This window comes from Mesoplodon densirostris, chromosome 9, assembly GCF_025265405.1.
Source record: "Mesoplodon densirostris isolate mMesDen1 chromosome 9, mMesDen1 primary haplotype, whole genome shotgun sequence".
NCBI classification, from domain to species: domain Eukaryota; kingdom Metazoa; phylum Chordata; class Mammalia; order Artiodactyla; family Ziphiidae; genus Mesoplodon; species Mesoplodon densirostris.
The window spans coordinates 70,953,303-71,169,589 of NC_082669.1; the positions used below are offsets into that span (position 1 = coordinate 70,953,303).

The window sequence follows — 216,287 nt, forward strand, 5'->3', positions numbered from 1 at the left end:
TCCTTTTAGTGCCACCAGACTTAGACCTGCATCATTCATGGTATAAATTTTACTCTTGCAAGATAACTCCCATCTTTCTCTTAAAGCAAGACCAGGTTAGCAAATGATATAAAAGCTTTGTTGTTTTTTTTTTCAAGACAAAGGCAAGCTTCCCTAAGCTTGAATTTATAGTTATTAAAAGATAAAACAAAAACAAACAAAATAGGACACAAGAAAAAAAATATCCTGGGCAATAAAAAATTATTTTAAACCAAAATAAATAAATAAATAAATAAAAAGGACCTAGAAGGACTAAAGATGAAACAAGCAACGATGAACAACACAATATATGAAATTAACAATACTCTGGATGGGATCAATAGCAGAATAACTGAGGCAGAAGAAGGGATAAGTGACGTGGAAGATAAAATAGTGGAAATAACTACTGCAGAGCAGAATAAAGAAAAAAGAATGAAAAGAACTGAGGACAGTCTCAGAGATCTCTGAGACAACATTAAATGCACCAACATTCGAATTATAGGGGTTCCAGAAGAAGAAGAGAAAAAGAAAGGGACTGAGAAAATATTTGAAGAGATTATAGTTGAAAACTTCCCTAATATGGGAAAGGAAATAGTTAATCAAGTCCAGGAGGCACAGAGAGTCCCATATAGAATAAATCCAAGGAGAAATACGCCAAGACACATATTAATCAAACTATCAAAAATTAAATACAAAGAAAACATATTAAAAGCAGCAAGGGAAAAACAACAAATAACACACAAGGGAATCCCCATAAGGTTAATAGCTGATCTTTCAGCAGAAACTCTGTAAGCCAGAAGGGACTGGCAGGTCATATTTAAAGTGATGAAGGAGAAAAACCTGCAACCAACATTACTCTACCCAGCAAGGATTTCATTCAGATTTGATGGAGAAATTAAAATATTTACAGACAAGCAAAAGCTGAGAGAGTTCAGCACCACCAAACCAGCTTTACAACAAATGCTAAAGGAACTTCTCTAGGCAAGAAACACAACAGAAGGAAAAGACCTACAATAACGAACCCAAAGCAATTAAGGAAATGGGAATAGGAACATACATATTGATAATTACCTTAAATGTAAATGGACTAAATGCTCCCACCAAAAGCCACAGATTGGCTGAATGGATACAAAAACAAGACCGATATATATACTGTCTACAAGAGACCCACTTCAGACCTAGAGACACATACAGACTGAAAGTAAGGGGATGGAAAAAGATATTCCATGCAAATATAAACCAAAAGAAAGCTGGAGTAGCAATTCTCATATCAGACAAAATAGACTTTAAAATAAAGACTATTAGAAGAGATAAAGAAGGACACTACATAATGATCAAGGGATTCATCCAAGAAGAAGATATAATAATTGTAAATATTTATGCACCCAACATAGGAGCACCTCAGTACATAAGGCAAATACTAACAACCATAAAAGGGGAAATCGACAGTAACACACTCATAGTAGGGGATTTTAACACCCCACATTCACCAATGGACAGGTCATCCAAAATGAAAATAAATAAGGAAACACAAGCTTTAAATGATACATTAAACAAGATGGACTTAATTGATATTTATAGGACATTCCATCCAAAATCAACAGAATACACATTTTTCTCAAGTGCTCATGGAACATTCTCCAGGATAGATCATATCTTGGGTCACAAATCAAACCTTGGTAAATTTAAGAAAATTGAAATTGTATCAAGTATCTTTTCCGACAACAACGCTATGAGACTATATATCAATTACAGGAAAAGATCTGTAAAAAATACAAACACATGGAGGCTAAACAATACACTACTTAATAATGAAGTGATCACTGAAGAAATCAAAGAGGAAATCAAAAAATACCTAGAAACAAATGACAATGGAGACACGATGACCCAAAACCTATGGGATGCAGCAAAAGCAGTTCTAAGGGGGAAGTTTATAGCAATACAATCCCACCTTAAGAAACAGGAAACATCTCGAATGAACAACCTGACCTTGCACCTAAAGCAATTAGAGAAAGAAAAACAAAAAAACCCCAAAGTTACCAGAAGGAAAGAAATCATAAAGATCAGATCAGAAATAAATGAAAAATAAATGAAGGAAACGATAGCAAAGATCAATAAAACTAAAAGCTGGTTCTTTGAGAAGATAAACAAAATTGATAAACCATTAGCCAGACTCATCAAGAAAAAAGAGAGAAGACTCAAATCAATAGAATTAGAAATGAAAAAGGAGAAGTAACAACTGACACTGCAGAAATACAAAAGATCATGAGACATTACTACAAGCAACTCTATGCCAATAAAATGGACAACCTGGAAGAAATGGACCAATTCTTAGAAATGCACAACCTCCCAAGACTGAATCAGGAAGAAATAGAAAATATGAACAGACCAATCACAAGCACTGAAAGTGAAACTGTGATTAAAAATCTTCCAACAAACAAAAGCCCACACCAGATGGCTTCACAGGCAAATTCTATCAAGCATTTAGAGAAGAGCTAACACCTATCCTTCTGAAACTCTTCCAAAATATAGCAGAGGGAGGAACACTCCCAAACTCATTCTACGAGGCCACCATCACCTTGATACCAAAGCCAGACAAGGATATCACAAAGAAAGAAAACTACAGGCCAATATCACTGATGAACATAGATGCAAAAATCCTCAACAAAATACTAAAACAGAATCCAGCAGCACGTTAAAAGGATCATACACCATGATCAAGTGGGGTTTATTCCAGGAATGCAAGGATTCTTCAAAATACACAAATCAATCAACACCATATTAACAAATTGAAGGAGAAAAACCATATGATCATCTCAATAGATGCAGAGAAAGCTTTTGACAAAATTCAACACCCATTTATGATAAAAACCCTGCAGAAAGTAGGCATAGAGGGAACTTTCCTCAATGTAATAAAGGCCATATATGACAAACCCACAGCCAACATCATCCTCAATGGTGAAAAACTGAAAGCATTTCCACTAAGATCAGAAACAAGACAAGGTTGCCCACTCTCACCACTCTTATTCAACATAGTTTTTGAAGTTTTAGCCACAGCAATCAGAGAAGAAAAAGAAATAAAAGGAATCCAAATTGGAAAAGAAGAAGTAAGCTGTCACTGTTTGCAGATGACATGATACTATACATAGAGAATCCTAAAGATGCTACCAGAAAACTACTAGAGCTAATCAATGAATTTGGTAAAGTAGCAGGATACAAAATTAATGCACAGAAATCTCTGGCATTCCTGTACACTAATGATGAAAAATCTGAAAATGAAATCAAGAAAACACTCCCATTTACCATTGCAACAAAAAGAATAAAATATCTAGGAATAAACCTACCTAAGGAGACAAAAGACCTGTATGCAGAAAATTATAAGACACTGATGAAAGAAATTAAAGATGATACAGATAGATGGAGAGATATACCATGTTCTTGCACTGGAAGAGTCAACATTGTGAAAATGACTATACTACCCAAAGCAATCTACAGATTCAATGCAATCCCTATCAAACTACCACTGGCATTTTTCACAGAACTAGAAAAAAAATTTCACAATTTGTATGGAAACACAAAAGACCCTGAATAGGCAAAGCAATCTTGAGAACGAAAAATGGAGCTGGAGGAATCAAGCTCCCTGACTTCGGACTATACTACAAAGCTACAGTGATCAAGACAGTATGGTACTGGCACAGAAACAGGAAGATAGATCAAGGGAACAGGATAGAAAGCCCAGAGATAAACCCTCTTTGATAAAGGAGGCAGGAATGTACAGTGGAGAAAGTATAGCCTCTTCAATAAGTGGTGCTGGGAAAACTGGACAGGTACATGTAAAAGTATGAGATTAGATCACTCCCTAACACCATACACAAAAATAAGCTCAAAATCGACTAAAAACCTAAATGTAAAGCCAGACACTATCAAGCTCTTAGAGGAAAACATAGGCAGAACACTCTATGACATAAATCACAGCAAGATCCTTTTTGACCCACCTCCTAGAGAAATGGAAATAAAAACAAAAATAAACAAATGGGACCTAATGGAACTTCAAAGCTTTTGCACAGCAAAGGAAACCATAAACAAGACCAAAAGACAACCCTCAGAATGGGAGAAAATATTTGCAAGTGAAGCAACTGACAAAGGATTAATCTCCAAAATTTATAAGCAGCTCATGCAGCTCAATAACAGAAAAACAAACAACCCAATCCAAAAAATGGGCAGAAGACCTAAATAGACATTTCTCCAAAGAAGATATACAGATTGCCAACAAACACATGAAAGAATGCTCAACATCATTAATCATTAGAGAAATGCAAATCAAAACTACAATGAGATATCATCTCACACCAGTCAGGATGGCCATCATCAAAAATTCTAGAAACAATAAATGCTGGAGAGGGTGTGGAGAAAAGGGAACACCCTTGCACTGCTGGTGGGAATGTGAATTGGTACAGCCACTATGGAGAACAGTATGGAAGTTCCTTAAAAAACTACAAATAGAACTACCATATGACCCAGCAATCCCTCTCCTGGGCATATACCCTGAGAAAACCATAATTCAAAAAGAGTCATGTACCAAAATGTTCATAGCAGCCCTATTTACAATAGCCCGGAGATGGAAACAACCTAAGTGTCCATCAACGGATGAATGGATAAAGAAGATGTGGCACATATATACAATGGAATATTACTCAGCCATAAAAAGAAACGAAACTGAGTTGTTTGTAGTGAGGTGGATGGACCTAGAGTCTGTCATACAGAGTGAAGTAAGTCAGAAAGAGAAAGACAAATACTGTATGCTGACACATATATATGGAATTTAAGAAAAAATAATGTCATGAAGAACATAGGGGTAAGACAGGAATAAAGACACAGATCTACTAGAGAATGGACTTGAGGATATGGGGAGGGGGAAGGGTAAGCTGTGACAAAGCGAGAGAGAGGCATGGACATATATACACTACCAAACGTAAGGTAGATAGCTAGTGGGAAGCAGCCGCATAGCACAGGGAGATCAGCTTGGTGCTTTGTGACCGCCTGGAGGGGTGGGATAGGGAGGGTGGAAGGGAGGGAGACGCAAGAGGGAAGGGATATGGGAACAGATGTATATGTATAACTGATTCACTTTGTTATAAAGCAGAAACTAATACACCATTGTGAAGCAATTATACTCCAATAAAGTTGTAAAAAAAACATATGAAAGTATATTCAACTTTTTTCACATACATAAGAGAAATGAACACTTACATACCACTTCTCACCAACCAGTGTGACAAACATTAAAAACATTTACAACAGGACCTCCCTGGTGGCGCAGTGGTTAAGAGTCCGCCTGCCGATGCAGGGGATACGGGTTCGTGCCCCGGTCTGGGAGGATCCCATATGCCGCGGAGCGGCTGGGCCCGTGAGCCATGGCCGCTGGGCCTGCGCATCCGGAGCCTGTGCTCCGCAACGGGAGAGGCCACAACAGTGAGAGGCCCACATACCGCAAAAAAAAAAAAACAACAACAACAACAAAAAAAAACATTTACAACAAATTCTATTGGCCAGGCTATGGGGAAACAAGCACTCTCCTATGCTGATGATGTAAATGTAAACTGTTACAGCCCTCAAGGAAGGGAATTTGGCAGTTTCTAGCAAAATTACACATGCATTTATATTGTGACTCAGGCTTCTCACTTCTAAGAGTTTTCCATGAAGTTACACCTCAAGCAGTAGGAAAATACATATGCACAAAGTTATTCTTTGCAGCTTTGTTTGTGATTGCAAAAATATTGTAAATAATCTAAATCCCTATAAACGAGAAAGTGTCTGAATAATCTATGGTACATCCACACAATGGAGAACTATGCACCTATTAAAAATAATGAGAATGATTTTTAAAAACTGGTACTTTGTGCAAAGTGGCCACCACTTTGGAGGGCAAATTATGCAGTCGTCTCAGAGGGTACAGAAGGACAAACTTACCAGGATGGTGGACTCCTTGCCTCTCTTCGTTTATAGATCTCAACTCTCTAGTAATCCTAGGCAGGACAGTTCAGTACACAATGTAGAGAGCCTAGCACTTCATCTGTGAGAGGCTCACATGCTTGGCACTGGATCCAAGTCATTCCTGAGCTTTCTTGCTCTCAGAGTGATGCTACCAAGCCAGGATTCCACTGCAGGTAGGTGAGCACCATCCTCAGAGGTAGAAACGGCACCTGGGCTGTCCTCCTGCTGGAAACCAGGGGATGACTGTGCTTTCCGTGGTGGGATTTCCATCAGCCACTTCTACTCTTTTCCCAAAGTTTATAGCCTTTGGGAGCCTTACTTGGAGGACTGAGGACATTGTCAAAAATTAGTGACAGAGAAAGGGGCAGGATTTTGTGACCTGGGAAGTTGAGTACACATAATAACCGGCTTCCACTTTCCTGAAACCACTTAACCAGGAAATAACACTTGGGCAGACTCTTTCCTAGGAAATTTCTAGAGAAAGGTAAAAGGAGGCCTCCAGCATTCCCTGCAGTAGAGGGAGAAGGAGAGGAAAAAGCCCCTTCAGTAGAGAAGCTCTTCCCTGGAACATAAGCCTTAGGGAGACTCAAGAAATCTGGAATGGACAGGATAGATCTAACCTGGAGAACAGAGCAGGCAAACATGAGCCACAGAACTGGCAGGTGTTCTTCCTGCTTCCTCATGTTTATCCTTCATGTCTCAACTTCTGGTTACAGTGGTGTAAGAAGACTATGATTTACTGAAGAGAGGGATGCAGAGTGGTTCTCAGCAAATTGCCATCACTTCCTATGAAATGGTTCTTAAGCAGGTGAAAGCCTAAGATCCCTTGAAGAATGTGCGGCAGACCATCCTATCACTTTCCTTCAGGCACTGGAATAGTCTAGGAAGTCAGCTGTTCATCCTCAATGAAAAATAAATATTTCAGTGCCTAAGCTTATGGAAAATTTTAGTTTGGTAAACTAATTCTATTCACATACCTCCTTATGAGAGGAAAGAATCACATTTTCAAGGAAACTTTTAGAAATCATTCTCTTGTCTCATTATGAAACAAAATGCAAAAATCCATCAAGAATTTATGTTTCTATTATATGTAAGCTTACTGTAAAAAATACCATAATAAGAAAGCTCTAAATGAAAGAGAGCTAGAGATTATCCTAATAAATATTCATTTAGCAAAAATCCCAATTGCCAGATCCCTATCTCTTTTATTCTCTTGCAATAAAAATTGAAACTGCAGCTGAATGAAAGTATACATCAAAATAAATTGTTTTGAAAGATTGCATGAACACTATCTATCATAAGGGTCATAACTCATAAAAAGGACATGCTCAAAATAAGTTTTCTGTACTCAGCCTGACAATTTGTCTTATGTCCTTATCTTTGAAAGTAGAGTTTTAAAGAAAACAGGTCTTTAATGGTTTGCTCTGTGCTCTTTTTTGTTCTGGTCAATATTTTTATTAAGGCCTGGGACATGGATAGCAAAGGTATCCTGATCTAATAACCCTGGCCAAACAGTGGGGAGATGAGCCTGACTACGCCAGTGTGAGAAGCAGAGATCACTGATATGTCAGAGGTGGAATGAGGGTCCAATATGGATCATCATATTGACTGGGAGCCATTCTCTATCAGCCAGGCATGTGTTTATTTGGTTGCAAGTTCAGTAGAAAGCAACAATTATATGTGGCTTCCAATATAGTTGATGTTAAGTCTTAAGTTTGCATGGTATCTGGAAAAAGGAAGGTCATAGCCCCAATGTGTGCTGAGCCCATCATAGAGTTTAGCTGCGGCATGGGGTTTAGTTCTAGATTCTACTTATGAACAGTTACTCAGACAAACTGGAGCCAGTTCAGAGGACAGCTGAGATGGTGAAGACATGGAAGTATTGTCACAAGAGGAGCAGTTGAAGAAACGGAGAGAAGAGAAGATTTATGGAAGACATTATATGTGTTCTCAGATACTTGAAGGGCTGTCATACAGTGAGAGGACAAGACTGACTGCTACTGCAGAGAGGCTGGCTGCACATCTGTGGGAACCAGAGCAAGAAAAAATACATAGGCTGCCTGAGTAGGAAGTGAAGGCCCCAACACGGAGGAGTCCAAACAGACCAGCGTTTGTTAGGGCTGTTTGGGGGCATTCTTTGGTTAGAAATAGTGGTGGCTGGAGGACTGGAAGACTGGCCTAGGAAGCCTCTGCAAAATTCTACAAGGTCGTAGGTGTGAATTGGATTTCTTCTGATGTCTCCCTCCCCCCGTCACTGTTGCCTGGAAGTCCCCTCTTCTGGGTGCTGCCTTCTTCAGTGACAAAAAGCACTTTTTCCTCTTGTTTTTTTAAGACCCCCTAACAGTACTTGCCGCACTCTGTTCTGTACCACACTGCTCATTTACCTGTCCTGTCTTTCTTCCCCATCCGACCGTGAGTTCTGATGTGTTAGGAGAAGGCTCTCACTCCCAGTCAAGGGCATGCCCTTTGCCTGAAGGCTTCTTGTCGGAGGTGAATATATGCACATTTGTAAATACTTATATAAACAACTCTGAGAAAATAGAAGAATCTGCTTTGAGAAAGGTGGGTGGGGGTGAGGTGTTGGCGAGACCTCAAATAGTTGTTATGAGGAATGCAAAATTTAAGAGAACAGGCCAAGCACAAATGTTCCATTATGTAACCAGATAATATTGTACTTATGTAAAACATAATTTCTTCTGAACTGGAAAATATCCTTTATATGTTGAAGAAACGTGTTTTCTGAGGTCAACCATACTTCTGCTCGGGGATGAAAAGAACAGAAATCAGGAATTCAGAAACACAGAGTAGGGGCTCATTAGAGCATTGTTGGAAGCCCAGCATTCTGGTTACACTGAGTCTCACGTGCTGGACCACCAAGCCCAAGACAATATTTGTCAGTTTTACAGAATCATTAAATAGATAATTTTATCCAGCCATCTTCTGGATGTTCACCCTCTTCATGGGGTTCTACTTAGGTGACCTGAAGTCCAGAGTGGACCTGCAAATGTGTCATCTTCACTCTGTGGGGAAAAGTTATGTGTCGGTTCTTTCAGATTCTTCAAGCCCTGGGCGAGCGGCACTGTGGATGCAGCCTGGGGAGCTGCCAGCCTTGGCCCCAACTATTACAATGGCTGGGAGCAAAGCAAAAGTGCACACGTTAAGTAAGAAAAGATATATTTGAGACCAATATATTTAAGGCTGTCAGAAGCAAAGTTATTAGAAAAGTTTCTTGTAATGACAGAATTAGAATGTGCTTTCATGTCATTGTTTGGAATTCACTTTAATTTTTAAATAATTTGTGTTAATGTCTGCTCATGCATTTACTTCTCATCAACATCACATTACACAGAGTAAGGGTTTAAAGCAAACAGAATAAGGAGGCCCTGGCTTCAGGGCAATTATAGGCCCTCTGGGGTGTAAGTCTAGGATTTAACACAGGTTAACGTCAGGAAATAAGGGACAGAAGAAAAGCCGAAAGAATTGGAACAGTGAGTTCTCCTCTTTTGAAGTACCTGTGCTGGGAGGAGCTGCAGGCAGGCTTCTACAGCAGCTCCTGGGCATCCTGGGCTGTGGGGTGCAGACAAACATCAGAGCACAGATGCCAAACCATAAACCAGGGTGTCACAGCAAGAGAATCCAGGCTCCTGGATCCAGCACAATCCAGCATGGCTAAGTTGTGCCGTGTTTCTGGCTGGTCTGACTCTCTGTGGTAGGAGCCCAGCCAGGGTCAGGGGACACCTGAACAGAAACTCTCCTTGGAAGGAAGTGCCAAGAGCTGGCCACCATCAGGGCAGGACCCAGAGAGACCAATAGGGAGCATCAAAGACGTCACTATGTAGATTGTTCTAAGGCAGCAGTTCTCAACGTTTCTCTACTGAACTATATGCGTTGGATGATTTTCACTTGAACAGCACAAACCCATGAGTGTAACCCAATTTAGACAAACAGCTTTCCCCACACAAATTATTTGTCATGGCATTTTAAAAGCATTTCATAATCACAAAAATGAAGAAATCAGGGACTTATCTCAAAAAAGTTGTCAGTTGAAAGAATAATAAATGTAACTAAGCTCACCTTTAAAAATTTTGGATTAAAAAAATGGGTAGTGTTCGCTGCCAGTGGGGCTCAGTTGAGTTAGAATAAATGGAGGAATGCAGCAGTTTCAACTGAATTAGCTGTCAGAACTCGTCTTTCTCTCTCCATTAGAGTTCAGGTACTAACAACAGACTGCTCTTTCATCTATATTATAGTCTCTAATTGCTGATAAAATTAAAGTATTTGTATACTTCAGGGCACCAGCAATCCCCCTCACAATTCATCACAGCCCGCCACTGTGTCTACAGTGGGGGAAATGGGTTCTGGGGCCTGATATACTCTTCTGAGAACTCCCTAAAAGAAAGTTTTCTCTAGTTGTGGAAACACCTTTACATCTAGGGCTCCTTCTCCTCACCAGTTTCCCACTGGCCCTGAAAACCCAAGGGCAAGACCTTAATCCAGGAATGAGTAAGACCCAGTGGGAGAGATACAGGGACCCAGTGGGAGAGATACAGGCACAGAGAAGGAAAGCTGGGGAGCTCTCTTTCTCTCTCTCTTTCTTCCTTATCATTTTGTCATTTCAGGGAGAAGAGAAATGCCTTAATAACTGCATGAGATTATTACAGATAAATCCAATTAATATGTGATAAAAGCACAGTCTTCTTTTCTTTCCCACGAGCTTTTCTGGAAACTGAAGGACCAGGTTATTCTAGCCCAAGCTATAACCCAGAAAATTGGGTAACTGTGAAACCGAGTCCCCCTAAAACTGAGTTCCCTTACTGAGTTTATGACCAGCCTCTCTACCCAAAACTTTAATCCCTTTCTTTTCCCCTCTGACCTCAATCCTGTGCTAAATGAACTCCAATCAACCAGAATCAGATGACTAAAACTGCTGTTGTCGATAACATCTTTAATGTACTAAAATTGCTGTTGTAGATACCATCATTAATGTACAAACTCAGGTTGTTTCTCCCAACAAGATGAGCTAATAGACCCCCAAGCTGTGGACCACCTGGTCTGAGAATTATAAACCAAAGACCTCCTGACTCCTGAAACTATGATTAAGCACAGAAATATCACAAGATGATGATTAATCCCAGCCTCTCTGTTCTTCCTCATTAAAAATACCTCTAACTCCCAGATTTACTTTGCTGTACACCTGAAACTAACACAACATTGTAAATCAACTATACCCCAATAAAATTTTTTTAAATAATAAAAAATAAAAGCAATTGTTATGAACAAAAAAATAAAAATAACTTTAACTCAAAGACCAATTTGAGGAGGGTCTGAGGCTTGTCTCCCACTTCCTTGCTAGGCGCCCTGCAATGAACACTGTACTTTCCTTCACCACAAGGAAGTCAGTAGATTGGCTTTGCTGAGCCTTGGGTGAGTGGACTCGAGTTCTTCTTGGTAACAATTGCACCTACCTGGGTCCCTTGGTTATTTTTTCAAGTAGAGGCAGAATTGTGCAGTGGCACAAAGGCAAAGGCGTTGGCATAGGACTGACATGGTTCATGTCATGGCCATGCTGTTTACTAGCTGTGTAATCTTGGGCCTCAGTTTTCTCATCTGTTAAATAGGAGTAAAAATATTACATCATTGGATTCTTTTTTTTTTTTTTTCGGTACGCGGGCCTCTCACTGTTGTGGCCTCTCCCGTTGCGGAGCACAGACTCCGGACGCGCAGGCCCAGCGGCCATGGCTCAGGGGCCCAGCCGCTCCGCGGCATGTGGGATCCTCCTGGAACGAGGCACAAACCCGCGTCCCCTGCATCGGCAGGCGGACTCTCAACCACTGCGCCACCAGGGAAGCCCCACATCATTGGATTTTTAAAAAGCGATACTGTATGTAAAGTACAGTTCCTGACATGCAATAAGTGATCCCCATAGGCCATTTGATATATAACTATTAACAAAACTGATAATAATGGTGGCAAAACGTATGGATTCTGAAGTCAGACTGTCTGGGTTCAATTCCTGGCTTTAGTTCTTCATGTGACATTGAGCAGGTTACTTGATTTTCTATGCCTCAGTTTCCACATCTGTAAGTGGAGATAAAAATAGTACCTACTTTACAGGGTTGCTATGAATAGTAAATAATATAATTACAAAATACTTATAAATCAGACCTCTCATAATATTAGCTATAAAGTTGTTACTATCCAGTTGAGGAGAGACTCATTCCTACCCTCCCTCCCACAGCTGTATAAGGGATCAACACCGGTATTTCCCACTCAGGCTAACTTATGCTTGGTTTGGAAACCAAAGATAGCAGCTTACTTGGGCTAATTGTAGATGGCTGTTTGGGCTCCTCCTGCCAATGGCTATCTTACTGGGCTCTCCTACTGGCAATGGCAGCCCCCACCCCAAGTCCCAATAACTGTGAATTCCTCACCACTTCTTTAAAAATTCTGGACAATCGTGAACAATTCATGCTTCTGGAGGCCTGCATATAAGATTCCTCTAAGGCATGCCTTTCCTGTCCTCTGCTCATCTGCCTGGCACATTCTCACTCAAGACCCAGCTTTGAAAGTTACCTACTCAATGACTCCCTCAGTTGGAGGTAGACATTCCTTCCTCTGGGTTGCATGGCTCTTGTTCATAATTATTATAGGATTTATTATGTGGCATTTTGACTGTTTAGCATGTGGTGTCTTTCCAGCTGGAATGTGAGCTCCAGGGTAGTGACTGTTCCGTTCATCTCTGTTTCTCCAAAGCTTTCCTGAGGCTGCCACAAAGTATGCATTCAATAAATCATTTAAGCCAAAGAAAGTAATCCATTCAACGTATCAGTCTATCATACTCTCAGATTATTTCAGGCTGCCCCACAGCCTGAAAGGTCCTTTAGGGCAAAGATAGTGGGTTTTTTAAATCTCTGTAGCCCCAGGATAGCCAAGTACATAGCAGGTACTTAATAATTATTTATGGAATAAACAAAAAGATGAATTTGCAAACCAATCTCTTTTGAACATTGAAAAGCCCCAATATCCTCATCCATATATAATTATCATGCCTCTCTTTTTAGGTTGAGTAAAGTTTAAGTGAAAAAATTCCATAAGAAGTATTAAACACAGTACCTAAAATGCTAAATGCATTGAACAAACATTTTTAATTATTTTATTAGCAATATAATTTTTAATATTGGAACATGTGTCACACCACCACCCATGAGCCACCACTGCGACATTTGGCTAAATATCCTAATGCAGGTTCCTGTCCTTTCTATTTAAATAGTTGAAAGTGAACTAACTTGCTAGTCCTAACTCATCAAATAAGAAGGAGGCTAGCTTTTAAGTAGTCCAACCATCCTCTCTTCTATCAATCTCTGCAATGAAGGCCCCAAATTTCTTCAGTTTCTAAGAATTAAATGATGCAAGTCTCATTCGAGCTTAAGGTTCCTTCTAGTGGAAAGGGCAACAGAGAAAATGCTCTAGGACAAAGCTTCTTAAATATTATCTGTTCCCAAAAGAGTGAAAAGATGGCTTGAGAAAATCTTCTCTGTGGGAAATTGTTTTGAAAGATACTTTGGATTTATTCAGTAATTTTCTTTCTCTTATCTCTCTAATGTCCTTAATAACTCTAGCAGGTCTCTGATGTTCATTTCATCGAAAAGGAGCCAAATGAGACATACTACGCAAATCATAACACATGCAAATTCTTTATAAATTCAGAAACCAATTTATTAGCATTATGGAAAACAAAATAAATATGAATAAGGAAAATAAATGCTTAAGGTAGAAAAAAGCATCCTTGAAGAAAACAGCCCAGGAATTCCTATATTCTGCTAAGAGGGTGGACGTGATAGGAAAATAGAAACGAAGTTCTGTTGTTGAGAAAACATGGATAGAAGGTTTACAGTTAGAGAAAAGGTCAATACAATGTCTATTATATACCTCCTCTTCACATTTATTATCAAAGGTAATCTTCCCAATGACAATGAAAGGGAAATGTTGTTATCCCAGTATTACAGGTGGGAAAATGCAGACATGTACAGGTGAGACTTCAAGAGTCCATACAACTGTTAGTGGCAGAATGGAGTGAGATTCAACTCATGGCTTTCTCCATTTCACCGTTTATCTTCTTTCTATTAAACTATTTTGTGTAGTACAGAGGAGAAGCCCACAGCTACCAAAGACCATTGTTAACTAAAACAGAATACTGTAATTCACACGTAAGAAAAGCTCTGGAAACGGGCACAAGTCTCTGAGGGAAGTGTTTGCCACGAGGGAGGCTACCCTGGGCTATATGACATGAACACGTCAGAATGGTTGTTCCACATTTGTGGGACATGAACAAAACAATTGTAGACTTTGGAGCAGAAAGAAATTGGTCAGGGGGTAGGGGACAATTTTTTCTCCCACAGTCCTTCATGTTTTAATTTGGAAAAGTTTTTTGGGGTTTTTGTTTGTTTTGTTCTGTTTTCTATTTTGTCAGATAAGTAGGACTCTACATTTTTTTTACTCTCCCTTTATTTTATATCAACAGAAAAACAAAGCTTTTTTAATCAAAATATTTGATGTTTTCTATCAGTTCTTCAAAATCCTTACCCTGTGTTGATAGGAAATACTTCCCCCTTAAAGCTCAATTCTTCTCTCTTACAAAGGCTAGAGTGAGAAGGAGTGTAATAAAAAGATTACCCTCAGGGAGACCTGTACCCAGATAGCTAGGTTTGAAGCAGTTAACCACAGGCTTAATGCAATGTCCTCGGAGTTATCTCTGGGCTTTGGTTTCCTAAAACCAACTTCTATCTCACAAAGTTCTTTTGGGAAAAAGAAAGAACAATGGACAAATGAACCCCTTTGCAAAATTTTACAAGTTTTAAGAGATGGCACTAAGCTCAGGTCTCTGTTGTCTCATTTAAATCCTTAGAGCAGCTGTTATGATCCCCTTTTATCGGAAAAGGACACTGAGGCCTAGAGGGGTTGGTTAGCTCATCAAGCAGATCCTGAGAGGTCAAGCCAGCTTTCCCTGATCCCTGACCTGTGCACTTGTGCAGTGTGAGGACTTTAGAGCCAAAACACTTGGGTTCAAATTCTGGCTCCACTAGCTGTGTGACCTTGGGCACGTTTCCTAACATCTCTGTGCTGGAATGTCTTCATTTCCAAAATGTGGGGTAGTGATAGAGACAGCAAATCACAGGGCTGTCGTGAGGATTAAATGAGTTAATACATTGAAAGTTCTTAGATCTGCGATTCCTATCTGGTGAGCCAAGGTGCCTCAGGGCACCACGATGAACTCATATAGGGTTGTTGGGACTTTTAAATTTTTCAAGGGAAATGTGGTGATACTTGACATCTGTCAGACATTGAGCAAACTCCTAGCTCGAAGTAGTTCACAGTTGCAACATTAGATTACACTGCTTTCCTTTTGATGATGATAAATCTTCACGAAGCTGGGTTTTCAATGAACGCTGTGAAAAAAAGGCAAGTACCATCCCAAAATCAATGTGGGGTGGGGTTGAGCGTGGCTGTGTACAGTCTGATCCATACATCTGAGAAGTTGCACAGCACCCAACGAGCGCACAATCCATTACAAGTAATTTTGTTATTTTACAATGAAATAAAAACATTGTCTTTTCTTTTAATGTGTGTATGTCATTTTTTTCAAATGGCTACTTAAGTTGTTAGGACATAAATATTATGATGTCATAATATTATAATATATACTATATAATATTACAAATAATAAGTTTTTGAGACCTAACTACTTAGTAAATGGATACTATGGATATTTCTTTTGTCCCAGATGTGCCATGAAAAAAAATTATTGTCACTCTGAATGCCACAAAATGTTTGGAACTGGCTTGGAACAATTCCTAGTGACTAGTCACGCTGAATATGTCAGCTGTTCTCATCAACCCCCACGCTGTACTGAGTCTCACATTAAGTTCTGCCAGTTCCATTTGAGTAACAGAGTTGATGTGTGCGTCTGCAAACTTGCCTAACCAGGGTGGGAGAGAGGGACCAGCTTTTACAGCTAAAGACATGAGGCTAAGACTGGCATGTGACTTGTCCCAAGTCACTCAGCTCACCCACGTGGTGCTGAAACTTCCACAGCGCCCTTGTTTCTCTGAACCAGGCTGCTTCTTCAGAAGAAAAATGACACAAAACAAGAAAAATGTGTTACAACATTCTTCTTTTTGCCTCCCATCACGCCTCCTGGGGATGGGGGGGAGTTGAGTCTCTTCCTTCATTTAATTATCAATTCATTTGAATATATGTTATTTAACAATTCTAATGAGAGTCATTTAGCTGATTAGGAAGATACATGGTGAGAATTAATTTTCCTCTCTGACTAATTGAGAAGGCTCAAAGTAAGCTCCCGAAATGGAATTCTAAGATTCAAATTCCCATCTGCTACTTTTACCTCTGGGAGATTCATACCCTGGGGAGAAGGGAGCCTTCTGCTGCTTTTTAGGAACCATGGCTGGCTTCTTCTAGACCCAGCCTGGGATGCCAGCAAAGGGGCAGTAAGTAGCTTGGCCATTTTAGTCAAAAGACCCTGTTCTGTTTTTCCTAAGAAGCAAGGGAAAATATGAAGAAAAGATTCCACTTGATGCAGACAATTATGCTTCTAGAGACAGAGCCTTTTCACTGATAGTTTCAAGAAGCTGCCCTGAGGTGCTTGTTTTTTCTTGTTTGTTTGTCTATATTACTTTTACATTTCCCCTTAAATATTTAGGAAATTGGTTTACCTGTAATGTTTTCATAGCATCCCTGGGGTCATCCCAAGGGAAGGCTTCAATTCATATCTGCGGCAAGGTGCATATCAGCTGCTTCAAGCAATAAGTAAGGGATTCCACAAAGCCCCCCACACAAATGTATATGCTCTTATCCCTGGACCTGTGACTATGTTACATTACATGGCAAAAGGGATTTTGCTAATTTAGTTAAAGTTATGGACCATAAAATAGGGAGATTACCTTGCATTATCCAGGAGGGCCAATCCAACTATGTGATGCCTAAAATGCAGAGAATTCTCCAGCTGGAGTCAGAAAGATATGGCAGAAGGGAAGTGGGAGAGATCTGAAGCATGCGAGTGCCTTAACATGCCATTACTGGAGGCCACATGGAAAATATGAGAAGGAACTCAGGTAGCTTCTGGGAGCAAAGACCTGTCCCCAGCTAACAGCCAACAAGGAAATGGGGACCTCCGTCCCACAACCACAAGGAGGGCGTTTCATCCAGCAGCCTGAATGAGCTGGGTTGCAGATTTACCCCCAGAGCCTCAGGACAGGAACACAGTTTTTCCAACACCTTGATTCCAGCCTTGAGAGACTCAAAGTTGAGAGCCCAGCTGAGCCACTGTGTGTGTGCAAGCTACCAACCTACTCAACTATAAGACAATACATTGGTGTTGCTTTAAGCCACTTAATTTGTAGTCATTTGTCAGAGCAGCAGTAGAAAACTCAAACAGAACCTATATCCTGGATCAGGTCAGGGTCAGAAAGTGACTTCTAAGGAAATGCAGAATTTGAGTCACCACCAAAGGTTGCCTCTCAGAGGCTGGAGTGGGTGGGGCAGCACACAATAGGAGCAGCTGCCATAGGAAAACATCAGTCACCATGAGACAGAGGGACTCAGACAATTCTGCTACTCTTACACGTGCTGATGGCTACAGCCAGAGCTGTGACACCTCTGATACCAGGGATGAAGCATAGAGAAGTGGGGAGGTGACATGCCAGCTGGTAGGACCCAGTTAAAGGTCAGTATTTTGTGCAGTAGTGGCCAGGGAAGCACATGTTACTGCTAAGAATAATAAGGTGAATTAGCAACGATTGGTATGATGTGCCCACAGTGTCACTAACAAACAAATTAGGTTGGTTTTTGTATTTCTTGCTCCTGCACATATTTGGCGAATACCTTATTTAGCACTTTGCTCCACTCCTTGATACCTACTTTAAGGGATAAAACACAAGTGTCCTGATGATAGAGAAATTAACCTCAAGGAGATCTGGGATTTCAGACACATTGAGACATGGTTTCAATATCAGAGCTCACAAGTCTCCATTAAAGTTTATTGTCTGTCTTCACCCTGATATGTAATTTATGACAAAGCTGTCCCCTGCTCTCTCTGTACTTACCCCTACCCCTGGCCCACAGTCTGAGAGGATCATAAACTTAATATTCTTGTTTTCTTCTATAAGAGACAAAATCACCAGTACCTATTGGAAAGAGAAAAAAAAAAAAAAGACCTCCGTGATCTGGCTCCTGCCAATCATGACTCTGCTCTGGGGGGTGGGGAGCATGCTGAGCCACGGCTTCATCCTTCCTGCGTATTGTTTTCTGTCTGAAGCGTAATTCTGTCTTCCTCAGCTAAATAACTTCTCGTTCTTCAGAAATTAACTCAAGGCATTTCCTCTTGACACCCTTTCCTCACCATACCCCCATTCATTCATTCTACACATATCTTGAAAGTTCTCAGGATTCCCCAGATGCTACGGATTTAGAAGTAAGCAAAAATGAAACAATTTTCATCTTCATGGAGCTTATAGTCTAGTGGATGAATCAAACATTAACCAAATAATTCACATATAATTACAGGTTGCGGTTAGACTGCTGTGGCAGGATGATAATGTATCGATAATTTAATAAAGAAATTACCCTGTGCCTTTTTTTTTGGCTGTAGCTGACTTAAAAGAAATAGAGGTAGTTTCTCCCTTTCCTCCTACAGAGAGATATTCAGGCTTTGACATCTCCTGGAGATGGAGCTTTCAACTGGGGAAGAGGTCCAAACCTCTGTCTTGGAAGGTCTAGAACAACACTGTGTAACAGAAATATATTAAGTTATATATGTAGTTTTAAATTCTCTAATAACCCACCTTAAAACACACAAAAGTGTGAGTGCAATTAATTTTGACAGTGTATTTTATTTAACCCAATATCTAAAATATAATTACAACATGTAATTAATGTAAAGTTATTAATAAGATATTTTAGATTTATTTTTTCACATCAAGTTTTCAATATCCAGTGTGTTTTACACTCATATCACATCTCAGTTGCACTAGCCACATTTCAAGTGCTGATAGATACAGGTAATGAGTGGCTACCATATTAGAACACAGTGGGTATAGACACAGCAAAGGTAGTAGGATGGGTTGTACAAAGTGCAGATGGGATAGGCAAAGTTTGCACACGCAAGATAGAGGAGAATGTCCCAAAATGAAATTTGGAGTTGATTTCATAAAGAGTGGTATTGAGGAGGAGGAGCTTCATGAATTTGCAGGTGACAGAAACTATGATCCTTCTTCAACGTTATTGTAACTGAAGAAGGAAGACTTTCAGTTGAGATGGGTGTGTGGTAACCCTGGGTACACACACTAAGCTCCCAGGCCTTGGTGTCCTGGCAAAGACCCTGGTGACCCAACTTTCGGGGGATAAGGAAGCATATCTGTAGTCCATTCCCAGACCAGTAGTTGATGGTGGACAACACTCAACAGCAGCATCACTTAGCAGAAGGAACCAAGCTGATAACACAAATGAAGGAAACAGGATCTTTCCATCTAAATGAGCTCCTATTCTTGGTGAATGGGACTCTTGAGCTGTGGAATATGTTCTTTAGAAAATAAGAGAGATGTGAGGTTTTTTACACTCTGGGTGTGGGAAAGCAGTTCCTTCCTGGTACACATATAGGAAAAGCTCATGATGCTTTAAGAAAGTCAGAGTGGAACTTAATGCAGATTAGGTGTAAGGGAAGATCTCCCTGAGCAAGTGACATGGTCCTGAGGGATGAGGTAGCCATGAGAAGAGGTGTAAGAGGAAATGTGCTCCAGACAGAGAAAACAGCATATACAAATACCTTGAGGTGGAAAGAGGTTTGCATGCTCCAGAAGCTGTGTGCAAACCTGTGAAAGTAAGTAAGAGGGAAAATGGTTAAAGATGAACTGGAGTGTTTGGAGAGGAACCAGATCATATATGCATCTAAGACATGTTAAGGGTTTGAACTTTATGCAACGTGCATTGGGAAGATGTAAGCATTTGCAGGATCATATTTACGTGGAAGATGTTCACTCTAGCTGCTATGAATGACTGATGAAAGAGTGAAAGCAAGGAGACTGACAGTCTAGGCAAAATCAGTTCAAGGACAACGGAGAAGAAAATGCTATGGATGGAATATTTGTGTCGCTCCCAAATTCATTTGTTGAAATCCTAACCCCAACGTGATGGTGTTAGGAGGTAGTGCCTGCAGGAGTTAATTAGGTCATGAGAGTGGAGCCCGCACAGATGGGATTAGTGACCTTATAAAAAGAGACAGAGGAGAGCTTGTTTTTGTCTCTCTACTTTCTTGCAAGTAAAGATACAATGAGAAGATGGCCATCTGCAAACCAGAAATGGGGCTCTCAGCAGACACCCTACCTGCCAGCACCTTGATCTTGGACTTCCCAGCCTTAAGAACTGTAATAAATGTGTGTTATTTAAGTTACCCAGTCTATGGTAATTTGTTATAGCAGCCTGAACTGACTAAGACAGAAAAATTTTGAGATCCTTTTTTAAAATAAATTTATTTATTTTTGGCTGCATTGGGTCTTTGTTGCTGCACACGGGGTTTCTCTAGTTGCAGCAAGCAGGGGCTACTCTTTGTTGTGGTGATCGGGCTTCTCATTGCGGTGGCTTCTCTTGTTGTGGAGCATGGGCTCTAGGCCTGCGGGCTTCAGTAGTTGTGGCATGCGGGCTCAGCAGTTGTGGCTCACAGGCTTAGTTGCTCTGTGGCATGTGGGATCTTCCTCGACGAGGGCTCAAACCCACATCCCCTGAATTGGCAGGTGGATTCTTAACCACTGCACCACCAGGGAAGCCCCTTGAGATCCATTTTGAAGGTGAAATCAGCAGGACTTGGTGATGTATTGGATGTGTGGGTTGGGAAAGAGAAGGTGGCAAAAACGACTCATAGGGGCTTCCCTGGTGGCGCAGTGGTTGAGAGTCCGCCTGCCGATGCAGGGGACACGGGTTCGTGCCCCAGTCCAGGAAGATCCCACATGCCGTGGAGCGGCTGTGCCCATGAGCCATGGCCGCTGAGCCTGTGCGTCCAGAGCCTGTGCTCCGCAACGGGAGAGGACACAATAGTGAGAGGCCCGCGTACCGCAAAAAAACAAACAAACAAAGAAAACGACTCACAGATTTGTGGCTTAAACTACTTTACTACTTCATGAAAAATGAGAATCCAAGAGGAGGAGCAGGTATAAGGCAGATGAAGAATTTAGTGTCCTGTTTTTGTGCTTCCATGGTACCCTGTGCATGCTCTACTCAATGGTTTATTTCTTTCAAACACACCTATGGGCTTCATGACTTCATATCTTTTTATCTTTGACTTTGTATCTTCAGTAACTACCTAGTATGATATCTTGCATGTAATCAACACACATCTGTTTAAACTAATTATATCCCATTTTCTTCTTGCTTTGTGAGATAAAAATCCAGATCTCATGTGGCATACAACATCCTTCAGGAGCTGGCCTCCAGCAACCTGGCCAGTCTCATTTCTTGCCTCACCTGGTGCTTCAGCCTCGTTGACCTTCTCCCATCCCTCAACATACCAGGTTCCATCACAATGTCCTGACACAAAGTTCTGTTCATCTGTTTGCCCTTTCTCACTTCCTATGTGAACCATCTCAAAGATCCCTCCTCTTCAAAGACTTCCTCAACAAGTCCAAGCTGGATTCTCCACAGAATCCAATAATACTTCATTTATGCTTTGATCAACACATCACTCCTTATGGTTCAATATCAGTTTGCAGTTTACTCTCTGCATTAGACTGTGAGTTCCTTGAAATCAGGGACTCTGACTTGTTCATCTCTCAAATATTGGTAACTTGCACTTTACTCAGCAGATGTTTATTGAATAAATGGATGAAGGATATAGCTGGAAGGGAAAATTATTTCTGGTAAACAATAAAAAACTCAGGAGTCAAGAGGAAAATAATACAGTGTTCTGGTAGCCAAGTGGAGTGTATCAGGAAGTCAATGTTGACTGTGGAAGAGAATTTGGAAACAATTAACAGATCTACACATGCATTCACCTTTTGACACAAGAATCCCACTTCAGGATCTGCCCTGAAAATAAACCTTCAAAAATATTAAAAAGTGCATGTGTTTGGTCATTAATTGTGACATTATCTAAATAACAAAGTCTCTCAATGAAGGACTATAGATCATCCACACAACAGACTATGACACAGCTCTTACAGAGAAATGTGATCTCTATGAACTGATATAGATGTTTTCTACAAAACAGTATTTACAGCATGCTACTTTTTGTGTAAGAAGAAAGGGGAATTAATATATCATTTTTTTAGGAAAAAAGAACTAAGTGTATGCTTATGTTTGCAAAATGAAACACAGAACTAATGAACCAGAAACTTATGAAAATGGTTATATGAAAATGGTTATCTCTGGGAGTATCATGATAATAACTTTTCTTATACCTTTGACCTTCAAACCATGTTACTATCTTACATGTAGTCCAAACATAAAACTAAATCAAAAAGGAAAAAAAGAGCAAATTATAAAACTGAACATGAGTGGAAACAAATGAACTTAAACACATATATACATATGGGATTTTCAAAAGATGAAAATATCATGGGAAAATGAAGTATGGAGACTTAGTTTTAAAGAAAGTAAGAGACTCTATAGTCAAGTTCAATATGTCAACTTTGATTGGGGCTTGGTTAAAAGTAAACAGTAACAAAAGATTTTGGGACAACTAAATAAATTTAAACATACTGAGTATTAGATAATATTAGGGAACTATTAGTTTTCTTAAGTGTGATAATGTAGCTAAATGGAAGAGTGTCCTACTTTGGGAAGTTGCATGAAGAAGTATTTAAGAGTGAGATATCATAACTGTAACTTACTTTCAAATACTTCAGCAAAAACAACATATATGCATATATATATGAGAAATATACATAAATATGAGAAAGAAAGGAGAGCAAATGTGATAAAATACAAATAATTTTTTTTTTTTTTCTTTTTGCGGTATGTGGGCCTCTCACTGTTGTGGCCTCTCCCGTTGCGGAGCACAGGCTCCGGACGCGCAGGCCCAGCGGCCATGGCTCACGGGCCCAGCCGCTCCGCGGCATATGGGATCCTCCCAGACCGGGGCACGAACCCGTATCCCCTGCATTGGCAGGCGGACTCTCAACCACTTACGTCACCAGGGAGGCCCAAATACAAATAATTTTTAACCTAGTTGCAGTTGTACCATCCTTTCAAATTTTTTCTACGGTTGAAATGTTTTACCATAACACATTAGGGGAAAATACAGAGTTTAGTATATAACATTGAAGTCCATGCCATTAAAGTTTGTATAAAGTTCAAGATAACCAAGATCTGAGAAAAGGTTTAGCACAAAGGTGGTGATGGTGACTGGAGACATTTGAAAATGTGTTACCCCTTATATGGTGGGGATAGAAGTCACAATAGAGAGGGTTTAGAAAGGAGTGAGGTGGTCTGAGAAGCTCACTCACTCTGGAGAGTAAGAAGCAGAAAGAAGGAAATGAGTTAAGTAGCTAAATCAAGTACCAGATCATTGACTTTTTAGTAGAAGGGACAATATCACAGTAATATTAAAGGGCCTTTGAAAGAGATAATGATAATAAACCATCCATCATTCTGCACTCATGTTTATTCATATTACCATGCTTGCTATTTTATAGTCAAGTTTAACTATATATTATGTCAAGTACTTTCCATATTTGTAAAAATGTATTCATAGTAGCTTCATGTTTCATTATGCTTTATGTACCATGGTTCATTAAACCATAAATATTTAGGTCTCTCTCTCCCTTTTTTTCTTTTTTCTAAAATGAGTGGTACTACAATGTATGTATTTGTGTATGTTCTCCTTCCAATAGATTATTTCTAATCCCCCGTGTGGCTGTAAATGGAATAAGGAAGCAACTGAAGTTAAATGAAGTCATAAGGTCATAAGGGTAGAGCTGCAACCCCGTAGCATTACTGTTCTTACAAAAGAAACATCAAAGAGCTCTCTCTCCCTCTCTCTCTCTCTCTCTCTCTCTCTCTCTCTCTCTCTCTCTCTCTCTCCCCATGTGTACTGACAAAAGGCCATATGAGGATACAGCAAGAAGACACCCACCTACAAGCCAGGAAGAGAGACTTCAACAAAAATCAAACTTGTCTGCACCTTAATAATGGACATCCAGCCTCCAGACCTATGAGAAAATAAATGTCTGTTGTTTAAGTCACCCAGCCTGTGGAATTTTTTATGGCAAACTACACAAACAAATACATCATGTCATAAAAGTGTCAGTTCTTCTCAAATTAACCTATAAATTAAAATCATTTCAATCAAAATGTCAATGAATTGTTTTTGAAAAGTTAACTTTGGTGCCCCCTACAGCCCCTTAAAATTTAATTGGAGAAACAAATTATTTTCTCAAATAAATGGGAAGAAAAAAAATGCATGCTACACTAGCATGCACCAACAGTAAACCACATGGTTATACTAAAAGGCTGGCATGTAGTAAGTACTCATAAAATGTTAATAATTATTGTCATCATCCCACTCATTATTATTACTCACTTTTGGTAGATACTAAATGTTTTAACCTGCATTGAGGGAAATTGGGCAAAATTGGGTTTAAAAAAAGCCATAAAGATGTAGTTAGACTAAAGGGCCAAGATGTTTACTGTTTATAATGGCATGAAATTGAAGCATCCCAACTGTTCAATAATGAAGCAGTATTAAGCATATCATAGCATATGCATAAAGCAGAAAAGGTTTCAGCAGTAGAGTCACTGTCAGTCACAGTGCAATCAGGGAAGTGGTTACACAGGTGACAGAAAAACTGAGAAGGCAAATGGGATGATGAGGCAATGCAGAATTTAACAACATCAGGAAGCCACTCACATCTCCACACCTGGATTGATGATGGGGAGGAAGTGGTGTCACTGGAACCAGAAGTCGAGACCTTCTTATGGGAGGTATGGTCCCAGAGCAACGTTCCAGGCGAGTCTGGGACCATAAAGGAAAGGGCTGTCCTACTCTTGCTGGAACCAAGGAAGAAACTCATGGCTGTCAAAAGTAACACTCAATGTAAAGAGAAAGGCGGAGAAATACCCTGGTTTATTCCTTTCCAATCTTCCACCAGTTCCTCCCTTTGGTGAATCTCTCTGCAAATTAGTGAGGCGATAGCAACTGGTATATGTAATTCCCTGCAATTCAGAGGAGTGTAGGACAAGATGGGGAATGAATCTGAGAGGAAACAGGCAATAAGCCAGCATAACTATTCTGTGATACTTACTGGTGAGGAAAACATATTCATGATATATTTTAAGGAAAGAAACGGGTTATAAACATTTATATATTTCCAAATAGGCATATAAATACATACATAAATACTTAAGCACATAGAAAAACGTCTAGAGAACACACACCAAGATATTAATGCTAGTATTGTCTGGATGATAGTACTTTTGGCTTATCTGTATTGTCTAGTTATTCTAAAATAAATATTTAACACTAATGACTTAAAATAAAAGGATAATTGTGTTTCTGTGTTTAAGAGCAATTAGATTGTTGGCTCCTTGAATATTGAATATAAAGATGAGCTATCTTTATCACGTTTAGAGCCTTTATGTTAGAGGGGGGAAAAAAGAGCTTAAATTCATCTACCAATATGAAATACACAACTGCCTCTCTTGACATTGACCATCAGACAAAATGTTCAACGTATTTTGACTTCTGCTTGCCCTTCTCTACTCCCCCATATAACTGAAATAATAAAGTATATTACACCTGATTCCTTTTTATCTCTTTCAACAATACATTATGAATCATCTCCATGAAGAATTCCTTTCACATTTGTTTCTTTTATTATCATGTTAACCTCTATAATTCAGGTAGGTCCATTTTATTGTTCTCATAGTTAGTAACATTTATTTTATAACATGCATTCCCTCTCCCTTAGATTTTAATTTTGTTTCTTTTCCCTCTCAAATCCATGTTATCCATATTATTTGAATAGTATTAGAATGTAGTTCTTGTTTGGGAGGATAATTCTGATGCCAACCTGAAATAGTAAAATGAGAACCCCTTAACTTCTCCACCAAAAACCAGTTAACCTTCCTCTAGGTTTTTCTCAGTCAGGATCCAGCCTGAAGGTAACAATCACACCAATTATTTTTACAAAATGTAGTTCTTGTTTGGGAGGATAATTCTGATGCCAACTTGAAATAGTAAAATGAGAACCCCTTAACTTCTCCACCAAAAACCAGTTAATCTTCCTCTAGGTTTTTCTCAGTCAGGATCCAGCCTGAAGGTAACAGTCACACCAATTATTTTTACAAAAAAATGTAATACAAAGTACAGTTAATTAGGTTTTGGAGAACTGAAAATGAAAATAAGGGACTCTGAGGTATTACACAAGTTGTAACGGCAAGAATTAGCAACTATCCCTACGGTTGGGAGGACAAAGGGACGGAACTGGGATTATTAAAATGTCAGTGCTTAGAGGAGGGGTCCCGAGGAACTAGGATGGAGACCTCTGAGGAGAGGGCACCGCCTGGTTGGTACAGCCTTGTAGAAGGCTTCCTGAGGAGCTGGGACTTAAACCTCTTAGCAGGGGTCCCTGGCCGGCCAGCGCTGCAATCCCTGAGGGGACACCATGAGACTGGTTCTACCAACAAACTGTGTAACTGCTGCTACTGCCAGGGTGAACAGCCATTGATACAGTGTTGCTGAGATGAACAGGAAACAGACAGCATGCAACTGTCCCTTCTCGCTCTTCCAGCCGGTCATCCTCCCTCTAGCTCCCCCAGACATAGCAGACATAGCAGGGAGCAGGCTGACAAAGCAAATGGTGTTTGCAGAGACCTGGTTAGAAGCTGAGTACAGAAGAGTGTTTTGAAGCTGAGAGATATTAGCAAAAGTACCTGCCACACAGCTCCTGTCCAGAGTGTCTGCAAATAACAGGACTCTATGCCTATTTCTGAGAGTGAAAAGGAGGACTGGGGACCAAAACAGAGTAAAATAGGCTTGGAATAAAAAAGTGGGGGGAGTTGTTTACCTTAATTAGTAAAATGGCAAAAGACAGAACGGTCATCCCCCCGCTCAGTCAGTGCTCAAGAGGAACAGTCTTTGAGCTTCCTGATGCTGAGAGGCCCTCATACCTTATTATTATATTTATTCGGCTCTCTGCAGCTCCTGGTATTTTTATCTCATTTCCTGCTCTTAGTGCCCATTGAGCCAAAGAACAAGTTTGAATTTCTGAATTTGGACCCTAAGAGCCCTCCCTCAGGTACAAACTATATTCACTCTCAGGCCTTCGAAATGATATGCCCTCCCCCACCTCCAACAATACGGTGGCGCATCGTATCCTGGCCTTTTATCATGCATTCCCACAGACCCGTGTTGGTCTTAGAGAGCCTTATTCATCCATGTATTCATCCACTCACTAACTAATTCAGCAAGTGTTTGCTTATAACTTTCCGTGTTGGACATTGTTCAACACGCTAGAGATACAACAGTGAGCAAAGCAGATCAAGTCTCTGCTGGAACTGCCATTCCAGTGGGCGCTGAGAGGGGAAGGCAGGAGCGAGGCAGATAATGCACAAATACGTGACAGAAGGTCAGGGGATAATAAGTCCTGTAGAGAATAATACAGCAGTATGAAAAGATAGTAGCAGGGATCTAGAGAGTGATCCAGAAGGACTCTGAAAATGTAACGGTTGGACAGAGATCAGAACAATATGCATCTTAGGAACATCTGTGAACAAAGCAATACCAGGTCGAAGGAAGAGCAAGTGTAAAGATGCTGAAGCAAAAGCATGTCTAGCATGTTGACAGAGAAAAGCAAAAAGGCCAGCGATGCTGGAAAGGTGCTGGCTTGGAGTCAGGCAGGAAGATGAGGCCAGAGAGGGAGCAGGTCACACAAGGCTGCATCAGCCATGGTAAGGACTCTGCAATGCACTCCAAGAGAAATGAGAAACTACTTAGAGGGGATGACCAAGAGAGAGAAAATAGTTGATTTAAGTTAAGAAAAAAATTCTCCTGGCTACTGTGTAGATAGTAAGTCATAGACTCTAAGAATCAATGAATTGAAAGAGACAACATTGTTGTATGTACCCCTAAGAAATTATAAAAACAACAACAACAACAACAACAACACTGCTAATTAAACCACACATGCGGGGCCTCCCTGGTGGCGCAAGTGGTTGAGAGTCCGCCTGCCGATGCAGGGGATACGGGTTCGTGCCCCGGTCTGGGAGGATCCCATATGCCGCGGAGCGGCTGGGCCCGTGAGCCATGGCCGCTGAGCCTGCGCGTCCGGAGCCTGCGCGTCTGGAGCCTGTGCTCCGCAACGGGGGAGGCCACAATAGTGAGAGGCCCGCATACCGCAAAAAAAAAAAACAAAACAAAACAAAAAAAAAACCACACATGAAGCTTTCTAATGAATCAGAAAGTTGTTTTAAAAAGCTGTTTTAAGTTTATTCAGATTTTTATCATATATCACTCTTGTACATACAGAAAAGGAAAATATACATGAAATTAATTGGTTAAAAAGTTTGTCTTCACATTCAGAGTTCAACCCTTCTGAGATGCTTTTCAATTCAAAGTCATCAAGGAAGCTCAGCTATTCACTGGGTCTTTCATTCGTTCATTCAACAAATACAACCAAGCACGTGCTCTGTGGTAAGCACTGTTCTTGGTGTTGGGAGGCATTATTTAAATATGTTAGATGCAATCCATGGCCTCACCAAGCTTGCAGTCCAATGGATCACAAAAAGCAAGGAAAGGTAAGGGCAGCAAACAGAGAGGAGAAAGCAACATTTCTGCAAATGCTCTGTTGTCATAAGGCATCATTCACAACAGGAACTTTAATGTCAAACAAAGCTGGGTTTGAAACCTGTCGCTCCATTTACTACTGAAAATGTATCCTTGCATCTTGGAAACAATTGTTTAATCTCCCTGGTCATCGGTTTCCTTCTAATAGCCACCTCATAGAGTTATTATTAAGGTAAAATACAATAGTGTACGTAATTCCCTTGGAGGAGCATTGACTCTAATCATGGAATTCATGGTTACTATATGAGCATATATATTTTTGTATTTAAGTATGTCTTGTATGGTTCTCAAATTAATTCACATGCTCATGATACCCCAGATTCTTCTTGAGTCTGTGCTTATTCCTTCTTTCTGTAAACTTTTAGGTCTTCTAAATATGCTACAAACACAAAATTGTAAAAACATGACTATTTTGTCTTCTCACAATTATACATTGAGTTGACATCTTGTTTCTCCGTCCCCTAGCTCATAAAACCTCAGGGAAAATAAAAAGCACATTTTGCCTCCAATTGTGTAAAGAAAATTGTTATTTGCCACTCCCTTTGTTTGGCAGAGGTAAAAATTAAAGGACTGAAAGGAGAGTGATTGGAACACAGGCTCAAAGACCCTGAAGGAAGGTGCCAGATTATTGCATCTAAACAGGTTGAAGGAAGTTAAAGGAAATATTGGGCTGGCTCCATCCAGGAGCCGCCACTGTTTACTTGGGTCTCGTGTGAGTCACTATAATAAACAGTTCTCTGTCGATTCATTGAGTTCCATGTGAAAGACCCCTTAGCCCTACAGCCAGGAGGCTGATGACAGTCATAATAACACACTTTAGGATGCTGTATTGTAATCATTGTTCTAACAGAACTGAAAGTATCTGTGGCCTGGTCATATTCCTGGCCAAATATTTAAAACTTTGATCAGGCACTGTTTGTTTCCACTTCAAAAAGCTTTATGCAGACAAAGAAAAACACAACTACAACTGTTTCTTTCCTTTAAATCTTAAATTATATAAATTGTTTCTTGGTTGAAGTTTTCTTGGCAGGAGCTTCTTAGAAGCAAAGTAGATAATCTATCTCCAAGATGTAGTTACATTCTCTTTCTCTTTTAAATTCTAGACCTGATTAGAGTCCTCATTCGCCATCTGGCTCAGTTGAGAGAATCCCAAAAAGCTGGAGTTATGAATTGGAAAAAATATATATCTTCCTATATGTATCCTCTATTAATAAGTTAGCATAGTGCGTGTACGATCAGCACTATTTCCATGTGTGTGAAAGAGGTAATGTTCTCCCTGCTAACTCTTTCTGCTCCAGAGCAGAAAAGATCTTAGAGATCAGACAGTACAACCTTAAAGTAAAGAGGACACCATGGTTCCGATACAATTATGAGGGCATAAGGTACCCTTTCAATTCCTAAATGTTTTTAAATAGATGACAAATATATATATGTACTATTTGATTTATTCTCTTCCAAAAGATATTTTCATTGTAATGAGCAACTTGAGGCGATACGGATCTAGAGAATGGTCACAAATGGTTAATGAGTAGAGTCCCATTGCAAGCAAATAACTGAAAAACAACGAGGAGAAGAATGAATTCTTATCCAGGCAACATACGGTCTTTAACTACAACAGACACATGAGTGTGTTCTCTGTTTACAAATTTTTAATTTTTCAAAACATTCCAAGCAGCTCAAATGAATTGTCGGCATGTGTTACTTCCAGTATATGTGCTGCTGAAGCAAGCACGCATGTGTTACTTCTTAAAATACATTCCATCTTTTGATTCACAAAATAAAATTAATTTTTTTCACCTGAAGCTTTAACTCATGTGGATAATCAAGTGTCAACTGTGTAGAGAAATTAATTTCATCCAAATTATGGGTAAATTATTTTCTAAGTCAATGATGTTTATTTCTTTCAAGTCTTCCTTGTCTTACTTTCCACACAATTCCCTTTATGTCCTGATCTACGTTATATATTAATTCCTCCATCTTTTAACTTGCTGAATGGTACTGTGGACCTGAGATGGGACATGCCCTGTACAAGGCTCATACTTGATTTCCTGTTTCTCTTGAAATTTTCTCATTTTACTCCTTATATTTATCCATGATGATGATGATAATGATGATATCTTTATTTCATTCACTCAAACGTCATTCAATTGTCTAGCACTAGAGTGCTCCTATACCACTTTCACATTTATTACTTCATTTAATCCTTATATCAATTCTGGAACAAGCAGGACAATAATATTATATCCATTTTTATAAATAGTTTAAGAGAGATTAAGTAATTTCACTACATTGTGGAGTTATTAAGGACTGGTGCTCAGAACAGTACCCAGACTGCCTAACCCCAGCACACAATGTTTTCTGTGATGTCCTTGCGAAAAATTTGAGTTTTGATATCGCACATACCTCAGTTGGAATTTTATCTCATAGCTAGCTAGGTGAATGTGATTTAGGTAAACTTTAACACTCTTCTTGAGCTTCAGTTTCCCCATCAGCAAAATGGAGATAATAAATAACATATATAAACCACCTGGCACAGTTGCCAGTGCAGCCTAAGTTTTTAATAAGTAGTTATAGAGAGGATGTTACTTGGTGCAACACAGACCTTCCATAAATGCAGGTTTCTCCCTTTGCAGCCAGATCACATCAAGGTTCATTGCAAGTGAGACTGTCACTAAATGGGGATTGACAGAGTAAAACATATTTACAAATTAAGTTGAGCAATTACTACTAATAACATTTATCGAGCACCTACTGTGTTCCACACACTGCCTATTCTAAAATGCATGACACGTAAAATGCATTACTATTACTATCTTCATTTTACTTATTAAGAAACTGAGTCACAGATGGGTTAAGTAACTCCCAAGATCACACAGCAATGAGTGCAGGAGCTGGGATTTGAACCAGTTAATCTTATTCCCGAATCCTCCAAGTATAGGTCAGTTCCAATATCAATACTATATCCAAATTATATACAAAAATATATGCCAAAAACATGCAAAAAAATCCAAGCCTACATAAGAGGATGCCCTGCTTTGTTTTATACTTCTGTAATAATCAGTTTCTGTCTTTCTATCACTCAAGTAGCTAAACTTAAAAAAAAAAACATTACCAATGTCTTGACATAAGGCATAAAGTTGTTCCTGAGAACCAGCAGATTGACATCTATTTTTTTAACCATCAACTATCAATCAAAATGTTGTCTTTAAATATTATGATAAAGGAGAGAAAAGTTTCCCTCAGGTAAATCAGGATGGGATCATACCACTTCCTTGCTCAAAAATCTCCAGTGTCTTCCTTTTTCTTACAGAATCAAGTTCAGATTCTTTAGCCTGTCACTGAGGACACTCCAAAATCTGCCAGCATTTAGTTTGTTTTTTTTTTTTTTCGGTACGCGGGCCTCTCACTGCTGTGGCCTCTCCCGCTGCGGAGCACAGGCTCCGGACGCGCAGGCTCGGCGGCCATGGCTCACGGGCCCAGCCGCTCCGCGGCATGTGGGATCCTCCCAGACCAGGGCACGAACCCGTGTCCCCTGCATCGGCAGGCGGACTCTCAACCACTGCACCACCAGGGAAGCCCCCAGCATTTAGTTTTTGTTTTATCTCCCCCTACTCACAGCCTGAAGTCTCCACTCTTCTTCTAATATTACTTTCAAGTTCTTATCTCCACAACTTTTCTCTAGTTATTCCTATATCCAGACTGTCATCTTGCCTCTCTCTTGTCCCTACCTATTCCCAAGTTGCACACAGTCTACACAATCGGCAGCATTTCTGTGAGTTACCCTCACTTTCTCTATCTTCAAGGGGTCCTTTTCTCTGAACTCTGGGAGCACACTGACTACTCCAGTCATTTGTTGTTAATCCTCACATTGATTGAGCACCTATGTTGTTCCAGGTACTCTATATGTGCATTTGTATTTACTCCTTACAAAGTCTGGTATATACATCACTGCCTTCATTTCCCTTAGGAAGAAATCAAAGCTGAGAGATTTAACTTGCCAAAGGTAGCTAGTTACTGAGAAGTGAACTGGAGAATCAAATCAAAATGGTCTAAAGCCAGAGATAATATTTTTCTCAAAAATTTCCAAAACAGAACCTAGATTTTACCTTTTAAGCCAACTGGATCAACTTCTCATGGTACTACCTTGAGAATAACTGCAAGGATATACTAGGGTGCAGCAGGACTAAGTGTCGTGGTCCATTAGTGGTGTCCTCAGTGGGTGTGGGAAAGGCAGCAGGCATGCAGAGTGGGGAGTGCCTCCAGGGCTGACGTAGAGAAGGAGAACAGGTTGACATAGAGTTAGGTTTCTTCCCCCAGGGCTTCCTTGTAGCCATTTCCCAACTCAGCTACTCTTCAGTCATCTCTAACACTCTTCTTCCTTGCTGTCTCCCACTACTGAGTCTTTAAAAACCAGGCACTCATTTTCCAGACTCGCTTACAGCTGGGGGTTGCTGTGTGCTCTCCTTCTTGCCACCAACATACAAAGTGATAACTGCAAATACCTTCATGAGCACCATGAAAATATTTTCCTCTAGGAAAAGAGAGACAGATAAGAAGAATGCCCTCCTCCACCAACCCCCACCCTTTTTTCCCCATTACCATCCTTGCTTTTTGTTTTGGACACTGACCTGTGAAAATATGATGACTAGGGATGGCAGCCATCTTGTAATCATGAGAGGAGACTTTGGCAGCATGATAAAAATGGTCAAGAGGTCCCCTATGGCCTTGTTGGACCAGCAAACCTTCCCTGATACTGCTCAGCTCCAGCTTTCTGTGGTATAAACAATATGTCTCCATGGTTTAATCTAATGTGAGTTGAGTCTTCTTCTCTTTACAGTCCACAGCATCCTAAAGCAGATGCACCATCAAATGGACAAGAGCAATAACTTCCTACATGCTCTGCCCAATTTGTCAACATAGATAAAGCTCAGAACAAGGAAGTCACTCAGTCTTTAAGTGACACTTTTATAAAGCTGTAGAAGCAAAAGGCCCATAAATCTTGGAAGTCTTAACTTTTCACTGTTAGATCCAGATTCTTCCAAAAATTCCTGGTGAACTCAGAGTCTAAAGTTTATACAGTAAGGTAGGAGGAGGAGAATTCAACCTAACAGTTGTTTTCTCACTGTACACAGGGAGATAAGAGTATTTCCTATAGAGGATTGGAAATGAAGAACAAGAAAATAGATGTTAATGTTGGGGTCTGACTTCTGGATGCCCTTTTCTGCAGGTTTGACCCATTGACAGGGTATTGGATAGAATAGGCTTGGGAATGTGAATACAGAAAGGGCTTGTACCACACTTTTGCCTGGAATTCAGAGAGAAGACAGCCATGCAAAGTGCCCTGCATCAACATAGGTAGACTGCTATAGATTAGTAATAGCATAGCAAGACCAACCCATCTCAGACCTTGGAAGAGATTCAAAAATTTCCCAACCTTTCCCCAGAAGGGGCCCAGAAGACAACTGAGAATTGAGAGCTGGAGTGCAGGGCTTCCCTGGTGGCGCAGTGGTTGAGAGTCCGCCTGCTGATGCAGGGGACACGGGTTCGTGCCCCGGTCTGGGAAGATCCCACATGCCGTGGAGCAGCTAGGCCCGTGAGCCATGGCCGCTGAGCCTGTGCTCCACAACGGGAGAGGCCACAACAGTGAGAGGCCCGCATACCGCAAAAAAAAAAAAAGAGCTGGAGTGCAGTCAGGGATTCATGAGCCCATAGCAGATGCAAAAAGTGATGACATCAGAGACATGGGGAAAAAAGTAGAAAGAGAACAATTCAGAGATTGAGTTTAAAATGAGTTACCTGAAAATTAAAAGACTGTTTTTTTCTACTATAGAACAGAAATGGTATTTCATGAACTAAGTTGATTTCTGTAATAAAGTTTCATTTTTCCCATCTGAGTTGGTATTATAAAATTTAAAGTTTTAGCAGACAATTTGACATCCCTGGAATACAATATGTTAGGACTCATCTATCTGAGATAACAGCAATTTTCCCAAAGATTCACCAGCAGCAGCCCCGTTGCCATGATGTCTGACTCTGATTTGTCTGAGCCAGAGGACCGTTGACTTGTGTTTCCATCTGACCCAGGGGAAAAGACCCAAGTTGAGGATCCCGAGGTGCAGAACTCCTACAAGCTAAGAAGTTTGAAGTTTGAAGTTTTAAGTTTTATTTCACAACTGCAAAGAGGAGGCACAAGCCCACCAGATGAAGATGGCTTGATCAGCCTTTCCACCTCTCACCACAGAGCACTTCCATGCTCAAGAATGGACCTTGTTCACGGGAAGCATCACTCAACTGGATTTGTCTCTGATACCAGCTTCTTGGGGAGACCTGCCTGTTGTGAGTGACATTTCATTGTTGACACATAGGCTTCTTAGTTCACTGTGAATGATGTTTTATGCCATTCAGCATTCTAAAGAATGCAGAAAGAGAATGTTCAACTTACAGACCCAAGTCAGATACCACAAGAGAGTTTAGAGCAACCACCTAGGCCACTGCAGAATATTAGAATGATCATGGATGTGGGATCAGACTACCTGGGCCAAATCTCTGTTCCATAACCTGCTCCGTGTATTACTCTTTCCTCAATTTCCTCGTTTGTCAAGTGTGAAGGCTAAAATCTATCTCAGCATGTTTTATCTGAAGATTAAAAGAAGTGACAGGTACAAAGCGCTCAATTCCACTGACTCATAAAAGAAATGTAACAAATATCAGTTTCTTTTTCTCCCTTCTTTTGTTATTTCATGCTCTAAATACTACCTTATTCTGAGCTTAAGCACAATGTGTTTACGCTAAGGTTTAACAACTGTGGTGACTTCATCCTTTAGTCAATCTAATTAGTTTCAGCATTAGCTGTACCCAGTAGCCACTGTAGATAATAAAAGGACCATTAAACATTAAACTCTCGGGTACCCACCTGTAATCCACTTAAATAGCTAGAGATGGCTCCACTGATACTCATTCAACAGATGTTCACTCTGTATCAAACGTGCGCCAATCTCATCCACAAGGCCAGAGAACAGAAAAGGGGATAGTCCAGGCTCTGTAACACATGGCAGAGATAAAACAGGGTGATACAGGACTAAGATGAAAGATATCAAACTCAAAACCAAGACTTAGAAGCAAGGAGACTGTATCAGACTGTTTCAGTAATTCAGGTGGGAGATGATGGTGGCCTGAAGTAAGATTAGCATGGTAGAGATGGAGAGAAATAGATCGTTTCCAAAAAGCATCATAGAGGAGTACTGGCAGACTTTGATCATTGAACAGCTGTAAATAGCAGGTGGAATAGAGGAGGTAAACATGACAACATGACACAGTCTATGAATTCTAATGCAGGGCCTGGGCGGGGGAGACACCTAGGTGATTTGGGAGATACAAAGAGAAGAAGCCACATTCCTGATTTCTACAAAATTTATAATATATTTAAGGAAATAAGACATAGCCCCCTTTTCCCTTCTCCCCTAATTTATTATTTTATTTTTTAAAGGGCCTTATTCGGTTATCAGGAAAGAAAAAGGTAGTGAAAATGAAAAGGGGTGGGGCATCTGGGAAGAAGTTCTGGGAAGCCTCAAGGAAATCCCACTGAAACCTCCACATAATCATTTTTGTCTTATAGAGAAAGTGGATGAGAAGAACAGCTTGCGTCATTTACTTTTGAGCAAGGTACCCCAAAGCCTAGGGGTCCCTAGTTTATTTCTCTAAAGAGGAAGGGAAGGGGCTTCCCTGGTGGTGCAGTGGTTGAGAGTCCACCTGCTGATGCAGGGGACACGGGTTCGTGCCCCGGTCCAGGAAGATCCCACATGCTGCGGAGCGGCTGGGCCCGTGAGCCATGGCCGCTGAGCCTGCGCTTCTGGAGCCTGTGCTCTGCAACGGGAAGTGGCCACAACAGTGAGAGGCCCGCGTATTGCAAAAAAAAAAAAAAAACAAAAAAACCAAAAAACAGCAGGGAGCTGTCCCGGGAGCCAGCCTCACTGGTGCTGGAGAGACCAAGAGACAATATAGCAAAGCAGAGCTGAACAAGTCATTTCAGCTGACTGCACGGGACCCATCCCTAGGCACCACCTCCTAACACATGCATGCTCACACACAGCCCAGCTGCCCGGCTCCACGACAGAAAATAGAAGCTGGAATTGGAGTTTGGGGCCATTTACTGTTGACTGAATAATCCTCTCTATGAAATCAGCCTGCAGGTCCAGAGATTCTTAGAGAAGCAGGCTTTTTGCACCCAGGAAACACACCACTCCTCTCAGCGATCCTGCCTCTGCAGCCTCTTTGATATTGATAGAACATGACAGCAAAACAGAATGAAGGGAGACGGGCCACTGCAAGAGGGATAATAATCAGCAATAAGGCAGTTGTTCTGAGATTCAGGCAATGATCATTCTCAGCTGAAATCTCATTTGCCATTTTTTGAATACAGCCCCTAAGGGGATGTTCTGAGTATCTGGACAAACAAATCCCTGCGCGCTCTCTTCTAGTGTTTGTACTCTGTGCTAACAACATCATCTCCAGGCACTAAGGTAAATCACATCGTTTTCGTCTCATTTCTATTAATAAGTTTTCTCTCAAGCAATTGGACCATTAGACAAGGAGAGGAGCAGAAAGAGAGTAATTATGTCTGGCCAGGAGCTTAGAATGTTGTTTCATTTTTTGAGAGGTATAATCATTCATTAAAACAGCGATTTTTAGTTACATAGAAGTCAGTAGTGGTGTTGGTGGGAACTAGCTTAAGTGTCTTAGTGTAACTTTTTCCATGGTCCCCTTTGAGCACAAGCAGTTTTGATGCACTGTTGATACAGAAACAGCTCTGATGCAAACTCTTGTTCCTTTTTTTCTGATGAAAACTGTGATCCTTTTATCACACAACCTGCTCAAGAAGAAAGTCAGAAATGTGCTTCTTTAGTGTCTCCCAAACGTGTCCTTTTCATCTCCATTGCCTTTTCCAAAAGCAGTAAAAATGTCATCAAAATTGAAATGGTAACAGCCTTACCAGAACTAATAGCAAGAGCAATAGTCATACCTTTCATTGGCTGTGGGCTTTCTTGGTGACAGGAACTTTTCTAAACGATTTCTAAACAACCAGAAGGTGAAACAGAACCACAATAGTAAAAATCAGGAGGAGAAAAAAAAAAAAAAGGTGGAAAAAGCCTTGGCTGTGGACGCCAGGGCCTAAGCAGGGGTGAGGCTTGGGCGGTGTGCGGGGCCTATGTTTAGGATCCACAGGGATGGAAAAGGCTGGGGGGGTGGGTGGGTGGGGTTAGGCTCAACAGAACAGAAGGGGTGCAGGCATGCCTCCTGCCTCTGGTCTCAGAAGGTGGGGGACCCCACCTGGGAGCCCAGCAGGCTTTCTGGGCTCAAGTGGGTGGGGCAAACTCCTCTGGCCTTTTCCACTCCTCTGGTCCTGGAGGGTCCCTCCCACCTGCCTCTCCTGTTCTCTCCCGGCCTCCCTCCTACCCCCACCCCTGCCAGGACTAACCCCGCCCAGAGGGGACTTCTGAGGGCGTAGGACCTGGCCAAGAGCCAGGCAGACTTCCCGGGCCAACTGGGCAGGGGAAATGCCAGGCCCCTTCCCCACTGATCCAAGCCCCTGAGGGTCCTTCCAAGCATGGGAACCCCTGCCCCCTCTCAATCACGCCTCAGGGGAGCCAGTCCTGTCCGACCTCCACTTCTCCTCCCCCCTCAGTCCCCCCACATCCTACCAGTTCACTTGGGGGTTATTACCATCTCCTTGGGCATCGAGATCCCCCAACTGCATCCAGCAGGTGCCCTAGTTGTGGGGAGACATGAACTCTGAATCTTCCCACACTGCCATCTTGACTCCGCCCCCCCATCCTCTGTTTCTTAAAAATAATCAACCTGCATTAATCCTCATGCCAAAGAGATACATTTGCGGGTGGCAAATTTTGCTCCCCTACAGTGATCAGAACAGTCTGCAACTACAAAAACTCTGAGCTGGGCTTTATTATCCTCAATTTACAGGGAAGAAAAATGAAGCTCAGAGAAGATAAGTCCACATAATAGTTCATAGTCCAAAACTTTGAACCCAGATATGGTTCCCAAGCATGTGCATTTTCTACCATATCCAAATTCTTCAAAGGATGCTCCACAGAAGCCTAATTATGTGAGCTGCTAAGCAGGTAAAAAGGGACTATAGCCAAAAAAGTTTGGGAAATAACACATATTATGTATCATCATATATTTAGAAGATGTATTAGCCTATTTAAGTTTCTGAGAAGCCTTACAGTAAAGAAACCTGTTTAATTCTGCTTAACCTGAATTTCCTAAATTTATTTGACCACATAACATTACAGTGTTACCTCTAACTATACACACCATGAAGATAATGTCCCCGGAACATACTTCAGAAAAGGCTCTGCAACATTGTGTTGAGAAGCCCAGAGAGGTAAAGTGATCTTACCAAGGTCACACAGCGATTAAATGGTAGTCAGGACAAGAACCGTAGCCTCTAGAAAAAAGTCAGAACTCCTGGTCGGCTCGTTGAGAGGATCATGAAAATAAGAGGGTACTTTATAGACTAGAAAGCACTAGTCAAATTTAAGATAGCAATAACTCACAATGCTAAGCATTACTGAAGTATATACAATATTTGAATAAATGAAAAGGTATGTGGTGCTTCAGGATAGGAAGACTAAATTTTGTGAAGATGTCAATTCTCTGCAAATTTCTTAATAATGTTAAAAAATTTAATCAAATCTTCAATGTGACTGTTTTAATTTGACAAAATAACTTAAAAGCTCTTTTGAAAAAGGTAAGAAAAGCTAAGAGATTTGAATACAAATGCTAATGAGGAAGAGGGATTTTTCTCTATCAGTTATTAATAAATATAAACCTGCATTAAGCAAAACATTTTAGAATTAGCACAGTAATTGACAGATTAATAATAACAAATAATTTGCCCTGAAAATAAAATCCTAGTACATATATGAACTTACTACTACAAAGACACTACAAAAATTAGTAAGAAGAAATGAATGTTTTGGCAATAAGAGCAGTGAGTGGATGAGTGATGATTCTTACCTCATAAAGTTGTAAGATCAATTTCTGTTGGATTTTGTAACCAAGTTTTTACAAAATAGACAGCAAAAAGCATAATTAGCAGAGTAATTTTGGGATGAGCAAGAACTTTCTAAGCCTAACAATAAAAATATAAGGGGAAACAAATAAACTAAGAAAAGTATTTTCAATAAAAATAAATATATAATATTTATATGTACATAAATATTACATATTATAATATGAAATAGTTGTACTACAAATATAACATGACTAAAGTCCTTAATATATAAAAGCTCTTAGAAGAAAAACGATATTTCTAACAGAAAAAACAGGCAAAGGAAATAAAAAGAATTTTAGTTTAAATGCCGACTTAATGGATAAAAAACTGTTATTTGCTAGTGGTCTGAACAATTCAAACTTAACCATGAAGCATAATATAATATCAAATTAGCAAGGATTAAAGACAAATGTTACAAAAGCGTGTGACAGTCTTGTAGACTGTTGGTGGGAAATTAAATCAGGACAACTAACCCAACTTTTCTAGAGAGCAATTTGGTAATATACAGCAAGCATAAACAGTACATTTACACTTGGACTTAGTAGGTCTACTTGCAGGATTAAACCTTAAGAATAGTAAAGAAATATTCAAGGAAACTTTAGACATAGTCATTTGTGTTCGATTCTTTCATTGAGTACATATCTGATAGTAGAAAAGTGAAATTGTGACACAGCCACAGGATGGAATATTAAGAAATATTATGCACCTATAATAATCATTGTTCCTTATTCAATGTTAAACTTTTTAAAAGCACAAAAAACTGCATATATAATATATTCCAAGTTTTACAGATATATAAATACCTATTCATATTCAGATATATAGATATGTAGCCAGAAAATATAAAAAGGAATATACCAAAAATGGGAAAGTGAGAAATTCTCTCTGGCAGATGGGGTTTTGTCCTTGAACTTTTAAAATATTTTACTAAGTTTTTGACAGTGAGCACCTATTACTTTTATTATCAGAATCAACAAAATAATCATGTAAAATACACCATGTAATGTCTCAAAAATATTCTGCAAGTTGCAGTTCCATGAGAGCAAATGAAAGGATCTATTTCCTCTGCAGACAAATCACAAGGGAGGCTCTAAGAGGCATCTGAAAGCAGACACCTTTGTGATGGTAAAGCAGGCCAAATGGAAGAAGAGGAGGTTCCAGACAATGCACTGGCCCCCAAGAATCACACATCGAAGGGTCTGAAGACCTGCCAGCGTCTCCCTAGTAATGAACTGTGTGGGTGCGAGAGGGATGCAGTCTTTAAATAATGAAGTTTACACACTTTCAGAGCCAAAGCAGAATTCAGGAATTTAGTGATGAATGCAGTGATTCTCCTAATTCATTTCTTTCTCCCCTCTCTCATATTGCTCCTCTTAGAATTTTTTCCCCACTCTGACCCCCAACTAGTATCTTAATAGTGATTTCTGGATTAAGCATGTAACCTGTGAATTATCTATTCCTTTAAAACTCCATTTTCCAATTATGTCATTTTTCTATTATCATTGGGATGGGCTGAACCATAAAGTGCACTGGGGCTTCCATGTTAAGTTGAGAATAGTAGGTAGGTGGATTAGACAGAGGCAGGCAACAGGCTTAGAGAATCAACCTGGCCCAGGGCACTAGCCTCTGCTAGGAACCAGGGCTCCTGAGCATAGGCCCAAGGTGATGTGGCCAACTCCATCGAAATCCAAGAGGCTCGGGTGGAGTGGGAGTGATGCTTGGATTCAGGCAGGTGCCTGCATGTGTCGACTTTGGATAGGCTCCCAGGGAGCCTATGAAGTGACTAATGAGAGGTGGAAGGATTAGTGTTCAACCCTGGGCTGGGGAGGCTTGCATGTAGGGGATCAGATAGCATGTAGGGGACTAGAAACACAGGCAAGAGAATGGGAGGACAGTGGAAACCAAGGCAGATGACCAGCGGTCATTGGATGTACACTAACTCATTAGCCTTTTAAACTCTGTTGACCAGCCACCCAATTTAGATGCACAGAAAATGAAGGCGCCAAGAGTAGCAATATAGGACTAGAGCCATCTCCCTGGAATCCTACAGAGCCCTTCTCACACCCCTTTCCCCCACCTGTTCTCATCTACCAGGATGTTCGGCTCCATGCCCTGGCCTCACATCTGCTTCTGTTCTTCCATTTGCTCGCTCCCCAAGATTTCTCCTAGCTGTCTGATTTTGAGCCTCCTGGAAGGACTGGAAATGACAGATTGATTGTACCATGGTCTGAGCTGAGATAAGCCCTCAGGGGGAAGTTACCTTGGACACTTTCCTTGTTTAGTAGCACCTCCAAAACAGAAAACAAATTCCCACAGTGTTATTTTTTTAATTATGTGGATCATGAGGAAGAATCATTTCTTGGTATTTTTATTACATAGAATTACTTTGGTTTCTACCACATTGTAGAGATTTGGACCTAATTTATCCAAATGTTAGTGTTCTATATTTCAAGGATCTAGAGCTCAAATAGTTATTTAAATGTTAATCTCAGTTCTTGGTAGACAGCAGACACTTTATTTATTTGTTCAACAAATATTAATTTCTACCTAGACTGGAGCCCAGTGGGTTTTAAGGTGATTTCTAGCATCTGTGGTCTGATATACTATGGGAATTCAGATGGAATCCCAGAATTTAATTGCCTCAAAGCTTCCAATGTACCCTATTTGTGATTAGTCTGGAGGTCATTTTGTGATTCAAGAATGAATCACAAGAGGGACTCACATTAAAATGAATGTGGGACACGGGCATTTCTGTTTCTGGCGAAATTCAAGGATTCACTAGTAACCAGAAAGCTGAATCAGCCTGTCATGCAAAGGCAGTCCCTGATTTGCACCAAAGCCTGATATGAATGAGAACAATTAGGCAGTGGGAAGTTAACACTGCTAATTAAACTCGAAATATGACCCATGGCAAAAATGATCAAATACTCCAGACTAGTAATTAACCCTTTCTGGTCAGAGTAGAAAGAGCTGTATTGAATAATACAGTTACTCAATATGTCCTGGAGGCTAAACTAAGAAATAAGTGTTAGACAGTGAATTGCTTTCTTGTTCAGCCCCAGTTTGAGGGAGCTAAAGTTGTATTCTGTCACCTGTGATGATGGTGTTGAGAAGTAGGGCAAAGGTAGTACGTGCAATGAAGACAATTGGGAAAGATTCCAGATGGGGAGGAATCTTTTCTCTTGGTAGCAAGTTCTTTTAACTAAGGACAAAGACTCAGTGTGGACCTTTCTCCACTTTTGAAATAGTTTTTAGGACACAAGTCCCGTTTCTCATTATAAGCCTTTCTCTGATCTGTGACCACACTTAATGGTTCATGGATGGTCCCTGTCTGTCATCACTAACCTGAAAGTTTTCAGTCTGCCTTCATGCAAACTCTTGCCAAGCAACCTACTTGTTTGTTTGGCTACTTCTACTCATTTCTCAGACTCAACTCACATATTAATTTCTCCAGGATATACCTTTTGACCAACCATGACCAGTCCCTCCTCAAGTTCTACTAAATGTCCCTTACTGGGGATCCTCCAGCATCTCCATTACGTTAGTTCACACTGAAAATTTTTGTTTACATATAAGCCTCTATCACCAGACTAGGAGCTCCCTGTCCTAGCCTTCCTTCTATGGAACTTCTGTGGAACTATGGTAAAGTTCCCAACGTATGTTGAACTTTGCTGCTAGATTCTCAATAAATGTTTTGTTGAGCTTGATTATACCAACTGTAAACCAGTATAATCATTGTCACAGCAACATGACTTCAAGGACAGCTTCCTACTTCGGGCCTGAGTATCATTTCTACACCATCGTATAGGTATATGCTAAGGCTCTCCCCTCACGGTAAATGCCTTCCCCCTCTGGTACACTACATGAGAGATCACAGGATGACACTTAGTGCCCAACTATTGATATTTGGGACCGTCTTTGTCCACAGCCCTGCCGTCCACCTCAACAGACCCAGGCTGAGACAATACCTCCCATTCCATTCATGTTCTCTCTTCTACATGCAGGAGGCCTCCTGCCAGCTGGTCCTACCAGCCCCTAGTCAGAGGGTGCAACCTACATTTCTGTTCAAGACCCCTGTTAAAATGATATTAAGAGCCTTACCAAAATATAAGACTGGAATTAACATCCACACTTACATGTAGCTTTATGTAATTGTCTAATTTTTTTGTAATTTAATTAAACTAATTAAATAAACTATAAATATATAGTTTATTTATAAATAATAAACTAATTACTTAAATTAATTTAAGTAACTAATTAAAAAGTCTCATACATTTTTTCATAATTGAGTATTAGCATTGAAGGCTATCCTGGAAGTAATCCAAGATGGAATTCCCAGAGGTCCAGGTAAAGCAGCTAGAAAATGTGAGTGCAGATAGGTGGTTGTGATGACAATAATCCCATGGTATTTGCAAGGATGTCTCCAAGCTGGGTTACTGGGAGGGTGGTGAAAATGCAGATTTTCCAAAGGGGCATCGGCAGGAGGAGGGGATCGTGGGGAAGTAGCCAAGGCAGGCACTCAGGAGCAAGCCTGGTCCTACCCCCGTGCCTCCCACTTGACCTCCTTAGTGATTGTTGACCACCTGGCAATGCTTCTGAAGCAGCAGGTAGGGCGAGACACAGGGAAAACTTGGGACAAACTCCTGAATGACAGGTTTCCAATGGTTCAGAAATGGTCACTGCCCAAGGGTCTACAGATCCTCAGTGCATCTCATTCCCCAAGTCTAATGAAGCAGCTTTGGGAATCCAAAGCTTTGCAGTCTGCTCCTGCCTATCTCACTTCAGATTGTGTGCTCCCTGTGTTACATAGTGATTCAGCCTCAATGGAATTAGATGCTTTCAGAGCTCTGCTTTTGATATTTCCAACCCACCTAAGCCAATTACTGAGGCTTGGAGCAGACCTCAGAGCCTGATGCTGTGAATGACAGGTGGTACACTGGTCTCAGTGACAGGACAGCAGAGCTTCTTGGACTGCTGGCTGAGAATTGAGGCTGAATCATAACCTTATGAGACTTCATTTCCTCTCTTGGGAAGTATGATGTATTCTCTCCTTCCTGTGCTTGAGATATTCATCTTCAACATCACAGAAATAACAAGAACCATAAAATGAAACATGAAAATGTAAAGCCCTGTGATCCCTGGGGCAGAAGATGCAGCTGCATCTTGTGTGATATCTACGACTTATGTTGTGTGGAAGCCACACATTACTCCAGAGTCCATCCATCCAAACACATACTGAGCACTGACCTTACTCTCAGTCCTGGGGAAAACAGTCATGAAACCGACTCAGCTCCAGAAACTCAGCTTCAGACAAGTTTGGGTCAGAAGGAAAATGAAGATCTGTTTCCCACTTGAAAATTGAAAAGAAATGAGGCAGCTTCACTGTCTCTGGCCTAAAATTCAAGCAGAAAGCCACTACAGTAAGCAGGGCATGGACTTTCAGTCAAGCAAAGCCATGTTCAAACTCCATCTGTATCACTTATAAGCCAGGTATCCTAGATAGCAACTTCTCTGAGCCCTACTTCCTTACCTATAAGTTTGAGGACCGTGTCATCTCATCAGTCAGGCTGTGACGATTGGCAGCCTGACCAATGAGTACCTATTTACTGAGTACCTATTATACATTACAAACGAAGTCAGTCAGGTGCTAGATTAAAATGTGATTCACTCAAATAATGTTAGTTCCTATTCTCTCTGTGATTGTTAAAGATACCTTAGAGTTTTTTTGTTTGTTTTTGTTTTGTTTTGTTTGTTTTCAGTTTCCGGGACTGCAAAGGAAAAGAGGATTATCATTCCTTGGATTTGAATAAATCATGTCTTCTTCTCCAGACAAATCTGACATATCTAGTTTCAACAAGTCATACAGCTAAATGTCCTGTATTTCCTGAGATAATTTTCATTTCAAGTAACCTCTTATGATACTTATAAGTAGTACCTTTGTCCTTGTCATCAAGCATATATTCATCCATCAGATATTTATTAATCACTTTCTATGGGGAAGATAAAATGCCAGCCCAAAATGGTGACTCAGACTTAATGCCTGGCCTCATGGAAATCTTTTTGGCTCTGGAAGCATATCCCATGGAGTCAAATCCCAGGTATCAGCCCCATAGCAGCACCAGCATCGTCAAGAGAACACGGCAATTCATCCCTCTCAAACCAAGGTTGTAATTTTCTGATCTGCAGGAAGTTGGGGTCACTGCGTGACCTCAGTAACTTGAGGTTAAAAACCAATTAGTCATAATCCCACAACTATTTAACTGAGTTTAAAACAGTCTCTAGTCACTGAAAAATTCCAAATTCACCTATTCCCTCTACTCACTATTGAGCATCTGGCTTGAATTTTTGCCTCACATGACCACTAGGGGGCATTTAATCCCCAACTATATTCTTAAATACTGTTTCTGAGAATGGTGTTGGTATACCATCCGTACCTGTGGGGAAGAGGCGCAGGTGGAAGGCCTGTTAGGCTCAAGTGAAATTTCAGCAGACTGGAACTGAAAATAGGACAAAGAGGGTAAATTCAAGCATCATTCTTAAAAAGTAGTGAGTTATTTATAAATCACTGCTCAAACCTAAATGTAGTCCATGAAACTAAGAGATACACCAATTTTTATTTTGTGTGTACTGTGCATCAGTCACTGAGCTAGAAATCTCCATTTTTGTCATCATATCTATCCATCACAGGTATCCTGAGACAGATTTTATCTTTGTCTTCATTTTATAAATGAGAAAACAGGCTCAGAGAGGTTATCACTTACTGATGTGTCACACATCTAGCAAGTAGTAAAGAATCTGATTCCAAATCAGGCTGGTTTGAATGCCTACTCACTTTTCTACTAAATGGCTCACTTGACTGTGATGCTCAAATGCCTCTAAACTTGTTTCCCCAATTCCTATTTTCATAATTCTCCAAATCCTCGTATTACGCTGGGATGCGTGTGTGTTTAGGTGTATGTGCAAGCATGGGTTTAAGTATACTATGAATAAATGATCCTACAACTATGTAATTGTTTTCATACTTAATGACCTTTGTACAACTTGATGAAACAGGATTTAATTTTGGCTGGGTATAATTTATACAATCTACATGTTTTAGTCTCCTTTGTAGTGCCAACACTTTATACTAGAGACAATTCACTGATACTGAATGAATTAACAAATAAATAAACATGGCTCTTGGAAAGCAACAGTAGGGAGCTTCTCTCATCTGGAAATTTCCTGGAGCCAGTGACTTAAGGTTGAGATTGTCTTTCAGTAGAAAACTCCAAAGCAGAAGGAGTGGACCTGATTTCACAGGATTTGTTCAACCTGCTCCATACACATCATCTAATCCCAAGGAGAACAGACCCTGACCTGTTCACAGAGCACCCTGGGACAGCCAGCCCAAAGCACAGTTACTGCAAGCTCCTAAGAAAAGGCTCAGCCGAGCCAGCAGTGACTGCTCCAGCCCTCCTGAGGCTTGACCTCCTACTCACTGATACATCTAACCGGGATAACTTGCTTTGCAGTGTTTGTCACTCTGTGCTCGCAGCAGAGCGGTTCTGATCCCCAAGCCTACTTTGAAGAGATTGGATGCCTGGGTCGGGATCATGCAGTCCAAAGATGAAGAAAGCAGCTGTTCCATGCCCACTGGGAGGCCAGGGGGCTCCTCCATCAGAGAAACTTGATTTCTGGAAATCTGACTCTTGGTGCCAGCAGCATAATCACCAACACACTTTGTGAAAAGCAAATCATTTACCCAGTTCAGTGTTGTGTTTCTGGAACTGTGGCCTAACTGTGCTTACCAAAGGCGCTAGTTATGTCAGGAAAGGGGTGCATGAAGAGAGGTGTATTCTAGAAAAGGCATTGACTTCTAGTTCACAATTACCCTGGCTTCACTTGATGAACTCTCCTACTCTTTCTAATTCTCAGCCAAAAGGGCTTCAGAGTGTAATTTTAGTTGGAAAAAATTCAGTATCAGAAGTAGAAAATGGGGAAGGTTGTTGCCCGCCTGCTGGAAAATTGGAGGTTATCTCTATAAGGTGTAGAGGAGGTAAGACGCCCGAGCACAGGGCAGCAGACTCATTCACTCTCTCTCTCTCTCTCTCTCTCTCTCTCTCTCTCTCTCTCTCTCTCTCTCGTGCAGTAAAAGTCACCCTGGAGAATCGGGGAAGGGGGGGGCGGCCCCCAGGGAATCCCACCACAGGAAGGCTCAGCCCAGAGGCTGAGTCTGGGGCAGATTTCTGTGGGAAGTTCGCTGAATGCCGCATGCCAGCTGCTTTCTCCCAGCTAAAAGGATGCGGGAGCTGGACAGGCCTGGGGATGGTGTTGGTGAAGATAAGCGACTCAGTGAGGAAAACAGTCTGTATTCCCTGCCTTCCCGCCACTCTACCATCCCCTGTAGGGTGCCAGGCCTCCTCCTTTGTCTGCTTCCCGACACTGCTCTCTCCCCATTCAGCATGGAGAGCTGGATTTCTGATCTGACAAAGGGACATCACAAACATTCTAACTTTTCCCTTCCTTCTTCATCTAAGGCTGAAGGAGTTCAACAGAGATCGACGTAGTACTGGACAACTGTGGAAATAAACTACCCTCCACCACTACCCAAGCAGAGAAAATTTGCTGACTGTGATACAGTGTTTTGCAATTCAAAACAAGAAGTTACTTTAAGGCATCAAAACGCTTCTCCAGATGAAAAAGATTTCCTAAGAGAAATAGGAGAAATTCGTGGAAAATCCCTCATTTGCATTCTCAGCAGGGCTGGAAAGGACTTCACAGGCCCCTACCTGTCACATCACCTGCTCCAAGGGCTCCTTGGTCTTTTCTGAACCACGAACACCCCCAGGGTGCCATCATCTGCCCTGGCAGCACACTACATTATGACCATATTGGGGACATAGATGCCGTATGTATCCCCTGTATCATCTATCAGTATCATAGGGTCCGTGAGACCTTCTGCTAAGAGATTTCCAAGCCACCTATTTTCTTGCATTGGTCCCCAAGTTGCTCTACAGTTTTACAAAGTAGGTCCTCCAAGTTCAAACTACTTATTTATGTCCCACCACCTACACACAGATCCTGAATGGAGAACATCAGTCTGGTACATCAAGGCTTCCCCTGCTGGATTTTCTCCTGACAGCACAGTTGTCCATCCATCTCAAAGAATAGAATTCTCCTACAAAAACTCTTTCCCTCTCTCCACTCAGAATAACCCTTTTCAAAATAATTAGTTTCCATTCCTGATGCTTTCTCAGTGCCACCCATATGTAGGCTGCTAGAGAATTGAATCATCCAGAAAAATGTGACCCTTCTGGTTAGAAAAGGACCAGAGAAAAAGCAGGAGGCCTGGCACTGAGCAAAAAGACTCTGCTCTCCAAATGGGAGATGATGTAAGCATGTTGGAGGTGAAGTATCTGCCACCTGTGCCCTTCAGAGCAGCAGAGGTCATCCACCCTGAGGTCCTCCCACTCCAGTTGTGCACCCACCCATCCCCCGGCACCACCACAAGGCCCATCCTCCCTAACTTCTACCGTTCTGTGGCTCCAAGGCCCTGACCTCCACCAGGGCCTCAGGACCCATCTGTAAGTGTGAGATGGAGAACTTTAATATCAGCTTGATATTTATTTGCTATGGATGTGTGTGTGTGTGCATGCTTATGAAGTATTTTTCAAAGGATAGGAAGGATATACAGTGTAATCAAAAGGATATTTACCTTCTGCGAGACGGGAGTTGATCAAGATGGAAAGTGGTGGACAAAGGGGATTTGAGCTTTATCTGAATTATTATAGAAGAATTTATCTGGCTGTTATTGTATAATTTAAAATTAATTTAGTATATAAAAAGGGCTGCCGTGATGCCTCAGATTCTCAGGGAGTGTGCCAGTCAGGGTTCTCCACAGAAAACAGAACCAATAGGAAGATAGATGATAGATAGATAGATAGATAGATGATACATAGATGATAGATAGATAGATGATAGATAGATAGATAATATATTTTATTGAGAGAGAGAGACTTATTTTAAGGAATTTGTTCACGTGATTGTGGGGACTGGTGAGTCTGAAATCCTTAAAGGATATAGAGCAGGCTGGAAACTTAGGCTTGATTTCTATGGTACACAAGGAATTCTTGAGGAAACATTCCTTCTTCTCTGAGAAACCTCGGCTTTTGCTCTCAAGGCTTTCAACTCATTGGTTGAAGTCCACCCCTATTAGGGAGGGTAATCTGCCTTTATTTAAAGTCGAGTGATTGTAGATGTTGATCACATCTATAAAATACCTTCACAACAACCACCTTACACTAGGGTTTGACCAAACAGCTGGGTCCTCTAGCCTGGCCAGGTTGACACATACAATTTTACCATCACAAGGGATTTCTTCAGGCTCTTCTTACCGTCTTCTCCAAACAGGAGAAGCACTTCTCATCCCAGTCTTAGATGTGTGCATTCTTACCAGGACTCTGCCCAGACCTTTTGGGCTGAAGTCTCTTGGCTTCTGATCTCCGACTTCCCTCTGGATCCCCTTGGCTCCCTGTTCCTCACCCACAGCTCAGCCCACCCCGTCCTTATGTCCAACCCATCCTGTTGCCCTGGGTTTCTGCTTATTCTGGGCTATGGACTTTAGGTAGATGGCAAGTTCCATTTGAAGGAAGAGTGGAAAACTTTTTATGAAGAACTTGACATTTTAAATGAGTAGCATTCCTGCTTTTTTCATCTTTACTAATTATACACTATTCAGTGGAAGTTTAATATTACTATATTATATAATTCTGTCAAAGGAGAAATAGTAAGATAACCCATAATCACACTACCCTAAAATAACCACTCTTAACATTTTAGTATACTTCAGTCTTTTCCCTGCATGTATAATTTTGCAGAGTTGTAATCACACCCAACATACAATTTTATTATGTTTTTCCATTTACCATTATATTATAAGCATTTTTAATGTTGCCACATAATCTTCATGTCTGTCGTTGTTAATAGCTACATAATAGTTCACTGAATTGAAGTGCTTTATTTACTTAACTATCCTATTATCTTTCAACAATTTCCAATTTCTTCTTACAGTAAATATGCACATCTTTGTGACTGTAATGTTCTTTTTCAAACTTAGAATTCTTTCACATAGGCTTAAAATTGTTTGGCAAGAATACTGTGTATACATTTTTCTCTTGACATATATTTCCAAATGGATCTTTTTAAAGGTTGCATCAATTTACACTGCTGCCAGTGTAAATAAGGACCACTGTGTCTTTGTTCTCTTGAGAGTAGAGCTTTGACAGGTGGGGGTAGGAGACCAGGAGGAAGACATTTCAACACCAAAGCCTGAGCCTTGCATTCTGTAAAGTACCCTGGTCCTCACTGATACACCAGTTTTGTGTGCTTTGTTTCTCACAGACTGAGCAGTTGATAACTCTGTGGGTCCTCTTTGTTTTCACCATTGTTGGAAATGCCATCGTGCTGTTCTCTACACTGAGAAGGAAGAGGAAGTCGAGAATGACCTTCTTTGTGACTCAGCTGGCCATCACAGGTACATAACTGCAGTGTGTGCAGAATTCCAATGGCTCCTCACTTTCAATTATTTTACCAATAGAATTGGTGTATTATCAGTCCAAAATGCAACTGCAAATTTGGGAGGAATTTCTATAGGGATATAAAACTCAAATCTGAATTTTTCTTCCAGCAAATTTAACATATTTAAATATTTATAAGATTCCATTATAAAAATAACTCCTTATACAACAAACTTGAAAATATCATTATCAGTGCTACCAAAGCGTGCTAAAGGGTTCTACTTTCCCTATACACAGCAGCCTCCATGGTTCACTAAGGTGATATTACCATATCATACCGTCTTATGAGCTTAAAGAATATATCCCAGAAAATAGAGTAAAGGGTAATTAGGATTACCGAGTAAATGCAAAATTCTTGGATGAGGGTATAATAACTTTCTTTCACCATATTTTTTCAATTACAGTGTTGTAACCCGCATTCTACAAAACTATGTGTTCTTCTAGAGTGTAAGAATTTAGAGGTGGTAAGGATATCCGCTTAGAATTTAAAGTACTGTCAAGAATAATAATAAATGAACAACTGAAATTTCACCATCTATTGTCAAAAAGAAGAGTTGCATGTTCTAGTCAAATCCATAGTCTGCTGTGTTAACCTGGGCTTAATTTCTCATGAATGTTCTAGATAGTCTAGATAAATTAATGTGTTAATTCCCTCTGGAAAAACCCAAGGGGTCAGATCAGGAGCATTTCAACTGAAGAATTCTTGGAGAGAGAAAGTTTGCCTAGAGTCTGAGATTAGGCTAACTTCTTATTTAAGGTGTTAAAATTTCCTTCATACACATTTCATCATGATCTCAGATCCTGTAGTAAGGGATTTGAGAATACATATCTGAGTCTTTAGTATGTATAAAAAGGTTACTCTGGTATCAGCTGAAGGATCCTATTCTTTCAGATTTACATAAATTTGATTTGAGTCCCCTATCCTATGCTAATGGCCTCCCCAAGATTTCTTCAAATTTTCTGGACTTTGTATTTTTAGTCATCACTTCTGGTTCTTACTTGCTAACTCTGCTGAACCTTTGCTCTCTTTTACAGGCAGCTCACCTTCCCTAGTCTTTTTTTTTTATATATATTCTTTAAAATCATCCACAGAAACATAACTTTCTATTTTTAAAAGACTTTGTCAAATGTTTCTGGCAACAGAGGGAGATTGCATTATAGCAAAGCAAATATATTAAAATTGAATATTATATATTTTTAAAACTTTCAGCTACAACCAGTTGTGTTTTTGACTCTCCAATGTTGTTTTATAGGATGACCAAATTTTTTCACATAAACATATTCTTGAATCATCAGATTCAACTGACATCATCAGTGACACACATATTTGGAAAATTAAATTCAGAGACATTATTCTTGGCTCTTCTGATAGAGAAAAATAGAGTTAACAGTTATTACTGGGTAAGGCAATATTAATGCCCTTCATAAAATAATATTTTCCATCATGACTCACCTCTTAAGAGCAGCTTCCTACTTACAGGCCGGTATCCTTGAGTGATTCTTTAAGGAACATTTTGATTTCCATTTAGTAGGTGAATCAATTGGAGTTAGATTCATCTGCACATCTATAAAATCCAGATAATGGTGGCTTAAGTTTACAAGTCTTTATTTTCATCTATGTAAAGAATTCTGGAGGTAGACGGTCCAGGGCTCATATTTTATTTTCTTATCCCTGGGGTCTCAGGCTCCTGTATATATATTTTTACTCTATTAAAGGACTTACATACTCAAGGTCACCTCATGGTATGGATGGCTCTTGGTTCAAGGTGGCTGCTAGAACTCCTGCCATCATCCCCAGATTCTAGTCTAACAGAAAGGACGAGAGGAGGACAAGAGGGGCTCATGCCAGCTATGTGTCCTCTTAACTGGCATTCCTAGAACTCCCACCCATTAATTTTTGCTTGCATCTCATTTGTTATCTCTAACTGAAGAAAAGCTGGTAAATGTTTTTGTTTGTTCATTTTTAACCCATTGGCCAGAATAAAATCAAGCTTCTTTTCCTAAGGAAGAATGAGAGAACAGAGATAAGTAGCAGTCTCTGGTATAGCTTGTCTTCCGTATTTCAGTTTCCATTGAGAACTGAGAAGTTTAGACAATGAATCTCTGTTTGACTACCCATTGGACTGATTTGAAGGTGCTTCCTCCAGAGTGCCATGCTTTCTTCTTCAGACCTCATGTCTTGGAAGGCCAGCACTTCGCATGTTGTCCAAACACTGCAGTGACCCATTGGATGACTGCCCCATTAAGTAGATAAACTCCTATTGTTGGCTATTCATATAACCTCCCCCCCACCCAGCTTTTGGCTATTATTAGCAATTCTGCAATTAATATTCTCACAATTAAATCTTGTGAGCATTCTTTATTATTTATTTAAGAAAATTTATAGACATGAACTTAGTGCATCAAAAGAAGACACTTTTGTGAGCTTCAAACTGGCCAATTTCCTGTTAGGTCACCCAAGATTAAAAGATGATGAAGAATGTCATGGGACAAATGCTCTAGAGGCTACCAACACAGATCCACACTGAGTCTTATTTAAAAAGGACCCTGAAAACAAAAGCCCTATTGGCTTGCAATAGTTATAGAATCACGACCAGTTCCTTGAGGACACGGATTCTCTTTGTTCACCTATAAATGTTCTATCTGTACCTACTCAAGTCTAATTTGCTTATTTTAAAAAGGAGCATTTTCTTCCACCCTAGCTAGTGTATCAGAGAAGAAGCCACACCTAATTTGGCCTTTCTTTCCCCCACAGTAACTATAGCAGCACTCGTATTTGTGAAAACAAAGATCACATCATTTACAAGACATTTGAAGAATTGTTTTTATTTTGCATCTGTATATTTTAATTCACTTCCCTCTTCTCCACATTTCTGTTCCCTTCAAAAAATCTTACCTAATTCTTCTCTATATCTTCATTAGGAATTTTGACTGTACGTTTAGTCTTGAGAACAGAAGGAAACCAGAAGTTCTTAAAGCTGCTATTTTGGCATATACTGCCACTTTTAGCACTTCCATTTTAACAATCTATTGGATGAATTTAATGACTGTTTGTATTTTATGAGCTAAAGTGCTAATTAAAATTTATTAGTCATTTATCATCTTCAGGACTGACTTGTCTGTTTTATTCAAATGCCATAAAGAAGGGGACCTAATGAGAGTAACTCCCATTGAGTGTTCAACCAAGGAAAGACTGAAAATATATATTTTTTGGCACATATTCAAATAACGTCCTTCTTCTGATAGGCCCAAATCTTCTCACATTGGTGGAAATTAGCTTTGCCTCAAAGCACTTTCTGGAGAGCAATTTACTAATAAACGAAGGTATGTGCCACCCTCAATGCCTTCCTGTTAATTATCTGACAGCAGAGAAAATTGAGAGGTTCAGGCAGGGAGGTGAGACCAGAAAGACTGAGGTATTTAAGGCCATCCATGGAGTTCACTACCACTTCCAATGCTAATTTCACTCACTTTTTCCCTGGGGTTTTGAATGGCATACTTAGTTCATTTATTTATTTTAATTCTGCTCATTCGTTTTTTAAATATTTTTTCAGCTTTATTGAGATAAAGTTGACATAGACTATGTATAAGCTTAATATGTACAAAGTAATGATATGCTGTATGTACCTATTGCAATGAGTTCAGTTAGCATCCATCACCTCACATAGTTACAATCTGTGTTTGGTGGGGGAGGGGAGTATGTTAAGAACTTTTAAAATCTACTCTCTAAGCAACTTTCAAATATACAATACAGTATTGTTAATGACGGTCACCATGTTGTACATTACATCCCCAGAACTTATTCTTCTCGTAACTAGAAATTTGTTCCCTTCGATCATCTTCACCCACTTCCCCCAATCCCCACCTCTGGCAACCACCAATCTGTCCTCTGTTTCTATGAGTTCTTTTTTTTTTTTTTTCAGATTCCACATATAGCATTTGTCTTTCTCTGACATTTCATAATGCCCTCAAGATTCATTTATGTTGTCACAAATGGGACGATCTCTTTCTTTTTATGGTTGAATAATATTCCATTTTGTATGTGTACCATGTATTCTTTTTTTAAATAAATTTATTTATTTTATTTATTTATTTTTGCTTGCATTGGATCTTTGTTGCTACGTGTGGTCTTTCTCTAGTTGCAGCGAGCGGGGGCTACTCTTTGTTGCAGTGCGCAGGATTCTCACAGAGGTGGCTTCTCTTGTTGTGGAACATGGGCTCTAGGCGCGCAGGCTTCAGTAGCTGTGGCGCTCGGGTTTAGTTGCTCCGTGGCATGTGGGATCTTCCCGGACCAGGGCCCGAACCTGTGTTCCCTGCATTGGCAGACAGATTCTTAACCACTGTGCCACTAGAGAAGCCTTATACCATGTATTCTTTATCCATTCATCCACTGATGAAAACTTAGGTTGTTTCCATGTTTTGGTTATTGTATATAATGCTGCATAAACATGGAGGTGCAGATACTTTGAAGATAGAGATTTTATTTCCTTTGGATATATATACACAGGAGTGAAATTGCTGGATCATATAGGAGTTTTTAATTTCTTAAGGAAACTCCATACTGTTTTCCATAGTGGATACACAAATTTACATTCCCACCAAAAATGTACAAAAGTCCCCTTTTCTCCACATCCTCACCAACACTTACCTCTTGTCTTTCTGATAATAGCCATTCTAACATTTGTGGTGATAACTCTTTGTGGTTTTGATTTGCATTTCCCTGGTGATCAGTGATGTTGAGTATCTTTTCTTGTACCTGTTGGCCATTTGAATATTTTCTTTGGAAAAATGTCTATTTATGTTCTGTGCCCATAATTTAAATGGATTATTTCTATTCTGGCTATTGAGTTGTATGAGTTTCTTATATATTTTGGATATTAACCCCTTATCAGATATATTGTTTGCAAATATTTTTTCCCATTCCATATGTTGCCTTTTCATTTTGTTGATCATTTCTTTTTTTATGCATAAGCATTTTAGTTTGACATATTCCTGTCTGGTTATTTTGCTTTTGTTACCTATGCTTTGGGTGTCATATCCATAAAATCATCACCAGGAACAATATCGAGGAGTTTTTCCCTATGTATTCTTCTAGGAGTTTGATGGCTTCAAGGTCTTACATTTTTCTTTAATCCACTTCAAATTAATCTTTGTGAGCAGTGTAAGATAGGGGGTCCAGTTTCAGTTTTTGCATGTGAATATCCAGTTTTCCCAGCACACTTATTGAAGAAATTATCTTTTATCCATTGAGTATTCTTGGCTCCCTACAGTCAACTATTAGTTGACTGTATATGCATGGGTTTATTTCTGGTCTCTCAATTCTGTTTCAATGGTCTATGTGTCTATATTTATGCCAGTACCATACTGTTTTGATTATTACAGCTTTGTAGTATATTTGAAATCAGCACGTGTAATGCCTCCAGTTTTGTTCTACTTTCTCCGAATTTCTTTGGGTATTTGAGGTCTTTTGTGGTTTGATATGAATTTTAGGAATTGTTTTCTATTTCTGTGGAAAAATGCCATTGAAATCTTGACAGGGATTGCATTGAATCTGTAGATTGTTTTGGGTATTATGGACATTTTAACAATATTAAATTTTCCAATCCATGAACAGGGGGCATCTTTCCATTTATTTGTGTCCTCTTCAATTTCTTTAATCAGTATCTTACAATTTTCTGTGTGCAGATCTTTCACCTCCTTCATTAAATTTATTAATAAGTATTTTATTGTTTTGGATGCTATTGAAAATGGGATTGTTGCCTTTATTTCTTTTTCAGATAATTTTTAGTGCATCGAAATGCAGCTGACTTTTGTATGTTGATTTTATATCCTGCAACCCAAATCAGGCAAAAATACCAACTAAGCTCCCTAGCCAAATGGGGTCACCATCTGTGATCTTTGCTCTGGTGCATGTGTGAAGAGAAATGTCATCTGCCAAGATCTGAGCACTGGTTGCTATAAGCTCCACCCTTCTTCTCTGCTTGTTTCTGATCCACATGGTCAAGCCCTGCAGATTTTCCCAGTGATTCTTGTGAGTTGAGACCAGAGAGGGCATCCTAGGAAGCATCCTGAAACACTGGGGGAAGTGGATGCTCACTTTGGGATATTGTTTCCCCACTGGAGAAATTGTAGGCCCAGTAGGGCCCTCTCAGTGTGGCCTTGTGCCTGCCTGGGGGAAGGACGATGTTGTCAGAGTGTAGTTCTTCAAATACCCTTCTAACGTGGTCCTTCTTGGTCTCTGTGGTCCAGGGGGTTGTTTCACCTCACCCCTGTGTTCTAGAATTTTCACAATCATGTCTTGTCTATGGACACTTGCTAGTTGGTCTTCTTGTGAGGGGGACTGAAGTCAGGAATGATCTATGTTGCCATCTTGATGACATTACTTGTAATTCTTCCCTTTCATAATGAAAATGCTTAAGACTAAGGATTTTTTTCTGAATTCACAAATTTTATGAGATAATTCTTATTGTTTTTATTTTCCAAATATTTTAGTGTTGAATTTTTAATTTCCTCTTTCACTACTAAATAACTATTTAGTAGTTTTTGGTTATTTTTATCTTTAATTTCCAGGTAACTGTATTTTTCTTTAACATTTTGTAATTCACATTTAATTTTATTGCCTTGCAGTCAGAGAATATTTTTAGAAGGATTCCTGCTCTTTGGAATTTACTAAGAGTACCTTTGAGGTATAACACGTAATTATTTATTTTGAAAAATATCTAACGTTTACTAAAAATTAGGACATAATAATTAAAATTGTGGAAATTAAAAAAAAAATCACCTAAATGAAAAAAAGCAATGGTTGTTTACTTAGAGCTTACTATAGCAAGGAAGTCAGTCAGTATCATTTGTGTTGGCAGAACTCAAAGGTAGGCAGAGGAGTGGGAAAGCTTTGCAACACACACAAAAAAAGGAAAGGCTGCAGGTGTGCCCTGATTGGAAACTGTTGGCATGGGAAGCAGTAGGCAGACTAACCAGAAGCACAGCATCCTATGTGATTGGTTAGCATTGCATATTTGTCTTTCTCTGTTTGGTCCTAAGTTGTAAGCAGAGTCGGTTATTAATAAGGGAAGCTGTCAGTTATTAATCAAGTGCTGCCTATTTGGGGCAGATCACTACAGCAGTTATTGTTTGGCTTTCTGGACTGGTTGCTACAGATAGTAGGTTGGCTTCCTGAGCTGGTTACTTCAGGTTGCGGTTCAGAGTTCCATTTTTATATACAGTCTGGTCATTGTCCATATGTATATTCAGTCTCTCAATGTATTCTTTGTGCTTATCTTTCTGAATTTGCCCTTATTAATTACAGTCTTCAGATTTTCTCTATTTCCATATATGTACTTCTTGCCTATTTGATATGTCATGAGTGACTAAAAGTGCTGTTAAAAAGTTTCACACTTTGTCTCATTTTCTCCCAGTATTTTTTAACAATATTTATTTTATAAATTTTAACATTTTGTTATTTGGCTCCTAAAGGCTCCTGACTAATATATCTTTAATATAGGTCTGAGTGCTTAATGTTACACACACACACACACACACACACACAATCCTTCTAGTTTCATTTATTAGCTTGCTTAAATTTTATTTACGTGATATTAATAGTAAATGCATCTATTTACTTTTTATTGCATTTGTTTTCCAAGCACGGGACTAAGCATTTTAATAAAATCTCATTTAAAAAATATATTTATCGCATTTGTCTTCTGCTTTGTGACTATGCTTGCAATAATTATCAGCAAATATTTCTATATTTGAATGTTTCAATGCTCACCAATAGTTGGCTTCCCCATTCTTGGTTCCTTTATTTTGATAGAGCTTCCAATTTTCTGGAGTACTTTGAGTGCTAATATTTTTCCTCATTCAGCCTGGATAGGATTCTCAAGCACCCGGCATCAATGAAAAAGACTTTCTCTTGCCTCCACAACAATGGCAGTATAGATGAGGAAATCTTGAATTCACAGCTCATATCACCATAGATGTTGCTCCACTGCCTTCTGGCACCCCATGTTACAGAGAAGTCTAAAGTCAGCCTGGAATTTCTTCCTTTATAGCTTACCAGATTTTTTCTTTTGTTTCCAGATTTTCTTTTCCTTTTTTTCCTGCGCTGAGCTGGGTATGGGATCTTAGTTCCCTTACCAGGGAACAAACCCGCACCCCCTGCAATGGAAGCTCAGAGTCTTAACCACTGGACCTCCAGGGAAGTCCCCTAATTTTTTTTTTTTTTTGAGGATTCATACTTTTACCTGGTTATATCTATTTATTGATCCACTATATCAGTTCTGCTTTTTGCCAAGTAAGCTCTTTGGATCTGCAGATTAAAGTAATTTCTTAGCTCATTTTATTTATGTCTGAATATTGATTATCTTCCATTTATTCTTATCTTATGTTCAGGAGCACTAACTATTCATACGTCAGTAACTATGGTCCTTCTCGCTCACCATTTAGATATCTTGGTCCTATTCTTCTAACTATTAAAACTTTTTCTAATTATTGATTTGATTTTGATTAGCAGTGTTAACTCTACTTTTTAATGTTTCTAAAGTATCTTAAAAGTTGCTTTTCCTTTGAGCAGTTTCAAAACATTCATTCCTTATGTTATCCAGTACCTTTTTATCTCTGTCAACTTCTCAGTATTTCTCTTTTTACAACTTACCTAATGTCTTATTATCTCATCTTTCACCTTTTATGCCACAATGTCAAAGTTTTTCTAAAGTGTAAAAAGAACACAAAACACACTGCTTAAGATTTAAGTATGTTTCCTGAACTAAAAGTGTTTTTTTAAAGGATTTTTTTTCTGACATTTGTGTATTCTTTACTACTTAATATTACAAAATTTCTCTACCATATGACTCACTCATTCCACTAAAAGTTGCTTGATTGGCTAACATCTGAATAAATGTGCATGCTTTTCATTTAGATTACTCATACAGTGGCTATACAATACCATCATTGTTTCCCACTCTGAGAAGAGATGGTCTATGTTTGTAAAGAAAATCAGTTTCTCTTGAGCAGGAAAAGAAGGTATTGTCCTATCACTATGGAAATAATTTAACTAAAAAGAATGAACTCTTATCCCAGGAAAACTTTTTCTTCTTTAGAGAAATTGGGTTTCTTTTTTGTTCCCTCCGTTTGCTCCACCATTATCACACTGTGTGACCTGGAAAGGGCACTTAACCCCACTAAGTGTTCGTTTTCTCATCTCTAAAATGAAGGAGTTATCTGGATGATCTTAAGAGGCCAGAAGTGATCTGGCTGTAGTAGTCCTGTGCTTCTAATTAGAAATTTCCAGTTGTAGAAATTGAGGGGAATTTTTACATTTTCAGATGTCTGCCAATTAAACAACTTTTGTTATAATGAGTACAGGTCACCCTTATGAATTAGCTCTGTCGCTTAAAAATGGTAATATCTGTCTCCTGGTCCACATAGAACGTGTCCAGTGGAATGTAGTAATAATAGTAATAATAATAAGATTGACCCACTCCTCTGCTGCTTGCTACCTCGCTGGGCTTCCCAGATCAACACACTACAATTCCTTCTGTGGCTTATTCTTTCATTCCTTCCTCTAGTCATTTAACAAATACTATTAAGCACTTACTATGATGAGGCTTGGTTCTAGGTGCTAAGGACACAGTGGTGTACTTGGTTATTAGTTACAGTTGAAACTATAAAGCAAAAAGGGGGACAATTTTGCTTTTGTCATGCAAAGTTCAGGGACAGAATAAGCTTTGGGCTTGATTTGCTTAGCGATTCAGGAATGCCACCAAGGACCCTGTCTCTGACATGGTAGAAGGCATCACCCTCAGCCTTGTCCCTCATCCTGGTTGTAGGATGCTGTATTCATTTGCTAGGGCTGCCATAACAATTACCACAGACTGGGTGGCTTAAACAACAGAGATTTTTTTCTCACAGATCTGGAGGCTAGAGGTCCAGGATGACGATGTTGGCAAGTTTGGTTTCTTCTGAGGCCTCTCTCCTTGAAGTGGTGGCCATCTTCTTCTTTTGTCTTCTGTTGACCTATAACAAATAGACTGCCAATTATTTCTCCAGAAAAAAAAGGGTTTATTCAGGATCAGTAAAGAATTGCCATTCAGGGTGTGCAAGGATGGCAAGCCATGTGCAAGTCCTCTCACAGGAAGGAGAGGAGAACTCCTTTAAAGAGGGGAAAGGGAAGCTGGGAGGGCTATAGGAAACAAAGGGTCTACTGGAGGACTTGAGAGTTCAAACGATAATGGCTTTTCATTGGCTGAGTTGTGCTGACGTTTTCTCATTGGCTGAGCTCTTGCCAGGAGAGAAGAGAAAGTCTTTCTTCTTCCTGTTGGGCTCTGCTGTCTTCATAGGACAGGAGAGCTCCCCCGTCTGGCTTCCTGACTCTATTTTAATTGAGGTTTCTGTTTATCAATTTTTACACTTCACATGGTCTTTCTTCGAGTGTGTGAATGTCTGTGTCCTAGTCTCCTCTTCTTATAAGGACATTAGTCAGGTGGATTAAGTCCAACCCATATGACCTCATTTTACCTTAATTACCTTTGTAAAGGCCCTATCTCCAAATACTTTCACATTCTGAAGTACTGGGAATTAGGACTTCAACAAATACATTTTGTCGGGGGGTAGGGGGACACAAGTGAACCCACAACGGATGCTTACTAATGACTCCTGGGGAACTCTGGTCCACATGCACAGAGAAAGACTGTGACTTTTAGAAATTTTCTTAGAAATGTAGGAAGCCACCCTTCCCGGCAGTGCTTAGCAAACACGTACATGCCCCTCACCAATCTAACTTGAGCTATATGCTCATATGTGAACTAATCAGTGTGAACAAGATATGCAATTACTGATGAGCTCAGATTGAAGTCAAATGTCCCACTCCTAGGGATTCAGCTTTCCCCAGAGCACACTGGCTGGGATGAGATATTTGAACTAAAAATTGGGCTCTTACTAAAAGAAGTAGATGTTGGAGGGATAACCTCATTACAAATGGTAGGGGGGAAAAGACAGAGTGCTTAATCCTCAGGAGCTTCTATTCAGGGGAGGGGTCGGGGGTAGATTTTTCTCAGGGCTTCAGGACTGGGGCAGCTTGGCAGTTAATGCCTGGAATCCAGAGCAGGGCAGAATATATCTCTACCCAAGAGCTGGGAGCCTTCCAAATATCTCTGAAGATTAAAAACATTAAAACTCTGCCTGAGAAAAGTAAAATTTATGAAGTTATAAAGTTAGCTTATTCGATTCAACTCGGGAACTTACACAGATCAAATGAACTGCAATTGTGTTTGTCTCCCTGATATTCAGATAGAAGGGTGATTGGTGAGCACAAACCTTCAGGATGTTTACAAATATCATCACTTTCAACTTTATACCAGCCTTGTGAGATAAATATTCCCATTTTCCAGATGAGAATAACAAGGCTCAGAGAGAGTAAGTGGCCTGGCAAAAGTTTTCGAGTGCCTTTTGCCCTGCCCCATAGCCCCTCTGCAGCGTGAGGACGCAAGAATGAGCAACCTGGAGTTGCAGGTGGTCCTTTTCCCCTAAGGGGGTTTGAGAGCCACCAGCGCCTGTTCAAGGGGTCCTTGTGGTCACACCTTGAGGATCCTCAGAGTAGAGCAACTTAGTATACAGACAGGCACCACAATTCTGTCCTGTGCAACTCTGTCCTTGGCTCAGCAATTATTGGCTCAATTCTAGATGAACTCTGCCAAACATTTTAACATTAAGAATTGTTGCCTGTTTCTAATTTTTTTTTTTTTTTTTTCTTTTTGCTGTATGCGGGCCTCTCACTGTTGTGGCCTCTCCCGTTGCGGAGCACAGGCTCCGGATGCGCAGGCCCAGCGGCCATGGCTCACGGGCCCAGCCGCTCTGCGGCATATGGGATCCTCCCAGACCGGGGCACGAACCCGTATCCCCTGCATCGGCAGGCGGACTCTTAACCACTGCGCCACCAGGGAGGCCCTCTAATTTTAATAATTAATGGAAGTTTTACAACTCTCCGTTACTTTTTTTTTTTTTTGCGGTACGCGGACCTCTCACTGTTGTGGCCTCTCCCGCTGCGGAGCACAGGCTCCGGACGCGCAGGCTCAGCGGCCATGGCTCACGGGCCCAGCTGCTCCGTGGCATGTGGGATCTTCCTGGACTGGGGCATGAACCTGTGTCCCCTGCATTGGCAGGCGGACTCTCAACCACTGCGCCACCAGGGAAGCCCCCCTCAGTTACTTTTAACTCAGCTTTCTGTGGCTTACTGTTTCTTGGGCAGTAACAGTGTGATCACTGTTAAACAAACAAAGGCTGGACATGATCTATGACCAGCTTCTTCCTCCATGGTAATATCATTGCATGCTTCTGAATTCCCCAGCTTTTTGTACAATTGGGTCATTGTCTCAAAATTCGAGCAATCAACACTTGAGTTTAAAACGTGTCCTTGTAGCATACTTTTTAGGCTAATCCAATTCACGATGTTCTGACTTGTGTTGCCAACTGCTTACTTGACACGTCTAAAAATGCCCTTTTTCATGCACAGCTTTCCACACCTCAATTGCTGCCAGCACATCTTTATCGTTGCTTAGAACAAACAAGAAGTCATCCTAGACTCCTCTCTTTCTCTCACACCACACATGCAATTCATCAGGAAATCATCTGCCTTAAAAAATATTCAACCACTTCTTGCCATCTCTATGGCTTCCACTCAGTTCTGAGCTTTCAACATCTCTTGCATGGATTACTTCAATAGCCTCCTGATAGGTCTTCCTGTTTCTATAGTTGCCTCTATAGTCTATGCCAAGGGTGGCAAACTACAGTCCATAAGTCAAACTCTGTCAACTGCCTGTTTTTGTAAATAAAGTTTTATTAAAACACAAATAGGCCCATTTGTCTGCATATTGTCCATGGCTATTTACGTGCTAAAATGGCACAGAAATGAACAGATTTGACAGAGATCATATGGCCCACAAAGCCTAAAATATTTACTATCTGACCCTTTAAAGAGAAGGTTTTCTTCTCTTTAGGTCTCTGGAATACTCTCGACTTGGCAATCTGAAAGGTCCTTTTGAAATAAAAATCAGATCAGGTGATGCCACTGCTCACATCCCTCCTATGACTCCCCAGTTTACCATGAGTAAAATCCAAAAAGCTTTACAAAGACCTTTTAAGGTTACATGATCTGGCTTTTCCATTACCTCTCTGATATCTTCTACTGCTATCTCCCTCATTCACTCTGCTCCAGCCCAAAGGACCCCTTGCTGTTCTTCCAACATGCCAGGCACAATCTTACCTCAGAACCTTTGCACATGCTGTATCTTCAGCTTAGAGAGCTCTTTCCCCAGATGTCCGCATGGCTCACTCTCTCGTGTTCCTCAAATCTTTGCTCAAATATCAGTTGCTTGTGGGTTTCTAATTAATACAACACACCAGCCCTAGATCCCAGAATTCCTGAGACTTCCTTCACACTGTTCTATTTTTCCTTTTTTTTTGCATAGCAATTGTTACATTCTACTATGCTATAATTTACTTATGCATTGAGCTTATTGTTTATTGTTTGCCTACACTCCCTAAAATATAGGGTAGGGATTTTTGTTCTATAACAACTTAGAAAAGGACCTGGACACATAGTAGTCATTCAATAAATATTTGTTGAGAGAATGAATGAACAAATGAGTAAATGAAAAATGAATATAAAATATTTATAGGTCCTAACATTCTGCTAAGCACTATGGGGGAATACACACACACACACACACACACACACACACACACACACACTCCCCAATATGTGACATGTTCCTTTATCTCAAGAATGTATTATCACCCACAAAGTTGAAGGAATTTAGGAAAAATATAATGGAATATAATTAGCACTAAAATGACTAGTATAGCCAAATGTACAGAGTAGATTAGAATAAAAGAGAACAAAGTAGGACAGAGTTGTTTGGGAAGGCTCCTTGGAACACCATGAACCACTCCCAGAAAAGTAGAGAGAATTAAACTGAATTAAACAGTGGGTGGCAGGAGGAACTCACAGTATTGCGTATGAAGGGCACAGCATAAGCAAAGCCAGGGAAGCGAGGAAGAACAATCTTTACCACACCTGTTACTCAGCAAATTATTAGTCAGCCCTAGCTTAACAATCCAGTGTTGAAGTTTTGATCTTCATCAATCATCAATCAATCAATCAATCAATGGGACATTGAGGAGCTTGGTCTAATCCACCTAGAGAGTCAGTACAGAGAAAACAGGCTATAGAAGGGAACATGGAGCCCTCTGGAAGACGCCTGGCCAGGTAGTGCTGGAAGAGCACAAGTGCGGGGTATGCCTTTAGTAGAGCTTCTTGGCATCTGCATGTAGGAAATCCTGATGGACATTCACAAAGCTCCAAGCCCCGGATGTAAAAAAAAGGGAAAGGAGGTTTCCATTTAACAGTTAGACTTATTAAACCGATCCATGATGGGAAAAGACAGAGTCTTCTAGAGCCACTGAAATAGTTACTTTGCTATAGATTATTCAGTAATATGCAATCCTCTAGATAGTAATATGATAATATGTAATAACACATGTATATACATTAGATATATACATTATGTAATATAGATCTATAACTTTCTGTAACTGTATACATAATATATAGAGAAATATATATAATATACAGAGATACAGTTTATAATACATGCAGATACATTATATCATATATATACAGATATATATTATACCTATATGTCTATATATCACATATATCCATATAGATCTATAGATTCAAAAAGACTGACAATATGGAATTTTTTAATAAAAGGAGAGAAACTATGGAACTAAGTATCTACTACCGACCAAGAGAGAGAAGTACTAAATCAGGTCACTAGTGTAGTGTTCTGTCCTTTGAATCAAGGATATGTCATCAGACCTCACGATGATTATGTATCCATTCAATTAATCAAAGCTCATGGAGCATCTACCATGCACCAGGCTTATGCTAAGTGCCAGGGATTGAGTGGTGAGCAAAACAGACAGTGTGCCAAGCCCTGAGGAACAGAAGTCTTGTGTGGGTGCAGATACTAAACACACACTGGTCTAGGACAGTTTGAAGGGGTTTCCAAGACCAGCCACCAATTCTTTCTCTGATTATACAATCATGAAAACACCTTCTGATGACTACTTAAGTCTCTCATATAGATTTTCAGGAAACTGTGAGGTTTGGGGGAGGTGGCTACAGATTGAAAACCTAATTTCTGAATCTGCCGTACTGAGAACTAAACCATAGATTTCAAATCACCACAGGAAATTCACTCTGTGAGCCTCGTGGGGACAAGTACACAGAGGCACCTTCCTGCTGGCTACATACTCTGCTTTCAAGAGAAATTTTTTCTTGAGATTTCTTTCTTTTTCCCATTTACATTTTTTCTCACCTCTTCTTTTTTTCCCCCTCTAAGTCTTCCCCCAAATAAGCTTGTCTTGACTTACCTTGAGTCCATTTTGCCAGATTGTCTGTTGTTAATTCCAGGTCATCACTGCCTCTCTCCAGGTTTTGCTTTGCATCACAGGGGAGAAGGCTGCATTTCCCAGAATTGTTTTTCCCATTTACTTCCAGGTCACATTCCGCCACTGAGGGGTACAGACATGGGATTTGGAAGATAGCTGAGAAGGAGAAACCACTTTCTCCAGTGGCAGTTCTGCCAGAACACGAGCAGATGGCAAACATGCGATTATCAGCAGTAACTTCTAAGCAAGTTCTTGGAAGTTACCTGATCCCCTCGTGCTTCCAAAGATTCTTGAAGCTTGCAGGCTCCTGGTGAGCTCCTGTAAACCACCTGCTTTGGTGCCACGGGCAAACTAAGGTCATCTGCAGGTGCTTTGTAGCCACTCAGGTGCTTTCTGATTTTATGAACTCAAGCCAAAGCTTCCCTAAAGCCCTCTTAAGTCTCATTCCCTGTATCTGAAACCTTTCCTACTTGGAATACATAGAAAGGCTACTTTCTGATCAAACTTGAAAAGTTCAGTACGTTTGTATGGGAAGGACTATCCCCAGTTATTTTGGCCCTCTTCCCAAGATCCTTAAACTAAATATACAACGGCCTCCCTTCAGGTAGAGAAGAGAAAACAGAGGGAGGAAATGTAAATTACCTATTTCTAGATTCCACTATTAGTGACTAATGTGCTCTTTGTACTTCCTCTACTGGAGCCTCACAGACTAATCAGAAGCTTGAAAAGAAGTCCTTTAGCCAATAAGAGAAAAACCTTTTTACCTGACCTAATATTGGATAATTGAGAAGCTCTCCTTGGCCTGTGGGTCTTCTTAGTGATGTTTTCAGGATATGGCAAACAGGCTTGCTTGGCTAGGGAACAGGGACTCCATAAAGGTGTGAGTAGGTTTATAAAAATATAATCACCTAGTGGACTCCAAAGCTGGTGGTTCTCAACATCCTGCAGATAATCAACTGCAAGAGCAGTTACAATATATATATATATATATATATATATCCAGACTCATAACAAAGATTTGATTTAATTGATCTGGGGCCAAACCAAGACGTTAGTAGTTTTTCAAAGTTCTCAGATTATTTTACTATGCAGCCAGGGTTGAGAAACACTAAGAAAATGTCCATGAAATGCTCAGCACAGATCCTGCTCAAGAAATGTTAGCTCTTGTCCTCTGCTGTCATTGTTGGGAAATCTGAGACTTGAGCCCAGGCTTCTTGGAGGAGTGTCCCTTCCATTTCCCCACAGCAGCCTGGAAGCGTGGATAAGACCATACAACACACTCCTTGGCACTGACTGAACATTCCAGTCAATGGAGACTTTGCAAAAGTACTGATGCCTGGTAATCCTGACCAATTAAATCAGCGCCACTGGGGTGGGACCCACGCATCAGTATTATTACTGATTATTCCACAAACATCGCCACATGATCTGATCTCTAGTCCCCCATTATAATTTATTCGTAGTTCTTTATGCCACTTCAGTTACAGCTGCTTGTTTATATTGTCTCTCTCACTGTACTGTGAACCACCTGATGTCAAGGTGGATGTTTTGTTTCGTATTGTTTTTATACATTCTCTTTCCCCTTACACTCAGAACCCATCAGAGTTCTAACATTTTGTATATATTTAAGTAATATTAATTTAATTAATTGTCTAATGCTGCAGATATCCACGTGAAGCTCTCCCACTTCTCCAATCTACTTTTTCACTTACATTCCCAGCTGTACTTTCTTCTGTTGTTGTTTTATGATGTCTTTTTTCACACTGTAGCCAAAATGACCTTTTCAAAATTCAACTCTATCATTGAAGTCTGCTGGTGGGTATGATAGTATATAGACAATGATATAATTAGCATGCATGTGAGTTATAATATTTGGTCTACTTTTGTGTATGTGAGAAGGCACCCACAATTTACAAATGTCCCCAGTGATTCAAAAATGCACCCAAGGTTAAGAATCACTATTCTAGGGGTAGACTGAGGCCAGATTGCAGAAGCATCTGAGACCCAAGACCAACTCTAGGAGTTGGAGTGTAATAAATGTGGGCACTGGTTCATCACTAATGTCTTTCAGCAGAGATGCAGTGGAACTGGAGACGTGTTTAAGTGTATAAGCCAGAATGCAGCATGTGGATATAAGAGAGAGACTTAATTACTTCTGAGAGGGTCCTTTATTCATTTCTCAAAGGACTTACATAATCATCTCAGTTCTGTTTCCAGTTTCCTTCCTTCTATAATTACTTTTTCCTCCATTCACTTGCCCTGATAGCCTTATACTCATTTGAGCAACTGTCAAAGGGCCACATTTCAGTATATTAATTCTCTTGCTGAATGTTACAGATGAATTCCCATCTGCTAGTTTTATTAAAATATAAATGGGGAAAAAACCCTCTACATTATCTAGGAGATCCATGTGAGCAGCCTGGCTCCATTAGCTGTTGTCTACAGTGGATATGGATTATGAGCAGTCATGATCTTAAGGACACAGCTCTTTGTTAAAAAGAAGACCAGACTGGGCAGAGATGGTGCCTCCCTGATCTGTAACTGCCATTGCTGGTCCCCACAGCTAATAGAATTTCAATTGTCAGAGCCATCCTGGAACAATAGACTACAACAATGAATTTAATCATCTAGACACCAATAACGTAGTTTCATTTTTCTGAAAGAATTTGCATCTTTTAAAAGAGTTAGCACATTCATGGTTTTGCTAGCACAGTCTGTGATGTAGGGGGCAAATACTCAAAAATATTCTAGAAAGAAGATAAGGTAATGAGGTTAAAATATCAGATGGATCAGCCTCTGGAACTCCTCCTTTGCAGCCCACCTTCACCCCCCACCCCAAATTAAAACTTCTAGAAGAAAAAACATATATTTAAAAAAATCAATAACTTACCTTAAAGGCAGAAGGTGAGATCTCATGTGCCAGAAATACAGAGCGAATCCTTAGGCTGGAAGGCTATGGGAGCTGAAGCCCTGCAGAATACAGTGGGAATCAAGATGTGATATATTAGGTGCCGTGTTGCCACATCTCTGAGACGGTCAAGGCCTCAGGACTCGAGCACAGAACTGGACTGCCTGAATGAAGCCTGGAATTGGGGAAACTGCATCATCTGTGACTGAGAAATGGAAAATCTCCCCACTGGCTGGGAAGCCAACCATTTGTCCTAGGCCTTGTTTCAGGTCCCTCCAGATATGAGAGCCTCAGGAAATAGGATCTCAAACCCACTGCGTACCACACACCAGGCACCAAGTCCACTGGACACCTCTGGAGGACATCTTTCACATAAACAAGGGTCCCCTGTTCTGGTCATTGATTGCTATGTGACAAATAATCCCAAAAGATAGTGGCTTAAAATATCAGTTTACTGCCCCTCATGTTTCTGAGGGTCAGGATATCAAGCAGGACACAGCAAGGTCCATGACGTGGACTCCATGATGTCTGGGACTTGTCTAGGAATAGCATGAATGGCGTGGCTGGCATGGTGACGCTGACTGACCACGGGAGCTTAGCAAGGACTGTAAGACAGCTTCCTCAGCTCCTCTTCACATGGGTGTCTCCAGAGCTTCCTTGGAGGGTGGCAGCTGGGTTCCAAGAGCACAGGGTAGAAGCTGAAAGGATACCTATGGATCAGGCTTAGAAGTCATGATGTGTCACTTCTGCCAGATTTCATCGACCAGGCACGAGCCACACGCCAGCCAGGATTCAAGATGAGACCACACAAGGGTGTGAAGAACAGGAAACATGGTTCTTGCCGTGGGAGGCGGGCTGGGAGTGGATTTTTAGAGACTAGTGACCACGCTACTGGAATCAGGCAATGTGTCAGTCCTCGGCTGCGGTTGTGGAAATTCCCGTGTAAAAGCCAAATAGAAACATGGATTCAGAATAAGACAATCCAATGGTGCCCTTCAGAAACGATCACAAAACTCCTCCCATAAAAGGACCTCTTCTCATTAGAGCACCTGCAGGACTGCCTCAGAATTCCCAAAGGTGATAGGTCCCCTGGAAGATGAAGTCAGCTAGAAGGTAGGTGTCATTTAGCTGGGTTGTGAGCCCCAAGGTTGACTAAGTGGGGGTCTGCAGGGTTGTTCCCCACCGAAGACCCAGACCCAGTTCCTGATTAGCCTCAGGAGTAAAGCAGAGCTGGGGTCGGGGCTAGATGGGTAGATGGGCTATCAAGTGACTTTAACTATCCATCAAGGAGTGCCACAGAGACCAGGAGTCAAATGAATGAAGATGTGCCATTATTTTGAAGGACATAAAACCACATGCACGTTTATAAGAAATTTTACTAGGATCACAAACCTCCCATGTCAGCCCAGCATTGATCTCTGAACAGAAGCCCCAGGGTAGCACAATTCACAGTGGAGATGTGTGCTCAGATTAGCACAAATGACAAGTCCTACTCTGTTTCCTCTGTCTGGAAGAAGAGTAACTGAGGACAGCCTATGTGGGGGAGAGCATGAGAGGAGCATAGGTCAAGGTTGTGGCAGGTTCCTGTCAAGGTTGTGGCAGGTTCCTTTCTGCCCTGCTGATGCTTCAGAATAGAGTGGAGATCTATGACTGCCTCACAATTCGGACTGCTTGAAAGGCAGCAAAGAAAGAATACCTAATTTAATAAATCAAGAAGCTCAAGCATGGAAAGGCAATGCTATCCCAAGCCAGCATTCCTGTTGGAATAAGCACATGGGAATGTGAATTCAGAAAGTCCTTCTCCCAAGGAAATCTCCTTTTTGACAGCCAATCCAGCACAAGTGGATTATAAAGTAGCTCATGCAATGAAACATTTAGAAATGCTTCAGAAAATCATATCATTGGAGCCTCTACCAAGGAATTGTCAGTCAGCCGTACAGAATATTCTGTGTGACCTTACCTTAAATGCTTGGTAGAAATATTTCTTCCCTTCCGGATGGGGTCATATAATTCGTTCAAGCCAATGAAATGTGAGCAGAAGTGATTGTGTCACCTCCAGGCTGAAGCCATGAAAAAGTCCCTTTAAGATTACCCTGTCTGGGGCTTCCCTGGTGGCGCAGTGGTTGAGAGTCCGCCTGCCGATTCAGGGGACACGGGTTCGTGCCTCAGTTGGGGAGGATCCCACATGCCGCGCGGAGCGGCTGGGCCCGTGAGCCATGGCCGCTGAGCCTGCGCGTCCGGAGCCTGTGCTCTGCAACGGGAGTGGCCACAACAGTGAGAGGCCCGCGTACCACAAAAAAAAAAAAAAAAAAAGATTACCCTGTCTGGGGCTTCCCTGGTGGCGCAGTGGTTGAGAGTCCGCCTGCCGATGCAGGGGACACGGGTTTGTGCCCCGGTCCGGGAGGATCCCACATGCCGCGGAGCAGCTGGGTCCGTGAGCCATGGCCGCTGAGCCTGTGCGTCCGGAGCCTGTGCTCCGCAACGGGGGAGGCCACAACAGTGAGAGGCCCGCATACCGCAAAAAAAAAAAAAAAAAAAAAAAAAAAAATTACCCTGTCTGGAATGGCCATCATCAAAAAATCTACAAACAATAAATGCTGGAGAGGGTGTGGAGAAAAGGGAACCCTCTTGCACTGTTGGTGGGAATGTAAATTGATACAGCTACTATGGAGAACAGTATGGAGATTCCTTAAAAAACTAAAATTAGAACTACCATACAACCCAGCAATCCCACAACTGAGCATACACCCTGAGAAAACCATAATTCAAAAAGAGTCATGTACCACAATGTTCATTGCAGCTCTATTTACAATAGCCAGGACATGGAAGCAACCTAAGTGTCCATCAACACATGAATGGATAAAGAAGATGTGGCACATAGATACAATGGAATATTACTCAGCCATAAAAAGAAACGAAATTGAGTTATTTGTAGTGAGGTGGATGGACCTAGAGTCTGTCATACAGAGTGAAGTAAGTCAGAAAGAGACAAACAAATATCGTATGCTAACACATATATATGGAATCTAAAATAAAAAGAAAAAAAATGGCTCTGAAGAACCTAGGGGCAGGACAGGAATAAAGACGCAGACATACAGAATGGACTTGAGGACATGGGGAGGGGGAAGGGGAAGGGTAAGCTGGGACGAAGTGAGAGAGTGGCACGGACATATATACACTACCAAATGTAAAATAGATAGCTAGTGGGAAGCAGCCACACAGCACAGGGAGATCAGCTCGGTGCTTTGTGACCACCTAGAGGGGTGGGATAGGGAGGGTGGGAGGGAGGGAGATGCAAGAGGGAGGAGATATGGGGATATATGTATATGTATAGCTGATTCACTTTGTTATAAAGCAGAAACTAACACACCATTGTAAAGCAATTATACTCCAACAAAGCTGTTTAAAAAAAAAAAAAAAAGATTACCCTGTCTGTCTCTCCACTTGAAGTAATGAGTATGGAGGCTGTGTTGACACATCAGGGTCTTTAGAGCAAAGCAGCCTGACTCACTCTGCATTTGGAGGTCGTCTGCTACTGCAGGCAGCATATGCCTCATCTACGCTGTTACTCTGGAGACCTGGTGGGCTCATTTTGTAGCCCTAGGGGTGTCCTGATGCTGGAGCCCTCTCATGGGAGAGCTATTGGTGGGGGCAGCACAGGGGTGGGAAAGCTTGTTGTTCAGCTTGGAGAGGTGTTAGTGGAAGCAATCCTAGAATGTGCCTCCAAGAGAAGAAAGCTGAGTGAAGCCACAGTCAGAATGAGGGAAATAGTATTGGTTAAACTCAAAGAAGGAAGCATAGCAAACCTGGAGAAGGAGTGATGATGTGGTGGCCCCCAGAGTTGAGGTGCCAGGACATGGTATAAATTGTGCTCGGGATTGAGCTGTTCAGGTCTCAGCTTACAAACAGGTAAGACATGCTTCAGTGCCCATTCAGCAGAGAACGTACTTCAGATGAAGGTTGTGCTCTAAATTCTATTAATGGAGAGACTTGTTACTTGAAGCGTGAGATGATTATAACAAAGGCATGGTCATCTATCCAGCACAGAGGAATTGAGCCCATGCATGGCATTTACCAATGTATAAAATGATGGCAAACATCATGCTCCTCTGGGCACTTTAGCTGGTACCTTGGAAAAGTTGAGCATTGTCACAAAAACGCTGTCTTCCTACATTAACCCTGACCTGAGAAGAGCTGGAGAGTATACATGCTGGCAGCAGGTTGCAGAGACAGTGTTTCTGCTTCAAATCCTTGCTCTCCCACTTTCTACTGGGAGATCTTGCAAGGTGGTTATTTGACTTCTTTCTGCTTCTATTTCCTCATCTATCAAATGGAGATGAAAGTATTTCTTTTTTCATGAGGTCAGTACGAGAATTATACTGGATCAGGAAGAAAAGTGTTAAGTACCGTGTCTGATACATGAGTCCTAAATAATGCTAGATGTCACGATTTAACCAGGACCCTTTAAAGTACTGGACGGGTATCCCTACCCACCCCCTTTCCCCCCTTTTCCCATCTAAATGCCTAAGACAGGTCACTTCTCCCCTCTCCACACCTGCCACACAGTTCCTGGGAGTACAGAACTGCATTGTGGGGTCTCACTCTGGGATGAGGGCATCACAGCTTGAGAGTCCTAATTCCCTTCTGTCTCTAACTTGCCACTATTCTTGTCTGCTTCACGCCTAGCCGGGGTGTTCAGGAGCAGATTACACGCAGCCCTGCAGCTGCTGCTTTGTGAACGAGGGCTTCTCTTAGAAGGAGAGAAGTCAGACAATTCCTTTCTTGGTGCGCTTTACTGGATACCAGAAAACTCCCACTACCAATAACATTTTACCACCATTCACATTCTCATGTCTAAAATTTTGTAAGGCAGGGCACATTCATTTAGTTAAAATACAAAAATTCCAGGGAGAAGATACATAGCAAGAGTTATCGGTCACATTTACCTCAGTACAAATGAATTTCCCAGATTTCTTTTCTGAAAACAGGTTAGACAAGGGGGAGATATAAGAGAGGATGAAAAGCCTGAGGATTTGAGAAGCAGCTGAGAAGGAAAAGGATCCAAATGAGAGCCCTGGGAACTCCAGAGATGCTCACTGTGGAAATACCATTTGGAGCAGGGCTGCTCTGAATGGGCCATGTCTCCAAATGAGTCGTACCCCCAGAGGCCTCGTAGGGTTTTCAGGGCCTCACCTGAGGAGGAGACTACTTTCAAATCCTGGGATTGCAGAGTGTATAACAGTAATCTGAGGAGCTATTCATCAGCGAACAGGAAGTAATCAGAGTGCACAGCCAGCAAGTGTGGGCTTTGGAACCAAAGGCATTTTTATTAGGACACGTCCTGCATGGGGGATTTTGAGGGCCAATAAATATGTCAAATGCCCACCCTGCCCCCCAGTTAAAGGATTTGAGATTGCCTGGACCTCTAAATGTGCCACTGTGGCCCTTTGGGGGAGTATAAACATAGGAATAAACACAATGGATGAGCAAATCTAGCTGGGATTTATTTGGGCATCATATTTTAGAGCAGAAGTTTAAAATTTTTAGTTTACACACTTTAAAATAATATTGAGGCTCCCAAAGAACTGCTGTTTATGTGGATTAACTTATCTCTAGAATTATTTACCATTTTGGAAAGTAAAATTGAGAAATTAAAAATATTTTTATTAATTTATTTTAAATAACAGTAATAAAATATTAACAGAAATAACATACATTATGAAAAGTAACTTTTTTCCAAAAAAAAAGATTGCTTTGTTTCTTCATCAGTCAGCTATGCTATTATATGTGTGATATAGTAGGAAATACATATATATTTAATCTTTGTCTCATCCTTGGCTCAGAGCTCCTAAAATCCCTGGAATTTCCTGAGCGATGGGGGTGAGAGAAGCACTTTTTGTTATTCCTAAGAAGCCCTTTTCAACTGAACCTGCGTTTATACTAATGAGATGAGTCTTGGAGGGCCCCCAGATAGCTTCAGGGTGAGAGCTGGTACACAGAGGAACCAACCCTGTGATTAGAGGGTTGGAAACTTCAGCTCCACCCCTTCTGGAGGGACTGGAGATTGAGTTCAATCAACAATGACCAATGATTTAATGTAATGGAATGAATGTAATGAAACCTGCATAAAATCCCCTAAACAGGGTTTGAGACCCTTCCTGGTTGGTGAACACATCAAAGTGGTGAAGGGTGGTGCTCCCGTAGAGGGTATGGAAGCCATGTGTGCACCCCTACACGTTGCCCTGTGCTTCTCTTCTGTTTCCTGAGTTGTATCGGCTATAATAAACTGGTGAACATAAGTAAAGGGTTTTCTTGAGATTTGTGAGTTGTTCTAATGAATTATCAAACAGGGGCAGGGAAGGTTGTGGGAGCACCCAAATCTGCAGGCAGCCAGGCAGAAGTGTGGGTCACCTGAGCTCCCCATTTGTGGCAGGTGTCTGAAGTGGGCATTCTTGTGGGACTGAACTCTTAACCTGTGAAGTCCATACCAACTCTGACAGTCAGTGTCAGGATTGAGTTGGACCTTTGAATACCCAGTTGGTGTCAGAGAAACAGAGGCATATCATGTAGCCTCTGGAAAACACCATATGAAAGAATGAGAGAAAAAGCAATAGCATCTTAGCATTGTTGTAAAAATAGTTTTGACTTTGCAGACCACCCCCCCTCCCCAGAAAGGGCCTCAAGGGACCCCAGGAGTCCCTAGACCCCACCTGAAGACCTCTGTGTTAGAGAATTGTTTTCTGTGATTGGACTGTTCTGAAACTATCCATTCCTTAGCTCCAGAATACATCATACAAGTCTCAAAGGCCCAAAAAGGTTAAAAATTGCTTTTTCATAATTAAGATTTAAGATGAAGACTCCAAGGAGTTCTTGAAGTTTGTGTCCAGAGACAGCACGGAGCAGAGAATGGTGGAAGATGGGGTTTGTTCTGTAAGTTTATCCAGAGCTCATGGCGTATGGTGACTATGCCAGGAGTGAATGAGTACTCAGTACCTAATAACGGCACTGGGGAGGTATATACAATGAGTGGGAAATGAAATGGTAACCTCACTAGTTGTCAGAGGGCTAGAGTGAGGAGAAAGACCCTCAGAGCACATGTGCTGGGTATGCAAACACCCTCCCATCCCTGCACCTCTCAAGGGAAGGGTGGGAGGGAAGCCTGTCCCTCCTTTCATTTAAATGCTGATGCCTGGCATAATTTGCTGCAAAGCCGTTTTCTCTCTCACGACTTAGGAGAATAGAGTCAGATGGTTAGCATGCTAGAGTGTTCAGAGCTATGTTGAAGCAGCAGGTGACCTAGAAAAGATCTGTCCCCCCAAAAAAGCGATAACACGCTGTCCCTGCATAATGATGATATTTTGCCTCTATGCACTGTTAAGAAGTTTCAGAAATATTATGGGAAACAAGAAAGGGATTTTTCATACAGCTGGCACCTGACTAAATAAATGTATATTTCATACCTGATTCTTTAACTAGGATCCCAAATGCATTCTCATACTTCTGCCAGACAGACTGTTTTCCTTTTCTTATGCAAAAAATCTAGATGGACTTCCAGCTCAAGACTGTGCCTGGCTAACAGCCTTCAATACAACCTGTCCCATTTTCTCACTTTAAAAATATGGGAAAAAATGAAAACTCTCACTACTGTTGAAAACCATCATTGACAGACAACCTAATGTCTGAATCAGAGAGGAATAGACACTACTTATAAAGCAGATGGAGCTGCACTGAGAAACACTAAGCCAAGGAGCCTCTGCGCCATGCAAAACACAGACTGTCAACAAATGTGAGACGGAGGCATTGTCTGCAGCCGGATCTGACCCACCCATCGAGGAGAAGCTCATCCTTAGATGCTGCCAGGCTCTGAGGCAAGCAGAGGATGGACTCTACCTCATTAACTACTTTCTAGAAAGAATACAAGTCCCAGGGGGAAAATGGTCAGGATGTAGGAACAGACTCAGGATATAATGTGATATGTAGTCCCACAAGTGAGGAACTGGGTGTATGAGCAGAGAGAAGTCCCCTGATAACGGGCCACACTGGGAGTGGGTGGGAGTTGTGTGGTTTTCTGTGATGTGGTATGTGTGTGGGTGTGGCACGTGGGGCATGTAGTATATGTGTGTACACCTGTGTGTGCATGTAGCATGCATAATGTGTGGTATGTGTTGCATTGTATTGTATGGTGTGTGTGTGTATCATGTACTGAGTGAATATGTATGTGTGAGTATGCAATGTGTGTATGTGATACGTGTGTGTGTGTATGTGGTATGTGTTTGGTGTATATATGTATGTGGATGTGGTATGTGTGTGGGGGGGTGTGTATATACCTAACTACTATAATTAAGACTCCTAAAGAATAAGACAATTGAAAGAGAGGGATGAGTTCCCTTGGATAAAGACCCATCAGAAACTTGGAGTTGGCCTGGAGCTGTTTGTGCACGTTGACCTGGCCTCCGGATGTAATAAAGGATGGTTATTATTGCTTCACCATATGCTGAACAGAGAGTGGGAATAAGAGTCAGTCATTTACCCTATCTGCTTCTAAGCATCAAATCTGAAAAGAAATCTGGTTATTTTTTGAGAAAAAGAAGAAATCCATCAAATCATTTGTAACTATAGAAGCATAATTTATACCAAGAAAAAAGAAATAACATCTGGAAGGCTCCGAAGAAAAAGACATCTCTAAAAAAGTATACCTCAATGACTAGAAAAAAAAGATATTTCAAGGAAGTGTTTTAGTGTCATGAAGAGATGTAAGAAAGCATAAGCAGGAACAGTGTTGTAAGCAAAAAGGCAGGGAGAGGAAAGGAAAAGGATGGCACGAAAGGCGCCATTGTGGGGAAAGGAGCCACTAAAACAAAGCCTGAGGCAATGACAACCAAAAAAGGTCAATTCGTGGTGCAGAAAATCCCATCAATTACTGGAAGGGCAGGTTTGAGAAGCCTTTCCAGAATGCCAAGTGAAAGGATAAGGAAGTCAAAACAAAGTAAGAGGAGATAGGAATAAAGTCAGCAGAGAGTGTTCCTGGAAGAGAAACAAAAATAGAGAAAAGCAGAATCAAACCTATAACATAAGAAATCTTTCCTGAGCTTGCAAAAAAAGGGGAGAAAGAGGCTTGTGGAAGCAGATTCCAAGAGCTTACCATACTTAGGCATAGTAACTGAAAATATACCTGGGGTATCCCCACCTCCACCATCATCTAGTCATGTCTTATCAAAGCATTTTTATTCATTCACTCAACAAATACTTATTTTATGTGCCAGGCACTGCAATTATAAAGATCGAAGGAAAAGTTCTCAAAGATATAGGCAGAACAAAATTGTTTACTTACAATACCCACCATAAACCAAGTATCAGATCATTAGAAGAAGACATCTATCATCTTAAGGGATAGTTTGGGGGCTCAGGGATTTCTTAGGCTTCCAAGCTACCTTTACTGTATGAACATAACAAAATGACAAATGCAGGTATACATTTGTAACCAAACCAAACTTGGATCCACTTGCCTGCCTCACAGCCAAGCCAATCTACCTACACCAGGTTGTGGTGGAGGAAACTGCAGCATTTATTGCAGGTGCCAAGCAAGGAGAATGAGCAGCTCATGCTCAAAAGACCCAAACACCCCATGGCTTTCAGGCAAGGGTTTTTAAAGACAGTGTTAGGGGAGGGGATCATAGGAGCATGGCCATCTCATGGACCTTCTTCTGACTGGTTCATGGTAAGGTAACAGTGTGGTGTTTCAGTAATCTTAATTATCAACCTTCTGGTTCCGACCAGTCTGGGTTATACCACCATCCTCCACCTGGGCAGTGGCAGGGGTCTTCGTTCCTGCAGAACAACTTAAAGATACATGTCAGATTGTTATATATATATATCCCTTGAGGAGGAACTACTGCTGAACTGTTGATCTTGACTGCTTTTCCTTTGTTTCTGCATTCCCTCACTTCCCTAATTAGTAACTGGTTAAGTCTGGTCTTTGGAACTCAGGGAAGGGCTGGGAGACTAAAGCTTTTTTTCTACAAACAAGAAATGGGGGACATGAGGGGCTTTTGTACCTGGGAGGGCCCCACAGGTTCCTGCTTGGTTTCACAGTGGTGTGAAATCCATGGCCTTAGTATTGAATATTTAAAAATATATGTAAATGTTTTCCACAACTAGTGGAGATTTGGAGCAGAATTAAAGGCCTAAAACTGAAGAAGTCATTCATGTACAGAAGTCCTAAAATTACTAAAACACAGATATTCATAAATAATTGGTACATGTGGTTGTAAACTGAAAACATGTATCAAATATTATACTAGAAAAAGGATATATATAAATGTACATACCCTTTAGCGCAACAATTCTATGAGTAGAAAAATTTCCCCCAAGCCATTATTTAAGGATGGTATAATGGTTTCTAAACAAGGATATAATTTACAGTGTTAGTTACAAAATGAAAAAAAAAATAGAATAAGAATAAAACAGTGGTGGCATTGGTTATATAAACAATAATTTATATCTACGAAGAAATAAAATAGAACAATGTAGATAATGTCCATTTATAGGGTAATAAGCTGTGATATTGTTACGCAAAATATGGGTTCACTTCTTGGTAGGTGTCAAGCCAAAAGACATAACCAAGCCAAAGATCGGGAGAAGGAAGGATTTCTTATTACTTGCAGCAAATAAGGAGAACACAGAGACTCTTTGCCAAAGCAGTGTCTCCCCAACAGCAAAATTGGGGAAGTTTTAAGCTAAGGGTACATGCATATTCATGAAGGGGCTTGGGTGGTCCACTGAGTCCAAGCTTTAGTTGATAGAAGTCACGAGGGTCAGAAAACGTCGATATCATCATTCATTGGGTTCCGGTTGATCTGGTGGTTGAACACTTTAGGATAATCTTTACCATTAAAACAAAACTGGAAGTCTTTAACAACTGATATATAATCTTTGTTATTGCTTCGTCTTTTGCCTGATAATAGTTGTTTGTTCTTTTGTTCCTTTAAGATCATTAATTACTGAGACGTGTTCAAGGGCAAGCATTGTGGCCAGGCTTAGATCACAAAATGGTTTAGGCCAAAAATGGCTTCTCTTATGTCAAGAAAGCCATGCCTGGTTCTCTTTCTCCAAGGATCCCCTGTCCTGTTTGTTTACAATATGTTGTCATGTTAAAAAGAAAAAAGCAACTTAAAACCCAATATTTACAGTATAATTCTACTTTAGAAAAAAATATATGCATGTAAATAGAAAATAAATTCTAAAAATTTCTGCAGTTGAATGTTAGTAGTTGTTATATCTAGATGGCAAGATTTTGCATGCTTGTTATTTTCTATTTTATCCTAGTTTGTTTGGCTCATCTGGATTTTCCAGTTTTTCTGCAAGTTGCATGTAAGCGATTTAAATAAGGCTGTGACATAATTAGATTTTCAAGGGTAGAAACAGGATTGCAGGGCCAATATAAGAGGCAAAGTTATTGAAGCAAATCAGATGAGAGATGATGGCAGCCAGAAGCCAGGAAGTGGCAGTGGGAATGGGCAAAAGTGGGCAGACTTGAGTGATTCCAAAGACAAGAAATGATGAGCTTGAAGATTGGTTACTTATGGGAGTGAGGCTGCAGATACCTACAGTGCAGTAAGAAATCATGCTTCCTTGGAGTTTAAAATAAGGATGAGTCAGCCAGATGGAGAGGGAGGGAAGGCCATTTCAGCCAGAAGTGTGTGTCCCATTATTTGACCTGTCTTACAGTGGCCTTTCCCAGCCAAATTGCAAACACACCCACCAAAGTTGAATTAACATTTTCAAAGGGAGAGGAAAGCATAATTCCCTCTGGAAACTCTGAGCACATTATGTCAAAGTGAATCCATCCATCCTGGTTATAGCAGTTTCCAGACAGGCTGCCCAAGGCTGCTTTGCAGAAAAGGCTTATTCTGTGCTGAGCACCTCATTTACACCTGAATGGAGAACTCCTGAGAATCCTGGACCAGCCAAGCACAGCACAGTTACTATTTCCAGAAAATTTTCATTTGACCCCAATGACTTACAATAACAGAACAATGTCCCATTACCCAGTAATAATCACTGTGACCTTCACTGGGAATGGTCCTTTCCCACAAGGACCTGATCCAAAATACCATCCAGCAGATGGGAGCTCCTGTCAGAACATGAAGATCCATCACACTGACAGGTTCTCCCTGAAGACCCCAAGTGCCAGAGGATTTGAACAAAGCATCCTTTTATATGCAGGGTGAAGGAGGCACAAATTTCTAAATGGCACACAATACAGTAGCCTGTAATTATCTATTTTTAGCAGAATTTTTAAGTCAATAGGACAGGTCAATGGGATTTCCATTCCAAATCTTCATTGAAGTTCTTTATCAAAAAAAAGACTGTTTTTCACTTGACCTGTTCAACATTTCTTACCAGAGATAATTTCTAACAATAATAATGATAATCATAATGAAATAATATGAATATTTCTTAGTTTGCCAGACCCTATTACAAACCTATCTCATTTTATCTTTATAACAATCAACATGAAGAAGGTAACAATTTCTACAGATGTCAGGGAGGAAATTTGTCCATTTGATTGAACCAAAACCCATCTACCTCCCACACTGAGGAGTTAGGCTTTTATTTTAAAGAATATGCTGTTATCAAGAAAGACCTATTAAACATTTGCTTTGACCTTTGCCTTCAAAGTCATCCAAACCTGAGTTACCAGCTGGTTTCTCGAAAAGGGTAATTAATGTTGACTTTTCTTTTCACCACCTTCGGCATAACTAGTATAAAGGAAAACCTTTAAAATAGTATAACCATATTGCCACAGAAACAGATTCAGAAAAACAAACCTGAGAATGCTAGAGAAAGGAAACATATTATGTAAGTTTTCCCTTAGAGTTTGGCAGCCTTTGTTCATAGTTGGCTATAAACTCATTTAGTTCTACCAATAAGCCCACACAACTTTACTTCCTGACATCTGTTCTCTCCTCCCATGATCTGGAAGTTTTCTTTCTTCTGATAAGTGTAAAACATTTGTGGGGATAAGATGTGTTCAGAAAGGGACAGAAAGCAGACAGCCTGGTTCAATAGGTGTTGGCGGGGGGGATCCCAGGAAGCTGGATTTCTTTAAACAACCCCTTCAAAGTTTTCCTTACCCAAGTGGTTTTGGAACAATGTTTTGAGAATCTCGAGTCAGGTATTTGGTGGTGGTATGCACATAGTGGTTAGGAAAATGGCATCACAGGGTCCAGAGTCAAATCCCAGCTCTTTGTGTCACCAACTGGGTGAAGGTGGCGAGCCAATTAACTAAGTCTCAGTTTTCCCATTTATCAAGTGGGTGTGATAATAATATATGTAAATTAATGAGCTAATATATATATGCAAAGTGCTTAGACCAGTGTCAGGATTACAGTAGGTAATCAATAAATGGAAGTAATTATTATTATCATTATATTATATGAAACGTTAGATAGTAATATAGTATGCAGTGAAGCCCTCATTTTCTTGGACAGAACTAACTAAGCACAAATCCCCATATGTCTGTTGCCCATGGAGTTAGATGAGAGAAATGTCTAATGGTAACACACAACATGTGTTATCAAGCTACCCAAATTAATAATCCAATTAAATTCCACTTTAAACAGGAACAAAAAAGGGTGGGGACCTCTAAACCCCTTCTCAGCACAAGCTCTCAGAACAGTAGACTGCTGACTGTCACCAAGGTGACTGTAGATACAGCTTTCATAACCATTCCTGAAATCACTCATATTCCAAAAAGAGAACATATACTTCTAAGAGTAAAACTTAGTAATTAAGTCACTCAGCCAAAAAAAGACATCACAATACATATCAGAACACCCATAATAACACTTTTAGAGAACTGACTATGTCCCATCAACTGTGCCATGCCAAATCCCCTACTGGAATTAGCTCATTCTATCCTGACAGCCACCCTAGGATGAGTGTTGGTTTGATCTCCATTTGTGACTGAGGGTACTGAGGACAGAGAGATTAAGTAAGTATTTATGCACCTCATGGAGAGTAGACCCAGGTTAAACCCAGGATGACACATCCCAAAGCCTGTGCTCCTAGTCAGAACCCCCACACAGAACTGCTCATGTAGTCAAGAGAACAGTAGTGTCCCCAGAATGTGGGCAAAACCCAGTGGAGAGGCTGTTTAGTGCACTATGCAAGCTAATTGTTGTCACCAGCTTGTTAATGAACAGGAAGTGGGTCAAGATAATGAGAAGACAAGCCACAGACTGGGAAAAAATATTTGCAAAAGACACATCTGATAAAAGACTGTTAACCAAAATATACAAAGAACTCTTAAAACTCAATAGTTAGAAAAAAAAAAAAAACCAATTTAAAAATTGGGGAAAAGACCTGAATAGCCACCTTACCAAGGAAGATATACAGATGGCAAATAAGCATATGAAAAAACACTCCACATATGTCATTATGGAATTGCAAATTAAAACAACAAGATACTGCTATACACCTATTAGGATGGCCAAAATCCAGAACACAGAAAATATCAAATGCTAGTGAGGATGTGAAATAACAGGAACTCTCATTCATTGCTGGTGGGAATGCAAAATGGTAGTTTCTTACAAAACTAAACATACTCTTACCACACAATCCAGCAATCACACTCCTTGGTATTTACCCAAAGAGCTGAAAATTTATATCCACACAAAAACCTGCACATGGATTTTTATAACAGCTTTATTCATAATTGCCAAAACTTGAAAGCAACCAAGATGTCCCTCAGTAGATGAATGGATAAACAAACTATGGAACATCTACACAATGGCATATTATTCAGCGCTAAAAAGAAATGAGCCATCAAGCCATAAAAAGACGTGGAAGAAAACTTAAATGCATATTACTAAGTGAAAGAAGCCAATCTGAAAAGGCTACATATTGTATGAATTCAACTATATGACATTTTGGAAAAGATAAAACTATTCTAAAACCATTCTATTCTAAAATTAAGCTGGAAAGAGTAAAACGATCAGTGGTTGCCAGGGGTTAGAAGAGAGGGAGGGATGAACAGGCAGAGTGCAGAGGATTTTTAGGGCAGTGAAACTATTCTGTATGATACGACAATGGTAGATTCATGTCACTATATACATTTACCAAAACCCATAGAATGTACAACATCAAGCATGAACCCTAATGTAAACCATGGATTTTGGAGGTTCATTGATTGTAACAAATGCACCACTCTGGCGGGGGATGTTGAGAGGGGGAGAGGTTGTGCATGTCGGGGGTAGGGGGTATATGGGAACTCTGTACTTTCCTCTCCATTTTGTTGTGAACCTAAAACTGCTCTAAAAAATTAAATCTATTTTTTTTTTAAAAAAGAAGTGGATGCTAATCTTCAACACGTGCAGCTTTTTATAATTCATTTATAAACAATGATCTCCAAGTGGGGAAAGACTCATGTTCATCTTGTTAGCTTTTTAAAAATTTATTTTGAAATAATAATAAATTCAAAGGAAGTTACAAAAACAGTGGGATGAGGTCCTCATACCTTTTATCTAGTTTCCCCAATGATGTTTGTACAACATTTTGCATAACTCTGATACAATATCAAATCAGGAAACGGACATAGGTAAAATGTGTGTGTATAGCTCTATGCCATTTTGCCACATATGTAAATTCGTATAACCACCACCACAATATCTTGATCAAGTGCCGACTAAGATACTCAATAAAGATACTATTAAAGACTCATTGAATAAACAAATAAGCAAGTGGCTGAGTGGATGATTGAATGCATGAGATAAATAAATGGCACATAGATCTTATTTGAATATAGGGTCAGTCAATCTCACAAATCATTTTTATTTTTATAAAGTCTTGATCTGAGGGTTGTTTATAAATGCATGGATTGGAAGCACACCACCACACTATTAAGAGCCATTTCAACTTGGCTAATTGAGCCTACGTGTGTTTCGTTGCCCTCCCCAAAAACATGGTTATTGAAATAATATAACATAAATATAGGGGGAAATGTGTACATATATATATATATATATATATATATATATGTGTGTGTGTGTGTATGTATCCTTGATGATAGGAAAGAGTGCTATCCATGTGGTAAAAAAAAAAAAAAGAAGAAAAAATTGAGACTTTCTTAACATATTCAGAGCAGCTTGTGGGAAAGAAAAACAAAACCCTCCTTTGTAGCAAGTAGAAGGGATACCTGTCAAGAATCCATTCTCCATCCCAGAACTCAGAAAACCAAGAGATGGGGCAGTGTCTCAGCCCCTGACAAAGTTCAAAAGCTCTAGGTGGAGCTAGTGCTCTGGTCTTAGTCTCCAAAAATAACTGGACTTTGATCTGGCCAAAATTCTCCCTCAACTCTTGTCTGCTCATCTAAGGTTTTTCAGAAACCATCCAAGTATCTGAACAAAAGCGACAGCATCTCTGAAGAAATACTCTCAGCTCCAAATCTGATGTTATGAAAGACCCTCAGGAAAAACTCCTCTGCTGGGCTTGAGATCCCTGACAACTATATCCACTGTTTTTCTTCTCACAGGAAGCCCATCGGCCTGAAGACTGTGGCACTTAACCACGGTTTCTATGGGTCACTTCTCAGATAAGCTGCAAATAGGAGCAGAGAGAGAACGTAAAATTTCTCATTACAGCTCTTTGTTTAGAACGCATTTTTGCTTGCTTTTTTAAGGAGAGTAGAGAAACTTGCTCCTCTGCCTTCCAAGAGAAAACTGAAAGTTAGATTCGATTTCAGAGTGTGCCCACAGTTTCTGACCTAAGGATATTAATCAGGGTGTCTTAACCCCTCCCACCTACCCTTTGCAAGAACCATCACCTATTTCCCCCATTGGAGGTTCAGTTCTGAGTAAAACACTCCTAAGCACATCATCCTCTCCCTAGGAGCCTTGTCAGCCCCAGGATCCAGTCTATGCAAGCATCCCACCTGCCCTGGAGTTGTGGCAGTGCGGTGGTCTCTGGAGACTTCCACTTGAGAGGGAATAGAGGAGGAGCAAAGCCCATTGACCGATCTCTATTTGCCTCTCTGTGTCCTAAAATCTCCATCTCCTTGTGAATAAAAGAATCAAAGTATGTTCAATCCCAGTGAAGAGCTATATCCCTGAACTTTACAAGACTTAAACATCTTGAAAAAATAGAACAACCTCTGATAGAAAAATCAATGAACACATACAAAGTTTCTGTAGTTCAAAAGGAAACTCTCTAAGGAATTTAGCTAATACAATCCAATAAGAAGACAACAGAATAAATGGGTGTAAGTGAAAAAAAATGAGTGAAATTATCAGTTTGCAAATGATGTGACTATTTTAGAAGGAAACACAAGATTGTTTGGAAATCCCATTGGTCCTAATAAGAGATTTAATTAAAGTAGCTGATTATAAAAACAACAAATATAAAAAGCAATTAGCTTTTCTATATACTAGCAATAACCTATTAGAAAATATAATAAAAAACTAAAGACTGCATTTTCAATAACACAAAATGCATATGAATACACTTTAAAATAAATGTAATGACTTATATGAAGAAAATTATATCAATATAAGTTAACTTAGTGACATTTTTTAAATTTAATAATTGAAAATCCATTCAATGTTTCTGGTCAGAAAAGTCCACATTGTAAAGACTGCAATTAAAATTGTGGTTCCATGCAATTCAGATGAAGACTCCAATTGGATTTTTAATTTTAAAACTAGCAGATACTATTTTAAAGCACATCTGGAAACACATATTCTTGATATTTTTCCAAGAAATTTATAACAAGGGAAACAAGTAAAATGTAACTGCTCATCTTGAAACAAGGCCATGTTGGCTTAAGATTTAAAAATGAAGGAACAGAATGAAAAGCTGGACAAAAATCAAATATACATAGGACTTTAGGAAATAAGAAAAATGCTTTTGAAATGAACAAGGGGAAAGAAAGGTGGTTGAATAATCAGAGCAGGATGTGTGCTCCAGCAGATTAGCCCTCCTGCTTTCCTGCACATACTTAACTCTGTGCTGCCTGCAGCCCTCTGTGCTGGCTTGGCCCTCTGACTTGAAGTCTTCCCCTGAAGCTATTCCTTGTCTCTGCTCAGTGTTCCCTCCACAGAGAGGTCTTCCTTGGTCTTCCTAACTAAAATAGCACCCTGTAGAGGGTTTAAGGGATTTGGGGGTTGAACAATGAAAAAGATGTGACCACTAGGTACCAGTAACACACACAAGCTTTATTTAGGTGCCGCTTTGACAAGTTTGCATGTGAGGAAGTCCCTCACAGCCAGACTGTCAAGTGGCTACGGTGCAGGGGTCACCATTCAGAAGGGAAGGAAGGTAAGGTGGGAGTGAGATCAGAGAGGGGTTTATGTGTCTAGGTGATGTCATTCAGCAGCACAGCAGGGAGTCAAGGTCAGGGAGTTCCAAAGTTGACAGCATCTGCTTGAGGTCTTTTTAGTCTATGGCTATAGCTATGGCTATAAATCTAACAGATGTTGGGCACAGTTTTTCAGGGTATACAAAACAGGAAGGCTGTCAGTGGCTAAAAATCTGCTTATATGGGCTATATATAAAATAATTAGATGTAAAAACTTGAGTTGGTGCCAGTGCGCCTTTGAGCTAACGGATCTCAGTCTGCAATGAAGAAACAAGCAACCTAGGAGCTAATATACAGAGACCATCTTTGGCTTATTTATATAACACACTTCCACTCGATTCAATGTCAATACCCGCTTGATATTTTGTTAGAGCACTTATCCCTCTGTGCCATTATAATCTATATTATTTGGTTTTTGTGTTTTTATCTGTTTTTTTCATTACAATGTTAACTCTGTGAAGATAGAACTGTGTCATCCTTATACATCGATGTTTCCTCAGTGCCAAAAAATTGAGTGTCTGAACAGAATGGGTACTTAAAAAACATTTGCTGGAGGAATGAAGAAAGGAAAGGAAGAAAGGAGGAAGCCATACTAAGATAAGCATCAGGGCCTCCCTGGTGGCGCAGTGGTTAAGAGTCCGCCTGCTGATGCAGGGGATACGGGTTCATGCCCCGGTCTGGGAGGATCCCATATGCCGCGGAGCGGCTGGGCCCGTGAGCCATGGCCGCTGGGCCTGCGCATCCGGAGCCTGTGCTCCGCAACGGGAGAGGCCACAACAGTGAGAGGCCCGCATACCGCAAAAAGAAAAAAAAAAAAAAAAAAAAAAAAGATAAGCATCAAAATAGAGTTAAAATTCCAACATAAACATGAAATTGTTTTTTAGGAAAAATATTTCAATAATTAGGGTGGGGAAGAATTTTTCTAAGTGGGACATCAAGGTAGAAATTATTAAGGAAGACTAACAGATTTGAATTCAAAAATATAAAGCATAAAATTTAAATTATGAAGTAAAAATTTTTTAAAATAAAATTATAAACTAATTTAAATATTTACAGTATAAGTAGTATTTGCATAGCTGATAGAGAGTTGACATACTCACCAAATAAGGACTTCCTACAAATCAATAATAAAAAGAAAAATACCTAATAGAAAAACAAACACAAATATGTGAATAGGAAAACACAGAAAGGAAATGCAATTCACCACTGTCTATTTTAAATGTTTAATGTCATTAACTAAATAAATGCAAAAAACAATAACAATGAGATGCCATGTCTGCCTACTAAGAAAAGAAAGTAGGTTTCAGGAAACTGGTAATGCATCAGGCCATTTCTATTAAATACAATCTGAAAAGGTATCAACAAAGATACCTCAGAAAGTGTTTATCTATGGATCATGTTTTGCTTTTCGATACTTTTTAATTTTTCATCATTACATATTACTTATGCAATAAAAAAGTAATTGTACATTAAAAATGAATAGTTAGGGTAAATCCCTGGCTCCTAGAGTGGGCCAATCATGGAAAATGATGTCCCAATACTGAGAACGGCCTAGGTCTGTTGCAACTTTGGTAGCACAGTGGAGAGGGTGATGATTTTCTCTGCTTTAGATGAAGGCCAGGGGACGAGAGTTAATTCTGCACAGATGGATCTTGAAGTCTCAGCAGAGGTTTTCCAGGTGCCCAAAGGAGGAATGGATTGTAGGCAGAATAGAATGTGCAAGAAGGAGATGGGCACAGGACGGCATGGGGCGCAGTAACAACTTGAATTCTCAGTTTCCAGAATTCACACTTGACACTGAATGTCTATCAGGTAATAGGGCTCAGGTTGGAGTTCACCTCACTGGTTATGGGTAAAAGACAGATTTTTTGATGAAATTTGCAAAGCGAGGGTTAGTAAAAAGAGCACATTTCCCTAATGTCTTACCTCGGGGAGTGCTGGGACTGGCCAGAGTGTACCTTCCAGGGGAGGGACCCAGTTTCCCTAGTTGCTCACCTTTGTTATTTATCAAGGGATAGAACAAGTTTATCAGTGGGGGGAAGGGTGTGGTGGTGGCAGAAAAAGGGCCTCGACCACTAGGCAGTCTGGTGTAGAGGTCAGTTGTTTACCGCAGTTGTTTAGGAAAGCCAGCTGCCAGCTTGAGACCCATGGGAGTTGAGTTCAGGTGCAGTCCCACCTCTTGACCTGGGGAAAACCCACTGTCCCCACTGGCTCATCACCTAGGCCACTCGGTGAGAATTCCCAACTTGCTTTTGGACTATTCTATTTATCCGTAACAGAATCTTAGGGTCACTTTTGGACTATTCTGGTGTCCATACATTTCACTGATTTTAATTTCACTGAGGCTGGATTTGACTCACCCATGCTTTAAGGGTAGTGTGCAGAATACATCACAAAACTAGTGCCTGAGGTTAACTACATGCCCAGCAGTCACGTCTCTATTAGACGTCTTTTTGTGTATTTGTCAGCACATACACATACACGCTTATGATACAAGGCTGGTCTTTTGTGAAAAGTAGCCACAAAACTACTTTTTTGTACTAACTGCCAATGCTAGGTGACAGAGAGTGAAGGGTTAACAGTTCTTGGACAGAAAAGAGAAGTTCTAGATAAATGACAAAGAATTGAAATATTAACCCATGTTATCGGTTAAAGTTTGATAACAAGGGCAACATTTAGAAAGAGGTAAAGGGGATCCATGAAACTGTTTTTTTTTTTTTTTTTTTTAATAAACAGCTTTTTTACTCTAAACAGCAACACAGACAAACGCCATATAAACACAAAGGAAGTGATGCGGAAACGCGACGCTGGCTGACTGTGGATCTGAGGCTCCTAAGCAACACAAGCCGGGCTCTGGGAGAGGAGAGGGCGGGGCGGGGCAGGTCTGATTTTCTGTTTCGTGCAGCCAGCTGAAGGCTAAGTGCAGCTCTAGACGGCGTGAAGCATGCCTGCATCCGCGAGCAAAGGAACTAGCTTCTTGGGACTCATTGAAGTATAAAAGTTTATAATTTTACAGCAGTTGAAATACTGACATCAATATTAAAATAAAAGCAAGTTTTACATAACAATCAAAAATACAAAAGACTGAAGGAAGAGACCCTGTATGGAAAACTGGGCGATTCAGCGAGCCGAGACCGTACCAGGGGCAGAAATGGAAAATGGCGCCCGCCCAACCCTCCCCTGGTGACCAGTAACTGTAGAGAGCAACGTTAGATTTGCAAAAATGTTGTAAACAAGTTCTTGCCACACCAGTCCCTTCCTTTTTATGATGCCACAGGTCGCTGCTTATGAGGGAGCAAACTTCTTGGCTTGTGCTCGAACCCTTTTCTCGTATTCCACTCTGTTTCGGCAGTAGATCGTGTAGGCCTCTGCTTGAGCTGGGTCTCGGATATTTGGTTCATTTAGAAGTTCCTGTATTCCTAATAAGATGTGCTTAATCGTGATGCCCGGCCTCCAGTCCTTGTCCTCCCCCAGGATGGACAGGCACACTGTGCCCGAGGGGTACACGTTCGGATGAAATAATGGCGGTTCAAACGTGCATTTCGGAGGTGAGGATGGATAATCGTCTTTGAACAGCATCCGTAGTTTAAACGAGCCTCCTTCCCACGGAGTCCCCTTCTTCCCGGGAATGGCGCACTCCCAGTTCATGAGGTTCATCGTGCCGTCGCGATTTTTTGTTGGGACGGCCACAAAACCAAACGGGTGGTCTTTTCTCCAGGCTTTCCTCTCCTGGGCGAGTCTGCTGAGGGCGATCCCCAACATGTTTGCGTCCCTCGGGCGGCCGCGGTCCGGCGAGGGAGGCGGACGGGGCGGCGGCGTTGGCGTTGGCGGCGTTGGCGGCGCCGTTGGCGGCGGCGGCGCTCCCTTTGTCTCGGGACTTCCCTCACGAGCCCCCATGAAACGGTTATAATGATTGCCTCACTAATTCAAAAACTGCTCATCCAGTTAGAGATAAAATAAATGAATGATAAAATGGTGATTAACTTAGAGTGTTAGTAGGTGTTTGTACAGGAACCCCTGCCCAGCAAAAGTGCCATAACGGCTTTAAATAGTATATGTTGAAAAATAAAAGTTGGAAATTTAAAAAATATTTTTTTCCCTTGCAGAATGTGGATAATAGGCCTTTGTGAGGTGAGGTCACCTTAATCACACACCTCTGTACAAATGTGGATTCTATAAGAATAGTTAACATCATTCATCATTCTTGGTTAGTGTTACTGTAGAGATGTAATGCAATATTGTGGGGAGATTATTTTCATGACAAATATACTGTGATTGCTATTTAAATTACCTTAGTCCTGCATTTATAGAGTCACGGAAGTCACAAATCTTTCAGTTATAGAAAGAAATTATGTGACATTCAAGAAAACGGAGTTTCACAACTGTCTTGAGATATTTCTGTCTTAGAATATCAAAGACTACGTTGGTACCACTTCAGAACAAACTGGGAGGGGGAAGTCACGGGAGATGATACTGAGGAGATGGGAGGTGGGAAGCCGACCATGAGTTGAGTTTCAAGCCACGCATAGGGATTAAGTCGGAAGGCTCACAACCGTAAGAGTGATGGAATCAGATTGGTTCTCCTGGAAACCAATTTCACTGAAAGATTCCCCTGGAAATGGACAGACAGATTGGTGGAAGACAGACTGGTAAGAAACCAGACTGGAGGAGTCAAGGTAACAGCTTAGGAGACTATTTTCATTGTCCTAAAAAGATGATAAGGATCTCAAATCCAGTGGTCCTCAACCCTGGTTGGATCACAGAGTCAGCTGGGGAGCTTTGGAAACTATGGATTCCTGAATACCATTCCAGATCAAACACATCAGAATCTCTGGGGCATCACCATTTTTTTAAGTTCCCCATATGATTCTGGTGCAAGATGAGAAGTGAGAATGCTGCTCTGAACTATGCAATGGCAATAGATGTGGATATATTCAAAAAACATTTAGGAGATAAACCTTCATGATGGCTGACTGATGGAAATGGAGGAACAGGAAGTGTCTAACTTCATGGTGTAGGTCTTGGACAGCTTGGAGGATGGGGTGGCACTTATTAAGATGGAAAATATGGAGAACTTCTTGAATATATTTCAAGCTTTGAATACACGTGTAGTCTCTTCAAAACCTAACCTGCCCTACAAATCTACAAACTTGGAGTGGCAATCAGCAAAGAAAGCTTACATAATTTGAAAAATAATTCTTTGCTAATGTCAGGAAAATTATATTCTTTCAAATGTTACAAGAAAAATATGGCTTGACTATAGATGCCTGTTCTCAACGGAGATCTGGATATTGAAATAGCAACATCTCATTGTGAAGATTTTGCTGCTATCTGAGATTAGATTTATCATTTCTTTTTTTTTTTTTTTTTTTTTTTTTTTTTTTTTTTTTTGCGGTATGCGGGCCTCTCACTGTTGTGGCCTCCCCCGTTGCGGAGCACAGGCTCCGGACGCGCAGGCTCCGGACGCGCAGGCTCAGCGGCCATGGCTCACGGGCCCAGCCGCTCCGCGGCATATGGGATCCTCCCAGACCGGGGCACGAACCCGTATCCCCTGCATCGGCAGGCGGACTCTCAACCACTTGCGCCACCAGGGAGGCCCAATTTATCATTTCTTTAAGACTGAGTTGGAGTATCTCATCAGAGGACACTTTCTCAGCAAACTGGTCTATATGGCTATGAAGTTTCAGAGCAGTTCTTAGATTTCAGTCTTCTTGAAAACCCACGTCCACCTGCAAATGTGTTCTCTGTCAACTCCTACTGGTCTTACCTGTTTTTCTCTTGCTTGTTCCCTCATTTAATGGTTGTATTTTTCCTTGCGAAGGTATTTCTCTCAGGCAGGATCTCTCCACAAGGAACCCCAGCAGCATTAGGCTTACATTTTCCTTAATGCTAATAAACAATCACTATGACAATGGAGTAGACAACTCTGATTGGGTCATGAGTCCACACTAGGTGGCGGGCATGGAGTCAATACCACCTAAATCATGTGGATTAAGGCCTTCTCTGGGAAAGGTAATTGAGATACTGTCATCAGGAGAAGAAATATATGTAGGGTAAGCAAAACCAACAGATGACCAGTAAAACCTCAGTGAGTCTCTGACTTTCCATTTCCCTGAGCCTCACCATGGCTGGGTGATTCACAGGAATAATCCATGGTTTACTGCGTTCCCTCCCCAGTCTCCATGCATACCCATGTGTGGAGGCAGAGATGGTCGTGCATCATGGGGAGGCCCTGGAAGTTTCAGAGAAAAGACTACCCTGGAGGTTGAAGCTAAAGTGAAGGCCAACTTGTTGTGCCATTCATGGCAGGCCATCCCTCTTGTTTCTTATCCCGGAGCCCTGTTCCCCTCCTCCTTCTTGCTGACTTTGATAACTGAATGAGTGAATAAATGAATGTATATTTGGGTGCCACACATATGGTCCCTACAAACCCCATGCCAGCCTTCCTTCTTTCTTCCAAAAGATGAACTGAGTGATTATTGGAATAAAAGAGCTGGAAAAGTGAGAGCTCTCAACTCCAGACCCAGAGAAAAAAGAATGGGGCTTGTGAAAAGTAATGCTTAATGAGTTAATTTCCAAAAGCCTAAAACAGAGCTTTAAAAATGTTCATTTCTTTTAAACAGTGGTTAAGGTTTTGATAATCTACCCTGAGGAGGTCATATAAAACTGCTGATAAAGCTTTTTGCAAAGGAATTTTGCAAAGCTATTTATAAAGTAGAAAATTGTAAACAAATTAAATGTCCAACTTTGAAAGAACAGTTAAATAACATATGCTACATCCACTCAAAGAATATAGTTTACCATTAAAAATAATTTTAGTAATAAATTTATAATAATTTTGAAAAAATCTCCTAAATAAGTGAAAAGCAAGATAGAAAATTATATATGCACAGTGAACTCCAGCTATATAAAAAAGTAAAGACTTACATGGAAAAATGAACTCAAATAACTGTTGTTTTTGGTGATGATAGAATGTATGATCCTCCTCTTCCAACTTTCTACTTTTCTTTAGTTTCCGTATTTTTGGTAAGCATAACCGATGTTCAGTTCTCAATCATCTTGATTGACCTGTCAGCAGAATTTGACACAGTTGATCACTCCCTCCTCCCCAAAAAACTTTACAAACTTGCCTTCTAGAACACCATACCCTGCTGGTTTTTCACTCACCCATTGGTCCCTCCTTCCATCTCCTTTCCTTGCTCCTCATCTTCTCCCTTATCTCTTACTGTTGGGTGTCCCAGAACTTGGTCCACAGATCTTTACTCTTGACTAGTCACACTTCCTTAATGGCCTCACACAGCAGCATGACTTTACGTACCATCTATATGCCAACAAGTCTCCCACTTATATCTCCAGACTAGTCCTTGCTCCTGAACTCTAGACTTGAATACGCAACCCTACTATACATGGCTGCAAAAAGATATCTCAAACAATTCATGTCCCAAACTAATTCCTGATCTTCCTTCCCAAACCTATTCCATTTGGGTTCTTTCTCATCTGTACCAGTCAAGATTTGGTCTAGAAATCAGAGTTACTCTAATTATTATAGGAATCAAGGGATTGAGTAGATAACTTGGTGCTTTCCTAAGTGTGAGCAGAGTTACAAGAGTGAAGATCAAGAATACTGAAGCCAGAAGATCAAAGAAATACCTCCAAAGCTTGTGGCTCTTAAATGTTCTTTGGGGAACTGCAGCATTTCTCAGGGTCTATGCCAAAGCTCCCATCAACTGTCTCAACTGCAGAAGCAAAGCAGGCTCTTCCAGAAGCCTGAGAAGCTATACACCTTGCAGTTGCTCATACATCTGCCTTCTATGGCTACTGACAATAATGGCCTCTCTTCACTTTTCCTTTTCAAATTTCGCATTGAAAAACTCTAACCTGGAACCACATAGGGAAAGAGAATCTAGAAAATATGGTTCCTAGATTCTTCTCCATCATGCAGAGGAGTCCCCTAGAAGTAGACAGACAGGTCAAAACAAACAACCACAGCTCTTTGAGAATAAGGTTTGTCTTGCTGCCTGTGGCACTAGCAACCTGCACTAGGTGTGCAGTGTCTTTGTGGCCACTGTTGACCTGGGGAGTGGAGGATGGCAAGTGGGCAATTTAAAATTTTGTAGCACTCTCTTACTACAGTGCACCAACTTCTTTCTTCACTAAGCTTTCTCCTGGTTGTTGTAAGTTATTTACTATTGGGTTGGCCAAAAAGTTCGTTTGAGTTTTTCCGTAAGATGTTATGGAAAAACCCGAGCGAACTTTTTGGCCAATCCAACGTATTCCAGAGTTCTGTGGAAGTTGATCCTGACAGTTTTCACTAGCGCATTAGCTGCTGGAATGATGGAGCACTGGAGTTCCCTACCCTGTCATGTTCAGCAACATCACCCCCACCTTTTTTATGTTCTTAAGTTAGATACTCGGATAATTTGGCTTCACACTTTCCTCTTTTCTATTATAGGCATTTAGGCACCATAAGTATTTGTCAAAAATGCTTTAATTTCATCTCACAAGTCCTGATAGACATTATTTTCATTCTATCTCATTATGATTAATTAATCTATAATTTCTATTATGATTTCTTTCTTGACAATTTTGACAAATTTTTATTTAGAACTTTAATTTTCAAAAGTACCAGGCTTGTCTTTGTTACTATTCTCTAGCTTAACTTCTTCTATGTTTTAAGTTTTATGAAATTGGATGAAACTTGACATACAGTGTAATGCATAACATTTTTAGAATGTGCCATGTGCCTTTGAAAATATGTGTGCTCCAGATTTGAGAAGTATCATTAATTATTTACATCAGATCAAGGTTGTTTCCTGCATGATTCAAATTTCCTCTATCCTTAGTGATTTTTTTATCTACTTGATCTATAAATAACTAAAAGAGGTTGCTAAAATCTGCAGTTATGGTAGTGGATTTGTCAATTTCTCCCTGCAGTTTTTTTTTTTTTTTTGCCTGCATTGGGTCTTTGTTGCTGCGCATGGGCTTTCTCTAGTTGCGGTGAGCAGGGGCTACTCTTCGTTGCAGCGTGCAGGCTTGTCATTGCTGTGGCTTCTCTTGTTGCAGAGCATGGGCTCTAGGTGCGTGGGCCTCAGTAGTTACAGCACGCAGACTCAGTAGTTGTGGTTTGCGGGCTCTAGAGCAGACAGTAGTTGTGGCGTACGGGCTTAGTTGCTCCGTGGCGTGTGGGATCTACCTAGACCAGGGCTTGAATCCGTGTCTCCTGCATTGTCAGGAAGATTCTTAACCACTGCGCCACCAGGGAAGCCAATCCCTGCAGTTTTATTAAGTTTTTACTTTATTTATTCTAACAGGTTTAGAATTGATACATCTTCCTGGCGAATTGAACTTTCAGTCACTACTCAGTAACTCTCTTTGTCTCTAGTAATGCTTTTAAGGATTTTATCTTATATTGGTGTAGCTATAGTGTCTTCCTTTTACTTAATATTTGCCTGATATGTCATTTTTATTTTAATATTTTTAGCTTTTATGTTTTAGGTGCTTCCTTTTTCTGCTTTCCTGAGAACAAGTACTCATGTATCTAGCCCTGTGTCCGGTTTGACCACCTGCTCTCAAGGGGTGGGGGTAGACCTCAGGATAAGAGGAACAGGGAGAGCAAAGGAGATGCAAAGAAGCCCTGATCCTTCATCTGGCATCAAAGTGAATTAAATGACCAGGGCTTCTCTCTAGTGTTGGCCTTGGACTCAGATAAAGTTTCCCCATGATCTCTTTGTGTTTGAAACTCTAGGTGTCCAATGAAGAAGCCCTGATCCCCAAGTGTTCTGTTCATGATAAACACTCCATTTGGTTTGTGATTCAAAACAACATCCATTATCTCTGTGAAAGCACTTCCTCTTCCAAAAGTTGTGACGTTGTCTGAAAATAGTATGAGATATTTTAAACGGGGACTTTTTCAGGTTTCCTGTATCCGAGACTGACACCCTACATTGATTGTATAAAATTCCTAGGCACTATCTTTTTGCATAATGCCTCTTTTCCATTCTCTTTATCATCTCCTCCTGGAACTCCAATGAGATTTTTATTAGACTTTCTCATTCTGTTCACTATGTCTCTTAACTTCTCTTTGATCTACCTCTTTGTCTCTCTCTACTGCCTTCAATTTGATTTTTTCAGATCTCTCTTCAAGCTTACTGATTCTCTTTTCATCTGTTTCCAGTCTTCTCTTTATCATGTTTATTGGGATACTAATTTTAATTATTATGTAAGTTTTTGTCATTTCTAAAAGTTTTACTTTGTTCTTGTTTTAATCTACCTGGTCAATTAGAGAGTCACTTTTTAATATCATCAAATTTATAATCCCCTGCTTTATTTCTTTTAATGTATTTTTAAATGCTATATAATATTGTTTTTCTGATATTTCCAATATATGAAATCTCTGAACACTTAATTTCTGTGTGTACACAGATGTTTATGTTTGCACAGTGGAGTTTTTCAAACGTCATAGTACACTCATGAGAGATGAAAGTAAAAAAGGCAAATAAAGTCTTAGTATTATTATGAAAATAATTTTGACCCGATAGATTGAGGGTCTTAGGGACCCTTGGGGATCCTCAGATCACACTGAGAATCACCTCCCTAAAGCATCCATTGATTTAAATGAATTCTTTCTCGCCTATGCATCGAGAATTACCCTTGGGACTTGCCTTTGGCACTTTTAGGAAGATGCCAACACTGGGAACACTGAGAAAGTGAAAGCTCCAATCATTTTCTCTGGAACTCTGGTTGAGATAGACTGCAAGCAATTAAAAAATACATCATATAGCTATATAACCTTTTTGATTCTTAACCAATGTGCTTTCCCCTTCTCCTCTTTAGAATTTCTATCACTGCATAATCCTCCATTTGGACAGCTATGTCATGAGGTTTTTGCTGCTACAATGAAGGTTTATTAAAGGAACATGAAAACAAAATAGTCTACTTCTTGACTTTTGAGTTTCAAATGATTTGGAAGAAAAAATGAAAAGCCAGGCTATGTGGATCTAAGAATGGGAAGGAATGCGGAGAGCACGTGCAGGAGACAGGAGCTTGAACATCAGGGCATTGCTGGGAAGGAGACCTTGAGCCCTGAGCCACCACAGGACAAACATTGCAGAGGATATGGGAGGGGAGATACAAGCTGGCGAAATGCAAGAGGAAGAAGATCTGTGACTCCCTCTACCCGCTTTCTCAAGAGGCAGTCCAGGGAATGAGTGAGGCCCTGGGTTCACCCTCCACGTAGCACTGAAAGTGAGAAGAAATGTGTATGTGGGTATCTAGGCAGAGAGCCTGAAACAGCCACATATGATCTCTGGACACCTGCATTCTGTTGTGGGGACAGAGAATGTATTCTGAGCAACCAAGAGCAGAGAGAGCTGGTGCCTTAAAGGGGTCCTGCAGTTAGAAAAAAGGGAGGCACCACTTTGATCTACTGACAACCAAATGCAAGATGGAGTTGGGGACATCATCTCAGTAGATGTCAATGAGGGTAAGGAATGATGCCAATGACCAGACCCCCCCCCCCCACACACAGGACTTGACACTGAATAAGCTTTCTAGAACTTTAAGAGGACTACAGAGACAAGAGAAGGGTAAACACTTAATTGACTGCAATTAAGTTTTGACATCCAGCAGAGTAAGAGTTCATAGTAGCAATTAATTTCAGTTTTAGAAGATGAAGAATGTTATTTTTCTTGTACAACTACAAACAGAAGTGTAACGATTGCTCGGATTCTGGGATCCCTTAGCTGGGTGACAGGTGGGAAGAGATGAAGAGGGGATGGAGGGAAGGGATCTGGGTACCGCTGCCTCGCTGCTTTCTCTCTGTGGAGACCGCATCACAATGAGGCTGATCGTGGCTCCAGGAATGTTTACTGTCTGGTTCTGCTCAGCAAGGCTCTCAGTCAAACATAACTGATGTGCACAAAGCTGGGCCTCTTGCCAGCTCATGGAACAAGGGCCTCTAATTCAGAGAAAAAGGAACTGGGCCTCTGCCAGTCATATACCTTTTATGCTTCATACGGGCATCAGTCAGACCCTGATTTCAGGCTGACAAACCAGGAAAAATAAAACCGTCAGAATGCAGGCAGGCTCTTGACGGGGACTGTTAGCTTGGTAATGGAAGGAAATGTTATTGCTCTAGGCATTTGCATAATATTTATTGATCAAGCCTCCTCAATGCTACTATTCTTCCTGAGAGGTTCTGGCAGTGCAGGTGGACGGTTTAGGCTCACATCACAGCCTCTGCACACTCAAGCTGGGCCACAGTCACTGACGCAGCTCAAGAATGGGGCAGCGAGTCCCAGTGTGATCAAACAAGAGGCAGCCTCCATCAGTGTGAGATTGGAAGTCAAGGTAGCTGGGTTTTACGCACAGCTCTGCCACCACCCCGCTGTGTGACCTTGGGCAAGCTGCCAGCACATTCTGTTCCTCTCTGCATTCCACACCACCTGGAACCTCTCCATTAGGGAGTCCCTCCTGGGCCAAGGTTTGATGCCCCCATTAAAACGAAAATGCTGTTGCGAGAATTAAGTGCCTTTAGCCATTAACTCCCGAGAATTAGTTTGTCAGTTTGATTTGTTTACAGCTGAGAGCTCTTTGGCTTTGGTGGGCTGACATGGGGGTGGGAGCAGGTGGGAGAAGGCTAAGTGGAGCGTTGGGAATCTCCTGCCTGGGAGTGGGATGGGTGACACAGGGAAGGATCCTAGTGAGTCATTAGAGAACCATAGATGCAGGTGCATCCCTCTCCCTGCGGTGCCTGAATTCTTGACAAGTGAACTGAGGATCTGAGGTTAATCATCTCCTCCTAAGGCAAGCTATTTGGAAGCTCCAAGATAATACAGAGAGAAGACCCTGAGCCCAGCCCTATATTAGCCTGAAGTCTAATGCTCCTCCCAGGTGACAGCCTTGAAGGAAAGGTGTGACAGGCACAGGCTGAAGTCAAGAGTGTGACCTTGAGTCAGTCTCCTCTTCTGGATAAATCATGACCTATCCCTTCCCTGCAGCCCTAACAACTCCGAGCCCTCTTTGTGGCTGATCCCGGCCTGATGTTTCTTCCAAAGAAACCTCCACCTTCGGTCTCAAGGAAACCTCTCAGAGGTAACGGCATTTACCTGTGGCAGTAAACTGCACGAAACATGGCAAAATGTCTTAAACTGCCTCTGGGTCCATCCATTTACCTCTCCCAAGGTCTCCATAAGCTGCTCAGAATCTCTTCATTCACTGCCTTCTAGCCTCTCTCTTTCCCCAAATTTCCTCCTGAACATTCCAAGGAAAAAGGGAAGAGGGTAGAAAAGGAAGTGAGGAGAAGAAAGGAAGGAAAGCTTACATTATTGAGAGTCTATTATGTTTCAAAGACTTATACCTTTTAATCTTGACGAAGTAAGTATACTTACTTCAGTTTTATCAGGTAGCCACTGAGACCCAAGATGTCTAAGTAAGTTGCCCGAGGTCACAGAGCAATTCAGTGGCCCAAAATGGATTCAGATAGTGACTGTGTCACAGGTCAGGCCCAATTACAATCAAAATAATTCCTATCCTCCTGAGAACCTGAGAGCCAAGCCCCGGGGAATCCAGGGTGGGGCATTGAATAGGGCAGAAAGTGAGGAGGACACAAGCTGCTCATCATAGTTTGGCCCTGATTATAATAACTGCTCCAATTAAAGTTCAATTTTATCTCTTTAGAAGGTTTCCTTTATATTCCAAATCTGATGAGAAGTTCACATTCTAAAAATGCAGATCTGTTAGAATATTTTAAATTCAGGTCTTTGGTTACATCTTTTAAGACTCTTCCTGTGTTTGCCCTTACTCTTGTGTCTATCTAATTTAATAACTAGAATTTTACTAGCTTTTTGGGGAAATGGGGGATAAAGAAGCCTAAGTTATGAGTCTTATCCATGAGTCTCTCACAATCTGGTTGGAAAGACTAGTAAATTTAATGACATAGACATATTAAATGGTGAGTGACAATATGTGCTCTATACTTCCATACCTTCACACGTGCTGCTCTTACTACCTGAATGCCCTTCTCTCACTCTGGTCTAACAAAGCCTGGCTTATTCTTCAAGGTGCAGAGCTCAAGGGGTACCTCTGTGAAGTTTGCCTTGTACTCTTGGTTCCTACTGTAGCAGATTTCATCAATTACTGCATCTTTTATACCGATATCATGTAATACTCTTTGATATTTTACACACCTCCCTTTGACACTGGAATGTGAGCTACTTGAGGACAGAAACAGAGTTTTCTTTCTTGAATTCCCAGCATATGGCATGGTATTTGAAGCTTAGTAGACAGAAATCAAAAATTATAGACTGATGATTATATAAATAAGTGCTAAATAAAGTGATGCAAATCAGAGACCTCCAGGGAAACCTGATAGAAACTTCATGGAGGGGGTAGAGCTTGCATTGGGTCTTAGAGGATGAATAACATTTGGGGTTGTTGATGCTGCCAAAAGTATAGGAGAAAGTTACCAGCTACAAGGGTAAGAGAATAAAAGACCAGAAATACAAGAATATCTTCCCAGATGTTTCATGGTGGTCCTGGTTTCAAACATCTCACCCTATTGTCAGACATTGCCAGCTTCAGAATGAGGAACATTGTTTCACAGAGAAGAGGGTGTTATTCTGAATCACAACCTGAGCTGAATGTTCATCATAAACAGAAGGCCTGGGGAGCAGGACTGCCCAATGGGGTACCTAGAGTTTTAAACACGAAGAAAGCATAGGATGACTTTATCTGGGGCCCAGCCCAAAACTAGGAAGAAGGCCCAGCCATCTTGAAGCACTTAAATTCCCTTTGACAGTTCAACGAACATTTGTGGAAACATTGCCAGGTCCAAGAGGGTCACCCAGCATCAGGACCCCTTCTCATCTCCTCTGCTCTACCTGACCTTCTCCTGAGATCTACTATCCCCTTTGCAGCAGGTGGTTGACTGGACATAAGACTAGGTACATCAAAACTTGCTCTCAGACAGAGGATTTTCAGGGCAGTGAAGGATACTATAATGACGGATACTTGTTATTATATTTTGGCGCAAACCTCTAGGATGTACAACACCAGGAGTGAACCCTCGTATATGAGGACGCTCTGTACTTCCACTCGATTTTGCTGTAACCCTAAAACCGCTCTAAAAAATAAAGTCCTTAGGGCTTCCCTGGTGGCGCAGTGGTTGGGCGTCCGCCTGCCGGTGCAGGGGACGTGGGTTCACGCCCCGGTCCGGGAGGATCCCACATGCCGCGGAGCAGCTGGGCCCGTGAGCCATGGCCGCTGAGCCTGCGCGTCCGGTGCCTGTGCTCCGCGGCAGGAGAGGCCACAGCAGTGAGAGGCCCGCGTACCGCAAGAAAAAAAAAAAGTCCTTATAAAATAAAACAAAAACTTGCTTTCAAGAAAGAAGAAGAATAACAATAATAATGCACATATTACATACAGGCGGACACGTTCTTATACACTCAGTGACTGTCTCTGGATATTCTGTTTGATGGTAATAGTGGCTGCTTCTGAAGAGGGGACTGAGTGACTGGGAGTCAAGAGCAGGAGGAAGGTGCTTTTCTATTTTTAGGTTTTATTATTTTATCAGAATACGAAGTCTAATCCTGTGCAAGCATTTACAAGAATCAGCTGATGAATTTTCACAAACTGAGCACACCTGTGTAACCTGCACCCAAATCAAGAAACAGAGCATTACTAGCTGCCCCCCAAGCCTCCTCCCATCAGCTTCCCATCATCACCCCTCACCTGCACCCAGAGTAATCCCTGAGGCAAAGGTGAGATTTCTCCTGATTCTGTACCTTATCTAGATGGAATCTAGGTGTGTGCTTTGCTGTCTGGCTTCTTTTGCTCAGCATTTGTTCAAGAGATTCGTCATCATTGTTGCCTGTAGTTATAGACCATTCACTCTGTTGAACGGCATTCCATTGTATAAATATACCACAGTCGATTTCTCTCTTCTACTAGTGATGGGCATTTGGGTAATTTCCAGTTTAGAGCTATTATGACTATTACTGCCTTGAACATCTCAGACTCATTCTTTGGTGAGACATTTATTTTTATTATTTGTACTATTTGAATTTTGTATTGTGTGTTTGCATTACTTTTTTTAAAAAAACACAGAAAACATGTTTTAAAAACACCTTCTAGGGCATTTTAACTTGAATCAGAGACTTCACTCCTTCCCTGCTGACAAGTAAACAGAAAAATTAATAACAATAGCTAACATTTACTGAATGCTTACTGAACCAACTCTTTGCAAAACAACAAAAAACCTTTTTATTTTCTCATTTAATGCTCCAAATTATCTGAGCTACAGATACTCTTATTACTCTCATTTTTGACCTATGGAAACTGAGACTGAGGGAGTTTAAATAACTTGCCCAGAGTCAGAGTTAGCAAGCGGAGTTCAAACACAGGTCCCTAACTCTTGTACTTTAACCTCTGGTGCGCAGTCTCCATTAGACAGGGCTGGGCGTCCAGGGAGCCAGTCAGAAGTGAGGAGGAGCTGAAATACAGCAGCTCCAAACACCCGCTCAGCCCAGCCCAACAGCATGGATTGTTCTTTTCCCCATTCATGTCCTAGTTAATCAGATCCTTTTGAACATGAAAGAGAGTGAGATTGGATTTTGGCTAAGGTGAAAGAAGGGAATCTGTCCCATCTGATACCTTCAAACCTCTCCAATGTAAGCCAGCAGGAAGCACTTCAGTGCAACCTGCATGGCAATTTAATAATTCCCCAAGAATGCCAGAAGATTTGGTAAGGTCACAAGCAATCTGGATCCACCAGCACTTGGGCATAATGAAAAGAGCAGGAGTCTTAAGTTCTAGAGCAGAGGTCAGCCAGCTTTTTCTGTTAAGGGCCAGATATTAAACATTTTAGGCTTTGGGGGTCATACGGTCTCTGTCTCAACCAACCACCTCTGCCTTTGTAGCATGAAAGCAGTCACGGACAATATGTGACTGAATGGGCATGGCTGTGTTCCAATAGAACTTTAGCTGTGGATACTGAAATTTGAATTTCATATAATTTTCATGTGCCACAGAAAATTTTTCTTCTCTTGATTTTTTCAAAAATTAAGATATTTTTAAAGATTCTTTGTCTGAGATAGATGTAAGTCTTTATATTTTATCTTTTTTATTAGAGAATCCTTGATATGAAATTACTGAGTAGAAAAAAATGTTTTTAAAATTCTTGAAAGAAAAAAAAGATTCTTAGTCTGACAGCTGTACAGAAACAGGTGGCAGAGTCTAGAGATCTGGGTTTGAAGCCTGGCTCTACCATTTTATTTCTGTGGCTTTCAAAACATTACTTAAATTCTCCTAGCTTCCTTTCTCTCTGGGGAAATAAGCAGAGCAGGTACCATGCATTCAGGTCCTCCTTTGTGGTTAGCACTGAGACGTACTTTACTTAATTTAATCCTCACAATGACCACAAGAAGCAGAAATTATAGTACTGCCTTTCTTTGGACAGTTACGGTGTTTGTTAGAAAGAGATTATGTACATAATTTTGTCTGCCCTGGCCTTCATTGTTTATTGAGGTTCATCCTCATCATATGCAGAAGTCTCTGTGTTGGTTCAATGACAGTGTTCCTGCTTCTTCTAAGATTTTGTGATTTTTTTTTTGAGTATCTGTAGTTGTACTGCACTTTAGAGTGAATCGTTTCATCTGATTAGAATTATTCTATTCAATTAGAAGTACATAAAAGTCCAATTTATACTCCAAATTTCACTGAACCAAAGTTGAATGCACACTCTGAGTGGTCACTAATTCTATTTATGTGCAAAGTAGAGTTTGGCTCAGATACATTCATACAAAACACTGCATTAAATAAGAGAATGTCTGTGAATTGCCTAGCACAATGCCTAGAACAAGGATAGTCTGCCAATATTTGTCCCCATCCTGCTTAAAGACAAGGATCAGAATCAGAGAGCTATTTCTTGGGAAAGGCATCACCTGGAAAGATGAGGCCAAGGCGCTTCTTTACTTCCAGGCTCATCTTGTACTCTTCCCAGCCCCAGGCCTGAAATCAACCAACTCCAAGGAGCCACGTAGACCAGGATACATTTGAGGGAAAGGGCTACAGGAACTGTGAATGTTCTAGGGACATCAGCTTATATTCTCAATCTAAGCCCAAATATCCTTTCATACTTCAGTGATTCTCAACTAGAAGCAGTCCTTGGGCATTTAGAAACGGTGGGGCATTTGGAGTTATCACAGAGTCCAGGGATGTGAAATTTCCTGTAATGCACAGAGTGGTCTAGCCTAACAGCACGGCTCCACAAACAGCATCCTTGCTAACAAATAGCTATCCAATCCCTGAGCCACTCATCACAGTTCGTCTATCTTGAGTTCTGTTCCCTCAAGTATTGGCTGGTTCCATCCGCCTTGTCAGGCACTTAGTTAACTTAATCACCACCCTCTTCTTAGTGGATGCCAAATGTATTAACTACCATGCCTTATAGCAGATAAAACAGCCAGTCTTTACTGTTGATCTAGTTTAATCAGAGCCTCAACCACTTATTTATCAATTCTTTTCAGAAAACTGTCTTCCAGAAATTGGTTATGAGCTCAGAACTTACCTTACAATGAAGCCCCTTTCATTTCCAGTCCATGCAGCACTCCGCCTAGTCGTTCAGCCCTATTCATTGCATCACCCCCAATCAGAGGTACTCAGGGTTTACACCAAGCATTTTACCAAGCAGTTTACATGCATTATCTCATTTAACCTTCGCAATAGCCCTAGAAATCACGTACTCTTATTATCATATTTTTACAAAGAACCTGATGTTCAGCATGGTTGGTGACATGCCTAAGATGGCACAGCTATTATGGGGCAGAACCAGCATTCAAATCCCTACAGTCAGGCGCCAGGACCCATGCTGCATCCACTGCCTATAACATGTAAGACATACCCAATAGAATGAGAAATACAAAATAAAATATGAGAGTCATGGAAAATATTAAACTATACAGACAACAAAATCAAAAACAAATTTAAGCTTTGAGGTACTACAAAGTTACTGTGACTGAGCATATTTCATTCTGTGCTTCCTAGTAGCCAAAACTAAGGGTAAAAACTCCTCAGATATGATTCCTTCCAGCCTTGAGGGAAATGCACCATAAGATGTTTCCTGAGCATGAACACTGATTCTGTGGAGCCTTATATACAGGACTTGGATAAGACTTCAGTAGAATGTTCTCAACAACATCTTTACAGTAAGTGAATCAGTGATTCTCACAGACCTTCAATAGGATCTGAAAGCATGAAGCCTGTTGGAGGACAGAGGAAATGAAAAGTGCCCATTGAACTGAGACAGCATCTTGAGACCAAAAAAACGAGGCAGGAAGCTCCATATACTCAATGGATCGGTTAATTATAGGGTCACTTACAGGATGGGATCAGGTTCAGGCAGACAACGATCCAGAAGCATTCACAGCTGTAGTCCACACTGATGAGGGGCCACTGAGACAATTTTTTTTTTTTTTTTTTTTTGCGGTATGCGGGCCTCTCACTGTTGTGGCCTCCCCCGTTGCGGAGCACAGGCTCCGGACGCGCAGGCTCCGGATGCGCAGGCTCAGCGGCCATGGCTCACGGGCCCAGCCGCTCCGCGGCATATGGGATCCTCCCAGACCGGGGCACGAACCCGTATCCCCTGCATCGGCAGGCGGACTCTCAACCACTTGCGCCACCAGGGAGGCCCACTGAGACAATTTTATAGTTAATCTAGGGTATGGGGGTAGGTGCTTGGAAACAGGACGTGCATTCTTAACTTAAGATTTATGGATGGGTAACTAGTCTCATGGGCGTTAGGAATATATCAGTGAAGGTTTTCATTGTTTGGGGATTAACAGAGCATAGAGGCTACCTGGTACTCTATGATTATTAAACAATATATATTAACTACAAAGCCTTTGATGACAGAGAATTGCACAGTACAGTCCTGGGTAGGGTCAGTGAAATACGATATTTGCTAAGATCTTAGATTATGCAAAAGGGCAGCCATAAAGACCATCCCAAGACAATGAATGATCTTGTGTCCCTTCCTGCCTTACTTCCTGTTGCAAGTTGGATTCTTTGGGAAACAGATGTTAGAATAGAATTAGGCATGCAAAGGTTTTGGGGGAAGTAACACCTATGAAAAGAAAAGGAAAGAAAAAGGAATGGTCAGGAGGACCCATCAAAGCATGATGGCAACCTACCAGATTCTGCCAGCTCATTAAAGGATTCCCATGTTGCATACAAATGACTAGACCCTTCTACCTGCACCTCAGGCACTGGCAGAGCTTGGATTAAGAATAACATGATCTCAAGCTGAGGCAAACCTTGAGAATCTAACAGCTGGAGGATGCCAGTGAACCACACTCCTTGCAGCTCGACAGCAATTTCTTTCCTGAAGAGGGATCTGAGTAGTGTATCTCCATGTCTGCCTCATGTCCCTGTGTACAAATTTATACCTGGAGAACCAAATATTTCTTGTTACTATTGACCACTTCTGTCCCAACCTGTTACAACTCAGCTGTCCTTGGGCAAGAGTGCAAAGGGGAAAAAAAAGACATTCAAAGAACTGTCTCTTGGATAACTGCAAATGGAACTCCCTACCCCTACACTTAGATTGCTAAACATCCCAGGTCACTGATGTCAATTCTTCTTACTAGGAAAACACAATCTCATTAAAAGAGGAAACAAGTTGTCCATTTCCTATATTTATACTGAGTCAATTTGAGTCCAGTGTTGTGCAATGATGACTGAGTACGACCCTGCCTCAAGAAATTTCCCCTTAAATTGGAGTGAAGAAGAGAAATAGCAGTGACTCAGTGCCTTATTTTCCCTCATTTCGAGCAAACATTTTCTCTTGCTGAACCTGATGTTTGCAAGTACCAATGTAAGACTTCTTCACCACTCAACAATGATCAGTGACCCAGGCTGGCCAGTTGGCCTCATTCAATGAGATTCTTGGCTTTTGAACACAACAGAAGCAAAAGGAATAGGTTTTAGGAGGACTTGGGTTTCTTTAATTAGACACATGATTTTTATTTGTTTGGTGGACCAATGGAGAAAGGAAGACATTAGTGGCATTTTATGACTTGTTAAGACTAATTGAAAAATCTCAGGAACAAAGCTTTCTGTGAAGAGAGTGCTCTAATGAGAATGGATGTGATGATTATTTACCTAATTGAGCAGTAATGACTGAGGTACAGGCCACTTTCCTGGGATTAATAAAGAGCTGGGGAGTTGACAGTTTAGGCCATTAAGCTCAGCTAGTACTTAATCTTAGCGAAGGGCACAGTGCCAGAATCATATTAGTATTGTAAAATGAGCCCAAAACTTAGAGCCACAATAACTTAGTTTTTTGAGAAATAATTTTAATTGGCAGTTGAGCACCCGACATCAGTTTGGGCAATGCAAGTTCTATCATTACAAATCTTTCACATAATGTCGTGAAATCTTGTTTCATTTAGAGTGTTCTCAAGCATATGGTTGTTAAAAAAGAAAAGTGGGAGAGAGTGGGATCCTTAGCAATATCAAAAATAGTTTCTTGTGCAACTGCAAGCAAATAAACTATTATCACCTCCTCTGCTTTAAAAACAAAACAAACAACACTAAAGACATTGAATTGAGCTAGAAGCATCATAAACCCTGGAGATTCACAGTTGAAATTGTTACCCAGAGTGTCCCTACAGTAAAAACCAGAGCACCTCTCATCCGTAACCCATAGTTGGAGCTAAAAGGATCTTACATGATCAGAAATGTTGATGTTATAAAAATTGTGTTTGTATTCAATAGCCCCTTATCCAGTGCAACGAATGTTCAGGTACTACTCACTTACCAAGAAAAAGAGTTACTCAGCTTGCTAGGTGTTCATTGTTCCTATAGTTCTGCTCTGCATGGGTAAGTTCAAACATCAACTCAGAGCAAGTAGAAATCTAAGAAATGGAGCTTCAACTTGCTCTCTATGCAGAGTGAATCCTACCCTGGTGGCCTTGCATTTTCAAGACGTTTGCAAATCTGTTTTATAAGCCAACATTTCCTTCTTTATCTAGCAAGCACTGAGTATCTTGCAAGACACCATAAAAAGGGATGAGACTATAAACATGAGTAAGACACAGCCACTGTGGTCTTGCAACCTAGTAGAGATCTTAGAATCGAGAGAGCTCTTTTAGAAATCTGCTGAGGGATCAAAATTTCCAATCATGTTCTTCCTTCCAGCATCTGGATTCTGTAATCATTATCTTAATCTACATTGAAGGAGATCGTTAATGTGGCTCAGTCTGCTCTGTGGCACCACCTCTGCTGCAGCCAGCCAATCAAGCAACGGCAATAATAATGTAGTCATTCACTGAGTGGAAAGTTACCAAGCTCTTACCACTAAATAAGACAATGTTAGGGTCCGGAGACATGAAGGTGAATAAAAAAATCTCTATCCTCCCACAGTATAGCGGAATTAGAAAGAAATTTTTAAAATGTTAATGTGTTACAGGTACTTCGATAGTAGGGCAGGGAGAAGCCCAGAAGAGGGAATCAGCCAATCCAGAAGAGGGAATCAGCCAATCTCAATAGTCTTCAGGAAGAAGAAAAGAAAAGGCATTATAAAGGAGGTAACATTGAACTAAACCTAAAAAAAGTTAGGAGATACCCTTCAGGTAGAGGTGCATAAAGAACCTCCTAAGTCAAGGGACCAACATACAGAAAGGGGCTGGCAGAGGGAACAACTGGGGATGGTCAAGGGAGTAAGGGCTTCCCAGTAGAAGCTCTCTCAGCTACATCTTAAGTGCCTCACTGGATTAACTAACACTTCCACTCTTCCTGCAAACTAGCAGAAAACACCCTGACTAACTAGCATCCATGACAAGATGGATGGACCCTAATGAGCCTGTCCATTTCTGCTTCCACCTCTTGGGTTATTTGAGTCACAGATGTTTGTTTCCAGTCAGTTTATGCCAGTTGTACTCATTACTGAAATTATATAATTAACATAAACAACATTGAAGAGTTGTTGTTTCTGTGAAAATTAAGATGGATACTTCGAAAAGACTTGACTTTTTTATTTTTACCGAGTCACTAAAAGAAGTTGCAATAGAATTAAGCCCAGAGAATGGAACTATAAAAGAATGAAGGAGGATTATAAAAAATCCCTACAGGGGCTTTCCTGGTGGCACAGTGGTTGGGAGTCTGCCTGCTAATGCAGGGGACACGGGTTCGAGCCCTGGGCTGGGAGGATCCCACATGCCGCGGAGCAACTGGGCCTGTGAGCCACGACTGCTGAGCCTGCGTGTCTGTAGCCTGTGCTCCGCAACAAGAGGCCGCGATAGTGAGAGGCCCGCGCACCGCGATGAAGAGTGGCCCCCGGTTGCCACAACTAGAGAAAGCCCTCGCACAGAAACGAAGACGCAACACAGAAAAAATAAATTAATTAATTAATAAAAACTCCTACCCCCAACATCTTAAAAAAAAAAAAATCCCTACAATGAGATTCTGTCTCAAATTGCTTTGCTGATATCTCTAGTTCTCATTCTAATCTAAAGAAACCAGAACTGGCAATCATAAAAAATGCATTATGCACACAAAAAATTGATTTTATGCACATAAAATCAAATAAAAGTCTTGGCCCTGTGTTAAAGAAAAGACAAATAAATGTCCGTGAATGTTTTACGTTAAGATATTTTAAGGGCTTCCCTGGTGGCACAGTGGTTAAGAATCCGCCTGCCAGTGCAGAGGACATGGGTTCGAGCCCTGGTCCGGGAAGATCCCACATGCCATGGAGCAACTAAGCCCGTGTGCCACAACTACTGAGCCTGTGCTCTAGAACCTGCGAGCCACAACTACTGAGCCCACGTGCTGCAACTACTGAAGCCCGCCCGCTTAGAGCCCCTGCTCCGCAACAAGAGAAGCCACCGCCATGAGAAGCCCGTGCACCACAACAAAGAGCAGCCCCCGCTAACCGCAACTAGAGAAAGCCTGCGCACAGCAACAAAGACCCAATGTAGCCAAAAATAAATAAATAAATAATTAAAAAAAAAAAAAAAAGATATTTTAAGATGAGTTTGTGGGTGTGCTTCCTTTCTTTAACCAATGTTTTGACCAACTAACTGGATGTCACTATTAATGTGCTGGTTGAAAGGGTTTCTCTTGAAGTATAAATTTAGGATAGGATGAGAAAAGATCACACTGAAGAGAAAGGCAGGAAGGATCCCAAAGTCACAACAGGGCATTTGGAGTTTATTCTGTAGACCAGGGGTTGGCAAACTACAGCCCACAGGCCAATTTCAGCCCAAAGCCCATTTTTATAAATAAAGTTTTATTGGGACACAGCCATGTCCATTCGGTTAGAGGAGTACCCATGGCTGCTTCCACACTGCAATGGCAGAATTGAGGAGTTGTTATAGAGACGGTGTGCAGGTATACAGAAAGGTTTAGGTCATGCCTACAGGAAAGGCATGAAATGCTGCCCTCCTGCCAGTCACTTCTCTTAATAAAAACCCTAGGCCACCGTGGGACCAAATTCTATTGCCCCCAAAGCACAGAGAAGGGCAGAGAAACATTAAAAACCCTCAGTCTTTGGGATGGAGGTATAAAGCAGCTGGTCCCGGATACTATACCAATGCCATTAGAAGTCTCCTACCACTAGAGGAAGAGACTGAAACTCTCTCCCACACACGACCCACCACAGATACAAGGCAGGAGTTTGATTGCCATGGGAGGGAGGAATTGGAACACTGAAAATGTCCCAGCCCCAAGGCCCAGGTGCACAGGTCTATGTGAGACTGAGGCTGAGCCAGGACAAAACAGAGCATTACAACCACCAGCTTAGCAAGCATTGCGTAGTAAATAGTAACAGTGCAGGAATAGAGATACATCTGAAAGCCAAGAGTGCAGCATTAAAACCCTCCAGCACCCCAGCTCCACCATAACAGAGCATCCAAAGAGGAATCTGAAGCCTGTACAGGGTGAGGCTGACCATAGCAACAATGTCATTAACCATTAGGGAAATGCACATTGAAGCCATAATGAGAGACCACTACATACATTGTCAAATGACTGAAAGAAAACATACAGACAATACCAAGTGCTGATAAGAATGCAGAAGCACTGAATCATACTTTTTTGGTGAGCATCACTATGCTGCAGCAACTCCGGAAAACTGTTGAGCAGTTTCTTATGAAAGGCCATACTTACCCTATGGCCCAACAGCCTACTCCTGGGCTTTTACCCTGAGGACATGAAAACTTATGTTCACACAAAATCTTAGGAAGCCTGGAAGCAACCCAAACAGAGTGAGCTTATCCTCCTGTATTTGCAGGAGGCACCACCATCTACCAGGGCCGCGTAAGCCAGGACCTTAACATTGGGTTGGCTCAAAAGTTCGTCTGGGTTTTTCCGTAACATGGTACAAAAAACCCGAACGAAATTTTTGGCCAACTCAATACGTTGTCAACTACTCCCTCTACCTCACCTTTAAAACATCTAATAGTCACCAAATCCTTATTTTACCTTATAAAATATGTCAACTTTGCATCTTTCTCTATATTTTTACTCCAATTTGACATATACTATGTACCAGTGATCTCTTTCTTTCTTTTTTAACATCTTTATTGGAGTATAATTGCTTTACAATGGTGTGTTAGTTTCTGCTTTATAACAAAGTGAATCAGTTACACATATACATATATCCCCATATCTCTTCCCTCTTGGGTCACCCTCCCTCCCACCCTCCCTATCCCACCTGTCTAGGTGGTCACAAAGCACAGAGCTGATCTCCCTGTGCTCTGCGGCTGCTTCCCACTAGCTATCTATTTTACATTTGGTAATGTATATATGTCCATGCCACTCTCTCACTTTGTCCCAGCTTACTCCTCTCCCTCCCCATATCCTCAAGTCCATTCTCTAGTAGGTCTGTGTCTTTATTCCCATCTTGCCCCTAGGTTCTTCATGACCTTTTTCTTTTTCTTAGATTCCATATATATATGTTAGCATACGGCATTTGTTTTTCTCTTTCTGACTTACTTCACTCTGTATGACAGACTCTAGGTCCATCCACCTCACTACAAGTAACTCAATTTCATTCTTTTTATGGCTGAGTAATATTCCATTGTATATATGTGCCACATCTTCTTTATCCATTCATCTGTTGATGGACACTTAGGTTGCTTCCATGTCCTGGCTATTGTAAATAGAGCTGCAATGAACATTTTGGTATGTGACTCTTTTTGAATTATGGTTTTCTCAGGGTATATGCCCAGTAGTGGGATTGCTGGGTCATATGGTAGTTCTATTTGTAGTTTTTTAAGGAATCTCCATACTGTTCTCCAAAGTGGCTGTATCAATTTACATTCGCACCAACAGTGCAAGAGAGTTCCCTTTTCTCCACACCCTCTCCAACATTTATTGTTTGTAGATTTCTTGATGATGGCCATTCTGACTGGTGTGAGGTGATACCTCATTATAGTTTTGATTTGCATTTCTCTAATGACTAATGATGTTGAACATTCTTTCATGTGTCTGTTGGCAATCTGTACATCTCCTTTGGAGAAATGTCTGTTTAGATCTTCTGCCCATTTTTGGATTGGGTTGTTTGTTTTTTCGATATTGAGCTGCTTGTAAATTTTGGAGATTAATCCTTTGTCAGTTGCTTCATTTGCAAATATTTTCTCCCATTCTGAGGGTTGTCTTTTTGTCTTGTTTATGGTTTCCTTTGCTGTGCAAAAGCTTTTAAGTTACATTAGGTCCCATTTGTTTATTTTTCTTTTTACTTCCATTTCTCTAGGAGGTGGGTCAAAAAGGATCTTGCTGTGATTTATGTCATGGAGTGTTCTGCCTATGTTTTTCTCTAAGAGTTTAATAGTGTCTGGCCTTACATTTAGGTTTTTAATCCATTTTGAGTTTGTTTTTGTGTATGGTGTTAGGGAGTGTTCTAATTTCATTCTTTAACATGTAGCTGTCCAGTTTTCCCAGCACCACTTATCAAAGAATCTGTCTTTTATCCACTGTATATTCTTGCCTCCTTTATCAAGCTAAGGTGACCATATGTGTGTGGGTTTATCTCTGGGCTTTCTATCCTGTTCCATTGATCTATATTTCTGTTTTTGTGCCAGTACCATACTGTCTTGATTACTGTAGCTTTGTAGTATAGTCTGAAGTCAGGGAGCCTGATTCCTCCAGCTCTGTTTTTCTTTCTCAAGATTGCTTTGGCTATTCGGCATCTTTTGTGTTTTCATACAAACTGTGAGATTTTTTTTTTCTAGTTCTGTGAAAAATGCCAGTGGTAGTTTGATAGGGATTGCATTGAATCTGTAGACTGCTTTGGGTAGTATAGTCATTTTCACAATGTTGATTCTTCCAATCCAAGAACATGGTACATCTCTCCATCTATTTGTATCATCTTTAATTTCTTTCATCAGTGTCTTAAAATTTTCTGCATACAGGTCTTTTGTCTTCTTAGGTAGGTTTGTTCCTAGATATTTTACTCTTTTTGTTGCAATGGTAAATGGGAGTGTTTTCTTAATTTCACTTTCAGATTTTTCACCATTAGTGTATAGGAATGCAAGAGATTTCTGTGTATTAATTTTGTATCCTGCTACTTTACCAAATTCATTGATTAGCTCTACTATTTTCTGGTAGCATCTTTAGGATTCTCTATGTATAGTATCATGTCATCTGCAAACAGTGACAGCTTTACTTCTTCTTTTCTGATTTGGATTCCTTTTATTTCTTTTTCTTCTCTGATTGCTGTGGCTAAAACTTCCAAAACTAGGTTGAATAAGAGTGGTGAGAGTGGGCAACCTTGTCTTGTTCCTGATCTTAGTGGAAATGGTTTCAGTTTTTCACCATTGAGGACGATGTTAGCTGTGGGTTTGTCATATGTGGCCTTTATCATGTTGAGGTAAGTTTCCTCTACGCCTACTTTCTGGAGGATTTTTATCATAAATGGGTGTTGAATTTTGTCGAAAGCTTTCTCTGCATCTGTTGAGATGATCATATGGTTTTTCTCTTTCAATTTGTTAATATGGTGTTTCACATTGATTGATTTGCGTATATTGAAGAATCCTTGCATTCCTGGGATAAACCCCACTTGATCATGGTGTATGATCCTTTCAACGTGCTGCTGGATTCTGTTTGCCAGTATTTTGTTGAGGATTTTTGCATCTATGTTCAGCAGTGATATTGGCCTGTAGTTTTCTTTCTTTGTGACATCTTTGTCTGGTTTTGGTATCAGGGTGATGGTGGCCTCGTAGAATGAGTTTGGGAGTGTCCTCCGTCTGCTACATTTTGGAAGAGTTTGAGAAGGATAGGTGTTAACTCTTCTCTAAATGTTTGATAGAATTCGCCTGTGAAGCCATCTGGTCCTGGGCTTTTGTTTGTTGGACGATTTTTAATCACTGAAATCTCAATTTCAGTGCTTGTGATTGGTCTGTTCATATTTTCTATTTCTTCCTGGTTCAGTCTCGGAAGGCTGTGCATTTCTAAGAATTTGTCCATTTCTTCCAGGTTGTCCATTTTATTGGCGCATAGTTGCTTGTAGTAATCTCTCATGATCCTTTGTGTCTGCAGTGTCAGTTGTTACTTCTCCCTTTTCATTTCTAATTCTATTGATCTGCGTCTTCTCCCTTTTTTTTTTTTTTTTTTTGATGAGTCTGGCTAATGGTTTATCAATTTTGTTTATCTTCCCAAAGAACCAGCTTTTAGTTTTATTGATCTTTGCTATAGTTTCCTTCATTTCTTTTTCATTTATTTCTGATCTGATCTTTATGATTTCTTTCCTTCTGCTAACTTTGGGGTTTTTTTGTTCTTCTTTCTCTAATTGCTTTAGGTATAAGGTTAGGTTGTTTATTTGAGATGTTTCTTGTTTCTTAAGGTAGGATTGTATTGCTATAAACTCCCCTCTTAGAACTGCTTTTGCTGCATCCCATAGGCTTTGGGTCATCATGTTTTCATTGTCATGATCTCTTTCTTGAACTTCTGCACAGTTCCCTATCAAATCTAAATGGTAATTCCAGTACTGGAACTACCAAACAGATCTCCCCCTCCCTCCCCAACACAACCACTACAGTAACTAAAGAAATCTATTTAAAACATGTCTGAGTGCATAAACATTTAATTGTTCCCTCAGTATATGAAAAAACAAAAGCTCCTTTAATTGGCACATAAGACCCTAAAATCCCTGGATTCTTGTCTCTCCACGCCCATTTCTTGCCACTTTCAAGCACCTATTTTATGCTTCAGCAAATTATTGTTGTTTCATATGCACAAGCCATTTAACTTCTCATCTCACTTTGTCTCACCTCCATAACTTTGTTCATGCTGTCATCTGTGCCATAATCAATGTCCTTCCCTCCCTTTTCCCCTGATCTATCCTTACTGACCCTTCAGGGTTCAGCTCAGGTGTCATCTCATTTTGACTTCTCCCCACTCCAACCATATTCAGGCTCGGACTGGGAACCCACAAGAACCTGTCAAAGGAACACTAAAGCCTGCCAGGAGCTGGTTTTGGCTTTTCTGAGTGTAACAGTTTCCTAGAATCATTTACAGAAGAAATTTTAAAAAGCAAGAGTACATGGAAATGATTAAGCCTTTAAAGTGTACACTTTGTTCCTAAGGTCCTGTTAATTACCATTTAGGAAAGGTTTATTTGCATTGTCCTCAATTACTTAGGCAACTAAATAGCTTTTACCGATCAGATTGAGCAGCATTTCCTTAATAACAAATAACAAATGCAGTGGCACAGTCTATTGATAGTCTCCTCCCAGAGATGGGCTTATTTAAGCTTGAGCTCCAGGGGGAAAGTTTTTTTTACTGGATTACATTATAATTGTTCATAGAGCCACTTAGATCTAGAGAAACATAAGCTTGGGGGTTTTTTCCTCATTATTTTTAAATTAAGGAATAAGTAAACCATAAGAGCATATCCAAGTAACTCCAATGCCCATTCCACTCATTCAATGAGTCCACATCTGCCATGAAAAGCTCCATAAAATTCCTATTTGATCAAATCACAAGCCCACAACTCTGAAGACCCTGCTCTCATCTGACCTTCTCAGTTAGAACTTCTCTGACTACCCAGAACTGCCGTGAGATTTCTCTCCTCCAATTTTTCTGACAATTTTCTGGTAGTTCTCGTGTGCTTGCCAATACTTCTAATTGTTGTTACTTATAGAGAAACAAAAAGGAAGAGACAGGCAGAACACTGGTGTTCAATATAAAAATGCCAGCTGGGGACTTGGCAAGAGGCAGGCAACACCAGATCGTGGAAGGCTTTGATGCTAAACTAGGGGCTCAGACTTCACCCTATTAATGGTGAAGATCCAGAAAGGGAAGATTTACCGTCCTGCCTCTCAGGTCCTTGACAGAGTGTTATAACTCATCTCCCAAGAGTGTGACCCTAAGTCAGTGAATCAGTCTTAAGTTCCAGTCCTATTCAGCAGAGAATCCCTGAAGCACTGTTTTGAGAAAGATTCTGGATCACATAACCAATTAAAGATATTTGTCATGGGGGTGGGGGGAGAAGGAACTTCTAGACACATAGCATATTTTACCATAGCTTCTGGAGACATCCGTACAACTTATATAGTCTGTAACTATAGAAATGAGCACAAAATCTCTAACCTTGGTCTCATATCTTGGCCTCAATTCCTCTGTAGTTTAACCAACTAAGTCAATGAAATTGATAAATTATGCACTTGACTTTTTCCAAAGGTGGATTTGAAAGGGGAAAGAAGAAGAAAGCAGAGGAACCTGGGGAAGGGGGCCATACCTGGATGTAGGGAGGTAACGAGAGGTCCAAGTTGTAAAATGATGGGTGCAGAAATGGAAATTTTGAGGGGCTTCATGAGAATAAATATTTTCCTTTTCTCAATTTTGCCCTTTATTGATCCTCACACAGTCGTTGTTTTAGTACAGGTCTAAACACCTTTAATACTCCTCTCATCTGATTTAAAAGGTCAATTTTGTGATTAATATAATTCCTCTTTAGTCATTACAAAACTCCTTCCTAAGTAGCTACATCTGAGTGGTGAGAGGCTCTAGTAATAAAGTCAAGTAACTCCTGCCTTGTCTTACATTCCCTCAATGGCCACCTAACAAATCAGAAAAAAAAAAAAAGTCTCCCCAGGAATTCATTTCTACTGTAGCATACCTGCAAATTTGAAAGAGGCTGAAATCAACCACTTGTGTGTTTTTGTTAGATTCTTTCACAGGACTGGTTAACATCTTGACAGATATCATTTGGAGATTCACTGGAGACTTCATGGCACCTGATCTGGTTTGCCGAGTAGTCTGCTATTTGCAGGTATGTAGCACCTTCCAAATGTGATGAGACAAACTGACACCAAAATTAGCTCTTGGATTCTTCATAAGGAATATAATATAAAACCCTGCACTCTGATGCAACAAACTGCTCACTTCCTCCTAGTTGAAAGGAGAAGCAAAATTTCTAAGATTTTTTTCATGTTTTTTTTTTTTTTTTTGGTTGTTAAAAATAATACCTATATAAAGAAAATGCAAATAAGAAACAATAAGAACATAAACACTTATATTTCAAGCATTAGGTAAAATTTCTGGGTTACTATCCTTTTGATGTATTCTGGCTGTCTTAGCCCATTCAGGCTGCTATAACAAAAATACCACAGAGTAGGTGGCTTATGAAAAATAAACATTTATTTCTCACAGTTCTGGCAGCTGGAAATCCAAGATCAGTGTGCCAGCATGGTCAGGTGAGGGCCACCTTCCAGACTGCAGACTTCTCATTATTTCCTCATACACTGTGACCAAGTGGGGTTTATTCCAGGTATGCAAGGCCAGTTCAACATTCAAAATTCAACTGATGTAATTCATAACAACAAAAGGTAAGAAAATATTATATGATCATATCAATAGATACAGAAAAAGCATTTGACAAAATCCAATACCCACTCATGATAAAAACTCTCAGAAAACTATGCATAGAGAAAAGCTTCCTCAACTTGATAACAAACATTTACAAAAAACCTACAACTAACCTCATACTTAATGGTGAGAAACTAGAAGCTTTCCTCTTAAGATTAGAAACAAGGCAAGGATGTCTCCTCTCAACACTCTTATCCAGCATCATACTGGAAGTTCCAACTAATTCAAAAGAACTAGAAAAAGAAATAAAAGGTACATAGGTTGGGAAAGATGAAATAAAAACATCTTTGTTCACAGATGGCAAGTTTGTCTATGTAGACAATTAAGTGAAAAATAGCAAGGTTGCAGAATACAAGGTTAATATACAGAAGACAGTTGTTTTTTCATATACCAGCAATAAACAATTTGAAGTTAAAAACACAGTACCATTTATGTTAGCACCAGATATATGAAATATTTAGGTATACATCTAACAAAATATATGCAAGATCAATATGAAGAAAACTGGAAAAACTGTTTAAAAAAATCAAACAATATCTTAAAATGTATAGATATTCCATGTTCATAGATAGGAAGGCTCACTATTGTTAAAATGTTAATTCTTCCCAATGTGATTTATAAATTCAATGCAATCCCAATCAAAATCCCACCAAGTTATTTTATAGATATGGACAAATGCTGAAGTTTAAGGCAAACAACACAGAATGGCAGATACAATATTGAAAAAGAAGAACATGGTTGGAAGGTTGACACTATCTGATTTCAAGAATTACTATAAAGCTACAGAAATCAAGACAGCATGATATTGGAAAAGAATCAACAAACAGATCAATAGAACAGACAGCCCAGAAACAGATACACACAAAAAGTCTAACTGATCTTTGACAAATGAGCAAAGACAATTCAATGGAGAAAGGATAGCCTGTTTAAGAAATACTGCTGGAGTCATTGGAAATCCACTTGCAAAAATAAATAAATAACAATCCAACCAACTTTACACATTTCACAAAAACTAACTAAATATGGATCACAGACTGGAATGAAATATGCAGTACTATAAAACTACTAGAAGATAACATAGGAGAAAAATCTAGGGGACTTTGGGTCTTTCAATGATTTTTTTAGATACAACATCAAAAGCACAATCCATAAAAGAAAAAATTGAAAGTTGGGGTTTTATGAAAATTTAAAATTTATTCTCTGCAAAAGACACTGTCAAGAGACTGGAAAAACAAGGCACAGATGGGAAAAAATATGCAAAACATATATTTGATAAAGAATTTATATCCAAAATATACAACAAAATCCTAAAACTCAACAATAAGAAAACAAACAACCCTCTTCAAAATGGGCAAAAGAACTGAACAGACACTTCAGCAAAGAAGATACACAGATAACAAACAAGCATATGAAAAGAAGTTCAACATTACATGGCATTAGGGAATTACAAAGAAAAACAACAATGAGATACCACTACACACCTATTAGAATGGCTAAAAAAATTTTAATTGACTATATGAAATGGTACTGAGAATGTGTAGCTACAGGAGGTCTCATTCATTTCTTGTGGGAATGCAAAATGGTACACTTTAGAAGACAGTTTCGTAGTTTCTTATAAAATTGAACATACTCTTACCATACGATCTAGCAGTTGTGCTCCTAGGTATTTACCTAATTGAGTTGACAACTTATATCCACAAGAAAGCCTGCACAAGAATGTTTATAGCAGTTTTATTCATAATTGCCAGAAACTAAAAGTAAGATACCCCTCAAAAGCTGAATGGATAAATAAACCAAAATGAGCTATCAAGCCAAGAAAAGTCATGGAGGAATCTTAAACGCACATTGCTAGGTGAAAGAAGCCAGTCTAAAAAGGTTACTTTTGTATGATTATAACTACATGACATTGGAAAAGGAAAATCCATGGTGACAGTAAAAAGATCAGTCGTTGCCAGGGATTTGGAGGGATTGAATAGATAAAGCACAAGGGATTTTTAGGACAGTGAAACTCTTCTGCATGATACTGTAATAATGGATAAATGACATTATGCATTTGTCAAAACCCATGGAACTGTACAACACAAAGAGCGAATCTCAATATAAACCTTGGACTTTAGTTAGTAATAATGTATCAATATTGGATCATCAACTTTAAAAAATTGACCACACTAATGTAAGATGTTAATAAGAGGAGAAAGTGTGGGGAAGGGGGGCTAATATGGAAACTCTGTCTTATCTGCTCAATTTTTTCTGTAAAAGTAAAATTGTTCTAAAAAATAAAGTATATTGACTTTTTTTTTAAGTCAGTCCAGAGATTCTACTTTAAATGAATCCAATCTGGCATTTTTCTAAATAAAAATTTTTAAGTTTTCTGCATTTAAGTCTCACTTTTCTACAAGAATTTTTTTTTTTTTTTGGTTTCATATTTCCTAGGTCATTTTTGTCAGAATTGAGGGTGGGGTAGTGAGAATTTAGACATATGTCCTCAAGCTGCCATCTGTTCTACAAATGGTATCCCATATGTTGTTGACGTGTAGAATTTTCATTGTTGACATTTATGAATTGACTATAATTATACTTTAATTTCCTTCTTGACTCAAGTTAATTATAAGGGTGTTTAAATTTCCAAGTGGTATTTTTAAAAAAAGAAGATACTAATTTCAGCTTTTACTGTTTGTTGTTTTAGATATGTGAATTGTATAAATTCCACTTTTTGGAATCTATTGAGGGTTTTTCTTCTTGGTAGTTTAGTTTATGACTAATTTTTGAAATATTGCCTAGACATTTTACAATAATGTGTATTATTCTTACAGTTTGTTTAATTATTTCTACCTATGTATTATTGTGTTTTTTTCCTCTGTAGAACTTTGAACATCTTAGTTATATATTTAGTGTTATGTTACTTGTTACATTTAGGTTTATTAATATTCTATTGCCATTGTATCTTGTATCTATTATCACTATAAATAATCCCTTTATTCCGTGTAGTGCTATTTGCTTTGAATTTAATTTGTCTAACCGTAGTACTGTAATGAATGCCTTCTTTTAGTTTTCAGTTGCTCAGTATACCTTTGGCCATCACTCTATTTTTTTTTTTAGCATCTTTATTTAGGTATAATTGCTTTACATTGTTGTGTTAGTTGCTGCTATATAACAAAGTGAATCAGCTATACATATACATATATCCTCATATCCCCTCCCTCTTGCATCTCCCTCCCACCCTGCCTAGATGTTTGAAGACTCCTGAAGTTAAATACTCTTTTTGACTGTGTCTCAAAGTAGATCTTTTTTTATTGACTTTGCCTGCTCCTCTGGGCACTCTACTGTGACCTTTCCCCCTGCTTCAGATTCTGAACTTGTGGGAGCCATCTCACTCAACACAGCCGTGGATGCCACCGTTCTTATGACCGTCTCATCACAACATTCTGCCCTTGGGAGCGCTCGTTCCCATCCTTCTCTGATGCCATCTCCTCAACTGAGTGTGGCCAGCCTTAACAATTCTGAATTCATGGATCCCACGTAAAAATCCCAGTTTTCTCTAAGGAGACAGCCATCTTATTTTTGTTGTTGTAAAATTTTGCCATCATTTATCTCTCTGACTGTTCATCACCTTTTTTAGCAAGACGAGAATTTCTTCTTACATCCCTCAGGGGAGCCTTCAATCTCTGATCAGTCTCCAGAACGCGCTCCCTATGGCACCTTCTACAGCACTGATGCTGGGATGCATTTGTGGTAGTGTTACAGAGATAAAAATAATAAAGAACAACAATGTAGTTGATCGTTGTTTGTCTGAGCCAGGGAATGAACAAAAAGATACAAATTCAGACAAAGGTTACTACCAAAGTCATGTTATTTCTATTTCATCTTAGAAGAAATTCAGACACTCACCCTTAGATTTCACTCTTAGAGTTACTTTTCTACCACTCTGAATGTGACCCAAAGGTGACAAAGCAGTGATATGGCTAGACTCCTGGTAGAAATGAGGCTCAAAGTTATTTGAAAATTTTCCACCCTGATCATCCTTTCAGGGATATCTCATTTAATTACCTTTTGAGTATGCCCTTCACAGAAGAGATATTAGCCTCTTATATCCCAATTTCCTTCTCTGCAAAGTATGCAAATATCACTAAAGGGCATGGATAAGCTTAATAAAAGAGAGGGTGGGAAGGAAGAAGAGGGAACCCAAGGGCTGACCCTAGTGAACAGCTCTGCTGCAGAAGTGGGTGAGGAAGGGGAGCTCTGAGAGTGTCAGCACAGATGGTGATAAATGATTCAAAACAGCACATGGGCTCCCTTAAGCCAGATCCCTTCTATCATCTCTCAACAACTCACATTGATAAAAGGCAAATGAATGTTTGTTTCTAATTATTCTGGAATGTCAATTGTGGCAGAGAAAATTAGTTTAGCTTTAAAAGTCAATTACAAACACATGTACCACGCAAATGTCAAGAGGGACTGATCCTTGGAGAAATGCAGCGTCTCCGAAAACCCAAGTGAATGAGTGAGCAAGTGAGAGCTGGAAGCACTCTCACCTGTCACAGCCAGCAGTGCAAATCCCAGCACCAAGAACAGCAATCTTCTTCCTGACATGGGAGTCAGTCATTCCTGTCCATACTCCAAACGTCATCCATCCCTTGGTTCAGTGCCAAGGTTTCTAAATAGCACAAAATGCTCTTCTTTCCATGATGTGCATTTCCTCACCTCTGTGAGCCCACTCACCTCCTCTCATTTCTGTCTTCAGGTTGTGCTGCTCCATGCCTCTACCTATGTCCTGGTGTCCCTCAGCATAGACAGGTACCATGCCATCGTCTACCCCATGAAGTTCCTGCAAGGAGGTGAGCTGGCTCAAACAAGTACGATCCTTGAGTGAGGGTTTTCACTAATATTATCCTCTTAGTAATGGTCTTTTCCTCCCCCTTTCTTCTCTTCCACTTCCTCCCCAACTTCATGAGTCTGATTGTCCAAAAAGATGTAGAAAAGAAAGTTTGGGTGCCTGGGAAAATGCTGATGACTTCTATGGATGGCCAAGAGCCACTAGGAAAGGTGCTTTGCTGGACCTACTTTGTGACCAATTACCTTGACGCTGACGCTGCCAGGTTTGTTTGTTTGTTTTTTAAGAGCAGTGTCAACACGCATACCTATCCAAACTAATGAACACTCCCACTTCTACTTGCTTATTTTCCAGAAACAAGCACCTTGCCCTCCTTACCCTATAACCATGGAAACAATTGGAAAGATGTTTTAATTTATAATTATAATAGAAACAAGGAAAACCCTCTTATATCCAGAGATAGCAAAGAATCCCTGAAAGAAAGAAGCAGGTGGGTCAGAGGGAAGGCTGAAACCACACAACCCACAATACACACAGATGATGATGCAGCAATATGGCAGAGGTCTTCCTAAATAGATCGTGTAAATGTCCAGAGCAAGAAGGACTCAAGGAAACTGGCAGGATGATTCCTGGAGTACAATGAGGACATTTAATCACAGCACTTCTCCCTTCCCACTGCTCTTCCCCTTCCCAGGCATGCAGGAGGGATGGAGGTCCCTGCTTCCAAGTAGTGGAGATATTGGATTTGGAGAAACAGAGTGGGGCCCTGGGAAGCAATGACAGCTTGGAGGGATGGTGGGTACCTAGTCACAGGACTAATTGTCCATTACTCCACCCACAGGCAGAGCCCACTTACCTCTTTGACCCCCAAAAGCAAATAAGAAGCCAACATACTACACTTTCCCAAGCAGGCTGTGAAAATGATAAAATGAAGAACCTAATAGGAAACCTTGCCTACAAAAATGAGGTGCAATCAAATATCACAAAAAATGTGACAAAAGCCAAACTGTGGAAAATAGATAACACGTTTAAAATACGATTCTGCACGATTTACAGCTAAGGAAGCAAAATTAATAGAGCAAGCAGAACTTTAGAATAAGTAGAATTAATGTCATCAGATACTACTAAATACATCAGGCAGCACTGATACAGACACTTTGAATGGCAACTTAATAACATCTAATAAAACATCAAATGTGCAGCCTTTTGACATAGAAATTCTACTTCCTGGTATCTTCTCTGGACAAATACTCACATGTGTGCATGCACACGCGTGTGTTGTGTGTTGCAGCATTGCTTAGAATAGCAGGGATTCAATGCTAACCTTGGTGTCCCTCAGTGGAGGAAAGGCTAGCATCCTATGTAGAAATTTCAGTAGATTAGGTTCATTGATTGCATACTATGTGCTATTCTCTAAATTCTTTACATATGTTAAATACTTTAATCCTCACAACGGCTCTGTGATGTAAATTCTATTATGATTTGCATCTCAATCTGGGCAATTACAATTCAAAGAGTTAAAGTAGTTTGCCCAAGGTCACAGAGCTAGTAGGTGCAGAGGCAGGATCTGAACCCAGATGGTCTGGGTTCAGTTTAGGTGTCCTTGATCACTGTCTCTCAGTGAGGAGGTGGTAGAGCCATATGCATTGACATGAAAATATCTACATCATATACTGAGTAACAAAAACAACACACATGCAGTATGCATACTGTATGATAACATTATTGTAAAGAAAAACTCGAAACAATGCTAGATATTGTGTACAGACAGAGAGAGAAGTGTGTGAGAGAATGCAAGAAAAAGTCAGGTCTCAGAATAATAAACAACTGCCTGCAAAAATGTACACCAGGGCCTCCCTGGTGGCGCAGTGGTTGAGAGTCCGCCTGCCGATGCAGGGGATACGGGTTCGTGCCCTGGTCTGGGAGGATCCCACATGCCGCGGAGCGGCTGGGCCCGTGAGCCATGGCCGCTGGGCCTGCGCATCCGGAGCCTGCACTCCGCAACGGGAGGGGCCACAGCAGTGAGAGGCCCGCATACCGCAAAAAAAAAAAAAAAAAAAATGTACACCAACTAGTCCTCACCTCTGGGGATGGGAGCTGGACTCTCCATAGAGAACACAGGGACTTACATGCCTTTAGGGAATTTTTATACCAGAAACATATCAGTGTGTTGTGTGCAACTGAAAGTAATTTTAAGATTGAATTTATACCTGTTTCTCAGGCTTTTTGTAGGTTGTGTGAGTGTAGGAAGGTGTGCAATTCGCACCAAGCTTTCCAGACAGTGTCATGCTCTAGCATCTTCTCTGGCAGAGAAGGATGCAGGAGAGGGCACAAAGGTAAATGGGAGAGACATTGTATGATATATGTATGCAAAAGTGTGATACTCTTACTCAGCCAACCACTTATTTACATCCTGCAGGCTCTGGGAAGGATTGCATTTGGTGTACAAAAAGACACCCACACCAGAGTATTTCAAGGCGAAGAAATAGGAGTAAAGTGAACATAAGTATAAGAAAACATGTGAGGGGTGACCCAGGACACTTGCTGGAGGTCGAGGCTTTGGGATCCACAGTCAAGAGGGAAACATGGTCAGTTACATGTCTCACCACCGTATCCATTAGATAAAAATTAATCAACTGTTTAGCTTATGGGAAATATGACTGGTTCTGGGAGATACTGTGCAATATTATAAATCATGTTCTAAATTACAGGAAAGGCAGGAATGAATATTATAGTGTTCTTTAAAAGATGTAAAGCAATTTACTTCCTCACTATAAAACTAATAGACACTTCATTTAGGGCACTTGGAAAATAATCATCTCTAATAGCTTCAGGGAAAGATGCAAGCTTGGAAACAGAAATTAGCCATTTTCCCTTCCTCTGCCCAATCCCAACTGAAGTCATGGAGGAAGCCTACAAATAGGAGGAGATCTGCAGCTGGGATGGGAGCCAAGGAAAGACGCCATCCAAAGACCAGAAACTTCAAGGAATTCCCAGCACACAGGGAGCAGATTAAATATTAACAAGGATGCCAAGCCCCCTAGGAAAGCTGCATGGCCTTGCAGGAAGTTGAAAAGATCCGCACGGTTATAGGATGTGGTAGTTGGTGGAACAGGGTGTAAGAAGGTCCAGGGAACCCTGGGCTAGAGTCATCTTGCTGCTCCAGCACGTAGGAATGTAAGGGCAGCTGTGAGGGGCAGGGTTGGGGGTTTATGCGACGGAGCTGAGAGAAGGCGGGAGAAAGAGATTCCCCACAGAGCAGCACAGAAAATGGAGCCAGTGGAAGCCAGGAGGAACTCTCCTGTGGCTGAGCAAGCACATGGCAATGGTAACAAAACCAAGGGAAGGAGAGCAGAAATGGGGGTGGGGGGCACATTTTTACTGATGTTTTATTGCTTTTTACTAAAGTGGTAATTTCCTCAGCCAGCAACTCCAGAGGAGTTGTCAGTTTTAAAGCTCTTTATTAAAAGTAACTCTGAGAATAATTAGAAAAACATCAACCCATAATGAAGAGAGATATATAATGCCAGATATGAAAATATAATATAAAACTTTGATAATTATAACAATATGATACTGGAACCTATCTAAAGCATATAGAATACCAAATCAGTTAGAAAAGAATGAATTTGCCAGTGTATGGTGTTAGAATAGCTGTCTAGCCATTTAAAAAAATAGATCACTACATGTCACAGTTAATTACAAAGTAAATTCCAATTGGATTGAAAAAGCTAAAATTTTAAACATAAGAGGGTATGGGTATGGGTAAAACTTTCATCATTTTGGTGAGGAAAATATCTTTCTAGGAAAGAAATCTTGCAGTTCTTTAGTAGTCAAGAAGATCATTTCTATATATCATTCATTTATTTGTCGCTTTGTTTCTCAAAAATTTCTCATAATTTTTTCATGTCCTTTGCCACTTTTTCAATTGGTGTGATCTTATTTCTTTGCCAGAGTTCTTTATAAGAAGGATATTAGCCCTTTGCTTGTCATATACAAATATTTCCTATTTGTCATTTTGCTTTTTAAGTATGTTTACAATGTTTACTATTTATAAATAATTAAAAATTTTTTATTTAGTAAAAACTATTTTTATTTCCCTTATTGTTTCTGCTAATTAAAGAACTGCAAGATTAAACATTTGGATAGGAAATCTTACCAACAAGATAACTAGACTAAGAGGAAGAATCCTCAGTGTTGGGCGACTATAAGGAAAAGGACACTTCTGTACACTTCCAGTGGGAGCCATAAATTGTAGACACTTTGGGGGAAACTTAGCTATATTTGCCCAAATCTTCAGTTTCTAAGAGTTCATGCTAAGGAAATAACCAGAGCAGTGCAAAGAGATGCATATGAATTATTTATAATACAAAATAATTGGAAACAATTTAAATACTTAATACTTTGAAAAACTGGAGTTTAGTTTAACCATGGAAGAATTTTATTTTGTCCGTGTTTTTAAAATTGCACTTCACACACTGGCCCTTGGAGGGCTTATTTTGTGGACCTGCTCCAGGACAGGTCTGGAAGATCCTGGCTGTCACCCAGCCTCAACCTGAGTTAACAGAACATGAAAAGGAAAGAGGCTGGAGGTTACCTGGGAGAAATGGAAAGAGGCCAACCAAGTAAGGCAAACGGAAACTGGAGAGGAGTTTCCAAAGAGCCCGGGAAAGTTCCTCAGGAGTTGAAGCATCAGCCTTAAACAGCAGCCAGGCACAAAAAGCATGAGCCATTTTGTGACACTACTAGTCAAGTAAGAACTCTCCTGTCCCCTCTCTCCTCCTTGCCCCCTGCACCCCAGCTCAGAGAGACCCCAAACTTGTTGGCGACCTGGAGGAGGAGTAGGAACAGCAGATGAGAAAAGCAAGCAGAGGGCTCGGCCCCCTTCCCAGACTCCAGTTTCATACCTGATGCAGGCCCATCTGAGGAGAGAAGACTTAACTTGAAGTCATCTAAGGAATTTTGAATCTTTATTATTATCTGATATTCTACTTATTAATTTTTTTTTTTTTTTTTGCGGTACACGGCCTCTCACTGTTGTGGCATCTCCTGTTGTGGAGCACAGGCTCCGGACGCGCAGGCTCAGCGGCCATGGCTCACGGGCCCAGCCGCTCCGAGGCATGTGGGATCTTCCTGGACTGGGGCACGAACCCGTGTCCCCTGCATCGGCAGGCAGACTCTCAACCACTGCGCCACCAGGGAAGCCCATCTACTTATTAATTTTTAAGTTCATTACTACATTGAAGCACTGTTTACCACGTAAGGTGACTGCAGGGGCTTTTTAACTACCTAATTATCACTGACATCAAGAGGCTGAGTTTTCAAACAGGAGAAGAGCTCCCACTCCACTAGATCACTGGATCCATGTACGGGGACGACAGAAAGACCTAAAAAGACCGTATTATAATTCCACCCCAAGGTTCCTGCTTGTTCAGTGTGCCAGTAATATCTGTTTTCTAAATCTTTCTCATAACTCTTTTCAGAGTGACAATTCAGCAAGAACAGAACCCCAGATATTATTCTCCCAAGTATTTGGGATTCAAGATTCTACTAGAGTCCCTAGTTTCTTCTAGAATTGTTCTCACTTCTTATAGCTCCTTGACCACACCCTACACACCTCTCTACGATACCACTAGACTCTACATTTCCCTCCCCACCCAGAAACATGCACCTGCTTTCCAATTTGAAAGTTGGAAGGTGGAGGGAGGTCTCCTGTCCCTGGATGAAGAAGGGCCGCCAGGGCCAGTCAGCACAGAACAGCACAGCTACAATGGGGATGAAGATGAAGACCTTCAACAACAGCTTAACAGAAAGCATCACATCAAAACAACTGTTTTCAAAAAGCACTCTCATGTATACTAATTGTCTCTCTCTAGCCCCATCATGACTCGGTTAGGTGAGCAGAGTGTGTATTTTTTTTTAATCCCGCTTTAGAGAAGAACTCAGGCTGAGACTGAGTGATCTGCCCAAGGTCAAAATATCACATCTGAAAGAGCCCAAATCTAGTGTGTAGGGTCATATCTATCAGACTTCGGGGCTTGGTTTGAATGAACCCTGCTCTCCAGAACCAAGTCCAGTGTTCTTTCTCTGCCTTACAATTCCTCCCTTTTTCCTTCAAATGAAAGAAGGCTACTTAACGTTTGGCAAACAGCTTTCAAACACTGTCACAGTGCTTCACAGTACTAGGTACAAGAGAAGGATGACAGACAGACCAAAGGTCCCATCCCTGCCTTTGAGGATGGGCAAGGTACAAAAGACAAGCACTTGCACAGCAACCTATCAAATGTATGCGGTACAAAGTGAGCTCCGTAGTACTTTAGGAATGGGTGCATCAGCATCTCAATCAAGCAGGTAAATCGGGGAAGAAAAAGAGGAGAAACTGGGGAACACTGACCTTATGCCAGGCAGCGTTCTAGCTTCTGTGTAAGCATACTCTTTTTAATCCCTGCATCAGCCTTAGACGCTGGTCCTATTATCCCCATTTTATGCATGAGGAAACTGAGGCTCTGAGATTTCCAGAATCCCTCTTCCACCATGATATTTTTCCACACTAGATGCCAAGCGTGCTCCCAAAGGATGTTTCCAGATGCCCAAGCATCCCCCTCTTTTCTCTGAGCAGAAAAGCAGGCCAAGGTCCTCAGCGTGATTGCCTGGAGCCTCTCTTTCCTGTTCTCCATTCCCACCCTTATCATATCTGGGAAAAGGAAACTCTCCAATGGTGAAGTGCAGTGCTGGGCCCTGTGGCCTGACGACTCCTACTGGACCCCATACATGACCATCGTGGCCTTCCTGGTGTACTTCATCCCCCTGACAATCATCAGGTAAGAGGCCAGCAGGCCAGACCCATACAGGGGCTTTCCCGGTTCACCAACTGCTGCTCTCCTTCCTTACAGGCCACTCATTGCTCCTAGTGTCCTCTGGGGAACGGGCTAGGTGACAAGATTTTATCTAAATCTGCTATGTGCTAAGCTCAACTCCTCCAAAGTGGGACAAAGAGGAGGGAACTAACATTTTCTGAGTATGTGCTGTGGGGCAGGCATTGTACCAAGTGGTTAACATTGATCTCATCAACCACACTACAACTCTGTGAAATAACTATTATCTCCATCTTATAAATGATAAAACTCAAACTCAGAGAGGTTAAGTAACTTACCCAACATTATGCAGGATTTAACCCCAGGTTTGTCTGATTCCATATCCTGTTCTTTCTCCTATATCATGCAACCTTTCAAATATAAGACGTAGTGCCAGTTTCAGAGATCCTATAATCGAAAAGACAGACAAACTTGAAACAAAACTGAGCAAAAAAATGCAATACACACAAAAATATGCTAGACAATGTACACAATGAGGTCAAATAATGGCAGGGAACACTTCTTGGAAGCATCCTTTGAAGGAAGGAAGGTTTCAGATAGGAGAAGGGGATGGTGGAGAGAAAGCAGTTTCCCTGGTAACCAGGGGTCAGAGTGCGTATGGTGACAGAAAAGGACAGGCAGGCAGTGCCGATGGAAAAGAAGTTGGCAATAAGCTCTTTCTGGATGGGGTGAGACTCAATTGTGAAGGGCCTTAGAAACCAAGCCATAGTATGTTCCCTTTGTCCTGCAGCCAATGGTGGGCCAAAGATGGTCTTTCAACAAAGAAGACCACAACCACCTGGACAAGGCAGGGTCTCCCTTGGTCACATGGCAGGATCATCTCTGAAAAAGTGGCTCTGCACGGGCGGATGGGATCAGGAATTGCAGGGAAATACCTGGCATGTTGAGTATGTATATGGGTCTTGCTCATCCTGCACCTTCTGAGTGTCCCCAAGCCTGCCATCGAGTGTCACGTAATTCGTCCTGGGCAAAGGAAGATCAGCCTTTGGGTTTCAGTAGTATAAATAATGCTGTGATAAAAATCTTTGTACTTAAAATTATTCATGAGTCTCTGATTATTTCCTCAGAACTCATTCTAATGGAATTGCTAGATCACAGATGATGCTCATTTTAAGACTTCTGATGCATATGCATAAACTGCCCTATTAAAAAATGTGTATTCCTGCCAACAGCAAACAAGAGCTCTCATTTTTCCTCCCATGACCCAGAGGAAGGTGGTATCATTTCTTTATTAAGTCTTTGCTGACCACAGAGGTTTAAATAAGTATCTCATTGTTTCAATATGCATTTCTTAGATTAAGTGGTTGGGTATTTTTCAAGCGTTTTCTGACATTATAGGAATCTCTTGTTCCTGCTCTTTGTTCGTCTTCAGTCCCTTACGATACTAAAGCTGGAAAAATGTTATCCACCACATAGTCCAGCCCCTAAACTTTTCACCAGTAGACTTAGGGCTAAAAGAAGCAAAATGACTTGCTCTCCATCAGCAGCAGAGGTCGAGCTGGACGGTAGCAGAGTGATTCCCACAGTTAGCCCCTCAGCCTTACTGAGATTGGATATTGTCCAGTCATCTCTGCTGAATCTACAAGTTAACATCTATATTGTATTTCAACTTACTGCTCTCCTCTCCACCAAGCTGAATCTGGGGGGAAACCTGAAGGGAAGACGTAGGTTATTTAGACAATCAATCAAAGGTAAGTAACAGCCACATTAAAAGAATCCCATGGAAGAGGAAAGAGGCCAGTTGCAGTGGTAAGAAAGTATTTGGAAGGAAGTGACTCATGCCGTCATAGGCAACTGACACATCGATTTCGGTGGCAGCAAATGTCACTGCTTCTCTCCTGATTAATTTCCCATCAGCTCCTGAAATCACTCAAAACCCCTGCTCAGCAGGGCGGATGCAGCCGTGAACCACAGACTCCCAGCGTGCTGTCTGGCCAGATCCCTCATGCGGGGCTTTCACTGTCTGAAATTTCCCCCATTAATTCAAGCTGCCTCTTCTTCTTCTCCGACTCGCCTACGGCCCAACTTGTGCATTTTTGTAGTGTCCTTGGAAAACGCAAAGTCTCATTTAATGATTAAAGGGGATGATTTCAAAATCACTCAGCCCTTGTCAGACAAAGGCCTCAGTAAACCCTGCTCCTTGCTCCTTGCTTCCAGCTGGGGTAGAACCATGAAAATTCCGCGTGACGTTGCTCTGTCTGTCCTTGAGCTTCCCTGAAGCATTTCCTACCTTCTCAGTCATCATCTTCCCTCATCCTCTTCCATGGTCAGGCTTCTGCGGGAGAGAAAGCTTCTCTCTGGGGGATGCAGCATAGCAACTCCCCACTTCTTGAACCAAGACCAGGCCCAGATGGAGTTTTGTGAAGAATTTGTTTGCCAGCTAGTTGAGGGATAAGTTGCTATAATTTCATCTCTCTCAGAGCTAAAGCTCAACTCTTTTTTTGTTGTTGTTGTTTTTCTTAATCACACTTTGGTACCCTGAGCTTGATTCTGTTGCTAGTGACTCTTTCAGATAAGGTTAAATTCTTAATTCCAAGACTGAGTAGACAAAAGAAACAACACAAATAAGGTGTTCATGCTCTTTATTAACCATGCCTCTTGCTTTATTGTCCCTCATGCGTGATACATTTATATACAGATATATATATATATATATATATATACATATATATGTGTGTTCTTACCAAATTGATAGGCAAAAATATATATATATACTATTGTTGTTTTAATTCGCATTTCTTTCATCACAGATGAGGTTGAACACGTTTTATATGTTTGTTATTATTTTTGTTTTTTAAGTAAATTACCTATTCGTATTCTTTTACCTGTTTTTCTCCATTTTATTTTATTTTCTCTATTCTCTCTCTTTAGAGATATTTTTTATATAAAAACTTTTCCTGTTTTTATACGATTAGGATATTTCCCTAGTTTGTCCCTAGTTTGCCTTTTCATTTTGAATGTGATTTTATTTTGCTTTCAGTTAATAAGACTGACATAATTAAGGAGAGAAATCATGAATACCTAAATTAGAAAGTCAAATGACTCAATTTAAAAAAAGAATCATAGGAAAGCACTTTGCAAAACTTTATATAAATGCATGTGAAAATACAAATGAAATGTATATGGCTTTTCTGTAATATATAAGCATTTTATATTTTAGTGTATTCATATCTATACACAATTTTCTTTACATTTTTTCATTTCTTTTCTTTCTTAGGAAATTGTCCCTTTCACAAACTTATCTATACTTTAACTTTTTAATGATTTATAATTTTAATTATTTGAAAATAATTTCAGTGTTGAGATCATGTTAAAAATATCACCTTAAAGGGCTCCCCTGGTGGTGCAGTGGTTGAGAGTCCGCCTGCCGATGCAGGGGACATGGGTTTGTGCCCCGGTCCGGGAGGATCCCACATGCCGCAGAGCGGCTGGGCCTGTGAGCCATGGCCGCTGGGCCTGTGTGTCCAGAGCCTGTGCTCTGCAACGGGAGAGGCCACAACAGTCAGAGGCCTGTATACCGCAAACAAACAAACAAACAAACAAACAAACAAAATATCACCTTAAAATATTTTTTATTTGATTTTGATGTTTAATTTGATTTTTATGTAATATGAATTAGAGATCTAAGTTAAATTTGTTTTTTTGTTTTTTTTTAATGCTGGGTCATTTGTCCCAGTATCACTTACTGAATGATTTATCTTTTCTCTATGGTATGAAATGGTAATTTTATCATATGCATATTTATATTATAAACGCTCTTATTGTTTCTGAGCTTTCTATTCCCTTCACTTTATTCTGTTTTTATTTTCTCTATTCTCTATCTTTAGAGAATTCTTTATGCAATAACCTTTTTTCTTTTTTAATATATTGCAAAAATTTCCCTAGTTTGTCGTTTGTTTCTTCACTTTGAATATGGTTTCATTTTGTTTCCAGTTTGTAGTGATTGACATAATTAAGAAAAGGAGAAAACACACAAATAACTAAATTAGTGGTCTTTCTGCCCCTAACACCACATTGCTTTCATTACAGTAGCTTTATATACATTTAATATCTGCTAAGACAGATCGCTGGTCCTTTTCAGATTCCATGGCTATTCCTGGAGAAGCTGCTCACACACTCTCCTTGCACCCACTACTGCAGCCAAAACAAGCCATCTCTTGTTTCCGGGACACCCCACACTCCTCTCACCCCTGGGCTTTTGTGCACATCATTCCTTATGCCTGAGCACTCCTCCAGACTCACGCTGCCTTGCTTCTGGCAAAATGATTCACATTCTTTCTGTCTCATTTCAAATACCAACCCCACACGGAGCTGCCCCTGCCAATCCTAGGCCGCATCCCGCCTCAGCTTGTCCATGTTGCCATTAAGGCTTCACGGGAGAGTCATTGCCTGCTAGTGTGGCTACATTTCTTGAGTACATGGACTCTTGTCTCTTAATCTCTAGACTCCAAACCCAGCACATAACGGACACTTCATAAATGTTTGATTAAATAACCAAAGCAGACCTGACTGATGTACTTCATCAATCAGACAGAAGTGTCATGTCGCTCCATCTCTGTCTCTCTCTCTCTCACACACACAGACACACACACCCCTAGTATGGAAATTTCTGGTTATTTAGTGCCTAGATCAGTTTCTGGCATATAGTAGATACTCCATAAATATATGTGAAAGGAAAGAAGGAAGGAAGAAAGGCAGAGAGGGAGGGAAAGAGAGGAAGGAAGGAGTTGTATTGTCAGTGGCAAACTGTCATGAGAGCTGTGTATGGATAAAGATTTAGCTGTTCTGTCATTAATTAAATCAGGCTGCCAAGACTTGAAACCACAGTGACTGACAATAAAGGCAATACACTGTTTTTCTGGGTCAACACAACTCCTGTTGTTTCGAAATTTACTTGACACAACTGTCTAACTGTTGCTGGGAAAGGTTTTTAGCCCTGGTGTAATTGCTTTACTTTAGCTATGGTTATTTTCTTGCTACCTAATTGATTTCTCCTTCTCCTATCATTTTTACTCTGTGAGACAAAGGTAGAGGCTTAAAAGATCCAGAGCCTACAATTGCAAAGGAATAAGAGGAAGAAAGCACGTTTGTCATGGAGCACTGATTTATGTTACACGAAAAAAAAAATCCATCTTATTTTGCTCGGGGAAAGGGGAACAGACTGTGGGAAAGCCCCAAGCTGAGGTCAGTACAGTTCTATGGACTACAAGGCCATGGTGGGTAAAAGGGCCCAAGATCCTAGCCAGCACTGTCCATGACATGAAGTCCAAGGCCAAGGTCGGATGACCCATCACATCAGTCAAGGAAGTGACATCCTATATATTTTTACCTGAGGGTTGGCAAGAGTTAGGTCTTTTGAAAAAGCCATTATCACTAGCCTACCAGGTTATGGTAGATGCTTGTGTTTGAATTTCCCATATCCATTCCACTCTAAGCCACTCATGGCAACCCCTCCCCTCGGCATGTGAATGGCTCAAGAACGGCCACGTCATCCAATTCTAGCCAATGAAATGTGAGCTCTCTGAAGAGCTTTTGGGAAGATTTCCCCATTCTAAGCAACAAAAGAGTATGAAATGAAAAATAAAAATCTTCCTTCCACTTCTGCCCTGTCCCCCTCCTCAGAAGTAGCACTGTTAAGAATTTCTTATATATCAGTGGTCCCCAACCTTTTTGGTACCAGGCACCAGTTTTGTGGAAGGCAATTTTTCCACGGGTGGGGGTGGGAGGGATGGGGGAATGGGGAGGGAGGGGCTGGTTTGGGCGGAATTGCGAGTGATGGGGAGCGGCAGATGAAGCTTCACTCCCTCACCTGCCGCTCACCTCCTACTGTGCGGCCTGGCTCCTAACAGGCCATGCACCACTACCGGTCCGCGGCCAGGGGGTTGGGGGCCCCTGCTATATACCCTTCCAGGACTGTTCAATTCATATACCAGCATATACACATGTATAGAAACAAATTATACACACTGAACAATGTCTGATCTTTGAAAAAACATGTTAATCAATCATTTTACTTTCCTGTTTAGAGCCATTCAGTGGATTTCCATTGTTTCAGGATAAAGTCCAAGACCTCTAACCCTGCACTAAAGGCCATGTGTGATTTGGTTCTTGCCTCACTCTCCATCCTTATCTTAAGGCATACAAGCTGCCTTACTCACCATGCTTCAGCCATGCTGGCCTTCTCTAAGTTCTTCAAATGCGCATGATCCCTCCTGTTTCAGCAACTTTGCACATGCTGTTCCCTCTGCCTGAATGATCATCCTCTTTTGCATTTAAAAAATCAATTTTATCCTTCAGATCTTAGCTGAAATTTCACCTCCTCTGGGAAGGCTTCCATGACCCCCAGAACAAGCCAAGCCTTCTATTATATACTCTTGTATCTCCCTATATTTTATCTTCATAGCATTAGTATTAGTGAAATTAACTAATAAAGGGGAGAGACACTTTAGGTCAGGGAGCATCCTTAAGCCCCTGCTAGACGAAGAGTAAAAAGGACCGTGCTAAGTGAAGCATCAGCTCCCCCTACACCCCCTCCCTATGCTTGGCCTTTAATGAGAACTTCAGAGCACAGCTGGACATCATCCTCAGGCCCCAAAATGAGGCAAAGGTGGAGGCAGAGATGGAGCCTGTGGCTCCAAGACTGTGATGGGCATCCTTCAATTCCCCAGGCCTCTGCTGAGTCCTGCAGCATTTGTGAAAGGGGCACTTTTGGTCTGAGTGGAATGCTCTCCACGTGTCTTGAGGACAGAGAGAATTTTTGTTCTGTTTTCTGACACTCCTCATACACAATGCAGAACCAAGACTCAGGAACTGCCCTCAGGCATCATCTTAAGTACTTAATGCCACTTGAAAGGTCTTCCTCTGGCTTGGACTCCCACACTCTCCCACCGCCAGGAGCTGCCTTCATGAAGGTAATGAAGGAAAACGGGTCTGTGTCTGGACTGCCTTCCATAAAATCAAGAAATAAACCAGCCAGTTGCAGGGAAGAGGTATTTTACTCAATCTTAGTGACCCTTAGGTTTTCAGATTTCTAAGAAACTTGAAGAAAAGCTACACCTGCTGAGGGAGTGGAGATAAAGAAAAGACATGGAAGAAGCTGACCCAAAAGAATGGAGGTGCTATTCCTCAGCTCTGTTTCTGAGAATGGGCTATTTCTAGGTCTGCTTGATCTTTAAGATACAACTGTCATAGACAAAATTCAGCGTGCCTAGTGTGACACCAGCATGGAAGCCCCAAGGAAGGGGGAGCTAACTGTCACTGAGGAACAGAGGCAGCTCAGAAAGGTTTCACAGAAAAGTGATAATATAGAGAATGGGCTAAAAAAAAATAAATGTATTTTCAGGAAGAAAGGAAAGCAGACACAGAGAAATGGAAGACCTTGGATCTCACATTCACCCAAAGTCAACCACATACTAAGCATGGAATTGGGGTTAGTTTAATTGGTTTCTCCTGTTGCCCACACGGAAAAAAATGTGTTGAGAGACAGTGGGGAGGGAGGGAGGCAGGATGATAATGATAGAGATGAAGAAAGCAGAGACAGATTGTGGGAGACTTTGGATGCCCTGCTTGAGAGACTGGATACCATCTTATAGGCAAGTGGAGGCACTGGAGGGCTTTTAAGCCAGGGAATGATGCTCTGTCCCAGAGCTCCAGTTCTGATGGCGGGAGGTATGGGCATTCAAGATGCTAGCAGAGTGGAGGTGTTTAGAAGACTATGGCAAATAATCAGGCAAGAGATTATAAGGGGTGCTTGCTTTGGCAGCATGTATACTAAAATGAGAATGATACAGAGAAGATTAGTATGGCCCCTGCATAAGGATGACACATTAATTTGTGAAGTAATACACACTTCTGTGTTTAATGGGTACAGAGTTTCAGTTGCAGAAGATGAGAAAGTTCTGGAGATGGATGATGGTGATAGTTGCACAGCAATGTCAGTGTACTTAATGCCACCGAACTATACACTTAAAATGGATTAAATGGTAAATTTTATGTTATGTTTATTTTACCACAATAAAAAAATCATCAAAATATCAATATTAAACAAAAAGAGATCATAAGGGTCCAAAGTGATAGTGAAGAGCAGGAATGGAGAGGAAGGTACAGGTGATGGAGACATTTTGAAGGACAGTCCATAGAACTTGTTGATTAATTAGATGAAAGAAATCAGTAAGAAGAAGGAAATGAATGTATTCAGAGTGCTCTCTGATGCATGACTGTTACACCCTGAGAAGTGGCTGGATTTGGGGAATAAGCTAAAGAGGCATCTTACTTATTAGTTTTCCTGGCTAACAGTAAAGCTGGTATTGGCTTTCCACCTGCCTGACTGATCCTAAGGAGACGAGGTGGGGGTAACTAAAGCCCAAACCCCTAACACATAAAATCTTTCTTAATTTTCCATTGTACATATGGTTGATGGTCAATAAATATTTGAATTATTGATCAATTAAGCCCTGGGGTTGCAATTATAGTACACAATTAATGCTTGATGGTGGTTGTAACTTTTCCTTGTATTTCATTTACCTGGGAAAAAGTTTCCCTGCTCTAATAAATATTCAACTTAGGGTAAAGAATAGACTCATTAGCAGTTTTCTTTCTCAGTTTTTCTTTAATGTAGACAAACAATTTCCAGAAAAGTCCCTGGGCAGGTATATGAGAAGGAGTGAGGATGCTCCAAAAAGGCCCTGAGCTTTCCTGGAACACTCAGAGGGGTTCTCTGAGCAGGGGAAAACCAATAAGGAGGGTTTTACCACAGCCATTAATTAAGGTATATTCTAAAGATCATTAAAAGCAATTAGTGCTTTGTCAGCTACTGCAAACTAGAACTCTGATTTTTTTTCATCCAAGTGATTCTCAAGGGGGAAGTTAGTGCAGTTTTAAAATGAAGAAGTGCTTTGTCTCAAAGTTTTTAGTCAAGGTTCTTAATAAATTAGAAATGTCAAATAACTAATTAAAGAAAGGCATGCATGTTTATATTTATCAAAGGGAACAAAGGATACAAAATTTGTTAATGCTTTTGAGTCATTAACACTTTTTTTTCCTTTCAGGTACAGATTATATCTCGTAAAAGTAGGTGTGATATTATGTGAAAATTGGGGAAGAAAGAGAGGAAAGAAAATGGCATTTATTGAGCCTCTGCTAATTTTCAGGCCCTGTGCATAGCACTTTAAATGTTGTCACATTTGACCCCTATAAACCTCTTAAGAGGTTTGTATTACTACCTCGATTTGACAGTCTCAACTGAGGCCCAGTGTCTTAGTGGGTTCGGGCTGCTATAACAAAATATCACAGAGTAGGTGACTTCTAAACAACACAACTGTATTTCTCACAGTTCTGGAGGCTGGAAGTCTGAGATCAAGTTGCCAGTACATTTGGGTGAGGGCTGTCCTCCAGGTTGCAGACATCTCCTTGTAGCCTCACATGGCAGAAAGGTCAAGAAAGTTCTGTGGGGTCTCCTCTTATAAAGGCACTAATCCCATTCATGAGGCCTTCACCCTCCTTATGATCTAAGCACCTCCCAAAGGCCTCACCTCCTTATACCATCACATTGGGCATTAGGATTTCAACATGTAAATTGGGAGAGGAGAGGGACACAAACATTCCTCCTATTTCGCTCAGTGTATTAGTTACGTATTGTTGGATAACATTATCATGAACCTGGTGACTTAAAACATACACTTATTATCTCACAGTTTCTGTGGGTCAGGAGTCTGGACAGTTAACTGGGTCCTCTGCTTAGGCAAGGCAGCCATCAAGGTGTCTGCCAAGGCTGGGGTGTCATCAGAGGCTCAACTGAGGAAGTATCTTCCTCCAAGCTCCCCTGGGCTCCTGGCGGAATTGATCTCCTGGGGCTGTAGGACTCACAGCAAGTTGCTTTTTCAAAGCTAGGAATACAGAGAGATACTAGCAAGACAGGTGCTACACAATTATGTAATCACAGACATCCCATCACTTTCACCCCAATGCACTGATTAGAAGCAAGTCACAGGTCCAGCCACACTCAAGGGGAGAGGATGACACAGTGATGTGAACACTCGAGGTGGGAGTCATGGAGGCACATGAAAGCCTGTCTAAAATCAAGGTCATATAACCAGCAAGTAGTAGAGCTGGTTACAAATCTACATCTTTCTGACCCCAAACCCTGTGTTTGGATTCCAACCTAAGCTATACCTCTGACCACATGAGTTATCTTGGAGAAATCAGTTAACTTCACCAGGTCCAAGCCTCCTGGCTTAAAAAAAAGAAGTAGCTGCCATCTACTGTGATTCTACAGAGGCGGGCAGACCATGGTTGAGAGACCCCTGACTCCACACCTCACACTCAGGAAACTGGGGGTGGTCTTCACAGTATGGACCCCCCAGACATTTTAATAGTACCTTTGGTCCTTTCCACAGTGTCATCTATGCCATTGTGATCAGAACGATTTGGTTCAAAAGCAAAGCCCATGAGACAGTGATTTCCAGCTGCTCAGGTACATCTCTCATCTGCATTACCCAACTCTTAGCTAATTTTGCTTCTGTACAGGTTTTCCTCTAGCAAATATGAGCTTGGGTTTTCTGGTTATAACAAGCCTGCTCTTTTATATCAGGGCCCAGCTGTGGGCCCTGAAAAGATGGATGAAGGCGTCCTTCAAAAAGAAAGATGGATGAAGGCATCCTTCCTATCCTCAGATATCAAAGAAATACACCAAATAGTTGTTGAACAATCACAGAATTACATGAAAGGGGGAATAGAACAGGACAGAAACTCTAAAGGAAACCTAAGGTATTTAGGGTATGATGAAGTAGTTCAGACTGATAGGAAAATAGAGATTGTTTGAAAATTAGTGTTGTTGAGAAAACTAACCAACTATTTGGAAATAGATGGATAGGTAAATAAATAAATACACATGATTGCTACCTTATATGCTATAAGGAAATAAACTTCTGATTAAGGGAAAGAAAAGAAAATATACAAATTGTTGTTTATAATCAGGAAAAATTGAAAAAGGTATGAACATCCTACAATAAGGGATTAAGTACATTAATTACACAGCTATACAATGAAATATTACAGCTCTAAAAATTATTGTATAGTATACTTAGTGCCTTAGAAAGATGTTTATGATGTATTAGATTAAGAAGGAGAAAGCTGTATGGTGTTGCCTTTATAAATGTGTGAATATATAATATACAATAGTATAAGTTCATGTACAGATAGATGATAGCTGGATGGATAGATAGATAGAAAATGTCAGGGAGGACAAGTACTAAATGTTATAGTGATTATCTCTGAGTGGTAGAATCTTAGTTGATTTTTATTTTCTTCTTTTTTTGTGTGTGCTTGGACAATGAGAGGTCCAACGCTGAGACTGTATATTCATTTTGTAAAAATTACCATCTATCTTTTACAAATGGAAATCATATTAATTTTTAAATTATACGTATCTGTATAGATATATAGATATATCATTGCATTGCCTGGGGAGCTTTTCAAGTGAGTTGTCACTTAACAGAGTGCATGACCCTAGTGTGATGGTGAACAGATCAAGTGTAGTGGGACCAGAAGGCTTTGGAAGGTCCAGAGCTTTGGGTTGGAAGGATGCATAGCGAAAAGGAGGATGTTTTAGTATGCTCAGGTGCCACAACAATATACCACAGTGAGTGGCTTAAACAACAAATTTATTTTATCACAGTTTTAGAGACTCGAAACCCAAGATCAAGGCACCAGTCAGTTCTATTCCTGGTAAGAGCTCTCTTCTTGGATTGCAGATGTCCACTGCTGCCTTCTTGCTATCTCCTCACATGGCAGAGAGGAGAGAGACAGAGAAATCTTTCTAATGTCTCTTCTTATAAGGGCACTAATCCCATCATAGGGTTCCTGCTCTCATGATCTCATCTAACTCTATTTCCCAAAGGCCCCATCTCCAAATACCATCACATTGGGGGTTAGGGCTTCAACCTATGAATTTTGTGGGGACACAAACATTCAGTCCATAACAGGGGAAGAGTCAGAAAAAAAAAGAGATGGTGGAAAAAAACAAAGACCAACCAAATGAGAATAGACAAAAGCTATTTTTTCAAAGCTTGCTATAGCAAGAGAGTCAGCCACCATCACTTGTCTCTTGGCAGAAATACAAAAGCAGGCAGTGGAGTGAGAAAGCCTCCAGTACGTCCTGATTGGTGGCTGTTGGCATGTGGAAGCTGTAAGTGTGCTGACTAGAAGCATGGCATCCTGTGTGATGGGTTAGGGGTGTGTACTTGGCTTTCTCAGGATAGCTTTAAGTAAAAAATAGGGGCAAATATTAAAGAAGCTGTCAGTCATTTATCAAGTCTTGGCTATTTGGGGTAGACTGTTACAGGTATTCTTATTTGGCTTATGGACTGTGAGATAGAGACAGTGGTCTGACTTCCTCCAAGTCTGAGTTGCATATAGCAGGTTGGCTTCCTGGTCTGGTTACTGTAGATGATGGGTTGGTTTCCTGGGCTGGTTGCTGAAGAGTGTGGGTCAGAGTTCCATCTTAAATATGATCTGGCCACCATCCATTTGTTTGTTCAGTCTGTCAACACAGACTGACAAGACAGAGGGACAGACAGAGCACTTACTGTCAGCCACTTCTGGGTCCTTTCCATACTTTACCTCCCTGAATCCTTACAGAGCCCTGAAAGGTGATATTATCATCTGTCTTTTGCACATGGAAGACAGGCCCGAGGGTAAAGCAATTTGCTTGTTTTCATAGGTAGCGCATGACACAGCAGGATTCAAATGCACATATGATTGGCTAGAAAGCCTATGTTTTCTCCTCTACATCAAGCTCCCTCTCAGAAAGAAGGACATGACAGAAAGGAAGGTGGTGAATGACTGAAAAAAGAGCTCCAACTACAAAAAACCAAACAAACCATTTTTTTAAATTAAAAAACCCAAATAGGATTGTTGGCATGGCTGTCTTTCACCAGCCTCCCTGCTGTGCTTGGCCTTCAGAGCACTATTCCAGAGTCATCTCCCGAAGTGTTTTTTTTTTTTTTTTTTTTTGCGGTATGCGGGCCTCTCACTGTTGTGGCCTCCCCCGTTGTGGAGCACAGGCTCTGGACGCGCAGGCTCCGGACGCGCAGGCCCAGCGGCCATGGCTCACGGGCCCAGCCGCTCCGCGGCATATGGGATCCTCCCAGACCGGGGCACGAACCCGTGTCCCCTGCATCGGCAGGCGGACTCTCAACCACTTGCGCCACCAGGGAGGCCCTGTTTTGTTTTGATATATGTAAAAATCTAAAAGGTGACCTAATTTTGTTTAAGTAGGCTGAGGTCTTCCTGTACTTTCAGATTTAAATCAGATTGCTTTCAACCCTTGTCCTGTGATTCCTGCCAGTCCCAGGAGACTGCTGTGTCCTCTCTCCCTGTCCCTCTGAGTTCTTACCCCACTGGCTCACCTCCAACAGCTCTTCTGTTCCCTCTGATCCTGGTCCAATGAACCATGGAATTTACCTTATTTTCCTTAGGTTTGAGGTGATGAAAAGTTTCCACATTCTGTCAGCTACCCCACCACCCGGGGTATCCCCCACCCCTTTTTACTCAGCAGGCCTTTCACCACTGTGGTTGGGCCCCTGTCTCTCTCCAGAGTGCCCTATATCTCCCTGCTACTCGATTTTCCAGTCCCTGCACTCTTGGGTTCCCCCATCCTCTAGTCCCTGAGATATTACAAAGCCACATAGAGATCCATTTTCCCACTGATACACAGTACGCCATTACTCCTCCCCAAAGGTGGAAATGGCTACAGTCAGTTTTTATTCTTTAATACAAGTTTATATGTCCATCACACCTATTTTTTAGTTGTCTGTATCTTTCTATCAGCATCACTGACCCCTTTCTGGAATGAGGAGCAGGCAGATGGTGGTTTCAAAAGCCTGTATACTCTCTATATCTTATTCATAAGCAGAACTCACTTGGTTTTCTATCTGTCATTACAGCCACGTAGCTCTGGAGTTGGCTGGTAAGTAGGATCTCCAGTGGTGTTAGTACCCCAGGATTACTGCTCATCAATGAGGGGACGTAAGCAATGATTAGTGGGAACAGAAGCTCACTTTGTAAACACGGGCTGCAAAATTCAAGTTTAAGGATCACTCTTCTTTCTGGCAAGTATGCCTATTTCTCCCCCTCAAAGGCTGACAGAAAGGAAAAGAAAGAACTATTTAATAAATGATCTACAGACTTTCCCAAAAACAAGTGCGTGGAAGGAGAGAGGTAGAGAATATGAGGTTTCCAATCCCGTAGGTTATCTTTCATAAATAAGCTTGCTCTTGATGCCCAGGGGTGTTTACTCCTATAAAACAGAACATTTATCGCATGGGGGCAGGAGATGGGGGAGGTGCACCCCTGAAATAGATGAAGTATAAGATATCTGATATAACTGAGTCTGTCCATTATGACTTGGAAGATGTGATGTGATCCATGCTATATCCAAAGTACATGTTTCCAATTAAATGGGGCAGAACGAGGTGAAGAAAAATCTTCGGATTAGGTACTGGGTTAGAGTCCTGTTCACCTCTAACTAAATGAACGTGAAATAAGCCCATTAAGTACCTTTCTTCATCAGTACATGAGAGTAAAATGGCTTCTTTGCAATCAACACCCTCAGCAAAAGACAAAGAACTTTATGAAAAATATATACATATATAAATAAATGACACTTATAGCATGTTCGTGGATAGTAAGATTCAGTACCATAAAGATGTCAATTCTCCTCAAATGATCTACAGATTAATGCAGTTCCAATCAAAACTGAAATGGGACATTTTATTGAGCTTGACAAGCCAATTTAAGAACATACATGGAGGGCTTCCCTGGTGGCGCAGTGGTTGAGAGTCCGCCTGCTGATGCAGGGGACACGGGTTCGGGCCCCGGTCCGGAAAGATCCCACATGCTGCGGAGCAGCTGGGTTCGTGAGCCATGGCCACTGAGCCTGCGCGTCTGGAGCCTGTGCTCCGCAACGGGAGAGGCCACGGCAGTGAGAGGCCCGCGTACCGCAAAAAAAAAAAAAAAAAAAAAAAAAAAAAAGGAAATTTCAAGAGCCAAGAAAAAGCCATGAAGACAGTTCTGGAGAAGTAGAACAAGGTAGTAGAAGTTTACTGTACCAAATATTGATTTATCATAAAGTTAGAATGATTAATAGAGTATGGTATTGACACAATTCAATAGAAAAATGGAAAATAAAACAACCCCCAAATAGACCTACACATATATGAGAACCTGATACATGTCAGAAGATCACAGGGAAAGAAATGAAATTGGAACTTCACCTCAATTCTTAGGAAAAATTACATTCCAGGAAACTATAGACTTAAATGTGAAATGTAAAACTTTTAAAAATTTTTAAAGAAAATGTAGGGTGTTATTTTTATGACATTAGAATAAAGGAATTCTTAAACGAGATACAAGATACAAGGTACATTAAACCAAAAAACTGATGGATAAATTTGACTCTATTTATATTTAAAAGTCAAGCCAAAAAGAGGGAGAAGCTATTTGCAACACATAATCTGGGAAAATGTATGAAGAATGTATGAAGAACTCCTAAAAATCAATCAAATATATTTTTTTAAAAGATAAATAGAAGAAAAATGAGCAAGGCACAAACAGACATTTCACAGGAGGGAAAAGAGAAATAGCCAAAAATAAGATTCTCAACCTCACTGATAAATCAGGAAAGTGCACATTTAAACTTCAATTAGATACAATTTTCCACTCATAGGACTGGTAAAAATTTTGAAGTCTGTTATTTCTAAGTATTGACAAAGATATAAACCTCATGGTTCATCTGGCAATATCATTCCTAAAAAACTTAGTAGACTTCTGATTTATTTGCTTCCAGTCAGTTTCACATGCCAGCAATCATATTCAAAAAGTCTTTCTGACAATAATTCTCAGGTCTGACTTGTTTCTTTGCTTCCTCATCCAATCCCTTTCCCCTAACTGAATAGAAGCTAGCTTGAGGCCATCTGAAACAATAGGTGGGAGGCCACATCCTTAGTCTGATCTCCCCCTCATTGCTGGTTTAAACTCCTCACTGTAATAACTGAATTTGGGTTCAGGCTTCATCGGCACAAGACCTGCACACTCAGAAGGTATACACATTCGCATTTTCATTTTGTACCCGGCCACGCAAAGTATATAGCTGGTGCTACAAGGGGTTAGGAGCAACTGACCCTTGCAACTCTACAAGGTCCCAAATTTTAGGACATTCTTTTAACTTCCTTTCATTTTTGTTCATAAACCAACCAACTCTTGTCTGAGTTCATCTCTTTTTTCTAATACTTTGCTAAACACAGCTGGTGGCAATCAACACACACTATTAACATTCTGTTTATCAACTGTGGTAGTTAATTTTGTGTTAACTTGATTGCCCTAGACAGACAGCTGGCAAAACATTATTTCTAGGTGTTTCTGGAGTGCATTCCTGGAAGCATTTGAATCTGTAGACTAAGTAAAGAAGATTGTCCTTACCAGTGCCAGTGAGAATCATCCAATCCACTGAAGGCTTGAATAGAATAAAAAGGCAAAGGAAGTGTAAATTTGCTCAAGCTGGGACATCCATCTTGTCCTGCTCTCGTGCATCAGCATTTCTGGTTCTTGGGGCTTCAGACTAGGATTTAGAGATTTACACCATTGGTTGCCTGTTTCTCCAGCATTTGTAGTTAGACTTATACCATCATCTCCCCTGGTATTTCTCCCATGAAAATGCCTTTGGATTTGGGCTGAATTATACCACCAGCTTTCCTGGTTCTCCAGCTTGCAGACAGCAGATTATGGGATTTCTCAGCCTCCATAACTGCATGAGTCAATTTCTATTACAAATTTCCACATATATATATCATATTGGTTCTGTTTCTCTGGAGAGTCCTAACTCCACACCACCCTTGTACCCTCCCTGGGGGTCCAGTCTCAGTAGGCACACAATCTGCCTTCCCAAGCATCATAGTGGCATCACAGTTCTATCCAATGCACCTCTAGTGTCCCAGCTTTCCCTGTCAGTTTCCTTATTACCTGCTGCCTGCTCACTAGGCCAATGCCACATGTTTTAGGTTTGTGTTATGACAGCACTGCATATGAAGCACCAATCTCTGCTTTAGTTAAGGAAACTCTAGCAGCTATACAGGAGAAACCCCCAAATACAGTAGCCTTAAAATAGAAGTTTGTTTCTTGTTCAATTAACAGTAAAGGTCAAAAGGATGGATACACAGCCATTCAGAAACTCAAGCAGATGGAGATTCTGCCACTCTTAACAGATGGCTGCTAAGGTATTGCTTAGCATCAGCATCCAGCAGTCTGGGGAGGGGGGAAGAGAGAGTGAAGGATTACTCAGGGGGTTTATCTGAGCCAGGCCTGGGAATGGTACATATGGATTCTTCCCATGTTCCTAGAGGCAGAACTTAGTCATATGACTACCCCCTGCTGAAAGGGAGACTGGGAAATGTAGTCTCTCTGTGTGCCCTGGGAGCAAAGAAAGGATTTGGTGGATAGCTAACCTGTCTCTGCCACAATTATTTTAGGTCTGTCAGGGTTCCTGGTTCTGCCTGAGCTGAGGCGCTGAGGAACAGAAAAGGCTGTGAGTTAGGTAAGTTAGGTCATACCTCCTCCTATCTAGCTATGACCTCCTATAAAAAACAAAAGGAAGTGGCCAAAGTCCTGCAGCTAAGCAGATGAGACATAACATGCTAAAAATAGTTAACATTCAGGTTATATTCGTAGATAAAGAGGTCATCAATGATCAGAAATTGAAAATGAATTTTAAGTTTAAAAATTTTAGAAATCAGGCAATCAGTCATAACTGTTAAAATGTTTAATTTTTAAAATAAACCTGAAGTACATAAAGTTCCCAACATATGAAAAAATATTTATTTTAAAATATTAACCAGGCAGTCTTCCTTGTTAACAAACAAATCACCTGGACTCATTGTAGGTCCATTGTCGGTCCCCTCCACCCAACAGGAATAAATTCTGCTTCACTTAAAATCCCTAGATACCAACTGTCCCCTCTTCATGGGCTCAGCGCACAAGAAAAATAGGTTCCCAGTGACTCTGCAAGGGGCATGAAGCATGGGAAGGTAAGGAGCAGGAACTGGCCACTTGGAGACTAACCCTCCAGCGTGGGCCCCCACTAGGGAGGCATCCTTGAACTAAGACAGCCTAAGGCAGCATGCTGCTTTCAGTCCTGAATCTAATCGACCCACCGCCTCTAGGCTACCCCCTATTAATGCACAGTGACAGCTGAATTTAACTGCTTTTCTGGCTCCAGCTCAGCCCCAAGGCCTGAGTAGAAATAATCCTTTCATCTCCCAATAAAGGAGAATACTGGGATTTTATAGCTCAGCTCACTTTGAAGAGCCATCTTTAGGAGCTGGAGGCTTTGCATTTCCTAGAGCGGTCAGATTAAATATGTTTTTCACTGATCTCACTGGGAGATCGAAGGGCAGGAGTTGATTATATTGTCACCCATTTGCTCTGTAGAAAGTACTGCAAGTTTCCATTTTAAGCAGATTTCAGAGCACAGATGTCATTTTCGAGAAGTTTTCTGAAAAACCAACAAAGTCTTCAGAGCCATACTGTTTAGGAGCCAGCTGTTAGTCCAGCAAATGGAGATACTTTGAAAAGATACAATTTTTTTTTTTTTTTTTTTTTTTTTTTTTTTGCTGTACGCGGGCCTCTCACTGCTGTGGCCTCTCCCGTTGCGGAGCACAGGCTCCGGACACACAGGCTCCGCGGCCATGGCTCGCGGGCCCAGCCGCTCCGCGGCATGTGGGATCTTCCGGGATCGGGGCACGAACCCGTGTCCCCTGCATCGGCAGGCGGACTCTCAACCACTGCGCCACCAGGGAAGCCCGAAAAGATACAATTTTTAAAAAATAAATTTATTAATTTTATTAATTTTTTAATTTTTGGCTGCATTGGGTCTTTGTTGCTGCGCGCGGGCTTTCTCTAGTTGCGGTGAGCGGGGGCTACTCTTCGTTGCGGTGCGTGGGCTTCTCATCAGGTGGCTTCTCTTGTTGCGAAGCACGGGCTCTAGGCACGTGGGCTTCAGTAGTTGTGGCTCACGGGCTCTAGAGCACAGGCTCAGTAGCTGTAGTGCACGGGCTTAGTTGCTCCGCGGCATGTGGGATCTTCCCAGATCAGGGCTTGAACCTGTGTCCCTTGCATTGGCAGGTGCATTCTTAACCAATGCACCACCAGGGAAACCCAAAAAGATACAATTTGATCTGCTGTCTTTTTTTTTTTTTTTTAAAGAAGATGTTGGGGGTAGGAGCTTATTAATTATTTATTTTTGCTGTGTTGGGTCTTCGTTTCTGTGCGAGGGCTTTCTCTAGTTGTGGCAAGCGGGGGCCACTCTTCATCACGGTGCGTGGGCCTCTCACTATCGCGGCCTCTCTTGTTGCAGAGCACAGGCTCCAGACGCGCAGGCTCAGTAGTTGTGGTTCACGGGTCTAGTTGCTCCGCGGCATGTGGGGTCTTCCCAGACCAGGGCTCGAACCCGTGTCCCCTGCATTAGCAGGCAGATTCTCAACCACTGGGCCACCAGGGAAGCCCTGATCTGCTGTCTTTTACTTGCCTCCCATGGCTATAATCCCACCCTGATAATTATTTGATGTATACAATTCCTATATACAGATAACATTGTATAATAGCCTATCTAGATGTACATTGTAATACCTTCTGTTCACTTCCAAAAAGGCAGCTCATACCTCCTGAAATACCGTTAAAACCTATTCATCCCAACTAATAAGGGAATTGACATTCTCAGTGTGGGGCTTGGCATCTTGAATACATTATTTTATTTTAATTATCAGAATAACTCTGTGAGTTTGGTGTTTTATGCTTCATTTTTGAAAGTGGGAAACTGAGCCTAGAAACAGTAGGCAATTTGCATAAGGTGACACCGCTAGTAAGTTGTGGAGCTGGAGGGTGTATTCAGGTTTGACCCTAAAGTCTGTATCCTTCCCAAGATATCACCTTGAAAATCAAGGCTTTTCAGCCTTGTCACTATCAGCGTTTTGAACTAGATAATTCTTTCTTGTGAGGGGCTGTTCTGTGTACTGAAGGACGTTTAGCAGCATCCTGGCCTCTGCCCACTAGAAGCCAGTAGCACCCACCCCCAACCATTTGTGACAATCAAAAATGTGTCCAGACATTTCCAAATATAACCCAGGGGGCAATATTGCCCTCACTTGAGAACCGCAGCTGTAAATGCTTCTGAAGCATTTGCTTTCTTACACCACTGATGTTTTGTGGTGCTGTGAAATGCACAGAATGATTTGAAGTCCCTAATGGTGCCTAAGAGTGGCCTTCCAGGGGAGACATTAAGAAATAAAAATCAATCCTAATTAGCATTTCAGTTCATTGCACATAAAAAGCCCCTTATTCCTATGATTCCTGCTAACAGTTTGTCCTCTCCAGTGAGTAAGTGTCCCCGCTGTGAAAACACTCAGAAGCTTCGATGGCTTGTAGCTGCCTCAGAAATTCAGCCCAAACTCCTCAGGGAGACATTTAAGGTCTTCCCACTTTGGCCTCAGTTCTTCTCTCCACTCTCAAATCCAGCGTCCTCTCAGGCTCCAGCCAAGCGAGATGACTCACCGAGGTCCAAACGCTTCCTACATTTTCTTGTTTCCCTGTCTTGGCTGAGGACTTTCCCTCTGCTTCACAAGTCTTTCCCAATCCCACGCCCCTACCCCCAGCTCTGCCTTGGGAATCTCTGCCTCTGCCACGTGGCCTCCTCTGCCTAACAGTAGGGGGATGGCTTCCTTCTTTGTTCATAGTCGGTTTTTGGTTTTCATCGCTCTCATCTCACACAGCTGTGTGCGGAGTGTGTGATCTTTCCTGCTGGATTGAAAGTTCCTAGAGAAGAGGAACTCTATTTTAGCCTATTTTGTTCGGTCCTTATCTCTTAGCAGATGTGCTACGCTTGGTGGATTGGACTGGATTGGATTGGAGAGGGGGTAAAATAAATAGTGCAAAGGTAAATTTCACACCAGTTTCCATGAGGATTTAAATACGCTTCAAATGTGAAATCTGAACGATGTAGTGAGGACCAGCGAGCACAGTAGTTGGCCTCTAGGGTATAACCGCCCTGCCCCATTTGACTTAGGTGCCCTGGGTGGGCCTCTGACCTGGGCCACCACTAGAGTTGTGCCCCTTGAGCCCACTACTTCTTGACTAGAGAGAGGTTTATATTAACTCGTTCAACAAATATTTATTAATCATTCACTAAGTTTACAGGATGCAGAAACAACACAAAGTCTCTGTCTCCATTAAGCTTACATTCTAGTGGATTCTTATATTTAACCCTCACACGTTTTACTATCAAACAACCCACATAGGCTTAAAGTTATAACTAGGCTCCTATTTGGGACAGGTTTTTATTATAGCCCCGCTTGAGCTTTTCTTGAGAGTAGGGTTTCTGAGTTAAATGAGTACGTTGGTCTGGGGTAACAATTCTAGGCAAACTGCTTTGCCCTAAGTTGCTGAAGGGACAAGACAGGTGTCTCAGCACCGCCCTCTGTGGTCACATGGCTAATTCCAGCTTCAGTTGATTCAGGGCATCCAGCCAAGCCTGTTGAGAGAGTCTGGATGTCCCAATGCATTTGCATTTTATATTAAGCTGCAAACTGAGCAGTTTCCAGCATCCGGCCCAGAGCCATCTTTAGGAAAATGTCCAAGAGGGGTCTTCCTGGGCATAGGTGAGGAAGATGGAAGTGGTCCCATGACAAGCAGCATTTATTTTACCATTCCATTGCTTTTGGACATTCCAAAAGCAAATTTGTACCTAGAACCTGGTAGGTAGAGAGCCCATACAATTAAAAAATTTGTCTACGGGCACTTCTACCTTTGTCTGATTAGATAAGAATATGTGGAGCTAATCAGTCCATCTATGCCTCCTTCAAGGGCTGACATTTGGTTTCTAATCACTCTCTTTATGAATATTGTTGTCCACCACAGCCCTGGGGTGGGTAATGTGGAGAAAATCAATTAGGACATAACTGGCTGAAGCTGATGCTCACCATCATCCAGTTGACCCAGTTGCTCTCCTGAAGACACACTCTCCCCAGGGCTGAAGTCCATCAACCAGAGGAAGACAAAAGTGGCGTTCCATTTCTTCTGGATATTTAATGTCAAGGTCACCATAAATCCTTCCCTAATGGATGCCTTATCTTCTCTCCACCCTACTGTCGTCTTCCCTTTCCTTTTCCTTTCTCTCTACTCTTTTTTTTTTTTTTTTTGCGGTACGCGGACCTCTCACTGTTGTGGCGTCTCCTGTTGCGGAGCACAGGCTCCGGACGCGCAGGCTCAGCGGCCATGGCTCACGGGCCCAGCCGCTCCGCGGCACGTGGAATCTTCCCGGACTGGGGCACAAACCCGTGTGCCCTGCATCGGCAGGCGGACTCTCAACCACTGCGCCACCAGGGAAGCCCTTTTCTCTCTACTCTTAACGCCCATAAAGTCACCTCATCTCAGGAAAAAAAAAAAAAAAAAAAGGTATTTCTAGAGTACCTAATATATGTCAGATTCTTTGTTATTCTCAAACCTTCAAAATTTTCTCTCCCTTCCACCCTCTCAGTTAATGACCCTGATTCTTATTTCACTGAGAAAATACTCTATCAGAATAGAACTTCCTCATTCTCCTGCCTTCACATCCATGGACCTACCTGCATCTCTATCTGTCTTTTCTCCTATTACTATGGATAAACTGTCTCTGCTTCTTTCTAAATCCAAAATGCTCACTTGAGCCATATCCCATTCCTTCCTGCCAACTCAAGATTTGCTTCTCCAGTCATGTCCTCTCCCCCACAGATGTCCCCCTTGCCTGGATCGTATGCACACAAGCATACTGTAATAGCTCCCTCGATAAACTCTCCCATAACAGACACTCTTTAACACTCTCTTTTCTAGCAGAACTCCTCCACTTTTCACCTCTCATTCTCTGGAGTCTACTTCTGTTAGCTTTCTTTCCTATTACTCTAGTAAAGGCATCCTTATCAAGGTCACCACAACCAACAAAATGCAAAGTATCAATTCTCAATCTTTACCTTAATTGACTTCTAAGCAACATTTGATTCGTCCTTCTTTGGAACACTTCCTTTGCTTGGAAATTATATCTATGATTTCTACTTGAAATCTCTGTGTATAATTTCTAATAAGCTTATCATACTCGACATGAAAACCCAGAAGTCTCATGCTCTCCTGCCTCCTGCAAGATAACTCTTCCTCCTGTTGCCCCCAGTTCAGTAAATGACAGCATCTTTCACCCAGTGTCCACACCAAAAACCTAAGAATCATCTGTCTGTCATGATGCTATTTCTCTCCCACCTCACATATCTAGTCCATCAGTAAGGCCTAGAGGCTTTACCTACAAAAGAGATCTCGAATCCAACCATTTCTCAGCATCTATACAATTATTTCCTTGGTCTAAGCTTCCACCAACTTCTCCCTGGAACACTGCAGCTGATCTTCTCTTATTCCTTCCCTTCAAAGCAGCCAATGTGATCTTTTTAAAAATGTAAATCAGACACTATCACTACCCTGCAAACCCACACATAGCTTCCCATTACATTGGAATAAAGTCCTACTTTTTCCCATGTCTTACATGGCCTCTGTGATCCATCCCCCAGCCAAGTCTCCAGCCCCATTCCCCTGCTCTTCCCCTTTCCTATTCTATAACAGTCACAATGGTTTTCTTGCTATTTCTTCAAAATGTCAACTTGTTCATACCTTGCACTGTTTCCCCCACCTGAAATGTTCTGCCTTCAGATGGTGGCATGGCTTATCCCTCACATCACCTTGTTTTCCAACAATACCACCTCTTCAGAAAGACCTCCTTGATAAGTCTTAAATAGCTCTCCTGTAATCTTTACCCTACCTTATTTTCCTTCATATTTTTACTTCTACCTGACAGTATAGGATAGATATTGATCTGCTTATTGTCTATCTCCCCTGCTGGCATAAGAAATCCATGAGAGCAATGACTTTTGCTTTTGTGTTCCTTACACTGTTATCACCAAGGCCTTAGGGGGTCCATGCACACTAGGTGCTTAATTAATATTAGTTGAATGAATGAATGAGGTTATGCAAGAAGGAAAGGGATTTGTACCATTTCCTTTTTATTTAACTCAAATACTACCCCTCCCTACCCTTCTTGAGGCTCTTGGGAGCTCTGGGAGCATAGCTCTCATGTTAGCTCTTCTAGTATATCAAATCACCAGAACCGTCCAGCTCACCTTTCTAAAATGCAACTGCAAAATGCCAAACAGACCACAAAGAGTGTGACTCAGCGAGCAGAACACAGTCACAAAACAACACTGCAGGCAGACCTGGGAATAGAGCATATGCCACCCACCAGGGCTCAAAATCCTTTCCCAGAAGCTTCTGAAGTAGATCAAAGATTCTCTTGCCTTCGCAGATAATCAGAAGCACAGATGCACATTCCCTGGATGTTGAGTTAGGAAACATATCTTATACATGTGTTTCAGAGCCAGTATAGCCTTTCATAATCAGGGACTATATTCCCAGGCACTGGGCTCCCTTTAGGCAGAGAGCAGTGCTGTCCACAAGGAGGTCACCAGTGTCAACAGCCCAATCAGACCCAAACGCTCCTTCCTATAACAAATACTTTGTGATGCCCCTTTACCACCCTGAAATGAAATGTATACACAAAACGATCTAGTTAACATAATTCTTAAGGGATCAATATACAATAATATAAAGGAGGAATAGAAAGAAAATAATTTCTAATAAAATAACACAGATTTCCATATAGAAATACTTGGGCACAGCCCAATGAAGTAGTAATAGCTCCAAATGAAAACCAATGCAGGTGTGTTTTTCATGGAGACCTGAAAACTAAGCAGTATTGCTGCCAGTGACTTTACTTTCCCAGCAGGTGAGCAAACCCTGCTAAAGTTCCAAATTAAACAAAGTAATCTTTCCTCTATTTGCAAGGGAATTACACTTCTGGAAGACTCAGTATTTATTTAAAATATTGTGTTCATATATAAAACAGAGTTAGGTTTCTAGATTGGGGTCATTATAAACAGGGTTCTCTGCTACATAACATTTGAAGGAGGTATGGGACATGGGTGGGACCGCCCGCATCATGCAGGAGGACCGGTATCCCTAGGAAAACTAGAACCCTCCCCTAACACACACAAATACATAAACATGCATTTAAAAAATTCCCCCAAATGGAAGCTTTGCCCCTCCATGCCCCAGAACCACTATTCTGGGCCAATGCCAGGCTTCATCACCTGAGCCCAGAATGTTTAGTGGTCTTTGTGTTTGAATTGCCCCATTTTAATAGATTGCCAAGGTCTGGGGTAAAAAATGTGTCAGTCAAAGCGTTACAGAGGAAAGTTGGTTCCTGCTGCCAGATGGCAAAGGAAGCCATTCAAATCCAGCCTCATCCGTGGCTCATGCTTTCTCCTATATCACATCACCTCTTATAGCAACCATCCTAATCAGGTCACATATAGAAGACCTTTTTTTTTTAGTTCAAAGCTTCTCTACATGAGTTGTCGCAATACAATGCCTTGGTGATAGCAGAACATGAAGCATTATTATCATTTTACAGATAAATTCAGGCTCACAAGGTTACATGACATTATTGAGATTATATGAATAATTAGTTGCAGAGCTGAAATTAGATCCCTCCCACATCTACTCAGTCTGTTGTTTTTCAGCTGTTTTACTGCACAAGCTACAGGGAGTAGGTGGAAAAATCCATAGGTTATAGAATCATAGAATGGTTTCAGGTTTGGGTTTGATGCCCTCCAATGGATCTCTCCTCCATCAATTGACAAGATCTTTCAAGTCCTTCTAGAAGTATGGATGGTAGCATTTCTCAATGATCCTAAAAATCATTGATAAGTACTAGAATGGCTACCATCCCCTGCCCCCCCTTGCCTCTGGCCTCTCGCTTGTTGCCGCACTCCCCTCCCCTCCCCTCCCCTTTCCTCTTGTCTCCGTGATAGAATCGTAGAATGGTTTCAGGCTTGGGTTTGATGCTGCCATTGCTGATTCATAGCTACACGTGACCTAGGGAAAGTTATTTAACTTCCATAAACCTCTGTTTCCTCACGTGTAAAAAGGGGCTAATAGCAGTGCCTACCTCTTGGCCAATGATGTCTCTGTCCATTGGGCTCTGGTTCTGACCAGTAGGAAGGAGGGCTGTGAGTGGTGGGGTAGGAAGGTGAGGGGTATTACATATAAAGTGCTTAGCATAATGTCTGATTCTTAATACATTCTCCATAACTGTTAGCTCTTAACATCCCCACTTCCCTTTTCATCAGGTCAAATTATTTTTCCTCTCTGCTCTGTTCTTTCTCTAGGGAGCAAAGATCACGGGATTCCAGAATGACATGTCAGGAGAGAACTGAGAGGCATGAGATGCAGATTCTGTCCAAGCCAGAATTCATGTAGACCCTGAGGCAGTGGTATTGCTAGGCTGAGCCCCATCAGCTCTCCTGGGTCCCCCTCAGCACCCTGGGCATGTGCACGAAGCCTGAGCCAACTTCTCCACCCTGCACTTTTCATCACTTGGGGGATGCACAAGGAAAACACCCTAATGAGTGTGTGTCACCTGCATTGGCAAGTTTTAGCCAATATGAAGTCACATACTATTCACACCAGCCAGGAAAGATGCCCCTTCTTTCCCCACCACTCCCAGCTGTCCGTCCCACTGGTCAGCACCAGAATCAATGGACAGAGATTTCACCGGCCCAGGCCTAGGCTTGGGCAAGCAGAGGGGACTAAAGAAGCATGGTACATGTGTCTTATAATTACAGTTTAAGAAGTAAATAAAAGTCTTACCTGGGCCTAGATTTTCCTCCCATTTTTGGATTTAAGTTTCAGTAGTTGTAGCCAAAGAGATGTTTGTCTTGAAATGCCAACAAATTCACTTCCAGGGATTGAAGCTTTGTGTCTCTTCTGCAGATGGCCTTGGTTGGCAGATGGATGTGTTGGCAGCAGCCAATCTCACAGTCTCATTGTATCAACAAATGATTTGTAGAAAGAACACAAATGCTGGCCCTCCAGAGCAAGGTTGAAATTGAGGGGTACTTTCTCTGGTAGGAAAAGAAATAGTACAAAAAGTCATGGGTCCCTGACCTCCAGGCTCTGAGAGTTGGGACCTAGGTCTCAACACATGGCTTTTCGGCTCTCTGAAGGCTCCTCCCTTTGCATTCTACATTTAGGCCACTCTGGGCTCCATTCCTCATACCTCAGGGACACTTCTCTCTCTTTAGTTGGGAGCTGAATTCCTGTGGCTTTTCCAGGCATGATGTTGCTGTAAGATCTTTATCATTTTTGCATTGCACCCATTGTCTATCTAACACCTTGGCTGGGAAGCACTGGTGAGGCTTATTTTGACAAGTCCGGAGTTTGGTATATATAAGCATAATCCAAGTGAAATATGACTAAATGTTTTCTAGTCAACTTTTACCATCACATTTTTCCATAAGTGGAAGTGGAATAATTTAATTTGATTATATATACATCCACACCCACGGCTCTGGGATGCGCGTGAGCTCCTTATTTTTAGCCTCACATACATTCTTGACATTAAAATCTCCTTGGCAAAACCCTCCTTCCCAGAATTATTCTGAGCTTAAGCCTTTTTTTTTTTTTTGGTCTACTGCTAGTGGAGTTATTAAAATCTGCAATATATTTTAATAGCACTCTATTCCTCATTATGGTATCAACCCAAAGATTTCACATTTAAGGTCACAGTGGCATTTTTCCCATAAACTCTCTTTCCAATTCCATCTGACCTTAGGGAAAGTATTTCTTAGGCAGAAATCAGTTTCCTCAGTCACCACCTCTCCGAATTATTTTCTGAATTTGAAGAGACTGAATAATCTAGTTGTATGTCTACAGAACAGTTTTGAAGGCTGCCTTCCTTTCTGTCCAATCAGTTAAAAGTGAGAAACCCTGGAAGCTTTGAGTGGTTGAGAAGTGCTTTTTGACATTTCACTTTAAATCAAGATGTGCCACAGAAGACCCACAGAATCATTGCTAAAATAACTGCCTGCATGGGAGCCTATTAATGGCAAAATCTGGTGGCTGTCCTAAATGGCAAAATGGGAGGCCTGGGTTCTTTTGACAGATGCTTTCAATCTCTGTCAAACTCTGGTCTGCAAAAGACATTACAAGCCTACCTCACCTATCAATAGACCCTGAAAGTTAAGGAAAGAGTTGAGTGAGGGGCTTTGTGCTCCTTAAAAACTGTGAATGTGATTTTGTAGTTGTTGTGGTGCTGTGTCTCCCATTCCCAGTGAAGACTGGAGATCAGTAAGATGATGGTACCAGCTGCTGCAGGGTAAGCTGCCATTAAAATGAAACTTGCTTCATATTGGGGTGGATTCTAGAATCTTTATTCTCATGTATTTTCTGAGCTTGAGGAAACATGATTTAAACATTGAGGAACACTGGTAATTGTTCCATAGTCTTATGACCTTGGACAAATTACTTAATGTCTCTGAGCATCAACTGTCTCATCTGTAAGATGGGAACAAAATAAGTCTGGAGCAGAAGGTATTGTGGGTTCTTTAGAGATACAGGTTCTAAGATTGTAAAGACTTAAATTACATCCAGAGAGTCAGAGCTTCTGGAATTTCTTCCCCAGGGGACCAATGACTGTATGACTCAAAGCTGAGTTATTTGCTCTTTAGAAGCTGTAACTTCCCCCTCTATCACCATGAAGTGAGAGAAACATCATTTCCTAATTGGGAAATACAGTTTGAGCTCTTGGAGAAAGTGAGCAGCTTAGTGTTGTGATGTCACCGTTTGTAGCCTTGGATGCCCAAGTTGGGGCAGAGAAGCCAGCAGGGTGCTATATAAAATAAAGGTGCTTACTTCCCACATCCAGATGTCAAAGAAACCTGTGGTTGTATTATCTCATAGCTTTAGGCACAGGTGAAAATTTAGGATAACGAGAATAAGTGTGTTTAATATATTTAGCCATGCTAGAGAAAATGTGTCTCTTCTTTACTGAACTAAATTAAATATAAATGGTAAAAACTTCTCTACTTTCAGGGCTTGTGTTGAGCATAATTTAATGGAAGTTTAATTTTGCCAAGCAACATCTCCCACTTTTCCCCCCCAGAAACTGGTAATACCTTTTTAATGGCTTTAATTTGTGATTAATGATGAGAAAAAATGTATTCCTTCTCAACCAAACAAACATGCAGCTTAAATTTGCTTCCTCATTTCATTTGGATAAATCTGTACATCCATATACAGAAAGGACTTTGCCTCTTCCTTCTGCATCCATAGTGTCAAAAGGGACCACAAGCCTGGGTCTGCTGGGGAAACAGGAAAACAAAAATATTTTTGGCAGGAAATAAAGCAGTTCTGCTCTTCTAGGATCATCTTGGGTGAACTACAGGGCTACTGGCAACTACAGTTCTTTTATCATCATCTGAATATACCTCATTTTATATGCAGATCTACCAGTGTTTTCTGCAGCTTTTCAACTGTATTTGATTGAAAGGAGATGGTCCTGTTTAGGGGCCAACCTCCTCGCTTTTGGAAACCTGAAAACACATGTTTCATATCTCTGCAGTTGCATTTTAAGAATGCATTATCCTCAACAGGGCTGGTTTGGTTAACATTTTTATTATTATTTATTTATTTTTGCGGTACGCGGGCCTCTCACTGTTGTGGCCTCTCCCGTTGCGCAGCACAGGCTCCGGACGCGCAGACTCAGCGGCCACGGCTCACGGGCCTAGCCGCTCCGCAGCATGTGGGATCTTCCCGGACCGGGGCACGAACCCGTGTCCCATGCATTGGCAGGCGGACTCTCAACAACTGTGCCACCAAGGAAGCCCTTGGTTAACATTTTTAAAGTGCAATTCCACGCGTATAGAATGTTAAGGTGGACGGAGGCTTGGGTCATGTAGTCTCACGGTTTTCAGTCTGCTCAGGGACCCCCTGATAAGTCCCAAAGAGGTGACTCAGTATTCATATTCGTACACACAAAAATAGTATATGTGTAAGTCTAGAAGAAACTAAAGGTAGTTAAATTGCTTAAAATCCTTGAATTACCTGGAATGAGGGTAGAATATAGATTACCATTAGACACTGATACACCAAGAATGAATGTTTTAATTTCAAGAATCCATGTTGTAATCACTAAAATAATGGAAATAAAGTATACAACTTCGAAACAAAAAGAGAAGAAAAACAAATGATAAAATCACTCTAGCAGTCCAAAAGAAGGCAAGAAAAAAGAGATATAGGAACATGAACAGCTGGGACAAATAGAAAGCACATAGGAAAATGGTGGACCTTTTTTTTGTCCAAATATATCAGTAACTGTAATAATGTAAGCAGATTAAATGCTCCAGTTAATAATCAAAGATCGTCAGACTAGGCTTTTGTTTGCAAAAGACATGCCTAAAACACAACGACACAGAAAGTTTGGAAGCAAAAGAGTGGACAAAGGCATTCCATGGAAACAGTACTAAAAGAAAGCTGGTGAGACTATATTAATAAAGACTAAATAAACTTTAAGGCAAAAAGCACTAGTAGAGTTAAACAGGGACATTTCAAGTGATAAATGTTTTAGTTCAGTAAGATGATATAATAATTCTGAATTTCTATGCATTTACAATATGGCCTCAAAGTATGTATTCCAAAAAGTTGTCAGAACTACAAAACAAATAGACAAATCCACAGCCGTAGTGGGGAATTTTATCACTCTTAATTCCAGTAATTGAAGCAGGCAAAAATAAGGAATGATCTGCATAACTGGAACAACATGAGTAACACAGGTAGGTCACTTTATCCTACCACCCCAGAGTAAACAGTCTTTTCAAGCACATGTGAAGCAGTTACAAAAGTAGACCATACGCCAGGCCATAAAACAGGCTTCAAAACTTTCAAAAGATTGAGGAGGCTTCCCTGGTGGCACAGAGGTTAAGAATCTGCCTGCCAATGCAGGGGACGCAGGTTCAAGCCCTGGTCTGGGAAGATCCCACATGCTGCGGGGCAGCTAAGCCCGTGTGCCACAACTACTTAGCCTGTACGCTAGAGCCCGTGCTCCGCAACAGGAGAAGCCACCGCAATGAGAAGCCCACACACCACAACGAAGAGTAGCCCCTGCTCACCACAATTAGAGAAAGCCCACGTGCAGCAACAAAAACCCAACACAGCCAAAAATAAAAAAATTTTTTTAATTAAAAAATAAAAAGCTTTCAAAAGATTGAGCTCATATAGTCTGGTTTATCTGATCACAATGCAATTATGCTAGAACTCAAGAGCAAGAGTATAACTAGAAAATTACCATATGTTTGGAAATTAGGAAATATGTTTCTTAATAACTTATGTTCAAAGAAGAAAATACATGGAAAGTAGAAAATAATTGTACTGAATGATAATGAAATTATATCAAGTGTGCAGGATACAGACAAACTAACACTAAAAAGAAGAATTTTTCTTCTTTTCCTTTAAGTCAATGAATAAATCATCTATTTTATGAACTTAGGAAAATTCACCAAAATAGACCCAGAGGAAATATAAGGAAGAAAATAATAAGAGTAGGAGTAAAATTAATGAGATAGAAAACAAACATATGGGAATTCCCTGGTGGTCCAGTGGTTAGGACTCCGAGCTTTCACTGCTAAGTGTGCGGGTTCGATCCCTGGTCTGGGAACTAAGATCCGGCAAGCTGTGCATAGCATGGCAAAAAAAGAAAAAAGAAAACAAACATATAATTTTAAAAGCTCAAAAGATAAACTTCTGTTTTTTGAAAAAAAAATTATAAACCTCTTGTGAGACTGGCAAGGAGAAAAAAAGAGGGAAGGCACAAATAAGCAGTATCATTTATTTTAAGGATATCACTGTAGGTCCTAAAGTCAATAAAGAGATAATAAAAAGATATTATGATCAAGCTTATACTAAAATAAACTGAAAATATAAATGAACAGGACAACTTGCTACAACTGACAGAAGAAGAAACAGAAAATATGAGTAGTAAGTATCATAACTACTAAAGAAAGAATATGCCTTCATTGGTGAGTTCTACCACCACTGAAGTACAAAGCAACTCCAATTTTATACAGTCTTCAGGAGACTACAGAAAGAGTGACTTTTAAAATATTTATGAGACTAAAAAAGCCTTAATGCCAAAACCCTACAAAGATATTACCAAAAGGAAAATTACAAGTGAACTTCTGTCATGAAAATAAAAAGTTCCAAATAAAATGTTAGCAAATCAAATCCAGCAAAATATAAAAAGACTAAAGCATGTGACCAAGTTGTATTCATTCCAGGAATGCAAAGCTGACTTAATATTAGAAAACCACTCAAATAACTCATTACACTAATAGATTACAATATTTAAAAAATCAGTGTAATAGATACAGGAAAATGTTTGATAAAATAATTGGGCATTCAGGCATGATAAAAGGTTTTCAAAAACTTGAGATAAAAAGAAATTCCTAACTCTAAAGGCTATGTACCAAATAACCTAATGATAAAACTTTGAGGTGGTCCCTTTGAAATAAAGAATTAATGAGTAAAGAATGCTTAGAATGCTTAGGAGGGAGCCTGCAGAAAAGAGGCTGGCAGGGTTCTACTTCTTGCTCTGGGTGTTCACTTTCTAATTACTCATTAAGCGATATGTTTAAGTTTCGTGCACTTTTATGAATGTGTGCTACATTGCACAATAAAAAGAGTTTCTAAGACTGTATTTTTTAAAAGCCTTTTAGGACCATTATTCTGGAAGCCACGCAGAGAAGGGAGCCAGACTGGAAAGACAGAGGTGATCAATTGGGTCTCAGTTACAAGAAACAGCAGAGATGAGATGGCTGAAAGATCCTTCTGGGTTCCTTCTCTGCATCCGAGCCAGCATGTATCATTAGCATCCAGTAATAGGAATATTTGATGCCAAGATTTTTCAGAATCTGCAGAAATATATCTTGGCTCCTCCACAGAGCCTTGGGTGTCAGTTCAGCAGAAATCAATAACTAGCTTCTGTTCTCTTGTTGCCTATTGAGGGGTCCTTGAGTCCTGAAGTTTTTACTCCTAGCCTCCCATGTACTTACAAAGAGTCTCCTCCTCCTGTCTCCATCCATTCTGCCCTTTCTCCTCCCTCATGTATAGCAGATAGATAATACACTTGCTACGTTACTCCCAGATCACAGCTGAATCAGCATTCCTCCAGATAGGATTTCATGTAAATAGGGTACATTTGAGGTGGTGTTACCTATCCCCAAAGAACTAATTGCTAAAAAGTAGGTACTTTGGGCCTGCAGGAGGGGGCTAGAAGAAATATTTGGGGCCAAAGTCATGTAAATCATCTCTATAACGATTTGACAGGGTTTAAGAAGGCTGATCAAATGGTCCCAAATCTGGCTGCATCACAGAATCACCCAAGGGGTTAGAAAAAAAGTACAGATTTTGAGATCCCCAACCGCATTCTGATTCACTGGTTTCTGGGTAGAGCCTGGAAATCTGTATGTACAGCAAGCAACTCAGATGATTCTGGTGCAGGGGGTTCTGGTGCAGCTCTTCAATGGGCCAGTACTGAGGAGCCAGCACTCAAAAGCATGTCGGGTCATTAGAGCCCAAGTTCCTCATGGCCAGGAAATGTGTGGGCCCCCTTTGCTTACCTCCGTGCAGTTGCCCTGGGTCCAACCTGAGGACAAATGTTCTTCTAAGAGTCCAACTTGATCACCTCGCAACTCTCCAGATATCTGTTAGGTAAACCCAGGACAACTCTAATTTCTTCCCTCCACTCTGAACTAAATGCTGTCCTGCCCCCACCCAAGAAGACAGACCTTAGTATAAAGTAGTTCTGCATGCAGGTAGATACCCAAAAGAAAGTCAAGTGGGGAAGTATGGCCACAAATTTATGTGATGTCTGAGAACAAGGAAGGATGCCTCTGAAGGGATGTTTTGGGGGCCGTGACAACATGCAAATGGGGTATCACATTGAAGCCCTTGAGAGCAGCCTTTCTTAACTTTTTTTTTTTTTTTTTTTTTTTTTCTTTTTTATTTTTTTTTTTTTTTTTTTTTTATTTTACAAATTTAATCAGTTATACATATACATATGTTCCCATATCCCCTCCCTTTTGCGTCTCCCTCCCACCCTCCCTATCCCACCCCTCCAGGCGGTCACAAAGAACCGAGCTGATCTCCCTGTGCTATGCGGCTGCTTCCCACTAGCTCTCTACCTTACATCTGGTAGTGTATATATGTCCATGCCGCTCTTTCACTTTGTCACAGCTTACCCTTCCCCCTCCCCATATCCCCAAGTCCATGCTCTAGTAGGTCTGTGTCTTTATTCCTGTCCTACCCCCATGTTCTTGATGACATTTTTTCTTAAATTCCATATATATGTGTCAGCATACAGTATCTCAGGACCCCTTTATGCTTGTTTATGTGGATTATACCCATAGATATTTACTGCATTAAAAATTAAAAGTGAGGGCTTCCCTGGTGGCGCAGTGGTTGAGAGTCCGCCTGCCGATGCAGGGGATACGGGTTCGTGCCCCGGTCTGGGAAGATCCCACATGCCGCGGAGCGGCTGGGTCCGTGAGCCATAATGGCCGCTGGGCCTGCGCGTCCGGCGCCTGTGCTCCGCAACGGGAGAGGCCACAGCAGTGAGAGGCCCGCGTACCGCAAAAAAAAATAAGTAAATAAATAAAAATAAAAAAATAAAAATAAAAAAAAAATTAAAAGTGAGAAAATGTTTAATATTTACTTATGAATTCATTTATAAATAATAATAAACTCATTACATATTAACATAAATATCTCCTATGTGGAAAGTTAACTGTATTTCCCCCTTCAAAAAAAAATTTAGCGAGAAGAGTGACTTGTTTTAACTTTTTGCAAATCTCTTTAAGTTTCGCTTGATAGAAGACAGCTGGATTTTCAGATCTTCTGCATTCAATCTGTGGCAATATGTTGTTTTGATAGAAATATATAAAGAAGATCAGGCTTCACACAAATATGTAGTTAGGGGAAAAAGGAGTATTTTAATCTGCTTCTGCACTCAATCTGTTGTGCTAGTCCATGCCATGTAACCTCTGGAAAATTCCACTGTACACATGAGGGAATGAAAATGAAAAAGGCAAAAAACATTCTAGTGCTACTATGAAAATAGTTTTAATCTCACAGACCCTCCCTGAAAGGTTCTCTCCACCCACCAGGATCTGCACCACACTTTGGGGACTGCTGCCTTAAAGAAAAACAGTGTGCACATTTGTTTGCCAATAGCAATAGCTATTGCTTTAATACTGCTGTCTTGGCTGCAAAACTGAGGCAGGGTGAGGTGGGTAGGCTAATGGACCACATGCCTCTGTTTGCAAAGCTGGGTAAAGCACTAATTATAGGCAATTATGATTGAGGCTTTGCTCCAAGACGACACCTCAACAGGTAAACCTAGTGATTAAACCTGTCTCTGCTGGGAGCCACAGCCCATAGTCCTACTCAAACAAGATGCTCAGGGCATGTCCAGGACTGGGGACAAGTGGTGCGTGGACTGAGAAACAGACTGGCCAGTATTCACCTCAAAAGCTCTGGTGTTTACAGGGTTCTGAGTGTGGGCAGACAAATGGCTCTCCTCATTTGCTCAATGCACTTGCTAGGTGAGCCTACCCAGACCACATTCTTTAATACTGCAGCTGCCAACCCCGCAACCCTGATCTCTCACACTGTTCTGTGTTTTTCTTTGCACCAGCATTTATCACCTCCCAATACACTATATAATGTACTTATTGATTATGTTTATTGCTTATTGCCTGCATCTCCCATGAGACAAGTATCTTTGTCTATTTTGTTCACTGCTATATCCTCAGGACCAGAACAGTGCCTGGGATAGAGTAGGTGTCAATAAATAGTAAGATTTACAGAAGAAGGGGCAGAGAAGAACATCAGCATCCAAGAGAGGAGGAGGGCTGAGCTGAGCATGCCCAGTTTATTCTCTCCAAATTCCTGACGCAGATTAGGCCATTCCTTCCCCTTTGGGCGACTGAAGAGCAAATAAAAGTTGAAAATGTGGCATCTCCACATGAAAAGAAACATCAGAAATGAACAAGCATCACCCACCACCGACTTTCAATTGTTTGTTCTCAACCCCTTTGTGCTTTAACTATTTAGCCTATGGTCAACCAGGGGTGCGGTGATCCTCCGATGAGGACACCAGAAGTTCTATCAAGACCTTTCTACTCCTCTTTCATCAGACACTCCCCCAATGCCATCCACAGCATCTGGGCCCTTTATGTCCCTACTGTTTCTCAGCTCCAAGCCCACCCTCCACTCCACTTTTGATGCTGAAGCTGGGGCGGGGACTCTGCAAACCACATTTCCCAATTCCTTTGACAGTTGTTTCTTGTTAGGTAGGGTCTGCCAAAGGGAGATGGGCAGGATATTGTAAAAAAAGAACACATCTTGGGGAGTATGGGGCTACACTGGGCCAGTGGGAGTAACTCCACGTCCTTCCTTTTGTTCCCCCAGTCTGAGGGATGGTAGCTGCTTTCTGTAGTTATTAATCTCTATGCTACCATTCTTCTTTGCTATTTAAGCTGTCCAGCACCTGTGTACCCAATTCCCTGCACTGAGACCCTTCTATCTGAAATATCTAACGTGGTTCCTATTTCCCTTGGATGGCCCCTGACTGGTACAGCTCCTTTGTGGATCCTCCTGGGACCACTGGTGGACAAGTTAGAATTGATCCCCAGAGGGTTCCTACATGAGTCAGAAAATCTCCATTAATTAAATCTCTACATTGCTGGAAATTAATTCCCTATTCCATTTATCTTTCCTAATGATGTCCCTCCACATTGTCCAATATAGCTAGAGTGACTGTACAGCCCAGTTCAATCCATAGGTTTGTGCCTGTTGTCCCAGCATAATTATTAATAGAGCCTCCTTTCTCTCTCAAAACTATCCTAGTTTGGGTGATAAATTATATTGTCACTCTAAATATGGATCATTATATGTTCTACAAAGAAATTAAATGACGGTAAGATACTCCAGCAATAAAATACCAAATACAAGATGTTCCAAGTTGGAGTATCAACCCTTTCTCACCATGAATTTTCTGGGAAGAAATTAATGATTAAGTTAAAGTCCAAAGATATTAAAGCCCAAAGGATTTAAGGTTTCAAAACATATTCTCTTCCCCTTGTGATTTAAGGTTCGAGGAAAATTAGAGTCCAATTCCTTCCCAATTTGTTATTCAAGTCCTATGTTTTATTCCTCAATGTTCCAAGGACCTGCACCAAATGTTGGAGTTGAGGGGTCCAAAAATAGCCTCTCTCTTCCCATGAGAGCTTTGAACAGATTATAAAATAAAACAAAGGATGACAGAAGGGAAATTAAAACAACACCCTTATGTGCTCCCTTTTAGCATGATCCATAAAAACTTCCCATGAGTATTTCTCATGCTCTCCCCAACTCCATCTGCAAGCTGAATGGAAAGAACTCTGAGGACTTAGAAAAGGATGAAGCTAAGAAATTTCCAGAAGTTGTTTCTTGCAGCACTTAGGTCACCCTGCCTGATATACCCACCAGGTTCCTGGAAGCACTGACCCAGGACAGGTTTTTCTACAGCAGGGAGTTAGCTGCGCAGGGGAGACATAAAGGAGCAGAAGAAAACTTCTGTACCCTGTGGACAGCCCGAGCCCAGGAGAAAGAGAGTGGAGCTGAGCTGAGCATGCTCAGCATCATCTTCCCACATTCAAACCAATCAGATTAAACTCCACCAGGTAGGACTGAGGGATCCTCTTTCCAGAGACTAAGATGATCACACCTTCCCAGGGAAGGATCTTCCCAAGGAAGTGTTTTCTTTCTGTGCACCCCCTGTTTTGACCTCCAACAATCTTTCCTTTGCTCCCCATCCAGATTCAATTAGCTCTTTCTCAAGACACACCCGCTCCTAACTTCCTTAGGTATAAAATAGAGGAGAACTACATTTGCTTCTCTCTTGTGACTAGCCCACAGAAAGCCAGCCAAATAGTCCTTGTTGGACAAAGTTGGGTGAAAGTTAAAGGAGAAACAACCCTTCTTGACCTGCCTCTCTACCTGCTCCCAATTACAGAGTCCACAAAGGGTCATTTTTAGTAGACATAACAGGATATCCTTAGCACATTCTTTTATTGTTTTTTTTTTTAAAGAATAGCAGCATTTACTTATAAATCACCAGGCTTTTTCTGAGGGAAGTTTGTGCCCTCAGCAATTCCCTGCCTCAGAGTCCACCTGCCCTGGAGACCACCTTCCTTTGCTTGAAACGGAGAGAGAAAAGCTCAGATCCTCACCATAGCAGGAATAATGCTGGCCTGGGCTCCCTTTAGTGGGCCTACCACACCCACAGTCTTTTCTGAAGGACACTGTCCTGCACAGGCTTTAATACTCAGGCCAACGTTTGGTCCCATGTGGCCTAGCACCTCCTGGCCAAAGCGGATTAGACCAAGGTAGACCGCCAATCCATGGGGGCTCATCCACAGACTGGTGAGCATACTATGGACAAGAGACTGAGTCATTTAGTGGGAATTGAAACCCAAATTTCATATGATTCAAATGGGAGAGGTGACAATGGACACTTTCAAGCCCATAAGACAGTAGGACCCATGAGTAAGCAGAGGAAGTTGACTGATAGAGAAAGGACAATAGGGTAGTTGTACAGAGAAATGCAAATGGAGAGAGGAGGGGGGGAGAGAGGCCCGAGAGAAAGAAAGAGGGAGAGAGGACACAGTTTGGAGGAACCTATCCACGGCGGTATCTTGGATCCTGACAGTTGTTCAGTTCCTTCTACATCTGTCCTTATAATAACCCTCTTTTTCCTTGACTTAACTTGAGTGCATCACTGTGCCTTGTCTGACTAGAACAATTCATTTCCATAAATGTTATCAGACTGTGATGAGTGATCCCCTAGAAGACCATGAACATGTGGGCTTCTTCCTACCTACCTGTCAGGTGGCTTGAGTAACTAGCTTTGGGAAGAAGTTGTGAATAAATAATAGAGAGTTTGGCAAGATCGGCACTTTGGGAAGAAAGGAGAAAAGTAGGTGAATCTTTGCTTTATTCTTTAGGTTATTATGAGGCTCAGAGTTTAGGGTAAAGGAGAAGACATCACAGTAAGAAGAATTCTCCAGCCTACATGGGGAAACCAAGGAGGTTTCTTCAAGGACATCGTGGTGCTGGACATTGTGCGTGTGCATAGTCTCACATTCAATAAGGGAGTTCAGATATGAAAAGGAGGCACTTTGAAATCTGTGGAATGAATAAACTAATGAGGCACGTCTACCCCAGATGGAGAAAGCCCGTCAGTTTTATTAAAAGTTTCCAATCTTGGGACTTCCCTGGTGGTCCAGTGGTTAATACTCTGTGCTTCCATTGCAGGGGGTGCTGATTCGATCCCTGGCCGGGGAACTAAGATCCCTCATGCCGTGTGTGCAGCCAAAAAAAAAAAAAAAAAAAAAATTCCCAATCTTTAAAATTTATAACATGGGAAGCTATAATTTATTGAATTATCTCAACTTTCTGCTCCCAAAATAAAGAAGTTAGTGAGGCCATCAAATGAGATGAATTTGACCGACAGTTCAAACTAGCCAAGTAGCCAAATAATCTGGGGTACATTAGAATACTATTATATAAGCCTCTGGTGAATTTCCTTTATTAAAGAGCAAGAAGTCAGCAGGAGAAAGGCAGCTTTCAGGGGGTATATGCCAGAAGTCAAAGCGAGCTGGAGTCTGGAACCCTTCTCATCCTCCACTAGAAAGCTAGGGGGACACGAGGCGGCAGTACCCCTCAGCACCTCCCCTCAGCGCCCCCCAGCGCCAGCGCCTCCCAGAACCCCCTTACGCCTGCCTGGCTCATCCATCTCTGAGTAGCTCTGACCTAGCTGGGGAGAACATTGAGACTGGGAATTTCAGCATCCCTGACCAATAAGAGTTGAAGGTCCCTCAGCAGAGAGTAAATCCCCCAAGTCAAAGGAAGGGATGGGATCTGAACATAGAGCTGCACTAGACACCCAGCGTCAACCCTAGCAGGGCCCACCTCTGGGACACAGCAGCATCTGCGCTTGTCTAGGAGAGGGGTGGTGGTGAGCCTGTTCTTGGCATGAAAGAGAGTGAACTCCCACTAAAGGGAAGAGCTGGGTGCCCAGCACGGCCCAGTAACACAGGCCTGGTTCTTCAGAGGAGAGCAACTTGGGAGTCCTGTGGTATCTGTCACTGTGTTTGCCACCTTAGCAACTCTAGTTTAAACCCATCAGGGCTGCTTTGTCTCCCCCCTGTCAAAATAGAATACAGATGGGGAAAGAGGTACTGCCAGTCCTCACATTGCCAAAGGCCTGGGTGGGGATGACCAGAACGATGAGGGGCCCCGGCTGCAACACCAAGCCTGTTTGAAGGAAGCAGCGGCTCCAGGTGGAGTTGAGATGAACCTCTCGTGAGGAATTGGAAAGACCTCACAGGAAAGCTCACTCTGCGTAGCATTTCGGGCCAGGGCTCTGAGGAAGCGAGTCCCATAATGACCACAGAAAGAAGATTGTCCACTTTGCCATCCTCCAACACAGGGCTGACCCAGGACCCAGTATGACAGCGGACAGAACTGTTCCTGAACAACACTCTCTGGAAACTGCGAGGAAGGAACTGTCCTTCATTACCAGGGGAGGGCAAGAATCAGTGAAACAGGGGTTGGACAGTAAAACAATTCAAGTGAAACAATAAAACAATTCAAGGGGAGAAGACACAGGCCCAGTCATTCAGAGTGCTTGAAACTGATTATTCTAAAATGCAAATTTGGTGACATCAGATCCTGTTTAAAATCGCTGCCTTTTCTCCATTCCCACATGCCCCGCCTTAGCTCGGACCATAATTAACTACCACTAGGATAATTGCCATAGTCTTCTAACTACCACCAGACTTGCCTCGCGCCCTCCCCACACACTGCTTTTGGGAATCACAACTTGAAACTTTCTTAGAGGGTGAAACCGGCAGGGCTGGGGGTGGTGGTGTGTATTAGTTGACAGGCAACAGAAAGCAACATCTTTCTGAACTAGAACTCATGATTTTTGTGCCAAGTATGCTAGATACTTTCTCATGCTCCATTTCATTTAATTTCATTGTCATATCCCCTCAAGAGGCATGTCAGTATCTGCACTTTAGAGATGAGGAAAATGAGACTCAAAAAGGGCACGAAAAATGTCCAAGCCACATAGCCCTAAGGGGTATGGGGTTTGAACTCGGGCTTTCTGATATCCTGTCTCATGCTGTGAACCAGTGGTGACATTTCCCTGCCCTCATCTGCCCTCTTCTTTCTCTCTTCTCCTCAAAGCCCCAGTACAACATATATTGATCTGGCTCCCAACATCTCTTCCTTGATCTGCTGTGGTCTGTGACCTAACCAACCCTCACTGTCACCTTCTTCTGTCCACATGTCCTTTGCCCCTTCATCTTCCCCTCCCCACTCCCCCTCCCAAGACTCCATCAGAGTTTGCTGTAGCTTCACCCCCATTTTCTGGAGAAGAGCTGAATAGACCTCGGCATGTCCAAGGCCTACAGTATTTCTGAGGAAGGTGGTAGGGCTCAGGCAGGGGCTATGTGAACAAAGGCTGTTACAATAATGCTTTCAGGGCTGGACTAAGTGTGGTGTGCACACAATGCCTTGCATTTTGTCTCTTAATCATCCCCTCGCCTCTCTGGCTGGTTCCTGACATGGAAATCCTGTAACATCCAGTGAAAAAAGAGCCATTGTTTCTTTCCAAAACAGAATCTGGACTGTCATTCCAAATACAGATAGGAGCCTTGCCTTTTTAGTCAGTATCTGCAGTGCCACTGTCCCTGCTGGTCCTTATTCTCCCCTAACAATAGCAGCCAGGTGTCACCAAGGGCATGAGCCAGCACAGCTGGAGGCCTCCAGGAAGTGCTGGGGCTTGACACCGTCTTGCAGAACGGCTTGATTCCTCACCTTAAACTTGGGGATCTCCAGGTCAATCCAGTGATGGAGCTGGAGGTCCGGGTGTCCTTACTGGGCCTCTCAGTGGCTTGCCTGAACTTGCAGCCTCTGATCTCACCCCTCAAATCAGGCCCTTGAGTGTAGGGCACCAGAAGCAGCTATGCTCTTTAGAAGATGTTACCCCTTAGAACAGAGCTTCGGTGTGTATAGGAATCCCTTGTGATCTTGTGAACATGCAGGTTTGGATTCAGCCCGAGATTCTGCATTTCTAACAAACTTCCAGGTGAGATTACTGTTGCTGGTCTGGGACTATGTGTTTACTCACAAGGGCTTAGAGATTTGCTCAGTCCCCAGGGACAGGATTAGAGCTGACATCTGAGGGGCATCTGTGAGGCTGTGAGGAAGCCACTCAGCTGGAGTCGGCCATGATGCCATTGTCCCCTCAGCAGACCTGACACAGCAGCAGGGTCCAGCCCTTGGGAAAGAGTTGGAGAGGATGGAAGACATGATCAGAGATGCTCACAGAATAAAAAGGGGTGGGGGAAGGACATCTGTGGTGGTATTGGTTGGAAGGTGAGAAACAGGGTGGGGTGTGGACTATAGGTCCTGTGAGGAGTTATCAAAATGAGGTCACACATAGGAAGAGCCCGGCACTTACTCATTTCGATAAACCTTTCCTCTTTCCCGGAGTCCTCTCTTCCGTGTCAGCTCCGGGAGGCTGACTGTGTGACGCCCTCAAGGAGAAAGCCAGAAGCTCAGCCAGCGGGGCCTTCCTGGCTGCTTTGTTCTCACCACGTGCTGCAGGTGGTCCTGGGACCTCTGTTACTTCCTACTGCTCAGGATGGCACACGGACACCAGTGGTTCTGCAAATGGGTCACAGCAGGTTGGGCTATGTCAGAACCACCAGGGAGGCTTGTGAAATTGCAGCGTTCAAACCTAGAAATCCTGACACAGTAGCATGTGGGAAAGAGCCCAGGAATTTACAAAAAGGTTTAAGCTCCTCAGGCTGTTATGAAGCACAGCCAAACTTGAAAAGTACTGATTTATGCAAAATAATACTACCATCCAACTGTGTAAAATGCTGCTAACAAAAGGTAGTTAAGGGGCCTCCCTGGTGGCGCAGTGGTTGGGAGTCCGCCTGCCGATGCAGGGGATACGGGTTCGTGCCCCGGTCTGGGAGGATCCCATATGCCGCGGAGCGGCTGGGCCCGTGAGCCATGGCCGCTGGGCCTGCGCGTCCGGGGCCTGTGCTCCGCAACGGGAGAGGCCACAACAGTGAGAGGCCCGCATACCACAAAAAGAAAAAAAAAAAAAAAAAAAAAAAAAAAAAGGTAGTTAAATGCCTATATTATAGTGTAACTCCATTTGTTTTTTTTTGTGTGTGTATGTATATGTTTTGTAGTATATAATAAACAGTATACTTCCAATTTTATAAGTACACACACATTAGATATATAGATGCATAGATATCTGGGTGGTAGGATGATAGGATTATAGGGTTTTCTCTTCTTTATTCCTTTCTCTTCTTTACTTCTGTTCTCCACCCCCACTGCCCAAAGGACGGGGGTGACCTCAGGCTCCCTTGTCCCTGTGTGCATGTCTGATGACGTCACTCTGGTCTAGAGACAACAGGCGGATGGGGTCAGGGAGGCCTTGGAGCAACACACATGTGTCCCAGTCCCAGCCTCACCACTTACAAGCTGGGCAACGGACTTCCATGACCCAGTTTCACCATTTGTAACAAGAGGCTAAATAGTACCTTCTTTGGGAGGCTGTTGTGTCCCTGACACAAGCACAATGTAGATACTCAACAGAATGTTTTCTTTTCTGACCCTTTTACTGGAAATTCCTGCAAATGTGATTCCAGTTAAGTCTCGAGGGTATTAAATAATATTTTTTCCACTTATTTCTGAGTAGTACAGATGGTCTTCTGTGCATCAGCAAGAAATTCATGAACCCTTCCCAGGGTCTGAGGCCACTGTCCACGTAGCCTCTGCCACTGAATGTCCTCTAAGAAGATGAGAAGGGGGTTCTTTGTTATCCTCCCTCCAACATACGCACACCCTTCCACCTACCCCCACCCAGAGCTTTCGGTCCTGGGGTCTGTTTCTGTGTTAAAATGTACCCAGGTTTGCTTCAGTCAGGCATGACACAGACAAGACTGTCACAGAGGAAGAAATTTATACTCATGGATCCCTAGAAACGAGAGGTACACCATGCCATGCCATGCATGGCCACATGAGAAGCACCAGGGTAGGTTAGGAGGCAGAAGAGGCAAGAGAAGAGAACATGGCCCAGAGCGTTTATTAGGGTTTTGCCCAGAGGGGATGGGCCAGGCAGGGTAGGTACAATGAGTAAACTTAGGATGGGGAAGTTTGAAGAATTTCAGCAGGCTCTGGGCTGTGTGGGTGGTCTCTAGGTGTCTGGCACCTGGCTCTAGGGTGATTAAGGGCAGGAGGAATACTGACTTGTGTGCAAGTTTGGTAAAGGAGATGATGTATGTGTGGGCTCTGGGTTGGTTGGTTTGTATATGACAGGTGCACTCTTGGGGAAATCATTTGCTATTTTTAGGAATTAGGTGGCCCTGGGAGGGGCAATCTCTCCAAGATCAAGGCACCAAATGTCAGAGTATTAAGGATACAAAAATTTTTTTAAAATATAGTCAATACAAAAACAAACAATCCAATCAAAAAATGGGCAAAAGGGCTTCCCTGGTGGCGCAGTGGTTGAGAGTCCGCCTGCCGATGCAGGGGACACGGGTTTGTGCCCCGGTCTGGGAAGATCCCACATGCCGCGGAGTGGCTGGGCCCGTGAGCCATGGCCACTGAGCCTGCGTGTCCGGAGCCTGTGCTCCCCACTGGGAGAGGCCACAACAGTGAGAGGCCCACGTACCGCAAAAAAAAAAAAAAAAGGGCAAAAGACCTAAATAGACATTTCTCTAAAGAAGACATACAGATGGCCAAGAAGCACACGAAAAGCTGCTCAACATCACTAATTTCAAAACTACAATGAGGTATCTCCTCACACCAGTTAGAATGGGCATCATCAAAAAATCTACAAACAACAAATGCTGAAGAGGGTGTGGAGAAAAGGGAACCCTCTTGCACTGTTGGCGGGAATGTAAATTGAAACAGCCTCTATGGAGAACAGTACGGAGGTTCCTTAAAAAACTAAAAATAGAATTACCATATGACCCAGCAATCCCACTACTGGGCATACACTCTGAGAAAACCATAATTCAAAAAGACACATGCACCCCAATGTTCATTGCAGCACTATTTACAATAGCCAGGTCATGGAAGCAACCTAAATGCCCATCAACAGACAAATGGATAAAGAACATGTGGCACATATATACAATGGACTATTACTCAGCCATAAAAAGGAATGAAATTGGGTCATTTGTAGAGATGTGGATGGACCTAGAGACTGTCATACAGAGTGAAGTAAGTCAGAAAGAGAAAAACAAATATTGTATGTTAACGCATATATGTGGAATCTAGAAAAATGGTACAGATGAACCAGTTTGCAAAGGCAGAAATAGAGACACAGATGTAGAGAACAAACATATGGACACCAAGGGGGGAAAGCAGAGGGGCGGGGGTGGTGGTGGTGCGATGAATTGGGAGATTGGGATTGACATGTATACACTAATATGTATAAAATAGATAACTAATAAAAAATTTTTTTTAAAAGTCAATACAGCTTTGCATAATCTACCCTCAAAAATGCCACTGAGGTCTTTAAATGACACAGAGCAAAATCAATTGCAGGGTAAGAAGGTTTGTGTATTTTGGAAAATCTTGTGAGGTAGACACAGACTTCAGGACTCTTCTACCTGCCTCTTTAAATGATGGCCCTCGTAATTTTAGCACCAACTTTTACATAGCACCTTCTTTCACAAATTTTACTTTATTTAATTTCCATAACCATTCTATGAGATAAGCCTTTGGTCCCCATTTGATTTATAAAGAAACAGTCTGGTGGGGTGTTTGGGGTCAGGGGAGTGAAAAATAAGGGACACACTGACATGTGTGAGAGCTTAACACATAGCTCTCCTAAAGGGTAGGTAGTGTTCTCCTCGTTTTACAGATGGAGATTTGGAGGCTCAGAGAAGTTAAATGGCCCTGGTCAAAGCCAGAAACTGAAAGGTCCTCCTTGGTTAGGCACTGAACCCATATTGGTTTGATCTCAAAACCTATACCCCTTTCCACCATATTCACTGGTTCAAGCAATAGTGGTGAACTCCCGTGTGTTCCAGATGCTATTCTGGATGCTGGATGTACAAAGCTGAGCAAAATAGATGGCATGTTCCTTAGTCTTGGGGAATTTACAGAATAGTATGGAGAAAGATATTAATCAATTAATCATCAAAAAATATAAAATTAGAACTGTGTTAAGTACTTTGAAGGAACACTTCAGTGGCCCGGAGCCCACCTCTAAAATCCTGGGCCAGGAGCCCAGGTCTAGGGTCTATTTTACCAACAGTGCAGCCCTGGTTGGGGCGCTGAAGCTGTTTCCTGGTCCATAATAACCACCAGGGCACCAGGGGCGTGCAACCTCCTTCATAACGGGTACTGCTTGACCCTTCACTGCCCACCTCCTCCAGCAGGTCCAGAAGGTGATGGCCACTCAGACCAGATTCCAGCAATACCAGAAGACATGGCAGAGAAGAGCCAACAAATAAACTGTTGAGGGCGGTTAGGAGGAAAATCCCTGGAATGTGAGCCTCATATGTTCAACTGCCTGAAAGAGTTTTCCTTCCTTAGGAGGAGTGACAGCATTTGTTACTGACACAAAGATACCAAGATTCTTCCCTTCCCTTTTTCAATTCTGACTCAGGGGGTGTGAAGGGAAGACTTTTTTGAGAGGGGGAAGCTGCTGAGAAGGTTCCCTTGCTCTTTAGGGAGAGCCACAGAAAGAGACACTCTGAGTATGGGAAGGTCTGGGAGTGATGCTTCAATGTGGCTGCTGGCACTGAGGACCAGTCAGCGCCCGGGGGCCTGAGCAGACAGTCAGACCTAGGTCGTCAGTGCCATCACTGGGCGACCAAATGAGCTGTGCCTGAGGTCCACCTACCTCAGAACTTCCTGTAACCTGAGATAATAAAGTCCTTGTTTAAACCAGCTTGAGATGGGGTTTCTTAAAGACAAATCTATTTGAACTGATGCCTAAGAATAAGTTTTATTTTTAGTATCATGAAGTTTACTTACAACCTCATGGGAGCAAAGTCATGGATGCCGTCTACCTAGATCAAAGGTATCTTTTTAAGTAAACGTTTTATTGAAGTATAGCCAACATTTAAAAATTTGTGCAAATCCTAGATGTACAATTTGATGAATCATGATAATGGGAACACACCCATGCAACCACCCAGGTTGGACCTAGAAAAATGGGGAAAATTTGGATAAGTAGAAGGTAAAGGGCCAGCCAGGCATGGTAGGTAAAATGAACAATGTAAGTCTAAGTCCCAAGGTAGGACCTTATGAGGTACGCTAGGGAGGCTATAAGGGTACAGACCTGACAAACATGGATAATTAGGATAAAGAAAGAAAGCCCATTCAGACTCAATCATCATGTGCATTTTAATAGACTTGTCCTGCTGATGGACCCTTTTGTCTGGACCCAACAATATCTATTCCTATTAGGAATGTAAAGAGGAGGAATCCAAGAAGTACCAAATCTAAGGTCACCAGCAACTTAGAAAAACACTGGTTAGTAAGCACACATATATTTTCTTGCTCTGTCAGCTAAGAGGGACTAAAAGCTGTGACACTCTAGTAGCAATGAGCACACAGTGATTTCTAATACCATTCTCTAATTCAAAAAGCCAGGGTTTATCCAGAGCTGATTCTACGGCTGGGGCAGGAAATATACAAGATGACCCTGGAGCATCTTGCAGTGCCAGAAATAAGGGAGTTCTTGGGAAGGAAAAAACCCCACAGTGACGGGGGTATCTCAAAAGGACTCAGGAGCCAACTGAAAGAGCCCCCATGGCCAAGCTGGAACAACTTGAACCACAACATAAAGTAATGCTGGATCATAATCCACAGTGTAGAATAAATATCCACGAGTCCACATTCATATTAAAATAATTAAATAAATTAATAAACAGAGAAGAAGAGACCAATCTTTCATACAGAAGAATTCTAAATAAGGTGGTAGATATTTCACCCTCAAGGATGTGGATTATAACTTCCCATCTCTTAAGTGTGGGCTGCAGATAGTGACTTCCTTCCAAAGAGCACAGTAGGAAAAGGGAGAATAAGCTTTTTTCTCTGTGGTAGAGAAAGCTGACAAACACTGTCTCAGCCAGGTGATGAAGGTCAGCACCACAGTCATAAATCATATTCATAGTATGCACCCTTGATATGATGTGATTAGAACGTCACTTTGCCTCTGGTCTTCCTCCCCAAAATACATAACCCCAGTGCAATCATGAGAAAATCATCAGACGAATTCCACTAGAAGGACACTACAAAATCCAAGTTTATCAAAAACAAGGAACGTCTGAGAAACTGTCACAGCCAAGAGGAGCCTGAGTAGACATGACAACTGTATTAGTTTCCTAGGCCTGCCATAACAAACAACCACAAAATGAGTGGCTTAACTCAGCAGAGGTTTATTCTCTCACAGTTTTGGAGTCCAGAGGTCTGAAATCAAGGTGTTGGCAGGGCCATGTTCCCTCTGAAGTCTCTAGGGGAGGATCCTCCCTTACCTCTTCCAGCTTCTGGTAGTCCCAGGCATTCCTTGGGCTGTAGATGCTCCACCCCAATCTCTGCCCCCATCATCACATGACTATCTTCTCCCTCTGTGTCTTCTCCTCTTCTTATAAGGACACCAGTCATGTTGGATTAGGGGCCCCCCTACTCCAGTATGACTTCATCTTAACACCTTACAGCAGCACCAACCCCATTCCCAAATAAGGTCACCTTCACAGGTACCGGGGATTAGGTCTTAGTATCTCCTTTTGTGTGGTACAATTCAACCTATAAACAATCCTCACACCAATTGTTGTTCCCATTTTACAGATGAGGAGCCAGGGACTCAGAAAGGGAAAGCAACTTGCTCAAGAGCACCTGAGTAGCAGAGTGTCAGAGGCAGGTTTCTAACTCAGGGCTGCCTGGTTCTCAAGCTTGAGCTTCTCCACTACCTTATACAGTCTTTTTCACATTAGACATCCCTTCCTGCCTCTGCCCTCTCTGTTCATTCCCTTCAAATTACAAGGGAGCAAATTGAGGTCTAGAAAGGGGTAGTGATTTTCCCAATGTCAAACAGAGGGGAAAAGGGCATCAAATTTTGATACTGAGACTTTGAATTGACGTATTTCAATTACAAATTCTTATTAAAAATCTTACCACTCAGCCATGTACAGGGAGAGGGAGAAAGAGTAAGAGAGAGAGAGGAAAAAAGCCTTGAGAGTTGGTAGGATCTGGATCTGAGGGCATTGTGTTTACAACAGAAGAGTTGCCTATGGCATTGGGTCTTCAGTTGCTTATACAGTTTTTCCTCCCATGATACTATCTCTGAAAACAGTGACCAGAAGAGAAAAGAACCAAAGAAAAGGAATTCTTAGAATAGGTCATCTGTCTTCCATCATCTGTCAAAAAGTTGGTACATTGAGGGTTTCATGGTGTACTTAACAAGGAGCCCAGGCCATAGGTCCATAGACACATCCTCTGTCTTCTTTGACTGGGAAAGTTCTGTGAATTTTTCTCTAAGAATGTCAGGGTCATCATCATTAGCACTCACCTCGTGATTGATTTTACAAAGGTCACAGCTATGATGAGAGGCTAGAAATGCAGTCACTTATCCCCTTCCTTGCTGATGGCCATTGACAAGGCTGGTGTAAAGATGGTGTCATGTGTTGAAAAATGGTCACCCAAGGGCCTCCCTGGTGGCGCAAGTGGTTGAGAGTCCGCCTGCCGATGCAGGGGATGCGGGTTCGTGCCCCGGTCTGGGAGGATCCCATGTGCCGCGGAGCGGCTGGGCCCGTGAGCCGTGGCCGCTGAGCCTGCGCGTCCGGAGCCTGCGCGTCCGGAGCCTGTGCTCCGCAACGGGGGAGGCCACAATGGTGAGAGGCCCGCATACCGCAAAAAAAAAAAAAAAAAAAAAAAAAGAAAAATGGTCACCCAAATATATCAGGTTCTAATTACTGAAACTTGTAAATGTTATAAGGAAAAAGAACCATTGTAGGTCTGACTAAAATAAGGATTTTGACATAGGAAATTATCCTGGATTATCAGGATGGGCTCTAAATGTGATTACAAGTACCCTTATAAAAGAGCACAGTGAGAGATCACACGCAGAGGAGAGGCAATGTGACCACAGAGGCAGAGATTGATGTAGCTACAAGTCAGAGGCAGAGATTGAATTAGCCACAAGTCAAACAGAGACAGAGATTGAAGTAGCCACAAGTCAAGGAAAGCCGGCTGCCACCAGAAGCTGGAAGAGTCAAGGAACAGATTCTCCCCAAAGCACCCAGAGAGAGCACAGTCCTATGTCTTGATATCAGCCCACTGATACTGATTTCAGATTTCTGGTCTCCAGAACTGTGAGAGAATGAATCTCTGTTCTTTTAAGCCACTAAGTTTTGGGGAATTTGTTACAGCAGCCTCAGGAAACTAATACACGTGGTAAAAGATGGATTCCACTAATAAGTGAGAAAACTCACCCTCCCACATTCCTGATCTTCTCTGGTTGGTCCAGGTCTTATCTTAGGTTCATAGTCTGTCCTCCTGGGACCCCACCCCCACCCCCGCCAGCTGCCCTAAGCAGTGACTGTCTCCTCTGTCTCAGATACAACACTTTCTGAGCAGAGGTCTCATCAGCATCCCCTGGGGGTTTCTCATTCATTTTCAGGTCTTTCTTAAGCAGGTCTCACCTTGAGGCACCCTCACCTATGACAAATCTCTGCTTCCTGCCCCCAAGTTGTCCCACTGGTTCTACTTCTTCTCTGCCCTTGGTCATCACGCCTGAAGCACTGAGACCTCATCCCTGTTCCCACATGCTACCCTCAGATTTTATCTTTGGCTTCAAGAGATGGTATATTTCTGCATTTCTGTTGTAACATTAACGTCTTCAAACTTCACAGAACTTCTTGGGTCATGGTAAGCTTTCTGGGGAAAATGTTCAATTGAGTAGGGCCACAAGGAGGATAAGTGGGATGTGGATAAGAGAATCTAAGGATAATAGATAGCTAGTGGGAAGCAGCCGCATAGCAAAGGGAGATCAGCTCGGTGCTTTGTGACCACCTAGAGGGGTGGGATTGGGAGGGTGGGAGGGAGGGAGACGCAAGAGGGAAGAGATATGGGAACATATGTATATGTATAACTGATTCACTTTGTTATAAAGCAGAAACTAACACCATTGTAAAGCAATTATACTCCAATAAAAATGTAAAAAAAAAAAAAAAAGACTGTGACACTACCAAATGTAAAAACGATAGCTAGTGGGAAGCAGCCTCATAGCACAGGGAGATCAGCTCCGTGCTTTGTGACCACCTAGAGGGGTGGGATTAGGGAGCATGGGAGGGAGACACAAGAGGGAGGGTATACGGGGATATATGTATACGTATAGCTGATTCATTTTGTTATACAGCAGAAACTAACACAACATTGTAAAGCAATTATACTCCAATAAAGATGTTAAAAAAAAAAAAGAGAATCCAAGGATAGAACAAAGGAAATGGCACAACCTGATCACTCTAGTGATGAAGAAAAAGTCCAAAAGGAGAGAAGGAGCTGCAAGCTCACTTGCCAGCAGAGTGAAGATGAGCAGCTCAGGTTCAGGAGAGAGGTCATGGAAAGTGGCTAGGGTAGGCCTATCCTAGCAAGCGGGGTCCAGAGCTGCCCTTTGACATGGTGTCCGGTGCCACCACACTGAAGGAGGTATTGTTGGGCTGGATGGGGCAAGGTTTGATGTGGTCTCCCTGTCCCACACCACCACCAGCTGTGGTCCCCCTGCAGTAGGTTGAGAAATAGCCCTCCAAAGATGTTCAGCTCTCAGTCCTGGAAACTTTTACCTTACAGTATAAGGAACTTAGCAGATATGATTAAGTTAAGGATCTCTGGATGGGGAGATTATGCCCAATGTAATCACAAGGGTCCTGACAAGAGAGATGCAGGCGGCTCAGAGTCTGTAGCAGGAGATGCGATGACAGAAGCAAGAAGCTGGAGTAGAGTGGAATACAGGTGGCTTCTAGATTTTGAAAAAGAGAAGGTAATAGATTCTCTTCTGAAGCCTCCAGAAGGAACACAGCCCTGCTAAGATCTTGGTTTTCGCTTTCTGACTTTCAGAACTGTAAAAGAATAGATGTGTGTTGTTTTAAGCCACTAAATCTGATTTAATTTGTTGCAGTGGCTGTAGGAGATGAATACACCCCCATATAGGGCAGGGAGGGTTGATGGGAGCACATGGGGGCTTTGGACATTTTCCAAAACTTCATGGGCCAAGATATGCTGCAAATGGCAACATCCGTACCTTCTGAGGTCCCCAGGCCATCTCTGGGTCACTCACTCACTTGGTAAAATGCTTTTTATGTTGCCAAAAGGGTCATCCACCTAGGTGGTGAGGCCAGTGTCCACCCAGAGCCTGTTGGAATCCTCCAGGTTGACGGCATTGTGTATGTTAGCACCAGTGGGACACAGCCATTCCACCTGTCACCAGGTCTCTTAACTAAAGCGTGACCTGCCTCACCCTGGCACTGTGGGGACAATGGGGTCTGTTCTTCTTTCCTGACTCTCACCAAGAGAGAGGACAGAGAGCTGGGGAAAGCAAGTTCAGGCAGACTGTGGGATGCAGGGAAGGCACTTCTCCAGGCCCAGTCAGCCTGCCAGGCCAGCACCAGCAAACCACCCTGCCAACCGTAGCTGGCATCCCAGATGCTTGCAAATCGAAAGTGAAGAGATTAGGAGACCTCTGGCTGCCAGCAGGCTCCATTTCTCTACCCTGTGCTCCATTCCCTTAATAAAAGCAATTTCAAGCTACCACCCTGCAGAGCATTAGCGTAACAGGCCGAACCCTGGCAGTACCATCCTGATTCTTTCATTTGAAGCACATGTTCATTATAGACTTTCTTTCAAATAAATCATATTACTGGCTCCCATGGAGAATATTTCTCTGGGTTCACATGGCAACCCAGGAAACAAGAGCACCACAGCCGCTGTGACATGCCAGGTACTCAGGCCTTACTATCAAAAGCTGGAGAGTGCCTGGAATCAGAGCAATGTTCCTACTGTGTTCCTAAAATAATGACCACTGATCCGCAGGTGCATTTTCTGTAGGGAATAGTCATTTGCATGCACCTGCCCTGCTTAAAGGGGTCTGGAACACCACGCTGTAGGTCAGCAGGGGGAAGGACAGTGGCTTAGATCCTGGAAAGCTATATAAGGCAGCCTTCCCAGGTGGAGGTGAGCCAGCACCAGAACACAGAACCTTCTGATTCCAATACCAGTGCTCCCTCCACCGCCCATTCTGTACCACTGGTAACCTCAATCCTTTTGTTGAAGGCCCCCAAATTCCAACACGCCTCCGAAGGGTAATCTAACTCTCCAATATCTACCTAAGCTCCTGTTAGCTTTTATTTTTAACCTAATTTTCTAAGTTGATCTAAGGGAGCAGACAATGATGGGTCCTTTGGGAGGCAGACCTGGGCGGGGCCTCAGTCTCTCGGCAGGCCCAGCCAGGGTTCCTTCTCTTCCACCTCCACTCTGCCTATAACTGGGTAGGACATTTAGGCTGAGGTCTTACATTTTCAGGGAAGGGGAGTGAAGCCTCTCTTGGATTCCTATCTTTACACTGAGAGTTGTGGCATCTGGCACTTAATGAAAAGGCATCTTGATTTCCATTTGGCTATTGATCCTTGTGTGTAAACCTCTTACCAGGTATTGACACTGGGAGACCAGTGTAGTTGAGCCCAGAGCCCTTAACAAGTCCTACAGCTCAGGAAATAATGCCATAGGAGGTCATATGGTAGGCCTTGATCTCTAAGTAACTATAATTGAAGGGGAAGGAAATCAATTATATATCTTGAGCCGTCCACACATAATTATTTAAAAATCATATCATGGTATTTGGGCATTACTTAAATGACTTGAAAATTGGTCTTGATAAAGCCAGTAAATGCATTTGATTTAGGATTGTGTTGTGGCCAGTACTTGTAGGACATGGACAGGCCTCTGTGGTAGGCAGAATAATGGCCCCCAAAGATACCCACATCCTAATTTCCAAACCTATGAGTATGTAAGGTTCCAGGGCAAAGAGAAATTAAAGTCACAGGTGGAATTAGGGTTGCTAATCAGATGACCTGAAAATAGGGAGATTATTGGGGTTTATCTGGATAGACCCATCATAATCACAGGGGTCCTTAAGTGAAAGAGGGCGGCAGCAGAGGGAGAACCCGAGGCATGGCACCTGAGAACTTGGCCTGACATTGCTGAAGAAAGAGAGCAGGAGGAACAAGTTAAGAAATGTGAGTGGCCTCTAGAAGCTGGAAAAAGCAAGGACATGTTTTCTCCCTTAGAACCTCCAGAAGGAACATAGCCCTGCTGACACCTTGATCTTAGCCCAGTGAGACCCATTCAGATTTCTGACCTCCAGAACTATAATATAATAAATGTGTGTTGTTTTAAGTCACTGCGTTTGTGGAAATTTGTTACAGTAGCAATAGGAAACCCTCTCAACCTGAGTTTCTCAACTTCAGAACTATTGACATTTTGGGCTGGAAAATTCTTTGTTGTGGGGCTGTTTTGTGAATTGTGGGATATTTCGTAGGATCCCTCACCTCTACCCACTAGATGTCAGTAGAAGGTCCCTCCCCAAGTTACAACAACCAAGAATGTCTTCAGACACTGCTTTGAGGGGGAAAGAAAGGGGGAAAATCACCCCTGGTTCAGTACCTCTGCTCTGAACTCACCATGGTTGTCCATTTTAATATGCACTTGCCCTCACATACATGGGATTCTAGTCACTGACCTTTTCTATGTGGATGCTTCTGGATGAGGTCTTTGATGCCAATTGAAAATTAAGTACCACACAAAATCGGCATTAGTCTCTGATGCCTCAGAGTAAGTTTCTATGATTTCAACCCAGCTGGTTTAATGGTGAGAGAGAAAAAGAAATCTGAACATGCTATTAAGTAAGGAGAACTGATATCTAAATGGATGCAAGACAAACTCTGCCCACTCCATTCAATGCTCTTTATCATTTAAGCTGGGCTGCAGCATGAACATGAGTAAGATGTGATTTCTGCTCTTAGGACCTCATTGTCTCATAAGGGAGACTCATGTGCAATTAAAAAAAGCCAAACTCTCAGTAGAGATTAAAAGGACTGTACACACACCATGGTCATATATTTTGAATCAAGAATCCATGGTCTGGACACAAGCTGTGAGAAAGTATAACAATAGGACCAAATATTTGAAATCAAGACTGCCTCAGAAAATGTGCCCATGCCACCTATAAGAGGCATATGCAGCAACATGGATGGACCTGGAGATTGTCATACAAAGCGAAGTAAGTCAGACAGAGAAAGACAAATATCATATGATACTGCTTATATGTGGAACCTAAAAAAATGACACAAATTAACTGATATGCAAAACAGAAATAGACCCACAGACATAGAAAACAAACTCATAGTTACCAAAGGGGAAAGGTGGTGGGGGGAGGGAGGGATAAATTATGAGGTTGGGATTAACATATACACACTACTGTATGTAAAATAGATAACCAATAAGGACCTACTATACAGCACAGGGAACTATACCCAATATTTTCTAATAACCTACAAGGGAAAAGAATCTGAAAAAGAACATATACATATGCATATACATATATATATATATATATATATATATATAGAGAGAGAGAGAGAGAGAGAGAGAGAGAGAGAGAGAGAGGGATCATATATGTATATATATATCTGAATCACTCTGCTGTACACCTGAAAGAACACAACATTGTGAATCAACTATACTTCAGTAAAAAAATAAAATTAATTAAAAAAAATTTTAAAGAGGCATATGCAAATTGCTACTGGAAGCTTCCAGAGTAGAGATTCACATGGGCAAAGAGGAGGAGGAGGAGGGGACCACAACCCAAGCAGGAGAAACACGTGCACAAAGAGGCAGGACGGGAAAGCATACGGCCCACTATCTAGAGTTAATCAGCAATTCCAGATAGATGTGGCTGTTTAAAGATAATTCCAAACATGCATAATACTAAGGTTTAAAAAAATAGATGTAAGAGGAATAATTTTATTTAAAAATACATAATCTGTCAAGAAATTTTTCAAGGGTAGGTGCTAAGGATTTAACCTAGATTCTCCTCTCTCCCTAATCACCCATGGTGTAACCCTGTGCGAGGTATTTCTCTGTACCTCTGTTTCCACATCTGTAGCCTGGGAATAATAATGTCTACCCTGAGGTGCATTGAAGGAGTTGTATATCTAGACTAAGTGCTTTATAGTTGTTCCTATTAATATCACTGAAAGTGTTATTGCCAACAGTGCTTAAATAATAGATAGGCTGCAGTTCACCTGCAGGACTCCTTGCTACAGGGCAGAGTGTTGGGTTTGATCCCATCAGGGCACATGCTGTTGGGGGAGAGACTCAGGAGTGGGGAGAGCAGCCACGGCGCGGGGCACTCCAGGGCCAGGCACCTGGACGGGTGGTGTGGGGGAAGATCCAAGCCTTCTGAACCAGAGAAGGATGACTGTGTTTAGGACCTTCACCTGTGTGCCCCATGGTCTCACACGTGTCCCTGCAAGCACTGCACAAGAGCCCTTATACAGAACAGTCATGGAGGACTTCTCAAACTGCTGTCCAGATGGACATTAGGGAGTGGGGGGGGGCCCTGGTGAACTTGAGGGGCAGACGTCTTTGGAAGGAGAGAGTCACCCCTCAGTTCCAGCCAATCGGTGTCATGAACATTTTAGCAGATCTCATTTTTAATTAAGAGAAGCTGGAAATCAGAAATTTCAGGGGGAACTTCCTATGTTTTAAAAAGACAGCTCAAAGATGGCGGAAGAGTAAGACGCGGAGATCACCTTCCTCCCCACGGATACACCAGAAATACAGCTACACGTGGAACAACTCCTACAGAACACCTACTGAATGGTGGCAGAAGACCCCAGACCTCCCAAAAGGCAAGAAACTCCCCACATACCTGGGTAGGGCAAAGCAGAGAGATTCCCGCACAGAGGAGCGGTGCCGAGCGGCACTCACCAGCCCGAGAGGCTTGTCTGCTCCCCCGCCGTGGCAGGCGGCGCTGGAAGCTGAGGCTCGGGCTTCGGTCGGAGCACAGGGAGAGGACTGGGGCTGGCGGCGAGAACTCAGCCTGAAGGGGGCTGGTGTGCCACAGCTAGCCGGCAGGGAGTCCGGGAAAACTCTGGAGCTGCCGAAGAGGCAAGAGACTTTTTCTTCCCTCTTGGTTTCCTGGTGCGCGAGGAGAGGGGATTAAGAGCGCTGCATAAAGGGGCTCCACAGACGGGCGCGAGTCACGACTGAAAGCGCGGAGCCCAATGACGGGCGTGGGACGCTGGGGCTGCTGCTGCCGCCGCCGGGAGGCCTGTGTGCGAGCGCAGGTCACTGTCCACACCGCCCTTCCGGGAGCCTGTGCAGCCCACCACTGCCGGGGTCCCGGGATCCAGGGGCGGCTTCCCTGGGAGAACGCACGGCGCGCCTCGGGCTGGTGCAACGTCACGCCGACCTCTGCCGCTGCAGGCTAGCCCCGCACTCCGTGCCCCTCCCTCTCGCCCGGCCTGAGTGAGCCAGAGTCCCCGAAGAGGCTGCTCCTTTAGCCCTGTCCTGTCTGAGCGAAGAACAGACGCCCTCCGGCGACCTACACACAGAGGCGGGGCCAAATCCAAAGCTGAGACCCAGGAGCTGTGAGAACAAAGAAGAGAAAGGGAAACCTCTCCCAGCAGCCTCAGAAGCAGCGGATTAAAGCTCCACAATCAATTTGATGTACCCTGCATCTGTGGAATACATGAATAGACAACAAATCATCCCAAATTGAGGAGCCAGGAGTCAGTGCTGTGCCTCTGAGGTGGGAGAGCCAACTTCAGGACATTGGTCCACAAGAGACCTCCCAGCTCCACATAATATCAAACGGCGAAAATCTTCCAGAGATCTCCATCTCAACACCAGCACCCAGCTTCACTCAACGACCAGCAAGCTACAGTGCTGGACACCCTATGCCAAACAACTAGCAAGACAGGAACACAACGCCACCCATTAGCAGAGAGGTGGCCTAAAATCATAAAAAGTCCGCAGACACCCCAAAACACACCACCAGACGTGGACCTGCCCACCAGAAAGACAAGATCCAGCCTCATCCACCAGAACACAGGCACTAGTCCCCTCCACCAGGAAGCCTACACAACCCACTAAACCAACCTTAGCCACTGGGGACAGACACCAAAAACAACGGGAACTACGAACCTGCAGCCTGCAAAAAGGAGACCCCAAACACAGTAACATAAGCAAAATGAGAAGACAGAAAAACACACAGCAGGAGAAGGAGCAAGATAAAAACCCACCAGACCTAACAAATGAAGAGGTAATAGGCAGTCTACCTGAAAAAGAATTCAGAATAATGATGGTAAAGATGATCCAAGATTCTATTTCCCAGATCCAGAATCTTGGAAATAGAATAGATAAAATGCAAGAAACAGTTAACAAGGACCTAGAAGAACTAAAGATGAATCAAGCATCGATTAAAAACACAATAAATGAAATAAAAAATACTCTAGATGGGATCAATAGCAGAATAACTGAGGCAGAAGAACAGATAAGTGAGGTGGAAGATAAAATAGTGGAAATAACTGCTGCAGAGCAAAATAAAGAAAAAAGAATGAAAAGAACAGAGGACAGTCTCAGAGACCTCTGGGACAACATTAAACGCACCAACATTCGAATTATAGGGGTTCCAGAAGAAGAAGAGAAAAAGAAAGGGACTGAGAAAATATTTGAAGAGATTATAGTTGAAAACTTCCCTAATATGGGAAAGGAAATAGTTAATCAAGTCCAGGAGGCACAGAGAGTCCCATACAGAATAAATCCAAGGAGAAATACACCAAGACACATATTAATCAAACTGTCAAAAATTAAACACAAAGAAATCATATTAAAAGCAGCAAGGCAAAAACAACAAATAACACACAAGGGAATCCCCATCAGGATAACAGCTGATCTCTCAGCAGAAACTCTACAAGCCAGAAGGGAGTGGCAGGACATAACTAAAGTGATGAAGGAGAAAAACCTGCAACCAAGATTACTCTACCCAGCAAGGATCTCATTCAGATTTGATGGAGAAATTAAAACGTTTACAGACAAGCAAAAGCTGAGAGTTCAGCACCACCAAACCAGCTTTACAACAAATGCTAAAGGAACTTCTCTAGGCAAGAAACACAACAGAAGGAAAAGACCTACAATAACGAACCCAAAGCAATTAAGGAAATGGGAATAGGAACATACATATCGGTAATTACCTTAAATGTAAATGGACTAAATGCTCCCACCAAAAGACACAGACTGGCTGAATGGATACAAAAACAAGACCCATATATATGCTGTCTACAAGAGACCCACTTCAGACCTAGAGACACATACAGACTGAAAGTAAGGGGATGGAAAAAGATATTCCATGCAAATGGAAACCAAAAGAAAGCTGGAGTAGCAATTCTCATATCAGACAAAATAGACTTTAAAATAAAGACTACTAGAAGAGACAAAGAAGGACACTACATAATGATCAAGGGATCGATCCAAGAAGAAGATATAACAATTGTAAACATTTATGCACCAAACATAGGAGCACCTCAATACATAAGGCAAATACTAACAGCCATAAAAGGAGAAATCGACAGTAACACAATCATAGTAGGGGACTTTAACACCCCACTTTCACCAATGGACAGATCATCCAAAATGAAAATAAATAAGGAAACACAAGCTTTAAATGATACATTAAACAAGATGGACTTAATTGATATTTATAGGACATTCCATCCAAAAACAACAGAATACACATTTTTCTCAAGTGCTCATGGAACACTCTCCAGGATAGATCATATCTTGGGTCACAAATCAAGCCCTGGTAAATTTAAGAAAATTGAAATTGTATCAAGTATCTTTTCTGACCACAATGCTATGAGACTAGATATCAATTACAGGAAAAGAGCTGTAAAAAATACAAACACATGGAGGCTAAACAATACACTACTTAATAATGAAGTGATCACTGAAGAAATCAAAGAGGAAATCAAAAAATACCTAGAAACAAATGACAATGGAGACACGATGACCCAAAACCTATGGGATGCAGCAAAAGCAGTTCTAAGGAGGAAGTTTATAGCAATACAATCCCACCTTAAGAAACAGGAAACATCTCGAATAAACAACCTAACCTTGCACCTAAAGCAATTAGAGAAAGAAGAACAAAAACATCCCAAAGTTACCAGAAGGAAAGAAATCATAAAAATCAGATCAGAAATAAATGAAAAAGAAATGAAGGAAATGATAGCAAAGATCAATAAAACTAAAAGCTGGTTCTTTGAGAAGATAAACAAAATTGATAAACCATTAGCCAGGCTCATCAAGAAAAAAAGGGAGAAGACTCAAATCAATAGAATTAGAAATGAAAAAGGAGAAGTAACAACTGACACTGCAGAAATACAAAAGATCATGAGAGATTACTACAAGCAACTCTATGCCAATAAAATGGACAACCTGGAAGAAATGGACCAATTTTTAGAAATGCACAACCTGCCAAGACTGAATCAGGAAGAAATAGAAAATATGAACAGACCAATCACAAGCACTGAAATTGAAACTGTGATAAAAAATCTTCCAACAAACAAAAGCCCAGGACCAGATGGCTTCACAGGTGAATTCTGTCACATTTAGAGAAGAGCTAACACCTATCCTTCTCAAACTCTTCCAAAATATAGCAGAGGGGGGAAGACTCCCAAACTCATTCTACGAGGCCACCATCACCTTGATACCAAAACCAGACAAGGATGTCACAAAGAAAGAAAACTACAAGCCAATATCACTGATGAACATAGATGCAAAAATCCTCAACAAAATACTAGCAAACAGAATCCAACAGCACATTAAAAGGATCATACACCATGATCAAGTGGGGTTTATTCCAGGAATGCAAGGATTCTTCAATATACACAAATCAATCAATGTGATACACCATATTAACAAATTGAAGGAGAAAAACCATATGATCATCTCAATAGATGCAGAGAAAGCTTTCGACAAAATTCAACACCCATTTATGATAAAAACCCTGCAGAAAGTAGGCATAGAGGGAACTTTCCTCAACATAATAAAGGCCATATATGACAAACCCACAGCCAGCATCGTCCTCAATGGTGAAAAACTGAAACCATTTCCACTAAGATCAGGAACAAGACAAGGTTGCCCACTCTCACTACTCTTATTCAACATAGTTTTGGAAGTTTTAGCCACAGCAATCAGAGAAGAAAAGGAAATAAAAGGAATCCAAATGGGAAAAGAAGAAGTAAAGCTGTCACTGTTTGCAGATGACATGATACTATACATAGAGAATCCTAAAGATGCTACCAGAAAACTACTAGAGCTAATCAATGAATTTGGTAAAGTTGCAGGATACAAAATTAATGCACAGAAATCTCTGGCATTCCTATATACTAATGATGAAAAATCTGAAAGTGAAATCAAGGAAACACTCCCATTTACCATTGCAACAAAAAGAATAAAATATCTAGGAATAAACCTACCTAAGGAGACAAAAGACCTGTATGCAGAAAATTATAAGACACTGATGAAAGAAATTAAAGATGATACAGATAGATGGAGAGATGTACCATGTTCTTGGATTGGAAGAATCAACATTGTGAAAATGACTCTACTACCCAAAGCAATCTACAGATTCAATGCAATCCCTATCAAACTACCACTGGCATTTTTCACAGAACTAGAGCAAAAAATTTCACAATTTGTATGGAAACGCAAAAGACCCCGAATAGCCAAAGCAATCTTGAGAACGAAAAATGGAGCTGGAGGAATCAGGCTCCCTGACTTCAGACTATACTACAAAGCTACAGTAATCAAGACAGTATGGTACTGGCACAAAAACAGAAAGATAGATCAATGGAACAGGATAGAAAGCCCAGAGATAAACCCACGGACATATGGTCACCTTATCTTTGATAAAGGAGGCAGGAATGTACAATGGAGAAAGGACAGTCTCTTCAATAAGTGGTGCTGGGAAAACTGGATAGGGACATGTAAAAGTATGAGATTAGATCACTCCCTAACACCATACACAAAAATAAGCTCAAAATGGATTAAAGACCTAAATGTAAGGCCAGACACTATCAAACTCTTAGAGGAAAACATAGGCAGAACACTCTATGACATAAATCACAGCAAGATCCTTTTTGACCCACCTCCTAGAGAAATGGAAATAAAGACAAAAATAAACACATGGGACCTAATGAAACTTAAAAGCTTTTGCACAGCAAAGGAAACCATAAACAAGAGCAAAAGACAACCCTCAGAATGGGAGAAAATATTTGCAAGTGAAGGAACTGACAAAGGATTAATCTCCAAAATTTATAAGCAGCTCAGGCAGCTCAATAACAAAAAAACAAACAACCCAATCCAAAAATGGGCAGAAGACCTAAATAGACATTTCTCCACAGAAGGTATACAGACTGCCAACAAACACATGAAAGGATGTTCAACATCTTTACTCATTAGAGAAATGCAAATCAAAACTACAATGAGATATCATCTCACACCAGTCAGAATGGCCATCATCAAAAAATCTAGAAACAAGAAATGCTGGAGAGGGTGTGGAAAAAAGGGAACACTCTTGCACTGCTGGTGGGAATGTGAATTGGTACAGCCACTATGGAGAATGGTATGGAGGTTCCTTAAAAAACTACAAATAGAACTACCATATGACCCAGCAATCCCACTACTGGGCATATACCCTGAGAAAACCAGAATTCAAAAAGAGTCATGTACCAAAATGTTCATAGCAGCCCTATTTACAGTAGCCCGGAGCTGGAAACAACCTAAGTGTCCATCATCGGATGAATGGGTAAAGAAGATGTGGCACATATATACAATGGAATATTACTCAGCCATAAAAAGAAGCAAAATTGAGCTATTTGTAATGAGGTGGATGGACCTAGAGTCTGTCATACAGAGTGAAGTAAGACAGAAAGAGAAAGACAAATACTGTATGCTGACACATATATATGGAATTTAAGGAAAAAAATGTCATGAAGAACATAGGGGTAAGACAGGAATAAAGACACAGACCTACTAGAGAATGGACTTGAGGATATGGGGAGGGGGAAGGGTAAGCTGTGACAAAGTGAAAGAGCGGCATGGACATATATACACTACCAAACGTAAGGTAGATAGCTAGTGGGAAGCAGCCGCATAGCACAGGGAGATCAGCTTGGTGCTTTGTGACCGCCTGGAGGGGTGGGATAGGGAGGGTGGGAGGGAGACGCAAAAGGGAGGGGATATGGGAACATATCTATATGTATAACTGATTTAATTTAAAAAAAAGAAAGAAAAAAAAAAAGACAGCTCATTGGTCTGTAAGACAGATTCAGCCTATAAACCACCCTTGTGAGACCCCAGGTTAGAGGCTTATGAAATTACGTTTCTTGCCATGTCTTCTGATGTCAGAACACCACCGGCAAGAAGTCTGGGTACTTTTTCTGTAAGACTCTGGTGAGCCCCAGAGGAAGAAATTATTTCTGAGTTTCTCTGGAAGAATCTATATATTGATTAAGGTAGTATTACTGCCTTAACACCATTTTACTGCTACTTTTACTGCCTCAGCTGGCAGCTCGCCAAACTCTTCAAGGCCAGGAGGCTGGGAGTCATTTGCTCTCTCCTTCTCCTGGCCCTCACAGCCAGGTCCTAGAGAATGGATCACTTCAGTATCTTGTAGATCTGTCACTCCCACTGACACTTCAGGTTATGGCATCCTGTTGCTGAAGCCCTGCTGATGTTTCCTAACAGATCCTCATGCATCCACCTGGCCAGGTCCTCCTGCACACTCCACTCTGCAGTTACCATCCAAAGTATACATTGTCTGAGCTTGTGTCACTGCCTCACCTGGAACTACTGCAAGGTTCTTTACCCGTATTAGCAAGTCAAAATCTGAGCTCCTTGGCATTACATACATGTCCAGGGAGTGCTGAATATTTACATGTGTCTGAGTGTTGGGGGCAAAGGAAGCTGGGAATATCAGGTAGGGGCCATATTATAAAGAACCTGGAATGTCATGCTGAGGAGTTTGGCTGCATTATATAAGCAATGCAGAGCTATGGATGGTTTGAAGAGAAAAGAACCTTGTCTGGTCTAAATTTTATAAATCTCAACACCGTTTGCTTCCTTTATAGCGCTATCACAGTTTGTAATTATTTCATTGACTTGTTTATTTTTTTCCATATCTCCCATTAAACTTCCAACTATGAGAGGAAAGGAACCATGTGTGTTTTGTTCACATTTATTTCTCTTCTACCCTGTAAGTGCCTGGAATATAGTAGGAATTCAATAAAAATTTGTTGAATAAATGAGTAAATGAATGATGAATGCAGGAATGAATGAGCAGAAGGAGCACAAAATTAACCATGGGTTCCATCCAACCCATACCTCACCATTGCTATTTATATAAAGACCTTTCAGAAATATGTCAAGATAAGCTGTGTATCACAGTGAAGTTTTGTAATGCAGGATAGAGCAGCAGTGACTGGACATTAATGATGTGCATTTTTATTGAATATCCACACAACGTAGAGCAGCAACTAGTAAGTGATTAAAGGAATAAGACTTTCAAAAGTGCATACATGCCATAATTAATTGAAAAATCTGCTCACTGTTACTAGGAGCATAAATGCCAAGATTTGGTATTCAACTTGTTCTGTAAGCATGAAATATCAGGAAACTTAGCAACAGACTTTATTCAGGTATGCCTTCTTTTAATTCAACTCAATCAAGTTCTTTAACAATTTGGATATATGCTGAAATGCTATCAGGGGTCTTCTTTGGGCAGTGAGATTTTCTCAATTTTGCAAGTTTTCAGTTATAAGCATGCATTACCTTAAAAAAAATCAGAAAAACAGGATAAACAAAAAGGTCTTACTGTATGGCACAGGGAACTATATTCAGTATCCTGTGATAAACCACAATGGAAAAGAATATAAAAAAAGAACGTATATATGTGTATAACTGAGTCACTCTGCTGTACAGCAGAAATCAACACAACATTGTAAATCAACTATATGTCTATTAAAAAAATTCAGAAAAATAAAACCTTAAGAAATGCTTCCTAAGAAGGGAATCAATTTACTGTGTGTTGTCTGAAGCCCTATAATTGATATTTTTCAAATCTTTTCTATATTCATTTTGACCCTTACAATCATGAATTTTTAGAGTAGGTGGAAACCTTGTAAGATCATCTCATATAGCTCTCTCATGTTTCATGGGTAAAATTTTGACCACCCACTCCCTCCCCCCCCCACTGCATGTAATTCTAATAAAACTGTCAATCATGGGGATGGGTAGGGTTGGAGGGGAGTGTGGAGATGCTGAGAAACAAGATCCAAACTAAACAACCAGAGAGTAATTTAAATCATTTCTCGAGAAACAATAATTAATCTGGCAGTGTTCACATGACTTAAATGGCCATTCAGATTACTTCTGCTGGGGAGAGGATTATTCTCTCTGCGTTGGCCCTCGAGTTAAGGAAAGGTGTGGATCTAGAATGGCCATTCATATCTTGAATGACAGATGTGCTTGGCCCAACTCCTTGGGGTTTTTTTTGTTTTGTTTTTTTTTGTTTTTTGCGGTACATGGGCCTCTCACTGTTGTGGCCTCTCCCATTGCGGAGCTCAGGCTCTGGACGCGCAGGCTCAGCGGCCATAGCTCACAGGCCCAGCCGCTCTGCGGCATGTGGGATCTTCCCAGACCGGGGCACGAACCCGCGTCCCCTGCATCGGCAGGCGGACTCTCAACCACTGCGCCACCAGGGAAGCCCCCAACTCCTTGGACTTCCCGGAAAAAGATTAAGCCAATAAATGACTCTTTTTGCTGAAGGTTGGAATTTATTTTCTGTCACATACATCAGAGAGAAACCTTAATAAATAACCATCCATTACTAATGCCATTTGTCCACTTTATTTTATTTATTTTATTTTTTAAAGAAAGGCAGACTGCCACATGCAGCACCACATTTGGATGTGTCTGCAATCTTGGAAGCTTGACTACCCTACGTTATCCTGCAGAGCTTGATTGGAGGTTCTAGCAGGGGAGTGCAGCTACTCATGTAGCCTTGACTAAAGGCTGGTTCACCTCTATAAGTGAGGGTTGTCCTCTTCAACTAAGTGTGCAGCTTTGGGAGGGATGCTTGTGGAGCAGTGAGGGAGGAAGGGGACACCTGCCTAGCCAGCCAGATCAGCCAAATCAACCCTCGTGATCAGTGGGGTGACAGATGTCACAGTCGGATTGCCCTCACATTCTGTCCCCTTTATTAAGGCCTCCAAGACGAGGACTCCAAAATATCCCTGAGTCTCCTATCTCTATGATTTTTTTCCTAATAGTGATAGAAAAAAACATTTGCTTATGTTGAACTTAAACTTTCGGCTACAATTTTAAGTTAAAGACTTTTGCTTCTACCTGAGACAGAGTAAAAGGAACTGGATTTACTCTCCTACTGAAATAACAACAAAGACATAATATATGAAAAAAAGATTTTTAAGTCACTGGATATTAGGCAATGAAGGACAGTGATCCCAGAGATAGCGAACTAATGAGGTGAGCCCTAGACTTGCCTCAGATTACAGCCTTGAGAGAGTTTACAGTCTGCAGCCTATGAAGGGGGAAGCCAGAAAGAGGATCATGGACTCCCTGAACTGAGAGTCTGGGGAGGTGAAGGGAGCTTGAGCTTGCAAGACAGAGTACCAAAAAGGAGAGAATTGCTCAGAGGGTGATCTGTAGAGGTTCCCTGGGTATTCAGCACAGTACTAATAAGCATATGAACTTAAGGAAACTACCCAATGCTGAGGGCAAACCATCTTGAAGGATTAGAGAACAGTGCCCAGTGCTCACACAGGACTGTGAATAGTGACTGTTTCTACCAGCCAGAGAGAACAACACATAATTCATACACATTGGGTAGAGTACCCAGGAAAATAGTGTAGTAGAGAATAAATGGTCCTAGACTGAGCACAGCTCTGAACCCACCTAAAAAAATCATAAAAGCAAGACATATAAGATCTGTTTCAAAGTAACTTAATTGCATCACAGAACAAAGTTCAAGGATATTTATAGGAATATAAAAATAATCAGCACCAAACAGGATAAAATTCACAATGTTTGGCATAATTAAAGATTTTCAGATATGCAAAGAAGAAATCATGACCCATGATGAGAAGATTAATCTATCAATAGAAACTGACCCCAAACTAACATAGATAGTAGAACAAGCAGAGAAGGACATTAAATCATTTATTAAAATGTATTTTACCCAATATGCTCAAAAGTTCTGGAGAGACATGGAAATATTTTTTAAAGACCCACATAGAAATTCAGGGCATGGAAACTATAATGTCTAAGATGTAAAGTACACTGAATGGTATTCACAGTAGATTAGACATTTCAGGGAGGAAGATTAGTGAACTTAAAGGCACAGCAATAGAAACCATCTGAAATGAAACACAGAGAGTAAAAAGAATCCCTCCCTCCTGCTCCCCGCCCAAAATCGGTAAGCTGCAGGACAAATACAGGCAGCCTAAAATGTAAGTAGCTGGAGTCTCCAAAAGAGACAACAGAGAAAGGGGTATGGACAGAAAATTTATTTGAAGAACTAATGGCTTAAAATTTCCAAATTTGATGACTACTATAAACCCATGGATCAAAGAAAGCTCAATGAAGCCCAAGGTCAAGAAACATGAAGAAAACTATACCAAGACCCATCCCAATCAAATTGCTAAGAAGCAAGTGAGAAAAGGCAAATTTAAAAAGCATCCAGAGAATACTGACATACTACATATGGAGGAATAAAAATAACAATTACAGCAAATTTCTTCCTGGAGATGGTGAAAGCAGGAAGGCGGTGGAGCAACATCTTTAAAGTACTGAAAGAAAAAACTGTCTACCTAGAATTCTTCACTCTGTAAAACTATATTTCAAAACAAAGGCAAAATAAGACCATTTCGGTCATACAGAAGCTGAAAGAATACCGCACCAGCAGACCTGCACCACAGGAAATGTGAAGGAAGTCCTTCCTGTAGAAGGAAAATGATACCAGGTGGAAATCCTGAGCTACACAAAGGCATGAAGAGCAAACATGGAACTGAGCAAACATGTAAGATTTTTTTTCTTATTATTTAAATTTCAAGTCATTCTACCTTTAATTGGTCCTTCATGACCTCCAACTCTTCATTAAAGCCCTTCATATAAGTGAATATCAGTCAAATTGCCTTTTATCCATCTCTCCTTCTAACTTCACATCCTCATTTCTATTGATTTTTATTCTCATGGGACTCACTTTCTTTACCTTCAGGACTTGTGCTGCTCTTCTTTACACTCTAGCTTCTCTCCACCTTCTTGAACTGTGTAACTAAGTGTCCAGAACAAGTTTCATTTAGTACCAATAAAGTCATAAGTGGCTTGACTGCCACCTCCTCCACTAAAGGGCTTTTAATTGCTTATGAGAACTTGCAGGTTATCCTTGTCCTGGAAAGTCATTGTGCATATTGGCATATTAAAGGTTCTGAGAAGGTCATTACTAAAGTATTCTAAGTCATTTATTCCAGCATCTCCCCAACTTATTGACACATAGGACCCTAGGAACACAATTTGAAAATTATTGTTCCCATTCAACATCCTCATTTTATAGGTGAGAAAAAGTTCAGAGAAGTAATTTGCCCAATAACACACAAGATGTTAGTGTCAAAGTGGAAACTAACACTTAAGTCTTCCAGAATAAGTCCAGTGTTCTCTCCTCAGCATTCACTCAGAAACCTTGGAATTCTTGAAACTTTCCTTAGGAATTTCCTATCCTTCTATAACCAAGCAGGATCCTATGGGGCCTTCCTGGGACAGACCCCTCCCCCATATCCTCTGCTTTAGTTCCTCTCTGAAGTACCTAGATAACAGTATCTGATGCACATTTCCTGAGTTGTTTTACAGATGCTAAAACCTCTGCCAAGTGGAAGAAGTAAACCACTTGAAAATCAGGGAGCACATAGCCCCCAGGCCTACTGGTACCTGAGGACTGAGAACCTAACCCCGTGACACCACCCTGTTACCTCACCACCAACCAATTAGACAACTGTGCACAAGCTGATCACATACCCTGCAACTCCCCTCCCTCACTTTGCCTTTAAAAATACCTCCCTGAGGGGCTTCCCTGGTGGCGCAGTGGTTGAGAGTCCGCCTGCCGATGCAGGGGACACGGGTTCGTGCCCCGATCCCGGAAGATCCCACATGCCGCGGAGTGGCTGGGCCCGCGAGCCATGGCCGCGGAGCCTGTGTGTCCGGAGCCTGTGCTCCGCAACGGGAGAGGCCACAGCAGTGAGAGGCCCGCGTACAGCAAAAAAAAAAAAAAAAAAAAAAAAACCTCCCTGAAACCCCTCGAGGAGCTCGGGTCTTTTGAGCATGAGTTGTCCTGGACTTCTCATCTGGCACCTTATGATAAATGCTGCACTTTCTTTCACCACAACCCAGTGTCGGTAGATTGGCTTTATTATGCAAGCAAGTGGACCCAGGTTTGGTTCGGTAACACTTCCAAAACCAATTTCACAGCTTATAACTTTGCCTTTCACTCAAAAGGATTTTTCCCAGCATAAAACTCTACAACTCTAGGAGTCAGTGGATGCCTGGGCATTTGGACAGGAATCATATTTTCAGATCATAAGCTTCTGCAGGGAGTGCAAGGTCGTTGTGAAAATACCATGTGAAAAGGCAATGCTGTGCGTTCTCCAAGGTGGCAATTCTACTTGGAATTAGCAGCCATTTCTCTGTCATCACTTAGTCATTTTCCTGTTCATCTCAGAAGGCATCCCTAGCTCTGCAGGGAGTGACAGATGCTGTGCTGAGCAGAGCTCCCGGCCCATCCCATCGCAACCAGCCAGGCCCACTTTAAGCAAAGGCTGAGTGAAAGGGGCAGATGTGGGAGCCAGACTATTTTGACAGGAGATTGATTTTCTCCTCCCTTCCCCCACAAAGCTTTTTTTCCCTCTCCTTATGTTTGGATGAATTATTCCTACTCTCAATGAACAGCAAAGAGGAACAGCAAAAAATTATTCTGGGTGGGGGTTGGAGAGACATCTGGGAGGAAAAGCACAAAAAGAAAACCTCAGAGGTTTTCAGTATTAAGAATGGTTAGTGATCAGTTCCATCCTGATTTGCTCATCTGTGCTTGGAACTATGATTAAGGGAAGGGAAACGGAGGGAGAATTTTTTTGTTTATAACTTATTTTATTTTATTTATTTATTTTTGGTTGCGTCGGGTCTTCATTGTTGCTCATGGGCTTTCTCTAGTTGCGGCGAGCAGGGGCTACTCTTCGTTGCACCGTGAGGGCTTCTCATTGTGGTGGCTTCTCTTGTTTCAGAGCATGGGCTCTAGGGCATGTAGGCTTCAGTAGTTGTGGCACGTGGGCTCAGTAGTTGTGACGCACGGGCTTAGCTGCTCTGCGGCATGTGGGATCTTCCCAGACCAGGGATCGAACCTATGTCCCCTGCACTGGCAGGCGGATTCTTAACCACTGCGCCACCAAGGAAGTCCCAGAGGGAGAATGTTTTTAAGGTGTCTGCTATTTAAGCTTGATAGGGAATTCTTTTCAAAGAGATCCCTGATCCTCTGGTTGGGAAAAATAACCTAACAGAAATGTTTGGTTATGAATGAGAAGCCCCCTGGGAATAGATAACCTAGATAAGAAGGTTAGAGAAAAGAATTGAAATCAAGATCTCAAAGAGATATTAGCACTGCCATGTTTGCTGCGTTCATAATAACCAACTTGTGGAAACAACCTAAATGTCTATCAGCAAATGAATGGATTTAGAAAATGTGGTATATACATACCACGGAATATTATTTGGCCTTTTTAAAAAGGAGGAAATCCTGCTATATGTGACAACATAGATGGACCTTGAAGACATTATGCTAAGTGAAATAAACCAGTCAGGCCCAATACTGCATGATTCCACTTATATCAGTTACCTAAAATAGTCAAACTCATAGAAGCAAAGAATAGAATGGTGGTTGCCATGGGCTTGTGGGAGGGGGAGATGGGGAATTACTAACCAACAGGTATAAAGTTTCACTTAAGCAAGATGAAAAAGTTCTAGAGCTCTGCTGTACAACATTGTGCCTTACTGTTAACAATACTCTATTGTACTCTTAAAATTTGTTAGGAAGGCAGATCTCATGTTAAGTGTTCTTACCACAATTTTTTTAAAAAAGGGTTAGGCAATGAGGAGATAAATTGCTCTGCGTAATGAAGGGGAACTTAGGATCTGACCAGAGGGGGCTCACTAGTGGCTGGAAGTCGGGGGCTGTTGACCAGAGGAGGAAGGAGAGTGAAACGAGCAAGGACAGCGTCCAGCAGCCCGGCAGAGGGCAGGGCCAAGGGAGGAAGCCTAGCCAGTGAAACATTTCCCGAGGTCTTAATGGGAGCACAATGGCAGCAGCACCACCCAGGCCCTCCTTTCACCCCAGACCTCAGGGGAAGTGTGTGATGTGGTGGCTCTGGTGTCTGGCCAGCCGTGTCCAGGGGGCTTAAAGGAAAAGAGCAGCTGCCTGCTGAGTTCAGGGTGAGGAGGAGAGAACAGAGATAGGAAAGAAGATGAAAGAAGATGCTGGTGTGATTGACAGGCCATGGGGTGAAAAAACAGCAGGTGGCATGAGATCCCTAGATCATTTTATTCTTATGTTAAATGGAAGATTGAGCACAGAGAGCTGGCAGTAACTTGGTCACAAAAATTAGATCTCATTTAAACCTCACACCCAGGCTATGAAGAATCATTATTCCTATTTTATGGACTTGAAAACAGAAATTTACAAAGGTTAATGTGTTGCCTAAGATCCCTTAGCCTTTTCCAGAGAATGGCAAAGCCAGGCTGCATGCCCTGCTCTGACCCTCAGCAGCACATGTGCTCCTAACCAGTGTGCTTGGGATAAAACTTGCACGTCCCTGAACTTAATTCTGGCTCTCCTTGATAGCAGGGAGCGTGACTTATTTATTCTATAATGATTTCCCAGTGCCTGGCATACAGCAGGTACTCAATATATGTATGTTAAACTGCAACAAAAAATGAAACTAAATCCTACAATTTCTGTCATGGAGAATATTCTTCAGATACTCAGAAGTTAAATAGTTTGCCTGAGATCACATAGCTAAAATGTGACCCAGATCTGCCTCAAGTAAACATTTCCTGAGGACCTTCAGCCAACCTCCCAGTGGCCCTTTGGGGGCACCACAAAGCCCCCCAGCCTGCCACACCTGTGCTCCCCGCGTAGCTAAAAGGTCCCAGCGCTGGGGTGAGTTGGCTTTGCACAGCACCTCGTTGGGTAGGGAGTGTCTCGCCAATTCTTTATCACCCAGGGTAAGATTCCAAAAGTCAGGGGGAAACAGCAAGCAACGGGAGGCTGGGTGAAGGGAGAAATCAATAAAGGAGGCTATCGTACATTAAAAAAAAAAAAAAAAGCTTTGCACACAGACTATGAATGATAAGGCCTCCTGACTTCAGGAAATTGATTCTTGGCAGAAATCTTTGCTCAGCATGATTCTTCTGTTACCATAGGGATCTTTTGGTGATAACAAAAGGTCTTTGTGTCTGGAGTAAACAGGGAACCACAATAATCATTTGCATACAGGCAAAGTGAATGTTTAGTCACCTGGAACCAGAAATAAATTCTGTATGAGTATCAAAAACACGAAGCAAGGGGCACCAAGACACACTTAACTAGAAACCCCAATGTGCCCTGTGTGTGCCAGTGCACACAGGAGTCTCTTTCACTCTCCAGTGTGGTGCCTTCCTGCCTGGGTGTGGGGGGCTGACGAGGTCACATCATTTCAGCCTCCTCATCCACTGCCATCATGGGTAGGAGGCAAAGGAGGGAACTGGCATTTATTACATTCTGACTAAAAAACTTTTACATACAATACCTCATGTAATCTACATAACAGCCATGTGAGACTGGCATTATTTCTTATCCCCATTTTACCCAGGGGGAAATTGGGCTTTCCAGATGTAACTGACTCGGTGCTTGTAGAGCTGAGTGTCAGAGTCTAGATTCCAACCCCATTAACTGTGTTCCTAAGGCCAAGGCCGTGTTCTTCCTACCACACCAAGGTGAATGGGGTGCCTCGGGCTAGGCCCTGGGGAGCAACTTTCTAATTTCAGCTTTACTACTAGCCCGAACTTGGGCAAGTCACTTCCCCTCTCACAGCCTCAGCTTCTCCATTTATAAAAAGATATTGACTTCAACCTTGCCAGCAAACACTTTCTTCTAACAGCCTGTGGTTTTGGAACCCAGCAGAACCCTGCGCCCCCAGCCCCCTCAAGTACAATACAAAGACCGCTCCATGTCTCCTGTCTCTTGTTTGTAGATAAGCTGAAATCTCCCACACCTCCCTGAGTCAAAAAAAAGTAGGCTTAAGCAGTTAAGAATTAGGACAGTGGAGTCACAGACCCACTGTCTGATGCAGTTGTTTTACAGGTACTGTAACCACCCTCAGCAGGAAACCCCCTTTGCTTTGTCACATTTTTTATGATTATTTTTTAACATCCTTATTGGAGTATAACTGCTTTACAATGTTGTGTTAGTTTCTGCTTTATAACAAAGTGAAGCAGCTATATGTATACATATATCCCCGTATCCCCTCCCTCTTGCGTCTCCCTCCTGCCCTCCCTATCCCACTGCACTAGGTGGTCACAAAGCACCAAGCTGATCTCCCTGTGCTATGGTGGCTGCTTCCCACTGGCTATCTATTTTACATTTGATAGTGTATATATGTCCATGCCACTCTCTCACTTTGTCCCAGCTTCCCCCTCCCCCTCCCCATGTCCTCAAATCCATTCTCTACGTCTTTTTTTTTGGATTCCATATATATGTGTTAGCATACGGTATTTTTCTCTTTCTGACTTACTTTACTCTGTATGACAGACTCTAGGTCCATCCACCTCACTACAAATAACTCAATTTCGTTTCTTTAAATGGCTGAGCAATATTCCATTGTATATATGTGCCACACCTTCTTTATCCATTCATCTGTCGATGGACACTTAGGTTGCTTCCACGTCCTGGCTAGTGTAAATAGTGCTGCAATGAACATTGTGGTACATGACTTTTAATGAATTATGGTTTTCTCAGGGTATATGCCCAGTAGTGGGATTACTGGGTCATATGGTAGTTCTATTTTTAGTTTTTTAAGGAACGTCCATGCTGTTCTCCATAGTGACTGTATCAATGTACATTCCCACCAACAGTGCAAGAGGGTTCCTTTTTCTCCACACCCTCTCCAGCATTTATTGTTTGTAGATTTTTGGCCATTAATGGCCATTCTGACCGGTGTGAGGTGATACATTGTAATTTTGATTGGCATTTCTCTAATGATTAGTGATGTTGAGCATCCTTTCATGTGTTTGTTGGCAATCTGTATATCTTCTTTGGAGAAATGTCTATTTAGATCTTCTGCCCATTTTTGGATTGGGGTGTTTGTGTTTTTGATATTGAGCTGCATGAGCTGCTTGTATATTTTGGAGATTAATCCTTTGTCATTAGCTTCGTTTGCAAATATTTTCTCCCATTCTGAGGGTTGTCTGTTTTGTCTTGTTTCCTTTGCTGTGCAAAAGCTTTTAAGTTTCATTAGGTTCCAATTATTTATTTTTCTTTTTATTTCCATTTCTCTAGGAGGTGGGTCAAAAGGATCTTGCTGTAATTTATGTCAAAGAGTGTTCTTCCTATGTTTACCTCTAAGAGTTTTATAGTGTCTGGCCTTACATTTAAGTCTTTAATCCATTTTGAGTTTATTTTTGTGTATTGTGTTCTAATTTCATTCTTTTACATGTAGCTGTCAAATTTTCCCAGCACCACTTATTGAAGAGGCTGTCTTTTCTCCATTGTATATTCTTGCCTCCTTTATCAAAGATAAGGTGACCATATGTGTGTGGGTTTATCTCTGGGCTTTCTATCCTGTTCCATTGATCTATATTTCTGTTTTTGTGCCAGTACCATACTGTCTTGATCACTGTAGCTTTGTAGTATAGTCCGAAGTCAGGGAGCCTGATTCCTCCAGCTCCGTTTTTCTTTCTCAAAATTGCTTTGGTTATTCAGGGTCTTTTGTGTTTCCATACAAATTGTAAAATTTTTTGTTCTAGTTCTGTGAAAAATGCCATTGGTAGTTTGATAGGGATTGCAATGAATCTGTAGATTGCTTTGGGCAGCATAGTCATTTTCACAATATTGATTCTTCCAATCCAAGAACATGGTATATCTCTCCATCTGTCTATATCATGTTTAATTTCTTTCATCAGTGTCTTATAGTTTTCTGCATACAGGTCTTTTGTCTCGTTAGGTAGGTTTATTCCTAGGTATTTTATTCTTTTTGTTGCAATGGTAAATGGGAGTGTTTCCTTCATTTCTCTTTCAGATTTTTCATCATTAGTGTATAGGAATGCAAGAGATTTCTGTGCATTAATTTTGTATCCTGCTACTTTACCAAGTTCATTGATTAGCTCTAGTAGTTTTCTGATGGCATCTTTAGGATTCTCTATGTATAGTATCATGTCATCTGCAAATAGTGACAGCTTTACTTCTTCTTTTGTGATTTGGATTCCTTTTATTTCTTTTTCTTCTCTGATTGCTGTGGCTAAAACTTCCAAAACTATGTTGAATAACAGTGGTGAGAGTGGGCATCCTTGTCTTATTCCTGATTTTAGAGGAAATGGTTTCAATTTTTCACCATTGAGAATGATGTTGGCTGTGAGTTTGTCATATATGGCCTTTATAATGTTGAGGTAAGTTCCCTCTATGCCTACTTCCTAGAGAATTTTTATCATATATTGGTGGTGTATTCTGTCAAAAGCTTTTTCTGCATCTATTATGATTATCATATGGTTTTTATCCTTCAATTTGTTAATGTGGTGTATCACATTCTTTGATTTGTGTATATTGAAGAATCATTGCATTCCTGGGATAAACCCCACTGGATCATGGTGTATGATCCTTTTAATGTGCTGTTGTATTCTGTTTGCTAGTATTTTGTTGAGGATTTTTGCATCTATGTTCATCAGTGATAGGTCTATAGTTTTCTTTTTTTGTGGCATCTTTTTCTGGTTTTGGTATCAGGGTGATGGTGGCCTCGTAGAATGAGTTTGGGAGTGTCCTCCCTCTGCTATATTTTGGAAGAGTTTGAGCAGTATCGGCATTAGCTCTCCTCTAAATGTTTGATGGAATTCATCTGTCCTGTGCTTTTGTTTGTTGGAAGATTTCTAATCACAGTTTCAATTTCTATGCTTATGATTGGTCTGTTTATATGTTTTATTTCTTCCTGGTTCAGTCTCAAAAGGTTGTGCTTTTCTAAGAATTTGTCCATTTGGCATATAGTTGCTTGTAGTAATCCCTCACGATTCTTTGTATTTCTGCAGGGTCAGTTGTTACTTCTCCTTTTTCATCTCTAATTCTGTTGATTTGAGTCTTCTCCCTTTTTTTCTTGATGAATCTGGCTAGTGGTTTGTCAATTTTGTTTATCTTCTCAAAGAACCAGCTTTTAGTTTTATTGATCTTTGTTATTGTTTCCTTCATTTCTTTTTCATTTATTTCTCATCTGATCTTTACTATTTCTTTCCTTCCGCTAACTTTGGGGTTTTTTTTTGTTCTTTTTTATCTAATTGCTTTAGGTGTAAGGTTAGGTTGTTTATCTGAGATTTTTCTTGTTTCTTGAGGTAGGACTGTACTGGTATAAACTTCCCTCTTCAAACTGCTTTTGCTGCATCCCATAGGTTTTGGGTCATCGTGTTTTCATTGTCATTTGTTTATAGGAATTGTTTGATTTCCTCTGATTTCTTCAGTGCTCTCTGGGTTATTTAGTGGAGTATTGTTTAGCCTCCATGTGTTAGTATTTTTTAAATTTTTTTCCTGTAGATGATATCTAATCTCATAGCATTGCAGTCGGAAAAGATACTTGAAACGATTTCCATTTTCTTAAATTTACCAAGGCTTGATTTGTGACCAAAGATATGATCTATCCTGGAGAGTGTTCCATGAGCACTTGAGAAGAAAGTGTATTCTGTTGTTTTTGGATGGAATGTCCTATAAATATCAATTAAGTCCACCTTGTTTAATGTGTCATTTAAAGCTAGTGTTTCCTTATTTATTTTCATTTTGGATGATCTGTCTATTGGTGAATGGGGGGTGTTAAAGTCCCCTACTATGATTGTGTTACTGTCTGTCTTGTCACTTTAGCAAAGCTATATTGTAACTAAACTTGGTTTCAGGCACTCCCGTGCTCTGCTCATCTCCAGCCCTAGCACACTTTTCAAATCTTCTGATCACACAATACGTGCTAGCCTGTTGGTTCTTTCCGTAGATCAAAGAAGTAGAAATGAAGAATAAGTAATTAACAGATGACCAGATCTCTTCCCTAGCTTCACCTTCAGTAATCTTGAGAACAAACTGTGTGAACAAACTGTTTGAACAAGATAGCATCTAGAGGAAGATCACAAGAAGTCGAGGAGCCTGCACACAACGGGTTGGGGGGTGGGGTGGCGACTCCTCTGACCCCATATCTCAATTGTTAACTGAGATTCCTTCCCCTTTTCCCTTTAAAACTTTCATGGCTGAGCAGAATCTTCAGAGTTGGTTTTGGGGGACACAGGTCTGCCTTTTTCCCAGATCACTGGCTTTTTGATTAAAAGCAACTTTCCTTTCCACCACCAACTGCCTCTGGGGTATTGATTTTTGAGCAGTGAGCAGCTGGACCTGAGTTCAGTAACAGATTTTATCATCCTAAATGGTTGCTGCTGGCCTTTTAAATGAGACACCTGTTTCCCTCCTCCTTCTGTTCCCTTCATATTGAACTGAGGGCCAATGGTATGCCAGGCACCAAGGGAAACACTATTTACAAATTGTGATTGCCAGAGAAATTGAGGATTTTCTCTCAACCACCTGCCACACCTATGATGGGCTCTTCTTTTCATGTGTATTAGTATCTGAGAGTGTCTATTTGTTTTTTCAATATTGAATATTTGTTGAAGAATAATTATAAAATATGCATAAAGTATAAATAATTATAGTAGAATCACATCCATGTACCCACTACCCAATTTCAAAGAAGAACACATACACTTCAACTTTGAAGACCCCTTTGTGCCTTCCATCCTCTGAGAGACAGTCACTAATCTAATTTTACTTATAATATACTTGTTTTTCTTCATATTTTACCATGTTTTAATCCCTTAAAAATGTGTTGTTTAACTTTACATGTTATTGAACTTTCTCTAAATGAACTCACATCACATGAATTCTTCTGGAAATTAGTTTTTGTTTTTTGGCTTAACAGTATTTCCCCAGGAGTCATCCATGTTGTTGCCTAAAGCTGTTTTAGTTTTATATATTCAATAGGATATTGCTGGATGACTATACTTCAATGTCTTTATCCATTCTATTTACTCTAGACACATGTGCAAGTGATTTCCTGATTTTCTGCTGTTATGAACACTTGGCAGTAAACTTCTTAGGCATGTATCCTGATGCACGTGTAGGAATTTTTCTGGGGTATAAATCTAAGGCATGGAGAAGTTGGGTCTTAGTATGTATAATCTCAGATTTATCAGGAAATGCCATTTATTTCCAAAATGATTACCCTCTACTGAGAAGGAAAAAGACTTGGTGTTGTCCCACCCGTCCCACCCTTTTCCTAGTACATTAAAATTTTATCCAATGTTGCAAGTTATAAATGTTGTCACTGCGGTTGCATTTTGCATTTGTCTGATTATGAATAGGTTGGATTTTTTTAAAGATTATGAGCCATTTGCATTTCTTTTTCAGGAAATGCCATGTTTTTGGCCAATTTTTCTTTTCATTATTTTTACTCTTTGTAGGAGTTCTTTATTCTGTATACTAATCTTTTGTCAGGTAGACAAGTTGCATATATCTTCTACACATCATGGCTTGCTTCACTCTCTTCATGTCTTTTAGTGAATAGAAGTTATTAACCATAACATAGTGAATTGATCGCTCCTTTCCTTTAAAGTCAGTGTTTTGGACTTCCCTGTTGGCGCAGTGGTTAAGAATCTGCCTGCCAATGCAGGGGACATAGGTTCAAGCCCTGGTCCGGGAAGATCCCACATGCCGTGGAGCAACTAAGCTTGTGTGCCACAACTACTGAAGCCCACGCACCCTAGAGCCCACATGTTGCAACTACTGAAGCCCACACGCCTAGAGCCCACGCTCTGCAGCAAGAGAAGCCACCACAATGAGAAGACCACACACCGCAACCAAGAGTAGTCCCCGCTCGCCACAAGTAGAGAAAGCCCGTACACGGCAACGAAGACCCAATGCAACCAAAAATAACTAAAATTAAAAAAAAGAAGTTATTGTTTTGGGATTTTAGGAACTTCTTCTTTGAGGAAATTCTCCTTGAGGACATAAAGATATTATCCTATATTGTATTCTAGATTTTATAGTATTATCTCTCATATTCAGGTCTTCATCTATCTGGAATTTTCTTTTTTCTTTTTTTTTTTTTTTTTTTTTTTGCGGTATGTGGGCCTCTCACTGTTGTGGCCTCTCCCGTTGCGGAGCACAGGCTCCGGATGCGCAGGCCCAGCGGCCATGGCTCACGGGCCCAGCCGCTCCGCGGCATATGGGATCCTCCCAGACCGGGGCACGAACCCGTATCCCCTGCATCGGCAGGCGGACTCTTAACCACTGCGCCACCAGGGAGGCCCCTGGAATTTTATTTTTATGGGTGATGTGAGGTAGGGAAACAATTTGTTTTCCATATAACCAATTGTCAGCTTCATTTATTAAATATATGCACGTTTATTTTGAGCTATTATTCTATTAGTCAATTTCCATATCCCTGTGCCGATACTTTTACTGCTGTTGTGATAAATCTTTCTAGATGGTAGGCAAAAATGTCCTTTCATGTCCTTCTTCAGATTTGTCTTGATTATTCATCCATAAAAATTTTACATTCAGCTTGTCAAGCTCTATAAAAAGCCCTATTGGTATGTTGATTAAAATATAGGTCAATTTGAGGTAAGCTGGTATTTTTACAACTTATGTTCAATTCATTCTTGGTTCTTGTTTACATCTTTGCTCATGAATGTAATAGACCTGTAATTTTCCTATACTGCATTAATCCTACTCTGCTGTTGTTGCTTAATGTTACAGTTGCCAAAAAACTGGAGTTCTCTTATCTCCTATTCTCTGGGTGTTTGTACAAAATTGATATAATCGGTATCTTGAATGTTTAGTAGAAGAGGTCTGCAAAACTCTCTGGATTTGTTGTTTTCTTTGAGGGGAGATCTTAAAATATTATTAATTCAATTTCTTTGCTAGGGATAAGATTATTCCTAATTTCTATTTCTTTTTGGACTAGTTGTATTTTTCTAGGAATTTAACCATTTTTCTAAGTGTTCAAATTTATTGACAAAGGTTTTCATAATATCTCCTCCACCTACTCTCTGCAGCTTCCGTAATTTGTCATTCCTAATTTTTATGCCTTATTATTTTCTCTCAATTATGAATTATTTCAAATAACCAACTTTGGCTTTGATATCACTGTTTTCTATTTCATCAAGTTCTGCTCGTTATTTCCTTCAGTTTGGGGAGGGAGTATTCTGCTGTTCTTTGTCTATATTTCTGACATTGACATTTGAATTCATTTTTAGTTTAATATGTGCATTTTAGACTAAATAAGAAAAAAGCAAATTTCTAGATTTGCTTTAATTATATCCCTCAAGTAGTTTGTAGTATACCATTGTTCTATTTTTTTCCTCAAATTTTCATCATAAGATTCTTCTTTGATTCATGGAGTATTTAAAACTGTTTTTTATATTTTGTATTGATTTCTCACATTAAGGGGTTTTAATCATTAATTTTTTTCAAAAATCACTATTTGGCCCCCCATAGGATCAATTTTTTTCATTCAACAAATATTGAGCACACATATATGCCAGGTACTATTCTAGGTTACATCAGTGAAAAAAATGGATAAAAAATTTATGCCTCCCTGGAGTTCATGCTTTGTCAGTTCTTGAAAACGTCCCACATGTTAGAACAGAATGTGTATTTTTCATTTGTTCAGTGTAGTTGTTCTATATATGACCATTACATCAAGATTATTTTATTACTCAAATCATGTATATCCTTACTGACCTTTTTGCCTGCTTATTACATCAATTTCTAAGACAGGTATGTTAAAATTTCCTGCTGTGTTTGTGAATTTGTCTACTTCTCTTGTTTTTAATTACCACCCTTGGAGGCATATCCTTTTTAAAAGTAAGAAGACTGATTCTCAAATAAATAAACATGTCTTACCTTAAAAAGTTTGTAAAGAATGGATCCAGGATTCTAATTTAGTTGTCTCAATTATGGTAGTATTAATTGTATGACTGCTGTCATCTGTTTTGTCTAACATCCTCATCTAGTGACAACGTGAGTCTCTCCCCATCCTTTGGGAATCCCCTCCTCCCAGACTTGAACTAAATTCCTAATCAGAGTTCCCTGCTTCCTGACCAGCAGTGAATGTGCCCAGGACTGGCCATCATAGTATCCTAGGACCAGCCATCATAGTATCCTGGGCCACACAACCCAAACTAGGCCAAAGAGAATCCTTCCTTTGGAGACAGACATATCCATCTTTGCCATATTGCTTCCCAGTAGTTTTTTGATTACCAGCCATTTCTGAATGTATCAAGGTAGCTAGGATATGTTGTGAGGTTCATTTTTGTTTAGCTGTTTATCAGGGACATTTTTCTCTTAATCTAATCTGGAGATACTGCGTTTCCTTATTATTTCATCTCCACAGTTGGAATACATAATCTTCCATTTCTTTTAGTTTTTAAAAAAATTTTAGTGCCATCTACAATGGAATTGACTGCATTGTTGAATAAAGTATGGTTTATTTAAAAAATCATTAAGTGTTTCCACTTGCTAGGCACGGTGCTAGGAGGCACTGTGGATTCGGAATGGAGTAAGACATAGGTTCCGTCTAACAGGACACAATGCAGTAGAAAAAGTCATGTTAAATGTGCAGAATTTAGGGGTTATAGGAGTGTGGACAGTAGGAGCAGTTAACTCAGCCAAAGGATAGGCAGTCAGGGAAGGCTTCACAGAGGAGGTGACATTTGAGTTGAGTTGTATCTTGAAATGAAAACTGATCAAGAAAGCATATTCCACGAAAAAGAAAAAAAAATCAGCAAAGAGCAGAAACCTGATTCTCCACAACTAATATTAAATTGTCAAAGTGATTTTTAAATTAGTCTCTTTTTATTCCTTTTTGTTTTTTGTTTGTTGGCTGCTATATCCCCATTTCTCACTGGCACTCAAATCAGTGTTTATACATATACATACTTATGCTGCCACTCTCCCACCGCCCACAGCCACCATGGCACTCATCTCTAACCAAACACAGAATTCTTTCCTTAGAGAGTCTACTCAACACTACATTCCATTATTTATAAAGTAGAAAGAGACAATCATTATTAATAAAGGAGACTGTGTGAGAGAAACTTGCTTACCGTTTCTAATTCAATTGGGCAGAGATATGCAAAGGGTGGACATACAGACGTAAGGCAGAGAGGTCTGGTTCTAAAATGTCACTTGGGCATTTTTTTAAAGTTCCAAATCTTAGGACACACCCCACACTGATTAAATCTCAATCTGTGGAGGTGAGGGAAAGACTTCAGTATTTTCAAAGCTTTGCAAATTATTTACAATGTACAGACAAGTATGAGGACGACTGCCATGAAGAGTCTTTGTTAGAAAAAGCCAAATTCATCATAGATTTGGAGTGAATAACCGAACTGCACCTCCTAGGAAGAGGATGTTCTAGGGCAAGAGGGAGGCCTCTGAATCTGGACTCTGGTTAATAAGCAGATACCAAGAATGAAGACCAGAGGGGGGCATCATCACCCAGCGGGGCAGAACCAGAGATGTTAGCTGTGTCCATAAAGCTGAGCTGAAGAGCTGGCCTTCAGGCACCATTTTAAAAAAATCAGTTTTCATGGCCTGATGCCAAATCTTCTTAGAAATGGTCATTTTTTATTTTCACTTTCTATTTTTTTTAGAAATGGGTAAGTACTAAAGCTTTAAAAGCAATCAGCATAACAACTGAATGAGCATAATTCTGCTACATTCAACTTTCTTTCAAGGTATTAAATCTGCATACAGGGAAAAAAAGTCCAGCTACTTTTAAAAAATCAATGAAATTATATTATGCTGAATTTAAATGCACATGCTGCATAAACAGAATACTTGATAGTGCTACCATTTATTTGAAAGTCATTTTGACAACTCATTACTTAATTAGAACTTTGGGTTAGATTTAGAAGTACAGAAAGCATTGCTCTGAAAGCAGAGCCAATATCAATACTATCTTAATCTCTTTGCAAAAAAAAAAATCTACCTTTTAATTACACTACAATGACTCAAAATCTTAAGAGAAAAAGTCTTCAACTCTCACATTCATTCAGAATTTTAAAATCTCTCTCATGGAAGGAAAGGTAAGAGGAAAGAGTTTTCAAGACTTTTCTATATCTTAATGTCCTTTTTAAATTTGAATGTAAAAATGTATTTGTACTGATACAGTACTGTGAAATAAAGATCAAGAATGTAATGAAGTTCAAAAGCACCTCCTCTTTTTCTGCACAAGGAACAATTTTACTGATTTAAATTAGAAAGGTCTAGTTGGGGGAAGGAGAAAGGGAAGGCAGAAGAGAGAAACAGGTGATCTGTGAACCAGAGCTGATCCTTAACTGCTCCCTAATAGAGGGAGAAGACTAAGGATTTTTGGAGCCAAACAAAAGTAATAAAGTGGAAAATGAAGTTTTAAAATCCACACACATCACTGAATATATCTATTTTCTTTTAGGCAAAGTAATTTTACAAAAGTAAATTTGATCTCAAATGATTTCACTCTTTTTCCATCTCTGAACTGAAAAGAAACAAGTCTAAGCCCAGTCTAGTGTACAAGTTCAAAATACTTAAATGACCAATACCACCTATTCAGAAAACACAATGCAAGTGAGCTGTATTAGTGTCTGGTTAAAAATTACCTTATCTGTTCTTGGTTAAAAATCACCTTATCTATTCTTTGTTCCTTGCAAGTTCCGTTGAAGCACGCTCCCTAAGAGACAAAGAAAGGACTCCATAAAATTCAGTTCCCAATATAGGGACCCTCTAGCCTGTCCTGGTGGGATAAGTGCTGTCAGGAATGGAGCACCCTCTAGAGGCCAGGATTCCAGATAGTCTCTTCCCATCCATTAGAGCCACTTTTCTCAAGAACAATCCCTGCAGGAACATCATCAGCATTATCTGAGAA

The 216,287-nt window shown here is 41.2% G+C and overlaps 3 protein-coding genes and 1 non-coding gene across 4 annotated transcripts in view; 3 read left to right on the forward strand and 1 right to left on the reverse strand.

Moving 5' to 3' along the window:
* The window catches only part of LOC132496076 (BCL2/adenovirus E1B 19 kDa protein-interacting protein 3-like), a 1,140-nt gene extending 1,028 nt beyond the window's left edge, over nucleotides 1-112 (forward strand). The window contains exon 1 of the mRNA XM_060108261.1: nucleotides 1-112. This exon is cut by the window's left edge and continues 1,028 nt beyond it. The gene's annotated coding sequence lies outside the window, so the exon portion shown is untranslated.
* Nucleotides 113-41,071: 40,959 nt separating this feature from the next.
* NPSR1 (neuropeptide S receptor 1) lies at nucleotides 41,072-158,162 on the forward strand. Its single transcript, XM_060107725.1, is given in 10 exon segments — nucleotides 41,072-41,156; nucleotides 48,061-48,263; nucleotides 51,280-51,292; nucleotides 51,295-51,444; nucleotides 119,367-119,470; nucleotides 124,808-124,901; nucleotides 131,517-131,718; nucleotides 142,167-142,243; nucleotides 157,875-157,975; nucleotides 158,115-158,162. Coding segments are annotated over 10 exon segments (1,077 nt in total).
* On the reverse strand, nucleotides 91,387-93,522 carry LOC132496125 (SUMO-conjugating enzyme UBC9-like). Its single transcript, XM_060108322.1, has one exon. It carries the CDS (start codon nucleotides 92,098-92,100, stop codon nucleotides 91,489-91,491), a length of 612 nt encoding a protein of 203 aa, XP_059964305.1. The 5' UTR covers nucleotides 92,101-93,522; the 3' UTR covers nucleotides 91,387-91,488.
* LOC132496540 (U6 spliceosomal RNA) lies at nucleotides 139,519-139,625 on the forward strand. The gene has a single exon (XR_009533441.1). It is a non-coding gene; the product is annotated as a U6 spliceosomal RNA (small nuclear RNA).
* Nucleotides 158,163-216,287: the final 58,125 nt, after the last annotated feature.

What these genes read in the sequence shown, in the direction of transcription:
- LOC132496125 (XM_060108322.1), bottom strand. Translation starts at nt 92,100, where the DNA reads ATGGGGGCTCGTGAGGGAAGTCCCGAGACAAAGGGAGCGCCGCCGCCG.